Source organism: Trichosurus vulpecula, chromosome 2, assembly GCF_011100635.1.
Source record: "Trichosurus vulpecula isolate mTriVul1 chromosome 2, mTriVul1.pri, whole genome shotgun sequence".
NCBI lineage: Eukaryota > Metazoa > Chordata > Mammalia > Diprotodontia > Phalangeridae > Trichosurus > Trichosurus vulpecula.
The window spans coordinates 38,444,453-38,678,852 of NC_050574.1; the positions used below are offsets into that span (position 1 = coordinate 38,444,453).

At 45.2% G+C, this 234,400-nt stretch overlaps 4 protein-coding genes across 4 annotated transcripts; 2 read left to right on the forward strand and 2 right to left on the reverse strand.

The window, feature by feature from the left end:
• The first annotated feature begins 456 nt into the window (after positions 1 to 456).
• TMEM160 (transmembrane protein 160) lies at positions 457 to 4,521 on the forward strand. Its single transcript, XM_036746394.1, has 3 exons — positions 457 to 673; positions 3,134 to 3,226; positions 4,184 to 4,521. The coding sequence occupies exons 1-3, from the start codon at positions 457 to 459 to the stop codon at positions 4,471 to 4,473; spliced, it is 600 nt and encodes a 199-aa protein (XP_036602289.1). The 3' UTR covers positions 4,474 to 4,521.
• Positions 4,522 to 5,548: 1,027 nt separating this feature from the next.
• On the reverse strand, positions 5,549 to 21,934 carry NPAS1 (neuronal PAS domain protein 1). The gene is made up of 12 exons (XM_036746738.1): positions 21,840 to 21,934; positions 21,064 to 21,299; positions 13,531 to 13,613; positions 13,133 to 13,222; positions 12,221 to 12,404; positions 11,810 to 11,959; positions 11,112 to 11,233; positions 9,928 to 10,109; positions 8,164 to 8,270; positions 7,430 to 7,577; positions 7,001 to 7,095; positions 5,549 to 6,072 (listed from the first exon to the last, which is right to left on the reverse strand). The coding sequence occupies exons 1-12, from the start codon at positions 21,932 to 21,934 to the stop codon at positions 5,549 to 5,551; spliced, it is 2,016 nt and encodes a 671-aa protein (XP_036602633.1).
• A 25,848-nt stretch (positions 21,935 to 47,782) lies between these two features.
• ARHGAP35 (Rho GTPase activating protein 35) lies at positions 47,783 to 208,362 on the reverse strand. Its single transcript, XM_036746981.1, has 7 exons — positions 208,312 to 208,362; positions 139,174 to 143,039; positions 109,044 to 109,188; positions 70,683 to 70,760; positions 66,740 to 66,871; positions 61,705 to 61,810; positions 47,783 to 52,486 (listed from the first exon to the last, which is right to left on the reverse strand). Exons 2-7 carry the CDS (start codon positions 142,852 to 142,854, stop codon positions 52,129 to 52,131), a joined length of 4,500 nt encoding a protein of 1,499 aa, XP_036602876.1. The 5' UTR covers positions 142,855 to 143,039; positions 208,312 to 208,362; the 3' UTR covers positions 47,783 to 52,128.
• Positions 208,363 to 210,021: 1,659 nt separating this feature from the next.
• AP2S1 (adaptor related protein complex 2 subunit sigma 1) lies at positions 210,022 to 220,788 on the forward strand. The gene is made up of 8 exons (XM_036743665.1): positions 210,022 to 210,035; positions 210,219 to 210,276; positions 215,352 to 215,583; positions 215,744 to 215,940; positions 216,748 to 216,897; positions 219,939 to 220,052; positions 220,224 to 220,283; positions 220,388 to 220,788. Exons 1-8 carry the CDS (start codon positions 210,022 to 210,024, stop codon positions 220,487 to 220,489), a joined length of 927 nt encoding a protein of 308 aa, XP_036599560.1. The 3' UTR covers positions 220,490 to 220,788.
• Positions 220,789 to 234,400: the final 13,612 nt, after the last annotated feature.

A 234,400-nucleotide genomic window follows, 5' to 3' on the forward strand; every position in this document is an offset into this window, starting at 1 on the left:
ACTGAGAACAAAGAATATTCTTAAACTTTGAATTATCCTAAGAAGCAGCTTCCCAACAAACACACAAACAGCGCTTAATAAATGTTCGTTTTCTCTGGCTGGACGGTATAACGGTGACTAGAGCTGGGATCAGAGCACGGAAGACTGAAGGGAGTGGAGGCGCGCACTGCACCCGCTGTGCAAGGCCACCGGTCTGGGCCCAGTAAAGCGACAAGTCCTTCACGCGTGCGCGCTGTGCCCCGAGTGCGGGGGCATGTTGGGACTTGTAGTCCTCGTGCGGCTCTAGGCCGGCTCCAGCGCCTGGGAGAACGGGAAGAGTTCTCCCAGGAGTGACAATGGGGCGGGGCCTCGGGTCGGTCGGCCACTGAGCGAGGGAGGGGGGCGGGGCTCACTGCTGACGGACGGGTCGGCGGGCCTCTCCCTGGTAGGGGGCGGGGCCGAGCGGGCCGCAGAGCTATGGGAGGCGGAGGCTGCTGGTGGTGGGGTCGGGCGGCTTGCCTGGCCCGGCGCCCCTGCTTCCGGGGGGCGCTGCTGCTGGCGGCCCCGAGGCGCGGCCGGACGGGCCGGGGCGCCTTCGGTCCCGGGCCCGGGGCCCGCGCTGCGGCCGCGCCGCCCCCTGTGTCCGAGCTGGACCGCGCGGATGCCTGGCTCCTGCGGAAGGCTCATGAGACTGGTCAGTGGGGACCGGGGACTGCTCGGGGGGAGAGGAAGGAGGAGGGCGTCCGGATAAGTGGGGTCCGGCATGGCTAAAGCGGCAGGTCCAGCCGAAGGAGCGGGTCCCGTGCGGGATGGGGGGAGGGGGCCCGGGTCCTGGATAGAAGCGGGGGAAGGAAATCAGATTTAGAACTGGGAAGATCATCTGTCCCAACCCCCTCATCCTACAGAGGGAGAAACTGAAGCCCAGAGAGATGAAAGGGATTTGCCTTGGCAGTGGGTGGGTTGGAAGAGCCTTTACGGATCTCCCAGGTGAAGCCCCTCGTCCTCCAGATGAGGAAACACGCCTGGAGGTGTTGCACACAGTAGGGTGCGCCAGAACCGGGACTCGAACCTCGGTCCACTGAGTCCAAGCCCTGGGTTCTTACCTTCGTTCTCGGCTGGTCGTTCAATAGACAGTAAGCTCTAAGCACTTCTCTAGATGTTTGGGTTGCAGAGATTACACATAACTTGCTGGGAGGTGGGGGCACCCTGGACAGAACCAGGGAAAGTATATAACACAGTACATTTCCTGGCACCTACTTGGGGAGCCTGCCAGGATCGGGCAGTGGGAGCACATGGAGGTGGACAAGACCTCAGGGCCGGCCCTCAGAAGCCCTCACCAAAAGGGTTGTGAGATCAACAGGTGGAAGGGATCTCAGAGGCCACCCCATCCAAATGCTTCACTTTACCTGTCGATCAGTCATTCCACATTTACTGAGAGTTTACTATGGTCCAGGCTCCCTAGGAAGTGCTGGGGATACAAAGAAAGGCAAAAGGCGGACCCAGCCCCCAAGGAACCTACACTCTAGTGGGGAAAACAAGCTCTATGCGGGATGCACAGGAATTAACGACCAGAAAGGAAGGACTAGAATTAGGGGGTTGGGGGAGGCTTCTTGTAGAAAGAAGGAGGGATTTTAGTTGGGACTTAAAGGAAGCCAAGGAGGTCAGTGGTCAGAGCAGAGGAGGGAGGGTGTTCCAGGTATGGAAGACAGCCAGAGCTTACTCTTCCTTCAGGAGAGACAACAGGGACATATAAGCAAATACAAAATAAAGATTGGATGTAATGTAAGCATCTTGAGGACAGGAAGGGACTGTTTGCTTTATGCCTTGGGCTTAGTGCTGGGCCTTGTTGGTTGATTATATGGTGGGGAGTGGGAAAGGAGGCACCAGCTGCTGAGGGGGTCAGGAAAAACCAAATGCCATTCTTTTAAAGACCCTCTGCCCTTCCACTAACACATGACATGATTTTCCAAGGATTTTCCAAACTAAGAACTACTGTGCCACAAATTGAAGTTAAAATCACATATCCCCCTCCTGCAGGAGCCTCAATAAAGGGTCAGGCCTGCACTTGGAGCCCTGCCTGGGAGTTCTGTGGGGTCTCCAGCCCTGCTAGCACACTGTGGCACTGGGACTGAGCCACTTCCCTTTTCTGATCCTCACTTCCCCATTTGTCAAATCTGGTGGTTAGACTATGCAGGGGGTCCAAAAACTTTTAATGCAGTTTTAAGCTAAGGTTAAGGTTAAAAACGCACTTTGGGGACAGCCTGTGTAATCAGTTAGAGTCCTTTCATGGATGAAGAGTTCTGTTTTGTGTTTCAAGGTCCCTTTGAAAATCTGTCATGTTAGAGAACAAAGACTGGAGGCCTTGAAGGCCAGACTGAATGTAGGCTGAGACAGGTTTGTAGGCTATAACACTGAAAAGCCTCTTAAGAACTGGTAGAAAGAGAACTGGGTTTGGTATCAGGAGACTACCCTTACCCACCTCCCAGCTGTGACCATGATAATAAATATACACACACATATATATACATATACATATACATACATACATATACACATACATACATATATACACATATGTATGTATAGGGCCTTCAAGTCTATAAAGGGCTTGGCTTATCTCCTCTGATTCCTACACCTCTTTCTTATCACCCCCATTTTACAGATGAGGAAAACAGAGGCTGAGAGAGACTAAATGACTTTTGTCCAGGGACACAGAGCTAGTTAGTGTCTGAAGGGGAATCTGAATCCAGGACTTTCCACCTCCAGCACTCTAGGCCTCCACAACTGGACGGCAGCTGGCTATGAAGGTTACATGAGAGCATACTGAACAGCACTTTGCTGAGTTAACTATATCATCCATTGCAGTCTGCTTCCAGAGGGTCACAGGGCTACCCGTTTAGAGCCCAAAAGGGCTCTCTGAGGTCATCTAGGCCAACCTCACCATTTTACAGAGGGGGAGTAGCAGTGACTGACCTAAGGTCACTGGGAATAACCAGGGCAGAGAGGATTTGAACCCAGGTCCTGTGCCTCCAGGCAGACAGTGTAAGTCTTACGCCTCTGAGCTCAGTTTTAGGGACTCTGCTGGAACAGGCCCAGTCAGGCCTGCTCCTCCCCGGGACTTTTATCAAAGTCGTGGACCCTCTCTCCCGTACAGCCTTCCTCTCTTGGTTCAGAAATGGCCTGTTGGCCTCGGGCATAGGAGTCATCTCCTTCATGCAGAGTGATATGGGCCGGGAGGCAGCCTACGGTGAGTGCTTGGACCCGGACCCTCCACGTGCAGGTGCTATGTCTGTTCCAGCCCCCTCCCTGTTCCACTTCCTTTTCCCCCGAGTTGGGGGCAAAGGGCATGTAGGGGAGAGAACAGAACCTTTGAGGAATGGGGTCCTAGTCCCCTCCGCTTTCCTTTCGGAGGGGGGGAGGTGGAACGGAACCCAGGGATCTATTTGCAGATTCTGAGCCTTACCTCGCAGACTTGGGACCGTCTGCCCCATCTCTCCTTGGATGGGGGGGGGGGGGGTGCATCTCCATTTGAATTCTGTTCCTGCCCCCTCCCCCAGAAACTTCCTGGATACTATCCCCTCCCATTCTCACCCCCACCCCCGCCTCCAGGATCTGTCCCAGGCCAGCCCCCAGCATTCATTTGGGCCTTTCAGGCATCCTTTCTAGGCTCGGTCCCTTCCCTGGATTGTGTCCCGCTCCAGTGGCTTGAGTCCCCCCTCTCCCCCAGTTTTGTCCCATCCTCCCCCACCAGGGCCTCTGTTCCCTTTCCCCAGCCGTTTCTTCCTGGATGGCCTTCCTCCTACGGGTTCAGTCCCCGCCCCCGCTCGGTTCCTCGGCCGGATTCTGTTCTCGCCCCATCCCCATCCCTACCCCTCAGTTTGATCCCTTCCCCATCCCCTGCCCCCCGGTGTAAGCCTCCTCCAGGCCACGGTGGAGCCTTTGTCCCCGCCGTCTGGGTTCTGTCCCCTCCCGGTTCCCCTACCTCTGGTCCCCGCCCGTGTCTTGTCCCCATCCCCACTCGCTCTTGCTGTCCCCACCCGACCCCTATCCTCTCCTTTCCCCATTCCTGCCTGGATCTTGTCTTCCTCCCCTTCCCCAGCCGAGCCCCACTTCTCCCCCCGCCTTCCTCTCTCGCTCCCGGGTCTGGTCCCCATCTCCCCCTGCCCGGCTCCGGTCCGCCTGAGCCCGGTCTCCTCTGCCGCAGGCTTCTTCCTCCTGGGCGGCTTGTGCGTGTTCTATGGTGGAGCCTCGTACGTGGCCGGCCTGGCCTCGCTCCGGCGGCCCATGATGCTGTCTCTGGGCGGAGCGCTGGTCGGGGGCGCGGCTGTGGTCTCAGCTGGCCTGCTCTGGGCCTGTGCCGTGGGCCTCTACCTGGGCCAGCTGGAGCTGGAGGTAGAGGGACCCGAACCCGAGCCGGGCCTGGAGCCGGACGAAGAGGACGAGGAGGAGCCACCGGCCGCCAGGGCTGGCCCGCCGCGGGGCCAGGCCAAGTGAGGGGCCGCGGGCACGGCCCAAGCACGATTAAAGATTCCCGCACACACACCACAGACTCTGCCTTTTGGTTTGCAGGTGGGCTGGGGGAGAGAGGCTTGTGTCCGGTCCCCCCCCACCCAGCTATGCCCCGAGTCTGAGCCCTGGCAGGCCTTCTGCCCCACCCCATGACCTGGTCCCAACTGGAGTGCCCCAATGCAGACAGGGGTTCCCTATCTCCCAGCTTGCCCCCACAATTCCCTCTGGTGTCCCTGAATTTCTTTAGGATCCTAGACTTGGGGCTGGAAGTGGCCTCCAAGACCCTCTAGTAGTCCACCCCACCCCCATTTTTGCTCCAGAGGAATTGGTGGTTCAGAGACTTGCCACAGGCTCTCTGCCACTAAATGTGGGATCTGAATCCAGGACCTCCTGCTAAGCTGGCACTTATCCCTCGGCTGTTTCCGGGATGAAGCCTTGGTGGCCTAGCCCCCTGCCTCCCTGCCATCCTTGGTTCCTTTGCTAGGGTTCCACTTTTACTCCCCTCCACTCCAAGCTTCAGTTTCTCCATCTCAGAAATGATGGGTGTGGCTGAAATGATCTCTCAGCTTCTACTTTGGGTATTTGGTAAATGTTGGCTACCCGGGCCAAAGATTCACCCAGTCTGGGTGGAACTGGAGGTCATTCAGTCCAATCAGCGCAAAAGGAACGGGCCAGAGAAGGGAAACGTTTGCCTCAAAGTCACAGGTTTTAAGAGGCAGCTGGGAATTTGGACTCAGGTTTCCTCACTCACTGCCTTTTCCAGGAGCTCCCAAAAGGTTCCCCTGGAAACCCTGGCTCTCAGTTTCTTCCTAACCACCTCCATTTCAGCTGAATGGGGCAACAAAGCTGGCCAGGAAGCAACGGTTGAGGAATGCTGTTTAATTCTCCCCCCAAGCCCAGTCGTGGCCTGGAGAGGGGATGGGGCTCAGCCTCCAGCTGTGACACGGGGCCAGAGGCTGCTCATTAGGTGTCTCCTATACCTGCCTCCTGGGAAAGGGACCCCACACTGGAGCTTTGAGCAACTCCATCCCACTTGTCCAAGTGTCAACTAAGCCCTGCCTCAGTCTCCTTTCCTGTCTGGTCCCAGGAAGGGTACACTGGGGTAGAGGGCATCAGGAAAGGTTGGCCCTGGGCCGGTGAGCCTCTGGAGGTGCTGATAAACCAGCCCTGGGGTGGGAAGTGCCAGGCCCAGCTCAGCTGGACCATATCGGATGGTGCTGGTATACAGGCCCCTAGTGGGAGCTAGGTAACCAGCGTGGACCAGAGTGGGTGGGGATGGGGAATCGGGAGGTGAAGGGGGCCTGTGGAAGGGCTCCCCGGCTGCGTAGGAGGCCGCATAGCTCCAAGGCCTCATGGTCTCCCGCTTCAAGCTCCCTGCCCGGATGACAGAGGTGAATTCAGGCCGGGGAACGGGGTGTCTGGACTCCCCATCATCACTGTCCTCACCACCTTCCCCACCGGTAGTCTCTCCTTGGCTGCTGCTTCCTCTGGCTGGCTCCAGTTTGATGCGTTTGCCCCGGGCATGACGGGCCCCAGGCTCAGTCTGGGAGGCTCCTTGCTCACTCTCCACCTGGGCCTTGGACTCTGGAAGAGAAAATGGCTGTGTAAAAGTAATGACTATCACATGCCGCGTGCCTGAAGAGGCTGAAATGATGCCTCTCTTTGCCGCTCAACTCCCTCATATGGAAGATGAAAGGATTGGGTAATATGGTCTCTAGGGTCCCCTCTGGTTCCTGCATTCCCAGCTTTATGTTCTAACATTCATCCAGCTCTGACAGTCTGTTTTAAAGTGGCTTCCATCCCATGTTCTCAGGCCCTCCCACCTCTGACATTCCCTGTTCTAAGGCCCTCCCAGCTGTGACATCACCTGTTCTAAGGCCCCTCTCAGCTCTGACATTCCCTGTTCTAAGTCCTTCCCAGTTCTGACTTTCTCTGTCCCTAAGGCCCCTCCCAGCTCTGACATTCTCTGTTCTAGGTCCCTCCCAGCCCTGACATTCCCTGTCCTAAGGCCCCTCCCAGCCCCGACATTCCATGTTCCCAGGGCCCTTTCAGTCCTGACATTCCCTGTTCTAAGGCCCTCCCACCTCTGACATTCCCTTTTCTAAGGCCCCTCCCAGTTCTGACATTCCCTGTCCTGAGGGCCCTCCCAGCCCTGACATTCCCTGTTTTGGGGGCCCTCTAAGTCCTGACATTCCCTGTCCTAAAGCCCTCCCACCTCTGACATTCCATTTTCTATGTCCTAAGGTCCTTTTGAGCAGACACTTTCCTTGTTTTAAAGTCACTTCCACCCAGATATTCAATGATTTTCTGAATCTGAGACTGTCTAAACACTGAAGCTTCTGGGGATCTCAGATCTTAAGTCCAGGGGTGTCTGATATCAGAATGGGTGGGATATGGGAAACACCCTCTGGAGAAAGGGGTAGAATCTTGGGTCCTGTCCCCTCCGCTCCCCTGCCTGCCCTCCAGACCTGTTCCTGATAGCATGGGATCTCTATGGCTATGGCTCAGGTACCTTTGATGTCAGGTTCTGGATCTGACAGGTCCTCTTGGGGGACAGCGCTGGGAAGCTGGAAAGCATCCAAGACCACATGGCTGCTTTCCACTTGACTATGGTAGGAGGCAAATGGTCACAATCCAGGTATCCCTGGTTTTCATCCCTCTCCCCTCACTTCCAGAGGTCTCAGGTGCCAGGGTCCCAGGTTCTTAGAGAGGGTTTGGGGACAGGGGAACCCAACTGGGGTGACCCCCTTCTTAGGAATCTTTCAGGGCCCTAAGACCATCTCTCCAGCTCCCCATGGTGGGTTCTGGGTTTGCTGCCCCACTGGAGAGAAGTGGATGGTCCAATTAGTTTTGTCTTAAATAGATGGACAATTTCCTCCTTCCCCAGTGACTGAGTCTGCCCCTGCCCTACCATCCAGACAGTGGCTCAGGCCTTCCTCACCTGAGTATGTAGCTGACCCAGACCACATGGCGCTCGCCTGGGCTCTTGCCACTGATGGCCACTGTGGCCACGGACTGGAGCCAGATGAAGCCTCCAGCCCTCTGCAGCCATCGATAATAGCCTGTCACCACCTGCCCTTTGTCCAGCACTGGCCCCAAGAGGGGAAGGCCAAGGCAGAGACAAGTGTCGATCAAAGCGGGGATTGGGAGACGGGGTTGGGAGCAGAGAAACACGGAGAGAGAGAGAGATGCAGACCAGATCAAAGATGGAAGAAGGGGAGAGATGGGCAGAGAAATGGAGGATGACAGCAAAGCAGGGATTAGGGAGATGGATGGGAAGAAAAAGAGGTATGGGGGGACAGTCAGAAATGGGAAGAGAGATGTAGAGAGAGATAGAGACAACGTGAGACCAAAAACAAGAAGTATTAAGGAAGACACAGATAAATGAAAAGAGACCAACAGACAGTAAGAATCAGAGGTGAGACACCCTGGAGAAAGGAATCTTCCAGACTTTCAGGGGCAAGGGAAGGAGATTCCTGGCTCAACTTTTGTCCTGGTTACTTAGGGATTCCCCTGAGGGCAGAATGAGGATGAACAGGACTGAAGGTGCAGTGGGCTATTGTAGGGGTGAGACCTAAGGAAGGACTTCCCTGTGGGCATTGATAACTGGATGGGAGGAATGCAGTGGGTTCCTGGAGCTAGAGGTCAGTGGAGGGGGAGAGGGGGTTCACGCACAGTCCAGGTGGCTCTGGCGGATTCCAGCCACATCCTCTCCATGGATATACTGGTAGCAGCTTCGTCCAATCAGTTCTGAGGGGCCCACATCCATGTAGTCACTAATCCTGCCAGGGACCAAGATGGAGTGAATTAGGATGGGACATCCCCCTCTCCTCTCTCCAATCCTCACCTTTTCCCCCATCTCTCTAACCCTTTTCTACTTCATCTCATCTTCCACCTCTGATCTCTATCTCTAGTTTCCTCATCCCTCAACCTTTCTCTCCACAGGCCTCCTTTCCACTCTCCATCCCCCTTTCCTCTCTCCATCCATCTCTTTCCCTTCATCCATCTTTCTTTCCCTACTTCCCTATCCTCTTCTTTCCATCCTTCTGTCTCCATTTGCAGAATCATAATCCGAACATTGAAAGGGACCATCAACTCCAACCCACACCTGATAAAAATTTCTACTCAAACACATCTGACAAGCAGCTATCCAGTCTTCATAGAGACCTCTGGTGAATACCTCCCAAGGCATCCCATTCTCCTTTTGGACAGTTCTAATTGGTAGGAAGTTTTTCCCCACATCAAGACTAAATTTGCTTCTTTGTACCTTGAGCCCGTCGCTCCTGGATCTGCCCCTCTGGGGTCAAATAGAACAAATCTAGTCCCTCTTCCACCATAGCCCTTCAAATATTTCAACATAACTATTATCTGCCCCATGAGTCTTTTCTTCTCCAGGCTATATATTTCCAGTTCTTTCAATCAGTCCTCCTATGGCATTGACTCAAGACCCTTCATCATCATGGTTGTTCTCTGCTGGACACCCTAGCCTATTAACATTGCAATAAGAACTGAACAGAACACTCCATTCTGATCTCTCCATTTTCCGTCTATTTCTCCTTCCCCATCTCTTTATATTTGGTCTATCCACCTCCACCCCCCCTCAGCCCCTCATCTCCCATTCCCAATATCTCCATTCTGCATCCTCCATCCCTCCACAATCATTTCTCTATCCCCAAATAGCCATAGACCATCTTATCCAGCCACCTCTCTTCTTTCCCCAATAAAGCCCCTTCATCTATCTCCTTATCTCCAACTCTCTGTCCTTCAGATTCGTTCTCATCTCTCACTCAGTTTCTTAATCTCCAACTTCCCATCTACTGCCACCACTCTTTATCTAGCTTCATGTTTTCCCCTCTTTGACTTCTCTGCCGCATCTTGCCCTCTTCCATTTCTCACATACATTCCTCCATCCTTCATCCCATTTCCCTGTCTCTCCATCCCCACTTCAAGTCTCTTCTAACAGCTATCGCTTACCTCTCTATCTTTCATTTCTCATTTCCCCATTTCCGCCTTTGTCTCCCATCCTTCTATCCTCATTCCTCCTATACCCATTTCCAAATTTATATCTTTCCTTGCCTGCTTCCCTACTGTTGCCATCCCTAGTCCCCTCGCATCCCCCAACTTCCCATCCCATCCATCCATTCCACCTCCTCATGCTTCTATCTCTTCCCATCTCACTACTCCTGCTTTTCATCTCCATCGATCCATTTTTTGTATTTCCTCCATTTTCCGTCATTCTAATCCCATATCCCTGTCTCTTTGTCCATTTCTTCATTCTCCATGCTACTGTTCCTAGCTTACTCTGCCCCACCTCCCTAGCTTTCTTTCTCTCATTTCTCTGTCCCCATCTCCTTACTCCAATCTATTTCCCACGCATCTCTCCTAACCCCATTTCTGTCTCCATACCCCACCCGTCACTTCGCTTCTCAGTCCTCCCACCTGCTCTCACAAGAGATGATGGTCAAGGCCAAGCTGAGGCGAAAGACAAGTGTGTGTCCATGCAGGGGGAGTTCACTGAGTGGAGCTGGGGGCAAGGTATGGCCTAGAGCGACAAGACCCAATGCTTGGCCCCGCCGGGCTGTCAACAGCTGAGTCCTAAGCCGACCCGTCACGTGAATTACCTGTGAGAGATATTTGGGACACACACTTGGGTAGTGGAGAAATGACCAGGATGGGCTAGGAGCACTAAACTGAATGGAACCTTATATTACTGCATAATACCCACATTTTATAAATGGGGAAACTGAGAGCCAGAGAAACTGTGATTTTCCTGCCTCCAACTTCTAAGGGGCTGAACCTGGAAGTGAAACCAGGCCTGTTGACTCCAAATTCATGAATGTATAGCTGGATAAGGACCTCAGCAGGTTGGGCAGAAGAGTGTAGCTGGGAGGACTGACCATCATGGGGAGAGGAATTACATGGACATTGGATATAGCAGCTAGGTGGCAGAGTAGATAGAGCACCAGGCCTGGAGTCGGGAAGATCTGAATTCGAATGTGACCTCAGACACTTAACTAGTGTGACCCTGGGCCAGTCTAACTTCTGTTTGCCTCAGTTTCCTCATCTGTAAAGATCTATAAAAATGATAGCACAGACAGCTAGGTGGCGCTCTGAAGTCAGGAGGACCTGAGTTCAAATGTGGCCTCAGATACTTACTAGCTGTGTGATCCTGGGCAAGTCACTTAACCCTGATTGCCTCAAAAAATAATGATAGCACCTACCTCCCAGGATGGTTGTAAGGATCAGATGAGATAATTGTAAGTCAATAGTAAAAAACAGTAATAGTGGCACATAGTAATTACTATGTAAATGTTTTTATATATATATACACACACACACACATATACCTACATAAGTATATATGGACAGAGGGACAGTTATTTGTTATAATTATTCATGTTATACTTATCTAATAATACTAGTATTGTAGTTATTATTATATAGATGGACAGAGGAACAGACATCCGGGTTTTGAGAAATCCAGCTTGGTCGAAGACAAGGAAAGTATTGAATGTTTATGTCACAATAGAAGCAGAGAACTGGGGAATAAAGGACCCTGAGGAAGCACCGTCATATTAGGGAAGGAGGGAGCCAGAGTCAGCTCAAGAGGGCTCCTCACTTACCTTGTATCCCGAAGCCTTGACATGCAACCCCCGCTTGGTGAGTGTGGATTTCATTCGGATGAAGAAGGAACGTTCAAGGGAGCCAGGCTGATTTCGAGGAGCAATCACAGGCGGCGCCAGCTCTAAAAAAGGGGGTATGGGAGGGGGGTCAGGGTGTCTCTGGACAGTGACCCTCCCTCTCCAGTCCTTCTCATACTAAACACAGACCTCCCCCACCCACTACTGTAGTCACCTGAGATTCCCATGTCCTCCCATCCCTTCAGACTCAGCTATCCAAGCTTATAACCTTTTACATAGTCCCTTAAATACAAGATCATACCCACTCACACAAGCAATCCCCCAAAGACTGGGAGAGACACACAGTCAAATGCAATCTCATTCAAACACAAAGCCAGTGAGCCACAAACCACACAGTAACTACTTGGTGATTCATAACATAACCACATACCATCATTATAACCCATGAGGCTGTGGAAAGTGAGTTGGGTTTGGAGTTAGTGGATCTGGGTTCAAATCCTACTCTGATTCTTACTACCAAGTGACTATGGGCAAGCCCACTAAGTCCAAGGACTGTAAAATGAGGGTGGTAGTAATACCAGAGGTCCCAGGGCTGCCATTCACCACAAGGAGCTAAAGGATCTGGGAGCTCTTAATGAGCAAACTGCAGAGAAGACAATCCAATGGAGACCCAAGCTAACCTGAGCCAGGATGCTTTACAAGAGGGAAGGGCAATGGTTTGGAGTGGAAACAGTGCTGGGTGTGAAGGCAGAGGAGCCAGGCTCCCATCCTGGCTCTGCTGGGTGACCTTGACCCAGTCTCTTTTTCTGTCTGGGCCTCAGTTTCCTCATCTGTAAAGTGAGGGGATTGGGCTCCATGATCTCTATCGCTCCTTCCAGCTTTAGATCTTGTAATCGTTCTTATGACTGGCTTCCCACCCCACCCAGGCCATCTTGAACCAGCTAGCTGATTCCCCATGGGGGCTTAGGCCAGAGGATTCAATCCATAAAAATTCTATTGAAATCAGTATGCCAAATCTCAAAGTGAAATGCAGCCAAACACTCAAGCCAGGACCCCACCATCCCCTGGGAAGAACTCTTGAGGGAGTTTACCGGACTCTGGGGCTTCAGAGATTGAGGAAGCTGAGGATGAAGAAGATGAAGAAGAGGAGGAAGAGGGGCCGGAAGGTGGTGCCCCAGGCCCAGGGGGTGGAGCTCTCAGTCCAAGCTGCTCCAGCACCTCAGAGTGGTCCCCTGGATGCACATAGTCAAACACGCTGCTACCAGTCAGCTCCACCTGTGGGCCGTGGGGGTGGGGGAGTGCAGAGGAGAGAAGTGGCCAATCATTTGTTTGCCCTCTGCCCTACCCCAAGGAAACAAGGGAGAAATGCTTAGCTAAAAGGGAAGTCCTTTCTATAGTTGGGCAAAGAGGGGAAGGAATGGGATTATCCATTTACCTTCTGTGGGCACAGCTCAGAACAAATCTCCTTTATGCCCCTACCTTCTCTGTGTCTTTCCCTCCCTCAATAGATTTCCTCTATCCCCAGGGAGTTTTTTTTTTTTTTTAGGAAGGGGTAAGTGGACACAGGAGTCCCTTCTGTAACGAATTGATCTTTTGTCTCCTCCTTTCTTTGAAATGGACTTTGAAATTCTCCATGACAACTGAATAAGTATGTGTTGGTGGGGGTGGGGGTGGGGAGGAAGGGTGTCAGGGATAGGGACTGGAAAGCAATAGGAGGAATGTGAAGGGAAGTATCTGGACAACGTGGGTCTTCACTGAAGAGAGATAAGACAAGATAGGGGCCTGGCAGGAGGTATAGGACAGAAGGGCTTGGATGCCTGGAGGGAAGGAGGCTAGAGGAAGAGCCTGGGAGCATCTAAGCGGGGAGGGGGAAGGGACTGAGGTCCCCAAAGTCTGGATCCAGACAGAAGAGGAAGGGGAGACCAGGAAAAAGGGATTAGCCCTAGGATCCTGAGATAAGGTGTAGAGTCTGAATGCCCAGGGCCTCTACCTCCTGTGCTTACCTGAGAGAGGCCCAGATAGATGGAAACTGTCTCTGAGATGTAGAGAAACTTGCCCTCCTGGTTCAAGGCGAACACGAACCCGTCCAGCGACTGGGGTGTTGGGGAGAGACCTGGAGAGGTGAGCTAGGGACCCAGGGGGCTGGGGCACACCAGCTCCTCAGCTCCTCCAAGGAATCTTGGAGGTAGGAGAAGTACCCCAGGGATGCCTTTGTCGACACCAGGTGGTGGCAGAGAGCTAGTCTGGCCCTGAGGGCTCTGCTGGTAGGGGGAGCGGAAGGGGTGGAAGTGGAGTGAAGGAGGAACAGGAAACTCAGGTGTCTGGCTTCTATCATCCTGGATTTTGGGAGGTGGGGAGGGGGGAAAGCTCAAAGGAAAGAAGGGGGCTTCTGGGACCTCACCTGAAGAATGTGGCCTCCCAAATGCTGTTCAAAGAGGTCAGCGAATAGGGCAGAGGCCTCTCTCCGTCCAGGGGCACCAGAGACTGAGGAAAAAGGGTATGGTTGAGACCTACAGTTTATACATCCATTTGTTAATCTGCCTGCCTCTCCCTGCTCTGTGCCCTTGGACAAATCACATGGCTTTTCTGAGTCTCAGCTTCCTCAGCTAAAGATGAGGGGATTGGTCCAGATGAAGCCCAAGGCCCTATTTAGTTTAAAGTCCATTATTCCATGCCCCCAGTTCAAATGCCCTCAGTCTCTGCTATTATCTGTGACCACAGTCAAATCACCACACTCCTTTGAGCCTTAGATTCTCTGATATTTGAAGCAAAGTCTTGGACCAGATGATCTGTGAGGGCTTTTTCTAGCTCTAAATCCTATTTTATTGTGCTCTCTGAAGACAATGCCCCACTTGTCTTTTGCCTCCAGTCAGAGGAAGTGAGAATAGACTTGGCAGGACCCCCTTATGGAGCCAATGCCCTTTTCTGGGGCTCTGCTGTGGTTTGGGTAAGGAGGAGGTCAGCACACACACACACACACACACACACACACACACACACACACATCACTGTTACTCACAGACATGGGAAGCAGTGGGACAAGTTCTCAACTTGGAGTCACAAGACCCGAGTTGGAATCTTGACCCATTCTTTTGCCCTCGACATTAAGCAAACCTCTCTGGGTCTCAGATTCCCTGCCTATAAATTATCTATTATTCTTTGATCTTATGTCCCTCATACAGAGTCAGGCAAGGCATCAATTCAACTCACTCAATATACCCAGACAGAGATACACAGAGATTAGGTAACTCATCACACAGATTCCCTCACCCTACTCTCCAAAAGAACAGGATTAATTAATTTCACTTTCAGAGAAGTGGTCCGTTAATTCCACAGACGTAGAAGCAGTCACACACATGCGGCTGCTTCAGTCTATTTCTTTGGGCGGCGGCTTTCAGGACCAAGGTCAGGGACTAGAGGCGAGAACCCAGTCCCAGCTGATGCAGAAACAATCACCGGGAGAAAACCTCCCATGAACCCACTACTCCCTGGCTCCCCTAGCAGGAGAAGGGTCCAGGAAGGGCAGCAGTGAGAAGACCCTAGGAGAGACAGCAGGGCCTTACGGATCTCCCAGGGGCAGAAGCCCCTTTCCCCAAACCTGGGAGAGGGTGGAGGACAGGAGCAGCATCCTCCTCACCAGCCTGGGAGAGGGATGAAATGAGCTCGAAATTTCTGCTGGCTCTAATCTTTCAGCACACATCATGTCTTTTCTAACACTCAACATAGGATCAAAGCAGTCTGTTCCCCTGCTCACAAAATCTACTATCTGGAAAGGCCCAACAACTTTTCCCTAGTCCTTCCTAGTCCACCTCCAGCTTAGATCCAGACCCAGGCATCCCTTCCACTCGAGATTTTCCTGACTCCAATGGGACCTGGGTGTGTTCTGCCCCCACACCTTCAATCTTCCTTCTCCCAAGGCACTAACATTCCCCCACTGGTGGCCAGCTCCCTCCCCGGGCTCCCAGCCTGGGTGCAGCCGGCAGCAAACAATGCCTGTGGAGGGGGGTGGGGGGGACCAAGCTCCCAAGCTCACAAACAGCTCCCCCTGACAGACAGGAGAAACAATGCCTTCCCCGATAATTGTCGCAATTTTCTCTGTCATTTCCCTTAATTCTCTCATTTTTCCTTGCTGCAAATAACCCCTCGGGTCAGACAGAGCCCGCCTATAATTAAAAACGTTTAATGGGGGAATTAGAAAGCTGCTGGCAGGGAGCTGGGTGGAGGAGGGAGAAGGAGGATCAGGTGCCTCCCCTTCCCCCTAAAACAATTCTCCACTCCCAGTCCCAGACCTCTGCTTTTCTCTCAGGCACTGGGTAGGGAAAGAACATCTCCCGGGAGGTGTTCAGGTCTCATTCCTCACTCCCCAATTTATGGCCCTTTTTTGTCTCCCCAAATCACTCTTTTCCCTTCTCCCTCTCCTCCCAGTTCACTCCCACACTCTTTTATTTCCACCCCACTCCTCACTCCCACCTCATCCCATCCCCCTTAGATCCCTTACCCACTCTCTCTTCAGCTGCCCTTATATTCTTCCCTCTCTCCCCCACCAGCACCCCTCTCTGCTCCTCCCCAGGCTTCTTCCCTTCTCATTAGTCCTCTCAGGCCTGTCCCACCATTATTTTTCCCTCCTCAAAGTTCTACTGCCCCCACCACGCCTGTTTCTGCTTCCAACCTGACATTCTGATCTCTCCTAGAGTTCTACGTCCACCCTCACTCCTTACCTATACAGTATCCAGACACACCCACAGCCTTCTGCCTGCTTATTTCTGCCCATTCTCCATCTCATTTCCAGAACTTGTCTCTACCCCTTGTCTGACTCTCCCCACCTGCCTCAACTACTGACTATTTCCTCAACTGTCTCCCCATATCTCACATCTTATTTCACTCTTCTTCCTTCATCTCACTCTTCACGTTAGCCCTCTTCCTCCCCTCCCTGACTAACTTCCTTCTCTCCCATTCCTCTCACGTTCCTTTCCCCCAGATCCTCACCCCACCCCTTCCACAGAGTGGATAAAGTGGTGGACTTCGGAGTCAGGAATGTCACAAGCTCCAACACCTCCTTCCACACTTACTAGCTGAGTAACCTGGTTCAGAAAATTGCTTGTTCCCTGAGTCCCACTTTCTTCCACTACAAAATGCAGGTAATTATAGTATCTGCTTCCCAGGGAGTGTTGAGGGTAAATGGAGGTATGGTATAAGGTTCTCTGTACACCTTAAAGTGCTATATGGATACATGTTAGTTATTATCATATTTCCCAATTTAATAATAGCAGCTCACACACATATCTCAGTTTAAGATTTGCAGAGCATTTGCAGAGCATTTTACAAACGCTATCTCATTGATCCTCACAACAACCCTGGGGAGTCAGCACTATCTCTAGTTTGTGGTCGTGGTTGCTGTTCAGTCATTTCAGTCGTGTCCAACTCTTGGCAAAGACACTGGAATGGTTTGCCATTTCCTTCTCCAGCTCATTTCACAGATGAGGAAACTGAGGCCAACAGGTTTAAGTGACTTGCCCAGGGTCACCCAGCTAGTAAGTGTTTGAGGCTGGATTTGAACTCAGGAAGATGATTCTTTCTGATTCCAAGGCCTGACACTCTATCCATTCTGCCACCTAGCTGCCATCCTCATTTTACAGATGATGAAACTGAGGCTGAGAGGTTAAGTGACTTGCCCAGGGTCACAGAGCTAGGAAGTGTCTGAGGCCAGATTTGAACTTGGGTCTTCTCAACTGCAGACCCAGCACTCTATTTACTGTGCCACATAGCTGCCTCCAGCTATGATATGTTTTCCCATAACCTTCCCCCTCACTACTCAGCCCCCCTTCCCAAACATTTTTTTTGCTTCCCATTCCTTTTCATTCACTCTCTTTGCCCCTCACTCTTACCATCCCCTCTCCAACTCTTCCAAATGTTCAATTATCTCTCCCCCAGATCCTCTCTCTCACACTCTCCCTCCATCAGCAGCACCACCCTCTGTCTCCACCTCTATATCAGCTCACTCTTCTTAACTTCCCTCAGGTCTCAGATCTTGAAAGGGTCTAGCCAGATTAGTTATAGGGTGAATAACATCCTGGACAACTAGCTGTATGGGTGAATGGACTTGGGGGGGGGGGTGCAGTAATGGGAACACTCTCCAGAGATAATAGGACTATAAGATAATAGCTGGAAGACACCTTTGAGATCATATAGTTATTTTATAGAAGCAGAAATTGGAGAGGTTGATAAGCTAGCCCAAGGTCATATGGGCTGGTATAACTGTGGTAAAACTGAGGCTCCCACCCAGCAATTGTGGCTCCAAATTCAGGGCCTTCTCCACCTCATCATACTGCCTCTGATCCGATTGAGTCATCCTCTCCATCAAGGACCAAGGCATCTAGGGGGCTCAAGTTTTTCCTCTCCCTGTCCTTGCCCCTCCAATCTTGCCCATTCTGCCCCAGGGAGGAGGTCCCAGTGAGGTCAGGAAGGGGTCAGACACTGCCCCTGCCTCTGTGCTTGAGTAGGGTGACTAGGACAAGGCAGAAGTCGCCCCAGCGTCTGGAACCCAGCTCCCTCCCAGCAGTACAGGGCACACACTTGGTATTCCTCTCGCTCCCTCTGGCTTGTCTCCACCACAGCCGGCCTGGGGATGGGAGCTGCATCTTTAAGGAGGCTCAGCTTTCCCCACTTCCCCTAGAAGGGGGGTACTCAGATACCAGAGTTCCCCTGCTTTTGGGGACAGCTAGGGGAACTGAGATGGGGCACTGGGATGCTTGGGTCCTGCCAGCTACAAGGAAGGGTTGGAAGGACATTTGTCTCCCCCCATCCCAACTAAGGAGAGGTGGGGGTGGGGATGGCAGCCAGCTCTGAAGATCTCAAAGCATTTTTAGCCACTCCCTGTACCCATCCTTCCCCTCCCCCCCCTTCAGAGACTGCAGGGTTGGAGGAAGGACAGTGACCTGCCCCAGAAGTCAGAGAAACGTGTCTAGATTGCAATGGAAAGGAAGAAGCTTGTCATTTTCTTCTCTCCCCCTGTCTCCCAACTATGGTGACCCTGTTTCAGACACAGGACCCTCCCCACTCTTCTTTGGAGCTAAATGGCATCTTAGAGATCCATCCTAACTAGATCATTTTATGGATTAGGGAATGGAGGTTCAAAAGGGGAGAGACTTGGCCAAGGTCACACAAGGAATCAGGTCAAAACCAGAGCCCAGGTCAGCTGACTCTCAGACCAGGGTTTAATCCTGTAGAACAATCTACTACCCAGTCTCCTCCTCTGCCTTCCCCCTCCATCAGGGAAAGGGACAGGGAGACTGAGGGGCAGAGAAGAGAGAGAGGAATGAGATACAGAGAGAAGACTGAAGGATGGAGGGGAGACAGTTGCGGGGGGGAAATAGAAAGAAGGAGAGACTGAGGGACGGAGAAGAAAGGCAGGAATGAGCTACAGAGAGAAAAGAGACTGCTATAGAAAGAAGGCAACTGAGAAAATGGGAGGCTGAGGGGCAGAGGGGGGAGATTAAAGAATGAAATGAGGAGAGACAGGGAGGGTATGCAATTGAGGGAGAGAGAGGAATCTGAGGTACAAAGAAGGAAAAAGAGACAAGATGGAGACAGTTCAGAGGGGGACTAGAGGATGGAGAGGGAGAGAGAGGGAAATCTGAGGGACACAGAGGAGGGACACTGATGGACAGAGGAGACAGGGAGAGAGGGAAATCTGAGGGATACAGAGGAGGAACACTGATGGACAGAGGGGACATAGGGAGAGAGGGAAATCTGAGGGACACAGAGGAGGGACACTGATGGACAGAGAGGAGACTGGGGTGGCTGAGGGATAGAAAGGGAGAAATTGAGGTGGGGGTGGGGGGAAAGGAGAACCAGAGACAAGGGAAACTGAGGAATAGCGTGAGAGAAAATTGCAGGAAAAAGGGTAGAGAGAAAGGAGACGGAGAAGCAGAGGGGGAGACTGGGTCAGAGATGGGGCCATTGAGGTAACGGGAGAGGAGAGAGTGAAAGACAGAGAAAAGGGAAACAGATGAAGGAGATGGAGTGGGAGAGAGGCGCAGAGGGCAGGACCTGGGATCATCCCCTCACTCTCTCCCTCTTCTTCTCCCCTTTCCCGGGTGCCTGTTGCACCAACGAGGCTAATTGCAGGCAAATTAACTCGCATTGGCCTCCTGGAGAGCTGGGGGGGCGGGTGGAGTGAACGCCGGCAGAGTGAGACTTCTTGGAAGCCAGCTTTCTCGCTGGATTCCCTGTGGTCCCAGAGCCGAGAGGTCGTTCATTTTATCCTTTATCTTTCTGCCTGAATTATTCGGGTCTTGGATTCTTGTAGACTGGGAGTTTATCCTGCAGCTTTTCTCAGGAGAAACTCCCACCCTTCCTCCTTAATCTCTGAGTGGCAATGAACACGCTTATAGATCCTTTGAGGGCGGAGCAACCCTCGAAGGGTAAGCGTATCTTACGCAGAAGTCAAAGTCAGAATGAACGTTAGCGGTCGAGTCCAATCTTCCTCCCTCAGTTTACCAAAGAGGAAACTGAAGCTCAGAGGAGACGGAGCATATCTGGGACTCTAAGTCGGGCATCCGGGCTTGTCCCTGAGTACTTATTCCACATTTTTCCGAATTGTAGGGGTGAAGGTGGAAGGGAGCAAGGATGGGAGAACCCCATTGACTTTCTCCCTCGAAAGATGGTGAAAAGAGAGTTCCTTTGTGATGCTGGACAAGTTCCTTTTCGACTCGGGGCCTCAGTTTCTCTCTCTGTGAAATGGGAATCTTGAACTGGATAATATCTCTAGAAAGTCGTTCTGAGCCTATGAAGGGATTGGAGGCTGCTAACATGGGAATCCATTCCTTCTATCAAACAGCCAGTACTCCTGGGTCCTCTTGAACTTGGGTGGCGGGGCGGGAGGATAAGGGTGGGGTGAAGCCAGAAAAAGAGCTGAGGCGCCCCTCCCTCCCCCGCCCTCCCTCCCCCGGCTCTTGGAGACAATAGGCAGATGTTTATCCGGATTTCCAAGCGCACGCTCGGCGGCGGCTAATTCCCGGGTGGGTAATGACTGTAATCAGTGCTCGCGGTAATGCCGGATTCTCTAGGCGCTGGTTAATTTGCGTAATTACAGCCTTGGAAGCCGCATTATTTAAATGGCGATTTATCGCGGGCCTAATCAATGCTATTTTCTCGGCCCCCCACCATCCTCTCCCCTCCCCTCTACTAGGTGGTGTGGGAACCTGGGGCTCAGCCGGGCTGGGACTCGGACGCCTGGGGCCGTGGGAAGGGTTTCTGCCCCTGCCAGATTCCTCTGCCCCAGCGCCAGATTTAGCCACATTGGACGCCCAGTTCCGAGCATCACTCCCAGGGTGGATGGGGAGCAGAAACTTCTGGGTCCCGTTTGTCCCACTGCCAGAGTTGGGCACTCGGGAGCCAGGGTTCCTTCGGCATTCCTGACAGGGCTGAGAATGCAGATACTAGGCTCCCTTCTGTGATTATGGAGCCTTAAGTTCTTGGGTCCTTCAGACCTCCTGGCAGGCCTGGGAGCAGAAGCACCAGGGGCCTGTCCTCTGGCCTCCTGTCATGGTTGACTCGGATAATGAGTTCCCTTCTGTGAGTCAGAAGGCTCAGGCACTTGGATCCCTTATGAGCCCCTGTCAGATCTGAGTACAGGGACACCAGGGTCTCCCCCACCTGTAAGGGCTGGACGGAGGGATACCAGGATGTTAGGGCTAGGCGTAGGGACATCAAGGTCTCCCCTATTACCTTCTCAGGCTGGGCCCAGAGACCCTAGGGTTCCCTTTGTCTTTGGGCTTAGGGACACTGGAATCTCCTTCCCCACCTATCAGGGTAGGGCACAGGAACCCTGGGGTGCCCTCTCTCCTCTTGCCCGAGCTTTACACAGATAGTTGGTCCTCCTTGTGATTCTGGTGGCTCAGATCCTGGGACCCCAGGGTACCCTCAGTGTTACCTGGCGCTGGTGGCGGGTCGGCTCTGGGTGGACTCCAGGGAGGGTCCCCGAGGGCGGCGAAATCCCGCAGGCGGAGGTAGGTGATGCTGAGCCGCACAATGGACGCCTTGTCCAACTGGCTGGTGATGGCGCTGGGCAGGGGCAGCGTCTTCGCCAACTCATAAAATTCGAAGTTCTCTTTGCCCCGGCGGGAGCGGGCCGCATTCCGGGACTTCTCCTTCCTCAAGGCCTGCAGGCTTCAGGAGTGGGTGAAGAATCATTACAGGCCCCCCACCCCCATTCAGGGGAGAGAAGTGGGCCTCTCTGTGGAGCAGACATTGACTGGGAGCCCGGAATGCTTCTGGTAGAGTAGGGGGCAGGGACAGAATTCAGGGTGAGAATTTCAGATGGGATGGAACATAACCCTGAGTGAGAATCCCTCCTTTTAGGGGGCGGGGACAGAACTGGGTGAACATTCTCAGTGAGTGAGGACAGAGCCCTGAGTAAGAATTTCATTGTCTAGTGGGCGGGGTCAGAACACTGGGTGGGGACAGAACTCGGTGTGAACATCCTTAATGTTCCCTCCTGAGTGAGAATCCCCCCTCTGAGGGGGCGGGGACAGAACGCTGGGTGAGAACGCTAAACGGGTGGAGACAGAACTCAGTGTGAACATTCTTAATGGGAGGGAATAGAATCCCGAGTGAGAATCCCACCCCTGAGGGGGCGGGGACAGAACTCTGGGTGAGAATTCTGCCATTACTGGGAGGGGCCTCAAGGGGGAGGCGGGTCTTGCTCACCAGGGCACAGGCGGGGCTTTGACCAGCAGTCCCTGCAGGAAATCCCACTCGACGCTGACACACTTGACCTCGCTTCCTGAGAAGTGGGCCGCCATCTCTGCGCCCCGAAAGCCTGGCTGGGGCTTGGGTGGACTCAGAGCGGGGGGCAGGATTCAGCAACCTGGGCACCTGCAGTAGGAGGAGAAAGCCAGTAGTTAGGAGCCATCAGATACCCCGGAGTCCCCAGCTACCTGCTGCCTTATTCCCTCCCCCCTCCAAGCAGAAACTGAGTCCTGGCCAAGAGAGAGAGTCTGGGGGAGCTCATGAGCTCCCGAACTCGGGTTTCCGCTGGCCTATCTTAAGGCTAGCTCCAGAGGTTCGAGGTTCAGAGTCCAGAACGACTGATTTCTTTCCGTGATTAGCCTTGAATATGCCCCTGCGCAGCTCCTGGCCTCAGTCTCCCCCTCAGGAGGACCACGAGCTCGCAATCCCATCCCACCCGGGAGTGGTCGAGGTGAGGAAGGCGCTGGGATATTCTTACACCCGCCACCCTTTTCCAGCCCCCAGGCGTTGGGACTCGAATAGCCCCGACTTACACATTCCCCGCAGCCCTTAGTCCTCCTCCCTAACCAGGCGAGTTTCTCTCTCAGAAACCCAGGCAGCTCCTCTCCCCGCAAGCAAGACCGCGTGGGGCCGCCAGTGCGCGCGGACGTGCCCAGCCTCCCAGTCCTCAGCCGCCCGCGCCGGGCCGGCTCCCGCATACCAATGGGGGCCCACGCGGCGCGCATACGGATCGGGACCGGCCCGCGCCCTGCATACCAAGCGACGACCCCGATAGAACAGGCGGCGGGAGCTGGGGCACTGGGAAATGAAAGGACCAGCAACTCATCCTAGGACCTAGATGGCCCCAGTGTCCCACCCTACACCCTGGGGCTTCAGCCATCTATCTGTGTTTATTCCAAGTGCCCCCCCCCTCCCCCGCCTTCTCACTGCCTAGACTTCCATCCGCTCTCATTTCCCCTTGCCTTGCTGCTGCCCTGGGGAGACCCTGGATCTAAAATGGGGGGGGGGGCGGGAAGGGGACACATAAGATCTCTTTCCTCCTCAGGTAGTGGAGTCTCTAATTCCCACCCCCACCCTTACTTCGCTTCCTCGAGAGAAAGCCACGTGTTCTGGGCATAGAGACCCCAGCTCGTCTGCCCTCCCAGACATCCCATCTATCTCCTCTTTCCCTAAGACCTCCTCAGGCGTCCAGTGTCTCCTCAAGATTAGGAATCCCCTGCCTCCTTTCCCCCAGGGCCTCAGATATCCAGCGCCTTCCTTCCTCAGTCTCCGTGGGACTCAGGTGTCTTCAATCTCAGCCTCTCCATAAACCGCTGCCCCCCCGCCCCCCAGTCAACCAGTTGTCTGGCTCTCCTCTTTCACTGGGACTCAAGAGTCCAGCACACTCTCTCCCAGCCGCTTTGGGCCTCTGCAAGGACCAAGGCATCCGAGCTCGCCTTGCTCTTGCGCTCAGGTTCCAACTGCTCCCCTCCCTCCCAGCGATCCAGGCGTCCAGCTCCCAGACGTCTTGAGGACCGAGGTGGCTGTACTTCTCTCTTAGCCTTTTCGGAACCCAATCGAGTTGTCTCGACACTCTCTTTCCCTAGAATCCAGGTGTCTGGGTCCCCTCTCTTACCAGCACCGAAGTATCCCGGTCCCCTCTCTCCCTGTGACCCAGACTTCTGGGCTTCCTCTCTCTCCCGGATCAAAGTGTCCAACTCACTGTCCTCCTCCAGCCTTTCCCCTCCGAATTACCCAGCTCCATGGCAGTCGCCCGCCTCTGGCTCGGTGTCCCGGGGGGCTCCGGCTGCAGCGCTGTATCAGTCGGGTCAAACAGGGAGGCTGGGGGCCGCTCCATAGGCCCTAAAGCTCCCCCCAGGATCCACGGGGCTCGGGAGGTGCTCACACCCCGAGCTGGCACCAGGGCCGCTTCTCACATGGAGAGCCTTGGACATCGCCGGCTGCCGGGATGGGCGGAGTTTCCCAGAGCCCCGCCCCCAGGAGCCCTTAAGGCCCCATTATCGCCTCCCGTTATGAGAACCCCCTTCCTCCAAATCTGCACCATCTCAAGATTCAGAGCAGAGAAGGAGCAGGGGAACGCCCCCTCACTTTCCTCCCATTCCAATATCGACGAGAGTTGCCTCCCACAGAGTATCTCTAAATTCCTTCCCTTTCTCGGGTGCCCCGAGTCCCCATAGACCATCCCTGAATCTCCTCTCTCCAAAGTACCTTCTTGAGGCTTCCTCCGTAGAAGTCTTGAGTCCCTGAAGCTCAACCCCTCCCCATGTGTCTCTGAGCCCCCATAGTCACCTCCCTTTCCCAAAGAATGTCCCGGAGTCCTCCACAGAAATTCCCAGAGCATCCTCCCCTCCGGGAACCTCCCTGAACCCTCCCATAAAAACTCTCCTGGCCCTCACAGAATCTTCCTGAGGACTCCACCTAGAAATTCTCCAGGCTCCCAAAGAACGTCTTTGACCTCTCCTTTCCCAATACTCAGAGCCTCTCTTATCTCACCCCAGCGGAATTTATTCTGTTTATCATCAAATTCTACATCGAGACCCCTGAATGTGCCAGACTCCTGTGGGCGAGGCAGAGTAAAATAATACTTTCTCTTTCTATGTCCCTCTCCAGACTCCCTCCCATATAACCTTCCAAACTCACACACTTCACACCCCTTAAAACGACCTCCTAATCTCACAGACCTTTTCACTCCTGTCTCTTCTCTCCTCTGAGAACTCAGGCCAGCTTCTTCTGTGCCAGGGAAAATCTAGGCCTGAGCCTTTGGAAGGTGGGAGCTGTCCAAGTGCTGAAGCCGTCAGCCTGGAAACGGACGGTTGGGCTAGGTAGGCTCCTGGGACCGCTTTCTCTTGGTACCCTGGGATAGCCATGACAATTCTGGCTCGTGTAACATGAGCGGAATGGAGATGAACATTCCACTTTGTAAGGTGGCCCCTCTGAGCTCTGTGATTTTTATGTTCTAAAGATCCTGTCAGATAAGAGACTTTTGCTCTAAGCTGGTATCTCCCCATCTCTCTCCTCAAATCTTAGGTTCCTCCTAGCTCTGACATTCTCTGTTCTGAGGTCACTAGTGTTCTAGGATTCTAACCTCCATGGTTTTCAGTTCTTCTTGGGAGATTCTCTTCAAGGCAAGTGGCCAGAAATAAGTCTTAGGAGGTTACTGTGACATATACCCAAATAATTATGTACTCAGCCTCTCAATTGTCTTCCTCCCCGCCTTCTACACACACACATACGCACACGCACACACACACACACCTTAATCAAAACTAACTTCAGCTTCCCCTTATCCTGAACAAAAAAGCATTGGGGGAACAGTCCATGAAATGAATCACATCCCTTTGTCTGTGTGTGGAGAGAGCAAAATAACAACATTCCAAGTAGGAGTCTCTCCTGTAGCCCAATCTTCACAGGTCCTGCCTCCAGTCTATTCCCCATCCCCTTCCCCATCTCCCCCTACCATATCTCTCATTGCGGTGAGTGATCAAGTGGGTGATTCCTCACAGGGAGAGGTAGAGGGATTAGACTTGTTATGCTTTGTCTTAGAAGACAAGGCCTGGAGCAGTTGTAATAGTAGGTAACATTTCATATAACATTTTATAGAACTTTAAAGTTTGCAAAACAATTTATACCTGTTATCTCACTGAATCCTCACAGCATCCTCAGGTAGATGCTATTGTTATCCCCTTTTTGCAGATGAGGAAATTGAGGCAAATGGGGTTAAGTGACTTGTCCAGGGTCACACAGCTAGTACGTGTCTGAGGCCAGATTTGAACTCAGGAACAGGAGCCTTCCTGACTCCAGGCCCAGTGCTCTATCCAGTATGCCACCTAACTAGCTATTATCATTATCGTACCTGGGTTCTGGTTAGTGGCTTTGCTTTCTTGGCTTCTGTCTTCTGTCTACCTTTCTCTTACACTGTTGAATTAGAATCAGACTCAGAGGCATCAAACACATAGCCTGGTCATTCTGCATGTGGTCCTGAACAACACTCCTGAATGCAGCCTAAATTAGATTAAAATGTAATTGGGAAATATTTAACAAAAAATAGAATGTAGATGATGTTCATATGTGGTCTCCCAAGTCAATATGCACCTGCAGGGATTCCATTGTCTTCTGAGTTTGACACCATTAGAATCCCACTGTGGCCCCTTTCCCTTTGGTGACTTATGGCATTCCTTTCGGTGCCCCTATCCTAAGTTTTCCTCACTCACAGACCTTCTCTGTGAATTCTGTCTCAATTTAGTTCAACAAACATTAAGCACCCACAATAGACAAGATTCTAGTCTAGGAATGGTGATATAATGAGAAAAATAAAAGTCTCTCTCCTCTAGGAGGCGAGTGTGCAGGGACAACATGTAAACAGATAAGTAAATAACAGGGCAATAGAAGGGAGGGAACACTAAGGGAGGGGGAAGAGGTTCAGGGAAATCTTCAGGGAGGGATTTGTCCCTGGCTTGAACCTTGAAGAAAGGGAAGAATTCTAAGAGATGGTGAGGAGGTAGAACATCCTAGGCATGAGGGACAGCTCTTGAGAAGGCCTCAAGACAAGATAAGGAACATTTCTCTCAGGGACTGGCTAGAAGGCCAGTCTGGAAGTAATGCAATTTGTGGAGAGGAGTCAGGTGAAATGAGACTGAAAGGGGAGGCTGCAGCTGGACTGTGGAGAGCCAGGCTGAAGAGTTTGCAATTTTTCCTATAGGCAATAGGGAGCCATTGATGGCTTCTGAGCAGAGGAAAGAAATGATTTTGGTATCCTTCAAGGCTCAGCTCATGCATCATCTCCTCTGGAAAAATTTTCCTATTTCCCTTAGCCATCAGTATTCACTCCCCCATCCTCAGATGTGACCATGTTTATCTGTGGTATCCCCTGTTGGAATGTATATACCTTTAGGACACACAACACCTAGCACAGTCCCCCTGGGCCATAAATGCCATGTAATTATTGTTTATTGTATTCAATTGACTACTGTTGGGAGGATTGAGTGAAGAGACCAGAAAACCAATTAAAAGGGCACTATCCAGACTGGAGTTAATGGAGGCCTGAACTATGATGGTGGTGATAGAAATAGAGAAACACTGAAGATGTTGTTGAGATAGAACTGACAAGATTTGGCCACTGGATGTGAAGGGGGAGAAAGGTAGAAGAGTCAAAGGTGGTGTGCCTGGGGGATGATGGTGCCCTCAATAGAACTGTAGCTGGCCTCCTCTTGGCTCCAGTCACAGCTCTTCACCTCATGGATTGGAGTTCCAGCACCTGGACTCGTCTCCCACAGGGTCCAGGGTCCTCTTCCTAGTACAAGCCTCTCTCCCAGGCCACCCTCCCTGAAGATCCCAGTGAAACAAACTTATCCAATCTGTCCCTCCTTCCTTCCTCCCGCACACCTGCTTAACCTAGTACCACTCTTCCCTCATCAAGAAATCATTCTCTGACTGAAAACACCCCTCTTCCTACCCAAGACAAATAGGAAGGAATTCACATGGCCTTTTAAAAATAGGATTTGTAGTATGTACCATCAGAGCTGGAAGGGTAAAGACACATACATACACATATGGGGTGGGAGGGAGAGACAGAGACAGAGAGACACAAAGAGACAGAGAGACAGAGACAGAGACAGAGATCATAACAGTTTAACCATAACAGAGTAGGAAATGGAGACTTAGAGAAGCTAGGAGTCATGCTCAAGGTAACCTAGCTAATCAGAAAACAGATTTGTGGCCTTGGAGTCCAGGTAGTGAGCACTCTGCACAGTACCCCAAGTCCCCTTATAAGACCTGGGTTTGAATTCTAACTTTGCTACTTGTTACCTCTGAGACCTTTGACCAATCACAGCCTTCCTCTGGGCCTGTTTCCTCCTCCAAAATGAAGAAGATTGGCTTAAAAAATCTCTAAGGTTCCTTCCAGGTCAAGATCCTATGACCTACTCCAACTTGAGTCCCTTCTCTGCCCCCATGTTCCTCCAGGGGCTCTGCCTTTCCATAGCCCATCACCCTCACTCCTTTTACAGAAAGCTCCCTCATATGCATGGGAGAATCATGTGGGTACAAGGCTCTTTCCTGTTTACAAATAAGTTCCCCAGCCATTATCTTGTTTGATCCTCAAAACATCTCTGTGACGGAAGTGAGGAAATTACACTGCAAACTGTGATGCACTTGATAAATCTGAGTTTTTGGTCTTGTTTCTGATGCTCATGTTGTTTGTGTCAGAGAAATCCTATGAAGAACTTGATAAGGCTCTCCAAATAAAATCCCTAAAGACTCTGATTCTCAGTTATGTCAATTGGGGCAAATGTGGAAAAAAGTGAGGATGGGGAGAGAAATATGTGGGGAAGTATGGGTCATGTCAGAAAAAACTGAGATCAGCCAAAGACCTGTATATTATACAGACACCTCATGTCTCTATATGATGAATATTTTAAAAAAAGGAATGGGTAGATTCTGGAAATGATGAGTTGCTGTTGTGGCTGTTGTTGTTATTATTAGCACCAAGTAACACCACAAAGGATGATACAGACTACATTTTGACAAGCAAAGACATATTGGGATGGGAGTTACCCCTGAGTCAGCTGTCAATGTATAGTGAAGCCATTGACTGAGTTATCAGTTCTTAAGATCAGAATTTGTAAAGCAAAACAAAACAGGATGAATAACGAAAAAAGGATATGACAATGTACAATTAATGGGTTATGGAGACAAGTTATTGAAAATCAAACATGAGAAATGGACAGTAGACATGACATTGACACTGACTATGAGTGTAAATGAATTGCTATAACAAGAAGATCAAAAGAGACCTAGAAGTGCCTAAGTCAGCAAACCTTTGGCTTGCTTGCCCAATGGAAAAAGAGATATCAGTCAAAGAAAGCTCAGGTAAGAATATAAGCTCGTTTGTAAAATTTCATGAAGAAGGATGATGAATGATGATGAGCAATATCATCTCATAAAGCAGAGAGAAACCTGTCATATTTATGGGAAAGGGAGGAATTTATGACCCAACAAGAGATAGAGAGCATTACAAAATGCAAAATGGATAATTTTGATTACATTAAATTGAAAAGTTTTTGTATAAACAAAGCCAATGCAACAAAGATTAGGAGGGAAGCAGAAAATCAGGAGAAAATTTTTACAACCAGTGCTTCTGATAAAGGCCTCATATCTAAAATATACAGGGAACTGAGCCAAATTTATAGGAATACAGGTCATTCCCCAATTGAGAAATGGTCAAAGGATATGAACAGGCAGTTTTCAGAGGAAAAATTTAAAGATATCTATAGGCATATGAAAAAATGCTCTAAATCACTATTGATTATAGAAATGCAAATCAAAACAACTCTCAGGTACCACATCTCTCCTGTCAGATTGGCTAACATGACAAAACAGGAAAACGATAAATGCTGAAGAGGACGTGGGAAAATTGGAACACTGTTACATTGTTGGTGGAGTTGTGAACAGATTCAGCCATTCTGGAGAGCAATTTGGGACTATGCCCAAAGGGCTATAAAAATATGCATACTCTTTGACCTAGCAATACCACTTCTAGTGCTGTATTCCAAACAGATTCTATAAGTGGGAAAGGGTACCATATATACAAAAATATTTATAGCAGCTCCAAAAAATTGGAAATCAAGGGGATGCTCATCAATGGGGAAATGGCTAAACAAGTTGGGGTATATGAATGTAATGGAATACTATTGTGTTATAAGAAATGGGGAAGAGATGGACTTCATAATAACCTGGAAAGACCTACATGATATGATGCTGAGTGAGGGGAGCAGAACCAGGAGAACATTGTACACAACCACAGATATATTGCTTCTGTGATGACTAACTTTGATAGACTTGGCTCTTCTCAGCAATACAAGGTTCAAAGACAACTCCAAAGGACTCATAATGGAAAGAGCTATCTACATCCAGAGAAAGAACTATGGAGTCTGAATGCAGATGGAGGCAAACTATTTGCTGTCTTTTTTGGTTTTGTTTCTTCTTTCTCATGATTCATTACATTGGTCATAATTCTTCTTTACAACTTGACTGTTGTGTAAATAATTTTAATGCGAAGGTATATGTAGAAAATATATCAGATTCCATACCATCTTGGAGGGGAGTGGGGAGGGAAGGGAGGGGAAGAAAATTTGGAACTCAAAAACTTGTGGAACTGCATGTTGTAAACTAAAAATAAAAAATCTAAAAAAAATTCAGAGGTAAAAAAAATAAAATGAAGTGCTTGTGGGAAAAAAGAGAAAGCAGAAAGAAACACCGGAGGGTAATAAAAATTTGAAGAAAGCTTGGCAAGATATCCAACTCTGCAAAGTTGTCCCTGAGGGCATCTGAAGATGAGAATAGAAGGAGGCCAACAAATAGAAGAAAAATGGAAAAGATTTGCAAAAACCATTTCTCTATCAAGGATCATGAAACCACCAAACTTGTACACCAACATCATAGTCCCTTAGGTGTTTATGGAGGAGGCATACATGGAGCTAAAGAGAATAAAGATGGAAAAAACAGCTGGATTGGAGCAAATATACATAGAGAGATATGTGCTGGAGTTAATACAATTGTGAGAGATTGATTATACAAGGTATCTGAAGGGAAGGAAGATACCAAAGTTGGGGAAGAAATCTCAAAACTTATTTACGTGGAAAAAGATGATAAAAAGAACACTAGTAACTACTCATTTATATGCCTTCTTTTCCATCTGCAGGAGATCTTTGTGTAAATCATCTACACTGAATCAGCCCTTTGGTATAGAATAAGGAGGTTTTCACCAGTGATATACCACATTGTCACCATCTCACAAGTAACTGAAGGATGTAGAGAACATAAGATCTGATTGTGTTTATTGTTTGTTTATTTAAAAAAATGCATTCCATTTGGTAGAACAGGTGACTTACAGGTTATTTCCAAAGTACTATATTGTACTTTTATACTATCCATACATCAAGATGATTCAGAATTCCCTAGAAGATGTAACAACAGAAATAACCTTGTTTGATGATGCCTCAAGTGAGGCACAAGACGTGAAGATAATGCTTGCCAAAAGTATTCATCACTGTGACAGATGAGAGTCAAAGAAGAGGAAAGGCCAAGGAGAGATTCCCAGGGATGCTGACATCTCTCAGATGCTGCTGTTTGCATTAAGCCCCAAGACACCGCATAGTTTCCCAGAAGAGAACCCAAAGAGTTTGGGCTGTCCATCCACACAGAAAAGACCAAGTGGAGGCAGAATACCTGTTGCCCAGATTTCAACATGCGTATGAACAGACACCCTACAGAGCTCGTCCAACAATATGTATATAGAGAGGCATCTAGGTAGTACAATGGATAGTACTCTGGGCCTGGAGCCAGGAAGACCTGAGTTCAAATCTTGCCTCAGACAACTTACTAACTGTGTAGCCTTAGCAAGTCACAGCCTCTCTTTGCCTCAGATGTCTCATATGTGAAATTGGAATAACAATAGCACATACCTCTTAGGGTTGTTGTGAGGATCAAATTAGACAGTATTTTTAAAGTACTCTGCAAATCTTAATAATAATAATAATAAGGATAGCCAACATTTATATTGCGTTTGCTATGTGCCAGGCACTGTGCTAAATACTTTACAATTATGGTTCCATTTGGTAAAGCAGTACATGAATGCTAGTTATCACCACCACCACCACCACTACTACTACTCTACTACTCCTCCACAAGCACTACTACTACTACTATTATTGCTACTTCTACTACTACTACCACTACTACTATTACTACTACTTCTACTACTACCACTTCTACTGTTACTACTACTACTACTACTACTATCACTACTACCACAACTACTTTTACTACTACTATTACTACTACTACTTCTACTACTACTATTACTACTACCACTGCTACTATTACTACTACTACTACTACCACTGCTACTTTTACTACTACTATTACTACTACCACTACTACTATTACTACTACTTCTACTACTACCACCACTTCTACTGTTACTACTACTACTACTACTACTACTACCACTACTACTACTACTGCTACTTCTACTACTACCACAACTACTTTTACTACTACTATTACTACTACTTCTTCTACTACCACTACTACTGTTACTACTACTACTACTACTACTACTACTACTACTACCACCACTACTACTTTTACTACTACTACTACTATTACTACTACTTCTACTACTACCACTACTACTATTACTACTACCACTACTACTGTTACTATTACTACTACTACCACTACTACTTTTACTACTACTACTACTATTACTACTACTTCTACTACTACCACTACTACTATTACTACTACCACTACTACTGTTACTACTACTACTACTACTATTACTACTACTACTTCTACTACTACCACTACTACTGTTACTACTACTACTACTATTATTACTACTACTACTTCTACTACTACCACTACCACTACTACTGTTGTTACTGCTAATACTATTACTACTACTACTTCTACTACTACCACTACTACTATTACTACTACTATCACTACTGTTACTACTACTACTATTATTACTACTACTACTTCTACTACTACCACTACTACTGTTACTACTACTACTATTACTACTACTACTACCACTACTACTACCATCACTGCTACTACTACTTCTACTACTACCATTACTACTACTACTACATCTGGGACAGAGAGGGCAGATGGACAGTGAGCTGAAAAGGAGGGAAGGCTGGATTGCTTTTGGAAAATTGCAAATCCCCAAGCACTAATTCTAACATTTTACTGGCCTTGCTGTATGGCATCGAGACCTGAAATGCCATGGCCTCCAAAGAACTGAAGATGAGAATCATACATTGGGCAATGGGAAGGCACATGGTGGTAGGAGCAAGCTGCAATATGTAATCAAGGAGGAACTCCAAAGCAGAACCGGTATAAAGGATGCCTACAAAGAATTATCTGACTGGAAGAGGGGATGGCTGATTATGTGGCAAGAACAACATGGGGGTGGCCAGAGGGCTCCACTGATAACTCCTTAATGTCAGGAGGAATCGAGTAAGGTCCTCAGCACATGGGCTGGACTCCCAATGGGAAACATTGGGGAGAACATGGGTGAGAATTCCACAAGACAGGCAGGCATGAATGGGTTGCTTCTGGCATCATTGGATAGAACTCCCAAAGTGACGGGAATCCTACCTCCTTGTGACAAAGAAATAAAGTTAAGAAAAACAAACCAGTGTATTAACCTTGTCTGATAGGGTATGCCTCATTCTGCACTGGAGGTCCACCATCTCTCTACTCACAGCAACAGGGTACATTTCCCTGACAATCTTATCGAGTCACTATGAGCTGCTGCGTTGAATTACCAAATGGCAGAATCATAATTTGAGAGTCAAAAAGGACCTCAGTTATTATCCTGATCAATTCATACCTGAAAGGAATCCCCACTGTATCATACCTGACAAGCGAGCTTTAGCTCTCCAAGGAGGGGAAACCCATCATTTTCCAAAGCAGCCCCTTCTACTCAGTGTTAGGAAGCTTTTCCTGGCATCCAGCCAAAATCAGCCCTTCTTCAACCTTCACCCATCGCTTCTGGTTTTGACCTTTGGGGACAAAAAGAACCAAGGTGAATCCTTCCTCCAAATGACAGTCTATCTGTCGGTGACAATGCTTTTATTAAGTCCCTACTATGTGCCAGGCCCTGTGCTCAGCACTGCGGAAACAAAGAAAGGCAAAAGGAGTCAATGTCTTCAAAGATGTTCCCAATCCAATGGAGGAGATGACATGAAAATACCTCTGGATAAACTAGCTACACATGCAGGATAAATTGGAAATAATCTACACTGAGAAGGCACTAGCAGCCGAGGGATCAGGAAAACCTCCTTACATATAGAAAGCGGGATTGGAGCTGAAGCTTGAAGGAAGCCAGAGATGTTAGGGGGCAGAAATGAGGAGGGAGAACATTTCAAGTATGGTGGACAGAGAAAATGCCTGGAGTCAGGAGATAGAGTGCCTTGTCTGAGGAAAGGCAAGGAAGTCAGTGTCATTGGATCCAAGAGTACCTATGGGGGTGTAAGGTATAAGAAGACTGTATAGGTGAAGGAGTGGGGCAGATTATGAAGGGCTTTGAATGCCTGGGGGTGATAGGGAACCATTGGAGCTTATTGAATAGGGGGATGACATGGTCAGATCTGAGCCTTAAGGAGATTCATTTGACAAGAGTGGAGGATGGGTTGGAGTGGGGAGAGACTTGAATCAGGGAGAACAACTGGGCAAGCTATTGAAATAGTCCAAATATAAGATGATGAGGACCCGCACCAGGGTGGTGGCAGTTATCAGAGGAAAGACATGAAAGATGTAAAACTGACAAGATTTGGTAATAGATTGGATATGAAGGGTGAGAGAGAGTGAGGAGTCAAAGATGGCACCTAGCTTTTGAGCCTGGGTTTCTGGGAGGATGGTGGTACCCTTTTTTTAAAAATTATTTTTAATTTTTAGTTTACAGCACTCAATTCCACAAGTTTTTGAGTTGCAAATTTTCTCTCCCTCACTCTACTCCTCCTTCCCCCTCAAGATGGCATGTAATCTGATATAGGTTCTACATATACCTTCGCATTGAACTTATTTACATAATAGTCCAGTTGCAAAGAAGAATTATAACCATGGAATGAATCGTAAGAAAGGAGAAATGAAACCAAAAAAGAAGGGAATAAAAGAGAGCAAATAGTTGCCTCAATCTGCATTCAGACTCTGTAATTCTTTTTCTGGCTGTGCATAGCTTTTCCTATCACGAATCTTTTGGAGGTGCCTTTGAACCTTGCGTTGATATGAAGAGCCAAGTCTATCAAAGTTAGTCCTTACAGAAACTGTGTGTCTGTAATGGTGTATAATGTTCTCCTGGTTCTGCTCTCCTCACTCAGCATCAGATCATATATGTTTCTCCAGGTTCTTATGAGGTCCATCTGTTCCTCATTTCTTATAGCACAATAGTATTCCATTACATTCATATACCACAATTTGTTTAGCCATTCTCCAATTGATGGGCATTCCCTTGATTTCCAATTTTTTGCCACCACAAAAAGAGCTGCCAGCATTTATCATTTTCCAGTTTTGTCATGTTAGCCAATCTGACAGGAAAGATGTGGAACGTTATGGTTGTTTTGATTTGCATTTCTCTAATCAATAGTGACTTAGAGCATTTTTTTCATGACTATAGATATCTTTAGCCTCTTCCTCTGAAAACTGCCTGTTCATATCCTTTGACCATTTCTCAACTGGGGAATGATTTGTATTCCTATAAATTTGATTCAGTTCCCCGTATATTTTAGAAATGAGGCCTTTATCAGAGACACTGGTCGTAAAGATTCCCAATTTTCTGCTTCCCTCCTAATCTTTGTTGCATTGGCTTTATTTATACAAAAACTTTTCAATTTAACATAATCAAAATTATCCATTTTGCATTTTGTAATGCTCTCTATCTCTTGTTTGGTCATGAATTCTTCCCTTCTCCATAAATCTGACAGGTAAACTATTCCTTGCTCTCCCAAACTGCCTATAGTATCGGTCTTTATTCCTAAATCATGAACCCATTTTGACTTTATTTTGGTAAATTGTGTAAGATATTGGTCTATGCCCAGTTTCTGCCATACTATTTTCCAATTTTCCCAGCAGTTTTTGTGAAATAGTGAATTCTGAACCCAGAATCTGGATTCTTTGGGTTTATCAAAGAGTAGATTGCTATAGTCATTGACTACTACATCTCATGTACCTATCCTATTCCACTGATCCACCACTCTGTTTCTTAGCCAGTACCAAGTAGTTTTGATGGCTGCTGCTTCATAATACAGTTTAATATCTGGTATGGCTAGGCCCCCTTCCCTAGCATTTCTTTTCATTAATTCCCCTGATATTCTGGACCTTTTGTTCTTCCAGATGAATTTGGTTATTATTTTATCCAGCTCTGTAAAATAATTTTTGGTATTTGATTGGTATGGCACTAAATAAGTAAATTAATTTAGGTAAAATTATCATTTTTATTATATTAGCTCGCCCTAACCATGAGCAACTGATGTTTTTCCATTTATTTAGATCTGACTTTATTTGTGTTAAAAGTGTTTTGTAATTGTACTCATATAGTTCCTGAGTTTGTCTTGGCAGATAGACTCCCAAATATTTTATAGTGTCTACAGTAACTTTAAGTGGAATTTCTCTTTCTATCTCTTGTTGTTGGGCTTTGTTAGTAATATATAGAAATGTCAATGATTTATGTGGGTTTATTTTACATCCTGCAACTTTGCTAAAGTTGTTTATTATTTCAAATAGTTTTTTACTTGATTCTCTAAGTCATCACACAATCTGCAAAGAATGATGACTTAGTTTCTTCTTTGCCTATTCTAATTCCTTCAATTTCTTTTTCTTCTCTTTTTGCTAAAGCTAACATTTCTCGTACTAAATTGAATAATAGGAGTGATAATGGACAAAGGATGGTGGTACCCTTGACAGTAATGGGGAAATTAGGAAGGTGGGAGGGCTTGGAGATAAATAATATTGAGTTTACTTTGGACATGTTGAGTTTAAGATGTCTGATAATCAGTTGGAGATATGAGTCTGGCAGTTGGGAGACAGCTTAGGGCTGAAAAAGTAGAAATGAAAAAAATCAGCATAGAGATGATATTGAATCCATGGAAGCTGGTGAGATCACCAAGTGAAATAGTGTAAAGGGAGATGGTAAGAAGGTCCAAGACACAGCCCTGGGGATATCCACCATTAATGGGCATGACCTGGGTGAAGATTCAGCAAGGGAGATTGATAAGGTCTGATAAGTGAAGGAGAACCTGGACTAAGGAGAGGATCAAGGAGAAGGGTGACTGACAATCTCAAAGGCTGCAGAGGTCAAGAAAGATGAGGATTAAGAAAAGGCTATTACTTTGGGCAAGAACAGGGATCACTGGTATCTCTGAAGACAGTAGTTTTGACTGAACGATGTGGTTGGAGGCCAGAGTGTAGAGAGTTCAGAGAGAGAAAAGGAAGTGGAAACAGCTATTATAATAAGTCTAGCCATCTAGTTGCACTCCTCTGGACATCTCTATCATGCCCCAGGAATTTCTCCATATTTTTCTGAGAAAATCAGGGTTAAGTGAATTGCCCAGGGTCACACAGCTAGTAAGTGTCTGAGTTTGGATTTGAACTCAGGTCCTCCAGGCTCCAGGCCCATTGATCTATTCATTACAGTACCTAGCTGTCCCAATTTTTTTGCAAAATGTGGAGGGAAAATCTAAGCTAAAAGGATGGAGGGAAGGGACCCCATGGGAGGCTTGAGGAGGAAAGGAAATATTTGGAAGAAACATTGAGGTGAGTGGGATAGAGTTTAACTAGGGAGGAATACAAGGATTGCCTTACCATGGTGAGGACCTGGTTGAGATGATGTAATTTAAATTTGTAGTGGATCCAGTCAACATAGTTTTGTAATTTTCTCCAACTTTGTTCAGCAGCATGTGAGTAGGAATGAAGGCAGTGGACAGCGAGAATAAACCAAGGCTGAGGCTTAGTAGGTTAAGATTGGTGATATGATAAGGGAGCCAGGCACTCAAGAAAAGAAGGAAGTGTAGAATTGATCTGGTTCATCAAGAGATCAAGATGGGGAAGGGAGGAGAGTGTAGGGGTGCAGGGGTGATGGCCTGAGGAAGAGCTGAAGAGTCAAAGTAGGTCATTGTGAGGACAAAGAGCAGGGTTCAGCATTGGGAAGCAAAGGGAGATGTAGAGTGACAAAAGATTGATCAAAGAAGGGAATTTCAGAGTTCGTGAAAAAGGATATTCAGTACCTTTGTGGGTGACGGCAGGATCTAGGGTATGCCTATGATCTAGGGTGTGACTGAGGTGGGGTAGAGAAGTAGGTCATGTGAAATGAGTAAGCTCGGGAACTGTGATGTCAGGCTAGCAATATCAATATATCTATACACATATATCTCTATATATATATCTATATTTATATCTATCCTATATCTATCTATCTATCTATCTATCTATCTATCTATCTAACTATTTGTGTTTCTGTGTTTCTCTCTATCTTTCTATCTATGTTGAGATCCCCTAGTATCTGCACTCCAGAGATTAAAAAAAAGGGAAAAGGACCTAATGTTTACATTTTTTTCTAATCAGACATTCTTTATTAGAGATACAACTTAATGAATCAGAATATAAATGCACGTTGTGCAGACAGTTTGGGTCTAGGTCTGTTAGGGAAATGATGGCTAGTGATGCTAGCTAAATGTATTAGCATCTTTCTGCTATAGATATGGTCCTAATGTCTTACTCAAAATCCCAACTTAGACCTAACTGACCTTAATAGTCTTGTTTAAAAAAGCCAAATTGTTCTCTCTCACCTGGCTCAAACAATGCTGCACTGGTTTGTATAAACTTTTTGCAGCAGTGTTTTTTTGTGTGGTGAGAAAGAATTGTAAATTGAGGGGATGCCCATCAACTGGGGAATGGCTGAACAAATTGTGGTATATGATTATATTGGAATACTATTGTGCTATAAAGATGATGGAGGAGTATGGTTTCAGAAAAAACCTAGAAAGACTTATATGAACTTATGCAAAGTGAAATGAGCAGACCTAGAACATTGTACACAGTAAGGACAATATTGTGCAATGAACAATTGTGAATAGCTTAGCTATTCTCAGCAGCACAACGATCCAACACAATTCTGAAGGACTTATGATGAAAAATGCTATCTATCTTTAGAGAAAGAACTGATGGAGTCTGAGTGCAGATCAAAGCATATTTTTTAACTTTATTTTTCTTGTTTTTTTTCCCTGTTTTCTCTTGCAACATGGCTACATGTGGAAATGTTTTTCATGACTGCACATGTGTAATGTATATCAAACTGCTTGCCTTCTCAATAAGGGAGGAGGGAAGGGAAGGAGAGAATTTGGAACTCAGAATTAAAAAAAGAATGTTAAAATTATTTTTACATGTAATTGGAAAAGTATATGAAAATTTAAAAATGAAAAATAAATCCTCTAGTATGAGGGCAGGGGGAGGGGAAGAGAGACAGACTATGAACCAGAGACTGAACTCATTGAGGAAAGAAGGGGGATGTTCTGGAGATCTGTAGACACCGGCTACCGGAATTCTGACTGGGTGATACACAGTGAGTGAACTTCAAAGGAGGAAAGGTTACTGAGTGACGGTTGTAGAGGAATAAAGTGGAAATGGGAAGCAAAGAATGTATTTCAACTGGTCCATCTTGGCCAGTGAGTCAGGGAGAGTGAGTAAAAGAATATCCAGTTGTGGAAATGGTGGCCAAGGGTGGACTAGAAAAGAAAGCCAGAAAAGGGAAGGAGCTGGAAAGGAAAAGATTTTAGGTAGAAGCAAGTTTGTTACTTATGGAGCAGGTATTCCAAGGTGCACAGTGGAAGGAGTGGGGAAGGGTGTCATTGATGGGCTTGAAAGTAATGACATGATATTTATATAGCACTTCCAGGTTTGTTAAGTTATACATATATATGTATATACATATATGTATGCTTCATTTGAGACTCATGAGAATCTTATTAATCTTATTATCTTGGTTTTACAGGTGAAGAAACTGAGGGTCAGCCATGTTAAATGACTTGCCCAGGGTAATTTAGCTGGTGAGTGTCACTCAGATTTTGAAATTGGGTATCCCTGACTAGAAATCCAGCTAGTACACCATCCTGTCTCTGACAAACAGATAAAGCAAAGGGCCTTGCGATGGTGCCGTAGGAAGATCATATAAGGGAACTAGGGATGTTTAGAGCAGAAAAGTGAAGACTTAATGGGGACATGATAACTGTCTTCAAATGTCCTAATGGCTGCCATTTAAAATCAACATTCTTCATCCACTTCTTGCGTGCATGGTGAGGCCAAATTCTTTTGAGCGATTCCAGATGTCTTCCAGGAGGCTCTATGGTGTTTAAGGGCTGATGCGACCAATGGGATGTCATTCCCAAACAGGAGAGTCTGGAGGAACTTACCAGCTACAGTGAATCTCTCTTCCACTTGGATTCTGGGAGCTCAAAGCAATGAATGCCTTTGGCTATCATACATTTCCTTTTTTCATGTCTTGCATGATGTATATGATCAAAGGGCCATCCAACAAGGCTCTCCTTGTTCGGTCTTTCAAGGGATCTTGAATAATTTTGATCTATGGATGTGGGATACCTTGTTGGAAGACAGCATAGAAAATGACATTTTATTCTACCAAATCCAATGCTTTAAAAAAATCAACAAACAACAAGCGCAGGTGGATCTTGTATTTTCTACATCTTTTAGTTAATTTCACGATGGCAAAAATGTGGTCCTCTGTGGAACATTACTGTTTACTAAGACCTTCATCAAGGATGCCCTTTCTTGATAATCCTTGTGAAAATTTTATTATCAATAGGAAAGTAGGTAGATAGGTTGGTGGTTGTTAACTTCTCTCAGTTGCCTTCTTCTTTTGGTATTGATTTGGTCCGAGTTTTCCCCCATGTTTTTGCTATTTTACCCTCCTTAAGATGCCTTTTGAATTGATTGCCCAACACCCTTACAGATGTGTTACCTCCAGGATAGGTAACCTTTGTGCAGACTAACTTGGTCCAATCCAGCTGTATGGAGATGATCTTTGCTCTCTTTAGGGGTGGGGCCATTTCAACCTACCCTACAATAAGCAATCTGGGATTGTGATGTTATAGTTCAAGTGTGGACCACTCTGGATGGAAAGCCGATAGTGTTCATTAGCAGAACACGTGAGAGATAATGCAAATGACAGCAGGCTGGCTGGGGCAGAACCTGAACAGGAAATTGCAAAGCTCTCTTAATGTCTTCAAACTTCTCCCAGAAATAATCTTTTAAGTGTTGTGCCAGCGTTGCTGTATCTTTCTTCTCGCTGTCACCCTCACTTTTGAATCTTTAGTCTTGCCTTTAATTTCTCCTTGAAAAAGATGTCTATACCAACTGCCTGCCTCCATTTCCTCTCCTCTTGCTTGGTTCTAAACCCTCTGCAATCTGCCTTCTAACCTCATCTTTCAACGAAGCTGCTTTTCCCAAAGTTACTAATGATCTAATGGCCAAGTCTAGAGGCTTTGCTATCTATTATCCTCCATCTTTAACCTCCTTGACCTCTTTGCAGCCTTTAACACTGTCAATCACCTTCTTCTTCTGGATACTGACCCCTCTGTAGGTTTTTAAGACCCTCTTCTCTCCTGGGGCTTGTTCTCTTGTTGCTTTTTAGTTTCTTTTTCTGGCTCTTCATCCAAGTCACACTCGTGAACTGTGGGCACCTCCCCTGGGGCCATCTTTGCCTCGACGCTGTTTTGCTTGGTGATCTTACCAGCACATCATTTCTATGCAGATGATTCCCGAGATGCTTTCCTGATCTCCAGTCTAGAATCTCCAACTGCCTTTTGAACACTCTGAACTGGATGTCTTGTAGACATTTCAAACTCAACAATCCAAAATAAAACTTAAATTTCTTTCCAAGCTCTACCTTCTTCCTAACTTCCTTATTAAAAGCAAAGGTCATACTATCCTTCCATTCCCTCAGGTTTATATCCCAGGAATTATCCTGGACTCCTCACCATCTCTCACTCTCTCCCTTCACATCCAAGCTGTTGCTGAGACCTGTCGATTTCACCTCTCGAATATGCCCCCTTCTCTCCTCTGACTTGGCCACCCCACTCATTCAGATCCTTATCACCTCACACCTGGACTATTCCAAGAGCCTGGTACTTGGTCCTCCTGCTTCAAGTCTCTCCCCATCCCACTCCATCCTCTACTCAGCTGTCAAATTGGTCTTCCTAAAGCCATCAGGATTAATTTCCTATTTTTTGTTCACTTGTTTTTCAACTCTCCATGAAACCATTTGGGGTTTTCTTGGCAGAGATACTGGAGTGGTTTGCCATTTCCTTCTCCAGCTCGTTTTACAGATGAGGAAACTGAGACAAACAGGATTAAGTGATTTGCCCAGCATCACCCAGCTAGTAAGTGTCTGAGGTCACATTTGAACTTAATTCTAAGCCCAGGCTATATCCTGGCTGTCTATAGTGCAAGTCTGACCATGTCCCCCTGCCTCCCCTCTCATTCAATGTCAGTGGCTTCCTCTCAACTCCTGGATCAAATATAGAATTCTCTTTTTTCCTCTTAAAGCCCTTCACTACCTGGCCCCTTCCTACCTTTCCAGTCTTTTTACACCTTATTCTCCTCTGAGTACTGTATGATCTAACAACAGTAGCCTTCTTGCTGTTTCTCCCATGTGACTCTTGAGATTTCTGGCATTTTTCTCTGACTTCTTCTGCCTGGAATGCTCTCCCTCCTCCATTCCACCTATGAACCTCTATGACTTCCTTTAAAACTCAGCTCAAATTCGACCTACTGTAGGAGATCCAGTCCTTCTCCACCACATTAGTTCCAATTTAAATCTCAGACATATAGTTATTTGCATGCTGTCTCTCATTTGCATGTGAGCTGCTTTTTTGGGCTGAGAACCTGTTTTTGCCTTTATATACCTAGAACTTTGTACAATGCCTGCTACATGTTAAATGCTTGTTGACTGAATGACTGATTGACTCTATAGCTCCAAGACCTAGAACACAACAGTCTCTGAAGAATTAAAAATGAACATGATGCATGGAGAGGCACATGGTGGGAACGAGGAAGCTGTACCACATAACAAATGAGAACAGCGATTCTGATGGTTTCCTTTCACTGTTGAGGGATGTCTAGGTACTTGTACTTTCCGGCCCCCAAAAGCAGAACCAGGAGCCACTAGTGGAATTTGCTAAGAGATAGATTTAGAATGAATGTCAGGAAAATCTCTCCAACTATAAGAACTACCCAGGAGTGGAAGAGACTACCTCAAGAGGGCGCAGGATCATTGACTTTGAACCAAAAGGGACCTTAGAGCCCATGTAGCCGAACCCCCTCATTTTGTAGATGAGGAAATTGAGAGATCATGAGACTTGCCCAACATCACTAGGCTAGTAAATGACATAGGTAGAATTTGAACTTGGGTTTTCTTGACTCCAATATTTATCCAGTGTACTTCAAGAGAAGAATGGATGACTCCCTGGGATAGGCCTAGATTGGCCCTTGGTCAGGCATATGACTCATGGCTGCTGAGGTCCCTCCCAAGGCTGAGCTTCTAAACTTCTGTTGTGTTGGAGGTGTTAGTGGGAGGAGTCCTGGCTTCTGGCTTCTAACCAGCATCACACTTAGGCTCCAGCAAGGTGAACAGAAAGGGAGTCTTGCACTGACGGCCTCACTTCAAGAGAACAGTGCTGGACCGCCTCCTGGTGGTCATCTATAGGGATTACACCGCCTGTTTCCCAGGTAGAAGAGACTTGGTTCTGAGCTCCCTCTGATTTTCCAGCAGGGTCTCCTCTGCAAGGGAAGTCTCAAACTTGTTGTCAAGTTGGAAGGGGCTAAGGATTTCTTTGGAAGGTGTCCAGGAGGGATGTGATGGTCCTACTGAGACCCCATTTGAAGGAACCCCATGATAGAGCATTGTTTGGAGTCACAGGACCTGGGTGTGAAAGCTGACTCTGTACTACTTACCAGCTGCTTGATTTTGGGCAGGACCCTTCATCTTCTTGGGGGTCTGTTTTCTCATCTGTAAAATTGAGGGGAGAGGTTATAGTAGAAGGCTTCTAAGGACCGTTCCAATAGTAATGAGGGTGATAATTATAGCATTTTAAGGCTTTCAAATTTCTTTAGATGTGCTTTCTTGTTCAGTCCTTACAACCCTGTGAAGGAGGTGCCATTATCACCATTCGCATTTCACAGATGAGGAAACGGAAGTGCCTTGCACAGATGAATTCGATTTGAACTCATCTTGCTTTTCCCAGGTCTCATCCTCTATCTGCTGTGCCACTGAGCTGCCCACTGTAATCCTATTCTCTCGTCATTGCTGAAGGGCCTCCAGGAAAGGCTGACCAGCATGGTGGGCAGTTTGAAAACCATTTTACTTAAGAAAGGAATGAAGGAACATAGGGGCAGGGTAGGACTTAATCCTAGAACAGAAATTCCTGCTGTCAGATATTTGAAGAGCTGTCAAGTCCGTTGAATGAATGAGAAGGAAGCTGGATTTTCAGAGGCAGAGGTGAGGAGGAGAATCCTACCAGACGGAGTACATCTAGCCTGTGCAGAAGTCTGGAGGTGGGTGATGGAACGGTATTATGAAAGACAGCAATCAGAACAACTTTGTTAGACTTTATAGAGTGCACAAAGGGGAGCTTTTGTATTTAATTCTAGAGGCAAAAGGGAGACATAGGATCATCTTGAGCAGGGGCATGGCTTGGTGAGACCTGTTCTTTAGGAGTATCATGGGAATATGAATCGGAAAGGGGAGAAACTTGAGGAAGACTTGCCACCAGGCAAGCCTGAGCCTTGGATGGAGCCACTGTGGTGTAGTGGGTAGAATTTGGGACTTGGAGTCAGGCAGATACGTATTCAAATTCTAACACCGATACTTGCCAGCTATGTGACTCTGAACAAGCCACAAGTCTTAATTTCTTCATTTGTAAAATGAGAGGGTTGGCCTCTAAGGTCCCTTCCGGCTGGAAAGATAATATTTAGACTTCATTGTCAACTTTGGAGAAATAATTATCAGTTGGGGGATAAGGTCTGAAGTCAGAAAAGGCTTCAAAGGGTTGAGAAGTGAAGAAGAGAGTAACAGGAGACAGTTTTAGAGAAGAAATATAGTATGATAGGTAACTCGAGTAGGTGATAGGAACAAGTGAAGGGAAGGAGTTAGTAGGTAGTGACTATAAGGAGGGAGGGTAAAGGAGGTGGAGAAAATGGTTGGGGAGAGGAAGGAGGAAAGGGGGAGAGAAAACAAAAGGAGATAGGGAAAAAAGGAGAGGAAGAGGGGATGATTGTGGGAGCAATTTGTTGAAGATAGGAGAGGATGGAATCAAGAACACAAGGTTGCCTTAATGAGAAGGGTCACCTCTCACCTTTTCATCAGATTTCACTGTGACATCTGCCCCTTCAATCTCCCTTTCTCCTTGGGTGGTATTAGATGATGTCTGAGTTCTCTCAACACAGGACAGCCCAGGCAATGGGACAGCCCTGCCACCCTGTGGGCAGTAACAAGACTGCACGCAGTGCCAAGGCTCCTTTGTGGAGCTCCTCGGCCCAGCTGCCATCACGTCTCGTCGGCCCAATCAGATCTCCAAGCATTTAGATTCTTAGGATCAGAGATTTAGTCTGATCTCTCTAAGCACTCAAGGCTGCTGGTGCTAAGGGGAAGCTATTCATTTCTGCATTTGCAGTATCTTCTGATGCAGAGCTTTTGGGCCATCTATAAAATCTGTAGCCACCTCCCCGAGACCTACCAGACACTACTGTGGGTGAATGAGGAGTGAGTTGTTTTGGGTCAGGGACTTCACCAGGTTGCGGTGAGGACCAAAGCAGATGATGTACTTCACGTGCCGGCTCTTGGGATTGTTACAGAATAGTGATGTTTTGGTTGTCTTTCCCGTGCTGAGATTTAGTGTAGGGAACTCTTGGTGTGGAAACTGCCCTCATCACACAACCCATCTAACTTAGGTCCTTAGTTGCTCAGGGCACTAAGAAGTGACCTGTCCACTGTGTGTGTCTGACATGGGACTTGAAATGGTGTCTTCATAGTTTTGAGTTGGGGCCTCTATTTTCTACAATCAAAATACCCCAAGAAAGACCATCTTGTCAAGGAATTTGAGTTACAGCCAACCCAGAAGGCAATGCAGAGGGATATAGTAAGAACACACAGTAGGTTTCTACATGTTACAAAGAAGGAATTGCCATGCCACACACTAAGAAGATAAAAGTGTGCTGGCCAGTCACCTGGCGAGAGGATGACGAATGGATAGCATCGACAAAAGGTCAGATAAACTCCAAGGCAGCTCCTGGTATGTTGAGAATGGCCCTTGTGGAGGATCTTTGTGAGGATATGGACCAAAGTGGCAGATCGAGTAGGCAAGGATGGGCTTGGATGCCCCCAAGAAGCCTCTTTTATTTCTTGTAGCATAAAATACAAACTCCCGTTTGGTATTTGGTCCTTCATCACCTGGCTCCATCATCTTAGGACAAGATTTTCCTCTCCCTCCGTCTTTATATGAGCTGTGCCCTATGCCTGAAACTTCACTGAATTCCTGACTTGCTTCAAAGCTGAGCTCAGGTGCTACCTCTTGTGAGGCCTTCCCCCACCTTCCTCAAAATGGCCATTTATAGATTTTATACTCATTCATTTGTGCATGACTTGGTCCTCTACCTCAACCTCAGATTCTGAGAACAGGGTTAATTTAATTTTCATCCTCAGTGTCCAGCAGATGGTGGGCACCAAATAAACCCTGCTTCATGTGTCCTGGCAAGACCACTACTTCTTTTTTTCTCTTTCTCTGGGGAGAGCTTCAAAAACTCCTACTGAAGAGGGAAAACCCCTACTCTCCAGTTCAGAACTCAAGCTTGCCCACCCTGCCCCTGGGTCCGTGCAGCCTCGACTTGCTGAAGAGCTACATTATAGGACTGGCCCAATGGGGGGAATCTTCATATTAATGAAATTAAGCATCAAAATACTATGACTTCTCAAAATTAGACCAGGCTTAGACAAAACCAAGCAGTAGGTTCCCAGTAAAATATCTGGTTTTCAGGAAAGCTTGATATACTGCTCCAGAAGTGGGTTGTAGAGAGACAAGAAGACTTTTTGGGCTTAGACCAGAGCAGTTGGTTCCAGAATTTATCAGCTCAATCTCCACTGGCAGACCGGCAATTGCTCTGGTCCAAGCAGAAGGGGAAAAGGGGCAGAGGGATGAAATGGAGGCTGCATCTCTTCCCACTGTCAGCAACAGAGGAGGGGAATCTTGGTTTTAGATCAAGACTGACCACTATCTTCCCACCTGCATGCAGCCCCAGAGGAAACATCTGATAGCTTATTAGGGTGAGTCTTTGGAGCGCAGCTTAAATAGGTGGCAGCACTTCTGATACATCTTGACTTTGTTATTTCCAATTTATCTTGTATATAGCTTGCCTGTACGTAGTTTACATGTCTTCCCCATTAGACTCCAAGCCCCTTGAGAGCAGAGACCATTTTTTGCCATTCTTTGGATCCCCAGCACTTAGCACAGTGTCTGGCATCTAGCAGGCACACAAGCCTTCTAGGTCAACAGTGAGCTCAGTACCTTGGTGTGTCTCTCCATGCCCTAGGCAGCACCATAGTGCAAAATGCATACATTCACCTGCTCCCTCTCAGGTACATAAAGGATACACCTTTCCATCTTCTCTACCTGGGATTGGTCCAGGGATCTTGGTACCATAGGCACGTCCTAAAATATGGTAGAGGATAGAGTCTTTCCAATGGTGTACTAGTACAGACCCACAGAACCCAAACCCCACCCTTCTGTCACCTGAAATTGAATGACAGTGAGAAGAATTCCTGGACCCCAAATAGAAGGTCCTACATTAATTGGGCTCATGGGTCGGGGTGGCCAGTACCCCCAGGCAGCTTGCAACTTTCTTTTTCTGGTTTGATTTTTTACAAGATTCATTTATTAACTATGATACATGTCACATAAGGCCCGTTCAGTTTTTACACCATTCCCATTGAGACAAGTACAATACTTTGTAGCAAATACATTATTCGGAAACAAAACAAAAAACCCAGAACTGGGAAAAAAAAAATCCCTCAGCTGGAGATGTCTCAGTCGCAGAGCATTTATAGCTGACCATGCATTAATTGCTTTTTAGGTCTGAAAAAAACAAAAAACAAAACCATGGTGTAAAAAATTTCTTTGGGGGTAGGGAGCAGCAAACATTCCTAACACCACTAAACTAAGGGTTGTACTGGGTAACATCCCTAACAACACAAAGAAATAATCGGGATACTTTTCTTTACATACAGTTTTCCGTGTTTGCTGAGACATTGAATTCTGGGCACACGGTTGGACTAACACATTTTAATACCATTTAGTATGCTTCTGTTTTCTTGTGAAAACTCAAAATGTGTTAACTTGACACATATAAAGATCATTTAACATGTGAAAAATACTAGTACCAGAAAAATAAGTCGGCGGCAGCACTATTCCAAAGGTTCAAACAAGTTTTATTCCCATACAATCTGGAGACAGATTTTTTTTTAAATGTACACAGGGAAGTTTGAAGATTTTCTTTTCTTTACGGAAAACAATAACTTAGGCTGTCTTGACTACATTAAATGGGAAACATCTTTGTCCAATATGAAAGGGGGCAGGTGCCAATGGGGGCATGGACCAGGGGGGCAGTGATCACACCTGGGACCTTTGGGCTACAGGGAACACGGATGGGACTAAAAAGGCGGATGAGGACAAAAAGAAAAGATGGCTTCAGTTCATGAAAAGAATGGTAAGAAGCACCAAAAAGGAAGACCCTTGACCACCAAGATGCAGAATGCCATCTCCTCCCACCTTCATCCTTTCTTTCACAAAATGACTCAAAAGACAATCTTTTCAGACATGATTTTGAAGGGCATTCTGGAATCCCATTTTGGGAAGTGCCCATCTCTAAAAAGTTTCTTCTGTTCAAAGAACATAAGAGCAATGAAAAGTTCGCAAATGCTGATGAAGAGACCCCCTGGCCCTAGAATCGTTATGGACAGTGAGGAGTTTGGGCTAAATGACCTCGAAGGCTCCTAGCTCATGATCCTGCATCTCCTCCCCCCTCCCCCCCCACCCCCAAGAGAAAAATCATCTCCATCTTGGCCTCCACCAAAGATAAGGGACTTGGAAACTCTGGAGACAAGCAAGGGCCTGGATGACAAAACCCAAAATCTGAGGGAAGGGAAAAGTGTACAAATCAGTCTAGTTAATAAGAACCATGCCAACATGTGATAAGAGCAAAGCGGCCATCAAGTCGCCCAAGCCGAACTTCCACAGGGAATGGAGGGGGTGTGGGTGTGTGTTGGGTCACCATGGGGCCTTCCCAGGTCACTGAGTCCACTGCTGGATGTTAGATACCATGCATGCATGACTTAAGCAAGCCCTGTAACCTCACTCAGCCTCAGTTTCCCTATCTGTAAAGGAGAGCTGGACTAGTCTCTAAAGTACCTTCCAGCTCTAATAGTCTATGATTCTAGGTAGTGAAAAAAGCACTGATATTTGAGTCAGACCAGTGTTCTAACCCTGGATCTATCATCAGGAAGTTGTTGGACCTTGGGAAAGTCCCATAACTTCTCCAAGGCTTATTTCCTTATTTGTAAAACGGGGACAATTATGCTTGGCATGGTCTGCCCTGGCCATTGGGAGGGTTGGGCATGGCAGGGAGTTATAGGTGTGGCTGCCTTCGCTGGCCCTGTCACTGGTAACGAGGAGCTGAGCCCCCAATCCTACATCTTCCATGGTGGCAGTCATGGGCCTCGGTTGCCAAGGTCCTTCTCCGAGGACGAGGGAAACAAAAAAAAAAAAAACACTAGGCACTATCTAAGGGGAAAACCTGGTAACCAGTTTGTCTTTTCAGTTCTCCAAAGCCACTCCCTTGTGCTGGGGCAAATGTTCTTTAGTTCTGAGAAGATTCAGTGACACATCCACTTGGATTGGTTTTGTTTGGATTTTTTTCTGAAGGAGGCTGATGCTGCTGCTCAGACATGGAGTCAGAGAGAAGGTGATACTGCTTGAGGCTGGGGGGGGTGGCACGGGGTCAGGCTGTCCAGCCTTCCCTTCTCTGGCCCCACCTCCTCACTTCAGACAGATGTTGGGAATAAATCCCTCCTCGAGCATGGCTCTATTTGCCTGAACACCGGAAGGATAGGGATGGAGACACAGGACTGGTCTTATCTCCCAAAACCATCTGTGGAAGGTTAGGTGGCACCAATGGAAAAGTCCTGAGACTGACTGGTGGCAGATCTCAGGCGGACAGTCTTGCCCTCCTGGGATGGATGGTACAGTGTGAATTGGCTGGGGCTGGAGGGAAGGGAATGGAGAGAAGCATAATTCTGCTGACTCCAGGAGGAATACAGGGGGTGGGGAGAGAAAGGCCCTAGCCCCCATCTCTTCCTGGTGGTTGCCCCTCCTCATCTACCCTCTCCCTGACTGCTACATTTCCCTACAGCCCAGAGAGAAGCTGGCCCACTGCAGCGACCTTAGGCCGAGGATGCCAGAGACAAGTTTTGCAGGAGCAGTGGATGAAGGCACAGAGATAACACACAACAGTGGCACAGTTTTCCTCCTCCCACAGAGGGAGGGGATGTGTTGAAGCAAGGACTGCCACCTGCTGCGCAGCAGAGCCTTGAGGGCGCACCGCAGGGGCAAGAGGACAGACAGGCTGAGGTTCTTCCCAGAAGACAAACCACCCTCCAATAGTGACAGGAATGCACGTACATGTCGAATGCATTCATTTTCTTATGGAATAAGGCTACAGATCTTGAGGAAATGCTGCTTCTTTCAAGCACCTTGTGCCATAGGTGGGCTGTTAATGCAGCTTGCTGATCAATAAATGCTGATTCATGAAGAACCCAGCTTACCCAAGGGATGAATTCATGCGGGAGGAAGGTGTCCCCCCGCCCACCTGCTCAAGCGTCTCCACAGATCCTGGCTTCGTAAAGTGCAAAGAAGAACACAAGGATTGGGCAGCCATCCCTGTCCCTGCCCTACCCCTCGCCAGTACCAGACTGCCCAGTTCACATTGATGCTGCTGGGAGGGATGCCAGAGGCCAGCTGGAGGGCCCGTGGGGACCAGATCCAAAGACAGAGGGGTGGGGCAGATGGATACACATAGCAGCCTAGCAGGGTTTTTGCAGGGGGTGGTGGGGGTGGTGGAGGTGGTTGTAACAGGCATTGTCCTTCTACTTTTCAAAAGGGGCCAGCGAGAGGCTGGGGGCAGGTACTTTTTAAACAGGGCTAGCATACTCAAGGCACCCCAGAAGGCCACGCAGGCTCAAGAGGAGGGTAGGTGTGCTACATGGTATCCTGACCCCCTAGATTGGTTTGCTAGACCCAATACCCTTCCCATAGTGGGCTTGGGTGTCTAGGTCCCCTAACTGGCACCAGGGTCATTAGTGTTAAGCATGGTGCAGGAAGCAGCAGCCAGATGGGGTAGTGTGGTACCCTGGTGCTACCTTCCAGGGAAATAGTTGAGTAGAAACCCCTCACGCTCCAGGAGCTGAGCTAAAAGAAGCCCATATTTAGTGTAGTGTTTGTGATGTCCAAAGGACTAGTCCTGGAATAGAAAGTCAGAGAAGCTTCACTGCCCAAATGGACCCTTCCCTGCCTCCTTCCAGACCCGGGTCTCGGCCACTGGAGCACTGACCCAGCACCTGCGAAGAAAACCTTTCCACCAAAAAAACTTTAAAACCCGAACCAAAGTGTGCCTGGGGCTCCTCCCCTGGACATCCACACATGCACACACGCTCACACACACACACGAGCCATGTCTCAGGAACTACGTGCGATGCTCCCAAGGGAAAGGGAAGCCCAAGTCTAACCCAGGTGCGGCAGGCTGCTCGGCTCTTCCTCTCAAGGGCTTGCTGCCGAGATTTCCTCAGGAGAGGGCGCCAGGGCTGTGGAGCCCAAGGAAGCAGCCCCCGTAGTCTCCATCTCCTCGGGAACTGCCCCTCAACTCCAGGCCTGCTTGAGCCAGCATGCACCTGTCTGCCTCCGGGAGAGCTGGGGAGAGCCAAAAGCTGAGCTCTCTCTCTTTTTTTTTCCCCTGGTGTTTTTAAAAATTCTTTTCCAGTGTTCTTTGTTCTGAAGGCAGTTTACTGCCAACAGAACTGAGAACCAGTGAAGTCAGAAAAATCCGCTTGGCCTTTTCTCTCTGCCCAGGCACAAAGATTCCTGCCCATTGTCCAGACTGGCCGAGCTCTGGCTGTCAGAACCCGGGTATTCTAGCAAGACCACAGTGGGGGGATGGACGAGGGCTTGGGTGAGAAAAAAAGGGCGAAAGGAAGTTGTCCTCAGGGGGTCTCAGGCTTTGCCTAGGGACAAGCCCAGACAGTTCTGTACAAGTGGTCAGGCTGACCGCCCCAGGAACTGGCCTGCAGATAGCAGATCAACACTGACCACTGCTGGGGGATGGTTCCCTCTGAGCCAAAGAAAGGGAGTCAGCATGGTGTCAAAGGTCAGTCCAGCCCCCTGCGCAGGTGTCTCAACTGGCTCCTGATCATCACACTGCCATCCCAGCTGAGGTCGGCAAGATGGGGAGAGGGGAGAAATTGTCCCATCCTCCCTGGAGGCTGGGCCTTGGTTTTGCTCCTCTGCCCAACTCTTCTCCACCCCAGGCAGAAGCCCAGATCTGTGGTCCCCTGGCAGCCAGCTCTTCACAGAGTGTGCTCTGCCTGAAGCTGGGGCGGGAGTGGCGGCTGCAGTGGGGACTGAGGAGTGGGAGGAGGAGACTGGGGAGGGGATGGCTGACTCATGATGGGTGTGGATGTGAGGAAGGGGATGGTGGGAGCAACTGAGGAGGGGGAGCTGGGTGTGGCCCCGGCAGGCTCGCCGATGGGCCGATTGTAGAAAAAGAAGGGGCACTGCTGAATGAAGAGTTCAATGATTGTCTGATAGGTCCGTGTGGCTGTGAGGGCGTCCATGGTGCTAAAGTCCGGTCTCATCAAGGTGGGCCAGAAGCAGATGGACAAGTTCTCACTTGTCATGAGATTCACCTTGTTGTTGTGACTGACCCTGCAAAGGACACAAAGCTGTGGTCAGGATTTTTTGCTGGTGACGAAACGCAACACTGAGCAGGAGGGAAAAAAAATGACCCATTCCTTACCCCTGAGGAAACCCAGACCCTCATGGCATCATCAGTCCTGAGAGAGACCCTGTCCTATGTCAGGGAGGCAAGCCGAAGAGGGGGAGAAAGCCCTGGCCTCAGGGGAGGGACTTCCACCCTGGACTCTAACCCTTGGACATGTCACCAAGGGGCTTCCTCTCCAGAGAGGCCTCTGTCAGACTGGCCCTTAGTTTATCTACCTTCTTCCTTCACAGAGCTGTGAGAGGAGTGCTCTACAGCCTTGAGAGCTGGACACAGATGTGAACTCGAGTACTACTGGGAACATTTCCTGGTTTGGGGGAGGGGAGTGGTGTTGTACATCACTGAAAAGGAGGGAGAGACCATGCTGACCTCTGGTCTGTCCTGGAATGGCCTGTGGGGATCAAGGAGCTTCAAGTTCCTATGGAAATAGAGGTCTTCTCCAACACAATCATCTTATAGACGGGGAAACTGGGGGCCAGGGCAATCAGAGTACCAGCAAACCTCGTTAAAATGGCAGAGCTGGGCCCTACCACCTGTGGGGGTCTCTTTCTCCACTACCCCATTCTGCCCTTTCTCATCACGGGGATGTGTGGGCTTGTGTTCCGATCCTGTTGACTGACTTGGCAACCTCTGAACTGCAATAAAAACGTGGGTGACTACTCTCATGGATAGGCAGTGTGTAAAAGGTCTCTGAACTGTGGAGGAATGCTGTGTGAGCAGCCACTGATAGGCTTTGGAAAACACTTGGTTTCTCAAGGTCTTGTTTCTTCATCTATGAAATGAGAGGGCTATGGAATAAAGGAGCAGATGGCTTAGGCCACGGAGTCTGGGAGCCCTTTGGCAGTGTTATAACTTGAGAAAAGCATGCTGGCTTTGGAGTCCTGTTATGTACCAACTGTGGGACCTTGGGCAAACTGTGTCCTCTCTGAGCGTTGAGGCTGGGCTTGATGACCACTAAGGTCCTTCATCATGGCTCCAAATTTGAGGATCTCCAGACAAAAATTGGCTCTACGACCCACTTAATTATAGCGTTTTCTCGAATGCTCTTCCCTGCCTTTTCCCTACAGTTGGCTAAAACTTAGGGAAAGCAGGAGGGCAGCTACGCACACAGATTAGGCGGGTTTTAGCAGTAGGAAAGGAAGGACTCTGGGAGCGGCGGAGGGGACAAGAGCTGCCCCAGGCCCTCCTCAGGACACAGGGGGAGCCCCAGCTGGATCAGCCTGTTAGCCCACAGAGCGCCTGGCCATGCAGAGGACTGGCGCCCTGAGAATGAAGCGTTTTTGCTGCGTGCCCATCTCTCTCTCTCTGGGCTATCTACAAGAGTAACAGTGCGCTGGAGGCTTCAGAATGAGGAGGTGGCACGGGGTGAGACACGGGACTCTAGGGACGGTGTAGAGCAGACACCAGTCACGTTGGGGGGACTGATGGAGGGGCTGTCCAGAGAGACCCCACAGCCCATGGAGGAGGCAGTCAGTTCCCAGTGGGATGTCATGTTTTGCTGTTCCCTTGCAGCCCATGGAGCCACTTCTTGACAGCACCTGACAGGTCTCACTTGGAAGGATTCCAAGGCATAGTCCTCCCTGCAGATAGTGAGGGATGGGGCAGAAACAGAACCTGTGCACATGGAAGGGACCATGGAGGGGACCCAGGGACTAATCCCTCTCATTGTCAGACCTGCCTGGGGATGTGGGGGCTGGAAGATGACAGGGGGCAGAGATGCCCTGGGTTTGGCTTTGGCTGGGTGAGCATGGACAGGGAGGTCACTGAAGCTCTGAGACTTGGTTTCTTCATCTGTAAAACGGGAAGAATGATGCTCCCAAAACCTCTCCCTCACGTGACGCTGCTACCACCTGCTCTCCTGGCTCTGGTGCGAAGTCTCCCAATCTCCAATCAGCTCTGAACTCTGCTGTTGTGCTGAGGAGGGAGCCGCAGAACCCCAAAGAGTGTTGACAAATATTCACCATCCTGAGGAACCAGACTTGGGAATTTGGACCAGTCTCTGCCCCAGGTTCACAGTGTGTGTGACCACATGCTGGACCCTTGGGAACCTCTGTCTCCTTTTCTGGAGCCAGGATGGTGAGCATGAAGCAGATGAGATGAAGCCAATTTATGTGACTGCATGAGGAACCTAAGGAGATGTCAGTGTGGGCAATCTTAAGCAGTCACCAGAAATTCAGGCTGTTTGAGGAATTTGGGCCCTGACAGTGCTCCAAGAGAGCCTGTAGCCACATAAGCTACTAGCAAGGACACTGATTCCAGCAAGCATGAAGAAAAAGGGAAACACTGAGGTGATCTGCATAGTGTTTAATATCTGCCTTTTGGCCATGGCCAAGTAGATGTTATTGCTTGTAAAAGTGAGTAGAGAGCTGTTTAAGAAACGCCTTTCTACGCTCTAGATTATGAGAGAATGAAACTTTCCTTTTAAAAAACCAAATAAGGGCTTAAATATAAAGTTAAAAGAAAGGGGAAGAGGGGAACTCTGATGGATACACAGGGAGGGGTTGGAATGTGGAGGAAGACGATAGGAAGGGACACTGAAAACCTGGAGCTAAATGATAAGAGTGGGGAGTTGGGCCCTGGACGGATGGAGCAGCCGTTCCCTCTGCCAGCAGTGACCACGTGGCTCTACAGAGACTGTTACGGGAGAAACTGAGGAAAATGGTGGCTATTCTTTTGACAATAACAAGAAAGCATATGTGCTGGTCTCCTGGAGGAGGTTGTATCCAAGAAGTAACAGAGAACACCTCAAAACTATCAAACTGGATAGCTACTAGAAATACTTTTCGTCATTCACATGGGTAGGAAGACATGAGTTCCAATCCAACCTCAGACACTACTACCTAGGTGACCCTGCATCAGTTTCCTCAACCATAAACTGGGGATAATAACAGCACCTGCCTCCCAGGGTGGTTGTAAGGATCCAATGACATAACGTTTGTAAGGCAGTTAGCGTGGCACATAGGAGGCATTGAATAAAGTCATGTTCCCTTTGCCCTCTTTCAGAACGAACCTAGAAAGCACAATAAAGAATCGGGAAATCCTGGACAACAGACTGGAAACCTTGTGGGGTATTTTCAACCAACTGCTAATTGGTTGAAGGCAAGGGCTACAGAAAAGAAAGGCAGATTTAGGAATGGTAAAAATATTGACAATAGCATTTATATAGTGCTTCAAAGTGTGCAAAGAGCTTGGCAAATACCAGCTCATCTGATCCACATAACAGCCTCCAGACGTGGAAGGTGCTGTCATCCCCTTTGTACAGATGAGAAAACTAAGGCAGACAGAGGTCAAGAGGCTGGGCTTGAGCCTGGGTCATCTTGACTCCCGGTCCAGGGCTCTGTCCACGGCTAATCTAAAGAAGTCAGCATCTCCAAAAGCGCCTGTCTTTATGGACTAAGGCTGGAAATACAAGAATGACAGTAAGCAGGCCAGTGTTGGGATGTACTCACAAAGACTAACTGGAATAGGTCTGCCTAAAATCTTTCAAACCTAACTAAACTGAGGAGCAAGAGGAAGGGGCACTTGTAATCCACACCAAGCTAGCCACCAAGAGGGTGGTCACATGTAGGAAGAATCTGTCTATACACAGACCAATGAGACCCTAATGTAAAGAAGGCTGGGATGCTCAGTGGGGCAGGACTCACACTGACTCAAGAAATAATCTCTGCATCAGGAGAGCATACGGAGCCCATGGGCAGACAGAAAAAAATCCAAGAGGAGCACGAGGAAAGAAGGAAGTCTGGCACAGGGTAGGCACAGCTAACAATTTTTTGACTTGGCCTGGTGGTCATTTGATCCTTCAAGAGGAATGGGGTAATTGGTACTTTGGACCTGATTCTCATTAACTAGAAGGAATGGGCTGCTGAAGCAAAAATGATGGGTAGGGGGAGGATGGACAAAGAGATGAAAGCTGATCAGAGACTGAGTTGTACCCTAAATTTTAGAAATGAGATTTCAAAGGAATAAGTCATAATCTTGGATGTGGCCTTCTGACTGAGTCCAAGTTTTACAGAACAAATCCTTTCATTAACTGTGAAGTTTGGAGTCAGTCAAAGGGCTGCACTTGAAGACCTAGAGGGCCATGTGTGGCCTCGAGGCCACAGGTTCCCCGCCCTTGGAATAAAAGAAAGGACAGGTAGGATTTCATGACCTAAAATACCAGGGAAGGGGGGGAGGAGCTAAGATGGCGGCTGGTAAGCAGGGACTAGAGTGAGCTCCGTACCGAGTCCCTCCAAAAACCTATAAAAAATGGCTCTGAACCAATTCTAGAACGGCAGAACCCACAAAACAGCAGAGGGAAGCAGGGCTCCAGCCCAGGACAGCCTGGATGGTCTCTGGGTGAGGTCTATCCCACACAGAGCTGGGAGCTGGGAACGGAGTGGAGCAGAGCCCAGCCTGAGTGGCGTGGACCAACCAGACCAGGAGCTGGGCGGAGGGGGCCCTAGCGCCCTGAATCAGTGAGCTTCGGCAGTTACCAGACTTCTCAACCCACAAACACCAAAGACTGTGGAGAAGGTTAGTGGGAAAAGCTGCAGGAGTGGAAGGAGCTCAAAGTTCAGCTTCCAGCCCTGGGGGCAGGGGAGGTGGGGCAGCTACAGCTGCTGCTGCTTCTGGCCCCAGGCCCACCTGGTGGGAGGAATTAAGTGGCGGATCAGAGCAGGAGTGCACAGCCTGCTGAAGATCTAAGCCCAGTCCGGGTTGGGGGTTCTTGGGGAAGGAGCAGTGCTGGTGTGGCAGAGCTGGCACCTCCCCTCCAAACGTGGAACATAGAACTCTCTAGTCTACAAGCAGTCATACCCCACTGAAAAACTCAAGGGTCAAGTTAGTTGGCTGGGAATAGGGCCAGGCAGCAAAAACGCACCCAGATTCAGTCTCAGACTTTGCATTCCTTCTTTGCTGACAAAGAAGACCAAAACATACAGCCTAAAGAAGTCAACAAAGTACAAGAGCCTACATCAAAAGCCTCCAAGAAAAACATGAACTGGTCCCAGGCCATGGAAGAGCTCAAAAAGGATTTGGAAAAGCAAGTTAGAGAAGTAGAGGAAAAATTGGGAAGAGAAATGAGAAGGATGTGAGAAAACCATGAAAAACAAGTCAATGACTTGCTAAAGGAGACCCAAAAAAATACTGAAAAATACACTGAAGAAAACAACACCTTAAAAAACAGACTAACTCAAATGGCAAAAGAGCTCCAAAAAGCCAATGAGGAGAAGAATGCCTTGAAAGGCAGAATTAGCCAAATGGAAAAGGAGATCCAAAAGACCACTGAAGAAAATACTACTTTAAAAATTAGATTGGAGCAAATGGAAGCTAGTGACTTGATGAGAAATCAAGATATTATAAAACAGAACCAAAGGAATGAAAAAATGGAAGACAATGTGAAATATCTCATTGGAAAAACCACTGACCTGGAAAACAGATCCAGGAGAGATAATTTAAAAATTATTGGACTACCTGAAAACCATGATCAAAAAAAGAGCCTAGACATCATCTTTCAAGAAATTATCAAGAACTGCCCTGATATTCTAGAGCCACAGGGTAAAATAGAAATTGAAAGAATCCACAGATCGCCTTCTTAAATAGATCCCAAAAAGAAATCTCCTAGGAATATTGTCACCAAATTCCAGAGCTCCCAGATCAAGGAGAAAATACTGCAAGCATCCAGAAAGAAACAATTTGAGTATTGTGGAAACCCAATCAGAATAACCCAAGATCTGGCAGCCTCTACATTAAGAGATCGATGGGCTTGGAATACGATATTCCGGAGGTCAATGGAGCTAGGATTAAAACCTAGAATCACCTACCCAGCAAAACTGAGTATCATGCCCCAAGGCAAAATATGGATTTTCAATAAAATAGAGGACTTTCAAGCTTTCTCAGTGAAAAGACCAGAACTGAATAGAAAATCTGACTTTCAAACACAAGAATCAAGAGAAGCATGAAAATGTAATCAAGAGAAAGAACAAGAAAAAGAAATTGCAAGGGACTTACTAAAGGTGAACTGTTTTGTTTGTTGACATTCCTACATGGAAAGATGACATGTATGATTCATGAGACCTCAGTATTAGGGTAGCTGAAGGGAATATGCATATGTGTATATATATATATATATATATATATATATATATGTTTATGTGTATATATAAGTGAATATGTATGTATGTATATATCTATGTGTATGTATATATATACATATATGTGTGTGTGTGTGTGTGTGTGTGTGTGTATATATATATATATATGTATGTATAAAGAGAGAGAGAGAGAGAGAGAGAGCGCAGACACAGGGTGAGTTGAAGATGAAGGGATGATATCTAAAAGAAATAAAACCAAATTAAGGGATGAGAGAGGAACATACTGAGAGAGGGAGATAAGGAGAGATAGAATGGGGTGGATTATCTCGCATAAAGGTGGCAAGAGGAAGCAGTTCTGTGGGAGGAGGGGAGAGGGAGGGTAAGGGGGGAATGAGTGAACCTTGCTCTCATCAGATTTGGCCTAAGGAGGGAATACCATACATACCCAATTAGGAATCTTACCCCACAGGAAAGAAGAGGGAAGAAGATAAAAGAAAGGGGAGGATGATGGAGGGGAGGGCTGATGGGGGTGGAGGTAGTCAAAAACAAACACTTTTGAAAGGGAACAGGTCAAGGGAGAAAATTCAATAAAGGGGGATGGGTTGGGAAGGAGCAAAATATAGTTAGTCTTTCACAATGTGAGTATTGTGTAAGGGTTATACATAATGATACACATGTGGCTTATGTTGAATTGCTTGACTTCTTAGGGAGGGTGGGTGGGAAGGGAAGAGGGGAGAGAATTTGGAACTCAAAGTTTTAAAAACAGATGTTCAAAAACAAAAAAAAAAGTTTTTTCATGCAATTAGAAAATAAGATACACAGGCAATGGGGTGTAGAAATTTATCTTGCCCTACAAGAAAGGAAGGGAAAAGGGGATGGGAGGGGAGTGGGGTGACAGAGGGGAGGGCTGACTGGGGAACAGAGCAACCAGAATATACGCCATCTTGGAGTGGGGGGGAGGGCAGAAATGGGGAGCAAATTTGTAATTCAAACTCTTGTGAAAATCAATGCTGAAAACTAAATATGTTAAATAAATAAATTTAAAAAAAAGAAACGAGAAAAAAAAATAAAATCTTGATATGAAAATGTAAAAAACAAACAAACAAACAAAAAAAATACCAGGGAAGTCGACCAAGGGGGAATGGAAAGCTCTCACAACAAGATTCCAAAGACAGTGGAATTCTTAAGAGGGGGAGCTCACTGACCGACTTCCAGGTGCTTGGGATGAGGCCCATACAAAAAGAAGGTCCTGGAAGTCCTTTGAAACCCAGGGAGACTGAACCAGGGGCCACTGTCTGTGGTCTTCAAAGATTATGGAGTATGGGAGAAAGACTAGGAGGACAAAGGCTGTCTCAATAACAGACGGGAATCAGCAAAGTAGAGGTGACTGAAGTTGACTTCCAAGTCCTTGAGATCCTCTAGAATGTTCTAGAAAAGGGCTGTAGAGTGACCATCTAGAAAAGGGAGCAGAGGTCACTCCAAGCTGGCGCCACTTCATCGAGCACAGGCCACACTAGGTCAGAGTGACACTGGGGATCTAATCTGAGGAAAGCACTTGACAAAATCTCTCCTGGGAGCCTTTGGACAAGGTGACAGTAAGCGTAACTTAGGGGGTCAGTACTTGTTGACTGGTTGGACCAAAGAGGACTCCTTGATGGTTCTAATGTCCTGCTTGGCTCTTTTCTGTTTAATATTCTCAATGACCTGGATGACAATAGATGATATGGTTATTAAGTATGCATGACACAAAACCAGGAGGGACCGGCCAGGATCTCCAAGCCACTTGACAGGCACACTGTCAGGTCAAATTGAGGGTGATGAAATCTAACAGATACAAATGCAAAGTCTTCTACTTGGATTAAAAAAAAAATCAAACTTTATAGGAAGCTGGTGGTGTGAACCATGACTAGATAGGTGTTTGAAAAGATCTGGAGGTCTGAGTGGACTACAAGCTCAGGGAGGCAGCAGAGAGTGATTCAGCCACAGGTGCACAGGATCTCTGGCTGTACTGAGACAGCAAGTGTCCAGGCCAGGTACCATTAAAGTGCTGCTGTATTGTGCCCTGGTGAGACCGGTTCATTCTTTGACTGTTTCAGGAGGTTATAGATAAGCTGCTGAGCATCTCTAGAGGTCAGCCGAGAGAACGGCTGAGGTCCTTGAAAGGATGCCGTATGAGGAATGGTTGGAAAGACTGAGCACATTACACAGGTCTGGCTTCAAGGATTTGAAGGCTGGTCCCTGGAAGAGAGCTCAGACTCACCCTGCTTAGCCCTTGAGCCCTGGAGAAGCCATCCAAGCTGACCACAGGGGCACAGAAAGGCCAGTGGCGTGGGGAGGCATCTTCAAGCCACCTCTGAATGTGGATTAGGGAAAGGATTCCTCATCAGAAGAGGGTCCCTTCTGACTCTGAGACTGGTGACAGTCCACCTTGTCCCTACACTGGAATCTCCTCCACAACCATTTTCAAACCTTCAGGCAAGGGGGAATCCACACATGCTACTGAGGGCGAGCCTGTAACCTACCTGCACTTTGTGGACAGTGGAATTCTGTCCACTCAAGTTTGCAGGCCAGGAACGACATCTATCAGAAGCCAGCTGGGCCAGGAAAGCCTGACCATGGGCAAGCCCCATTCTGAATCACGGAGGGAGGCAAATTTCTCAACATTGGGGCAAAGTCAGCTCTTGACCACTGAGATACAGAGCATACCCTCACCCCCAGCCTGGGATTAGAATTCTTCTTCTCATAATCCCCAATTGCCTAGGAGCCAGCCAGCATCACATAACAGAAAGCGTATTGGCCTCAGGGGTCAGGAACCCCAGGACTGTGTCCTGTTCTCTGTGACCAAGGGGAGACACTTCACTTTTGTGCCTCAGTATTCTCTTCCATAAAATCTGGGAAATGACATTTCCAACACCTGCCTCACAGGGCAGCATTCTGTGTAATCAGAAAACCCCTCCATTCCAAGGTCTTCAGCAGCTCCTGTCTGAAATATTTTCAACAACTGTAGAAATAAAGCTTTGTACAAAACATGCTGAGTGGGAAGAACTAGAGGAAGACCACCACCAACATACTTGTTCAGGTGAGAGATGACATATTTGAAGACTTCATGGTTTTCCTTAGGGAATTTCTTTAGCACCTCCTTCAGAGCGTGTAACTTCTGTTCCCGGTCATTGATTTCTGCCAAAGCAAAAGGAACCAAGATGAAGAAACGGTATTGATGGCAGAGGCCTGCAAATCCCTGCTCTGCACTAAGATATGGGGCTTGTGTAAACATGAGGGCAGTTAACAGATGTGTAATGTAGCTTTGCTAGACTGTTTCAGAAACAATGTCAGATGCTGTTTTTTTTCTCTCATATAGGCAAGCAGAAACTCCCCCTCCAAATGCCACCCAACTCATCATGGGATGGATACAAGGGGATAGTTTCACTCCTGCCTGTGCCTGAGAGCACCGTGAAAGCCAGCACTGTCTGCTGCTGGGGCTTGCCGACCACGGCTGTTCAATAATGAACAATTTAGGAGTCTTATTACAAAGAAAAGCCTTCTTTCATCATCACACTGCCCTTGGAGACATGCATCCCAAGGCAGAGATTGCACTGTCTTTGGGACTAGATGAGGAAATTCTAGCCTACATATTACGGATCCTGGATGACTCTGAGAGAAACATGGAGCAGACACAAAGCTCCCTGGTAGTGTGGTTGATAACTACAAATGAATTCCCAGAGAGTACATTAAAAAGTCTGGCCCCTTTTGTTCACTCTCCTGGAGTATGGCTCCAGGGGTAAAAGAGAGCTACATAGGCTAAGGAAGGACAGTGGGACTGGGTTTGTTCAGACAACCCCTGGCACTTCTCAAACATCTAGCCTTATGATCATTTTGTATTTCATCTAGCTTCTATTTTCTATCCATTTAGATTTTGGCTTTTTGGGTAATTTAATTATTTTTTAATAAGGGAAGAAGAGTTAACTAAGCAGTATGGTATGTTAACAAGCACTTAGGTGGGAGCCAGAGCCCTTGGGTTTCCATCTTAATTCTGCCAATGGTTTGCTGTGTGACTTTAGGCAAGACACATTTGGGGCTCAATTTGCTCATACTAAAAGTGAGGCAGGTGGACTAGCTATTACGTTCCATCGACAAATCTATTTTTCTACCATCACTTTCATCTCTGAGGTCCCTTCCATCACCCAGATTCGCTGGTATAAGGCCCCATCCAGCTCTGACATGCTAACCCTTTATGGTCTAAAAATTGATAACGTAAAGATCCTTTCCAGATCTGGTGCTGATTTAAAGTCATCTTTTCAGTTCTAAAAATTGGCTCTTATTCCCACACTCAGCAAACATCCATGAAAAGCATGCTGTGTTATCACAAACATTTTATGTTCTCCCAGCCTGACTCGAAATCTAGGCTCCCAAGCTCCTTTGGATACTGGACAGGGTGTACATCGGAAGGGGAGAGAGAGCTGCCTGGACACCGACTGAAGACAAGAGACTCTCAGAGATTGGGGGGGCCCCAAGACGTCAGCTCAGATATGACCAAGAAGCCTTTCTACACCTTCCTGGTGGTATGAGCAGTCACCTACTCAAGGGAAAAAGAATTCATTAGCTCCTGCCCTTTCCTGCCCAATCTTTTCAGCTGGGGAAGTTGTCTCCACTTTCCTTCCCTGTCCTGGCGCCCCGCTCTGGACACTAGGGCCCAAGCTCTGGCTATGCTGCTTCTAAGCCATGCATTCAGTCAAACAACTAACCTTTCTGAACCTCAGTGTTCTCCTCTGTGAAATGAGGGGTTGTGGGAAAAATTAAGAGTTGTTCATTTAGAGGAGACGCTGCTTGGTGCAAAGCTGGGATCTGAGCGCTTCTTAAGTGCTCACTCTACGCCAGGCATGAGAATCCAGGGGCAGGATACCCTGGGAGCCAAGGAGTGATCTGGGAAATATGTTCGGGGTGAGGATATTGAGGGGATGAGGACCACAAGTGGGGAACTGTGGGAATTCAGGGAACCCCACTGCCTCCACCCTGTGAGTCCATCCCAGAGCTGGCTCAGGGCCCTTTCTAGTCAATGATGGCTCTAGTCCAATTTCTGTTCTGTGAGAAAACTTTATTCAACTGTGGGAATTCCCTGCGTGGCCGGAAAGCTGGACCCCCTCTTCCTGCAGCTCAGAGACCCTTAAACTAAGGACCAGAAACCTGGTCAGAGCCAAAGATTGATGCAAGCAGCTGTCTCACAATTGTATATCTCAAGCAACCCTTATGTCTTATCTGAAAACTGGTCCCATGCTGGTTAGTCAGTTATTGTTTCCATGTTCCTCTGATTGTTTACAGACACTTGGGGGCAGTGGGACACTTCATTTTCTGAATTCAGGGAACTGTACCTATTTTCCCTCTTCCCCTGCAAAATACCTAATTTTTTCTCTGATCAGAAATCAGATTACCTAATTTTGTATCCAGGTTAATGCTTTTCTTCTAATTAACTGGTCTTATTTAGTTGTTTTTAATGTATAAAAGTCTGTCTCCCCCTATATTTGGGGACCAGCCCTAGGCTGAGGAAGGGCCCTCGTCCTGGTTTCTTAGGCAACTGGCATGTATTACTTAATAAATCAAAATGCTCGGAAGCTCAAATCTTTGCTTCCTCAGTCATTTCATCTTTAACCCACCATGGGGATGAAGTTTCTCTGGGGGGAGTGTGAGTGTTGGCAGAGGAGGCTAGGAAGGCCAGACCGGGCTCAGCAGACAGCCCAGAATGCCTCCCAAGGCACCAGAGGAATGCTGCACGTACAGTCACCTGTAGCTGTCTCCACAGCAGATTTAGGGCTTCCTGAAGGTGGGGGCGGCACTTTCTGCCCTTCTTGGTATCCCCTTAGCCTGGCATGTAGTCAGTGCTACAGAAATGTTTGTGGCTTAACATCTGAGCAGAATATAATGAACTAAGAAAGTTCAAAATCTATGCCTTAATAACAGTGAATCACTAACTGCCTTTCTCTCTCAATGACAAAGAGACAATAGGATATAATGGAAAGAACCCTGGCCATGGAGCCTGCGAAATGGGTTCAAATCCTGGTTTCCAAAGTCACCAGCTCTGGAAGCCTTGCTGAGACAGGTGAGCCCCCTCCATGAGGTCCTGTCTCCTCTTCTAAAAAGGGAACCTCCCCACAAGGTTATTCTGAAGATAGCGCCTTGTAAAAAGCTAAGAAATCCCAGCTGTGAACTTTCAGTATTCCTCTTTCTGTGGCCTTCACTTTTAAATGGCTTCAGTCCAAATAGATGGTGAAGTTGTTTTGGAAAACGTGAGGCCCACGTGTATGGCTTCAAGCTTCCTTAATGGAATAATGGTGCAGCCTTGGCAGACACGAGCTCAGTGCAGGTCTATGTGGAAGCGTTGGACTGAGGTAAACACAGCTGTGTTTAGGGGACAGAAGCACTCAAAGGAATGGCAGCACCTTGAATTAAGAACCTGCTCTTGCTCCAACCCTTCCTCCATCTCACTCTCTCTGGTGGACTCTTGGTCCTCAGTTGTCCAAACATCTCCATTAATTCCCCTACCCTTTAACCTCACTGATGTCCAGAAAAGTTAATTAAGGCTCTTGCTTGAAGCCTCACTTAGCCCCAGAAGACCTGAATCTGAATCTGAATCCCGGCTGTTCACATGTATCCGGCTGGCATTGGGAAAGCCTCCCTCCCATTGTGGGTCTCAGTTTCCTCATCTGCACAACAGGGGATGGGGCTGGAAGAGCCCCAAGGCTCTCTGTTCTGTTTTGACTCTAACTGACACACCCCAGGCAGGGACGGACTGGTGCAGTAGTATGAGTCCCAACCACTGAGCATTTAAGGAAGTGGCTGCTAAAAGGGGGGCAAGGTGAAGTGACTCTCCCTGCCGCCCCACCCCTCCATCCCTCCAGTCCCACAGGCAGGCTGCCCACCTCCAGTTCCTTCTAGTATGCCAGACTGGCTTCCTCTGAGACAGAGACGATCAGAGAGGGAAGGGACTTTGGTGTCACGTAGGAGGTTGGTGTGATGGTGGGCAGAGGGCTGGGAGTTGGGCAGACCTTAGCGGCTATGGCCCTAGTCAAGTTGCCCAGCCTCACACGGGCTCAGCTTCCTCTCAGGCGAGGGCCCTCTCCAAGGTCACAGTGAACGCAGCCTCCCTGGCTTCATCTTTCATTCATGCTGTGACCTTGGGGAGTGCTGTGCACCTGCTGGGAAATCCTGTGAGGATTCCCACGCCTGGTTTAGGTCTGGTGACCAGGCTACACCCTGCTTGGTGCCCCACCCTGGGTAAGTGAGGGAGTGAAGCCTGACAATGCCTCCAGCCTCTGCAGTCTGACGGTTTGAGCACAAAGTCCACCTTCCGTCATTCCCAGCTGTCTCAAGGTTAAGAGGGTGAGCTTGGACACAGCGGGGAATTAGGAGAAGGTGGGGAGAGCCGAGTGTGGGAGCCACTAGGAGCAGGCTTGGCTAATGTTAGTTTAATACAAATAAGCACTTTTCTTGGTCTCCTGACAAAGTGATGGGGGGTGTGGTGTGGGGGATGTGGGTAAGAATTTCCCAGAATGGGCAAGTAGGGATGGCTGGTTAACAACCTCAGTGGCAGAAACTTCCCTGTTTATGAGGATGGAGACCAGGAGGACCCACCAGAGATTCACCAAACCTAACAAATGTTGGGCGATGGTCCCTGCTGTGGACTCCCTGGCCCTGTTCCAACTGCAGCGAAGCCTTAGCACTCATCGATTGGCCGTGAGACAGCAGCCCTGGAGCACAGGCCTCTGGTCAGAGGAGGGACATGAAAGTCAAAGTGAGAGTCTCCTGACTCACAGTCCCACAGCATCTGATCCAGTAATACAGGAGAAGCTTTCTGACCTGTGAGGAATGGCCTTGTCCTTCTGTGAAGGATATGAAGAACAGGACCCTGCAGAGGGGAGGCAGGCCCCACCAGGAGGCCACACTATGGAGAACACCAGGGGTGACTCTGTGCCAGGCTTAGGGCAGCATGCTGAGCATTTGGGAAACAAAAAACATCTTGGGAAGAGCAACTGCCAAGTCCCCACCTCTCCTAGGAGGTGACAAGATTCACACTGCACAGAACCCAGGCCAGGTCCAGCCCTCCCCTGCACTCACTGTGGGCCTCCACCAGGTCGTTCTGCATGCTGTAGGGCACCAGGGGGTCTGGCAGCTCAGAAAAGAAGCTCTTCATGGCACCTGCCACAGTATTCACGGTGAAGTCCTTTTCAGCCAGGTCCAGGTTGTGGTCTGCAAAGAAACAGAAGGATCAACTCAACAGATGTAAAAACACCAGCCTTGTAGCGAGTTGTTAGGACAAAGGAGAAAGGACACAGCTCGAGAGCGATGGGACAGACTCGACGGTCACCAAGGAGAGTCCCCTCTAGACTATGAGAACACAGGCAAGGTCTGAGCTGCCCCACAGAGCAACCCATCAATCCATACACAAGCACGGACTGAGATGCCTGCTCTGTCAGACGCAGGGCAAGGATGAAAAGCGTCTACTTGGGAGGAGCTTCCATTCCAAAGAGTGAAAACAAGGACACAGCAGAGAACAAAAGCCAGGAAGCAGCAGGTGCCTCCCCCAGCCCTGGGCCCCCACCCTGGCGCCTGCTGCCAGCACTCAGGGACAAGCACCACCAGCCCCGAGGCCCAGGAGAAACCCCTGTGCAGATGTGAGCTGGCCCAAGTCCTAGGCACCACCAAGAGGACTAACATGAGGAACATGGCATGTCCTCCACGACAACGATGTGAGTGAAGAGGCCTGCCACCGTGCCCGTGTGATGTGAAGCAGATGTCTCCTCTGTCTTTGCCAGCAGAATGTGAGCTCTCCGAGGGCAGGCCCTGTCATCCCAGGACTTGGCACAGTGCTTCCTGAATGTTCACGTATTAAATCAGAGGCAGTTTGGCGGGGAGGGCACCAGCAACTGGGAGGCTTGGAGGAAAGGTGCATTCCAGGCATTGGGGACCCTCAGAGATGGGAGAAGGCATGTAGGAGGCCAAGAAAGAGGGCAGCTTTCTGGATGACAGATCCCTGGATCCTGCTAAAACTCCAACCCAGATCTTTTGATCCAAGGCCCCAAGGTCAATACAAGTGAGCACCTTCCATCTTGACTTGTGTCAGTGGGTCAGTGACTCAGAAAGAAGGTAGTCAATTAACTAGTGTGAACCCCCCCACCAAGGCTCATAGCCTACATCCTACACACAGGCTACAAGTCATCCCATTTTTGTGTCAAGTTTGCCTTCAAGGCTTCTTCTGGGGGTGGAGGGAAAAACCACAGTGTGATCTGTCCCACCCAGCAGTTGTTCATACCTCACCTCCCATCAAAGGAGAACCCAACTCTCCCACCTAGTTAAGGAGGATCCCAACCATCTTGTCTGCCTTGGGACCACACGGGGTCCCAGAAAATCAGGGAGAGAAGAGACCTTGCAGCTGAGTCCAAGAGATGAAGAAGCAGGCTCAGCAAAGGAAGGTACTGGAAGCAGGAGCTAATGGAGCATGGAGGGGAGAGAAGACTGAAGGAAGGCAGCCAGGTGTGCTGGGTCTGGGAGGAGCACCGTGACCAGCAGGGCAAGGACAGCCCCTGCCATGAAACTCAACTCAGTGTTTATGAAGGGTGAGGCACTGCCCTAGTGGTTCGGATGGATGCCAAGGGCTTACCTGAGACAGAGAGAGAACCGAGCATACTCAGGAGGAGGAGGAGGAGGAGGAGCAGGAGCAGGAGGACGAGGAGGAGGAAGAGGAGGACAATGTTCCCAACCACAGGAGAGGACACACATGCCAAATTGTGAGGACTCACATCTCAGACAGGAGAGAGAGATGGCTCGAGGGGATGCAGCATGGGGGCAGCCAGCTTAGGAAGGCTGGCTCTCAGTGCCCCTGTGGTCCCCTCAGGGCCTGTGTACTCTGGCCTCCCCTCCTTGGGCTCCTGTTTTCTTCTCAGACACAGCTCAAACACCAACTTCGGCATGAAGGCCTTCCTGTTTTTCTCAAGTGTTCGTGTCCTCTTCCAACAACTCTGTGCTCCTTTGTATGTCTTCTTCCCTTGCTCTGTCTACACTCACGTGTGGTGTTTTCACCCCCATTGCCAGAGAAGCTCCTCACAAGCAAGGACTGTCTCACTGTCTGTACTTGCATCCCCAGAGCCTGGCACCATGCTGGCACACGGCCAGTCAGGCAACAACAAACATTTATTCATCACTATGGGCCAGGCACTGGACTAAACACTGGGGATACAAAGAAAGGCAAACAAACTACCAAACAACAATGATGACAAACACCAAAAACAAGTTTCTACCGTCTAGGAGATGACACGTGAGTGCCTGTGTCTGCCCAAGTTATAAAGAGCATTACTGGAAGCTCATGTGAAAGGGAAGGCATGGGGGTGGGAGCGGGGGTGACGGATGGCCTCTTGCAGAAGGTGGGATTTAAGTTAAGTTTTGAAGGAAGCTAGGAGGAAGAACAAAGTCAGGATCTGGGTGTCATGTGGGAGGAATAGTGAGAGGGTCAGTGAAGCAAGATGGGGAATAAGATGTAAGAAGACTGGAAGGTAGGAGGGACCAGCTTGTGAAGGGCTTTTAAAGCCAAACAAGGGAAGTGTACTGAGTAGGGAGTGACGTGATCAGACCCAAGCATTAAGAAAATCACAGCGGTGGCTGACAGAGGAGGGACTCAGGGCTGGCTGACCCACTGGCAGCTGTTGCGATGGTGCAGGCCTACAAGGGGGGGAAGGGGGCTGGCTAGGGAAGTCAGAGGAGAGGAGGGGCATCATCGTGAGATGTTGGGAAGACAGAAAAACAAAACTTGATGAGATCGGATATGTGGGGTGACCCTGAGGTGGTAAGGCTGGCGGACTGGAAGGAGGGAACAGGGAAGTTGGGGAGAGGGGAGGACTGGGGGGAGCAGGTTGAGTTGGAGAGGTCCTAAAGGTCCTGAGTAATGTCAGTCTGCAGCTCAGGAGAGACTGGGGTGGATGTTTAGATCTGAGAATCCCCTACGTAGAAATGACATCTGAACCTGATGAGATCACCCAGTGAGATAGGACAGAGGGAGAAGAGAGGAGCATTCAGGGAAGGACCTTTGGGGATGCCCCCAGTTAGTGGGTACAACCTGAATAAAGATCCAGCCAAAGAGCCAAAAGGACAGGTAGGAAGAAAGCCATCAGAGAGCGGTGTCACCAAGACCTGGAAAGATGAGAATGTCTATGCAGGAGAAGAGAGTGATCAGCAGCATCCGCGTCTTCAGAGAGGTCAGGAAGAATCCTCCCTAACTTTGTGGAGGGCAGTTTCAGTGAAAAGCCAAATTGCAAAGGGTTCAGAATCAAGAGACAGTAGAGAAGTGGGGACCCCTGCACTGCCACACAGGGTGGATGTCTCTGGGTGTGCATGGTGCTGATGGCTTGTTCACAGGGCTCCCTCTGTAAAACCAGGCCCTGCTGGGGGCTTTAAGGCCCAGAGACTGGAGCAGGGGGTGCTCCTTGGCTTGCCTTGTCTGTTATCTTCAAAGGAACTTCCTCTTGCAGTATGGCTAAGACGGACTCAATGCTTCTGATACTCTTGGTCATGTTAATTTGATGTGGGCCAGGCCAAAACTTCTGGACAGCCCTGGAGACCCCAAACTGGAGGAGATCCCGACCCTCTGTAAGATTTCAGTCCAATCACTACAGATTTTCAAAGTTCACATAGTGAACACATCACCGTTCCTCCATTACCATCAGACAGGCATGACGTGCCTGGTGAAAAAAGGCTTGTCTGGGTCTGTGGGTCCAAGCCAGAGTCCTTGAGGATATACACCAAGTAGGCAACACACTTTTGGGTCACAGGTTCCTCCTGGAGGCACATCACCTCTGTTGCCTCCTTGGTTCAGGAGCTAGAGCGTACTCCACCCCATGGAGGACTTCACCATTGTCTCGATAGGAAGGTCTGGGTCAGGGGGTGCTCCAGCCCGGGGAGGGGGATGCGAGGCTTGGGCCAGCCCTTGGCCACTAGACCCTGCACTTATGCTCCCGCCCCCAGCTAGGCTGTCTTTAGCTTTACGTTGCTTTGAATCAATAAACCTTACCTTGATCAAACTGTCTCTGAAGGCTCTCCATCTCAGATTTATTTCCGCTCACTCTGTAGATGCCTTCAGTACTCAACCCTGAGGGAAGAAGGTCAATCAATTACTTTGGCATTCCAGCAGCTTGGTGCAGCCTAAAGAGTAGTACATGAGGAGTTGGCAGATCAGGGTTGCATTACTCTGAGCATGGGCAAATACCGGCTTCTGCCTCAGTTTCCTCCTCTGTAAAATAGGGATGATTCTTGCACTAACTACTTCACGTTGCTGTTGTGGGGAAAGGACCTTGTAAACCTCCAGGCACTAACTAGAGAGATGTGAGCTACTGCAGAGATTTAAAAACTGGTTCAAGTCACAGGGAAAACCATAGGAGGAAATTCAAATTCACATGGTGTCATTTTGTGGTTCCTGCTTGAATGGCTAAATCAACCTTCTATGTCCTTTGAGAGGCTGAATCATCCAGCTGATGAACATACTCCCACACCCCTTTCTCCTGCAAGCCGCTAATGCACAAGACCATCTAATGTTCCTGCCACTGCCCAGAGAAAAGCTCAGCTGCTGCTGGGAGGCTCAGACCCTGAAGTCAATCTACAGTCTCCAAGAGACAAGTGTCTCATTTTAGTGATCACTTTTAATCACTGCAAAGCCTGCATTAGCAAGATAAAAGCAACTAGCTTGCTTACTCTGGGGCACTGTGCCCCCTCCCCCAACCAGACTGATGGCAGGTGGGATCTCAAGCACAGGCCACTTGTAGACCACAGCAGAAGTCATCAATTGCTTGGCTTAAAAGCTTTTAATTGCTCATGGGACAGGCCTAGTTTCAGAGATTGGTTTCACCCCAGAGAAAACAGGGTTAATGGACCAGCCTAGAGGGACAGCATAAGACACTGGGCCTGACTACAAAGGATCTGGCCTGCACTGGGTGAGCAATGAATGCTCAGTATTTTAAACCCAAATGCTATCAGCCAGCTCTCACATGATCTGGGTTCTTCATTTAGTTCACTATGTAACACATCTAATGGCTACAGGTCTGGCCTCCTCCAAGACAAATGGCCTGAGCATAACTCTGAGGCTCTGATGAACAATGGCCATGGTTTTCCTCTGCCCCTTTTACACCAGCCCATGTGAGGTTCCCAGTCTGTGTGCCGCTTCACAGAGTATCTAAGCTCTGTGAAGGCTCAGCACAAGTACCACATCATGCATGAGATGCCGCCCCACCCCCATATCTTCCCAATTACTTTTTATGTTATTTTAAAAATTTACTTATCTGCATTCATGCTGCGCTCCATACCCACAGCCCCATCTCTGAGTGTAAACCCTCAGAGGGCAGTGACAAATGGGCCTGGGTTTGAATTCAGGCTCTGCTAGTACCTCCTGGTGAAGAGACCCATGGCACTTAAACCCCTTGCCCCTGATTGGCCTCCATGAAATGAGAAGGCTGATTACCAAGGTCCCAATCAGTAGGTCAGGTTGGCCTTCTTAGTGCTCAGAGTTCCACCTCCAAAATCCTTAAAATGGTTTCCCCTTGCCTCCCAAATGACGTCCAAAGAGCTACAAAGGACCTCAAGTAACATGGAATTCAAGACCTCAGTACTAGGGTGCTTTGCCATGGTGCCTATGAACGAGGTGGGGTAACTCAGGCGTTCCCCATCCCTGAAGGCAGCTATTCTGATGCCGAATACAGATCAATGACAGGATGGAGCTGTGACCTAGCAGGGCAGAGAATCCCAGTGAAGAGATACCCTGCTTGGCTTCAGGGCCCTAGGACTGAGCCTACTGACATCTGCTGCAGATTCATGGAGCTATTTTCCACATTTACTACTTCATTGTGAGCTACTTCCTCCATCTGATCCTGTTCCTCTATGGCAGTTATGGATCAGTCTGGTGACAATCACGTCTGACAACAGATACAACCCATCGCTGGGCTCCCAAAAGAGAGCTTAGTAGTAGGACCTGCCAGAGCTTACAATCTGAGGAGTAACCTACAAGCTCCTGGGAACACCTCTACATCAGAAGGAGCCAATGGAGGACCTCTGTGCAGCCATTTTCTTCAACAAGGAATACTCCATGGCATTTACCATGCCGGAATGCTAGTACAAATAAAATGTTAAGGATGGATCCACTACAAGTCATTAAAGAAGCTAAATATAGTCAGGGCACATCCACAATCAGTAACTTTGTGGGACGGGCACTGTGGAAAGCAACTACCCCACATTCAATTCATTTTAACAAACATACAAGAAGTGTGACCATCATATCCAAGGTCCTGTGGGTTAGCAATGGGGTTCGAAGACAGATGACAGAGACCCTGTAACCTGATGGAGAAGAAAAGGAGGTTGGGGGGAAGAAAACAAGTACACAAATACCCATGAGATATGGAGGAAAGAGAGATAAATGAAAAGTTGAGGTTCGGAAAATGTGCTCTGTGAAAAATGAGACATCTAGGGCAGAGGGAGTCCTGAGTACAATGGTGTCAGGAGGAACATCACTAAATGGATATTGGGGCGGCGTATCTACTTGGGGCAGGAGGATGGAGATGGCAGGAGCAGCTGGGGCTTCCAAAGGATTCAGAGCCAAAGACCTCATTCAAAATTCCAGTTCTACCATTCACTAACCACCTTTGTGACCATAGGCAAAGTACCTGAGTCTCTGGGCCTCAGTTTCCTCATCTGTAAAATGAAAGACTTGGACTAGATGATCTTTCTAGCTCTAAAATTCTGGGTTCTTGCACCTTCCTTCCCTCACTGCAGAGACAGTAGATATGGCTGTGGAATACTTCATCCACTACTAGACACAGCTGAGGTGGTAGATAGTTTGGTTCATGTCTTTTTTCTTCTTTTCAATGAAATCTGTTGCAAGAGATGGCTTGATGGATGGAGGAAGGATGAGGGATGTATTTGGACATGGAGGCCATGGATGAATGATAGCGATGAAAAAGATTTAAAAAACCCTAATGCTTTTCCTAAATGCTGCTGTGCTCTGGCATCCCAAGGCTGCTTCCAGCTCCAGTCACCATCTCCCAAAGCTTTTGACCCCAAACTCCCTTTGCCCTGAATCTCTTCAACTCAATGGCCTAAGGCAAAGACAGCATGTCAAACTAGAGGCCTTCTGAACAGTCAAGTTCAAGTACCTTGGTGTTTTAAGGCTAAGGCGGGAATTTCTCAGAGGCTTCTGCAAATGCTCCTCAGTCAGTCTCATGACAACACTTGCTATCAAGTGAAGGAAAATCCAGAATTTCCTTGCAATTTTAAAATAAACACCACCCCCCCCATTATATCTAAGAACAAACTGGGAACGAGCTGTCAATAAATTATCAGAGGTGTGGTCCTGCCACAATCTCACCAGTCCTGTGATTAAAATTGCTGGAGCACATGAGAATCTAAGTCCCACTTTACAGAACTGATGAATCAGCAACAAAGTATTTCCTTGTAATCTATACTTCTGTTTATTTTATGAAACCCTATTGCCATTTATGATGGCAACTCAGACCATGCTGCCTAACACCAAAGCGTAATTTAGGCAAAGCTATCATTTGCTTGGCCCACACTATTGTTACAACCACTAATTACATGTCAATTAAGAAACCAAAAACCTCTGTGCAGGTGGCAAAGTTGAACAGAGTTGAGATCAAGATGATGACCCAGGGAACACAGACAGCCTTAGGCAAGCACAAATCATCCATTCCACTCAGTCCTGGATCAGAGACAGATAATGGGCATTAGATCCCAGAGGGAGCTGCAGCAAAAGCATTGAGGCACCAGGGGCCCTGCAATCTATGTGATAGGAGACTCTGGGCAAAAGCCCTTTGTGCAATTCATTCGTCTAATACAGAGACAAACTGAACAACCTAACAGGGATCTTGGGAACGAAGCATTACTGGAATGTGAGCGGTGTGGAGCAGGTCTAGGAGAGACCTCAGAGTACAGTGTCACAGATGAAAAGTCACGCAGCCCAAACAATTCTTGTTTCAGATGGAGACTGTGAAGTGGAAAGAGCACTGGCCTGGGAGCCAAAGAACCTGGGTCCACATTTTACTACCATATAACCCTGAGGGGGCCACTTACCCTCTGAGTTGGAGGTGGTTGGACCTAAGCTCAGAAATGTCACACACTCCAGTCGGGGCTCAAACCAGACGAATAGGAGGGGATCAAATGTCCTGGTGCCCTCAATACAAACTCTGACAATTCCTTTCCTCCCACTCATCTGTAACTTCCTTTTGTCTTCTGGCTCTAACAGGAGAATATCTAGCTGTTTTCCCAACAGTGTGTCCAAGGTCTTTAAGATCATTAAAACACCTACAGTTAAGTCCATGTGTAGAGGCCACAGTTTAAACACTGGTGATGTAGCACCCTCTGTCCCTTGCCACCACTGTCACTGTGGAAGTGGAAGAAAGCTCCAAAGGCCTTAAGGCCATGCTTTATGTTCTCATTCATGGGCTGCTGTGTCCATGGGACCCACCAGCCCCCAGCCATCCACTACTGAGCCCCTCTTTTCTTAGCTATGTAGGACCTTTGGATATCAGACTGGTATATTGCTAGAATGGTACTTGAAGCCTTTGCAGCATAGCATAATTTGCTCAAATTGACTCTGGTAGCACAGCCTTTGAACACATGGCCACTTCCATGCTCTGAGGAAGCAAAGCATAGGAGTTTGCAGGGGGAAAATAATTTAGTGAGAAATCTTCTTGGGGAGGCTGAGAACAGTCAGCTCCTGCTTTGGTGCACCAAACTGCCATAGATTTTCTGAGATGCACATATAAATCTCAAAAGGAAGGTGCAGGCAGATGGATAATTCAATACACAATGGGAGGAAGGCTATGTAGATTACAGGGTTCAAATTCCACCCAGGATTGATGATGTACAGAGTCAGGCTTCCTCTTATGGTTCTATTAGTATCAGGGCCTAGTCTCAGAGAAGGTTTATCACTGAGAGCTCTATCCACAAATCAGCGCATTCTCCTTGGCAAAGCCCAAATGACTCTTCTGCTTTCTATACTTGGATAATAAAATGCTCAGCAGTTTCTTCTCATTCTCTCTCTCTCTCTCTCTCTCTCTCTCTCTCTCTCTCTCTCTCTCTCTCACACCCACACCCACCCCCCCCCCACCCTCCCCCCCACCACTGAAGTTTTACACTGTGAAACAATTTTTATGGACTTATCTCTGGGGTTTGGAAAGTGGTAATATATAATGTAGGGATTCTTAATTGTGTGTGTGTGTGTGTGTGTGTGCGCGCGCGCGCGCACGCGAGCGTGCCCTGGATCCCTCTGGCAGTCAGGGGAAGACTATTTACCCCTTTAAAATTTTTTTAAAAAAATTCATCACTGAATGAAATGCTAAATATTAGAGACATAATTCTCCCCCCTCCCCCATACCCTGGAAATCATTCCATAGACCCTTTGGTGGGAGCAGGGTAAAGAATGCTGGACAGGGAGTTTAAAAAAAAAAATTTAGTCTTGAGGCCTGCCAATGAGTCACTTTTGTCTGAGCCTCAGTTTCTTCACTTATAAAACGAGGAAGCTACATTTCAATGATCTCCTGTAGTCTATGCTCTCAAGTCTGATTTTTACAGTCTGTCTTATCTTCTAAGGTCCATCCCAGCTCAGAGATTCTTTATTCCATGTTTAAGGGCCCTTTTAGGTCAGACATACTTTGCCTTGTTTCTTTCAATTTAATAATGTGACAATGACTAAATTCCTACTATGTGTAACCCAAAACATTCTGCCTTGGCCAGCACTCCCCTACTACAGTATCGTCTTTCCCCATCTAAGCATGAGGACTATCGATCTCACCTTTGAAAAATCATAGGATCATGGATTTAGAGACGGAAGGGACCTCGGAACCCACTGACAGCAGCTCTGGGGGGGTAGGGGCTATTATTATCCCCTTTTTACTGATGAGGAAACAGAAGCTAGGTGACTTGTCCAAGGTCACACAGCCAGTAGGCATCTGAGGTTGGATTTAAACCTAGCTCTTCCTGAATCCACAGCCAACACTCCATCCACTGTGTGACCTAGCTGCCTGTAGGAGTTACCCTACATCCTCACTCTATACAAAAGGGAACTGAGGCCCAGAGAGGACCGATTAACTGAAGATCAAACAGCTAGCAGAGATGAGGCAGGATGTGACCCCATGTCCAGACCCTAAATTTGATGTTCCTTCCACTATGCCATGTGGCACCGTTAAGTTGACAAGCATTTATTAAGCATCTACTAGGTGCCAGGTATTTAGCCTTTAAGTGCTGGAGGTTAAAAGAAAGTAAAGCCATGATCCCTAACCTCAAGAAGCACACAGTCCAAGAGGAGCTTGGGGAAGGATTCCTGCAGAAGCTGGGGTCTACCAGGGAAGCCAGAAGGCAAAGCTGGGTGCGAGAGGGAGGGGAGGTGGGGAGAGGTCCCACTACAGGGATGTGACCTGGGCACCTCTGCAAAATGGAAGCCCCAGGAGGAATTAGTCAAGGGGAGAAGGGAGTGGGTCTCACTGAGGAGTATTCCAGGTTGGGAAAGCCCCAAGAGACATCAGATGTTCCAGGGCCAGGGGATCCCAGGTGGTAAGGGAAGTTGCAGGATGAGACAATAGCAGGGGTACGATTCTGAAGTCTAGAAAAAGCCAGGAAGCTGGTGTACCCCTCGGCAAAATGGAAGCTCTGGAGGGAACTCAACAGTGGGGGAAGGGGCTGGGTCTTATGTAACTGGGAAATAATTACCAAAATAAATAAAGATACAATAAAACACAGAGAATGTGACATTTTGAAGCTTAGTCCATATGCAGCCTCCAGGGATCCTTATTTACAGTTTAGTGGCCCCTGTATCTACTGAGTGTGATACTCCCAGCCTCATGCCTGGCAGAGAACAAACGAGGAAGCGGCCAGCCTGTGAAGGGCTTTCAATGCCAAAGAGAGGCAACAAGGAGCCCTGGGCATCGATCTGAGGAGGCAGAAGGAGCAATGTGGCCAGACCTTCACCACAAAAAGATCACTTCAGCAGCTGAGGGGAAGATGGACTGGAGTGAGGCCAGGAGACCAAGCAGAAGGCTCCTGCAACAGCCTACATCAGAGGTGATGAGGGCTGTGCGAGAACAGCAGATCTGAGGGAGGAGAGGAGACATGTATGAAGGATGTCATGAAAGCAACAAGACTTGGAGATAGATCGGAGACGTGGGGTATGAGGAGAAGATGTCATGGAGGTGGTGAGCTGAGTGACTGTTCTCAACAATAACAGGAAGTTGGAAAGAAAGATAGCGAGTTCTGGCTAAGCTGGAGATGCCTCTGAGACATCCAACTGGAGATTTCCCAAAGTCAGAAGAAAGATCAGGGCTAGAGTGGAGTGTGAAGGAGAGTGGCGAGCAGTGAATCTGGACCAGAGGACCTGAGATCCCCCTCACTGTGAAATCAGACAAGTCACATAGTTTAGAAATGCTCATAGTGGAGGCAGCACAGAAATCCCTAGGTCTGAGCCCTGCCTCTGACACCCACACTGGTGTCCTTGAGGACCTGCAATCTCTTTCTCTGCAAAATGGTAATCCTAATTACCAAGGGAGGGGTCCAGAGGGGCTGCTGCCTGTGGGTTTGCTGATGTTCTCTGTCATGAAAGGGTTCAGTGAAGGAAGCTGGATAATACAGAGAAATGGTGCTGATGAGAGAAAAAAACCACAAAGCATTGACAAGGCTTGAAAAAATGACTAATATCTGTACTAACTACTTCTACATTGGGTGTGAAATTTAAATGAGGTGATGTATGTAAAGTATTTTGCAAACACTGAAGTGTGTATAAGTGTTATATAAATGCCAGTTGGGCCCTATAGGATGATACTTAGGACCCTAGTTTATTCATCTATAAAATGAGGGGTTTCCACCAGAAATATCCAAGGTCCTTCCCAGCTCTAAATTCATCAAATATTTATCAAAGCACCTACCCTGTGCAAAAGCCCTATTCGGTACTAGAAACACAAAATGATGAGCTGCCAACCCTAATGACCTCTTCTCCCTCCTCCTCCTTTGACCCCTCTGCAGCCTCTGTCCTTGTCAATTCCCTTGTCTTCTCCTGGATATGCTCATCTAAGTTTTCTGATACTCTCCTCTCTCCTGGCCCTTCTTCCCCAGTCTCCTTTGCTGGATCTTCATCCAGCTTGTGCCTGCTGCACATGGGTGTCCCCCAAGGCTGTCCTGGGCCCTCTTCTCTTCTCCCTCTGTTTCACCTGGGGATCTGATCGGTTCCCATGGTGGATTTAATCATCATTTCTAGGCACATGACTCTTAGATCTCTTTATGTAGCATTAGTTTCTCTCTTGACTCCAGTCACATCTCACACTAGATGTGCTGTAGACAGCCTTAACTCAACAAGTTCAAAACCAAACTCATTCTCTTTTCCCCTCCCCAAACCGTTTTCTCTTCCCACCTTTCTGTTACTGCTGAGGGCACCACCTCACTCCCTCTCATATCCAATCAGTTGACATGTCCTGTCAATTCTCCCTTCCTTATCTCCTCTCCTGGACTACTGCAATGGCCTGCTGGTTGTTTCTCACCTCCAGTCTCTCTCCATTCTAGTCTGTCCTCTACTCAGGTGTGACCACGTCTCTTCCTACCCTATTCCATAAAGTCCTGTGGCTCCCTCCTCCCTTGAGGACCATATAGAACATCCTCTCTTTGGCTCACAGAGCTCTTTTTAACATGGCTCATTACTACCTTTTGCATCTTTGTAGACTGCCCTTCCACATATTCTATGATCCTGTGATACCAGCTTCCTGGCTGGTCCTTATGCTAGATAACCCATCTCCCAACTTGGAGCATTTACACTGTCTTTCTCCCAGGCCTGGAATTCTCTCTCTTCTCATCTCTTGGCTTTCTTTAAACCTCAGCTAAAATCCATGTCTGCAAGAGGCCTTTCCCAGGCCCCCTTACTGCTAGTGCCTTTCCCCTGTCATTATTTCTAATTTGTCCTCTATATCTTTTAATTGTCCACAGTTGTTTGCAGGGTTATCATTCTTTTGCTCAGATGTTACTTCTCATTTCAACAAATGCTTAATTACATGTCATAGTACATGCAACGTACTAGACCCTTAATTTTTTTTTTAAAATCTCCTGGGATGTCTGCCAGTAGCTCTGGGGGGAATCCAGTACTAGACAGGGATTTCTGACTAGTCTTTGGGATCATAATGCCATCACATTGTGGAGCATGAGCCCATTAAACAGGAAGGAAACCCTCAGGGAATTAGGGTCTGGAACTCAGCTGTGAGTGTTCTCCCTCTTTGCACTTGGGGCTTTTAAAAAATTAAGCTCTTCTTTTGCATAGATGGAGAAAAGCAGTAAAATGTGGTCCAGTGGGAAAGAGCACTGCACTTGGAACAGGAGGACCCAAACACTGTGTGGATGAAGGGGAGTCAGTTTGCCTGATGGGTCTGTGTTTCTGGAAGGTCAGAGGAGGGCACTGAGGGATGGTAAAGGCCTTTTCAACTTTAGCTTTGTGCACTAAGAGCCACATGGGCCAAGGGCACAACAGTGAAATCATGAACCCATCGCAAAGGCAGGCTCTTCAGCTCCTATGGAGAAAGCATGCTTTCCCAGGAGCTCAAGGGTGATGGCCAGTCAGTGCAAGGCTGCCCCCTTCTTATGTGACCTCTTTGAAGGAAGGTGATTCTGAAGGCCAGAGGGGCTTAATCTGAGCTTACTGGTGTGAAGAGGGCAGGTGCAGCACAGAGCTGGTCAGGGCTAACAGAGCCAATCACGGATTTTTGGCTCCTACTTGAGTGATTGGTTCTGGAGGGAGGCTAAGCAAGGCCTACTTTCCCCTGCCTGCTGCAAAGCTGGCAGACTGCCAGAGCATGCTGTGCCAGTCAGGCTATCAGGTCCAGAGGACATCCGCTAGTTAATGCAGAGTCACAAGCTAGATGAACTCAGCTTATCTGGGATGGGGGAGGGCTTGGGGACTGCTGCATTCAGCCTTTCTGGCAAGAAGGAATCTTTGGAATGCATGTAAGTGATCTGAAGTTAACTTACAAACAGGAAGAAAAAAAGAAAGTGTGAAGGGGGGGGGGGGCTGGGAAGGGTGTTAAAAAGGATAGAAAATGGAGTGAGACAAGAGAAATCCCTCTCCCCAATTACACCACATGTACATTTGTGCTTTATATCACAGCCCTTTATCATAAACCAAAAACAACACCAAGATGGCAATTGCTTTTATCAGTCTTGCTGGCATATTCCAACTATAACTGCACCTATTAAACTGTTACGGTAATAGATGAGAGAACACACTAAAATTAGCTGCTTTTTAAGAAAGTCTAAATTATGGAGATTTACAGTAGGACTATAGGGAAATAAATAACCAAATTTAGTAGTTAAAGCCATGTGAAACCCAGGTGACAAATTCACATCCAGCACAGGGCTGTGACCCCTCTGAAATGGCATTATGGCACGACTTCCACAGATGGGCTCTGATCAAATGCTGGGCCTATGTGGTCCCTGTAGGTTCGCTCGTCTGTGTCTGCCCCCACCCCCACCCCAGGCACCACAATCTCAAAGGCAGTGTTTCTTAACAAGAGAGAAGAGGCTCCAGTGCCATGGCCAGAGCACTAGAATCGGGAGGGGCAAACTGTGACTCTAGCTCCTTTCTGCTCTTCTGGTCACTGTCCCTGTGACTTGGGGCAAGCCTCTTACCCTTCCTTTACTCTCAGGTCCTGTGGCCTAAAATTGAATTGTTTGTGTGTGTTCACGATGGGATCTGGCATTAAACACGTCCAGTGCACATGGACTCTTTTCACAGAAAACGTTTGTGATGTAAAAGCCACTAGGGGGCCCCACAGCACAAAGAGTACCAGGCCTGGAGACAGAAGACCTGAGTTCAAAGATGACCTTATGACCCTGGGGCAAGTCACTTTGCCTATCTGCCTCGGTTTCCCCAACTGTAAAATGGGAATAATAAGAGCTCACACCTCCCCGGGTGGTGGTGAGGATCAAAAATAACAAACGCAGAATGCCCCATGTCATGCCTACCACACAGCAGACACTTACTGGCTTACTCCCTTCTGCACTTGTCTGCAAAATGAAGTCAGTGTCATCATGAGCTGGTGACAGAGACCAGACCAGAATGAATCACAAGATGTCAGAGCACTCAGGCAATTAGCCACCCTCCTCATTCTACAGAAAAGTGAGATCCTGAAGGGTTTGCAAACGTGGTCCTGCTCACACAGCTAAGGAAGGGTGGAGCTGGGATCCGAGTCTCCCCCGCCACCCAAGAGCGCTCCAAAGGTTCACGTGCCAAGATCCACCAAGCTCTTTCCTGAGCCGAGAGAGATGAGGCTTCTCTCTGCTCTCTGCTCCACCGTGCTCGTAGGTGCAGACGGCAGAGCTCTGAGGAGAGGACAGTGGGCATTGCTGAGCCTCGAGGGACAGCTCCCAGAGAGACTTTCCATCCATCCAGACTCCTTGGAGCAAACAAACGGCGATTTCTGTCCTGTTACTCATAACATGAATTCAACACCACCTCCTTCACTCAAAGGGGATGCTGGAGACTTAGCCAGTTAAGGATCAATGGATCTTTAAAGACCAAGGACTTCCCAAATAAGCTGCTCTTGCCATGACTACAATGGACATTGGCCTCCAGGAAACCAGGCCAAGGGGGAGCTGGCCCTGAGTGGGGGAGGGTTTGGGGGAGGGAGATGGGGGGAGGGAGAGAGAGAGAGAGAGAGAGAGAGAGAGAGACAGAAAGGGTAGGGGCATTAGAGTAGAAACCAAAGAAATTTTTTTAGTGTTCTACCAAATTGTGAAGAATTATCAGGAGAGGGAAGGTAAGAGGGGTGGAAAGAAGATAAGAAAGGAAATAAATAAATGGCAGTAGGAAAGGCCTGATTCTATAAACAACTCACCATTTGACCTTAAGGAAGTCCCTTCCCTTTCTGGCCATTAGTTTCATTGTGAGGTTGAACCTATTCTGCTTCCAACATGCTTCTTCTTCTGATTTATTTTTTCCTCATACTATGTCACATCCCCCCCAAAGCACCACAGAGTCATTTTCAGTTCAATTGACCTTTCACTTCAATTGCCTGGCACCTCCCTCCAAGTAGTTGCCAAATTCTGCCCTTCTTCCTCCAGTCTCTCTCCCGTGGACACCATTCTGCATCAGGTCATTAGCTCTGCACTAGACTTTCTAACCAGACATCCTTCCAATCACAGCTCAATCCATTCCTGCTGGGTTGTTCCCCATGACATTTTTCTCATGTAATGCAATGACCACATTACACCATTCTCAAAAAACTTCTGTTTTCTGTGGTCTTCCAGCTCTTTTTCATTTTCAGAAGAACAGGGTAACATGTGATACATTTTTAGAGGTTTTACTAACACCTTACACCAGTCATTTCCTCAATATACATTCTTCTCCCTAGTGAATTCTCCTCTGGAACAAAGAAAAAGAGCCCAGTAAAACCAATCAAAACAATAGTGGCAACTGTCAATGCAATGTGGGAAGGAAAAGGGGGGATAAATGTATAAAGCACTTACAATATGCCAAGCATTGTGCGCAAAAATGTAAGAGCAAAAAGATAGTTCCTGCCAGCAAAGGGTTTATATTCTAATGGGGAAGATAATACACAAAAGGAGCTGGTTTTAAAGTCTTAAGAAGCCAGGAACGCCACCAGGAAGGGAATGTGGGCTGCCCTGGGTCCCTCCACAAGCCCTAGGAGGAACTCTCCTATGGAAAAAGCTGACAGGCTTTAAAAGGGATATTCCAGGTTGAGAAGGCTGCAGGGATTAAGTGGATATTCCAAGTCAAGGAAGCCTGAGTTGCTGAAGGAAGTTTAAGGATTATACAGTGGCAGGGGCACAGTTTTGAAGTCCAGAGGTCAGGAACAGGCCTGGTAAGCCTGAGCTGAGTTGCATTTTACTGCTATTTTCATCTGTTGTAGTCATGGATATAGACACTATTGTAGTCATGGATATAGTTTTCTAATGTTTCTCTGACTTCTTCATATCTATAATATATATACTAGTATTCATATTTGTAGGGCTTTTTGTTGTTCAGTTATTTTCAGTTGCATCTGTCTCTTCGTGACCCCATTTGGGGTTTTCTTGGTAAAGATACTGGAATGGTTTGCTATTTCCTTCTCCAGCTCACTTTACAGATGAGGAAACTGAGATAAATATGGCTTGCCCAGGGTCACACAGTTTCTGGGGTCAGATGTGAACTGAGAAAGATGAATCTTCCTGATGCCCACTGTATCATCTAGCTACTAATTTACATATTATATAATTTATATTCATTTACTTTTATCTATTTCTCATATATATATATATATTTCTTACAGCACGATAGTCTTCTATTACATTCAAAGAGCACAATTTGTTCAGCTACTTTCCAACTGATGGATATGTCCTCATCATAAAAGGTGCATCATGAGTATTTTGGTGTCCATGGAGATGTGCTGTCTGTGCCCTCCTTTGAGGTATATGCCCACAAGTGGGATCCACGTGACCAAGGACCTGTGGGGTCACTTTCCTCACAGTTTCCAAGCTGATTTCTACCATGGATGAAGAGATGTTCAATTCTTATCATCAGCATTAAGTATGCCAGATTTCCATTTTACCTACTTCTAGTTTTGTCCATCTGATGGGAGGGTGAGAGGGTCTGAGATCTCAGGGTTGTTTTAATGTGCATTTTCCTCATTACTAGTGATTTGGAACACTTCCCATAAGGCTGCTGTTATTCTTCTTTTGAAAAAAATTTTTCTACATCATTTGACTTTTTATCCATTGGGGAATACATCCCAATTTTCTTGACTTGTGTTTTGTCCCTGTATATCTTGGACACCAATAAATGCGTTCTGGCCTTTATAAATGTGCGATGAAAAGATTGTCTTTTCCCCCATTGAGCAATTTCTTATTGTTATGTTACCCTAATTTTATTCATCCAATATTCAGATGGGTTGGCTTTCTCACTGATCTGAAGGCTTCCTGTGATACAGCTTGTGACTCTCCATGTTACATGTTTCTTAACCATCTTAACAAGGCTGGGGGAATACTGGTATTAAACATATGGATCTTTATTTCAAAAGAAAGCTTGGGGTCATTAAAGGAGCTTTGCAAATTTGTGAAGGCAATCCAAGGCCTGTTCTTCCTCCTGTCTCATTCTGTCTGGGCCCAAGCTAAATACCTGTACTGTCTTTCCTAGATCTATTCACAGGACAAGCCCTGTAAAATTATCCATTTGTTAGTATGTCATAATCTAGATAATTGGTTATGGATCACTTCGAGCAGGTTCTGTAACATTCCTGGGCTTGGTGTGATGAGCAGGATGTCATCCTTAGTCAGGAGCACCTGCAAGACCTCACCATCTATCACGGCAAATTCCTCTTCAATGTGGATTTAGTGCTGGATAACTTTCATTACACTAGTGAATTCCTTTACAACATGTATATCTCTCTTTTTTATGCCTCCCCTGAGATTTAGGATAAAAACTGTATAACAAGACTGTTTCTGTTGTTTACGTTTCAAGGAATCTTGATTAATATGATATATTGAAGACACCTTGTTGGAAGAAAACCTTTTAAGGAAGCATTCTGCTCTACTAAATCAAAGTCTTTTTCATATTCAACAAACAATAAGCACAGTGGGATCTCATATTCAACATTTTTCAAGAAAATGCAAAATGATAAAGATGCAATCCATCACAGAATACTGCCTACAAAAAGCACACCTGTTTCCTACCAATACCCTCCCTGAGTACGCCCTTAATTTGTGTACAGATGAGTTTCATCAGGATTTTGTAGAGACTGTAAAGTGGGCATACATGGAGGTAGTTGCTGATGTTTATCAAAAGCTTTTTTGGGGGGGGGGATTATTATGCACCAAGGTCCGGTCTTTTCCATGACTTTGGATACTTTGTGAATTGACACATCAATTGCGTAGCCTCTGACACGTATCTCTACGTATACTTTATCCAATCTGGATGAATTTCATAATTTTAATCTTTTTAGTGCCATTCCCAACTCTCTCTTAAGCATGTTGCAGGCTGTGATGTTTGAGTGTTCTTAATATTTTTTTTAAAAATTTACTTTTAACATTTCAGTTCCAAATTCTTTCCCTCCAGCCCCTCTCCCACCAAGTGAGAAGGCAAGCCACATATCAATTATACATGTGAAGTCACATCAAACATATTTCCACATTAGTCATGTCGCAGCAAAAGGTAAGAAAAATAAAGTAAAAGAGAATTTGCTTCAGTCTGCACTCAGAGTAGATTGGTTTTCTCTCTGGAGGTGGACAGCATTTTCCATCTTGGGTCCTTTGGAACGGTCTTAGAACACTGTATTGATCAGAGTGGCTAAGTCATTCACAATTGATCATTGTACAATACTGATGTTACTGTGCACAACGTTCTCCTGGTTCTGCGCACTTCACTTCACATCAGTTCATGTAAATCTTTCCAGATTTTTCTGAAATCATCCTGCTTGTCATTGCTTATAGCACAATAGTATTCCATGACAATCATACACCACAACTTGTTCTGCCATTACCTAACTGATGGACATCTTTTCAATTTCTAATTCTTTGCTACCACAAAAAGAGCTGCTATAAATACTTTTTGTACATATGAGTCCTTTTTCTTTTACCTCTTTAGGATACAGACTTAGTAGTAGTATTGCTGGGCCAAGGGGTATGCACAGTTTTATACCCTTTTGGGCATAGTTACAAATTGTTCTCCAGAATGCTTGGACCAGTTCACAACTTCACCAACCACGCATTAGTGTGCCTATTGTCCCATGTCCCCTCCAACATTTATTATTTTCCTTTTCTGTCATGTTACCAATCTAATAGGTATGAGGTAGTACCTCAGAATTGTTTTAATTTCATTTCTCTAATCACTGGTGATTTAGAGCATTTTTTTTAAGATGACTACTACAGATAGCTTTGATTTCTTCTGAAAAAGTTCATATCCTTTGACAATTTATCAATTGGGGAATAGCTCTTCTTTTTATAAATTTGGTTCAGTTTCCTATATATTTGAGAAATTAGGCCTTTATCAGAAAAACTTGCTGTAGTTCTCCCCCCTCCCCCCTTTGACTACTTTCTTTCTAAATTTGATTATATTGGTCTTGCTTGTGCTAAAACTTATCTATTTTACCTCCTTTGATTCTATCTCGTTTGGCCGTAAACTCTTCCCTTCTCCATGGATCTGATAGTAAAATTTCTAAGGTCCCCTAATTTCCTTTCGATATATCATCCTTTATGTCTAAATCATGTGCCCATTTTTTTATTATCTTGGTGTTTGGTGTGTACCAAGCACACCTAATTTCTGCCAGACTTTTCCAGTTTTCCCAGCAGTTTTTGTCAAAGAGTGAATTCTTGCCCCCAAAGCTTGGATCTTTGGGTTTATCAAACACTACACAGCTGTGCTACTTTACTGCTGTGTACTGTATACATAATCCAGGGGTGGGGAACCTGCAGCCTCAAGGCCACATGCCTCTAGGTCCCCAAGTGCAGCCTTTCTGAGCTAGTACTAGATGAGTACCCTCAATAGTGAAAAGTTTGTTCTAAAAATCTTTGCAGATCGTTTCCAATTTTCTTCTGTTAGTTCTTCCATTTTCATCCACAAATGCCTTCAGAATGACTTTGTTTAGCTGATTCTCTTGCCAACCTTTCTTTAAACTGATTTTATCCCTCTCTGCAATCCCTTGCTTTAAGAGTAATATTGTTCAGAATACATCACTTTTCTTCCTAAGACTTTACAAGCAAATTCATATTCTACACCAGTCAGGAATTATTGGAATGACCTCCCCATTTTTAATTCTTTACCTCATCACTACCTCTGCCTCTCTGATTGGAGGGTGAGGCCATGAACTCCAAAGCTCCACTGAAGGAGAAAACCTAACTCAGACATCTCATTTTTCACATGGCTGCAGCTTCAGCCTTCTCCACTATGCCCTCCACCCCTTTTCACTTTCCTTTTGTGTATGGTCCTTCCTACACTAGATTAGAAAATACTTGAGGACAGGAACTGTCTTTTTTTTGTTTTTTTGTATCCCCAGCACTTAGCACAGCTCCTTGCACATAGTAGGTGTTTAATAATACTGACAATAATGTTACCATCCCTCTCCACTTGGCAACTAAGTCAAGTGTTTGCAGCTTGGCCGTAGCTGAAGATGCAGAAAAGAAAGCTCTTGTCATCAAAGTCTTTGGCTCTGTCAGGACAGTTTCCTAAGGGTCCTCCCGCCCCATGATGGCAGGGACTGTCTTATTTTTCTATTTGTATCCTGAGCTTAGCACAGTGCTTTGTACACAGGTACTCGGACTCTTGGTCTCCTTGTTATGCCTTCTGCTTGACTCATAGTTGTTGTCCTATTTCTTATCGTTCTTAATTATTTTCATTTCTACCCTGAAGTCATACTGCATCACAGTGTATGTTGATTTAATTTGGAGAATGATATCAAGTTCTTCACAGACTTTCTCTATTTCCTCATCCTCTACAACCCAAGATGGTTTGTAAGGTGCATATGTTTTGCAATTGTCTTTGTTCAATATTTATCACGAGCACTCCAATAAGAGATGACTAAATGTCCAAAGAAATTATGTTTCTTGCCGCCTTTGAGAGTACAAGAAAACCAATCCATCAATCTCTGCCTTTTTTTGATTCTCCCCAAAGAATACCTGTGAGCCTTTTAGCTGCAATTTCTTTCTTCCTTACAGTTTCATTTATGAGAATGTTAGGAATGAGACAGAGTGATTCCATCAGTCTAACCATTCTCTGGCCACTGGACAAGAGCCTCACATTTAGAGTAGCAAGAGTCAAGTTAAAGTTTATAGACTTGCTAAAAAATGTGATTCTGAGAACCCTCTGCTTCCTGTTCCATTACCACACTAAAGGCCATTTTGTATTTTTCTTCTTAAGTTGTCACTGCCAAAGAATTCATCACTGACTGACCCACCAGAACCACATTCAAAGCTTGTCTAGCCAGGTAGAACTGGCCGAAGTGTGTACTACACTGACACAAACTTGGGGATGGCTAGGCTTCCCGTCCAGGGCCCTCACAAAGGTCGTGTCACCAAAGTCTTTGGCCCTGACAAATGGATCAACACAAGATTGTCAGTGGAAATGACATTCAAGAAGAGGCAGGACCATCTTCTTTGCCAGTGTTCTAGGATCCTTTCCTAAGGGTCTCTCTCCCTCTCCCCACGATAAGGGCAGGGACCATCTTATTTTCCCATTTGTATCTCGAGCTTAGCACAATGCTTTCTATATAGGCACTTATTCATCCCTTCATGACTGGAGAAAGATCTGGAGGTTCATAGTGCACTGCAAGCTCAAGTCATTAGGGTGATGTGGCAGCCTTCTTGGGTTACATTAAGGGAAACAGAGCTTCCAGGAAGAGGGAGGTGATATTTTTCTGGACTACACTCTGGTAAGACTAGATAGGGAATGATGTGGTCAATTCTGGGCAACCTAATTTGAGAATGACTGTGGTAATTTGTAGAGCATCATATGAAGGCTGTTTGAAAGACTTAGTAACTCTGATCAACACTATGCCCATTGCAATTCCAAAGGACTCAAGATGAAACAATGCTATCCACCTCCAAATGGAGAGCTGATAGATTCAGAGTATGGATTGAAGTATATTTTCTTTCCTTTCTTGGAACATGGTTAATGCAGAAATTTGTTTTGCATGTCTGTACATATTTGTAATGGGTTTTATTTTTCTTGATTTCTCAATGGGTGGGGGAGGGGGTAAGAAAAATACAGAACTGAATATAAATTGAATTAAAAAAAGATTGGTTGAGGAAAAAGGGCTATTTAGCCTGCAGAAGAGGAAGCCTGGGGATAATGGGACCCCTGACCATTGTGCCATTGGTGCCTCCTGGGGACAAACGGAACAAGTGTCACCCCTAACTGCATGACTGCCCTTCAGATCCTTGATGACAGTGACCATGTCCCCTCTGAGTCTTGCCTTTTCTAGGCTAAACATCCCTGAATCTAATGGAATGGTCTGCAGTCGTCTCACCACGCTTATCATTTTCTTCGGAGTATGATCCAATTTCATGTCGTTGTTCAAATGTGTCCAGAGCTGAATGTTTAACAAGGCTTCAGATGGGCTCTGCTCAGGGCAGAGTCCAGTGGAACTACTGCCTTGTTATTCTGAATACAAAGCTGTTAAACCCAGTATACTGGCTTTCTACCTCAAGGGTTCAAGAATTGTTATATGCTCTTTAAGATGTACTAGTCAAACATGCCACCGGGAAGTATAAACTGAACTTTCACTGTTTTTGGTCCACTGAGGCAGACCAGGTCAGCTAATGCTATAATCATGCGTAAAACCCGCTTGCTTAATTTACCCACTGTTCTCAATCAGGATTCACGCGCTGTATATGACAGATGAGTTAGAGACATGGTGAAATGAGAAATAATTTAATTAAGCATTTCATTTCCACACCAGGAAATCACAGAATTCTTGGGAGATGCCACCACAGGAAAAGCAAAAACGAGTCATTGTAATCATTGGTACAGCAAAGCGATCAAGTCTAACACTGATAAGGAAGAACAATCTTGGATAATAAAGCCTGGGGTTACAAGGTCAGGTGCAGTTTAGCTGGCCCAGTGAGCAGATCTGACTCGCAGCACCACTGATTCACTCCTTCATTCATTCAATCGACAACCCCTGCCTGTTTGCCCTGAGATGCAAAGATAAATGAGGATGTGGTCTCTGCCTTTTGTCTGGAGAGAGGCTTGGACAATGATAAATAACACCAACGAAGGGGAATATAACACACTGAAATCAAAGAGAAGAGGGCAAGGGAGAGAGGAAAAAGAGAGAGGAGGAGAAAAAGGGAGGAGAGCAAGGAAGGCAGGAAAATAAGGAGGGGGAGAGGGAAAGGGGGAGAACAAGAATGTGGAGGAGGAAGGAAGGAAAGCAAGAAAGCTGGGAAAGAGAAGGAAAGGCTTCCTGGAGGAGGTGGCAGTAGCACTGGCTCTGGACAGGTAGGCTGTCAACAGGGAGCCAAGGTTTGGAGCACTAAATGGAACACAGGGCACAAAATGATTGGTTTAGAGATGGAAGTTAGTCAATAAGCCTTTATGAAAGCTTTACTATGTGCCAGGTATTGTGTTAGAGTGCTGGGGATAAAGATACAAAGGGTAGAGCAATCCCTACTCTCAAAGGGTTTACATTCTATAGGGTGAAACAAACACACTGACAAGCATATGCAGAATCAAGCTAAAAAGAACAAACACAAATACATACGGAACAATCTGGGGAGCAGGAGCTGGAGGGGTCAAGAAAGGCTCGTGTAGAAGGAAGACAGGGAGTCTAAGAGATAAAGGTTACAAAGGATTTGAGGCATGGAGACGGACTACTGTGTGTGAGCACCAGAGGCCAATCTGGCCAGATTATAGAATGTGGGATGGGAAATGATATACAATGGAGAGGACACTGGAGATCACCGAGCTCAAATCATATCTGAATTCCCACTAAGGATCCCTGATGAGGAGGCATCCAAGGCCCTGCTTTAAGACTTCTAGAAATGGTAGCTCCTCAGGCAACGTATTCCACTTTGGACATTTCCTCACCTAATTCTTAGGAAATTTTCTTGAAATCCGACTCCCCAGAATTTGGTCCACCAACCTGTGTTTTTTTTTTCTTCTGGCCCCAAAGTCAGTCTTATCCTTTATTCACATAATACTTCTTCAGATATTTGAAGAAAATGATCTCTTCTACTCCAAGTAAGACATCTCTATCTATATGACGTGGTTCCAAGTCCCCTTACCATACTGGATACCCTTTTCTGGACACTTTCCAGGTCATTAATAACCTTCATGTGACAGCCATAAGTGAGCAAAATATGCCAGATGGCAGATGACCAGGTCCATGGACAAGAGAATGATCATTTCCTTTGTTTTGTACCCTATGCTTTTATGAAGTTAACTGAAGATCACTGGGTTATATTTTGTTATTTCCTAAGGTTTAAACATCATCCTTGCAAGCCTGTTCACACTAACTCTCTGAGCAAACTCTTCCACCAGATTTGGAAAATACAGGGTCCAAACAAGTAAGGTTTTACTATATTATACACATGTAGTTAAGGAGGGTTAGAAGGGCTTCAGGAAGGAATTCTTTACTTCACCATCCCTCATCTGGCACCACTGCCGCATTACAAACAGTTTTCAAACGAGAGACTAAAAGAATTGACTTGAGTCTTTCTAGGGCCAACGAGATCCAAGGCAGGCAAGCAAGGCTGCTTTCAAATCTGCTGGAGAGGAACAGAATTGGATTTGAGGTCACGCCACTCCCTTCACCGGTGAGAAAAAGATCCGACCTTTCAGCAGCTCCCTGGGCCCAGGAAGTACAATGCCTAAACCTAGATTAAGTTTCTTTAAACACTCTGCTGCTTGCCTCAGCCCAAATGTTGGCTCCTAACACCTGAGCCAGAAGAAAACCTTTTCTGCGGCCAGGTGGGGAAATGACAAACAGATCACATAGCAACAACTGTGCTTCTAGCTACTGAGAGCTCTGAACTGAGCACTGCAAGTGTCTTGAAAGAATAAACCGTGTCTGGGTTTACACAAACACATAAAAACTGTCTGGAAGCCACTGAGTTTAAGTAATGCACCTCAGCTGAGAGGAGATGAGAGAAAAATGGGACATATAGGGTATGAACAGCTGGTCCTGCAGCCTTTAAGAGTGGGATTCAAATCAGATGCACCACATCATTTCAAAGCAACCAGCCCCAAGAGCCAGAGGCTATGTAAAAGAGGTGAGCCTACCTTGAGACTGAAGTTCTCATCAATCCCTTTCCTTCCAGCCTGAGTCTTGTTATTAACACTGTTGCAATCAGGCTGGGCTAATTCTCCTCCCGTAGCTGGGTCATGGGCCTCTATTCCAAGCTACCGAGACAGCACATGGTGGCCTGGTGTTTACTGGGGAAATAACACAAAGGATTCCTATCCCATGCTGGCTTTGATGCTTACTCCATAAGCCTGGGCTTTTTCGTGCTGACCATCCAAGGCTGTGAGAAAGGCTTTCTGACCTGCAGCATGTTATCTGTGGGCAAGCTCTCCATTTCTACCTGATGTACCTGCTGTACTCATCCCCCTCAAGCCAAATCTGCCACTGATGCTGCTTCCCAAACAAAGACTTTTGATCTAATGACTGTCCCTCCTCCTGACCTCCCTCTGACATGCTGCCATCATTAACAGTGAAAGAAGGCAGCCTAAGGAGCTAGCGCAGGAAGAAGGTCCCAGCTCCAAGTCCCCAGAAAGAAGGCCTGGAAGGCCACAGAGGAGCTGAGCCCGCATGCTGTTTCAACAATCTGGCTAGCAGCTTCTGTGGGGGTGTAAGATCCACCCATAGCCAGCACCCAGAAAGTTGCCAACAGCACAGGTTCTTTTGATCTGCTTAACTAAGGAAAGCAAGGTGAAGGGGTTGACAAGTTTACTTTAATTCAGCATACAAATATCATTCACTTAGTTCAGGGGAAGAGACCAGCACACTGAACTTCAGAGCAAATTGCAAATAAATTACAAACATCAACAGACAGACCAAATACAGATTCATAGTTACCAACATCTAGGTTCAGCCCGGGAGCTCAAAACAAGGGCTGGCCCAGAGTCACGTGCACCACCACGGCTGTGGGGAAGAGCTCCAAAGAATAGACAGCCAACCCCTGGTTTTATATCTTTTTCAGGGTCAGGGGTGAGTCACACATGCGACTCACCCACATGACCTAGAATTGTCACAAAGAGGAGACTTAAACCCACGTGGTCTAAAAGCCTCTGCTGTCCCAGACATGTAAACTAGGCCCTCCCCTGGAGTTAGCCCCACCTTGGGCTCCACCTTAGTGGCCAATCCATACCCAATCCACAGTAAGGCTCAATGAAATACACTGAATTACTCAAAGGGAACAAACCAAACTGTTCAAGGGTACTTGTTGAACTAAGTGCTAAGGAGCCTGTTTTGCTTACCAACACACATGCTTGCGCCAGGTGAGGGCACAGCTATACCATTTTGTCTTCAAGGCTTTCCCTTCTAAGCCTGCTCAAATCCCCATTCTAACATGGATACCCCTGATGCCTCGGGGGGTCCACTGGATGAGCTAGCAGCATGCCCAGGGGGAATAATGATAGTAAGTAATATTATCCATGGTGGCCCAGAGACAGATCAGTGCAACATGTCCCAGCTAGAGGGGACTTCTTTTGGGTGAGCTATCCGTTACTGAAGGTCTTAGAGCAAAGCTGCGATGGCCACAAATATAAAGCACAGAGGGAAATTCAAGTTTCTACAAGCAGCCAAATTTAAATTCCCTCCCAGATCAGAGATTCTAAGATTCTACAGAATCCCAACTACACATGACTAAAATGCTCTTTCAGCATTCCATCCTCCTCGCTCATGTATCACAGACAGATGTTAGCCCAAGACTCCCAGACTGCAGCCACTATTAGGGCCTTTCAGACAACACAGATTCCTTTTAAGGTACCAGGATCAATGAAGCTAAAATGAAGAGAATCTGAAATACAACTGCAAATAAAGGAAGCTGTGGTGTAAGAAAAAGGGCCCTGGAATCAAGAGACATGGATTCTAGCCCCCACTTTACCCTGGACCTGCCATGTATGGAATCTTGGGTGAGACTCATCCTCCTCCTGGGCTTCAATTTCCTCATTTGAAACCTAGGTAGAAGATGAATAGATGGCAAAGGTCTGTTCCTGCTCTGAAATTTCTACCAGCCCTGACATTCTACAATAAGTGACATTTTTCACAGCACCTAGATTCTCTCACTGGAGCCTTACGACAGCACTGAGGTAAGTATCACAGGTATAATTAACCTCATAAGGAAATGTAAACTGAGAGAGGGCAAATTTTTTTTTCAAAAGTAGCACTGTCAAAGATATAGGGTCTTACATCAAATTTTAAAAGGTTATAGTGGATTCCTAAAAGAGAAATTTTTCTCTCTACATTTATCCCCAAATGCCCTTTCTAAGCCAGTCTAAAAATATCCACACGCTTCGAGAGACCTCCAGCCTTATTAATAACAACACAGACTTTGAAGTTTTTGGAATGAAAGCCTCACTGTTAAGGGGAAGACAAAGGGATTGGATTCCCATATATACAAGAAATCAGTGCTTGATTCCTTGATCCAGTCCCTATAATATTAGATAATGTAAGGCCCTATGATAGGCATTGGGGAAGTGCTAAGACAATAAGTCAAGTCTTTCCCCTTCAAAGGAGGGGAAGGAATAGAAGGATATCTGTGAATAATTGTAACTTAAATTAGAATGTGTTAGATATGAGAAGAGCACAAAATGCTAGGAGATCAGATGAGGAAGGGTCCATTCCAATTAAGAGCATCGGAAACACTCAGGCCTTCTAGCATTAATTGGACCTAGAACAGGTCAACAGGGGGTCAGGGGTGGAGGAAGAAAGGAGGACATGTTAGGAATTAGGGACCGATGTGAACAAAAAAAAAAGCACATGTAGGAACATGAAGGATATGCTAACTGTAGAGAATCAAACAGTTTGGGTGAAGTGGATGGATGAATATTCAAAGGTATTCCCAGTCTTTGCTAAGTTACAGGACTAAAGCTATGTGTGGATGGTGGGGGAGACAGAAAGACAGTGAGAAAATAAAGGAAGGGATGGTGGGGAGGAGGGAGCTGAGATATGCAACATGTGTTTCAAGTTCTTCTCATTATCTAAAGTAGTCTGGTTGCTTTCAAAAGTGAATTTTCCCTTCTATGGGTACCACCTAAATGCCCTAACAAAACTGTGGCTTGCTCAGCTATATATATATAGCATGGTCTCAATATGCTGGTGCAAGCAATGCAAAGCAGGGGCCTCCTGTCCATCTCAAGCTGCTCTGTCCAGAATGAACCCTATCTGCAAGAGGGTGGAGTTCAATCTTCCACCCCATTTTAAAGAAATGATTCACAGAGAGTTCAAGTGACTACAATTACATCAAATATCAAGTGGCCAGCTGAGATTCAAACTTATGTCTTTCTGACACCAGATCTAGTGCTCTTTACACGAAAAGACATACCACCTCCAAACAGAATGATCCTACTGGGTGTGAAAAACCATTAACAAAAAGATTAGCTTCTAATTTGGGCAAGGCTGATAATTCTTTTCCATCAATCAATAAACATTTATTAAGTGCCTACTACGTGCCAGGCATTGTGCTAAGAGCAGCATTTTCCAAAACACCTTAAATAAGGCCAGATTCTGACACAAAAAAATACTTTTTCTACATGGAAAACTATCTAATAAGGTATAGGCACTTACCTATACCTCGGCACTGGCCGACTCTACTTATAGAAGAAACTGTGAGGCAGGTGGACTGGCCAATGACAAAAAAGAAGTCTGTAGCTTCCATGTGACTCTCTCATGACAGCTGTAGCAGTTAACGTGACCTACTACTTTGGTGCTCCTGAGTAAATGGTACTAAGAGACAGCAACTAATATTCCATTAGCATATCATGCAAAAAAGCTTGTCCTTGTGTCTGGGCCAAAGGCACCTGAAGATCAATATGAATATAGATTTATACACCTGAGATTTCAGAGCACGAGCCAGCATTAGCATCTATTCAATGACCAGAAACTAGAGAACCCAGGAAGCAGGTTCCATCAATTTACTTGTTGATTTTATGGCCATAGTTAATCTGTGGTGCAGTATCTTGGTTTCTACAGAATGGACGAAGGCATCTTCTGTGGAGTGGCAGAGTTCCCACTTCGTCCCTTCCAAAAGGGGCTGGCAGTGCTTCTCAGAAAGCACAGGAGGAATGCCAGCTGAAGTGATGGGACCAGGTGCCATCTTCAACACACATGGATTAAGAACAATGACTAATCTAGGACAAAGAGAACATACATAATAGACCCTCTAACTTTCACTGTTCATAACACACGCAGTAGACCCTCTAACTTTCACTCTCCCCGCTTCTTCTATGCCTGACCCTCTACAGTATGGAGTTGGTAAGTAGTGAGACACCAAAAAGAATAACGGATTTAGTTGCAACAGGTGTGTAAATTCTACCCCTCTCTGGGCCACAAATTCTCCCACCTATAAGGGGCAGGCATAAAGGTAGTAGTACGCAATTTTTAAAATCTGTAAGTAGCAAGTGAGGAAGGCATCTGGTAAGGATTTGATTACAACGCTCCCCACTTTGTGCACAGAAGACTTCCAGGGTACAAACAAAAGAACTGCTTCAATATAAGACAGATAAGAAGCAGATGAGAGCCAGTCAGTCAATCAATAAACATTTATTAAATGCTTACTACATGCCATGCACTATGCTAAACACTGGGGATACAAAGAAAGGCAAGTGACAGTCCCTGCTCTCAAGGAGTAAACAATCTAATGGGGGAAACATTATGCAAATGACTATGTACAAACAAGATATATTCAGGATAAATAGGAAATAAACAACAGAGGAAAGGCACTAGAATTAAAAGAGATAGAGAAAGGCTTCTTAGAGAAGATAGTATTTTGGCAGAGGCTTAAAGGAAGCCAGGAAGGAGAGATGAGGAAGGATATCATTCTAGGCATAGGGGGCAGCCAGAGAAAATGCTAGGAGCCGAGAGAGAGAGTATTTTGTTCAAGAGAACAGCCAGGAGGCCAGTGTCACTGGGTCATAGAGTACATGGAGTAGGGTGTTAAGAAGACTGGAAAGGTAGGAGTGGGTCAGGTTATGAAGGGCTTTGAAACCAAAAAGACCATTTTATATCTGATCTTGGAGGCGACAGGGTGACACCTGAATTGACTGAATTGGGCAGGGCTAAGTGGAGGGAGGGCTGACATGGTCATACATGCAATTTAGGAAAATCGCTTTGACAGCTAAGTAGAAGATGGGGAGTTTGGAAGGGGAGTGGGTTTGGGGATGAAAGACCATGAGTTCAGTTTTGGACGGGTTTGGTTTGAGATGTCTTAACGGGCAGCTGGAGACACTGTAATGGCAAGCAAAGTAGGATTTTTTGCTGGATTGAGTTATAGCCAGTCAGTGTTACAGACATGCAGAGAAGTTAAGGAAGGATAGGCAGATCTGAGAAGCATCAGTATAGAGATGATAACTGACTCCATGGGAGCTGATGAGATCACCAAAGGAAAGAGTACCAAGGAGAAGAGAAAAGGGCCCAGAGCAGAGCCCCCAGAGACACTCATGGAAGAGGACAGACAGATGAGGAGTGACACTGTGGACCTGGGGGCAGCAGTAAGAAAGATGCCAAGCTGCATATACAGTGGAAGGGACCTTTCCAGAGAAGCACCTAAATGTCCTGTCTCCCTTACTGGAAGGAGAGATCCCTGAGAGCAGAGCCTGTTACTGCCTTTGTATTCTCATTGTCAAAGCTTAGCGCTGTTTTTTCACTTCCTGATGGCTTCATTCACCAGATATTGATCTGATGGCAGAGAAATGGAGCTGTAGACAGAGTAGGGGAAGAAAAATCAGTATGGAAGTAGCTCCTGGAAAGCAGAATCAGAGAACAGAGTCACTATGAGATACAAAGCTGTGATGAAGAAGAAAAATCCCAAATTTTCATTCACTCAGAAAGCTGGAAAGGGCATTAGATATCATCTCATGCAACCATCTTGTTTTACACATGAGGAAACTAAGGTAGACTTTGTCCTACCTAACCAACAGATATAAACTAAGACACTGATTAAAAAACAACAGGTGATAAGACCAAAAGCCTTTTCCCCAAGACATAAATGGTCATGGGATATAAACAGTTTCCCAGAGAAGAAAGGAAAAATCTTCAGTCATATCAATGGATGCTGCAAATCATTAACCAAAAGAGAAATGCACATGAAGACAACTCTGAGGTTTTACCTCACACCCTAAAAATGGGCAAAGATGACAAAAAAGGGCAATAGTCAACGCTGGAAGGGAGGTTAAAAAATGGGCCCACTGATTCACTGTTGGTGGAGCTGAGAGCTGCTAAAATCATTTTGGAAAGCAATCTAGAATCATGCAAAGTAATGAAAAGGTTCATCCTCTGACGAGAGATCCCATTACTAGGTTTAGACCCCACGGAAGCCATATACACCAAAATACTTATAACAGTACTCGTAATGACAGCAACGAATTGGAAATGAAATGGATGACCACCAAATGGGGAATGAGTAAACACACTGTGGTCCATGAATGCAACAGAATATGACTGTGCTCTAAGAAATGACAAATGTGATGAACACAGTGAAGCATGTAAAGATCTACGTGAACTGACACAGAGAGAAGCAAGCAGACCCAAGAAAACAATATATACAATGACTATGACAATGGAAAGAAGGACTACTCATACACAAAAGTGAATGTTGCAGAACTGGACCAAGCATGACTCAAGAGAAGGGATGTCAGGGGACACTGCCAACCTGCATCCTTGGAAAAGGTGGAAGGTACACAGAGCATGGTGCACATCCTTTTGAGAATTTTCAATGAACTGATTGGTTGTGCTGATTTTTTTCCCTCTTATTTTTTCTTTATTTCTTTTATCTCAAAAAAATACTATTTGTTACAGGAGATGGTTTTCTAGGAAAGAGAGAGATAAGGGGGAAAACCATGATGTAATAAATAAAAGACAAAATAAAACTTATTTTAAAAAACAGACCATAGCAGAACCTTTTCTAATACAAAAAAAAAAAAATAAGAATTTCACTGGCACAGAGAAACACCTTTGTCCACTCTACTTACCATTAGTATGCATGAATAAAATGTTTTGTCTTTCTGAAATGATCGTCAGTCGTGATAGGAATATGTGGTTTAAATATTTCCCATTTAGGTTATCCTTTGCTCATATTTCTGTTACTTATTACTATTTCAGAGATGTAGTCAACGAAAGACACGTCTGACATAGCTGCCCCTTTTTAGACCCGTATACAATTCCTTTATGCCCTAAGCACAAGATCAATTTTTCTAAAGGCCCAAAAGAAATGAATATTCTCTAACATTTCCATTTAAAAGTCATCCTTAGTCAATCAAATCTAGTATATCCAACAATTACTTCAGTTTTGGATTTTCCTTCTTGTTTACCTTGGATTTAACATTGGATTTATCCATTTCTGAGAGAGGAATATTGATTTCTGCTAATGTCACTACTATTTCCCAAATTTTGGCAATTTCCTCATTTCACTTTTAAGAAATCAGTGACTAGGGCATTTGATGCATAATCTCTCATTACCATCATTTTTCCTAGTCCAGGGTATCTTTAAGCATGATATTATTTTCCTGTTTCCAGTTTTATTGGCTTTATTAAAAAGAACAGTTATCTTTACTGACAGCATGACTGAAACTGTTGCTTTTAAAAAAAAAGTTGCCTGAATAATAATAGATTTCGTTCCATGCACTTATTCTTCATGTTGACAATATGTTTAAAGTATATTTTTGCTGTGTGACAAATTACTACGTTATGACATGGTACCTGTAATGCTTAGTAACTGTAGAACACTGGGCCAAGTCACTTAATCTCTCAACTTAACAAGATGTAGTGAATAGAGTGCTGGTCTTGGAGTCAGGAAGACCTGAATTCAAATCCAGCCTCAGACACTTAACTAGCTGTGACAGGTTAATCACTTAACCTCTGCCTCAGTTTCCTCAATTGTATAATGGGGATATAATAGCACCTAACTCCCAGGGTATTGTGAGGAGCAAATGAAATAACATTTGTAAAGTGCTTAGGCCAGTGCCTGGCACACAGTAGGCATTATAGAAATGCTAGCAATCCTTGTTATTATCTTCATAGGCAAAACAGAGGAGTTGAATTAGATGGTCTCTAACATTCTTCCCAGCTTTAGTTCTACGATCTTATGGTCCTGATACAAACCAGGGGGAAAAGACAGAAAGAGATGATTGTATTTGTAGGAAGGAGGAAAGCAGCCAGTAGGAAGGGAGAAAGGGAAGATTAGTGAGAGAGTAGAGATGATAGAGGGAAATCTGGTGGAGAAGATAGGATGGAATGGGATCAACTTGGGTATACAGAGGGGCTGCCTTGGCAAGGATAACTACTTCTGCATGTGAGGTGGGGTAAGGAGGAGAGAGTGGCAGAAGACTCACTCAGTGACCTCTCCTCCTTTGAAGTTCATGCTATTCATCTCTACCCCCGACCACAATCCTTGGAGCTGCTGTCTATAGAAGCCCAGGTCTTCTCTTTGTTAAATGACTTCAGTACTAGGCTCACAATTTTTCTCTCTTCCTAACTCCTGCTCTCATACTAGGAGACTGCAAACATACATACTGACTCTCTCTCAAACATCCTAATCACTCGGCTTCTCAACCTCCTCACTCCCCATGACTTACCTCAGTCACACAAAGAGATGGTAACTGATCCTTCCATCACTTACAGATGCGCCACTTTGATTAAACTGTGCCAAACCTCACCCTCGGATCATTCTCACCATCGAGGAGCCTTTGATCCTCAACTACACAAGTGCTGCTGAACAAAGGTGGAGAAATCATGGCACCATGCAGACTGAGGCCATTACAAATTTATGTTACACAACCTCAACTAGGCCCTCATCCCACTGGCAATCCTTCTACACCTTCCTTATCAATACTCTCTCCTGCTCTCCACAAAGGCTCTTCCAAGCCTTCTCATCCTTCAAACCTCCCATGGCTACCCCTCCCCCTTCCACTCAACAGGGAACCTGGCCTCACATTTTACAGAAAAAAATTGAGGTCACTCACCATGAGCTCCCTGTTTTAGCTTCTTCCTCAACTCCTATCACTCAAATGCCTTCGGCCATTTTCTCCTCCTTCACCCGTCTCACACAAAGAGAGGTGACCATCCTCCTTACCATGACCTGTCTGCACAAGCATCTCCTCTAGCATACTGCCTCCTCTGTCATCCCCACTCTCTCACTTCTTTTCAATCTCTCCCTCTCTACTGGCTCCTTCCTACCTGCCTACAAACATGCTCTTTTCTCCTCCATCCCCCCAAAACCCTCACTTAATCCTTCCAGGCAGGCGAACTACCATCCTGTATCTCTTCTGCCTTTTTCGGCCTCCACTTTCTGTCCTTTCAGTCTCTTCTCGGGCCCTGACAATCTGAATTTGAACTTTATCATCCCACTAACACCGCTCTCTCCAAAGTTACTAAGCATCTCTTTGCTGCCAAATCCAATGGCCCTTTCTCAACATTCTCCTTTGACACTGTGGATCTCTTTCTCTCTCTCTAGGTTTTTGGGATGCCATTCTCCTCTCCTTCTCCCCCTACCTGTCTGACTGCTCCTTCTCAGTCTTTTTTGCTAGATTTTCATCCAAGTCATACCTGCTAACAGTGTGTGTCCCATAGGACTTTGGGTACTCTTCCTTTCTCCCTCTTCTCTCTAGGTTTTCAGGACATCACCCTCTTAGTTATCTTCCTAGCTATTTTAGACCAGTCCTTCTCAGTCTCCTTTGTTGGATATGCATCCAGATTGTGCCCGCTTACCTTAGGTGTCCCTCAGAGTTGTACTGGGCCCTCTTCTCTTCTCTATGCTGATAATTTCATCTGTTCCTGTGGATTTAATTACAATCTCTATGCTGTGAACTCTCAGGTCTATCTATTTTACCCTAGCCTCTCTAATGACTTTTAATCTCACATCTCCAACTGCTTTTCAGACATCACAAACTGGATATCCAATAGATATCTTTTTCTTTGATTTTATTTTTAGCACCAATTTATCTCCTTCCTTTCACACCCTCCCCTACTCAATGAGAAGGCAAAAACTAAAATACCCATTAATATACATGAAGACACACAAAATGTATGTCTGCATTAACTACCTTCCATGAAAGAAGAAAAAAAAAAGAAAAATATGTTTAGATCTATACTCTAATGGCTCTCTATCCAGGGATGGACAGCATTTTTCATCATTGTATCCTTTGGAATTGTGACAGATCACTGGATTTGTCAGAATCACTCTTTCACAGTTGATTATCTTTACAACGTTGCTGTTGCTGTGTGAACTGTTCTCCTTGCTCTGCTTACTTATTTTGCATCAGTTTATAAAATTCTTCTCAGGTTTTTCTGAAGCTACCTCCTTTATCATCTCTTACAGCAGAATAGTATTCCATTGCATTAATATACCATAACTTGTTCAGCCATTCCCCAATTGATAGGCATCTTCTCAGTTTCCAACTCTTTGCTACAATAAAAAGAGCTGCTATCAGTATTTTGGTATAGATGGGTTTTTTCTTCTTTCTTTGAGGCACAGACCTAGGAGCAATATTGCTGGATCAAAGGAAAGTAATCTAGCAGAAACTAGGCACAGACTAACAGCTCAAACACATACCAGGATAAGCTTAAAATAGATACAAGATTTAGATATAAAGGGTGATATCATAAACAAATTAGAGGGGAATGGAAGAAATTACCTGACAGATCTATAGACAGGAAAGGAATTCATGAACAAACAAGAGATAAAGGTTCATAGGAGGTAAAATGGATAATTTTGATTACATAAAATAAATCTTTGCAAAAACAAAACCCATGCAGACAAAATTAGAAGAAAAGCAGGAAACTGGGGGAAAATGTTGCTACAAGTTTTTCTGATACAGGGCTGATTTCTTAATTATATAAGGGACTGAGCCAAATTTGTAAGAATAAGAGCCATTCCCCAATTGATAAATGATCAAAGGATACGAAGAGGCAGTTTTTGGCGAAAAAAATCAAAGCTATGAACAGTCATATGAAAAAATGCTCTAAATCACTAATAATTAGAGAAATGAAAATTAAACAACCATGAATTACCCCCTCACATTCATTGGATTGGCTAAGATAACAGAAAGAAAAAATGACAAATGCTAATACCACTTCTAGGTCTATATCCCAAAGAGATCATAAAAATGAGAAAAGGACCTACATGAACAAAAATATTTATAGCAGCTCCTTTCGTGGTGGCCAAGAATTGGAAGTTGAGGGGATGCCCAGCAACTGGGGAATGGCTGAACAAGTTGCGGTATATGAATGTAATGGAATACTATTGTGCTATAAGAAATGATGAGCAGGGTGATATCAGAAAAACCTGAAAAGAGTCATGAATTGATGCTGAATAAAGTGAGCAGAACCCGGAGAACACTGTACACAGTAACAGCCACAAGTGCTATGACTAACTTTGACAGACTTATCTCTTCTCAGCAATGCAAGGATCTAAGACAACTCCCAAAGATTCATGATGGAAAATGCTGTCCACATCCACAGAAAGAACTATGGAGTCTGACTGTAGATCTTTTTTGTTGCTGTTATTGTTTTGTTTTGTCTCTCCTTTCTTGTGGTTCCTCCCATTGGTTCTAATTCTTCTTTACGACATGACTAATGTGAAAGTATGTTTAATATGAATGTATATATAGATACAGACATCAGATTGTATGCCATCTTGGAGAGAGGGGAGGGGAAGGAGGGAGGGGAAGAAAATTTAAAACTCAAGTGAATGTTGAAAACAAAAAATAAATAAATTTTTTTAAAAATGAGAATTAAATAAAATTTAAAAAACAGAAAAGCAAAAAGAAAGAAAATGACAAATGCTAGAGAAGATGTGGGAAAACAGGTACACTAATGCACTGTTGGTGGGCCTGTGAACTGGTCCAACCGTTCTGGACGAAAATTTGGAACCATGTCCAAAAACCTATGAAACTGTGCATATGACTCAGGAGTATCTCAACTAGATCTATATTCCAAAGAGATCAAAGCATAAGGATCCAGTAGCTATCTCATACTAAATATATCCAAACTGAAGTTGGTATCTTTTCTCCCAAACCATCCCCCTTCCCTTCTCTATGACCATGGAAGGCAACACCATCCTCTCAGTCCCTCAGACCTCCCCAACCTAGGGGTCTTCCTGCCTCCTGTCTCTCCCCATCCAAGCTGTTGTGAAGGCCTGTGGATTTCACCACTGCAACATCTCTCCAATATGCCCCTTCTTTTCTCTGATGCTGCCACCCCTCTGGTGCAGACCCTCATCACTTTATGCCTAGACTACTGTAATAGCTGCTGGGGGAGGGTCTGCCTGCCTTAAATCCCTCCCTACTCCACTCCATCCTCTATTCAGCTGCCAAACTGATTTTCCTAAAGTGCAGGTCCAATCATGTCACCCGCACCACCACCCCAAATGGCTCCCTATTGCCTCTATTTCTAGATGTAAAATGTCCTCTTTGTCCTTTACAACCTGATCTCCTTCTACCTTTTCTGCCTAAACTTTCTGACTTTACATTCCACTAGGTAACTGATAAGAAAAGAGTCCCTATTATACACCAATTGTTTATGGTAACACTTTTTGTGTTATCAAAGAACCAGAAACAAAGTAGATGCCCACCAACTGTGGAATGAAGGGGAAGAGAAGGCAATAAGCATTTATATAGCATCTACTATGTGTCAGGCACTGGGATAAGTGCTTTTAAAAAAACTATTTCATTTGATCTTTCCGGCTTCTTTGGGAAGTAGGTGCTATAATTATCCCCATTCTAGGCAAACAGTGATGAGGTGATGTGCCAAAGGTCACACAGCTGGTAAGTGTCCGAGGCCTGATGTGAACTTAAGCCTTCTGACTGCAGGCCTAGCACTGCCCCCAATGTGCCACCAGCTGCTTCTGTTGCTCTCTAAATAAACCGTGGCGCAAGAATGAGATGGAATGTTATTACGTGGTAAGAAACAAAGATTATCCAAATACTTCACAGGTGAAATGATTTCCCAAACTTGCTGCTTCCAGAAGGCTGGGTCAGCATCCATGACAGACTTACCACTGCTCAAACAAGCTTTTCCCAGACCTCCTTACTAAGCAGGATGCACAGGGAAGAAAACTGTAGCAGTTAGGTGGGAAAGAGAAGGGCTAGATAAGTACTGATGCAGAGGCCGGCTGGGTGTCAGGCATGTGCCTCAGACACTTGGGAGATGACAGAGAAGTCATGCTGAGCCTCCTGAGTCTCAGATTCTTCAGCTGTAAAATGAAGGGGCTGCGTTTGATGCCCCTAAGATCCCTTCTAAGGTAAAATAGATGGTCCTATGAAATAGGACCCTTTTCAGGGAGAATCATCACTGTAATGGGAATGGGTAAGAGTTTTAATTAAATGACTATCTATAGGCCTAGGGTATGAGAACAAGTATACCCTGATTCATCAAAATGGAGACTGAAGAGGACAAGCTCTTGACATTATGTTCCTTGGACAACCCAATGGGCTTCAGCAGGAGGAAGATTTGGAAGGTCCCTGCAATGGAAGCCTCAAGAACTAGATCATAGCCATGGATTCTCCAATGACCTTCTTTGGCAAGATGGCCAAAACACACCCACCTTGGTGCCTCAGTTTCCTCATCTGTACAATTAGGGAATTAGAGTATGTAGTCTTCAAAGTCCTTTCCAACACTCAGGTTCTAATTCTGTCACCTTTACAGCCTTGGCGCAGAGCTCTCTACAGTCTGACTGTCAATGCTCTTGCCCAGCTCCAAAGGGAGCCCATGAAACCTGTAATAGGCCACTACAGTCAGGCCATGTTTAGTAATACTGCATCATTTTTTATTATGTTGGATTAGAGAGAAAAAAAATAGGCTATAAATCTCTCTACTTGTTCATGCAACCCCATTCCATCTATCTCCTGCAGCAGCCTTTCCCCTCTTGTCATACCCATTCTTTTACTTCTCTTTTAATTATTTTCCCTTTATCCTGCACCCAGCTTCTTTTGTATATATTTGTTTGCATGTTGTCTCCCCCATTAGACGGTAAGTTCCCTGAGGGAGGGTTTGCTTAGCACAGTGCCTGGCACATAGCAGTCACTTAATAAATGTTGACTGACCGATCTTTGCTGTGTTAGGCTGGTGGCCAGTTAGAATAAGCCTATGATCCTGAACCCAGTTCCATAGGATCTGAATGGCACTTCCTTAAGGAAAAGGCCTGCAAGGCTCTGGAAGCAACAAGTGAAAAATAGGGAAGGACAGAATTAAAAACCAGAAGTGAGAGAAGAACACTGCCTCACCAATCGCAGGGGCTTTAGATGAGCGAAGGCTCACATGCCAAATGATGCCCAGCTCCTAGGCAGCTTTGTCTTCCTTTAGACACTGACAGAGCTGAAATTTACCAGCACGATTCAAGGGGATCAAATTCTTTTGGACAAAAAGCTATCCCTTGTGCATGGATCTAAACATGACCAAAAGACTTTTCCCCAAGACACAAGTGGTCATGGGATATAAACGTTTTCCAGAGAAGAATGGAAAAATCTTCAGAATCATATCAATGGATGCTGCAAATCACTAATCAAAAGAGAAATGCACATCAAGACAAGTCGGAGGTTTCACCTCACACCCTGAAAATGGGCAAAGATGACAAAAAATGGCAACAGTCAACGTTAGAAGGGAGGTTAAAAAACAGGCCCACTGATTCACTGTTGGTGGAGCTGAGAACTGCTAAAATCATTTTGGAAAGCAATTTGGAATCTTGTGTGCCATGACAGGTGAAGCAGACCAAGAAGCATGGCTTGGCTGATAGGCTGGTGCACTGCTGCTTTTCCTCCATCATACTCTGTGACAAGGGATAGCTTTCCAGAGGAGGGGATGAAGGGGATGTGGAGAAACAAAAGGCATCAATATCGATACTTTTCAAAGGAATCAGGGAGCATTTCAGGCAGAAGGGACTTAGAACCCCAAATGTCACAGCTGACAGAAACTACAAGTCCAGAATGCCAGAACTAAGAAACCAGAGAGCCCAGCACAGCTGTGCTGGGAGATGATCACAGAAGCTGGGCACCAGGTCTGAGGACACAGAAACTGGGTTCCAACACTGCCTCTGGCACTCACTCTCTGAGCTCAGATAAGGGGGTGCGAAGAGGGGACGACTTACCTGCCCTGGGCCTCAGTTTTCTTGTAAGGACAAGGAGAGTGAAGGAGGGAGGAGAAAAACCAAAGCAATCACAACTGGATGGTGCAAATTATTATGATCAAACATAGACTTAAAGAAGAGCTAAGAACACACCTGCCCCATTTCCTCAGCAAGGTGGGAAAGCCCAGAGGTCAAACTTGACAGAGAACGTCAGACTTTTTAAGATACTGATTAGTTTCACTGAACTTATTCCCCACCCCCTCTGTTTTGGCTCTTTATTATTGGAGATAGAAAGAAAGTGGGAGTAGAACAGTATAGTAGAACAGGACAGTACACTGTGCATACTGTTACATGTAATCACCATCAATAATAATTAGTTTTGTTTAAAAAAAATTTTTTTAAACAAGTTAAGATTCCACCTGAAAGGACTGGGGGATGTCTATGGCATGTATAAAGGCAAAAGGAATTTTTTTTCAAAAGTGGTGTTGTGGAGTTTTTTTTTTAAGGAAAAGAAATGGAAGTATCAGATGTAGATGGCTTTCTGAAGGATACATGTAGCTGAGAAAGGAAGATAACAAGCATTTATAGCATCTACTATGTGCCAAATGCTTTATAATTATCTAATTTGATCCTCACAACAACCTTGGGAGGCAGGGATTAGTTTTATCTTCATTTTGTAGTTAAGAAAACTGAGGCGGAGATAAAGTGACTTGCCCAGGACCACATAGCTATCATGTGTCTGAGGCTGGATTTGAACTCGGGTCTTCCTGACTCCAGGCCCAGCACTTAGGGTAGTGAAGGACCCAAATAAGGTGGGAGAACAGAAATCTCTAGTGGATCCAACTAGCATAATTCTTCCAGCTCCATCCAGTAGCATGTGAACAGGAGCAAGAGAAGGAGATAGTCCATGGTAGGGAATTGGCAAGGTGTGAATGATGAAAAGACCAGAAAGTGAGGGATTCAAGAATAAAAAAGTGTAGATTTAAGTTAGTTCTTTAAGGAGTGAAGATAGGAAAGGTGGAGGGGTGGTGACCTGGAAAGATCATGAGGGTGGAGTTCTGTTGGGTGAGGCCAGCTGGGGCCCACAGGAGGTGTGTGGCAACCTCTCGAGTTGAGAATACCTCCCCAGCCCCAGGAAGGGGTCCAGGCAGTGTTCTTGTGAAGGCTAGACAGTAGGAGAAGTAGGCAGGCCTGGCCCTTGCCCAGTACAGGCAGAGAGCAGTGGCAGCTCCAGCAGGGACCCTAGCTAGACTCTTCTGGCTTCCCCAGTAACGTCTGTCCCCAGTCCTCTAACCATCTTCTCCACTTCCTTGGATGTGAAGTTGAGAAAATTCCTGAATTAGAGAGCTGGGAGCTCACACAGCTGGAATGACAAGAGATGAAGGACTGGGGCAATCGAAGTGTTTACAAGGGTCACGAGTATGGCCTGGAGATGGCCCTCCTTAGCCCTTGGCATCTCCCATCTGCTGGCCCTGTCTGACTTGTAGACCCTCACCACCAGCAAACTGGGAAGCTAGGGAACAGTTCACAGCACGACAGAGCAGAGAACTCACAGACCTGGTAAATACCTTATGACATCGGTAGCTGTTCCTCAAGGATCCTTTCTTTACCACTGTGATTAAGACCAAGTTAATGCTCTTACCTGTTGCTTCAATGTATTCGATGCATCTCTCAATAAAAATGGGAATAGGCTTCTCTGGAGTTACTACGGTGTTTAAAGGAACCCCAAAATAGTTACTTTCCCACGTCGTCTTAGTGATAGATGGCCGGGGTTTAGGCTTTGGTTTCTGTTGTGGAAGAAAACAAGAGCACGGTGAATATTGAAAACTGTAAAACCCCAGGCCTTGCAGTGGGCCCCCTTGTATCCAATTTCCCACTGTGGGGCTCTAAGCTGGCCAAACAAGACCAGGCCCTTTTCTCTGACCCCCTGCCAAGCCCTCCTGGTGCTGTGTTTATGCTCCTGCTCTTGTCTGAGGCAGGCATGGCCTCCTGTCCATCTCTGCCTTTGGACAGTGATCTTCCTTAGCCAGCAAAGAGCACTGTTTGTGCACACCTCTGCATCTGCTACATGGCCTATCACGCCTACTCAATTGTAATCGCCCCAAGAATGTGGGCCATGGCACAAGTACTCTCTGCATACAGCAGATGTTAATGTTGATCAAGTTAAAAACAATCTGCAAAAATCTCTGTCCATAATAAGACAGAGAACAATGAAGATGATGCAGAGATACTAAACCAGACAAACACGTTAACTTGTTCCTTCCCTGACTCTCATTTCCCCCAGTGTTCAGGTCTGGCTAAAGTAAACTCTGGGAAAATGCTCAAGTCTTAACACTGGCAAAAGCTTGGCACCACAGAGGCCAATTCCCCACGGGTAGTGACAATGTGATTACTATCTCCCTTCTTTATCAAAAGATTCAGTGAAGTAGTAAACAGGAAGTTTTCCAAGCCACCCACACAGATAATGGGTACTATAACTTTAGAAAAGTTTTCTATCTTAAAAGATAAAGAACAAAATTGAAAACAAACTGTTTCCTTCTTTTATCAAATGCCAAGTAAATGTATAGCTTCTCAAAAGGCAGGCAAACTTAACTGAAAGCACTGCCAAAGGAAAGTTTACCACTGGAAATAGAGAAAATGGGAAAGATTCTCTGTTCATTCTTCAACCACTGTGGTTTCCTACGTATTTTATGTGCTCGATATTTATTCCCAAATAGTATGAACAACACTCTCCCCCACAATTTTAAGCACCATTCGATTTACAGAATCCTATATTCTAAGAAGTGGAAGGGATCTCCAAGGTTGTCTAGCATAATCAATCAATTACCAAGCATTCATTAAGAGCTTACTATGTTAAAAACACTATACTAGGACCTGATACAGAGAAGGAGATGAAAAATAGTCTCTGTTCTTTAGGAGTACACATTCTATCAGAATAAGCAGGGTTCCGTTCTAAAACATTCTGGACAGGTGGTCATTACCCCTGAACTTGGTTACATCCAATTTGGTCATTAAGTCAACCTGAAAAACATTTACTACCTGCCTGCTATGTATAGAATACCAGCAGGAAATCCTCCTCTCAGTAAGTTCAAATTTCCCTCTCTAGATCCAATGGCTCCATATCCAACTTTGAAGGTCAAGTGGAATAAGTGTGATCCTTTTTCCATATGACAACCCTTCAAATATTTGATGATGGCAAACATGTCTGTATTCTCTAAGTCTTCTCTTCTCCAGGCTAACCATCTCCAGTTCTGTCACTTGACTGTGAATGACATGGCTCTGAGTTTCCTCCCCACTCTGCTAGCCCCTCTCTGAATGCACTCCAATCAACACCTTTCCCCAAAATGCAGCCTGCCTTTCCCCCAACCCAGCTCTTCAGCTGTGGTCTGACCAGGAAGAGAACAGGGGGTTTCACCTCCTTTACTTGGGACACCAGATTTCAATTAAGTTAGCTCAATCCCTCCTCCCTCTATCACCACCCCATGAAGCCTATGCTGTGCCAAGTACTACAAGAGAATCTGAAAAATAAGGCATTATCTCTGCCCTCAAAGAGGTAGCATGAATGAATACTTTTCATCTGTGTAGCTACACGTCATGTTCTGCAACGCTTAGAAAATTTATATTTTTTCAGCTCTGAACAGGCATGGAAATTGACAAAAATGGGGGCAGCTAGGTGGCGCAGTGAGTAGAGCATTGGCCCTGGAGTCAGGAGGACCTGAGTTCAAATTCCACCTCAGACACTTGACACATGTACTAGCTGTGTGACCTTGGGCAAGTCACTTAACCCCAATTGCCCTGCACCCCCCCCCCCCCAAAAAAGGAAATTGACAAAAATTAGGTGACATATCAGACTACTGTATCTATTGGCATCGACTAGCTCTGAGTACACCAGGCAACCACACAGAAAATGGAGTTGCTCAACGGGATTCATATTTGGGTGCCTACCAGAATTTCACTGATAAGACTTTTTCACATAATCTGAGTTGGAAGTGATCCCAGAAGCTCTCTAAACCACCTAATACATGAACAAGAAACTCCTCTACCATGTATGAATTGTCATCCAGTCTTTCCGAAGAGGAACCCAAGGGTGCCCAAGACAGCCTCTTCTATTTCTGTACCATTTTATCTGTAAGGAAGTCAATGCTCATTTTGTGTCTCTATAGCTTTTGCTATAACAAAAGAAGTCTAATACATGTATGTGGAGAAAGATCATGCTCCAGCTGAGTCTTGTCTTCTTCAGTCTAGAATTTCTCAGCTCCTTCAGCTTCTCCTGATAAGGCCCAAACCTGAGGCTCCTTACTCATCCTCCATCTTGTTTCACCTGGGTAACAGTTAGGCTAATGTCTTTTAAGGAGCCATGATCTTACTGTGAAGCCTTTGTAGTAGCTGCGGATTCGCTGGAAACTCTGGCATAACTCTCCACCGACAGAAGGCAACCCCTTTTCAATTGGGATTTGGCATGGCACATCATCCATGTTACTGATGAGCACCTTCAGGCTTCTGTCTCCCTATATGATGCCTAGTTTGAAACTGATACTCACTGTATGGATTAACAAAATTATCTCTGTGGTGCACCTGTCATGCAATTCTGTACAATCTTAACAAATGTTACAGGGGCACCTGAGAGGTCTTTAGGCCTCTACTTTTGCTGTGAGGAGCTTTTTTTGTGACTAATCAATTACAGATGGCCTTATTTTATATTCTGTATGCTTCTGATTTAGTTGTATGACTGTGAAGATGTAATTTACTGTAGAAAACCACTTGCTTTCCTCCTGGTTCCATTTTTATATTTTCATCTGGATACCCTCTATGTCCATAGGCTATATACTCACAGAGATTTTACAGAGACATTTGAAATCGGCATATGGGTTGGGTACTGCTGATGGCTTCGTGGTTGCCTGTTAAAAATTAACAGTACCATCTGTAAAGTGTACTTTTTCATTCTTTTGGAATTTCTCCCTCTTCATGATATCTTGAAAATTGACCTCGAATGTCTTATGCCTTCAGTAATGATTGCATCTGTTTTCTGAGAAGTGGGTTGGCTTACTGTTAAGGTACACAGGGAGTCTACTGGCCACCAAAACCCTTCGAAATCAATAAAACTGAAGATGCAGGGAGAAAGCCAGTAGGGAGAAAGCCAGTAGGGAGAAAGCCAGGAATGCCCATACCAAAGCTTCCTTCCTCTCTGTATCTCATCACATGTTCTCTGAACCATGATACATCAGCCTCACATCTTTGATTCTCCTAAACATGCTCATTAGTTGCAGCCCTACAGAATCCCCAGTCACTGCCTGAGGCACTCTCTCTCTTGCCCCCATGCCCCATAATGCCTCCAACTTTCTGTCCTAAACTACTCCATTCAAGATTCTATTCATACCCCTGGTCTACCTGCAAAGGTAAAATTATCAGAAGCAAGCAGTTAATAAGGAAAGTGACAGTTTGTCCAAATTGAAAGCAAAATTAAGTTGAAAAAATAAACACCATTCTATTAAATTTTCATCTTAAATAATAAGGAAAGTAGTTAGACTAGGGTTGGGAAACCTGGGGCCTCAAGGCTACATGCGGCCCTCTAGGTCCTCAAGTGCAGCCCTTTGACTGAATCCAAACTTCACAGAACAAATCTCCTTAATAAAAGGATTTGTTCTGTAAAATGTGGCCTTGAGGACACAAGTTTCCCACCCCTGTTAGAGTATAGTCACCAATCTTTGAGCCATTTAACAAGCTTGAAGAGAGTTTTAAGATTGTTCTAATGAATAGAATGATTTCAGAAAAACCAGGGAAGATTTGTATGTACTGACGCAGATGACAAAGTAAGTAGAACTGGGAGAGCAATTTATACAACTCTGTAAAGACAAACAACTTTGAAAGACTAAACAACTCCGATCAAGGCAAGAACAAATCACAATTCCAAAACGTCAGCAATGAAAAACTGTTAACTGCCTAACAAAGAAGTGATGGTATAATGCTGATGGAATAGGAAGATCTTCGCCATCCATTAATAGGCCTATGTGACCACGTGTGTTCAATCACAGCTGAGTCGCACAGAGCCCATGGGGGGAGGAACTTGCCTAAGAAGGAGCTAGCATGCTTAGGGGGAGGCTTGTTACAGGAGGCTTGTTTGTAGGAAGGCTTTCACACCTGTCAGTACTAAGCTAACTGGGCACTGAGTCATGAGGACTGTGATGCTTTCTGGCTCTGGGCCTATTAGACAGAAGTGTAAATATATTCTGAGGTGAGATTTTGCTTTGGGGGGCTTGCCCATGAGAAGGACCTGGATAGGACTCTGAGTAGCTGTTTGTTAAGATCCTCCCTACTACTCAGATCCGATGGTGTGTGTAGGTGGTTGTATTACTTTGTTCAGACAGTTGGATCTTTGTGCTGATTTCTCTGCTTGTATTTTCTCCAGGTTCAGGGTGCTGACCACCTTTCCCCTGAACTAGTGAATATAATTAAAAGTAAGACTGCTGACCCCTTAAAAGTTGCTTTCTTTTAGAAAAGCAGATCAAAAAACCTACGCACCCGTGTTATTGTTCTTATACCTCTACAGCAGCTGCAACACTGCTGTTACAGATGGACCTGAGACGCCAGATGAAACATACATTTTTGAACAAGGACAAGTGGGTTTGTTTTGTTTGACGATGTATATAAGGGTTTCAGTTTTGTGGCTTTTTTTTCTAGTAGGGGAGGAAGATGGGAGAGAGAAGTAAATGTTTCTAAAATGAAAAAATAAATTAATTTTAAAGGTAAAGATAATACTAACTAGCATTTATATGGTGCTTTAAAGTTTTGCAAAGCACTTTGCAAATATTAACTCACTTGATCCTCCCTATACTCCAGGAGCTATCATTAAAGATGACTCAAATTCTTAAGAGGTGTAGAACTTTTGAGATAATTCTACCTAGAAATAAAAGAAAATATATACTCTGGAAACTAGCCACTGACACAGGATGGTTGGAAAAATATGGTGCTATCACAAAGAAATCTCATAGATGTTCGACATCTGGAGTTAAGAAAAAAGCAGATGTGTTTCCTTTTGAAAACAAATGACTGCTCTATTTGAATTCTGACTGTGTTGGTTGTGAATATTTGTTCCTTGCCTCAATACTCTTCTTTTCTATTGGAGAGAATCAAAATGTAAAAATATAAAATAAGGAAATATGAAATCAGGTTGCCATTTGTTAAACCTGATGTTTACAATTTGTAAAGAAGTGGATGCAAAACTGATATAGAATCAGTGAACACTGGCCTTGAGGACAATGAAGTCATGGCCAGTCAATGGCTTTATAAAGAGCAAGTCATGACACACAAACCTGATCACTTTTAAAAATGGAAAAACAAATATAGCTAAAGGGGCTATTGTATTTACATTCTTACATACATTTCCTTACATTCATTGCATGCATTTCTTACATACAAATCTTACATTTGCTTTTTTAAATTAAACCACTTAGCACAAGAGTCTCCAGAAAATTCTTTTGCAAAGCTGTTTCAAGGTCATTCCTGAGTTCAAATTTGACCTCAGACACTCACTAGCTGCGTGACCCTGAACAAATCACTTAACCCTGTTTGCCTCAGTCTCCTCCTCTGTAAAATGAGTTGGAGAAGGAAATGGCAAAGCATTCTTTGTACCTTTGCCAAGAAAACCCCAAATGGGGTCACAGAGAGTTGGACATGACTGAAACAGCTGGACAACAAATCTGGTTAAAAGCCATCTCAAACTGAAAACTGACTGACAATAAGAAAAGAAGTCTTGTACTATGATCCTAAGAGGTAGAACTGAAGCCTTCCCCTCTTCTGACAATTCAATTTGCTAAAAGGAGGGAAATCATTGAGAAGAGTCAGTATGTGCCAGTTCACCTTAAGACTGGGGGGTGGGGAGGGACGATACACGAGACACCTCAGGATGCGAAAAGAACAAGAGATTTGAAATCAGAATACCCAGGTTTGGATTCCTGCTACGTAATCCTGGGCAAGTCATTCAGTCTCTCAGGGTCTTTAGTTCCCTCATTACCTAGTCCTAGGGGATCTCTAAGGTCCTACTCAGTGAGAGAATCCACTATGGCAGGCATTGTGCTAGAGGCTGAGGATAGATAGACATGATACAGACCTTGCTCTCAACAAATTTACAACCTAATAAGGTGGAACCACTTACATCCTCCATCATATTTCGTAGAAGAAAAAAAATGAGAGGAGTTGGGGTTGGGGAAAGATAGGAATTTCTCTAAAGTTAAAATTCTATTAAATGGCAAAGCTGGAATCAGAATCTGTGACATCCAGAGCTACACATTCAACTCTCTGCTTCTAACCTACATTCCCTTCACCACTTTCTGCATTGTCGGATCCCTGCCTTGTTGGAACAGATCACTTCCTGTTTAGGCTGTTATTCTTTAAAACTTCCTATGTGAACAAGTGTTGATACCAGAACTCATCAAAGAGAAAAGCTATTTCTTTGTCTGCAACAGTCAATGCAGCTGGCAAACATGAAGACAATGAGGGTAAGCCCACAGTCACCAAGTGGGCACCAACTCAGAGAATCAGACTTTTGGGACTGAGAAGCAGCTCAGCAAAAGAGGGGGGACATCTTACAAACAGAAAAACCAAGGCCTAAAGAGAGAAAGAGACTTGCTTGTAAATACATGAAGGCCTTCTTACCCAGAGTTCTTCATCCTTTAGCATCTTTAAGTCTTGGAGCAGAACTAAAAAACCTAAGAGAGCCAGCTTTCAAGAGCCGGGTATTACAATCCTGTTTCACATGCTATAATGGCCAAGACATGCATCACTCAGTGGTAAGTATTCTTACAATGGCTTACTCCATACCCCAGGTGGGCTGGTCCTCACAGAGCTGACACATACACAGCCTGTCACTAGGACTATACATGACACTGTTCTAGCTTATTATAACCTCAACAGCCTGGGTTTCACTGTCACTACCTTGGAGAAATCAAGGTGGTCAAGACTTACATGCCATAAATTCATTCAATCAGCAACTAGTTATGAAGTTAATATTGTGTACAGAGCTAGGGTAGAGATGACATTAAATAAGATACAGCCTTATTCTATCTGAGAGCTGGGCTATAATCTAGTAAGGTTGTAAGACACAGATAAGTGCATCAGGGAATTAAAAACCAAAGTATTATCTAAGGCCTTTTTTTTCTTGAAGGGAAAAAATTATTATTCTGTTAGGTGGGGGGTTGGGTAGGATTCAACTGGGAAATAGGGGAAGGAATATGGTTCCGGTGTAGGGCATAGCATGATCAAAAGCACATAGGTGGGAGACCACAAAGCAGGTTTATGTAGAACACAGAATGTTTGGAGGGGAGCATTAAGTTAAGGTGGGAAGGGAGGCTAGAACCAGATAAAGGAGGGCCTTGAATGCCAGAAAAAGGAGTTTGTATTTTACACAGCTGATAGAAAATCACTGAAGATTGCTGAGCAAAGGAGTGACATGATCAGAGATACATTCAAGTAAAATTAATCTAGCAGTACTATAAAGGAAAAAAGTGAATGGGGCAGGGGGGTAAAGACAGCCTGTTATAAGACTATTCTAATAGAGATGAGTAGTAACACAAAAGCTTATATTCGGGTGAAAAGAATGAATGTCAGGGGCAGGTAGGTGGCACAGTGAGTAGAGCACCGGCCCTGGAGTCAGGAGGACCTGTGTTCAAATCCAGTCTCAGACAGTTGACACACTTACTAGCTGTGTGACCTTGGCCAAGTCACTTAACCCCAATTGCCCTGCCTTCCCCCCTCAAAAAAATGTAAAAAAAAATGGATGTCAGAGAAATTGTAAATGAATCAAAGTATTTATTGAGTGCTTGCTATGGGTCAAACATCGTGCTACGTGCAGAGAACGCAAACAGAAAATAAACCAGTCTTTGGACTCAGTCTAATTGGGGAAAACAACACGTAGGAAAATTTGGCTACAAAGCAGATGTAAAGACCCAATAATAGTCCTAAGACTATAGTTACAAAGCCAATGGAAAACTCTACAAGTGATAATTGAACAAGAATATGAACAGTTTTCAGAGGAAGAAATCATATCAACAGCCATATGAAAAATGCTCTAAAGCACTAATAATTGGAGAAATGCAAATGAAGACAACTCAGATTACAATTTACCCCCATCAGATTGGCAAAGCTGGTGAAAATGGAAAATGACAAATGCTGGAGGGCTTGTGGGAACACAGATGCACTAATGCACTGTTGGGGGACCTGTGGACTGGTTCAGCCATTCTAGAAAGCCCTGGCACTCTTCCCAAAAAACCGTACACACCCTTTAACCTAGCAATACCACTTCCAGGGCTATGCCCCAAAGAGATTAAAAGAAAGAGGAAAAGGACCCATGTGTATAAAAAACATTTATAGCAAGGGGGGCGGGTACCTGTAAATTGGGGAATGGCTGAACGAGTCATGGTATACCTAAGTGATGGAATACTGTTTGTGAAATGATGAAAGGGATAATTTCAGAGAAACCTGACAAGAATTACACAAGCTGATAGGAAATGAAGTGTGCAGAACCAGGAGAACAATTTCTACAATAACGACAATATTGTAAAGACTTTAAAATAACTTTGGAAGACTTAGGGCCTCTGATCAACACAGCGCTCGACCACAATGCCAGCGGTCAGGGATGACATGCTACACAGCTCCAAAAGCAGAAGTGATGGGCTCAAAAGTGAAGGGGAAGGCGCATGATTTTGTTTCCGTGTGACCAAGGAGGGAATCTGTTTTGCTTGACTAGACATGTCTGTAACAGGTTTTAGTTTTTCTTGCTTTCTCACTGGGGGAGTTGGAAGGATAGGGAAGGGGAGAGAAGGTGGGAGGGAGAGAATTCAAACCTGAAAATTAAACAAAATTGAATTTTTAAAAAAAGCCAATAGCAAGGCCTCAGATTCCTTAACATACCTTGGGATGTCTGCCAGGAGGAGCAGCCCAACATCACTATGAAGAGTGTAGTGGGCCTCAGGGTCAGAGCAGAGGAGGGATTCCTGGCTCATTGTGACACACAGTGGGGATGCAAGTTTCACATCCAGCCAGGAAGGGAAAAGAAGATGGGTAAACTGGGACAGAAGGCGGGGCAGGCTGGAAAGGGAGATGCTATGCACCACGTCTCACTAGAGAAGAGGTTCCCACTTTGAACCAATCTGAGTAAGACTCTGGTAGTATTTGTACTATATTCCATATCAGAGGTTTCTAACTCACAGCTGAACTAGATTAAAAAGTCACTGGGAAATGTCTAACAAGATGAATAAGAGAATATACAACACAACAATGATAACAGTCACTTGTGATTTTCTAAGTCAACATAGGCTGGTGTGAGGTGGCCACACAAGCATGAGACTGTCTTCATCTGTGTATCCCCCAGTGCTAAACACAGGAGTCTGCATACAATGTGTACATAATAAACGGCTGCTTAGTAAATGAATGAAGGCCCACAAACTGATCCAAGGAACTATGTTGGAGGAACAGACAGACATTCTAATTCTCCACCTCTACTATGAAAGGGAAAGCTGTGCCCTCTCAGACTCTTTGTAAAGAAGAGGAGATACTCTAGTTGTAAAGACAAAGCATTAGGCGGCACAGAGGATAGAATGCTACACTATCTTGCTTCAGACACTTAACTGTGTGACCCTGGGGAAGTAATTTAACATTTCAGTCTCAGCTTCCTCATCTGTAAAATGGGGATAATAACTTTGTAGAGTGGTTAGTGCTTATCCTTATCTCCTTTGGTCATTATCCATGTCCTGTCTGGGGTATTCTACTCTAGTTGTGGGTTCTTCAGATTCCTGGTTCAAAACTCCCTTGATCACCTTCCAAATCTATATCTATCTAACTCATCTCTCTCCTGAGCTCTGATTAGCATCACCAACTACCTCCTGCACACCTCTACTTGGAAGTCTCAAGCTGAGTCATTTCCATCATGTCCAACTCTCTATGACACCATGTGGGGTTTTCTTGCTAAAGATACCAGAATTGTTTGCCATTTCCTTCTTCAGCTCATGTTACAGATGAGGAAACTGACGCAAACAGGGTTAAGTGACTTGCCCAGGGTCACACAGCTACTAAGTGTCTGAGGTCACATTTGAACTCAGGAAGATGAGCCTTCCTGATTCCAGGAACAGTGCTCTAAGCACTATGGCGCCACCTAGCTGCCCAGTAAATCTCATGGGCATGTCCAAATTCTCCCAACTTCCCCAAGAGGACAGCCATCCTCCCAGTTACCCAGTTTTACCTACTTTTCCCTTTCGCCTCAGTCCCCACAGGCCATCAGGTGACTCGTTCTCTCAGGTCTGCTGCAGATCTCTGGCATGTGCCCTTCTGTCCCCACTCATGTGGCCCCACCCTCATCATGTCGCACATGGAGCACTACCAAAAGCCTCCTAACAGCCTCTCAGCTTTCATTCTTTCCTCACCCCAAACCATCTTTCACATCGGCCCAAGTGACCCCCCTAAAGCATAAGCCGGGAGTTAGGAAGTGAATATGCATTTCTACAGCACCTACAGCGTACCAGGCACTGTGCTAGCAGTTTACAAGTATTTCATTTGGCCCTCACACCAACCATTAGACATGGACTGTTACTATCCTCATTTATAGCTGAGGAACATGAGGCAGATGAGGGGAAGTGACTTGCCCAAGACCACTGGAGGCTCTCTTTGGAACTCCAAGGCCAGTGGCTTTATTTTCTGCAACACCTAGCTGCCTCTAGGCAGGAATGTCACTCCTTGCTCAAGCTTCAGGGCCTCCTGACTGCTCTTGGAACCAATACAAATGCCTCTATTTGGGATTTAAAGCTCTTCTTCTTTGTCCAAACTGACTTTCTCTTCACATACTCTACATTCCAGCACAACTGGTTTGTTGGCCTCCCCGACAGGCCCCTCCCACCTACATGCTGGTGCACAGGCTGGCCCCTGGCCAGGAATCCTCTGCCCTTGGAATCCCAAGGACCCTTTAGGGATCACCTAAACGCTGCCTCTCTAGAAGACTTGTCCTGAGTCTCCCCAATGATTAGAACTCTCCTTGGCCCCACTCTCACCTCCAGTACCTTGTATTTACTTTGTCCTTACTTATCTGTCAGCTTCTCCAGGGGAGGGACTATTATAGTTCTGTCTTTGTATCCCCAGGACCTCATAGAGTTCCTCGAATACAGCAGGCACTTAATAGATGTTTGCTGAACCGTGGGCCAGCCAGGATGAAGGTCTCAAGCCTAGTTCTCTCACAGACACACAAAACCCTCAGAGGGAAATATCAGTCTCTGCCTACAGAGTAGAGAAGACTTTTTTAAAAAAACTACGTCAAGAAATGTCCTACTGGGAAGAGGGTGAAAAGAGTGAAGTCCCAGCCTCCTTTAAAAAGCAAGACTATATTCCATAATTGCAGAGGGAGCTCAAAGGCATTAAAGGTGGGCAAATGAAGTTTACTTTAATTGGGGTCACCGACAGTGAAACAAACAAAACCATAACACTATAGAAGAAAAGGCAATGAATATGAAATCAGAGAGATGTCTCAGCTTAACAGAAGAAGGATCATAGATTTAGAATAGGAAGGGGCTTGAGACATAATCTAATCCCACTCCTTTATTTTATAGATGAAGAAACTGAGGCCCAGAAAACTGAAGTGCCTTATTCAAAGTCATCCCCAGCCCCAAAGCTGAACTCGAGTCTTCTCAACTCCAAACCCAGGCCTCTTTCTACTGTATCAACAAAGACAGCTTCAGGACAGAGAAGTGCCTTGGGCAATCTTGGACTGTAGACCTATAAAGATATTAAGAAGGCAGCCCCTGTGCCACCACCCATTTTTCTTTATACCATCCAGTGCATGGAAAGGGTATTTCCAAATCAGACATTATATCCGAAATGTGCCAGCTTTATTAAAGCATGAGGAGGGCAGTGCTCTGCTAGCCCAGGGGCTCAGGGCAGCGGTTGGGGGGGAGGGGTGGAGGGAGGAGATTCTGTGGATGGATTGGGAAGGGGGTGGTCTATGAACTTCGAAGAGAAAAAATGTATTTTTATTTTCACTAACCTCTACTGAATTTACCATTTTCTTCGATTAAAAACATGATTCTGATAAGGGGTCCAAAGGCTTCTTCAGACTATAAAAGGAGTCCATGAAACAAAAACAGTTAAGAACCCTTTCTGTAATGCCTCATATGCGGAAGGCTGATGAGCGAAGCTCTGAAACTCTTCAATAATGAACAGTGAACCAAACCAGCCCCTTCCATGACAACCTGCCACACAGTAAGCCTCTCTTATTGACTGGAGGATCTACATAAAGACAGAATGCTAGCTATGTTTCAGTCCCAACAACTATCTTCTACCAAGCTCCAAATGGTACTTGGCCCAAAGTTTCCCATAAATAATTGCTTTATTTTTCAATGAAACAGAAGCTGAAATCAGTTCTTGTTCTGATAGAAAAAGGCTGAATTGAAACAAGGACCTCAAATACAGATGTTTCCAATCACTAGAAAGCTCACAAACTCTGGATCCTTTTAATCAACCACGGCAGACCACAAACTCCAGTCACATAACTTTCCTCCATCCCTCTCAGAATCTCTCCTGCTGGAAATGATTCCCCCTCATCAGATCTCTGCACACATTTTATTCTCCTTTTGCAGTGATAATTTTTCTATTCTAGTTTCTGTTATAGACAACATGGAAGAAGGGAGCCAGTCAAACCCTACCTCTGTTTATATGAGCACCTGTCACCCTGATTTCTCCCTGAGCCCATCTCCATGTATGTAGTAAAATGAGGGATCTCTGCATGGCCTCCAAGGTCCCATTCAGCTCATTCTCATTCTTCAGTTTATCTCTCTAATCACTATGTTTAGATCACTGTAAGCAATGAGCATTTAACTAATGTTGGATGACTGAGTGACTGGATCCAGGATCCAAGAACATGTCACTATGTAAGGGACAAATCAGATGGCATGGGCTGCAACCTGGTGCCAAAGGCCTTGTAAACAGAGGGGACACAGAATCTCAGGGCAGAAAGGAGCTTCAGTGGGCATTTAGGCCTGGGTGAGTTGGGACCCCGCCACCATGCTGGCCACGATCTCTTGAATTTCCAAGGACATTTCCACGAAGAGGAAAACACTGCTCCCTCCTTTCTGAGGCCCTCTACACTTGTCTCTCCACCCATTGTCTTAGAACCACTGACCTAGAAACGGAAGGGCCCTCCTTTTATAGGAGAGAACGGAGATCCACGGTGGCTAAGGGGTTTGCCCAAGGCCACAGAGGCATTAAATGTGAGAGGTGAAACTTGAAGCCCAAATGTTCCTAGTTCTCCCCTCAGGAATCAAGAAGAATGACAAATCCTTTCCCCCATGTTAGCCCTTCAAATAACAGAAAAAATTTATCATAGCCCAAGTAAGTCATGTCCTGAGAGAAAAATATCTCCACTTCTTATCTGAGGCTTGTCATCACAATTCAATAGATTCGTGATCCACTAGGCCTGATCACAGTTTGTTCCTGTCTTCTCATCCCATGTAATTCTTGTCCATTTTCTCTCCCACAGTCCTTAGAGATGATCCACCTATAAAGCACTAGAGATCAATGTCCTTCTAAAAGTTTGGCACCTTCTGAAAGTGACATGCTGCCACAAAAACAGAGAGTGGGAATGGAATTTAAAGAGCCCTTTCCAACCTTCCCAGTGTACTGAGATGCTCTAGGCTCCTCTCGAGGACTCTTAAGTTACAGAAAAGTGGTGCCAAGGATTAGTAGGGAGAGTTTCTTTATTTGGGTGTTCCTTATACCAATGAAATCACAGCTCATTCCTACATACATCCCAAAAAAGTACAGTTTTGCATCATACCACTATCCTCCTGCTGAATGCCAAGTAATTTTAAAATTAAAATTTTAAATGATTTCATTTGGAGGCCTTTGCAACATCCTTGAGTAGCTGAAGGTACTCCGGAATGATGCAATGTAAAATTTGAGGATTTCTGGTCCTAGCCACAGAAGAACTGCCCCGTTGTGAAGAACCCTAACAGTATGCTGACTGTCAAACAAGACCCCTGCTGCAAAATACAAACTCACCAAGCAACACAAGGGTTATTTGTAGATACCATTCTCCTGTGTGTACTGAAAAAATGTGATGTGTCTTCAAGTATCTGAAAGACCTCAGGCCATGGAAGAGCTCAAAAAGGATTTTGAAAATCAAGTAAGAGAAGTAGAAGAAAAATTGGGAAGAGAAATGAAAGTGATGCAAGAAAATCATGAAAAAACTAGTCAACAGTTTGGTGAAGGAGAACCAAAAAATACTGAAGAAAATAACACCTTAAAAAATAGACTAGACCAAATGGCAAAAAAGGTCCAAAAAGCCAATGAGGAGAAGAGTGCCTTAAAAAGCAGAATTGGCCAAATGGAAAAGGAGGTCCAAAAGCTCACTGAAGAAAATAATTCCTTAAAAATTAGAATGGAGCAAATGGAAGCCAAGGACTATGAGAAATCAAGAAATTATAAAACATAACCAAAAAAATGAAAAAAAAAAAGGGGGGGGGGGCAGCTAGGTGACGCAGTGAGTAGGGCATCGGCCCTGTAGTCAGGAGGACCTAAGTTCAAATGGGGCCTCAGACACTTGACACATATACTAGCTGTGTGATCTTGGGCAAGTCACTTAACCCCAATTGCCCTGCCCCCCCCCTCCAAAAAGAATAAAAAAAATAGAAGGCAACATGAAATATCTCATGGGAAAAACAAATGACCTGGAAAAGAGATCCAGGAGAGATAATTTTAAAATTATTGGCCTACCTGAAGGCCATGATCAAAAAAAGAGCCGAGACATCATCTTTCAAGAAATTATCAAGGAAAACTGCCCTCATATTCTAGAACCAGAGAGTAAAATAGAAATTGAAAGAATCCACCAATTGCCTCCCGAAGAGATCCCAAAATGAAAACTCCCCGGAATATTACAGCCAAATTCCAGATTTCCCAGGTCAAGAAGAAAATATTGCAAGCAGCCAGAAAGAAACAATTCAAGTACTGTGGAACCACAATCGGGATAACACAAGATTTAGCAGCTTCTACATTAAGGGATCCAAGGGCTTGGAATATGATATTCTGGAGGTCAAAAGAACAAGGATTAAAACCAAGAATCACCTATTCAGCAAAACTGACTGTAATCCATGAGGGGAAAAAATTAACATTCAATGACATAGAGGAATTTAATGCATTCTTGAGAAAAGACCAGAGCTAAATAGAAAAATTGACTTTCAAATACAAGACTCAAGAGGAGCATGAAAAGGTAAACAGGAAAGAGAAATCATAAGGGACCTATTAAAGTTGAACTGTTTACATTCCTACATGGAAAGATGATATTTGTAACTCATGAGACTTTTCTCATTATTAGGATAGTTGGAAGTAAAAAAAATTATACACACACACACACACACACATCCACATACACATATATGACACACCACACACACACACACACAGGCAGAGGGTTCAACGTGAGTTGAACATGAAGGGATGATATCTAAAAAAGTATCTGAAAGGCCATCTACCAGAAAGAAAAAGAAGCAATGGACGGAATCTACAAAGAAATAAATTTAAGTCTGGAAAAAAAATTTAAATCTCCCTAATGGTTCCCTCATGGCACAAGTGGAATAAGTTCAGCAGGTAGTAAGCCACCCCTTAACTTGAGGTTTGCCCACCTTTTTGTCAGGGAGGTTACAGAGATGACTCCTAACGTAGGGTGGCTTGGACCTAGTGGCCATTCAAGTCCCTTCCCATTTGAAAATTCTGTGACAACAGAAACACTTCCTGCATCTACAGAATCTTAGGCCAAGGTTTGATGCCTTCAGTATGGGCAATCCAGAGCAGAGCCAGTCCTCTATCCTTTCTGGTGGAAGTCCCCATCCATCCTAGACAGGAAGATCAACCCAGTGGGCCAAAGGTCTCCTTCCTTTTCTCTTTCTTGAACATAGACAGAAGTGTGGTGTGGGTCCACCTGTCCCCTGCCTCTCTTTCTTGACCCCCAAGGAGGTTGTCCATGTTGGATGTGTCACACTTTCATGCACTTGAGTAATCTGGGATAAGATGTGGTCAGCTTGTGCCCAATGCACTCTTGGGGTAACCTGCAGCTAGGCAATCATCTCACATCCCAACAACTCTCCACCTCTAGGCTTGCCTTCCTTCAAACAGGGGCTTGATCCCCAGGCCTGACAATAAAATGGGGTGCTTTCAGTTCTAGACTGTTATCTTCTGGCCAGCTCAGCCGAGAGCCCTACATGGGATGTGCTGTGGGCTACTGAGGTTCCATTTAACAAGGAACAGACAGAGAAGCAAAAATGTAAAGAGTAAAGGGTTTCTGCTGTTGGGGCAGGGAATGTTCCCCCCAAAGTGAAAAAGCAAAGCATCAAAAAGCAGCTTGCCACCAGAAACCTGACTGGGCCTTGTAACTCAAAGTACTGATGCTGTAATAAGGATCCTGAGATATCATGTGTGAGCATGAGCCTAAATGTACATGTGTGTATACTCAAGCACATGTGTACACACACACACACACACACACACACACACACACACACACACACACTTCTCTCTCCACAGAAAGCACATACCACAGACCCTAAAATTATGTTCTTAATCATGGACGGGAGGGCTGTCCTCCTGAGGATTTCCTCCTCTACCAAGGCAAGGCAATCATGGCACAGGAAAGGGAGTGCTGGTCTTGGGATTAGGTCTTGTGTCTGACACAGACTGGTTTTGGGCCCTGGCAGCTCACACTAAATCTCTCAGCATTCTAGTGAACTCTGGAGGACAATATAGTGAAGAAGAGGTGCCAACATACATTGGTAGAGAACTTCCTCTACACATGCAATCATAGGTTTCATTCCTATCTCCTGGACCCACCAAAGCTCTAACATGTCATCATGTTATCATGTCATCATGTCATCAGCATGTTTTAGCTCTTCTTTGCCTATGTTTATAAGCTATATGAGAGAATAAATGGAAGAAACAGAGAGAAGCACAGAAAAGTTGATATGAACTGATCCGAGGAGGCAGTACCACACAAACATATACAATGAAACCAACAAGATAGATGGAAAAAACTACAATCAGAAAATGGCCAACACAGAATCCTACAAAATCATGATGACCAAGCTTGGCCCCTACAAGGAATGAGAAGACACCGCCTCATACCCGTTTCTTTGCAGGGGTAGGGGACCATGGATAAGAATCAATGAATATAGTGTCAGACTTTTTCAATAGGTTAGTTTTAGCAAACTTTTGTCTTGGTTTTTTTCTTTTTATGACAATGGCTGACTCTCTAAGAGCTGGAGAGGGAAGGAAAACAGTGAAAAATGTAGGTGCAATAAAAACAAATGATATCAATAAACATTTATTTTTAAAAAACATGTATTTGGTGTTCTTCACAACCATATTCAGGCATCCAATGGTCATTTGCCAGTATGGGGTGAGAGGGGCATATCGGATCACAATTCAAAGTATAAAGAGTAATGAAGCTGAAATGTCAGCAAGTCACTCACACCATTAGGTCCCAGTTTCCTCATGTGTAAGATAACAAGGTTAGATTTAATTTTTATGTGTCGCCTTCCAATGCTAATATTCTACAGCCACTGCTGTTAAGTCTGTTACTATGACTCAACTTTTTAAAAGATCCCTATATGGAATATATGGGCTCAACTTAAAAAAACAAACTGGTAACAACTAAAGCTGTCCAAAAATGGAATAGGATGCCCCATAGGGCAGTAAGCTCCTCATTAAGGAAGTGTTTCTACAGTGGCAAGATAAGCACTTATCAGGGATTGTAGAAGGCATTTATGCTTTAGGGGGAAGCTGGACTGGATGACCTCAAGAGTCATTTCTAATATTAAGACTTTAGAATGAAAAACAGAATGACCAGATCTCAGCGACTTCTCAGCTAAGCTCCATTAGTGGCTCCCAGTGGCATTCCACACACCATCCACACAGCCCTTCCAACCTCAGCACACCCCTCCACACACACACACACACACACACACACACACACACGCGCGCGCGCGCCCCACCCCTCCCCCACGATTCTCTGCCCCAGCTCAGTTGCCCCTGTGCCCCAAACACGTCTCATACATTTCTGCATCCAGGACTCTGCAAATACTGTCCACCCTAGACTAGATTTATTCCCTACTCTTCCTCTCACCTAAGGTACCATCTAACAATGACATTCCCCAGCTGAGTAAATTCCTGTGACTCCTGATCACCTCTCAGTTCCAAACAATCACACACAGCTCCTGCCTTTCCCTTTCAGGTCTTTGCCCTGGCTGACCCCCCTCTTCACCTCAGCTCCCTAACAGCCTTCCCTTCCATTAGGGCACACCTCACATCCTGCCTTCTGAAGAAAGCTGTTCCATGTCCTCTACTCCTAGAAGGGCCTAATACTGACTTTGTATGTACTTAGTATAAACTTAGGTACACTTCTCCCACGACAGAAAGTGAGTTCCTGGAGGACAGGGAATATTTCATTTTGTTCATCTCCAGGGCCTCCTAGGATAATGCCTGACAAAGAGTAGGTGCCTAATAAATGTCTGTTGGTTGATCAATCCCCACATTTAACATCCAGGCCAAACTGGTCTACTTGTGGTTCCCTCAATTTGTTGTCTGCTCCCCAGGTCTTGAATGCATACCCAGTACTCACTTCTGTCCTCTGAGAATCACTGGCTTCCTTTAAGCAGTCAGTTCTTCTGCCACACCTCCTTTTTCTGATCTCCTTAGCTACTATTCCTTCCCTCCCCAAATTATCCAGTACTTATCTGTTTATATGTTATATTTATTTACCTGTTGGTATACTATGCCACCCATCAGGGCAGGGACTGTTTTATTTTTGTCTATGCCCCCCAAATCTATATTTCCTTGATGAATTGGCTAGAATGATGACAGAAGAGAGAAAGATGCTCAGAGTGACAGTGAATGCAATGAGCAAACACTTGGCAGTGGCCTATGGGAATTAGTGTGCAAGATGTCCTTGGCTCCAATTAGCAGCTGCCACAGAAAGTGAGAGACTGTATACTGCCACAGGGCTGTGACTTGGTTTGCTAGCCACCAAATCCCATCCAGGGTATAACAGCACAGACATGGGCACAACAAGAAGCTGAGATGCCACCTAGTAGGCAGGTAGTTGGCACCACAGTGCACAGAACTCTGGGCCTGGAGTCAGGAAGACCTGAATTCAAATGCTGTCTCAGACAATTCCTAGCTGTGTGACCCTGTCACTTAAAATCCTTTGCCTGTAAAATGGGGATAATAATAGGACATATGTGACAGGGGCCTTTGAAGTCCCTTTGAGATAATGTTATTCTCAAAGCATCCTTGGGGTCAGGACTAGCTACAAAGGATTCAAAATGGTTAAAATTGTGCCACCTGTGTGACTTTAGGCAATATACTACCCCTCTCTGGTCCTTCATTTTCTCCAGTTAGTTGTTCAATAAAAGGGTGAGACAAAGGATTCCCAAGGGCCCTGCAGCTCTCATAACTCAGTGAAGAAGATGACCAGGTTGAAGCTGATTGTGTAGTCTACCGTGTTATGCATTTTTTAGAAGAAGCTTGAGACATTCTTTCAGATTCTTCCCTTTTCTGGTCAGCAAACAATTGAATTATCCTGCCTGTTATTTCCAGAGCTAGAAATTGGAATTTTTCAATTAAATTAAATGCATTTCTCTATTAACTTGTGCTCCCTCTGCTGGTTCTGAAATAGCAAAACAAAAGTATGGCCTGTTTTAATAGAACCCTCAAAAATCCTGGAGAGAAACTGGAGAGAAATGAGAAGGGGACCCATTTTGGGTGCTCACTGGCAAAAGGTCTTTGTAAGAACCTGGCCTGGTGTGACAGCCCAGGACCTGGAGTGGCAGCCTCAGCTCCTCCACTGCCTATGTGAGCCAGGCAGAGCCAGTCCCTTCCCAGATGGTTATCAAACTGAGGTCTAGCTTCTAAGGCTTCTACCTCTCATCCTTAATCACACTATTTTCACCCATCTGCCTAAAAATGGTCAGTCTTAGCCCTCTGAGCTGAGGCCAAGCAAGCAAGCGAGAGGCACCTTTAGAGCCCAGCAAAGTTCAGAGCTGGCACGGGGCCTGTGGAGGCCAGTGGAAGGGAAAGGGCAGTGAGATCGGAAATGGAAAGAACGGGGCTCCAAGGCCTGGATCTGTGGGAAGGGGCAAGTCCCTCACTCTCCCAGGACTGCAGCTTCCTCATCTGTCAAATGAGGCCAGTTTGGAGTCACTAATGTAATGATCCTTTCAACTCCTAGCACCATCGTTTTCTTTGTTCTCAGGTCCCTTCTCTCTATGATAGTCTATGATCTAAGTGGAAATCAGTATCCCCAGCCCCTAGGTTCATCACTGTCTCCTGGTGTGCTACACAGCAGCCAAGTACCCTCCTTCTGACAGTTCTGTCCCAAGAGATGGACTGACCTATTTTAATAGACTACTCTCAAATTCACTGGACAAAACTCAGATAAGGTTTACCCACAAAGACCAATTATTCTACCTGCTAAGAAAAGTAAAGGGGACTTAATTTCTAACCAAGAGATTTCAGAATCACTGTGGGGAATAAAGGTGGGGGAAATGGGTGGCAGCTTCACTAAGGACCAGTGCAGTGCTATGATGGAAAACACATTTTAGCTGCCTATTGTTTTTTTTCCCCAATGCCAGGTGTGCTGAGCTAAGACAGATAGTTAAAGAATTCTATTTTTATCTCTGAACATATTCTACAGCAGTTCCTCGAGCTTAAAATAACCCTGAAATAAATTACTAGTTCCTAACTACTCTACAAACTGGACAAAAGTCCTCATAGTTATCATACTATCCTTCACTCCAACTGGATGAAATGAGGTGCCTAATCATCCTCAAAAGTAAGGAAAAGTAGAGTGAATGGCTTTAAGAATAAATCACCACCCAGAGAAAGAATTACAGAGTCTGACTGCAGATAGAGGCAGACTATTTGTTCTCTCTCATTTTTTGTTTTGTTCTGTTTCTCCTTTCTTGAGGTTCCTCCCATTGGTTCTAATTCTTCTTTACAATATGACTAATGTGAAAATATGTTTAGTATGAATGTATATGTAGAGCCTATATCAGATTGCATGCCATCTTGGGGAGGGGGATAAAATTTAAAATTCAAAAGCTTGTGGAACTGAATGCTGTAAGCTAAAAATAAATAAATAAATAAATGGACCACCACCAGACCACGGCAACAACTTCCACTTACAGTCCATTCTTCCCAGGCTGCCAAGATGAACGTCCCTCCCACACAGTCTTATTCCTGTCACCCCCGTGCTTCTGTGGTTCTTCAGTGTCCACCACGTTCAGCATAAAGTCGAGCTCCTGGGCTGGGCATCCAAAACCATTCCCATTCTCATGCCATCCTAACTCACCAGCCTTATCTTACTAGTCCACACCCAGGCAAACTGGGCAACGATTATTTCCTACCCTTGGGCCTCTGCTCCTGTTGAGCTTATCCCTAAAGTCCTGCACATCCTGCAAATGCCCAGCCCAAATGCCACCTTATCCATGAAGACTTCGCTTTCTGATCTGCTATGGGAAACAAGACTTTATATGAACCTTCTTTCAGGCCCCAACAGTCTACTCATTATTGCAGTTACAGATAAAGAACAAATGCCCTTCTGCAATTGCAGGCTGCACAGAGAGACACAATATTTTACTTAATGTTTGCATCTCCCCCGTAGTACGCACTATGGCTATAAATCATGGAACACACTCAAGAGCTCACACTGTCTTTGCCTTCAAAGGCAATGGAAGTATGCATGACTTTGTCATATCATTATTAATGATGATCTGAGAAAAAGAATATCACTGGTTTGATTCAAGTTAAACTTGGAGAATATTTACTATAAATGACTATAAAAGTCACTCTACCATTCAGCTGTCTGTCCAAATGCACCACGGGTCCCGGGGGCAGCTGCTTTGTATTCATGCTGGAAATTTAAACTCTGTCCTGAGCCCTTAACAAAAAAGAGGGCTGTGTCAACACAAAGCCAAAACAACCAGTCAATTCAGTTGCTTCAGTGAAATAAGTCAATGGTTGGGGGGAAGGAGGGGAGAGGCAGCAGAGTAGGAATAGCAAGCTGTCAATCTAATAATCTGTTGCTGTGTAGACAGAACAGTGGCTGATTGAAATGGTCACTTTTCAACTGGCTATCTTTGGTGTAGACATAGGAAGTGAAAGAATACCCTCATTTAGACTCCATTCTCTCTATTTCTAACCTCAGCTCCCATTTCTACAGTGGATTACACTTTATGAAGTACTTTAATGACAGAAGTTAAGCTCTGTTGAGGCAAATAATTCGAGTATTACTAGCTCCACTTTGAAGAGTAGGAAATCCATCCATATTCAATTGAACTGGTCTCCATTAATGTTTTCTGGGACAAATTCTCCTCAACTATTTGGCTTAAACATGTGACCCTGATTATACTGATCTAATCTTTCACAAACACATGGGCAATCCCTCCACCCCCCATGGAAACTAATGAAGTACATTCCTAGATTTTCAGAGACAGCATGGTACAGTAGAAAAGCATTGGCTTTGAATATGGGAATTTAGTTTGCTTGACTATGCTTATCTGTGGCACAGGTTTTCTACTGTTTTGGGAGGGGAAGGGGGAAGGTGGGAGGGAAAAAAAGATAAATGTTTGATAACTGACTTAAATTTTTCTTTAAAAGGGCACTGGCTTTGAGGTCAAATGACTCAAGTCCTATTCTTTGATTTACTATCTTTGTGACCTAGGCCTAGACATTTAATTCCTCTGGGCCTCAGTTCCTCATTCTCTCCAACAGGGCTTAACCATTTTTGTGCCATGGACCCCTTCTCAGAAGAATGTTTTTAAATACACAAAATAAAACACACAGGATTACAAAGGAACCCAATTATAATGAAAGAAAGTTATAAATACACTTTAAGAAGAAAGCTGATAGACTCCAAGTTAAGAAAATCAAACTGACAAATCAATAAACACTTACTAAGTACCTAATACTCGTCAGGCACCATGCTAAGGGCTGGATATACAAAAAGAAGCAAAAAAAACCCTACCCCTGCCCTCTAGAGGCTTACAATCTCATGAGGAGACAAAATGCAAACAAATATCTACAAAGCAAGCTATACGTAGAATAAACAGGAAATAATTGAGAGGGAAGGCAAAGGAATTAAGCTAAGGAAGTCTGGAGTCAGAGCAGAGGAGAGAAAGTAAAGTGTTCCAGGCATGGTGGACAGCTAGAGAAAATGCCTGGAGCCAAGAGAAGGAATGTCTTCTTCATGGAACAGCCAGGAAGCCAGGGTCACAGTGCCAGTGTCAAAGATCATTTAGTTAATTAAACTTCCTTATTTTAACAATGAGCAAAATTAAGGCCAAAGTAAATATAGTAACTTGCCTAAGGTAGCAGTGTCAGAGAGTAAGGTACAGAAAGACTGGAAAGGTAGGAGAGAGCTGGGTCGTAAAGAGCTTTGAACATCAAATAGCATTTTGTATTTGCTCCTGGAGACAATAGGGAGCCACCCAGTTTTATTAAGCAGGGGGTGACATGATCAGACAGACCTGCACTTTAGGAAAATCAGTTAAGTAGCAGAATGGAGGATGGCTGGAGTGGGGAGAGATTCAAGACAGGCAGACCCACCAGCAGCTAGTGTAGGAATCCAGGGGTGAGGTGATGAAAGCCTGCACCAGGGTGGAGGCCGAGTCATCAGAGAGAAGGGAACAAATTCAAAAGATACTACAGGGTGAAATCTACAGAACTAGAATAGATTGGAGAGGGGATGGGGGTTAAGAGATAGTGAGGAATCCAGGATGACTCCCAGTTGGTGAGCCTGAGGTACAGCAAGAAAGAGCCTCGGCACTACATGGCCTCTCAATTTCCTTTATCAGCTCTTTTACTTTAAGGGCCGATAAATTTCAAACAATTGAACGTAGAAAGTTTCTACTATGAGAGTGTTAAAGAAGTAAGTTCCAACCAATTCAAAATAATTTCATTCTTTATACTCTTTATCACCTAGCATGGTGCTTGGCACACTGTAGGCACTTAATAAATACTTGTTTAAGGGTGAGCTGGTAAATGCTTCACCTGAGAAAAAGAACAGGTTGCCACTTTAAGCTATGCAGTTTTACCATCAAAGAAAAAATTATTTCCCCTTGGCCTCAAGTTTATAACAAATATCTCCTATAATAAATTATCTGGGAACTGAGGGTAGATCCTAGCTCCTTTCCCCTCATGGTAGTTCTCTAAGCACAGTACGACCTTTCTGATAAAGGGTGGGGGGAACTGGGGGAAATATGCAAATAATAATGATGCTTAAAACTTCTAGAATCTGGAAAAGAGATGAGAGAGCAACAAATAGTCTATTTGACAGCCCCCCACCAACGCGCTCACTGATGCTCTCCTATGCTCTGGCACCTGCGGTTAACTCAGTCGGGGCTTTCTTCCGCACTGCTCTGGGTCTAGCCAAGTCCTATCAAGCTTTCACTATCCAGGTCAAATTCCCACCTTCTCCATGAAGCCTTCCTTCCTCATTCTTCAGAAGAGGCAGTGAGATCCCCAGAGGCCAAAGTGCTGAAGGTAGGGTTAACAGACCTAGATTCAAAGCCCACCTCTCTGAGCCTCTGGGTTCCGATGTGTAAAATGGGGATGAGCCATTTCACTGGCTTCTTGTAAAAATGTGCTTGTAAATAGAATGCTATACAAAAAGAAGCAGAATGGGGAGGGGTCTTGGTGATTATCCCAGTGATCTCAAGTGGAAAGAACCCTGTATTTGGAGCTAGAGGAACTGTGTTCGAGCCTTTTTTTTTATTGTGGCTTTCTTTTGTTATTCATTGCCCATGTGAACACGGGCAAAATCACATAAGCTGTCTAGATCTCACTTTAATGTGTAAAATAAGGGGACCAGAAAGGCATATGAAGGCAGTGGGGTAAGTGAAGTGGTCCAGCCATTCTGGAAAGTGTTCTGAAACGATGTCCGCAAAGTCACCAAATTGCGTACAGCCTTTGCCCCAAGGATACTACTACAAGGTCTTCATCCCCAAAGAGATCAACGAAAGAGGAAAAGGACCCATATTATAAAACTATTCCCAGCAGCTCTTTTTAGGTGGAAATGAAGGAAGTATGCTCTTCAATTGGGGAATGACTAAATAAATCACAGAATATGAATGCAGGGGAACATTATTGTGTGTAAGAAATGAAATGATAAAAAAGGGATGAGTTCAAAGAAATCTGGGATGACTTGTGTGAACTGATACAGAATGAAGTGAGCAGGATGAGAACAATGTATATAATAACACTGTAAAAATAAAAAGTTTTCAAAGACTTAACGATTCTGATCAATGCAATGACAAACTCCAATTTCCAAGGCATGCTGATCAGGCAGGTTACCCCTGTGTCACAAAAGCAAGGCACTCATGACGCAGAATGAGACATTTTTGGACCAATGGGAGAGACTGTTTTGCTTGCCTATGTATATCTGTTTCAAAAGTTTTGGTTTTCTTTCTTTCTTTTTTAATGAGACAGGGGAAATAAAAAGGAGAGAAAATGAATGTTAACTGAAAATAAAAGTTTAAAAAAAGTTGGACTGGATGACATCTAAGGTCTCTTCTAGCTCTAAATCTTATGATACTATAAAAACCTGCATTTTGCAAAGGCTGTAGTTCAAAAGAGGGGAACTCTTTACAGAAGGCTATGGAGTGACTTAGCGGCAAAGTGAGGATCAATATCTAGGTTTCCTGAGCCCTCAGTCTATTTTCTGAACACATCAAACTGACTCAATTGTTAGTTACCTTTTCATAACCAGATTCTCTTGCCTCTTCCAGTATATTGTAAGCTCCTTGAAAACAGAGCCAATTATCTTACAGTCAATAAACACTGATTAAGCACTGCCTTATGTGCCAGGCACTGTGCTAAGTGCTGTGGAATTTATACACAGAAGCAAATCAGGATACCATGATGGGCAGAAAAGATCATTTAGTCCATTAAATGCCCTAGTTTTACCAATGAGCAAAATTAAGGCCCAAGCAAATACAGTAACTTGCCCATGGTCAAACAGGTAATAAAACAGCAGAATGGGTACATGTGTGAACCCAGGCACTCAGGCTCCCACTGCTTTATCACTTTGATCACTCCACACCTTGCAGTGTCCAGCCTAGAGGAGGGACTCACTAAATATTTGCTGGTGACTGTTGCTGGCTCCTGCACTTTATACTGCTTTCTTGTCCAGTAAAAATCCCCAAATTCCTCTTCCCAGGAGCTGGTTCTACATCTGCTCCTCCTATTGGAGTCTTGCTTTTCCAACCCAGCGCTAGTTAGTTAGAATTCTTAGCAGTACCAAACTTTAAGAGGTTTGCTTCCAGGAGGAAGAGAATTAGACTTTGCTTATCTTTGCACTGGAATGACAGAGGAGCTCATCTTTCAAAGCAACATTTTCCAAGGCAGGAAGAGACAAGGATTTCACCTTTTACTCAGTCTCTGAAGGACCCTCTTACATTGACTTCTGGCACACTACTGCTCCTGGAAGAGGTTATCATTTTTATTTGTCTTGAGAAGGCGGTCCATTTAACAAAAGAGAGAGGAGGGAGGAAGGGATCGCTCCTGACCTGCTGTCAGTCCTCTATGTAAGTGATAGTTACAGAGAGGAACAAAGCCTTTGAGGGGCCTGACAGGAAGCCGCCATTCTCTGCCGTACTTACTCAACTCCCTGGAAATGCGCTTTAAGAGCATGGCTTTTAGCAAGCAGCATCCACAAGGCTACAGAGGCAGAAACAATTCTAATTCGTTAGGCAGTCCTATTTCAGGGCCATTCCTTCCACCTGTCAGAAGACTTCCAGGAAGGGGGGTCGGGGCTGAGGGTGGTTCAGATGAGCTACTCTGACAATATTCTGGTTGAGGAAAATAAAACTCAAAACATTTAGATACCGGCATCATTAGCTTTGACAAAACAGAGCTGACTGCTGCAGATAGGGCCACTTACAATCTCAAATTAGAATTAGAGAAGCATCAAACAGCAGAACAAAAGAAGAAAAGCCTTGGGCATCAGCTTAGTCGAACCCACTCATTTTACCAAAGGAAAAACTAAGGCCAAGAGGCAACAGAAGTGGATTCAAAAGTGGCCTCAGAAATGGGAAGACCCGGGTTCAAGACCCACCCCGAGCTCAGCACAGCACCTGGCACAGGGTCAGTGCCTAATGCTGACCTCTGACGCGTACTTGCATGCATGCATGCGTGCGTGTGTGTGCGTGTGTGTCCCTGAGAAAGCCACTTCACTTTGGACTCCAGCAACTAAGGCTATGGAGTTGAAGAAAGGGGCCTCAGTGGTGACAGCTGTGACCATGAGGTTGTACACTAATGACATCTTCCGGGTAGCCAGAAAACAAAAACAAAGAAAACATCTAAGGTCCACAGAGAGGGAACCATTTGGCAAACTTGTCCCAGCCTGACAGGAAGAAGGGCTGTTTTCAACAGGCCTAGTCCTACAATTAACCAACTGACATTTATAAAGCACCTACTGGGGATACAATAAGAGGCAAAACAGTCCCTGCCTTCAAGGAGCTTATAATCTAATGGAGAATGTGAACAGATACGAACAAGCTATACACAAGACAGAAAGAAAACAACCAACAGAGGGAAGGCACTGGAATTAAGAGGGGTTAAGGGAAGGCTTCCAGTAGAAAGTGGGTTTTAGTTGGGACTTAAAGGAAGGCAGGGAGAGAGCTCCATGCCCCCCGAGCTGAGAGACGGAGAGTCTTGTTGAAGAAATAGCCAGGAGGCCAATGTCACTGGAGGAAGGTGTAAGAAACCAGAAAGGGAGGAGGGGCAGGTCATGAAGGGGTTTGAAATGCCAAATCAAGCATTTTGTATTTGATCCCTGCAGCTCTCCAATCAAAAAGGCAAAGGAGTGGAGGGTCCCAAAGAAGTGTTGAGTACCCAGACTGAGAATCTGCAGGACAATGAGCTTCTCCTCCTGGGGGAGACAAGCAAAGGAGCAGAGGGATATGATGCTGAAAGGACATTAGAGCAGGAAGGAGATTTGGAATACAGACTGTCTTACGTGGCTGGAGTGGCACCATCACTTCGATCAGGCATCCTGACAAGTTTCATCATGGAGTGTAACCCAATAGCATCTGGCCTACTTTGTGACACCAAAACGTTGCACCAAGCGAAGCAGCTCCTGACTGGCTGCTACTGTGGGGTTCTGAATAAAACAATTCCTTAACAAGAGGAAAGCAGTCAGAATGCTCTTTCTAAAGCTACATATGCAGAAATGTGACCTTACACACACACACACACACACACACACACACACACACACACACAAAATGATGAATGACCTCTTTGAATTAGCTGTCCTCTAGGGGTTAATCCAAGGCCAACGAAAAGGAGCTTCAAGAGTTTCCACTGATTTAAAGATTTTATCCATACATAAAGCTCTGAATAGAAAGTGTTAAATGATATAGAGCAAAATTAACCTGTGGCAAAAATATTTCAGTGACCGACCAAGAGTTGTTGATGGAATATTCTGTGCTTCAGGTACAGACTCAGCTAGAGATGAGATCTCACCTATCTTCAGAATTCTATGATTCTATGTTGCTTCAGAAATGTTACATACTGTCATTCATATACCAGGTTAGGCCTGCTCACAGGCTCTGCCTGCTTTCAAGCAGTCTTGGTGAAGAACCCCCATGAAGACTCTCTTGCTCTTTCAACATTCAAGGCTTTAGGGAGCCTTCTAGCTCTGACCCTTTGTGTGCTACATTCTAGGACCCCCTTCCAGCTAAGGTATGAGAAAAACTTCAAGGTAGGAGGGGGCAGGTTATGAAGGGCTCTGAAGGCCAAACAGTATCTTGTATTTGATCCTGGAGGTAACAGGAAGCCACTGAAGTTGATTGTGGAGGACCTGTGCTTTAGGAAAATCACTTTAGTGGATGATTGGAGGAGACTGGAGTGGGGAGAAACTTGAGGCAGGCAGACCCATCAGCAGTTACTGCAATTGTCCAGGAGTGAGAAGATGAGGACCTAGACCAGGGTCAGGACAGGAGAGAGGGGGCCATATTTAAGAGATATTACGAAGGAGAAATCAACAGGCCTTGGCTGCAGATTTGATATGGGGTGGGGGTGAGATATGGTGAGGCAGCCCGAATGACTCCTGGGTTGTGAGCTTCCTGAGTTGTGAGCCTGAGGGACTGGGAGGATGGTGTTGCCATCTACAATAAGGGAAGGTAGAAGGGGGGAAAGGTTTAGGGGAAAAGATAATGAGTTCCATTGCGGACATATTGAGTTGAAGATGTCTACTGGAGATCCAATTTAAGATGTCTGAAAGGCAGTTGGAGATGTGAGACTGAAAGTTATAGCAGAGTTTGGGGCAGGATAGGTAGATTTAATAGAGATGGAAATTAAATCCAAAGGAGCTGATGAGATCTCCAAATAAAGTCATATGGAGGGAGAAGAGGGCCCAGGGTTCTAGGATTGAACAAATGAATAAATTTTCAATCAGTAAAATTTACTCTACTGAGCCTCTGTTCTCTAGGAATAATCATTCCATTTCATTCAACAAGCCTTTGCATGGCCCTTTTCTGCGGAGAGTCTGGTGGTAGGGTTGAGGAGGATACTAAGTTTGGATAAAAAATAGAGAAAGAAAGGCCTTCAGGGAACTTACTCCAATTCAATTAATGTTGACCAAAGATCTACCACGTGAAAGGTTTTGTTCTAGGCAACACGATTCATTCTAAGGTAAAATCTATTCCTAACGTGGCCCCCCACCCCACTCCCATCAAAAGTGAACACATTACCTTGGCGTTCCTTCGGAGACTGCGCAGAATGTTCCGCCTCCTTGGGTCTTCATCTGTTTCATAAGGGATCACAGAATTGTCCCCTTTGTATCCCTGGGAGGCCTGGTCCTCCTCTTTTTTCCGAATGGGCCCTAGCTCATCATCACTCCCCACACTGAAGCTGGTCCTGTAACTGGCAAAGCGCCCTAGGCGCGTGCACCGTGTCCTATACAACACAGGTTTGCTCACTATAGACACTTTGCGCCCTCGCTCCAAAGAGCTTGTGTCCATTTCACTATCAGAGCCATTGGCACTGCCATTGGACTGGGCTTTGTTGATGTTCCGGATGGTGATGATTTTGCCTTGGGTGCTGTCATGTGGCACAGAGTAGATATTTTCCTCCTCGTTCCGTGGCTTGACCACAGCATCCATTGGCTCTGCATAATCTGAAGGATCAAACCCATCAGCAGGAAGCCAGCTGCTAGAAGACACTGACTTCCTTTGGGCATCCTTATGCCCTTGGTCCAAATAAGACAGATCCCCTTTTATTTCAAAATGGACAGGAGGCTTTGGTTTCACTGGTGGAGGTACTTTGTTGTTGAGCTTACTTTCAATGCTCATAAAGAAAGACAGACTGTCATTCCCCTCTAGCTCCATGGAAAGCTTCGAATGATCTTTGGACAAGGAGGGCAAGGATGTATCTTCTCGGAAGAGGCTATAGGTTGGGGGTTCGATGTCTTCTTCAGAGTCAGGAAGATTAGAGTTGCAGAGAGGGGAGCCAGCGCGGGGGGAGTTAAAGACTTCCTCGGTAGTACTACAGGCCTCGGCAGCGTTATCATACATATGGGTGGCCTCAATGATGTTCTTCTTCTCTACCACATCTTTGAAGAATGGATGAAAGATCTCCAGTTTATGCTGAGGCTGGCTACAAGGGATGTTTGTAAATCTTCCATCAATTTCTTGGGCTATCTCCTCTCCTTCGGTCAACTGTTCCCGGCTTAAGTCATTGTCTAGAACATCAGCTGTGCAGTCAGTGAGAGCTACAAGCTGAATGGGAATGATGTCCTGCACTTCACAAAGAAAGGCACGTAACATAGCCAAGGAGGCCTTCCGTTTGGCTGAATAAAAAACTATGTACCCATGAACCAATCGGCTTTTCCTAATGCTAAATGAGGAATGATATGAAAGAATTGACAATTCGATGCGCTTTTTGTGGGGTCCTATTATTGGTAATTCAAGTAAAACCGAGTTGTTGCTGCCGCCCTGAGAAGGCTTACATGTTTGGGATTGGAGAACAGGAAAAAGAATGTCATCTGTATTAAATGGATCTCCACACATGAGACACATTACAATCCGCAGATCGATGTCAGCCAAATCTTTGATGCTAGCAGTCGAACTAACGAGATTTAAGTTACGCTTTGAGTCCAAAAGTCCTTTTAAAACTTGACTAATTTGCTTCTCATTGATGTTGCGCCCATAACCGATGCCGGCAGAAGCTGGATCCAGAAAGACACACTGCAGCTTGCTGGCAATCTGTTGGCCTTGTTGTATTAAGCTGTGCAGTGTTTCACCGCTAGTGTCTCCTCGCTTGTTAACTAATATTAGTGTCAGGGGAAGATGAACCAAATGATTGTCCCTACGGCCAAGTGTTGACTCTCTACTTTTTTCAATACTTTCTACAACATAAGAGAGAGACTCCTTTGAATTGTAAAGGCAGAGACAACCATGGGGTTGAAAGGTTGGTGTCTGGAAAGAATTTACGGGAAGTCGGACATTACCTTCTATTGGCCTCAGAGAAAGTTCATACATTTTGCCATCTATCACATATTTGTCATCATTTGTACAAAGAGCTCGAATTTCATTTGCCAATTCTCTAGCAAGACCATCCTTGCCAAGAATAACCAGGTTGATCCGATCTATGTTGGGGTCAGAAAGTGAGTTTTTTTGATTGCGATCAGAAGGTCTGATGAACCGAGAACTAACCAGGTGTTCAATTTTGGAGTCTACACACATGGGGCAGTTGGGACAAGTCTCCTTGGTTGGGTGGTACACAAAATGAATGTGCTTTAAAATGAGAGCATCCCGCTCTGCCTGTAGCTTCTGCAGAGCTTTGAATCGCTGCTCTTCCCCCAACACATCCTGAATGACACCCATCTTCTCCTTACTAGGTTTAGCATCAAGTTCTAGTTCATAGAACAACTCAGAATATTCTAGGAGCAGTTCCTGAAATTCTTCCTTGGCTTTGTCTATAATCTGTTTTTGGTGTTTGCTGTAGATATCCATATATACAGATTCTTCCAGCCACAGGTAAAAGTCTTCATTCATGATAAAACTACGAGCCTCTTCCCAAGGCTTCCCAGGAGTTATGAAAGGAGACGTCTCTAGGTTTTCTTTGAAAGCCCTTCGCATCTCAGCTCTTTTCCTCTCATTCCTCAGCTTCTCTAAATGGGCCTCATATAGCTGCTCAGCAGGTAGAGTCTCCATTAAATCAAAAGGTATCCGTTCATTTTCCATATTGTCAATGTGGCTGGTGGTATCCCAAGGTGTTTCTTCAAGCACAACAAACCACTTTAGAAATTCTGGCTTGGTTTCCAATAGTTTTTCCGCTTTGATGCAACTCAAGTGGTCAATCTCATCAAGGTTGGGGATGAGAGCTTCAAAAGCCAGCGGGAGAGCTGCAAGATACAGCTTCCTGCGCCGCTCAATGTGTTCATGTTTGAGACGGTGGGTGTGCTGCAGGAAGAGTTTCTTGGCTTTCTGTGTGCCCTCGAGGTAGACGTAGTCCTGGTACTCGGGAGAAGACTGCATCTTCCGGCTGACGCCCGGCCAATTCTCATTGTGGCTCTTCACGATGCGGCTCACCAGCCACTCATACTTGTCTTTTGCAGTTGCTATTTGTTGGCTCTGCTGCTTCAGAGCCTCAAAGTAAGGGATGATTTTCATCTTCCCCCGACTTTTATCAATGAGCTGCACTAAAGTGCTAAAAGCCAGGTCCACATTCACATTAGATCGAGCTGAAGTCTCCACAACCTGGAGATTCTTTTTGCTTAAGGCAAAAGTATGTGCATCTCGAATGTACCGCTCCACTCCCTCATCACACTTTGTCAGAACCACCACTATAGGCTTTTTTGTCTTGGCAAGTTGATTGTAAAGGTTTGAAACAAACTTGAGCTGATCATCAAAGTTCCTGTTCATTCCCCTGCTCACATCGATGCAGAGAAGAAAGCCATCGATCAGCAGCTTTCCTTCTGGCATTTGTTTCTGTTCAAAGTCTTGTTCCAGCCCCAGCTGGTCAGTGCAAAAATACATGAGCTTCTCCGCAGATGCAAGCTTTGTGGCTGCAGCTCTCTTGATGTAAGGTTGCAGGGCGGTGCTCCGGTGAGGCTGGAAAGTCTGGTCATCAATAAATTCAGTCTGTTCCACAATGTGAATCCTACATTCCACACAGTCTTCCAGGGAGCGCCCCACTTCCCCCCAGTACAAGAAGTGGTCATTGTTGACAACCCTCCCACCAAAGTCACTGGTGCTGAGGACAGAGGTATGGTCCAAGTGAAATTCATCAGCACTGGGGCGAACAAAACGATTGCACAGGCAAGACTTCCCAATGCCACACTGTCCCTTCTCCTTCTCTGTCCCCGACAATCCCACCACACTGACATTGTAGGTGGGAATGCGGACATCTTGCTTCCTTGCCATCATCATCGTCGACACATCCTGCCAGGGTCAGCCACTTCCGAGATGATTTGTGTCTTCCAGTGTCCTGTACAACTTCCCCACTGGCCAAGGGGAGGGCAGTTGTTACCAGTGCAGGCAAACTGCCCACACAGGAGAAGAGACTGATCTCATAGCGCTTCTGTACCAGCAAAAGTTTCTCATCACTCAGCAGCCTGTAGGACAAAAAACAAACACATAGCCAGCATTATAAAGCTGAAATCAAAGTACAGTTATCAAACGACAATAATCACGAATGACTCCTAGTCTTGAAAAGAGCCCCCATATTTAATATTCTGAGAACTAAAACACTTAATTTCTTTACAAAATAAGAGCATTTCTTTTGTAAGAAATAACTGATATGGACACATGTTCTTTGGCTGCCAAGGACCAATGATATTCTTATCATCCATATTGCACCTTATTATATTCTGCCCTGGTAAGACAATATCTCAAGTACTGTGACCAGTTCCTGAGATTACATTCTTAGGAGGAACAATGATAACCTGGAGTAATTCCACCGAAATGCAACCAGGATAGGAAAGGGCCTCAAAGTCATGTCAATGAGAACTGGTTGAAAGAACTGCGGCTATATAACCGAGAGAAGGGAAGACAGAGGGGAAGATGACTGCTGTCTTCAAATATCTGTCCTTATATCTGTGTCCCCAGTATCTGATATAGTGTCTTGCTCAGTAGCACTTGATGTCTGTTGAATTGAACTGAGAGACTGCATAAAAGGGATTGGTTTTACTCTGTTAAGGATTAAAGAATTTAAAGCTGAGAGGGACCAAAGATATAGTCTAGTCCAGGAGTCCTTACCTCCTGGGGTCCATGAACACTTAAAAAAATTTTTTTGATAACTGTACTTCTACATAACTTGTAACTCTTTGTGTTTTGTTTTATATATTTAAATAGTCCAAGGAGTCCATAAGCTTCATCAGACTGCCCGAGGGGTTCATGACCCCCTAAAAAGGTTAAGAAGCCCTACTTTTGCCCAATCCCCTTATTTTACATTAGGAAAAGTCAAGGCCCAGAAAAACTGAAGTGCCTTGCCTGAGGTCAGACAAGCAGAAACACAGCGAAAATGTGAGTCCCTATTGGGACTGTACACCCATGAGTTTTTTCTGTTGCCATGCTAATTCCTGTGCATATCAGAAGGCAATACTAAAATCAACAGATGAAAAACACAGGGATGTAGATTTTACTAGAAGTGTTCATATAAAGACTGCATGACTACTGTCAAAGAGGGCTGTAGGAGCTAGATTAGATGACTTTAAAGTTCTATGCAATTCAAAGTTTATAATTTAAGGACTGGAAAAAATCAGTTGATTATTAACATAGCCAAATTCACTATCTCTGGAAATTACCATAGTGAACAAATTTTTAAATAAACCAATTATCAAATTATCTTTCAAATCAAGTTTATATCTTATAAAAGTCCAGCATTTTTATAATTTTTATTGATGGGAATGTAAGAAATGCCCTGCTGAAGAGATGAAATGGTCTATATCAAATTTCATTATCTTGTCTGGGGACAGTCTGAGATCATTGTTATCAACCCAAAGCAATGCTATCAGAGATGCTGCTCCCTAAAAGGTCACGGAGGCCAGTTCTGTATGGAAATACAGGTTGTGTGTGTCAGGAAAATGATGACACGACTTGCAGCTGACTTCGATTTGAGTGAGGGAGGGCTGTGCAAGGTCACCAGCCTCACTTTCTCCTCCAGAGCCATCTGAGTCCAGTGGCTTGATATTCATTGGAAATACAACTTAGCTAGACAAAGGCTAGAAAGAAGTCATTAAACTGGTCAAGAGGGGGAAATCGATGGATGCAAGTAATCACCTCATAACAGCCAAAAGCAGCATTAAGAGGATTCCTGCCTTAGCAGGAAGAAATGAAACAAATATGGAAAAGAGATAAAATATTTAGTCCCTCCCTTCATGTTAAACAAAAATGAGCAAGAAATGTGTGTAAGCACTGGAAGTATATTTTTTAAAACCTAGTAAAAAAAAATTTTAAATGTCAAATGGGCTAAAACTAAGTACACCAACACATAATTAGGCAGCCAGAAAGGCTTAAAACAATCTTCAGCTACATGATTAGCAGGAATGCCCACAATAAAGGAGGTGATCATTCCAGTCTTGCCCTGGTCAGACATCATCATCATCATCACTCCTTTATATTATACTTCATGGCTTGTAAAATCCACAGTTCACATTTTCATAGAACTTTATGGCTTACAAAGTGTTCTGTGTATAAAGTGTTCTCTGTATGACTCTTCTGTGGGTAATACAAACAACAGTATGCCCCTTTTACAGATAAGGAAGCTGAGGCTCAAAAAGTGACTTGTCATTGATCACATGAATAGGGGCCCCACCTATAACCCTGGGCTCTGATCATTACACCCTGCCCTCTCTTAACAGCAAGAATTTGTCTAATTAGTGCTGGGGACAGAGGTGGGAAAACACAACCCTTTGGAATAGGTTCAGAAGAAATCAAGATGGTGAGAAAACTCAAAACCCTATTAACAAGAGAGTGAGTGGAAAGAACAGTGTGTAGCCTTGAGAAAGGGGGCATAATAGGGAGAGGCCTCCTGCTGGATACGGGAGGGCAATCTTCAGTTATCTGGAGAGGTATCACAAGGGAAAAGGGCCCCTTTCCAGGATGCAGGAAGACAGGCACACTGATGCTCTATTAGTGGGGCTGTGAACATTCCATTTCCATTCTGGAAAACAATTTAGAACTAGGCCACAAAAGTCACTAAACCATACATAACTTTTGACTCAGTTATGGTACCACCATGAGAACTTAAAGACTAAAGAAAAAGGAGCGTGGGGGGAAGAGGACCCATATGTACAAAAATATTTATAACAGCTCTTTGTTATGGTGGCAAAGAACTGAAAATTAAGCGAGTGTCCCCTTCAGTTGGGTAACAGATAAATTATGGTCTATGAACGTAATGGAATGCTACTGTGCTGTAAGAAATGATGACAGCAATACGCGACTAGTACGAACTGATGCAGAGTGAAATGAGCAGAACCAGGAAAACAATTTATACTATAACATTATAAAAACAAAAACCATGACAGACTTAGGAAGTCTGCTAAATGCAATGATCAATCATGATTACAAAGGATTGATAATGAAGACTTATCCACGCCTGTTGGATCCACGTTTCCTTTAAGACTCCAATGCCACCTTCTTTAAAAAGCCTAAGTCTCCACAGTTGCTAGTGCCTTACTCACTAAGGGTACCTGCCACCTACTTTATATTTCAGTTTTATATAATGATTTCTATATCTGCTGTCTTCTCTGTTAGAATGTGAGTTTCTTAAGGGCAAAGACTGCTTTTGCTTTTTCTTTGTATTCCAAATACTTAATGCATGGCACAGAGTAAGCAGTTAATATATTTTTGTTTACTGATGGGGCATTCTGCTTCAGGCTAGGGGCAGAAATAAGACTAATGGGGAAAAGTTACAAGGAAGGAGATATTGACTCACAATAGTAAAGAACCAAATGATTAGAGTTGTCCAAAAACGGTTTCCTCAGGTGGTAGTTTGTTCCTCAGGACTAGAAGAGTACAATTATCTGGAGGTTGGATAACTACTTAAAAGAAGGGATTTACACTTCGGTAGAGTCTGGGCTGAGTAACAATCTTGGAAATTCCTCCTAGCTCTAAGATTCTCCAAGCAGGAAAGACCTATGTTTTACTTGAAATAACTCATTCAAGTCTCAGCTAGGATAATCATCAAGGGAACTGTGTATAACACAACACTCTTCGATGAGGAAATAAAACTGGAAACACCTTGAACCAAACAAGTTATTGCATAACTATGGAAATGGCATCAAATTCATACAGAATTGGATCTCTGAGGCCATAAATTGACTTAGAAAATATCAAACGAACATTTTCTGTGTTGTATTATATTATTAGATTTGTTAAATATTTCCCGATCACATTTTAATCTGGTTTGGACTAGGGCATGAATTTGACACCATTGCTCAATATCCTCACTTATAAAACGGAAATAACATTTTACAAAACTGGGGGTGGGGGTGATGCTTGTAAATTTTAAAGGAATGTGAGCAATTCTCACCAGAATTAGCCCCTAAATGACACAGGCTATTCTCAAGATCTCTAACTCAACCAAAGTCATAAAATGACAAATAGTGGTTCCAGATCCATCCCAACTAGTCCCTATGTGTCTCTTGAAATCCTCACTTCTTGATGACTCAATTTTTGTCCATCAACTAGAACCAAGAAAAAACATATGATCCTCACAGCTATCTTGAGGGAAAGAAATGTGATTTTTTGGTAATTCCTTCAACGTTAGATATAAGTTCCAGATAAAACTAGACGCATTGCTTGAAATGAATTTGTTGACTCATAATGCTTGTTCTTATTTTGAAAAGCAGGTAAAATGGTTAGCTGGGGGGGAGAAATAACTTGCAGCAAGATTCTCTGATAAAGATTTTATTTTCAAGATACATAAAGAACTGATTCAAGTGTGTAAAAATAAAAGCCATCTTCCAATTAATAAATGGTGAAAGGGATATGAACAGGCAGTTCTCTGGGGAGGAAACTGCCATATGAAAAAATACTCCAATTTATGAATAATTAGAGTAATGCAAATTCTGAAGTTCTACGTCACTCATCAGACTGGTAAAGTTGACGAAAGAATGAGACATGAAGGGACTGTGGGGCAACAGGTACATTAAAACACTGTTGGTGGAGCTGTTTTCCAAAGACCATTCCAGCTAATTATAAGAGACTGATCAACAATATGTTGGCCAATTAACTAATTTATAGTTATAACTACATTTAGAATTGGAGGTGATCTCAAAGGCCATCTAATTTTACTGAGTTGGAAACTGAGGGCCAGAGGGGCTAAATGCTTTAGGATGATAGATCTAGAAGGTCCTTTAGAGATCATTAGTCTATCTCATTTTATATAGGAGGAAACAAAGGATCAAGAAATTAAGTGATCTGTGAATTCTTTGGTCATCACAACCAACGAAACAAAGACAAATACAAAATAGCCCTCGAGCCTCTTCTGTTTCTGCGGTATCAGTGGCAGAGTGGTGGAAAAGGAGACTGAGGGAGCTAGGAATCACAGATGGGAGAAGACAGAAAAGAGTAAAAGGAAGGGCAGGCACAGATGGGTTGTGATATTCAACACTGGAGCAAACTTCAAAAATGATGAGACTGCAGGTCCATTTTGGTTTCTTTTGATACCAATGACTATGTAGCATGCATTTTCCTAGTAGAACGTGAGCATGTTTAAAGTAGAGACTGCTCAATGTTGTATTTCTGTCCCTAGTGACTAGCAGTTCCTGGCACAAGGTGGGCATTCAATAAATGCCTGTTGATCTACTCTCAATGAAATGACTCTATCAGCATTTTTATTTTTAAGTTTTACTGATGCCTTTGCTTTGTAGATCAGTCATTTCCTAACACACTACTCTCACTGAACTCCCCCTGTAACAAATGGGTTAGCAAAACCACTTGAGATGTACACATCCCCCATCATGGAACCTTTTCTTTTTTTAAACAAACAATGAAGGGCCAAGTCAAATGACAGGGTAACTATGTCTGACAATCTATGCCCAAATCCACCCCAACATTCCCCTATTTCTCCAGAGAGGAAGATAGTACATCTGCTGTCTATTCTCCCGCAACAAGACTGGTCACTGGCACTAATCAAGTGTGGCTGCCTTTCAATGCTGTTCCCTTTCTGTTGTTGTTGGGTTGTTTTAGTTATGTCTGACTCTTGTCACCCCATTTGGGCTTTTCTTGGCAGAGATAGCAGAGTAGTTTGCTCATTTTACAGATGAGGAAACAGAGGCAAACAGGGTGAAGTGACTTGCCCAGCTAGGAAGTGTCTGAGACCACATCTGAACTCAGGAAGAGGAATCTTCCTGACTCCAGGTTTGGCACTCGGTGCACTAAGCCACCCTTGGTAACTCACTACTTCCCCTCAAAAGAAAATTCTAACTTTTCTGTCTGACATTCAAGGCCCTGTACAATTAGGCACCAGTTTAAATGTCCTTTCTCATCTCATATTACTCTCCAATATTCAGAGCTGTCTATTCTGTTTTTCAAACACTGGCCCCTCCCACCTCTGTGGTTGTCACCCCTGTGGCTTCCCTACATTGCGACCCCACCTCCAAATCCTTGGCTTATTTACTTCCTAAACCATTCTTTATCTCCCCTAGGAAGCTTCCCTGATTCCCCTTCCCCCACCTTTGGATTTTTTTCTCATTTCCAATATACTCGTAATCAAGGTTTTGCCAGTTCTTCAGAATTCCCTCCTTGGCTACAGGCTGTAGCTGGCTCAATCAGTAAACACCGTCATCAAGCAAATGTCTGACAAGAAGAAAAGATGGACTGGTCACCCGTATGGTCAGAGCTGAGAGAGACAAGCGGCCAGCTCAAGTAGGCCAAGGAGTGGGTGGTCCTCTCTAAGGAAGACAAGTCAAGCTATGAGCAGATATCGTGGGGTAAATTTATGATACGGACAAGAGGATGGGCAAGGATGGACAGGGTACAATCTGTGTCCCTGAAAAGAGCCTCCTAATCACTAAGACTACAGATCTCTGCGTATTTTGAGTGTATGAGACTGATCTAAGTTTATGTTATTCCTCTCACTGGGCTTTTCTAATTTTGGCATTAAGAGTACCCACTTCATGTTGGTAGAAGGGACACAAATATGAATTCCTATTCCCTTAAGTGGCCCATAGAGCAGCTTACTGAGCCCAAACAGGAAAAACGGTTTCACCGGCCTCTCGCTATTATTCCTCATCTGGAGAAAATCCTTCCTATTTATGCCCAAGGTGTGTGGACATGAACCAGAGCAAGCTAGCATCCTTGTAGCTCTGGTGTGTGGCTGAGGCACCTGCGAATCTCACAAGGGCACTGTCCTGAGGAATCTGAAGAGTGGGCAGCACCATGTGGTATGCTGGGAAGGCACAGGACTTTGATCTGAATCTGAACCAGGGTTTTGCCCCTTCGTGCCTGTGTGATCTTAGGGCAGCTGTTCCTCCCTGGGTTCCAGTTTATGCCTTTGTATGATATGGGTACAGGACCTCATAGCTTCAAATGGCCAAAAAGCAAGAAACAAGAGGCACACGAGTGTATCTCAGATGTGACAGGAGGCCCTGTGACTGGCAAAAAGTCTCAAATACCTAAATCAGACTATCAGACTAAGCAGCCTCTATGTCTTTGAGAGGAAGAGGCCACATGAGCAAGCAGCTTTTCAAAAATGGGCTTGACAATTCTCATTTTTACAGACCTACTTCTGCTAGAAAATACTGGGAAACCATTTTGAGTTGGTGTTTAGAAGCAAATATATGCAAATATGTAGAATAATGACCAACTGACAAAGTAACAAGAATGCCCTGGGAAAATATTTAGGAGAATTTTCAGGATTCTTTCTTACAAACACAAAGTAATTTACAGAATCAGGAAATGCGCGATGAGGTAGACAGTTAACAGAAGGAAATGGGGTGGTAAACTGTGTTGGAGGCTTTTGGACACCAACTGGAGATATGGGTTCATAATTTGGGCACTAAGACTCCACGTAAATGGGCTCCTTGGGGGAGCTCATCAAGAGCTATTTCCCAATGCAGAGTGTGACAAATAGGGATGGGTCTCCTACCGCGAGATCAGGAGGTAAGAGCTCCCTAGGACTAGCAGTCAGAAGACCTGGGGTTGAATCCTCATTCTCTTATTCCTGGGTGACCATGGGCAAGTCATTTAGGTTTCAGGTTTGCTCAAAGGTTGATCTCTAAGGTTCATTCTATCATTAAATATTATGACCTTATAAAAATAAAGTAAGTTTAGCCAGTTGTAGAAGTTACACAGACAATAGATGAGTTGCTCATGGGTTGCTGATAAGGCAAAGTAGTATCTTGTAATGTCATCAAGCCACAGGACTACCTCTGTTGAGGGGAACAACTCCTGCAGAAAAGGGGCCTGTCATTCCCCACCACCACCAGCACTCGCTGACCAAGTGTTACCATGGGGCAAGGAAGTTCAAGAGTCCCAGGAATAGTAGTGCCCCCTGCTACCAGGTTGGAAGTTAGGAGCCCCAAATTTTAACCATATATCTAACAATGGTTGCATGTATGTATGTATGTATGACCCTGGATAAGTCCTTTCCTCTGTCAGATGAGAAGTTTGAAGTATATGATCTCTAAGGGCTCTAGTCTTGATAGCTGTCAAATTTCCTATCACCTGCAACTGGTTTAAATTCAGCACTTACTAAGGGCCTTCTCTGAGCAAGGCACTGTGTTCGTCACAGATGACAAGTAGCTAGGTAGGACACAGACTCTGCCCTCCAGCAGTTATTGAAGAAGTCCTCTCTTTTGCACATCTAGTGCCTAGTACAATGCCTGGCAAATGGTAGGTGCTAAATAAATGCTTGATGAAAATGAAGAAATTAAAGCTATCTATAGTCATATGAAAAATGCTCTAAATCACTAGTGACTGGAGAAATGCACATCAAAACAACTCTGAGGTACCATCACACCTGTCAAACTGGCTAATATGACAAAACAGGAAAATGATAAACGTTGGAGATGATGTGGGAAAATTGGAACACTAATACATTGTTGGTGGACTTTGCCCAAAGGGCTATTAAAATGTGTATACCCTTTGACCCAGCAATACCACTTCTAGGGCTATATCCCAAAGAGATTATACAAGGCAGAAATGGACCTGTATATACAAAAATATTTATAGTAGCCCTTTTTGTGGTGGCCAAGAACTGGAAATTGAGGGGATGCCTATCGACTGGGGAATGGCTGAACAAGGTATGGTATATGAATGTAATGAAACACTATTTTGCTATAAGAAATGATAAACAGGCGGACTTCAGAAAAACCTGGAAAGACTTATATAAACTGATGCTGAGTGAAATAAGCAGAACCAGGAGAACATTGTACGTAACAGTCACATTGTGCAATGACTACTTTGATAGGCTTAGCTCTTCTCGGCAATGCAAGGTTCTAAGACAATTGCAAAAGACTCATGATAGAAAATGCTATCCACATCCAGAGAATTATGGAGTCTGAATGCAGATTGAAGCATATTATTTGCTCTCTCCCACTAGTTCTAATTCTTTACAATATGACTAATGTAAAAATTGGTTTAATATGAATGTATATGTAGAGCCTATATCAAATTACACAGTGTCTTGGGGTGGGGGAAGGGGAGAGGGGGAGAAAATGTGGAACTCAAAATCTTATTGAAGTGAATGTTGAAAACTAAAAATAAATAAATTTATATTTTTAAAAGACGCTTGATGAAGTGAGATGAAGCTATGATACAAACATCATGACACAAGAGAAAGGGCTAAGTACCAGGCAGAACACTAAGACCAGGCTTAGAAAGGGAAGCTGGAGTTAGATGAACTTTACTCTCCATGTTTCAAAAGAGGAAATCATTCTATGAAAGCACTAAGGAACAAGGACAGAGTCCACAAATTCCTTTTCTGAAAGCTTAGTCAGTTCCATATATAAATACATGTTTCTAGGATATAAAATTCAACAAACCCTTCGTATTTTTTCAGTCTGAATACCTCTTAGTCACCTACCTAACAGCACAAGACAGTAATAAATGACGCCAAATGGAAAGAATAGGAAGCATCACTCTGAAGGTATGAGACAAGGGAGAACACTTCAGACTTGGCTGATCAGGGAGGAGCTTCAAGTATTATAAGGATTTAGCCAGGTAAAGGAAGAATGGGTCATCACAGGAGGCAGTGACTTCCTGGCCACCTGAGGACAGAAGGACAGAAAGCTGTGTGTCAGGGATCTAAGACAAGGGATTCCTACTGCAGGTGGAACACAGAGTAAAGCATCCGTGAGGCTTATCTCAGGAGAGCTTATGATCCTAGGAGAAAGAGCATTCCAAGAGAGGGAAACAGCAGGAGTGGAGATACGGAAGTGTAAAGTTCCAAGGATAGTGGATCCGGCTGGGAGGAAAGGCCTAGGGGAAGAAACACTGGCAGCCGAGCCCAAAAGGGCAGGCTGTGGGCTTTGATTCACACGACTCTGCTAATTTCTCCCTCCTCTTCAAATTAAGTGTCTAGATGGTGGGTTTTAGCAAAAGGAAGGACATTCCATTCCTGGCTAACAATGAGTACAAATGAGTACAGTATCTTTTAGTGTGACATAAATAAAAATAGTAAAATAATAAAACATCAGAAAATCTGGATTCTTATTATTGGCTTCTATAGAGCATTCTCTTCACAACAACCCTGCAACAAATGTAAACCGAAGTGTTTCTACTATTGGATTCGGAATCTGGGAATCCAGCTCCAGTCCCAGCGCTAATTTCTCCCTCCTCTTCAAATTAAGTGTCTAGATGGTGGGTTTTAGCAAAAGGAAGGACATTCCATTCCTGGCTAACAATGAGTACAAATGAGTACAGTATCTTTTAGTGTGACATAAATAAAAATAGTAAAATAATAAAACATCAGAAAATCTGGATTCTTATTATTGGCTTCTATAGAGCATTCTCTTCACAACAACCCTGCAACAAATGTAAACCGAAGTGTTTCTACTATTGGATTCGGAATCTGGGAATCCAGCTCCAATCCCAGCTCTGTCATTTAACAGAGTGAGTCACTATCTCTCTGGGCCTCAATTTCCTCATCTGTAAAATGGGGAAGAATTAGATGAACTTGAAGCTTCCTGCCATTTTTCAGATGAGGGAACTAAGGCCGCAAAGGTTTCTGATCATTTGTCCAGTGTTGTGTAATTAGTGAGTGGCTGAGCCAGTAACCAACTAAGGTCCCTTTGACTTGAGGACTGGTGTACCTCAAAAGGACAAATGTTTGTAAAACAAACAACCTGGTAGCAGTACTTGCTGGAAATTTAGAAGCTGAAGAGACCTAGAGAGTCAGAAGCAAGAAAGCCTAAATCAAAGCTAGAAGGGACCAAAGGCTCTATTTTACACATAATCCCCAAAGAGACTAAATAACTACCCAAAGCCAAAGAGAGATAAGGATTAACCCCTATGTCTCAGATTCCAAATTTGGGGCTTTTATCCTCCAGGAAGCTGGAGGGTCTCCCAGGCCTGGAACACCTCCTAGGTGAACTGCTGCTGCCAGGCTCAGGGGACGAGGGACCCGGAACTTTAGTTCCGACTGATAGAGATGTTGGGCACAAAGGGTCATATCTCGCCCTCTCATGCCAACATACTTGGTGGGTAGGAAATGAAGTTAAGTTAGTATTCACCCTCATACCCTAGCAGAGTTCTCTTCTGTGTCCCAGAGATTGGCTAGGCCTGGGATCAATAAATCAGAGTCACAGAATTATTTATAGTTAGGCAAAATATTATGCAATATTATGATCCTTGCAGAAACTGTAATAGTCAAGAACAATTAAAAGGAATGTGACAGTCAAAGGATACGGCTTTGATCCTAGTTCTGCCACCTGCCACCTGTATGGCCTTGTGCTGGTCATTCTAGCTAGCTGTCTGTTTCCTGATTTATAAAATGAAAAGGTGGGCTACGATGCCTTCAAAGGCTCCTTCCAATTCTAGATATGTGATCCTATAACCCAGTCAAACTCCAGGACTTTACAAATGAGGAAAATGACACCTAGACCAAGGAAGGGACTGGCCCAAGGACACACAGCTAGTCTCAACAAGTCAACAAACATTTATTAAGCACCTACATGTTGGTTGGTGAGTCAATAAGCATTTATTAAGTGCCTACCATGTTAATGTGGGCACTATGCTAAGCGCTGGGAATACAAAGAAAAGCAAAAGACAGACAGACCATCTATGCTCTGGAGGAGCTCAGGGTGGCAGTGGATAGGGTGCTGGACCTAAACGGCTGTGTGACCCTAGGCAAGTCCCTTCAATTCTATCTACCTCGGTTTCCTCAACTTTAAAATGGGGATAATAACAGTACCTACCTCCCAGGGTTGTGGGAAGAGCAAATGAGACATCTGTTAAGAGCTTGAGGCACATAACAGATGTGTAATAAATGCTAGTTTCCTTCCTAACTAGCACTGTGATAAGTGCTAGAGATCCAAAGAACGGACAAAGAGCAAAACAAAAAAAAAAATCACTGAGAAACACTCAGGTGCCTGGTCTCAAGGAGCTCAGAATCTAATGGGGGTAGTCTTGGTGTTGTCAAACTAAATAGAAATATACATAACAATCCCTGTGGACTGCATATTGATTTAAAAAACCACATATTAGCCTTATCTATGTTCTATTGTATTTTTATTTGTTTTACTAAACATTTCCCAAATACATTTTAATCTGATTTGGCCGGAAATTGGGAGTGGTGCTCCCAATACGGATTGCTGGAGTAAGCAATATTTAACAACTATGCACAAACAAGATACAGACAGGATAAAGTGGAGATAATCTCAGAGGGAAGGCACTAGCATTAAGAAAGACTGGGAAAGGCTTCTGGCAGAAGGTGGGATTTTAGTTGGGGCTCGAAGGAAGTCAGGGAAGCCAGGAACTAGAGATAAGGAGGGAAAGAATTCCAGGCACGGGGTACAGCCAGTGAAAATTCACTGTATTGGAAGACAGTGTCATGTTCAAGAAACAAGCAAAGAGGCCAGCGTCGCTGGATTAGAGAGGATAGGGAAGGGAGAAAGGCATAAGAAGGCTGAAAATGTATGGAGGGGTCAGGTTTTAAAAAATCTTTAAAATCCAGAGGATTTTATATTTGATCCCAGAGGTAACAAGAAGATGAAGCAATGATAGAGTTGAGACTTGATGCCGACTCTTTTGATTCCCAATCTAGTGCTCTTTCCACAGGTTACAGTAGAACAATTCCTGCTGCAAAAATATACTTTCCTTGAAGCAAAAAATATGGATGTATGCTAGGGCTTCAGAGTACAGGAAATCTCTGAAATGGGTCATCTGGGGCTTTGGAAGGACTGATTTAAGCTTTTAGCCAGCTGGACATGAAAGGCTTAATCTCATGCAAACAGATGGGCTATTCTTGGGCAAAGGGCATGTGTATCCAGCCTCAAAACACAGTATCATCCAACAGGCCCACTGTACAGCATCCTGGCAAAGAGCAAGGAGGGAAGACAAAAACTGTTTAAAATATGGGAAGGGGGGAAGAGTAGGCTAAAAATCTGAAAATCCATTTCGGAAGTGACCTAGCTTGAAGGACAAATTTTAGATTGCTAAATAGAGAGTGATGTCCTTAAGCCTTGATCGAGGAAACTAGGAAAGATGTTTCCTTGGCATTTACCCTCATGTCACACGAATCTCAAGTATGGAAAACTTACCGCACCCCCCATGCATGCATTTGTTTTCAAGCCCAAGTAACAATGAATCCATAAGAATTCAGAGTAGAAAGCAGGACCAGCAAGACTACAACTGGCACTAGACCGAGTTTTCACCATGACACAGTTGCTCCTGTTCTGAAGCATTCAGAACTCAGAACAAAGAAGGGAAATCTCCGAGCCAAGATGTTCATTGGATGAAACGGAATTCCACTGATGAATAAGGGGGGCTGGCTGTTTTCAGCTAAAGAACTTCCTTAAACTTTATACTGCAGGCTTTTTCTTCAGCAGCTTCCAACTGGTCAGGAATCCAGGTAGCTGAGGGAAAATCCTAATGGTGCTTCAGATCAAAATAAAACCAATAAAACTTACAGGCCACAAATTTCTCTGCCTCAAGTTTCATTGTTGCTCAATGCAAACAAACTTCTCAGCCTGGCCTTCTGGAGGCTCCCTAATCTGACTTCTCACAAAATTAACCACTCTATAGTCCCACTACCCCAAAGGCCCTAGAGCAGGGCTTCTGAACCTTTTTTATACCCTAGACTCCTTTGAAGTTAAGAGAAGCCTATAGACCACCCCCTTCTCTGAATCATGTTTTTAATAGCATAAAATAAAATGAATAGAATTACATAGGAAACTAATACAATGAAATGTATTTATCAAAAAATTAAAAAGGCAAACCTGTTATATGGCTATAGTCTTCCCAGCTCCCTGCAGTGCACACAATGGGCACGCTAAATGTTTGTGGAATATTTACTAAGTGAAACAAAGTCAAACCCATCACTAAGGAACTTCAGAGCCAAGGCAAAATCAAGATTGGACTCCTCTAATGGTCCCAGGCACCACAGCACATCTAGCAAGCATTTTACTGCCAGAATCTGAGATTGCTACCAAAGCAAAATATAAAATGGCAGTATAGTCTTCCCTCTGAATTTCCTGGTAGTAATACAAATTCGACATTTTAAAAACAGAATAGATTCATCTGTTTCAGCAATTAGTTCTTGAGGACCAACAAACAAGTAAATATTTTCTTGTCCTTTTGGAAAAACACAACACACATGAATACTGAAGGAATTATTCCAGGCCCCAAATACCTTATTAACAGAAGATGATGCCGAAAAAACACATTTCTGTGACTAGGGAAAAACAGGTCAGCTTATTTTCATGTCTAACAGTAAGCCTTACAATTCCCCTAATGGTGTTTTTAAATGGCATGTGTAGCTGAGACTATTATTTCTAATGATTCCTACTTGCATTTCCATTACCTTAAAAACTGCCAGTCCTAGAGTATGCTTCTTCTATCAGCAGTAATGAAATTTTATAAATTATGTACAACTGTACGTAAGTGTACAAGTGTACAATCACTTTTAAATTAAAAAAAATTCAAGAATATAAAAAGTCACTAAAACTGGGCAGGAGTCAAATATGTTCATTCATCCATTTAAAAGTTTATTAAATACTTACTATATGTAACATATGCACTGTAGAAGGTGAGATAAAAAGATCAATGAGACAAGCGGGCCCTGTACCTGGGTCTAATCTAAGAAGGAAGAGATCAGGCATCTAAATACATACATTTAGAATTGCTAGAGTTTGAGAACTGAAAGAGACCTTAGTCCAAACCAAATTCCTTTATATCTCCAAACTTCAGGGTCCTCAAGATTAAATGGAAATCATAATTGGATTGCCTACTTCACAGGCTGGCTGTGATGATCAACAAAGTAACCTATTAAAAGTGACAGCCTTGATAAACCTTAAAGCACCATATAATTATCAGTTATTATTATCAAGGCAGATGTGAAGAAGCTACATTGAGCAAAGGCCACCAATGTTCTCCTCTGTCAGCTAAGTGTGCCCTCCCTCTGCAGGCCACACAACAGGGATGTCTACATCGTACACACACACCACAGGGCTGTTCATGACTGTAAAACAAGCCAGCTAGAGTAGATCATCTGTAAACGCTCCTTCCATGTTAAGTTTCTCTGACTGCCAGACGCTACGAAATGTTACTTAGAATCAAACAGTGCTTTAGACAACTGGGTTACTTTTCCTCAAACAGATACTGCCTCATTTGGGGTGCGGTAATGACACTAGGCTCTCCAAGGCCATGCCAAGAGCATCCGGGCTCTAACAGCTCCTACCAAGCTAGAAACCCTGTCAATGCAGGCCTTGTGATGGGCACTAGGGCTACCCTCTGAGAGCTAACCAAACTCAATCTGAAGCACTTTATCAGAGAAGTCAGCATAATGAAGGGATGGACTTTTTTTCCACCAACATACCGTATTTCCCCATGTATACGATGCTCCCATGTATATGATGCACCTTAATTTTGGGGCCCAAAATTTGAAAAAAAAATGTATTACATAAAGTTATTGAACTCAAGTTTTATCCATCTGCTCATAGCTTTCAGGCATCTTTTGGGCAAGTCTGGTGTGTGTACATATGCTTAGTCCATTCTGTTTCATGAACCTGAAGCACCAATTGTGTCCTCCTTTGAAATCAGTAACTTCTTTTTCATCAGCAATTCTTCTTGCCTCATGCTGAACCATCTTTGTGGATACAGGAATTCCAATGGCCCTTTGCTCTTCAATCCGTATCTTCAATTCCCTCTCTCAATCAGGCCATTTTGCTGACTTGTCTCTCATGGCCTTCTTCTGCCATGGCGTTTTCAGCAGGGTTTCTTCTTCCCGTAGCCAGTCTCAGATTGTTTTCTCAGTTGGAGGAAGACCAAACTTAGGTTCAGCAGCACGATTTCCATTCACTTTTGCAAACTGGATCACTTCTAAATTGAATTCAGCACTGTATGAAAATCTTTTCTGAGCCATTTCTGGGCAGAACGTGGCAAAGCGCAACCTAATATACCGGTAACAAATGTGAAACAAGCACAAAGACAACAAGCACAAAGAAGTGGGAAATGCAAGTAAAAAAAGGTACAACCACTGTACATGACGCAGCCAGTTTTTAGACCCCAAATTTTTCGAAAAGGGATGCGTCTTACACATGGGGAAATACGGTACATCATGAACAGTATCTACAGACTAAGACTTTATAGCAGAAGGAAGCCTCTCGAAAGATGAAATCAGGGGCCCCTGAAGTAAATCATTGCTTCAACAGTGAGAGGCACCTACTTTGAAGACAATTATAATTACTCTTACATTTGTGTATTATTTTCACAAACATAATCTCATTTGAATCTCACAAGAGCCTTGTGTGTGGGCTTAAGATAAGAATGGTTGGTATTTTAAGCAAAGATATCAAAAACAAGGTGTCAGTCAGTTAACAACATTTAGTTGTTTAGTATACCAAGCACTATGTTAAGGGGGAGGGGGGCCTTCAGTTACACAGGTACAAAGAAAGGTAAAAGACGGTATTGGGCCTCCTGGAGTTCACAGTGTGATGGGGAGACAACATGGAAAGAACCTGGAGGAGATATGTGGAAGCAATTAACAGAGGGAAGGCACCAGCAATACAGAAGAGGAACGGCTTCCTGGACTTGAAGTGAGCCAGGAGGCAGAGAGGAGGAGGGTGAGCGCCCTAGGTGTGGGGGAAGCATTTTGTTTGTGGAACAACCAGGAGGCCTGTTAGTGGCCGTAGTGTACTTGGTGAGGTATAAGAAAACTGGAGAGGTTTGTGTAGGTACACTATTATTTATAATTATGAAAGGCTGTTGAAGTCAGAGGATTTTATATTTGAACCTAGAGATGACAGGGAGCCATTGGAGTTTACTAAATAGGGTGCAACATTACCAGACCTGTCATCCATTCCTTTACTCAATAAACTGCAGGGTTTCGTATACAAAGTAACATCAGATCAACAATGCAGGTTCATTATCATCGCAAGACATTCCTCTGGAATCCCAGAGTCAACAGAACCTTAGAGAACACCTATTCTATCTTTTATTTGAAACAAATAGGGACCAGCTTAGGACTCCTGGAATGACCTCTCCAATCCCTCCCAAAGGCTTGCAATTCATGATATGGCTCTTCCTCTGATTGGTAAACTAATGAAGATCTCCCAGAACCACTTCTACCCTGGCAGGTGCCTTCTCCCCCGGACCCCAAGCTTCACTTTATATGTTGCTTTCCCCTCATTAGAATGTAAGCTCCTTGAGGGCAAATATTTTCTTCCTTTTTCCTTCTATGTATTCCCCAGATTAGCGCAGTACCCTCAGCATATAGTGAGGCTTAATAAATGCTTAATCTATCTCTAGGCATAAACCTCTCTTATAACAATTCCAACAACTTATCCTCCATCAGAATGTAAGAAGTGTCTAATTGTGTGTTGGTTTTCTGCTGGGCACAGAACACAGACTGACCAAAATTACACAGCACTCAGTACACTGTCTCATAAAAAGCACTTAAAATTTGTTGAGAGAGGACAAAAAAAGCCTGGTGTCACCATGGTCAAGGAAGGTGGGCATGCTCCCCTACTCTCCAAAGCTGACATTATAAAGGGGTTTCCCCGGTATGGGTAAGTACACATAATGAATGGAAGGCCAAGGTAATTATAAACCAAGATTAGACAATATGCATTTTTTTCAAGGGTGATCAAAACTGAGAAGTAACTGAGGAAGTATTCCTACCCATACACCTTTTCTAATCAATTCAGGATCTCTCACACCCCTGCCCTCCCATCATCTATGTAAAAGGTCACATTTCTATAGTAATTTGCAGTTTAAAACATACTTCCTGACAACAGCCTTTTGAAGTATATAGTAAAAGTGTTATCACGACTATTTTATAGATGAGAAAACTGAGGTTGGGAAAGTGATCTTTTCTATTCTTTGTATGCCGAAATGTTCTTTATGTTGATGTTCATAATAAAAAAGAAAATATTTTAAAATTAGAAAAGTTAGGTAAGTAGAACAGTATAAACAAGACCTAGTCAAACAGCACAATATTCAAGAAACAAAGAACTACTGGGGAAAACAAGACAAAAATTGTGCAGAAATTAGGAAGGGACCAGCATCTTACACCACACACTACTGCACTACCCAAATAGGTAAGCAACCTAAAATTAAAAGCCACAAACAAAAATCTAGGATAACAGTGGAAGCTTTCAGGCTCTACCATTAAGGGGAAAATTCATAATCAAAAACAAGGGATATAAGATAAAAGATAATTGTGATTATATAAAATATAATTAGTGCAACTAGAATGAAAAATTAAGGAAAAACATCCCTTTACATCAATTATCTCTGATAAAATTCTGATACCCAAGATAAAAAGGAAATTGACATGAATTAAGACCAAAAACCAAATAGGTAAGTGGTCAAAGGTCATGAAAAGTTTTTAAAAGAAATAAAAGTAGGGGCAGCTAGGTGGCACAGTGAGTAGAGCACCGGCCCTGGAGTCAGGAGTACCTGAGTTCAAATCCGGCCTCAGACACTTGACACATTTACTAGCTGTGTGACCTTGGGCAAGTCACTTAACCCCAATTGCCCTGCCTTCCCCCCTGCAAAAAAAAAAAAAAAAAAAAAAGAAGAAATAAAAGTAGTGGACAGAGAGCAAAAGACTCTGAATCCAAAGGGTTAACCGCTTGAATAAATCATCTAACCTGTCAGTGTTACCAGGTTATTGGAGAAAGCCATAGGGTAGAGAGAGGAAGAGATCTGCATTGATGGAAGGAGTTCCCAGTCCCACAGTTCACTAGTGAAATCAAAGTATCAGACTCTGGACAACCCTTCCACCCATATTACTTACCCCCAATTTTAATTTTCACACATCTCATCACAAGACTCAGTGAAGTACATTATCCTGCATCATAAGGGGTGTTTAAGTTTATGGACACAAAATAAAAATAAAAGTCTAATAAGCTAGAAGGTAGTAGTAATAGAAAACAGTAAAGAAACATTGATTAAATGCCCACTATGTACCCAGCCCTCAGCTAAGTGCTAGGGATACAAATGAGAAAAAGAGTCCCCTGCCCTCAAGGACCTTACAATTTAAAAAAGGAAAACACACAAAAGGAACCTGAAAAAGAGGAGGGTGTAGGAAAGTTACCTGTCCCTAAGGTGTGGTGGAGTCCCAGGATAGTGTAATCAGGTGGGAAATTAGAGATGTCTATGCTGAGACCCTCTCTGAAACGAAGGTTTGGAGTTCATGGCTCCACCTTCCAATCAGGGGACAAAAGGTAGTAATAAGGGGTGAGCACCGAGGCTGACTGGATCTTGCAGGATGACTAGCTTCCTAAAGAGTATGGTGAAGCAGTTGGAAATAATTTCTCCTGCATGGCACCATACAGTCCATGAGCATTTAAATTTACTATCCTCAGACACTGTGCTAAGCCACAGAGACACAGAGAAAGGTTTAAAAGAGAGAGAGAGAACCAGCCCCTATCCTCAAGGGGCTCGTATTCCATGAGAGAGACAACAGGCCAATTATTAGGCATGTGTAAAATCTATACTGAGTAGATAGAAGGCCATCTCAAAATAGAAGTACTTAGTAGCTGGAGCAGGGGAGAAAAGTTTCATCTTGTAAAAGCGGGACTGAGCTGAATCTTAAAGCAAGTCAGGGAAATTGAGAGGCAGAGGTCAGGAGGGAGTGCTCCAGGCATGAGGGGGACAGCCAGCTCAAAGGCCTAGAGGAAAAATTAGTTTGACTTTTTTCTTTTCCTGATCAGGATTTGGTCTAGTGCATTTTCTAGATCTGATTGGAAGAGGTGGGGGTGGCTCACTGTACTTCTTCCTGCTACTCTGTCATCCTGACTCCACTCCTTTATATACTTTTCAATATTTAATTACATGTTATATCCCCAAGTGGAATATCAACTCTATTTTTCATCTGTGACTCCTCAGTCCCTAGCATAGTGTCTGGCATGTGTGTGTGTGTGTGTGTGTACACACACACACACACGTGTCTCCATTCTCTTTCCAGGACATCATCATGAGGTATTACATACTTTGAATATGGACAATACTACCGATTATACAAATCTAGTGCTGCACCACAGAGACACTTGATAGAATTAGTCCAAATAATTCATTTGGAGTAATAAAAAGTCAATACCTCAAGGAAAATGATGAAAAAAAGTAGAAATGAGAGAAGAGCATTAGCAGACCTCAAACTACACTGTAATGCCATAATCATCAAATATATTTAGTACTGATTAAAAAACAAAAAAATTAGATCAGTGGAACAATGCTGAACAATACCCAGAAGTAAAAAAATACAGCAGCCCAGTGTTTGAGAAACATATGATTACAACTGCGGGCAGAAGGCCTCCTTACAGGAAAGCTGGGAAAACTGGAAAGAAATTTAGCAAAACTTAGTGTGAAATCAGAATATTACTCCACATACCATAAAATGCTTATATTAGATATATGATCTAAACAGAAAAGGGCAGGTTCTTTTCTAAAATTAGAGGACGATAGAAGAATATCTTTTACGAGGTACCAGAAGTTATAAGGAACAGATGATATATGCTCTAAATAGAAAAAAGCCACGTAATTTTAAAGAATAGAAAATAATAGAAGGGTACTATTCTCAACTATGGTTAACTAGGGTTAGATTTATTACCCAAAGAAGGCATAAAGAAGATGATAAATGACCAAATAAGACAATTTTTATAAAATAAAATTTAAAAGTTTTGAGAAATTGTTGAGTAGGAGGGAAAATCTTTGCATCAAGTATCTCTAAGAGCAAAATAGCTAAGATACATAGCAAACTGAAATGAGTAAACAAGACAACAGAATCATTTTCCCAGCAGATGAGTGGTCAAGGAATATGAACAGTTTTCAAAAGAATTACTATAGCTATAAATTACTAATAAGTGCAAATTAAAATAATTCTAAGGTTTTATCTTATATGTAACAAAATTACACATGTGCCAATATTAAACTGGAATATTTTATTATTAAATATTAAAAGGAAGCTAGACACACTAACACCCTAGTGGTAGAACTGTGAATTGATCCAGGCACTCTGGAAAAAATTTGAACTTATGTAAGGATTGACTGAACTGTTCAGATCTTCTGATCCAATGATCTCACTGCAAGCACACACCCTGAGGTGATCAAAGAGGGAAAGAAAGGCTCCACGTACGACAAAATATTCACGTTAGCTTTTTTTGCGGAAGCAAAGAACTGTAAAAAACAAAAAAAAAGTAGGTGCTCATGATTGGGCTGAAGAAACTGTGTAATGAAAGAGAATACTATTACATAGAAAGTAACATGAGACTTATATGAACTGAATACCGATTCATTAATTAATCAGAATCAGGAGAAAAACATACACTACTGCAGTAACATACATGAAAAGTGAAAGTAAGCCAAGGTGATAAAGTGTAGTTAACAGTCTTACTGGAAAACACATCCCCCGTTTTCTCAGGAGAGAAGTGGAGTAGAGTGGGAGAGAAGTGGGATGACAATGGGGATGGACTGTGCTGCTCTAATACAATAGTTAGCGTTTCTATAGCACTTTAAGGTTTCCCAAATGCTTTATAAATATTATCTCATTTTATTCTCACATTAGCCCTGCAAGGTAGCTTCTATTACCTCCATATTATGGATGAGGGAGATTAAGTGACTTGTCCAAGACCATACAACTAGCAAGTGCTGAGGGCTCATTGTAACTCGGGTCTTCCCAACCTGAAAGGCCCAGCTTTTCCTAAACCCTCTTAATTCTAGCGCTTTCCCTCTGTTAACTATCTCCTATATATTCTGTATATAGCTCGTCTGTATATATATTTGCTTGCATATGGTCTTCCCCATTCAATTGTGCACTCCCTGCAGGCTGGGACTGTGCTTTGCCTCTGCACAGGGCCTGGCACTGAGGCAGCACTTAATAAATGTTGACTGCTTGACTGATCGACCAATTATTTACTGTGCCCCCCAGCAGCCTTAGAAGCTGTCTATATGATCTGATGAGGTCAATTTGCTGGCTGGTCTTACTTTCCTGTCTTCCTTTGTTACAAGAAAGGGTTCAAAGTGAAAGACAGCATATCCAGAAATGACAGTGAAGTACAAGCAAAAACCAATGATAAAACTTACTTTTATAAATGCTTTGGTTAGATAAAATTGATAAGATAAGAAACTCAGTTGATGTCACAAACCTCAAAAATCTAGGCTGGACAATGTCAAGTTTCTTCTCCTACAGTGCAATCCTGGAGACTCCCTTTCTTAACAGTAATGGTACGATATAGTTACAAAGCCCTTAGTATCCACTGATACTCTTGTGAGTAACAGGTTTTCAAATATAAGCTACAACCCTATGCTATCTCTTTGAAAAGAAAAAAAATATAAGTGTATAAGACAAAAAAAATCTATAGGTTATACTCATGCTTTTACACTACCCAATGTAAGAGAAAAGTAAAACTTTGGAGGTGTATACAGAGCCCTGGCTCAGGATGTGGAGGGCCTAGATTCTAATCTTGGGTGGGTCACTCATGCACCCTAGGCCTCCTGGAGCACTGCCCTAGATGGCCTCTGAGGTCTGCACCCAGAGCTTCCAGGGAGGCCAAACAACACAGAGCACACCGTATATGGTAACTGGATGTGTCCATCCTTTACTAGGTCCTGGTACTGCAGAGAAAGTGATTCACCCACTGTGGCCACAACATTCCTATACCCCACAGCCACATCCAGTGGCTAATTTCACAACCTGGAGCATAAAAGGCACCTTAAAACAAGTGTTTACAAAGGAAATACTGATACAGGAATGGTGGCGGCCACTCTTCCTCTGAGCCTGCTTAGGCACTAGCCTTTCCAACTGAGAAGAGTGGGAGAGCGAACTTCTCCTCGTCTAGAATCAAGGCTGTAATTTCCTTCCCGTACTGAAACCAGAGATCCTGTGGCTCCCTGATGATTACAGGTCTGCCAAGGAGGAAGGGCACAGGAATAAGCAAACACTAAAACTGCTAATTGATGGAAAAAAGCAAAGCAGCCTTTGAAAGGATCTCCTGAATTCAAAGCCTATTAGTGCTGAAGAGTCCATCAAAACAGAAATGCTGTGAATTTCTGCAATTTTACTGTGTACCCTGCAACTTTACTGAAGCTATTAACTGTCCCAATTAGTTCTTTTACTGAGTCCCAAGGATTTCCCAAGGAAACTATCATTTTTATCATCAAACAGAAATAGTTTTGTCTCCTCTTTGCCTATCATTATGAATTTTAATTCTTCTTAGTACTATTACTAGCATTTCTTAAACTATTGTATCAAATAGTAGTGGGGAAAATGGGCATCCTTATTTTGTTCTCGTGTTCACTGGAAGAGCTTCTAGTGCTTCCCCACTGCATATAACGTAAGGTGTTGGTTTTATATAGATCTTAGACTAAAAAAAAAAATCCTTCCATATAAATACTTTGTAGGCTTTTTATTCTTCTAGTGATAGTGAAATCATGTGATTTTGAAGGTTTTTGCTTTTTAAAATGAGTTGTTTTCTTAGTATTGAACAATCCTCATAGGGCTGGAATAAATTCAACCTGATTGTAGTGGGTAACTTTTTAAAGTTAACTGCTGTAACTTCAGAGCTGTAATTATTTTTAATCAATATTTTCAAATGATATGTCTATAAGAAACATGATATAGTGTATTAAGAACTATTTTGGGAAGCAAAAAGATGGAATACTAATGTTGCAAGAAATAATAAGAATGTTGGTTTTAGAAAAACATGGAAAGACTTTCATGAAATAATGAAGTGAAATAAGCAGAACCAAGAGAACGCTGTACATAGTAACAGCAATACTGTTCAAAGAATAACTGTGAATGACTAAGTTATTCTGAGTATTATAAATAATCAAATCAATTTGTAGCTACAAAGAACCTACGAAGGAAGATGCTACCCACTTCCAGAGCAAGATCTGATATATAGAAATATGCACAGTATGGTTTTACATACGTGTATGTATGTACGTATGTATATGTATATATGTATGTGTATGTATGTGTGTGTATGAGAAAGAGAGAAATGCTTGCCTTCTCTAGTGCAGGGTGGGGAGGGAAAGAGAGAGACATTTTGGGACTGAAAATTTAACCAAAAAAAAATTAAATGAAATTAAAAGAAATGTCAATAGTGAAATCTCCTAGTGATTAGCAATTTAACAGGAAACACCCTTCAATAAAATGACAAGGAAAAAAAAGACCTGGTGAGTTCAAGTCTAGCCTCAGATTTGATCCACTGTGGTTCAAGGCAAGTTAATTTAATAACAGCACACATTTCTATTGTATTTTAAGATCTGCAAAATACTTTACAAACATTATTTCACTTGTCCCCACAACAACCCTAGAAGGCAGGTGCTATTATTACCCCCATTTTGCAGATGAGGAACCTGAAGCAGACAGGTTAAGTACCTTGCCCAAGGTCTGAGGCCAGACTGAAACTCAGAACTTCCTCAGTTCTTCCAAATTTAACCCCTCAGAGTTTTAAGCAACTCTCAGTCACCTGACGCGCTTTTCTAAAGAGTTTACTAAAGACCAGGCACTGTGCTAAGCCATAGGGATACAAAGAAAGGTTTAAAAAAAGTCCAGTCCCTCTCTTCCAGGGGCTCACATTCTTAGGCATATGGAAGCTTCACACTGAGTAGATGGGAAGGCCATTTCAAAGCAGGAGAGGTATTAGCAGCTGAGGGGCAGGAGGGATTCATCTTGAAAAAGCAGAATGTGCGTGAGCTAAGTCTTAAGCAAGCCAGCAAAACTGAGGCAGAGGTCAGGAGAAAGAGCATTCCAGACATGGAGGCACAGGAACAGCCAATGTACCTGTGCAGCTACATCACAGAGGACAAGGAAAGGAATAAAGGGGCCAGGTAATGAAGAATGTTAAATGCCAGCAGGCTAATGTGACAGTCCAGGTGAGAGGCTATAGGTGAGGAGCCTGTGAGCAGACAGAAGGCGACATATACAGGAAATTTTGGGAAAGCATAAATGACAATAGGCTAGATGTGTGGGGCAACTGAGAGGACTCAGGAAGCCTTCGACATTGTCAGCCTGGGACGGTGGTGGTACCCTGGACAGTAAGAGGAAGTTCAGAAGAACGATAGTGAGTTTGTTTTGGATGTGCTGAACTAGAAATGCCTCCAGGATGTCTAAAAGGCAGTTGGTGATGCGTGACTGTAGCTCAGGAGAATCTTTAAGTCTGGAGCTCTTGATCTGGGAATCATCTACACAGAGATGATCATTGTTTATCGTTGCAGAAAAGGTGCCTCCTTGGTGGTGGGAGTTTCCTCATCAAGGTTTCCCTTTAACAACACAGTATCATAGGTCCAGGCCCCATCCCCACTGTTGTTCTATGGTTCTCTTTCTTTACTTGATCCATTCCTGGTGTAGGTGTCTGGTTTCTGCCTATCTCATTACAGGACTTTGTGGTATAATCATCACAATATCAAAGGGCTGCCTTCCAGCAGTGGTGCCAAACTCAAACAGAAACAGATCCCTGTTGGCCTTCTAGTGACTTAAAAATCCCAAGTCACTATTGTCCATGCTGTATCGGAGTTTTCTTCATTTTGTTATCTATTTCCCAATGACATTTTAATCTGGTTCAGACTGAACTCAGGAGTTCTGTGGGCCAGAGTGTCTCAAGTCTGATACCTCTACTTTATAGAACTAAACAAAATAATAATGAAATCCAACTGAAGGAGCAAAAGATCTCTGACACTGACGACAGTAATAAGAAAAGTTACGGCTGAAAAAGGGAACAGCACTTCTAAACCTCAAACTATATTATACGGCAGGAATTAGTGAAAACATGTTATACTAGTTTAAGAAGAGAAAAGTAGCTCAAGGACAGAAAACTACTTAGTCACCAAGCATTTATTAAGCTCAGCCTATGTGATAGGCCCTGTGTTCATTTCTGGGGATACAAACAAAGACAAACTTGGTCCCTGACCTGAAAGGAGCTCACATTTTAATGGGGGAGACAACTTGCCAAAGATGTTCATACAAGAGTAGAAGGAAGGTAATCTTAAAGGGAGGGCAGCTGGGGGCACCACAGTGCAGAGAACTCTAGGCCTGGGGTCAGGAAGACTCATCTTCCAGAGTTCAAATCTGACCTCTGACATGTCCTAACTGCATGACCTTGGGCAAGTCACTGAACCCCGCTGGACTCAATTTCCTCCTCCATAAAATGAGTTGGAGAAGGAAATGGCAAAGCAGTCCGGTATCTTTGCCAAGAAAACCCCAAATGGGGTCACGGAGAGTTGGATGCAACTGAAATGACTCCACCACAATCTCAAAGGAAAGGCCAGCAACATGAGAGGGACTAGGGGACCAGGAAAGAATTAGAGCAGAAGGTGGGATTTGAGCTGAATCTTCAGGAAAGACAGGAATCAGACTGTGGAGAGCCTTGAATGCCAAACTAAGGAGTAGTATTTTATCATATAAGCAATAGGAAACCAGTGAGGTTTTTTTCATTAACATTCATATTTAAGTCAACGTTAATAAGGTATCAACACATTTACATTCCTCCCTCTCCTCTTCGTCCATTCATCTCTTTTTAAATGAAATCATTTTATTAACATTCTCTCCTTCCTGACCCTTCTTGATGCCTCAGCAGCATTGGGCACAGCTGGCTGGGTGCTCCTCTCTCTGGGTTTTCCTGCTCCTGCTCTTTCACTCCTACCTCTCTGACTGCTGCTCCTCAGTCAGCTCTTATCCATGCCCTGCCCACTAACTGTAGGTGCCCTTTATCATTTCTCTAACTTATGGGGGGAGGCTAGTATTTTTTGAAATGACTACCATCTAGATCTGGGGATTGTTGGAACAAAGATGGTTGAGTAGAGTAGAGAAAGCACTCGGCCAAGTTCTTTCAACATCCCCCTCTACACAAATTTAAAAGAACACCTCAAATCAAATTCTGGAGTAGCAGAGCCAACACAAGGTCAGAGTGAGACATTCTTCCAGCCCAAGACAACTTAGGACATCAGAAAGAGAGATCTGTGACACAAGGGAAGGCTGGCCCAGACCACCCTGTGGATGAAACACTAGTGGGGGGACTAGGTGGTGCTGACAGGAGCAGCAGCAGCTTTGAGAGCTCTGAAGCCAGAGACCATAAGGGGACCTGACCGTAGGAGGGTCAGAAGGAGATTACAGGGGACCCCTGTGCTAGCACTAGACACAGGACCAGTGTTTAGCAACTCCACTGCCTATACTCACTTCTGGATCATAGGTCCAGGGTGGAAAGGGGCACTTTCGGTCAAGAGGAAGCAGGAGCCTTGAAGAGCAATATCGCTTTTGGTCACAAGGGATCAGAGTCCCTAAGGCACAGTATCACTTCTGGTCCCAAGGGAACAGGACTCCTGAGGAACAGTATTAATTGCAATCCCAAGGGATCAGGGGCCCTTCCTGCGTAAGGACCAAACTGCAGTGAAAACACCTCTTCCCAGATCACACCACTTTAGAAGCAGGAAAAACTTCTAACCCCCACGACTAGCTCTGAAAATAGCAGTGTGAAAAAGCCTGAAACTTGAGACAGTGCCCCTTTCTTGCAGACCAGGAACAGAAGCTCAAAATCAAGAAATAGGGTAGAAAAATAAGCAAACAACACAAAAAGAAACTGACCATAAAACTTCTATGGTGACAAAGAAGAACAAGACACAAACTCAAAAAAGACAATGAAATCCAAACAGCTGTTGAAAATGTGAATTGGATACAAGCCCAATAAGAATACCTAAAAAAAGCTAAGAGTGGTAGAGGAAAAATCAGGTAAAGAAATGAGAGTAAAGGAATAAAATTATGAAAAAAAAAACAATAAACAGCTGGGTAAAAAGAGGCACAAAAATACTGAAGTAAAATAACACCTTAAAAACAGCACTAGTCAAATGTTGGCCCTCTCTAGTGAAGACTTCATATGGAGGGAAGGAAACAGCTTGAAACTCAAAATGCAATGAAAAACAAAAAAAAAAATTTAAAAAAAAGGAATTGGTCAAATGGAAAAAGTACAAAAATTCACGATGAAAATAACTCCTTAAAAAGCAGGTAAGAGGTACAAAAGCTCACTGAACAAAGTAATTCCTTAAAAATCAGAATTGGGCAAACGGAAGCTAATGACTCCATGAGACATCAAGAAACAAAACAGTCAAAAGAATGAAAAAAATAGAAAAAAATGTGAAATATCTATCAGAAAAACAAGTGACTTGGAAAACACATCAAAGAAGTGCTTGACTACCTCACCCATGATCAAAAAAAGAGCCTAGACATCATATTTCAAGAAATTATCAAGGAAAACTGTTCCAATATCCTAGAATCAGATGGTACAATAGAAACTGAACGAATTCACTGATCACCACCTTAAAGAGATCCCAAAATGAAAACTCCTAGGAATATTGCAGTCAAACTGCAAAGCTCCCAGGTCAAAGAGAAGCAGCCAGAAACAATTCAAATACTGTGGAGCCAGTCAGACTCACATGAGATTTAGCAGCTATCATGTTAAAGAAACAAAAGGCAAAAGATATGATATTCCAGAAGGCAAAAGAGATGGGATTACAAGCAAGAATAACCTATACAGCAGAACTCAGTATAATCCTTTAAGAGAAAAAAATCAGATATTTGATGAAATAGAGGGCTTTTGAGCATTCCTGACAAAAAGACCACAGCTGAATAGAAAATCTGATTTTTTCAAATACAAGATTCAAGAGGAGCATAAAAAGAAAAACCTGGTAAGACTTATATGAACTAGTACAAAGTAAAGTGAGCAGAACCAGGAGAACATTATACAAAGTAACAGCAATATTGTAGAAATGACCACATGAGAATGACTTAGCCACTCTAATCAAGACAATGATCTAAGACAATTCAATTCCAAAGGACCCATGATGAAAAATGCTATCCACCTCCGGAAAGAGAATGAATGAATTCTGAAGGCAGATTGAAGCATACTTTTTATACTTTGTTTTTCTGGGGTTTTTTGTGTCTGTTTCTTTTTGCAACATAGCTAATATGGAAATATGTTTTGCATGACTTTACATGCATAAGTGATATCAAATTGCTTGCCTTCTCAAGAAGGGAGGAGGGGCAGGAAAGAGGGAGAGAATTTGGAACTCAAAATTTTAAGAAATTAATGTTAAACTTTTTTTACATTAACTTGGGAAATATTTAACAAAATAAATAAAAATATATTTTTTTAAAAAGATTACCATCTCTGTTTATTTGGAATACTGCAAGTTCACATCCTTTCAATAATTATCCACTGTGGCTTTTTAACAGTTCATGAGTTCATAAGATGATAGATTTCCCTTATTTACTTTGGATGCCACTCTTATCAGTCATATTTACTGTATTTTCCCAGTCTTTTCTTTTTCCTCTAATTTTTGTGCTGTACACATTATACTTACATATGGTATAGCACATCTTGTCCCTAGTAATTCCTACCATTTGTTTAAGTGAACAAATTTATCTCTCTTCCACCACTGAGATACGTATTTCATTCCATTTTCTTCCATCTTTTCCACAGTTTATTTTTTGTTTGATTCTCTTACCCAGGTGGAATTCCTGGAGATATATAGTAAAATCTGGGCCCAAATTCCCTTATCAAAAATTGACAATTTCCAAAAATTTTTAAATAATTATTTTCCCAACTTAGATTTCTTAAAGATTTGTCAAAAACTAATCTTCTCCACATTTGCTTAGATCTCTGATATATCCATTCTGATCTGATCTATTTCCCTAATTTTTGCCCCGTACTCCCCAATTTGGATAATAAGCCTGGAAGTGAACAACTCTTTTTCTTCAAGGTTTTTGAGGCAAGTGAAATTATTAGTTAGACCTGTACCACAGGAAGCTGTGTAAAGAAAGGATTATAGAAGACAAGATGACAAACTAGAAGGTAATAGTAGCATTCCCAAGAGAGATGATGAGGGACATGACCAATATAATAGCAGTGTGAGCGGAGAGAGAGGGAAGAGAATAGACATGACAGGTAACAGATATTGTGGGTGCCGAACTGGCAAGACTTGAGTAGGTCAGTAAGGAAGAGCGATGACTCCAAGGATATGAACCTGATTAATGGTGATATGCTTGGCTGGAAGAGGTTAAGTTTTAACAAAGCAGCAAGGTCAACGGAAAGAAGATACTGGGATGCTTTCGGTAACACAAATTTGTAGTAGTGAAGATTGGCAAGGTGCTATCACTTCCTCTAGTAGGGTTCAGCAGCTCTGGACACAGAAACAAAGAAGGTGGAGGTAGGTCATCTAGGATTGCGGAGTTGCAAAGGGGCAGGAGAATCAAAGGAAGAAGATGACATAGATTGAAAAATAGGTCAAGAATTTGGGAAGGAAAGTGAGGTCAGAGTGTTAAACTGGAATAATAATAATAATAATAGGAATGAGGGAGCTGGAGGTGGTGGTGAGTATGAAAAGCAGGTTCAGGAGGCATAAAGCAGGAGGGAAATGGATGGACAGGAGATTATCCTATCAGAGAAGGACTTCAGAAAGCAAAAAATCACAGAGGTAACTAACAAAGATGGAGCCAAGAATGACTGTCCCTGCGACTAGCTGAGATAGAGTAAAGCTGAGGAGAGATAAAAAGGAGGTGTTTAAAGACTTGAGGAAAAAGGAAGTGTGACCTGGAGTTTAGTCGATCACAACCACAAATGGTAGACGTACAAAAAATGAAACACAAAGGAAAAGCTGCTGAGAGATGCCAACCAAGGGAAGGTCTACAAGTGTTGGGGAATAACAAAGTTCAGGGGAGAAAGGGAGATAAATCTCCAAGAAATGATGACTCCATCACTGGAATGAAGGAAGCAGAAGAGAAGCATTTGTCAGCCATAGGCCTGGGACATCACTAGTCAATTAAGTGCCTCTATCCTAATGGTCTTATCATGAGAGACAGTATTGGAGCAAACATTTCTTCTCAATATGAAAAGGAGCTACAAGTGGTGGTCCCCAGGGGCAGAAAAGCTTACCTGTGGTACCAGGTCAGGAGTAACATGCCAGAACGGCAGGGGATGAAGCACCTACAGAAGAGACACTAGATAAGCGAAAGGCCAAAGGTATTTGTTAAGCTCTTGGTAGGTGCCAGATGCTGTGCTAATCACCTAGGGGCCACGGACTTGGCTATCTGTCTACCTAGTGTCTGAGCCCCTGATTCTTCTGAGGTTCACTCCTATGCTGGGGGCTCCAGTTGACAGGGTACAATACTGTGCTTTTCTTCTTCCACTAAGGCTCATCTTCGATACTTTGCTATGGAACAGAGGTGTCACTGGGTTCTCAAGGGTTACTGCAGAAGAATCCAAGCTCTGACAGGTCCTATGAAATTAGAAAGGTTTTTTTGTCTGAGCCCAGCAACAGATTGCATGTCTGCTGCCCAAGCTGACTTCAGAAAGGTTGGTCATAGCAACTCAGCAACCAACTACTAAAGAATCAACCAATCAACAAGTATTCATTAAACACATAATACACAGGAGAGGCCCCTGAGATCGAAATGCAGAAGTGAAGTTATTCCTGCTCTCAAAGAACTTCCATTTTATTCCTTTTTTTTAGTTTTTATAAGTTTAAGGATGAAAATTTATACAGTATTTGCACTTTTATCATAAAAACAAACACAACGAAGTCACTTCTTGGCTCAACTAGCATTCATTACTTGTCCCTATGAGGGAGAGTACAACATTTTCCTAGGACATACACAAAATAAGGGAGGTTAAGGTGGAAGATTGACAGCAGGGAATCACAAGGGCCTCAATATACTGAAAAACATGAGGGAGAGCGAGAGAAGACTGTTGGGGTTTATCCCTCAAGTTAGATATTATAGAGAACAGTTACTAAGAGGGAATAGGAAAGCAGCTGAAACACCCAGAAATTCACGGAAGATTCAAGAAAGGTGCTAGTAGAAAACTTCACAGACTCAGGCTGACTACACACAAATGCCCAAAGTTTGGGCAACAAAGAAGAGGACATATAGGTCCCAATGCAAGAGCAGAAATTTTATGTCACACGTACCACTAAGACTTGCTTGGTGGCACAAAACCCATACTCTGGTGAAAAACTAGGAATCCAGGAGCCATATTTAGGTGAAGGTCAATAAAAGGAGAAACAGAAATGATTTTATAGTTGCAGTCTACCAAAGAGCACTCATAAAGAAAGAGAAAACAAAGGGATCACAAGCCTGGCACACAGAGTAGTAGAGGAGGACTTCCAATTATTCAGACATGTGCTAGAAAGCTCTCACTTTGCCAAAACGGAGCAGCTTGACTTGTCTTAGTGATAATTTCATCCTTCAAAAGGTGGAAGAACCAACAAAGGGAAATTCTATTCTGGATCAGATTTTCATTAACAAGACAGAACTGTTTGCTAGGATGGAAATGTGAATCTGGGGGGAAGTGACTATTCCATCCTAGCCTTTGTGCTAGAGGAGAGAAAATCTGGGAGGTCTAGTATGCATCCTAAATTTGGGGAAAGTAAATCTCAAAGGGTTTGGAGGAAATTTAGGTAGGAGTCACTGATGTCCATGACTTCAAGGGAAGTCAGGTGGGAGGGTCATATAGGATGTGCTCAAGAATGAAGTTCTGAAACATCAAGATCAACAATTCCAATGGGGACAAATGGGATTTGTCTGAAGAAACGCATGTGGATGCACAGCAAACTCACCAGTCAACCTAGATTTTTAATAGTAATACAGAAGAGGGAAGGCAAGACTAGAAAACAGAAGGTTATTGTAAGGGTATGGTACTGTCCTATAAAAATAATGTCAAGAATGCTAAACCTCAGAATGGTCTGGGAAAGCTAAGGATGACAAAAAGGGGACTCAAGAGAATCTATATTTGGAGGGAAGAGGAGGTTAAAAGGACAGACGAGATGATGGTGACTGACAACGGAGAGAAAGTGGGGTGGCCTAACTCTTTCTGATGCTGTTTGCTCTGCAAAGGTGATCTTTATACTGAACATGACATATGATTAACATGAAACTGATGTCCAAAAGAATGAAGGCACAAGGAGGAGAGGCACCTCGCTGCCCTTGATGACTTCAAGCCATCTGGCCCAGGTAAATGCCATCTACATCCCTGAGTCCCTAAAGAACTGCCAGATGTGATGCAGAAAGCTGTCACGCTGAGATGTGAGATGTGAAAAGAGCACAGAAAACTGGAAAGGTACCATAAGACTGCAGCAGGGCAAACATCCCCAGTTTTTTTGTTTGTTTTGTTTTGTTTTTTAAAGGAACAGAACAAAGTCAGCAAACCATGGGCCAGGGAGCTCAATTTTGATTCCTGGGAAAATTCTAGAATGGATCATTAAAGAGGTGCTTGGTGACCATCTTGAAAGGAAAGCTGTGATTACAAAGAGCCAGCCAGGCTTTGTCAAGTTGTGCCAGACTAACCTCATTCGCTTTTTTGGCAAGATTACTAGACTAGTAGATGAGTGGAATTCTCTACAATGTATCAAGATTATAATAAAGCTCTTGATAAAGGATCTCATGCTATTCTTATGGAGAAGGTGGACAGCCATGGGTTGGAGGATAACATAATCAGGGGGATCAGAACCGAAAGAATGAATGGCCAGACTTAAGGCAGTGTATAGGACTAGAGAGGTTCTACAGGGCCTTGGTCAGAGTATATCTGGAGTGCTGCGTCCAGTTCTGAGGGTCACACTGGTAGGCTGGAGAACAATCTGACAGTGAAGTGCCTTGAGATCATTCCACGAGCACCGACTACTTGCAGAGGACATGATAGCTGTTTTTAAGAACTGAAGGGCTCTCATATGGACTAGGAGGTTAGATTTGTTCTTCTGCTTGGCCCCAGAGAGAATAATTAAGAAGAATGTGTGCAAGTTGCAAAAAGAAAGAATTAGGCTTGATATCAGTTAAGACATATTAATCTAACAATTAAAGAGGTGGTGGAAAGTAGAACTGGCTGACAGTCCCCTGTCAGGAGAGGTTCTCAAGCCCAGCCACTATGGTCACAGCATGGTGAGTTCTGTGGAAGGAGCTCTTCTTCCTGAAATGCTCTCCCTCCTCGCTCCAGCTCTGGCTCGAGACCTCTCTGACATCAAACCACAACCAAAATCCCTCCTTCTACAGGAAACCTTCCCTAACTGCTCTTCATTCTGGGGCCTTCCCTCTGTTAATTTTCTCTTATTTCTTCTGCACAGAGCTAGTCTGTGCATATTTGTGCAGCAGACTGTGAGCTCCTTGAGGGCAAGGACTGTCTTTGGCCTCTTTTTGTGTTCCCAGTGCTTTATCAATGTCCAAAATTAACAAGGACCTCTTTAATCACTTTTTTTTTTCACTCCTCATTCTTCTGGATCTCTCTGCAGCCTCTGACTGCGTAGTCATATTCTTCTTTGATAAGTCCCTTCTGTCCATTTTTAGCTCCTCCACTTACCCACCTTACCACTCCTCTGTCTCCTTTGTTGGATCAGGGTCACTAACAATGGGTACCCCCCAAGGCCTGCCCAGGGCTCTCTTTTTTTCTCCCTCTGAGCTATTTCACTCAGTGATCTCATCAGCTCCAAAGGATTCAACTATCATTTCTATGAAAATGATTGTCAGATCCACTTACCTACACTACCCTCTCTCCTAACTTGCAGACCTCCATCTCCAATTGCCTGTTGGACCTCTCAGACTGGATGGCCTATAGACATCTTAAACTCAGCATATTCAAAGTTCCCCTCAACCTCCCCCCACTTCCAAACTTTCCTACTACTCTCAAGGGCACCAACATCCTCTCAGTTAACCAAGCTCACAAACTTGATGTCATCCTCAATTCCTCACTCTCATCCCCCCAACCCATCTCTTATATATGCCCCCTTCTCTCATCTGACACTGCCACCTGCACTGTGGTGCAAGGCCCTCATAACTTCAAGTCTGGACCACTGCAACATCTTACTGGTTGGTATTCCTATCTCCAGTCTCTCCAACTCTAATCAATTCACTACCCAGCTATCAAAATGATCTTCTTAAAGTGTGTATCTGACCATGTCACATCATCCCTCTATTCAAGAAACTCCAGAGGCTCCCTATTACCTCCAGTATAAAATATAGAATCCTCTGTTCATCATTCAAAGTCCATCATAACCTGGCCCCATCTTATCTTTCTATCTTCTTAAACTTCATTCCTCTGCTGTTCCTTTAACAAGACCCTCCATCTCCCATCTCCAGGCATCTCCCTTGGCTGTCCCAAGGGAGTGAAATTTTCTCCCTCCTAGATTCCCTAAAGCTAAAGCACCAACTTCTGCAAGAAGTCTCTTCCAGTCATCCTTTATCTTGGTGTTTTCCTGTGAGATTACCTCCAATTTATTCTGTCTACATCTGGTTTGTACAGAGTTGCTTGCTGTTGTCTCTCCCATTAGACCGTGGGCTCCTTGAGAGCAGGGCCTGTTTTTTGCCTTTCTGCCTTTCCCCAGCACTGTGCCTGGCACATAGATACTTAATAAATACTTACTGAATGAGAACGATCAACTGAGCCACAAAATTGTACATCTACATTCCATACTGTTATGGCTGAAATGGGCAAATGTCAGTGTCAAGCCCCAAGCCGATTCAATGTAACTTGCTCAATTCTTCTCACTAAAACCCCCCAAACATCCACATTACAGAGGCACTGTATTGGGGATCCTTGAAGAGTTTGGCCTTTGTTTTCTTTGATTAATTCAATGTCTTTCATTGAATCTTACTAGGTGCTAAGCCCCAGGCCCAAACCCCTATTAGGTGCTAAGCCTATGTGGGTGTGAATTGGTAACTACGGTGGGGCCCCAGGTGGGACCAATGAGGGGAGGTGCTAAGACCAGAGCCAATCATAGGAGCTTAAGTTCTGGTCGCTCAGATGACATTTGATGACGTCTGAAACTGTATAAAAAGAGGAGACAGAGCTATTTGCTCAAGGCTCTCACTCTTGATGGCTCACTGATGTTGAGACTCGGGGCAGCTGTAGCTAAGAGCCCTCCAGCTTGTAAACCGGATGTTGGGACTTTGTTAAACTCTGGTAACTACGTATTGGGATTTGAATCAGACAAAGTCTGTCTGTTGATGTCTGTAATTTGTTTGTATCTGCTCTGAAGTTCAGGGTGCTGACTTTTTCCCCTGAACTAAATGAATGGTATTTGTATACTGGGTTAAAGTAAACTTGTCAACCCCTTAGCGTTGCTTTCCTTAGTAAAGCAGACCAAAAGAACCTCGGCTTGCAGTGTTCTGTGAGCTGGTTGTTGTTGGTTTTACACCCCCACTGCAGCTGCTAGCCGGATTGTGAAACAGACACAGAGACAGACAGACAGCCACACACACGGGCACACAGACACACACATATACATTCTATCTATAATTGCTCATTACAAGGTACTTAGTGTTGTTGAAAGTAACAAAGTTTTATATGGTACTCACTTCTAATTAAAGACAGTTTGTTTTTAAAGACTTAATATAAGTTCATAAACTTTTATCACTCAACAAGAATGTCAAAAATGCTAAGTACTCAGCTAATGTTCTTCAAAAGTGACCTTGCTGTCAAAAGTGTCTGCTAGTATCTCATTGCCAACTGAGCTGTCAATTAGTAAACATTTTATTCAGCAAAGGCAGGTGGAAAAAACCACCTCAAAGTCTATACAATAGCCCCTACCCATTACATTAAAAGAAATTTCTACAAAATGACAAAAATGTTTTGAGTCACTCAAGAGAACCAGCAAATAATGTGAAGGTATTCTGCATAAAGAACTATCAACAGCTCAGGCATCAAAACACTTGGAAAAGGGCCAGATGGCCTGGACTTTCTCCCTACTGGCTCATTAAATGTGTTATGAAAGAAAAGGAGAAAGGGAAGGGAGGGAGCACAACTAGTTAAAGAGTAAACGAAGACAAGCACATCCTCTGTCAGCTGACTTGCTGGACACAATTTTGCTCTTCCAGGAGGCAGGTGAGTTTCTTGTGGCTGATAACAACCCAAGCTTTAGAATTACAGGCAGAATGATAACAATCAGTTCCTAGGCTTAAAATGGATGCTGAGACGGAGAAAACACCCATAGCCAACAAGCCTTTATAAACTGAAGTAGACTGACTGAACTAAGACTGACTGAAACCCTCAGCACTTCCAGAGAGAACCAAGCACAGAAAATGAGATAACTGACATCAGGTATAGTGTCATTTAAAATAAACATGGCCTTTGCAGAAGTGACATGTTTTGGATGTAACAAAAGAGTTTGACATTAAAAAGAGAGGAAGAGAGAGTAAGTGTAGTGTGGTGAAACATCATGGGCCTCTGATACAGCTGTAAACTGTTCCAGCTATTCTGGAAAGAAATTTGGAACTATGCCTCCAAAGTCACTGTACTGTGCATACCCTTTGACCTAGTGATACCACTACTAGGCCTGTAACTAAAAGATATAAAAAAATGAGGAAAAGGGCTCATGCACCAAATATTTATAGCAGCTTTTTTTTTGTAGTGGCAAAGAAATGGAAATTAAGGATGGTGTGTCTATCAAAAGGAGAATAGCCAAACAAATGACAGATATAACGGCATACTCTCGGTCAAGGGCCTTCTAGGTCCTTTGGTGCAGCCTTTTGACTGAGTCTAGGTTTTACAGAACAAATCCTTTTATCAAGGGGATTTGTTCTGTGAAGTTTGGATTCAGTCAAAGGGCAGCACTTGAGGACCTAGAAGAGAGTCATGTGTGGCCTCAGCCCAGCCAGGGAACCTTCGGACTGTGTGGCCCTCTACGTCCTCAAGTGGGCCCTTTGATTGAATCCAAACTTCATGGAACAAATCTGGGTTAATTTGTATGAAAGAATGCAGACTAAAGTGAAAGATTTAAGAATTCTGACCAGTGATGAAAAATGCTACCCATCTCCTAATGGGAAAGTAATGGACACAGGATGCCAAAAGTCCAATGTGATCATTTGTTTTGGTTAACTATGCATATTTGTTACAACAGTTTTGTTTTACTGTCTTTTTTTCAAAAAGGATGAGTAGGGAAGGTAAGAAAATAAATAATTTTCAAAAATGAAAATTTTTTTAAAAATCACAGGCCTCAAGTTATTAAATCTGGGCATTAGTTTAAGCTCTTCTACTAACTGACCATGGGACCTTGGGCAAGTCACATTCAACAAAGTACCCAATGGTGTTTCTGTACTGGGCAATGGGGGAGGTACCAAGTTAAACAAGAACTTGTTCCTCCCCCATACACACATATACACAGCAAGGATTACAGTCTGTCAGGGTGATTAGATACAAACACAGATAACTATCATAGAGCATAACATATTAAAGTGCACCCAAGTGCAATGAAACCCAATCGGAAATTTCCTTCAAGGCAAATAAGCTTCAAATGCCACAGCCCCCCCAGAACAGGCTGCAGGCCCACAGAATGGGCCTTGTGGGACATTCCTTCCCCTTGCCAAAATCTTTAGTGCATACATTTTGCATCTACTTCTCTGGTTACAAGTAGAGGAGAAGCTCCCTAAGGGTGGAAACTGCTTTGTGTTTTTGTCTTTGCATGCCCACACCCAACAGAGGGCCTGGAAACAGGAAGCACTCAATGAATGCTTGATGAATTCACACTGTTGACAGATGACAAGCATTTGAGGGGGCTTTTAAAGGATGGGCAGGATGAAGCAGGTGAGGAGGGGGAGGAAGGTCAGTCTAGGCACAAAGCCAAGAACACATAGGAATTAAGAACCTTTTCAGTTTGACCAAAGTGTTAACTTAGTACAAGCAAGAGAATAATATAAGGTCAGGTGGCATCAGGTAATGGAGAACCCTCAAGGCTTCCTCAAAACTTTGGTTTCCTTCAAACTTCAGCTCTAACAGCACTTTCCTCAGGAAACTTCTGAGCCCCCAAATGCTAATGTTTTTCACCTTCTATCTTCCGTGGACAGATTTATTTCTATCTATGTTATCTTCCTTCAATTAATTTGAGCTGCTCTGAGGGTGAGGAGGGTTCCATTTTTGTACTTACCTTCTCACTGCCTAGCAGCACACAGTAAAAACTTAATAGCCTGTTGATTTACTAAGACCTCTACTCCTTAAACAACAAGGCAGCACTGACATTTTTTAAACATAAAAGAGCTTAGACCTGTATGTGAGAAAAATAATTCTGGAACCAGTATGAAAGACTGATGAGAAGGGAAGAGAGTCTACACAGGAAGACATGTTTGGGGCCTACTTCAAAATAGTCTAGGAATGTGTCAATGAGTTCTTGGACTGGAGTGACTGCCATAGGAACAGAAGAGAGAAGATATATGAGAGGCATTGTGGAGAGAATTTCAAACTTTTTTAGGTTTCAATTTCCCTACCTGTAAACTTAAGGGTCTGAATACCAAGAGATGTTATTTGCCTTATTTAAATACTCCCCTCCTTTTTCCAACTACATATCTGTGTGAGGATTGATTTTCTTCACTTACTTCAACTAAAATGACATATCACACAACAGAATCAATATGGGGGCAAATATGAAAATTCAGCTATTAGGCCTGATATTGAAGAAATTCACAAAAAAAAAAGCTTAAAAAAAACACTTCTAATTTTTTTATTTTGGAAAATAGCAATTTTTCCTTTTTAAAAAAATGTTCATTATGTTAATATCGTGGATTTATTATTTTAAATTAATAAGTATTTAAAATTTTTATCAGTTTTATTTCTAATGCAGCAAATATTAATAGATATAACCCAAAGAAACAGTGGCTCTTGGGAGTTCTCAACAATTTTTAAGAATGTAAAGATGTCCAGAGACCGAACGGTTTGAGAACTTCTACATGAAGTGATCTCTAAGGACATTTTGGATAGGACTGATTTCAAGAAAGGTCCTAAGAAAACAATTAAGAAGGACATCCTAAAGAGAAAACAAGACTTTTCTGAGGTCTCAAATTCAATTAATCCAAGACAGAACTAATTATCTTTCCCTCAAAACCCATTCCTCTACTTAACTTGCCTATTTTTGTCAAGGTGTTATAACACCATCTTTCAAGTTATCCAGGTTTACAACATTGCTATCACCCTCAACTCCTCTCACACATTCAATCACTCAGTTGCCAAATCTTGTCTTTTTATCTCCACCCCATCTCTCACAGATTGTGCCCCTTTCTTCACTCACACAGATACTGCTTTCATCCAGGCCTGAATGACCTTTCACGTGGACTCCTGCAAAAGCTATTTACAAGTACAGATCTAAGCCACTTTCATGTTCCACAAAGTCAGTGTTACCTTGTTCTTTAAGAAGTCTTAGTCAAGCAACAAACTTTTATTAAGTGCCTACAGTGTGCTAAGCAGTGAGGGTATGACTACAAAAATGAAACTACCCTCACCCTCCTCTAGAGGACCATGGTACCCTCCTATTTCAGTAGACTCCGGCAGCTCCCTATTACTCCTTGGTGGGACATTGAAAACTCTTTACCACCTGAACTCCTTGTTGCTAAACTAGACCAGCCATATTGGCCAACTTGCTCTTCTTTCCACAAGACGCTCCATCTCTGATCTCTGGGCTTTTGCACAGGTCATCCCCCAACCCTGGAATGTTCTCCCCCCTCATCTCTGCCTCTTGGAATCCTTGCTTCCCTTGGAGAGTCAGCTTGAGTCCACCCTTCTTCAGGAGACATTTCATGATGCTCCCAGCTGCTAGAGACCTTCCCTCTAAGGTTATCAAGCTTTGTACGTGTCTTGTATATACCTATATACATAATATGTGTAGTCTCCCTCATTAGAATATAAGCTTCCTGAGGAAGGGACTGCCTTGTGACTTTGTATCCCCAACATGTAGGAATGTTCCTGGCTAGAGGAAGCACTTAGTAAGTGCCCCTTGACTAAGATGGGTTTCCTTCTGAAGTTCAAACAGTCTATATTTGATGACTACCTCCCCAGCTAGATTTTGATCTCTGTGAAAAGAGATTAAATTTTCTACATTTTTGAATCTCCCACAGCCCCAAAGCCATAACAGACACTCACTAAATGCTGGCTCATGAGTCATTACTGACACAAAGCTTCAATAGCCAATGAGATTGGAATGTGAAAGGGAAACTTGAGTTACTCTACTCTTTGAGGATCTAAGTGCCTGTGATGCCAATCAGTGATTAAAGATTTTTCCCACCTATTCAATAGGCCTCAGGTGGGGCCAGTTAAGGGAGGTTTGATAGAGGCAGGCCTACACCCTTTACTTACTAGGTGCTAGGGCCCAGGCCTACACCCTTTTGCTGAAGAAGCGTGTATATACCCAGAAGGTAGCCATTAGGGTAAGAATTCAGCCCAAGGAGAAGTAAGAACTCTGAGACAACAGAGCTGAGAATCTACAGACTAGCAAGCTACAGAACTCAGAGAGCTTCGGAGAGAGTACAGAGAGAAGAGTGGAGATCAGAGAGCTTCAGAGACCAGAGAACTGATCGGGGGAGAGAACACAGGCAAGCAGACAGTTGGGATTCGTGAGTGTTTATGGGAAGGCCCCAGCAGGGGGGAAGGTTACAGGATGACTTGGTTCTTTGCTGTAATACTGTGTTATAATTTCCTTGTTGTTACATTGAGGTGGACTTACTGGTTTTGGAACACAATTACTGCTATGTCGAATTGGAGTTATCGGTTCTGGGATACGATCCTTTGGTGTCTGAATAAATGGTATACTTCCCCTGCCTTCTAGAGAATCTCTTATACTTTGTGATTCCAAACTATACAGGCATGTTCGAGGTCATGAATCTTGCCTTACTGATACAGTGCCATACCTCCCAGAGGTGCAGAGCCAAGCTCTGAGACGGGACTCAACAGAACAGAACTGGGACGTAGTTCCTCTTCTGTCAAGACTTTATTTTATCACCTGAGTTAGTCTCTCCCTTCCTTCCCCATCTTTCCTCCTCCCTCCCCCTTCCTTCCTCCTCCGTTCCTATTTGTAAAAGGAAAGGATTGGGAAACTTGTCCTCAAATTCTGTGTTAACAGGCTACAATTCTGCCTAATTAAAAGTACCTTCCTCCTTTCAATCTGGAGGGAAATGAGGCACTGGTAATTCAACTGGTCATATGAGAGAGTGATGGAAAATTCCTACTCTTAAGAAAACCACTAAGGTCAAGCATTTGTGATGCCTAGGACCTTTGGTCTCATGTTGAAGGGAAGCATGGAGAGCTGAGTCAGTCTGGAGGAGATTCAAACCCCTGGCTCCTGAGAGTCTGTCTAGGTGCTCCCAACCTATTGCTCAGGCTGTATCTGAATCTTATCTCAAATTGGGTTTTCTGGCATTATTTTAGGCCAAGATAAAGGTAAGGGAAGACTCTGACAGAGGAAAAAGTACTATGTACAAAAAAAAATCCCTGCAGGGTTAACACCTATTAAGACCACACCTGTGCCCTCTTTCAGTTCCTAACCTAGTTCTACATTAACAAAAGCACCTTCTGAAATGGAAACCTTTTCAGGAATGTAAAACCCAAAGGCAAAACAAAGACATCTGCTTCTCACAGAGATTTCAGGACTGATTGATGCAACTGGGTCATCTGCTGTTGTCTTTTTTTGTACTTAGATCACAGTGACAGAGCTGAGAACATGAGAGATCATGCAATCAAATCATTTCATTTTATTGACTGGGAAACTGAGGCCCGAAAAGCAAAGGGACTTTCATAGAAATAATTCAGATCATAGATTTAAAAGAGTCCACAGAATCAATCTATTTCAATTTCTACCTGAAGCACAAATTGCCTCTCATAACAAACATCCCTGATAGTCAGCCAACCTGTGCTGGAAAGCATATATTGGTAGGGCACTGGCTCCCTAAGAAATGACACACAGTCTTTAGTACTTGACACTTGGGCACTGTGGCCACCTGACAACCTTATCCCTGTGAAACTGTGCATCTCAGCTCACTATGGGGGCATTCTCTGACTAGCAAAAACACTAAATGCATGCTAAACAAGAGTGCTCAGCAAATGACATCATCAGTGTAGCAGACCATCCTGTCACCCCAAATCATCAAAGAGGTAAGCAACTTTTCCAAAAATGAGAACATGGAACATATTTAGCACTTAGAACAAACACAGATCTTCTTTGATGATTCAGAAGGCATTTAAGTATTCTTTGGAGCTTTGGAATATTGCTACTAGCAAGTACTATCTGAAAAAAAATCCTTCCTAAAACCTTTTAATTTGATAAACATTTTACTTCATCATTGAATGAAGATGGAATACAAAGCAACCAAAATCTAACAGGACCCACTGAAAAGCAGGAAGGCTTAGAGTCTGGGCTCCACGTTGGAGCCTATGCCTACTTCATCAGAAAAACAGTCTAGACTGAGAGGCAGGTGATGCAGTACATGGAACACTGGGTCTGGAGTCAGAAAGGCTGGTGTTCAAACCCGGTCTCAGGCACTTCCCTAGCTGTGTGACCCTGGTTAAGTCACTTGACCTCTGCTTGCCTCAGTTTCCTCAACAGTAAAATGGGGATAATAACAGTATTTACCTCTCAGGGTTGCTATAAGATGAGATAATTTTTGTAAAATGCTAGCACAATGCCTGGCACAAGGTAAGCATTACATAGATGGTTATTCCCATTCCTTTCCCTTAAGTTAAATTCAAAGAGGGTTAGTGTCAGAATATTGTCCACTGGCTAATTAAACTTTCTGATAACTGCAATTCATGAAATTAGTCATGGAGGGGTATCAAATATTAACCTAACAACTCACTTTGCAAACCTTAATATAAATGTCCGCATTCAAGATTTACAAAGATATGAATTACCTATGAGTCTTTCCTTCATTTGTAGCCAGTCTGTCAGAGGACAGTGACTGGAAACAATCTTATTTATACTATTTATCAATAATTAATAAGCAAATTCTGCCCAAAGGGCAATGAAGCAGTGCCTTAGAAATGTGAACATTACAAATAATGATGCAAGAGAAGCAGTATGAAGGATGTTATCAGAGAAAAACAGATGATACAGGAACACAGCAAGAGAGAACAGATGGACAGCCTCATGTGCTCCCCCAGCATTCACCAAGTGTCAGGAGGACCAAAAGAAGGCTCTTAGAAACCCCCTAGGGGTTCTAGATTTATAGGAGGACATGGACAAGAGTCCCTCCTACAGGACAGGTCACAGATCCTCTGGTATTTTACAAGTTTAAATGATTCATTTGCTTTCCAAGACATAGTCTCATTCAAATTCTTACAACGTCTCTGCAAGTTAGGCAGGACAGGCAGTGTTCTCTCCATTTCACAGATGATGAAATCAAGACTCAGCATCTTAGATAATTCAGCCTTCACCATTTTTAGCCTCTTAAAAAAAAAAAAGAGCACAAAAATGTATTAAGAGTGTGATCTAGAAGAGCCAAGGTGTGATTAGGCTAGCCATGTCTTAAAACTGAGGTATTTTAATCCTTACTCCAGAGTTTTTCAATCCTGTTGCCTCTTGAAAGCACACTGACAACACTCAAGCTGAAGAGTGCAAGCACACTTTCACCCACAGCCAATAGCAGAAGCTGTTACCAAATTCAGAACTGGTTCAGAATGAGACCAACCTCATGAATATATGAATAATTGTAGCTTACATGTATCTATTAATTTAGAGTTAAAAAACAATTTCACATATCTCATTTCATTTAAGCCACACAAGAGCCCTGCAAGGGAGAGAAGACAATTACTATTCTCACTTTCCCAGATTAAGACAGTATAGCCCAGGAAAGTCTAGTTGTAGAGCCAGTATACAGCAGAGGTGGTAGCTGGAATCCGGGGATTCTAATCCCAAGTTCAAGGCTCACTCGTTCCACCACACACAACACTGCTACCCCTCATTTTTTCTGACCTTGTGATTTCAATGGTTCAGAGAATTCCCAGTGAGGAAACGCCCTCTACCAATGCAGACTGGTGGCTGCGGTGCAACTGAGTCTCAAAGGGCTTCACAGGCCCCTGGGGATGACCTCCAAGTCTATCTAGTCCCGAGGCTGGTTCTATCCACTCAACACACTTCCTAACTGCACTGGAGAAGGCCCAAGCAGTCCTTTTAGGCACAGGAAAGACTAACAAGGGGAGCCAGTGGACACAGCCCTGATCAGGAGCCAAAGCACCTGGCTGGAGGCATGATCTCAATGACCTTAGACATGTCATTTTACCTTGTTAGGCCTCAGATTTGTGAGTAGACAAAACTGTAAGGCCTCTTCCAACTGCAGATCCTGTGACGCTACAAACACCTTTCCCAAAACCAATGCCCTGCAAAAATCCCAGATGACATCTTATTCATTCCCGCACACTTTGAAGACCAAAGAAAGGTTAAGGCAGGGGTAAAGATGAATGAACTTGTAGGCCCTTTGGGCCTAATACTTCAGCTGAAATCAAAAAAGCTTCTTACATACCTGCAGAAAATCTTTCCCAAGAAAACAACAATTTAAAAAAGGTAGTTATGTAACCTCGTCATTAAAAACAAAACAGCTATTTTCTATCAACCAGACACTGATGCATTTGAACAAAATCTAAGGGTTTCTATTTTACAATTATTCCTAAGTCTCTAAAGACACAACTGAAAATACTTACTATGAAAAAAAAAAAGCAGCCCAAAACAAAACCAACAACAGCATGAGCAGCCCCAGCTCAGGGGAAAGCTGAAAAACCACCTGAAAATGGGCTCAGCTCCCCAGCTGCCACACAGAGGCACTGGTTTTTCCTCTGGTAGAGGGCGGGAGGCACAGGGAGAAATTTTCCTCATCCAGCCCCAGCAGTGTGTTACCCAAGAAAATCAATTCCATTTTAAAGTCCAAAAGAAAGAAAAGGTAAACAGCCCCAAAGTTCAATTAGAAATGGAAGCTTCACTTAATAAATAGAAGGCAGTTCAGGAATATCATTTCACTACCCAAGCCCTCTGGTTTTTATTCTAATAAACTGAAAATATTTGGTCTAAGGATTGTGTTCTCTAGAAACAGTAGGTCCAGCTCTGTTTGACTTACCAGATCTGATAACTAAAGGGAAAGCTGCCTTTGTCCCCAAGCTACTAAAATCTGGGGCAAATCATTTCAGAGGCAGAGTATACCCTAACCTCATCCTTTCCTCTCCATTTTCAAGATGCAGGGACCAATTTCCCTCATACAGAACTAGTTTCTGATTCTATGTGCAAAGTGACGTAATTTCAGTAGAGGTTCTTGGGTTTCCAAAAGGCAGTCAGTCCTCCAATGCAGCCAGGCCCTCCTAAGTATACCCAGAAGGGAGAGTAAATGTCTCCTTATAACCCCAGGACCAATCTAAAATCTTCTGTGTGGCACTCCGAGTCTTTCATGACCTGCCCCTTTCCTCTCTTTCTCATCTTATACTTTCCTCCTCTCTGTGGACTCTGCAATCCAGCAGCCCGGCCTTTCTTGCTTCTCCTCACACACAGTCCCCTGATGCCATGCATTCACCCTGGCTATCATCTACCCCCCATGTCTGCAATATTCTCCCCTCCTTACCTCTGCCTTCTGCTGAAATCCTAGCTCAGTTTTACCTCCCCCTTAGCCCTACTGGTGACCTATTTACACTGTATACATCTTGGATATACACTGTTATTTTCATGTTGTCTCTCCCATTAGAATGTAAGTTCCTTGAGGACAAGGACCATGTTTTTGCTTTTCTTTGTATTCCCAGCACTTAGCACAGTGTCTGACATATAGTAGGCTAATAACTCACTTAATAAATGCGTGTTGAGTGACTAATAGCATTCTTAAGGAGAGCTAATCTGTCAGTACTTTCATAGATCCTTATACTGCCCTGCTATGTAACCTTGGCCAAGTCATTTCCCATCTTACCATCTGTAAGGTAAGAAGCATGGATGAGATAAATGTGTTCCATAGATCTAAGGTATTTACAGCTCTAATATCATATGTTCTATGAACCCCTTCTCAGCTTTAACATTTTTGATAAAATGCTCTTCCTGGCTAAAGGCATCCCCTTCTAAAGACATCATCACCATCGTGATTTGGGAAGAAGAGGGAAGGCATGGGCCTACGGCATTTGAGAACAATTGCCAAGGTACTTCCCTTTGTCTTCTCTTTCAGTCCTCACAGATTGATTGTTGTTAGTCTTTCTTTCTCCAAGAGGACCAAGGCATAGGCAAGGTGACATCATGACTTACAAGTGAATAGGACTGAAGTGAGGCAGGGCTGTGCAAAGTCACCAGCCTCACTCTCTCCTCTCCAGTGGCAAGATATCGATCAGGATGACTGGACATGGCTCCAGATACAGTGGGGGACCTTGGCCTTTTTAAGCTAAGGTCTTCAACAGGTTTCCCTTTGACTGAGGCAACACCTATTCAGTGATTAAGGCTAGGTAAGAATGAGGCAAAAAAAAAAATGGCCTCTTTTATCTAGTTAAAAAAAAACAAAACAACTCAATCTGGGAGGGGAAGACCCTCAAGTTTTCTGGACAAAACAGAAACAATTGCTATTTACACTCAAGCTGAACCAAAAGAGACCAACAATGACCAAGTGAGCTTGGGCTGGGACCTACTGTTGGCCAATCAATGAAAGCCAGAGTGACTTGGGTTTAAGGCATGGTCCTTAAAAAAGAAATTTAGCCCAGAAACCCCAAGAAATCTTGTGATTCCCCAATCCACTGCCCCTTCCTACTATAATACATTTAGGACGGGGGCGGAGCCAAGATGGCGGCTGGTAAGCACGGACTAGAGTGAGCTCCGTACCCGAGTCCCTCCAAAAACCTATAAAAATGGCTCTGAACCAGTTCGGCAGAACCCACAGAACAGCGGAGGGAGGCAGGGCTCCAGCCTAGGACAGCCCGGATGGTCTCTGGGTGGGCTCTATTCCACACGGAGCTGGGAGCTGGGAGCTGGGAACGGAGTGGAGCAGAGCCCAGCCTGAGCGGCGTGGACGGTCCGGACCGGAAGCCGGGCGGAGGGGGCCCTAGCGCCCTGAATACGTGAGCAGTTACCAGACCCCTCGACCCACAAACACCAAAGACTGCGGAGAAGGTTAGTGGGAAAAGCTGCGGGAGTGGAAGGAGTTCGTGGTTCGGCTTCCAGCCCCGGGGGCAGCGGAGGTGGGGCAGCTACAGCTGTTGTTACTTCCGGCTCCAGGCCCACCTGGTGGGGGGAAATAAGTGGCGGATCACAGCAGGGGTGCACAGCCTGCTGAAGATCTAAGCCCAGTCTGGACTGGGGGTCCTTGGGGAAGGAGGAGTGCGGCTCTGACAGAGCTGGCACCTCCCCCCCAAACGTAGAACATAGAACTCTGTAATCTACAAGCAGTCATACCCCACTGAAAAACTCAAGGGTCAAGTTAGTTGGTTGGGAATATGGCCAGGACGCGAAAACGCGCCCAGATTCAGTCTCAGACTTTGGATTCTTTCTTTGGTGACAAAGAAGACCAAAACATACAGCCTAAAGAAGACAGCAAAGTCATAGAGCCTACAACCAAAGCCTCCAAGAAAAACATGAACTGGCCCCAGACCATAGAAGAACTCAAAAAGGATTTGGAAAAGCAAGTTAGAGAAGTAGAGGAAAAATTGGGAAGAGAAATAAGAAGGATGCGAGAAAACCATGAAAAACAAGTCAATGACTTGCTAAAGGAGACCCAAAAAAATACTGAAAAATACACTGAAGAAAACAACACCTTACAAAATAGACTAACTCAAATGGCAAAAGAGCTCCAAAAAGCAAATGAGGAGAAGAATTCCTTGAAAGGCAGAATTAGCCAAATGGAAAAGGAGGTCCAAAAGGCCACTGAAGAAAATACTACTTTAAAAATTAGATGGAGCAAGTGGAAGCTAGTGACTTTATGAGAAATCAGGATATTATAAAACAGAACCACAGGAATGAAAAAATGGAAGACAATGTGAAATATAATACATTTAGGAAATTAATCCTAAAATGAACTTCAGAAATCTAGTTTTGCCCTGGGTTCTGAGGGACCTCTGCCGTGGCCCTAACATCTTCAATTTGCTTACAATGAGTTGTGAAAAGTATTCAGGAGACTGGCTCATTTAGGAAAGCTGGCCATTTCTCTGGTAAATATGACATGTTTCTAATCCATGAAATCCTGATACGGGAAATTCAGCAAAAATGGGAAGCAGCTGAGGCATGCCACAAAGAACACTGGGTTTCTCCAACACCCCCTCATCTCTGAGCCCAACTCTTCTGACTTCGAGGCCTGCAATCCTTGTCTTAGTTATTAGCCCATTACAGTTAACATGGCCTCCCATCCCCAGACTACACTCTCCTTTATGGCATGGTGGAGAGAAAAGTACTCAATTTGTACTCAGAGGATCTCTTTACTATAACACATGCTTCCAACTCAAAATGAGGTAATTAAACGTCAAATACAAAGTACCTCTGCCAGCCGCTTAACTGATCTAAAGACAGTCACTTCCCCTGTCTGAGCTTCTGCTGCTTCATCTGTAAAATGGAGACAACAGGACTCTCTACTTGACAACCTTGTTCACCTCAGAGATCCATCTAAGTGTGACTGGTCATCCTTTCCCAAAATCCTCCTTTGCCACCACACCATTCCAGCTTTCACAGGCCTGCCAGCTAGAAACGCTCTGGGCACCACTCTGCTCACGGACCATCTTTCTTGAAAGGACAAAGACTGATACAGCTAAATTCAGTAAGTCAGGGTTGATGAATGGTTGTGGATATATTTAAAGTAACAAGTATCATTATTATATTTGTGTAATGTTTTATAATCTTCAAAGAACTTTCCTATAGACGATCCCTTCTGACCCATACTACTACTTGGACACAGGGTGACAGGAAAGCAGCTCTCATCATCCCCATTTTACAGAGCATGTAAGTCTAGCACAGAGCCTCAGAACCGAACAGGATATAAAGAAGTCACCTTAAATGAAATTTCTCTCCCAATGCAGAAACAGATTCTAACGCATCCCTGGTGGGTGAATAACCCCCTTAATTTTACAGGTGGGAAAACTAAGTAAGGCAGGAGATGAGTGCCTCACCCCAGGTCATACAGTTTATTAATGACTGAGCTGAGACTTGTACCAAGGTCTCTCAAACACCAATCCAACATTCTTCTCACTATAGGTCCTATCACCAAAGCAGTTCGATCATGACCTAAGAAATACCCGAAAGTACCAAGGCTTCTATTAGCACCTTCCACTGCCCAATCCATTTCTATTTTGTGGCCAGATGATCTTGTCATCCACACACACAGCAAGCTGAGTTACTTCTCCAGCAAAGACCCATGGGCAAAGCACTGTGCTAAGACTGAGGAGAGCAAGAGCATTACAAGTGGCATTTTGCCCTAGGAAGGAAGGTCACAGTCTTGGTCTACACTATCAGGAGATTTCTGAGCTGAGCTCAGGTGAAGAGACTCACTCCAGGTCCTTCAGGTACCACTGAGGCAGAGCCAGAAATGCACCCCAGGGCTTCTGATGGCAAAGGCTGCACACTTTCTAAAACTCAAACTTTTCCCTGTCACCCTTGCTACAATGCCCAGATCTTCAGGTCTTCCTCTGATGCCTCAACATGGTGCAGGAGTACCCTACCCTTGCTTCTCGAAGGCATGGCCAGTGGAGTCCAAGCAGTTGTAGGCCTACCAAGCTGGAAAGGCTTGAGTATGGACCCAAAGAGAGCCACAGCAACTCAGGAAGATGGCTTCGGTGTGGAAGGACAGCAGTTTACACTGGCACAGCGAATGCCTTTGTGCCACCTCTAAATTCTAGGTAAATAATAGATTTGTCTCTATTTGTAAATAAATATTCTCTCAACACTTTTAATGGTCAATTTCTGACCTAGGGCAACACTGAATTCTCCAGTGACTTCCAATTACCTGACAGAGTGGGGCTTTATAGATCACAGGCACCACTATTTAAAGTAGAAGCCAGGAGATTAGGGGACTCATCCCAAGATCATCCAGTCAGTAAGTGGCAGTGCCTGGCAGAATGTAAACTCAAGTCCTCTGACTCGAGAGGCAGTGTGGTATAGGGGAAGGAGCAGGAAGCCTTGGATTCAGGAGACCATGGCTTGAGCCCTGGCCCCTGACATCTGTCCTTGAACACATCACTTAAAGGAAGTCTGTTCCCTCATCGATGAAAGGAGAACAAAGATCTCAATACTACCTACCTCAGATGCTTGTCATTAAAAAAGTACACTTGGCCGTAAGTGCTACGTAAATGTCTCATTACTAAGACTGGTGAAAAAGGAGCCAGCTGCTGCTCCCCCAACTGAGAGGACTCCATGCCTCCCTTTCAGACTGCCCCATTTTGTCATCCTTGTTGGAAAAATAAAATTAGGAGCTAGAGAATGACTCAGCCTCATCAGAAAGGGAAAGGAAGTTTGCTGTCTAAGGAAGATAACAATCTGAAAGGGCTGTTCATATTGCCCCAAAGTGATCATTTCTCTCTAGTTATGCTCAGTAAACAGACCAGTCCAAGGGTCTTGTACAGGTTGTTCACTCTCTGCTCATTTGATAAATATTTGTTCTCTTCCAAAAGATTTGGGAAAAATCTGCAATCCCCCCCGCCCCGCAAAGGGGGAGGAAATATATACAATCTTATTCTAACAAGTTATAAGCTGCATGAGGGCTGGAACAATGGCTTGTCTTTCTTTTTATCTTCCCCCAATATCCCGTTCATATTAAGCATTTAATGAACGTTTGCTGTTTAAGTTATTTTTGGAGAGGTTTTCTGTAATATAATAAATTCTATAGTAAAAGCAATGAAACAGGAACAAGAGCAGAAAAGTGCTCCTGAGGCTTGCGGGCTTCCAGTACCATCCGTAATATCGGCTGTTACTTCTCTGAGCCTCTACTTCCCCTTCTGTAAAACATGAAGAGTGAGCTTGGCTACCTCCCTCTCAGGACTGGGATCAAAGCACTCTGCAAATAGTAAGGGTAGTGTGTAAATGTTTGCTATTATCATAGCCCGATCCATCTCTAGCATTCTATTTCTTTTATTTTTTAAGGTGCTTTCTAACACTGAAAATCTGTCTTATATCTAAAGTTCCTGACAATTTTGACATTCTCTTTTCCACTTGTGCATACTCTTTAGCTACCAGCATATTTCTAAAAATTCACCTAATTTTAAGCTAGACTATTCCAGCTTGGAATTAGCCCCAAGTAACAAATCCATTATATGCTCAGTCTTTGGCTGACAATTCGTCACTTAGATATTTTTGTAGGGTATATTATTTTGATATATCTCAAATTTGGTAAATAGTAAAATTTCACTGAGTCATCCTGGGCCACTCTGGGCCTTGCTTTTACCCAGGAAATGGGAGTCCTCACAGAGCAAATCTGGTTCCATTTCAATGATAAATGCATTTCTACCAAAGCAGGACAAAGGCTTAAAAGTAAATGGATATTCTTGAAGACACCCTGATTCCTAAGTTAGCTAAGAATTCACCAAGTCATGAAAAAGAGCCATGCCCTCCTGAATACTAGATTTTTGATTTATAACATATTGGCTCTTCAAGAAAATGATAGCTCCCAGAAAAGTACAAAAAGGCCCTATGATAGCAGGTATTTTAATCCAAAGTAATAATAAAGACCTGATAACGCTTTCTGAGATTGTAGTTGGACCCCTTGGCAGAGATGCTCTTATTGTGATGTAATTCTTAATTACTTAAATTCATTGATTAATTTCCATAGTCATCTGGCTGGTAGGTAAATCACCTTTCCCATTAGTCAATTTAAGAACACTGGGGGCAGCTAGGTGGTGCAGTGAGTAGAGAGCACTGGCGCTGGAGTCAGGAGGACCTGAGTTTAAATCTGGCCTCAGATACTTGACATACTTACTAGCTGTGTGACCTTGGGCAAGTCACTTAACCGCAATTGCCCTGCCTTCCCCTCCAAAAAAAAAAATAAAAAGAATAACATTGACGTCATCTGAGAAATCCAAAAAGGCTCCAGAATGTAGTAGTAGTGTATGTAGCATGGTAGACTAGAAAGAGCACTTGACTGGGGCTCAAGAGTCCTGACGATGGCTAGCTGTATAAGCCTGGATCAGTTACCTCCCTTTTTGGACATCAGTCTGTTCATTACCAAATGACAGCTAAGGCCTACCCCAGCTACCTCTAAGGTTCTTGGAGGTAAACACTTTGTGAGCAAGACCTGTCTTTTCTCTTTCGGAGGGAACCCACCAAAGAGTACCTTTTCTCCTGCTCTAAGCCCAATACATTCTGCTTACTAATTCACTTCTCTATCTCTAACATTTTCCCTTCCCCTCAGTGGACCTTTGAGATCCTACCTGTTGTTCAAGGCTCAGCTCAAAGATCTCTGCTTTCAGTGAAGCTTGCCATCCCCACTTACTTCCTCTGCCTGTCAAAAATGATCCTTCCTTCTTCACACCTTGAATGACATTCTGCTTATCCTTCTCTTATACACTTGGGTTCTATTTCATATATTCCAGTTATTTGTATACATGTCATAAACTCCTAGTAGACTGTGAACTCCTTCTAGGACGTGATCCATCCCTTCTTCATCTCGGTAATCTCCCCAGCTCCTAGCTCCATGTAGTACCTACTTTGTATCATCCATAGACTTGAACACACCCATCACGTTTAGTCTGAGTGTTCTCCCAGATGACCTGAGTTTAAGTTGCTTAAACTGATCCTCTTGCAACATGGTCTCCAATCTCCTCCCTAATGTGTCAATAAACTGACTGTACCAAATTCATTTATTTGAACAGAATTCCATTATAGTAAAACAACCAAAATGTCTCAGTCTTATAAATGAATTTTAGCTACAATAATCTACCTGCCTTCTATTCTTATTAAACGCTGTGTTTAATACTTAGGATTTAAACTTTATTCAAATTCAGACAAATATAAACCTAATGTTGAGTTCTTGCAACCTAAACCTCAGTAAATCAATCCCCCAACCCATGACAACCTTTAACTCTTGCTTACTGGAATCAGAAAAAAACCCAGTAATGACCACAGGATTCAAGGAAAAAACTCAATTTTCTATACTCACATCATTTGGCCAAAAAACATTAGTAATGTAACCCACTGATTTATTCGGACAATTTCAATAATCCTCTAGCAAAACCTGTCAGGGAGAAAGTACTGAAAGGAATCAGTAATAGGGTAGTAATACACATTGCTAAGACAAGCTCAAATTTAGAGATGTCAATATAAAGGCCAGAAGATTCCTCTCTAAAAAAAAAGGGGGGAGGGTGGAGATGGAAATGAAAGTGACTTGTAGTTCACCTGGAAATCTTTAACATGGCTAATTAAGCAAGGGATTCAGGAGAAAACAACAAAATATTGTACCCAAAGAACTTTTAGAAAAAAGAGAAATCTCCCAATAAGCAAAGCTAACAGGTAAAATTACCACCTCAATGTACAATGCCTACCTACACAGCACAAGGCAGCATCAGACATCGAGCAAGGCCACTGGACTCCGAGTCCAGCAACTTTGGTGACTAGAGGCAAACCTCTCCGAACCTCAGTTTATTCATCTGTAAAATTAGGCTTTTGTGACCCTTAAAGCTCTGCAGAAGTGAATCTGTAGACTTGCCATCTGGAGGGGCTGCAGCCCAATGACACATTGTAGATCCCTGCAATAATATTACTGTAGCCAGCATGCACTGTGCTGGAAATGGCAGATACTCCAACTTGGAAGTCCTCTGACATCTTCCTGTCCTTGAGGTTTTGGGGATAGGACTGGGATAGTAAAAAAGGAAGAAACTTACTACCTGTAAGAGCCAGTCTGTGAAACAAAATTTCTCCCAGCAACTTATTTCAGGATCCTTAAGGAATATTTAGATAGAAAGCTCTTTTGATGCTTAATAGAAGTTATTCACCCTGAAATATGAACTTTTATCTCATTCTCTAGTAACCAAATGAGGAGAATGATCAATCACCATTCTTTTAATAACTATCTTCCTTAAAAGCTCAGAAGTGCTAAGAATGAGTACAAGATAAAAACTTTTATCCAGGAAAAAGAAGTCATGATTGTGATGGTCAGTCCAATAAGGACTGCTCAATGGAAGGAAGGTTTTAAAGAACAGAAGGAGGGTTTTAAGAATGAGAGCAATCCAACACTTAATCAAATGAAATGTTTCTGCGGTAACAAGTTGCCAGTCACTGGTGACATCTAAGTAAAGGGTAGACAACCTTTAGTTAAAGGTCATAAGATTTAGTGCTAGAAAGAGCCATAAAGAGAAAAGATCAGTCTCAAAGCAGTAAGTGATTCACCCAAGGCCATACAGAGAGCAAAAGAAAAAGGCAGGACCTGAACCCAGTGCTGAAGTTAGGAGTCATCTCAAGTAAGCCAATGGTTAGATAACCTCCATGGTTCTCCTTCTCAAGTGAAATGCTGTGATTTTATGGTTGGCAGAACACATTTGAGGTATCAATCCAGAATTCATCACAAATGTTCTAATCATTCAGATGATTTACTATTCCATCCCTATAGGAAACCACATACAAGGACCTCAAAGGCTGGAAGACTCAACTACACCAGCTACATTCCTTTGGGAAAGGAGCAGATGATCTAAATATCCATAGGTTTACGGCAACCAGACTTCCCATCCACAAGAGAGAATGAAGCTCTTATTATTAAGACTATGAGATGGCAAAATGTTATACTTTCATTTCTTCCTGGCTTGTTCTTTTCTTCTTAGACTGGGTCTCCCCATCTTGTCCAAGCTGGATGTGCAGTGGCCTCTCCCTGACCAATCCTGGTGCTCATCAGCAAGGAAGCTTTGGGATGCTGCTTCTGCTTCCAACTGGGAGTGTTCAGTCCTTCTTTGGGCAGCCTGGTGCCCAACCTCCCCCACCCCCTTAGGATACTGTTGCTGGACTTAGTACCTACTGCAGCTCACAACTCTTTGAGCTTGAGTGATCCCTAGCTTCAGCCTCCCCTAGTCATAAGGATTACCAGGATGGGCCACCATGCCCAGGTCTCAGAACTTCTGCCTATGCCCAATGAAAGAAAAGGATTCCTGTCTCTTACTGAGGTAGAGGAGAATCCTAAAGTCTTCATTTCTCAACAAGACAAAAACCACCTTGCTGACAAAAGGGCAAGTTGAGGGTTAACAAGAAGTGACCACTTTTTCAAACGTGATAATTATAGGTATTAGATACTGAGAAAAATGAATCAGATGTAATGATCTCAGCAGTGCTTTGTTTGATTTTGTCATGGGCTTGAGACCTGATGCTGCCAATGATATAGCTTAGGAGAATCTCTTTCACCCCCCAAGCTCCAGATCCCTCCTGTGTAAAATGGGATCACAACAGCTAAGACAGCGCCCCTCCCTGCCCACCCCCCCAGGTTGTTAGGAAAGCACCATGTCAAAGTGGGTTATCATTATTCCCTGTTTCACAGGGGTGTGGATGAGTACTCAATGACCAAAGTAATCAAAGACTTCTATCACCCTGAGCTACTCCAACCGCAATGGGGCTCCTGTCCTTGTAAAGATGTTGTGGCCAAACCAATTACATTCAGTAACAGGCTGCCAGTCTGATGCTGTGTGCCCCCTTCCTGGAAAGCCTAAAACAAGGCTGTATGACCAAGTGCATCCACAAAAGCAGATCCAAATGAAACACAATTATAAAAAGTAGAGACATCATTAACACAAGGAGATACAATGCTAGGGGCAACTGTTAATTATCCTGAATACGAAACTTTAAAAGACAAATAAGCAGAACAAAATTATCCTACTCCACATGCGAGCTGTAATCACACTGGCAACGTTAGAAACCTTGATTTCTAATGGGACATCAGTATAAACGATCATATTTGTCAGCAAAGGACTGAAAGTCAAGAGACCTGGATCCCGTTCCCTGGTTTGCACCTCCTAGCCATGCAATCTTAGGGAAAGGTTCTTCCCAGCCCTGGACCTGCTTCCCCAGCTGTAAAATCAGAGGGCTGGACAAAATATTCTCCAAGCTCACTTCCAGCTCTAAAACTTGTGAAATATGATGTTTTACTTCCATAACTGCTTGTACATTGTGGACACTCAAACATTTGGTGACTAAGAATATAAAAGAGGAAAGGGAGGAAATGATCCTGATAAAGCTGCCCTGCAGCAAGCTAAAACAAGCTATACATAAGACCTAAAATGATTTGATGCTCCTTAAACAGAGAGGTGGGTCAGGGAAACAACATACTAAAGTAAACATGGTGGTATAGTGTTCAATAAACCCCAAGGTCTCAGCTAATGGGGGAAGAATTATCTGAGAAAAACTACTGGGAAAATGGACAGCAGACTGGCAGAAATTAAGTTTCGACTAACACCTCACACCATACAACAAAATAAGATCCAAAAGGATAAATGACCTAGATATAAAAGGTTTTACCATAAACAAATTACAGTAGCAAGGAAGAAATTACCTTAGGAATCTATGGATGGGGAAAGAATTCATGACTAAGAAAGTGCTAGAGGATCATACAAAACAAAATTTTGATTACAGAAAATTTTAAAAGTATTTGCACAAATAAATCTAATGTAGTAAAAATTGGAGGGGAAATAGGTAACAGGAAAAAAATTTTGCAACAAGTTTCTCAAATAAAGGGCATGTATCCTAGATATGTAAAGAATTTATTCAAATTCACAAGACTAAGAGTCATTCCTTAATAAATAAATGGCTAAAGGACATAATCAGGCAATTTCCAAAGGAAGAAATCCAAACCATAAGCAATCATATATTTTCAGGTGTTCTCAATCAATAATAATTGGAGAAATGCAGATTAAAGTAACTGAGGTTAATCTCATCTCTATCAGACTAGAAGATATGAAAAAAGAAGAAAATGGCAAATGTTGGAGGAATAGGTATACTAGTAGTATACAGCTGATGGAGCTGTGATTTAGTTCAGCAACTCTGGAAACTAATCCAGAATGATTCCCAGAAAGGTGTCAAATTATATATAGCCAGATATACCACTAGTAGGCCTACACTGAAAAGGAATTAAAGAAAGAGGGAAAGCACCTATTTATACAAAAATCTTATAGCAGATCTTTTCATGGTAGCCCAAAATTGGAAACTTAAGGGGGTGTCCTACAGAGGAATGGCTAAAAAAATTATGGTATATGAATGTAATGGAATATTATTTTGCCATAAGAACTGATGAAAGGGAAAAGCTTCAGAGGAAACTGGCAAGGCCTCTATGAATTGACAGAAAGTGAAGTGAGTGGAACTAGGAGCATAATTTTTTATAGAGAAAAACAACTTTGAAGGACTTTCTAACTCTGATCAAAGCAATGAGAAGTCACAAGTCCAGAAGGATAAAGCTGAAACAATTAAAATATAGAAAAGAGATTTTTGGACAGGGTTAAGGGAATTTGTTTTTGCCAGAATATGTAGGTATGTACTGAGGGCTTTATTTCTGATTTTTTTAAAATTTTCTCAAAGGGGAAGGGAAAATATTGGGAAAGAGATTAATTTTTAAATGTTTGCTAATTAAAAAAATTAAAACACAAGATCTGTGTTTTATGCATTTGGAAACATCGAATTCACTTGCTACTTTCACAAATGTTACCATTTCTAGGCCTTTGTATCCAGTAGTTGTTTATGGATCAAACGTAGTGTCATAGACCCACTATTACAACATTCTGGAACCTTTCTGGATTTCTCAGATGACTTTAGTTTTATTCTTTAAATGACTAATGGGAAAGAAATTTCCTATCAACCAGATGACTAAAGAAATTAATCAATGAAATCAAGTCATTAAGGATTACACCACAATAGTAGAATATCTGCCAAGAGGTCTAACTACAATCTCAAAAAGTTTTATCAGGTCTTTATTACTTTAGATTAAAATATCTGTTATCACAAGGCCTTTCAGAACTACTGGTAGAGAATCATTCCCTTGAAGGGCAAGCATGTCATAGACCAAAAACCTAGTATCCAGGAGGCTAATAAAATCTTGTATTAATTCATTACCTATTTTAATGTATACACAATCAATTTTTTGCTAAACAAAGAGACCTCCCTAATTATTGGTGGCAATTAATGGCAATCATTTTGTTTGGTTTGAATCTTAATAGTCTAATGTCTATCAACTACCCAATCTGCAGGAGGTTTCCAGCACTAGAAAAGAAGAACCACAATTTTGGTCTTTCCTTCACTGAGAGATGAGAAACCGGAGAGTTCTTTGTTCATGTATGTAATACAAATATATTTTACAGATGTTTCCCCTATCAAGACAATTGAACTCAGTGATTTATTAAGAGTCCCTGTGCTCGATCCTGGTAGCATAGCAGAGTGGACATGGCACTGGATCTGGACTGGCAGTCATGAGAAACATGTTCAAGTACAACTTTCAACTGATAATCATTTGCACAAAAGCATGACAGAAAAGAGTAAGAACTGGTCACTGTCCTTTGGGACACAGAAAAGCAGCAGATGCCTGGAGAAGCTAACATTCTAGCCTTGGGTAATTAAGACGTTAAGAAAAGAAGAGGCAGTCTAAGTGTGGCAGAGAAGGGTTATATGGAGCTCACAAAATGGTATGGAATAGTCAGAGAAGGCCTTTATTTCACATGGCTTCCACGGATTCAATGACTATCTCTATGCAGATGATTCTCAGATCTATTTCTCCAGTCCTGACCTCTCTCTCCAGACACCCTACTGGAGCTCAACAACCCTACTGGACATCTAGAATAGGACGCCCCACATCCTTAAATATATACGACCCTGTCTCTCCTCCAACACCGCCACCACTCAGGTGCAAGCCCTCATCTCTCAGGACTACTGAAACAGGCAGCTGGTGGGCCTCCCTGCCTCAATTCTCTCCTCACTCCAGTCCATCCTTCACCCAACTATCAAAGTGACCTTCTAAAACCACAAGTCTGACCATGTCAATCCCTACTACTCAATAAAACTTCCAAGGTCAAACATTAAATACTTTGGCTTTTATGGCCTTTCAGAAATTGCCCCTTTCCTGCAATTTACTGCCCTGCAAATATGCTACAATCCAGGGACACCAGCCTCTTTGCTATCCAGACACAAGACACTATCTCCTGACTGTTCCTTTTCACCATCGAACCCCATACCTGACATTTTATCCCCTCTCACCTTTGCTTCCTGGTTTCTCTCAAGTCTCAGCTCAAATCCCACCATCTGCAAAATGTCTTTCCTGGCTCCCTTCAATGTTAGTCTGTCAACAAATATTTACTACGCACCTACTCTGTGCCAAACATTGTGCTAAGCTCTGGGGATACAAATAGAAGCAAAAAACAGTCCCTACCTACAAGGAGCTCACAGTCTAATGGAGGAGACAACATGCATAACTATGTACAAGACCATGGATGAAAAAAAACCTATCTCCCAAGGTGATTCATTCTACTTTTAAAAGTACAGCTGTTAGTTTTTCCCATTAATCAGCCAAACTCTTCCTCTCAGAGACTTCCTTCCAACTTACTCCTGGTTATTGTCGTCTGGGACCAAACAGAGCAGATCTAAACTCTTCCACATGACAGAGAACCAGGCCTCCATATACTTGGACACATCCACCCTGTTCAGTCTGATCCCCTTAGGTCAGAGCCTCCAATCTCCTCCTTATCCTTACCACCTTCCTCTGGATGTGTGTCACCCAAAACTCAAAGAGCACTCAACACATGGTCTAAGCCAAGAGCAGTGGAACCACAGCCTCCTTTGTCCTGAACACGCCACCTCTTTCAAGGCAAACTAAGATCACACTGGCTTTTCTGGTTGCCATGTTATAGAAGACTGACTGCAGTGAGCTTGTATATAGTATGACATAGTTGTGGAAAATATCTTAAAAAGCTAGTTCACAAACCCTCAGTTTATGCCCCATGTCAGCAAAACCCCAAAGAAGGACAGATAGGTGGGGAGCCTGCCATACACTCACTGGAACCCTGGACAACTACTTCACTTTTCTGAACCCCTATTTCTATAAAGAGTTTGGACTAAATCATCTTTAGGGCCACCTCCAGTTCTAAATACATGAGCACATAAAGGGGGTTTGGGGTCGTGGTTTTTATTTTAAACAGATTGCACACCTGCATCTCTGCAGAGGAAATGTGACAGCAAGAGATTAGAGGGGCAGTAGGGCAGCAGCCCTGCTCAGCCCTTTCTCCTCAGGTCCCTAGCTTCCACCCTAATTCAGGACCTTGGCACCGCTGGCCCAGACTACTGCTACTCTTCAAGGGTCCTCCCTGCCTCCATCCTCTTTCCTTGTTAATCCGCCCATCACAAGGCTGCCAAAGTGATTTGCCCCAAGCATGGGTCAGTTCCCTTCTCGATCAATTCCAATGGCTTCCTGTCACCTTTAGTATCAAATAGAACCTCCTCAGTTTGACATTTAGGGCCCCTTTTAGCTCTAAACCCCAATCTATCTTCCCAGGGTCCTTGAGCTCACCTCAGGAAGGACAAAGAAAGGTGGCCTGCCGCAAAGGCAGGGTTGGGATATCTGGGCACAAACCTTCACTCTGCCACTATCCACAATGGCCAGACATGACCTGGTCAGGCTGCTTCTCCTCTCCAAGCCTGTTTCTTCATCCATTGGGTGAACTGGAGACACTAGGTAATCTCTAAGTCTCCTTTCAGCTCTGAAGCCTGTGCATCTTTTTCTCTATTCCAGGCAGGGGCTGATGAAGGCCTTTACCAGGATGGCAGGAACAAGGGATAGATGTAAGAAAGGTTGTGACAAAATCTATTTCTACCCCTAAGTCATTGGCATGCATTCCCCCCCACACAAGTAAAATCTTTAGAGTCTTTTCCTCCATTCCACTGTAGCCCCATTTGTTTTCAGGTTTTTGCCAGTGTAACACCACCCCAAAAGTCTTGGCCTAAACTGTGCCAGAATGGGGAGAGCATAGGGAGAAGGAAAGAAGGGCGAGAAGAACGGTTAAAGAGGAAAGCTTGGATCAGATCTGTTTCTGCTCAATGCCACAGCCTCCATCTTCAGAAGCCTTCCAAAGAGGCTCCCAGATGAAGAAATGCCACCACTTTGAAAACAAAGAGCCCCAGCTGGCATATTAGCTGATCCAGACAGCCAAGACTGACACCTTACAAGTCTACAATGCAAAAGCCATTATCTGCTATAGGTATCTAGGAAATCTGATGGTCTTTGGTGCACCAATTATCAGGTCAAGAGAAACCCACCCTCTGGGCCTCTGTCTATTTGACTCCTAGCGAGTGAACCTGGGCTAAGAGGTCACAGGGACAACCTAGACATTTTTTCAGAACACTAGGGAAGCTCTCCAACGTTTCTACGGACAGGGATGGGATAATGGACAGAAAACTGGTTTTGGAGACTCACAAGATCCAGTTTCAAGACCTGGCTCTGCCACTTACTGTTTGACTTTAAGGAAGTCCCAGGATCATAAAGTTTATCTGTACAAAGAGCTAAGACTGTCCAGTCCAACATCTACAGATGAAAAAACCAGGCTCCAAGAGGTGCTACGGCTTGCCCAGAAGCACACCCACCTCTTATGACAAGATCTACCCAGGCAACCTTGCATGTTTGAGCCCTTCCTACTGCCCCATGTTACTACTTCATCTCTGACAGGAAGAGGACTGTCATGCAGGCACAGCACCTGTATCACAGGTCACCTCGAAGCTCCAATGAGAACACATGCAGAAGACCAACCACACAATGATAGCTACTGATCTGTTAGGAAAGCATCTCCAGAGTCTCAGAACTCTTGACCTTTTCCCCCACAATCACATTAAGGAAAATTCGGAATGCTTTATGATATAAGCTTCCCAATTAAAGTAAGTTCACAGAATTATCCCGTAATCACCTACCAGCCAAGTGCCATTAACAGAAACATTTCTCAGTTCTTTCAGCAAATAGTGACAAACCCTCACATACACACCACTGGGCCCTCTGCATCAGGGAAGCTCATGTCTAGTACTATACAATTTCTAGCACTGGAACCTTGGAGACCACTTATTCTGCCCCTCATTTGCCAAAGGGGAAAACAGGCTTCCCCAAGGCCACAGAGCCAGGGCTGGAACACAGGGCTTGAGGCTCTTCCCACACTCCCACACAGTACCTCACACAGATACCTGAGTTACTGAGGAATCAATAGTTCAATTCTGTGGATCACCCTGAATATGGCTCTTCTTCTGAAAAGTGTTCACATAGAACGATTTCTTTAAAAGTGCTAGAATAAAGACCAATCGGTGGTTCACTTACAGGCCCTCACAGATGATCACTGCTTTAATAAGCAATTACCCTAAAAGCACAAACCTCCTCCCCCCAGATTTTGGTTTAATTTGCTCATAAAAATCACTTCTCTATCCAGTGGTCAGTACCCAATTCCTTAGCTAAGGAAGGAACAAGAATTGTGAGGTAGTGTGCTATGGTGAACTAGGGTTCTGGATTCTAGTCCTGGCTAACACTTAACTCCTACTGGTGAACCAGCAGCAAGTTGCTTCCCCTATGCAGGCTTCAATTCCCCAAATGTAAAATGAGAGCGCTGAACAACATGAGCTCCATGGGCTCATCCATGCTGAAAGCAGCATAGTGGAGCAGAAGGAGCACTGGATTTGGTGTTTGAATACCTGGGTTCAAATTAACTATCTGTTTAACTTTGGATAAATAACCTCTTTGGTCTCAGTTTCTCCATCTTTAAAAATATGGAGACTCAAATGTTTTCTGAAGTTCCTTTCTCTGCTAATAACAATATATTTTTGTCACTTTAAGGTTTGCAAAGTACTTTACATATGTGAGTTCATTTGCTCTCCACAACAACCCTGGAAGGCAGATGCTACCATGGTCCCCATTTTACAGATGAGGAAACAAAGTCAAGTGACTTGCCCAAGGTCATACAGCTCATGTCTGAGACACACCTTCCTGACTCCCAGTCCAGAGTGGTCAATGCATTGAACCACCTAGCAGCCCTAAAGAGGGAATGTATTATCTCCAGAGATGAACTGAGGCTAAAAAAGGCCCCAAATTTTAATAACTCAAGAAATCCATGTCTTCCAACTTCAAGGCTTCTTCCATAGACCCAGCAAATAAAGAAGTATCCTCCACTAAAGCCCTTCACTTAGCTCCTAACAGAAGATGAAGAGAAGAAGGCCAAGGCTGAGGGACACCAGCCTGCCACCCTGACGGTCCTGACAGGCCACCTCCTCAAAGGGAGGAGTGCAAGTGAAGCTATCAGGGAACAAGAGCACACACCCCACTGGGTCGGCAATGAAGCACTGCTCTGCTCTGGGAGTGCTTCAAACACTAGAGGGCAAGGACCTGACTGACACTAGGCACTCTCCCTTTCAACAAACAACTGGCAGAGCACTTTCCCAATCTTCTTTGACATCACCATTTTGCAGCCCAGGAAGGCCTTGGCACAAAAGATGGGAGGAGGGAATGTGTCCTCTCCAAACCCCAAAGTTCACACTGCTGACCTGAAGGTGACCTGAGAGTTTCCGGGGGACCCAGGGCATGAAGTACAAAAAAGGCCCATGTTGGGGGAGGGTGGGGGGTGGAGAAGTTGGGCCCCACATGGCCCAGCAGCAGTCCCCCTGAAGAACAATATGACCTGCAAACTGAACCCCTAGCAACATTAGAGCCAGGTCCTCGCTAGGGGTGGGGACTGTGAAAAAGGATAAACATTAAGGACAACAGACCTAGAAATCCCTTTCACAAAACTGAAAACTCTGCTTTATAAGTTTTGCAGGGAGAAGGAAAATAAAGAAATAAGAGAAATACATGGCAGCTGGCCCTCTTTGAGACGATGTCAAGGGTGGGCAGGGACTAGGGGAACGGCCCACAGACTCCCTAACTGGCCAAGGCACTGCCCAGGCAGACCCACGAACCGCGGCACGTCGGTCCCAGGCTGTGGGGCACGGGGCTCCAATCTCTGGTCCTTGCCCTCAAGGTGTTTGCAATCCAGACCGCAGAACCGGGAGGAAGCAGAGACCAGGCCACGGCTCCTTCTGGATGGGGGAGGGGGAGGGGAAGAAGGGAACCATCCCCTGGGCTCCAAAGGGAAAGCCATCCCTGGGGGCTCCAAGGGGGATGCCACCCCCTACTCCCAAGAATGCCTCCATTGTTCCCAAGCTCGCAAATCTGTACACTTAGGCCGCCTCCCCCCCCCATTCGAGAATCCACGGGAATGGGGGGGGGGGGTGGCGAGCAAGAGCCCCGATGCTCTCCCCCAATACTCCCAAAGACCGTGCGGCCCTGACGGGGAAAGGGGCACAGCTGGGTCCCCCCATCGAGCCCTCCCAGGATCCTCACTGCCCGAACCCGGGGTGGGGGTGGAAGTGGGAGATGCACCAGCAGGAAGAAAGGGAGCCTCGGCCGCGGCTGCTCCCGGGAAATGGTGGCAGCCGCCGAGCTCTTCGGGGCCTGCCCTCCCTGCCCACTGGCCCCGAGACCCCCCTGCTCCTCCACGGGAAGTGTCCCCGCTGCCCCCCCCCCGCAGTGCCGCCTGGCAGCACCCCCCGCAGTGCCCACCAGCAGCGCCCCTCCCCAGCCCACCCCGCCCCCGGCCAGACCCGAGCACTCGCTCCCCCACTCACCGGGCTCAGCGCGGGCCGGGCCTGGGGGCTCTGGCAGGCGGAGGCGGCGGCGGCGGCCCCGGCGCCATGTTCTCTGCTGCCGCTGCCGCCGCTGCTGCTGCTCCTGCTGCTGCTGCTGCTGCCGCCGCTGCCGCCGCCGCCCGGGCCGGGAGGGGGAGGGGCCGGCGGCGGGCGGGGGAGAGGGGAGGGGAGGGGGAGGGGCCGCGCTCCCGCGCCCTCCCTCACACCCCGCCGGGCTCGGCGGCCGCCGCCGCAGCGGGGGGAGGGGCGAGGACAGGGGCGGCCGCTGCGAACGGCAGGCCGGGCCGCGCTGTACCGCGCCGCAGCCCTGCCCTCCCCGGGCGCCGCCGCGAGACCCGGCCCGAGCGCGCGCGACGAGGCCGTGGGAAGGTAGCGGAGGGGCGGGGAGGGGGAGCGTGAGCCCCAGCGCGAGCGAGCGCACGCGCGAGATACCCCGGCCAACCGCCGCCGAGGCTGGCTTAGGGGGGGAGGGGCGGGAAGGGGCGCGAGACCCGGCGCGAGGCTGGAGGGGCGGGGGGGAGAGTCGGGAGAGAGGTCGAGCGCGCGCACGCTCTCCGGCGCGCGATACAACACAGTGCGAGGGGGCGGGGTCTGCGAGCGCGCACGCCCGCGGGGCTCTAGCCGGGGCGGGGGCGGGGGCGCGTGCGCCACAAGCTCTACTCTAGAGCCGCAGGAGGTACCCGGAGGCCCGGGGTAGGAGAGAGGGTGCGCCCGGTGCAAGACCCCTCACGCCGACGCGCGCGGGCGCACAGAACCTTCCAGCGCCGCTACCGAAGTAGAGGGCAGGGGAGGGCATGACGGCCCAGCGCGAACCCACCGGCTCGCGCGAGGTGTGATCCGCCAATGAGAGCGCGGGGCGGGCCCGAGCCGCAGCCCCCCGTGGGGAGCGGGCGGAGGGGGCGCGCGTCGCAGCCGCCTTAGGGAGCCCCGAAGAAGACGCGGAGAGGACGGCCAGGGCAGGGCCGCAGCCCGAGAGGGAGTTGGAGAGCCTGGGGGCGTGGTCTCCACCATCCAATCAGGGGCTCGGGTTCCATCGGTTCCGCCCCCCTCCTCCTCCCGGGGGCGGGGCCGAGCAGCGCGTGCTCTGCCGTGGCAGAGGCCAGACGGGCACCAGCTGGGCAGCCCTGGGACTGACGGCGAAGGGGCGGACGGCTGGTCGGTGCTGGCCTCGCGGGCCGCCCCGAACCTGCCCAGAGCTTCCAGTGCAGGAGCAGGAAATGGGAAGGAAGCGGCCCGGCCGGGGCTAGAGTCTGGATCAGAGGCCGGTCTGCTCTCGAACCCGGGGCCGAGCGGCTTTGCTGTTCACAGTCTCTTGGAATATCTGCCTTCAAGGCTCAAATGAGATTTCCTGATTAGGCTCATTACAGCTCCCTCCCCTTTTCCCTGCTCTCCGTCCTCTATTTAGTTTGTCCAGTGGAATCTGAGTTCCTTGAGGGATTGTTTCATTTTTGTCTGTACATAGTAGGCGCTTAAAATTCTTGTCAAATTGAACCAAAGTCAGAAAATGAAAAGGGCACTGGATCTGGTGCCATTATTTACCAGCTGTGTGGCCTGAGGGTAAGTCACCTTCCATCTGAGCCTCCTGTCTGCCTTTCACAGAAGAAAGTGAACTAGCCTAGTCTGTGGTCCAAGGTGCAGGTTAGTTGAGCTTTGAGTGAAAGTAGGAATTCTAAGATGTGGCAGTGAAGGATGGTCCAGGCATGGTAAGACCTGGATGAAGGCACACAGGCTGAAAATGGAATTGTAACAATTTAATCCAAACCACTCCGCTCCTCCAAGTATATAAAGGCATGTCAGGTGTTCAGGGAAGACTAGCTTGTGCACCCCTTTTCAGGGCTGCCTATCCACCTGCAGTGTCCACCTGGTACTCAATTCTCAACCTATAGCTCTAAGAAGCCCATCTCTAAAGATGGGCTACACCAGGTTAAGGTGGGCCGCCCATCGGTGAGTTGGGGGATGTCTGCCTCAAGCACATGAAGACTTCCCCCAGCAGAATGGGTGGATGAGAACAATCTGTTCCAACAGCTTTGGGCCCGAGCAGGTGCTGTGAATGCCTTAGAGCTTGGTCAGAGATCAAAGACACCAAGGTCATCCACTGCATCCCCAACATTGCCAGTCATCCTGATGGTTGTCTTGCCACTGGACTTTGATGGCTCTGGAAGAGAGAATGAGGCTGAAGTTGGTGCAATTCTGCCTGACTTCTATTCATGTCTGAATCAAGACATCACCTGATGATGTCGTTGGTCCTCTTCAAAAAGTAGAAGGAGCAAGGAGATGTGGAAAGGCCCATAGAGGTGGTCTGGGCCAGCTTCCTCAACAGATGAAACTGACAGGTGGGGAAGTGGAAGCCCAAAGGTCACCCAAGTAGCCTATCAGAACTAGGTCTTAGGTCCAGGCTTTCTAACCACACATCACAAGACTTGAATCTGGAAGGGTTTTTGGAGACAATGGAGTCCAGCTTCTTCCCTTCTAGATACATACCATGTATTGATTTAGTATGTTTGTCTTTTTGGAGGAATGTTGTTGCCTGATGAGATGATATTTATAAAATGCTTACCAGAGTGCCTAGCACATAGTAGGTTCTTAATAAATACTTGTCTTCCCTCTTCCCCCCCCCAGAATATAGACCTGCATTTAAATCCTGCCCACAGATGGGGTGTAACCCTGAACCTCTCAGTGTTCTGGGCCATTTTCAAGTTGCAAAGACAGTACTGATCTGTATTGAAGGAGAGATTTTCTCTACCCTGATGTTTCCTATCCCAATTAAATCACCAGGTTCAGTCCCTGTCCTTATGCTTGTTTTACCTTTTACAGTAAATGCTTGCTGATTGATACACAGAAGAGGTGATCTGGGAGTTCCCTGTCTTGGTTAAAATTCATAAGCATTTATCGAGTGTCAGACTCCTCTGTCTGGCATTCTAAATTCTTTACAAGTTGGCCCGAGTTTTCAACCTAATTCTACCTTACTCCCCTTCACACACTCCAAGGTAGGTCTGGCCGAACTCATACAGGACTTTGTACCATGTCCAGTCTCCTGGCCTTTGGCCCCTGGCCATGCCCAGTGCCTGGAATGTCCACCCTCCTCACTTCTGGCCTCATAGACTCCCTTACTTCCTTCAAAACTCTGCTCCAGCACCACCTTCTCTCCCAGTTGTTTCCCACAATGGCTAGGGCCCACCCTCCCTAACGCCTTCAGACTTATTTGGTATATCCATTGGTGGATACTGTTTGATTTTTTGCTTTGGATTCCTAGCACTAAACAAAAAATAAAAATAAATCTGTGATTTGTTCATGCATATTTATTTATTTGTCTTTCCCATTACATTGTAAGCTCCTTGAGGGCAGGGACTGTCTCTTGTTTCTCTTTGTCTCCCCAGTGTTTAGGGCAGTGCCTGCCTGGTACATAGTAGGAGCTTAATAAATGTGGATTCATTTCATTTGTCCAGACCAACCCAGTGAGAAAATTCCTTCTGCCAACACAGTTCAGCATGTTCTCTGAATTTGCTGTCTAAGAAGGTTGCACAGAGTACCAACCGCCCTCAGAGGTAAAGCGATTTTCCCAGGGTCACCCAGAGGACTGGAAGCCCAGGTCTTTGCTCTACAGCCAACTCTATCCACTAGGCCATGCTGGCTTTCTAGCAAAAAGTAGTTGGCTGATATATGCTTGTTGATTGCCAGCTTTGGGACTAAATGCTGAGGAGGTAGAAATGGAGAATAGTCCATGTCCTCATGACGTTTACACTCCAATGTGGGATAATCAGGAGTTCGCAGATGAGTAAAAGACAGGATAGTTGGAAGAGGGAAAGACTGGGGAATCAGGTGGGTGGGAAAAGTTACCTCAAGGAGAGGATGGGGAGGGGCCCCTTAGGAGATGGCTACCCCAGACCTGCCAGTCTGAGACTGATGTGCAGAAGGCTGAGCTGGTAAACCCAGCAGCCTGTCAGAGGGCATTGTTTCTGAGGCTGAAACCACCCCACCCCCAGGAATGGGGAGAAGGGAGGAAAGAGCAACAAACATGCTTAAACACCTACTGTGCACCAGGCACTGTGCTAAGCATTTGACAAATATTTCCTTTGATTTCATAGATCTGATTTAGAGCTGGTAGGGCCCCAGGGATTTTTTTTTTGTATCTCCAGAATCTTGGCATGTGGTAAGCGTTTAATAATTACTTCTTCAACTGAAGCTGGCCCAACCACCTCATTTTACAGAAAGGGAAACTGGATTCCAGGGAAGGGTCCCTTGCCCAAGGATATGAGTTGTTTTAAGTGATTTTCCAACTTGGAACCCAGGACTTCAAATCGAATTCTATTTCCAGTAGATTTTAAATCATAAGAATATAGATCAAATCTAGAACTTAAAAGGACTTCAAAGGCCATGTAGCCAAAAAAACCTTCCTTTTACAGAAGAGGGATTTGAGGCCAAAAGAGGACACCCAAGGTCCTACCACTAGCAAGGTCATACCATGCTGGGATTTGAACCCAGACCCTCTGTCTTTGAGCCAGTGCTTTTCCTGTTCCACCAGGCTACATATGAATCAGCAAGAACAGAAAGCTCACCTCGGGGTGTGTAGCAGAAGGAAGCCTCCTCCCCCACACCCTGTGCCAGGCCTCGGCTCCAGTAAAAATAAACAGACAAGTAAACAATTAGCAGACCTACAGAAGGATTGCCAACCGGATCTGCTCTCTAGCTGTCTCAAGCATCCCCTCCAGGCCCTGAGGACTGATGCCCCAACCAGGAGGTTACCGGAGACTGGTTTGGCTCTGGGCCCTCCTTGCACCGACTTGGGTTCAAGAAGGCAGCCTTTGCCTATGGGGTTTCCACTTCACTGCCCCTTCCAGGATTTTGCACCAGGGAGCGACATGGGGGGGTGGGGAATGGGGGGGAGTGCAGAAGTGGAGCTGCTTTTGCTGACCTTCGTGGAATCCATCTGGCAGAGGCCAGAGGACTTTAGATTGGGACTTGGGAGGACCTGGCTTCCAGTCCCAGTTCTGCCTCTTCCTCTCTGTGTGGTCTTGAACGAGCCCTCTCAGCTGTCCTCCCAAATCTATGACCCTCTGCAACCTGGTCCATATTTGTGTGCTGGGAGTGGGGCCACCTCTTTAAGACATTTACTCAGCACTTACCTACAGGAAGCCAGAAGTACAACTGTTCCCATAGCCCAAGATCCCAGCCCTCATGGAGCTTACAGTCTAGCAGGGGGTTATGCCACAAACACATAAAAAACATTTAACTATTCTCATACAAGGCTTCTATGGCAAAGTGCACAGAGTATGACTCGACTTAGTTATTGCTCAGTTATTTCAGTCATGTCCGGCTCTTCGTGAACCTTTTTTTTTTTGGCAGAGATAGTGGAAATGTTTTCCATTTCCTTCTCTAGCACTTATTTTACAGATGAGGAAACTGGGGTGAAGTGACTTGCCCAGGGTCATACGGCTGGTAAGTATCTGAGGCAGGATTTGAACTCAGGTCCTCCTGACTCCAGGGCCAGCACTGTCTACTGCAGTGCTACCTAGCTACCAGCTTGATCTTTTAGCTGCCAAATCCAGTAGCCTTTTCTCAGTTCTCATTCTCCTTGACCTCTCTGTAGCCTTTGACACTGTCAGTCACTCTCCTTCATACTCTCTTTAGGCTTTCTCTCAGACCACTCCTCAGCTTCCTTTGCTGGATCCTCCTCCAGATCACACCCTCTGACCCTAGGTGCCCCACAGGGTTCTGTCCTGGGCCCTCTTCCTCCATTCTACTTCACTGGTTGATCTCATCAGCTGCCATGAATCGAATTACCATCTCTCTGCGGATGATTCTCAAATCCGCCTTCCCTGCCCTCAAATCTCTCACCTCTAATCTCAAATCTCTAGGTGCCTTTCAGGCATCTTGAACTGAATCTCCAGTAGACGTCTTAAACTCAGTATGTCCAAAGTGGAATTCAGTATCTTTCCCTCAAACCCTTCCCACCTCCTGTAAAGGTCAACACCACACTCCCAGCCAGTGCCCAACCTGGGAGCCATCCTGGACTCCTCACTCTCTCTCACCCCTCCCCAACATCCGAGCCCAATGATGTTACCTCTGTAGCATCTCTGGGATATGCCCCCACCTCATCACCTCATGTCTTTAATATTGCAGTAGCCTGTGGGTGGGTCAGCCTGCCTCAAGTCTCTACCTGCTCCATTCTAGTCTCCAGTCAGCCAGCAAAGTGATTTTTCTAAAGTGTAGGTCAGCCCTCGTCATTCCCCTATTACATAAAGTCCAGTGATTCCTTATGGACTCAAGGATCAAATATCAAATCCTCTATCCCAAGCCCTTTATAAGCTGCCCCTTCTTTGCCTTTCCAGTCTTTTAATTCTTTAGCAGTGAACCTGCCTTCCTTGCCATTCCTTACTGCTGGGCTCTCCATCTCCCAGTTCTTCCTGTGGGCCTTGCCACTGCTATCTTCCATGTCTGGAATGCTCTCCCTCTACATCTCTGCCTCCCAGATTCTGTGAAGTCCCTAATACAGAAGCCTTCCCTGTACTGATTTCCTATGTATCCTGTGTATAGTTGTTTGTATGTTGTATCCCCGAGGATACAGGGAGAGGATTGTTTTTTCTTTGAATGTCCTGTCCCTGCCCAGCTTAGCACAGTGCCTAGTGCATAGTAGGCAATTAATAAATGCTTGCTGACTGATTCCTGGATCTCAGAGGCCTTTGAATCCAAACTCATTTAACAGAAGAGGAAACCCAAGTCCCTGAGAAGTTAAGTGACTTGTCCAGGGTCACACAGTAAGCACACCTTTCCCTTAAGTCAAAGGTAGGATATGGGACAGAACCAATTTTGCTGAAGCATCCCTCATCTCCCTGGAAGGGATTCCAAACTAGTCAATCAGTGAGCCCTGCGAAAAGCCAATGGGATAAAGAGGTCCTTGGAAGAGATGGGAAATGGACCAATCAGGAGCAGCTTTTGTCTGAGAAGGCCTTTTCAGGGCCACTCAACGGCCAGGGGGTGGAGACAAGAGGGCCCTTGACCTCTAACACCCCGAATTTTAGGGTTCTTTCTTTCTAAGAGATCACGACCCGGACCCAAGAGCGAATCTGGGTCCTGGGGACAACGTCGGCTCTGTAGGAGTACAACGTTTTGGGGAGTATGCTTTCAGAACTACACTTCCCAGAATGCAGCCCTGGGGAATCTTTGCATCAGAGGCGGCATCTGGGCTTCCTGTGAGGAACAAGCTTGATCAAGGCCGTCACAAAGCTGGAAGGCGACAGGGTGGATGTAAGCGTAAGGCCTTAAGATTTCTACTGCTGAACTTGCCACGCTCTGCGGCCTTCGGGAAGCCGTGGGGAAATGGTGCCCCCTGGCGTCCAAGATCGTGCTGCTACAACTGTGACTCCCGCGGCGGGAGGAGCTGGGAAGAGCGGAGCATGCTGGGAAGGGTGAGAGTGCGCCAATGCCCAAGGCCCTGAACTACAAATCCCAGCGGCCCTCGCGCGGAAGGGAGGCGTCGTACCGGATGTCCGTTTATACTACGGCCCGGAGAAGAGCCTGAAGCCGCGGCTTTGGAAGTCACCTAGTCTCCGCGGGACCCCGGAGATCGGGGAGATCTGGGTGGGGGCCCTACCCCGAGGGATCACCATGGTAACGGGGATCGCGCGGCCAAGAATCCTGGGGCCCTGTCAGCCTTCTCTAGGCCCTACTTCTCCATCCCCCCCCCCCCCCCGCACTTCCCCCCGAGGCCGGGTGCGCTGGTTCTGGCCGCGCCCTGGAGTAACGGAGCCGGGACGGACAAGTGGGGTGGAGAACCAGGAGGGAGGCGTTGGGCAGGAGGGTCTGCAGGAGGGAGGAGCGGGCAGGGAGAATCCAACAACCTGCGGGGAGCTTGGGACCTGGAAACCCTAAAGAGAGGGCAGGGGGTTTAGAAACTGGGAGCCTGGAGAGCAGAGGAGGAAGTGTAGAATTGGGGGAATTAGCGCCTGGGAAAAGGGAGGGTAAAACCTGGGGACCCTGGAAAGGAGGGAGCAGAGAATATGGAAACCTGGGGGGAGCAGCTTAGGAGCTGTTGAGCCCAGAGGGCAAGGTGGGATCTGGAACCTGCTCCTGTCCGCAGCCCTCACCTCCACTCCCCTCCTCACTTCCCCGGGCCTGGGCTAGTTCCTGGTTATGGCAGGAAGCAGTTGGCCTGAGCTCAGCAGCAGGAGGCTGAGGCCAGTGTCCCCCAAGGCAGCTGAGCAGGATGAGTCAGATCCAGGGAAGACAGAGCAACAGAAATCCTCCCCCGGCTCAGTGAGCCCCAAGGCTTAAGGTGGGGATGATTGGCAGATTCCATGGAGGAGGTGCCCAGGTAGCCTAAGAAGGGACAGGCATTTCTCCTGACCTTATCCCTTCCAGGCCTTGACACCTCTGACCCTTCCCCAGCTCATGGCTTCCTGTCCTGTCTCTTCTCAGATCCGATTCATTCTCATCCAGAACCGAGCAGGCAAGACTCGCCTGGCCAAGTGGTACATGCAGTTTGATGATGACGAGAAGCAGAAGCTGATTGAGGAGGTCCATGCTGTGGTCACAGTGCGGGACGCCAAGCACACCAACTTTGTGGAGGTGAATGCTCTCGCCTGGTTCTTCCCCTGCCCCCCCACCTCAGGGCTTCCTCTCTTCTGGGCCCCATGTCTCAGGAAGGACATGGATAAGGCAGCTGGGTGGTACAGGAAGGTTAATTCAACCTCAGTTTCTACATCTGTAAAATGGGGATAATCATTTCTCCTACCTCCCAGTATTCTTGTGAGGATCAAATGAGGTGATGTTTGTAGCGTGGTTTGCCAGTCTAAAAGTGCTCCATGTAAACGTCGGTTATTATTAAAAGCTGGCGCACTTCCGGGGAAGTCACCATGGTGATGCAAGGGCCAGAGAGTGCATCATACAGAGGTCTGGTGAAAGTGTGAAGGGTGTTGACCTTCCGGAGGACACAAGCACAGTCTCTAAGGGCTGAAGGAGGGGTTAGGGCTGCTTTGTTTGACCCTAAGGGCATGTTGCTGACTGGCACATCTGGGCTCTCTGTAAGGAAATGCTTTTCCAAAGTCAGAGCTGTCCCAGAGAGACGTGGGCAGCCTCAGGAGGTGCTGGCTTTCCCATCAGCAGAAGCCTGCCCTCACGTGCTGGAAGAGGCCCCTTGAAGAAACAAGAATTAGGACCACTAGGGGGTGTCAGTGTTCACAGAGCATGAGGCCTGGAGTCAGGAAGACTTGAATTCAAATTAGGCCTCAGACGTCCTTCCTGGATGACCCTGGGCAGGTGACCTCACCTCTCTGCCTGTGGCCTCATAACGATAGCACCTGCCTTGCAAGGTTGTTGTGAGGACCACATGAGATAAGATTTGTAAAGTAATTAGCGCACAAAATTTGAACCCAGACCTTCTGTCTATGGTACTATGGATGTGGTGTTTCCCCCAGGAGAATGGAAGCTGCTCGAAGGCCGAGACTGAGCCATGGTTTGCCTTTGGATGCTCTCCTGTGCCTGGCAGTAGCTCAGCACTAGCTCTGTGAACTTCACTGTTTTATCACTGTATGGCACGGGTTTATAGACTAAGCACAAGACAGTCCTTGCCCTCAAGCAGCTTAACATCCTTACAAGACACAGGGTATGGAAAGGCATGTTAGACCAGAAGGCATTGCCACCTTGGGGCAGAGGGGAAGACTTCCTGGAAGAGGTGGTGCTTGAGAGGAGCCAGGGCTTCTGTCAGGCAGAGGTGAGGAGGGAGGGCATGGCAGGCATGAGGGACCATCCATGCAAAGGCGTGGAGAGGAGAAATGGAGTTTCAAATGGAAAGGAGTGTGTAAGATGCTGCAATGAGGAGGAGCAGCATTTGGGGGAGGGCAGCTGGAGGAGGCCTCTGCTGCTTCCCAGAGTCCACCTTGGAGGTTCCCAGCCCTGCTGTTCTCGGGGCCTGCTGCCAGGCTCCTCTCTCTCGGACTGCCCGCCATCCTGGCACCAGCTCCTTTGACAGCCCAGCTGTAGTTACCTCGCGGGCCACAAGAGGGCGCGATGCTCCCACAGCAAGAGGGAGGGAGAGAGAGAGGGAAGGAGGGAGGGAGGTGTTTCAGAGCCATCTCCAAAGATGAGACAATGGTCACTGCCCCAGAAATGGGGTGACGGAACTTGGGGCTCGTTCTGGGAGACATTGGGAGCACAGGATGGGGCAGGAGATGAGAGGGGCATGAGGATCAACCCAGGAAGCCAGGGTGCTGTCCGGTGGGTCATCGGAGGCAGTTCAGGCTAAGCCCCTTGTTCTATGGCCTAGAGTGCCCAAGCCACTCCCCCAGACCACCCAGGCTAACCCCCCTAGAGCACTGAGTAACGCCCCCAGGCCACCTAGGCTAACCCCCTAGAGTGCCCGAGCGACTGCCCCAGGCCACCCAGGAACTCAGTGCAGGGCGGAGGACTTGAACCCAGGCCTTGTGTATGCCGTGCTGTGTAGCTGTGTTTCCCCCCAGGAGAATGGAAGCTTCTTGAGGGCAGAGGCTGAGCCATCTTTGCTCCTGGTTCACCCATGCCTGGCAATGCTGGTTGAATTGATCTTCATTGAACTCCCTCACTTTATAGATAAGGAAATGGAAGCCCACAAAAGTTGAGGGACTTACCTGGGGTCCCAAGGGTAGCAAATGGCAGGATCAGAACTCGAACCCAGATCCTCCTGCCTGCAAAGCCAGGGCTCTTTCCTGTTTTAAACTGTGACACTGAATGAGTCCCATCTTCTTTCTCTGTCTTTGTATAATGAGGGCATTAAAGTAGCTGAGAAGTGACTGCTTTGTCTCTCTGGGGTCCAAAGCCTCTTCTGGCTCTTGATTTCAGGACCGTAAGAGAGGGCTGGGACAACAGGCAAGCCAAAGGGAGGAGGCTGGGCCAGGGAGTAGACAAGGCCTGGAGCGTCACTACAGGCTGTGCTATGTGTCCTTGAGGACATCCCTTCCCTGCCCTCCCCCCCCCCCCCCCCCCCGCAGGTCATCCTCCAGGATCCCGGCCAGCCCAAGCCCTAGACTGGGGGGTCGAGAAAGCCAAGCCCAGGGGGCTCAGCCCCTCTGCAGACCTTACCAGGTGGCAGTGGCCAAGGCCCTTTCTCAAACAGACCTAGAAGGTTTGGAAGTTTTCCTCCCGCTCTCTTGTGGGAGTCCTGGCCTCTCTGAGGTGGTGCAGAGGGCCCAGACAGGTCTTCTGGACCTTGCTCTGCTCTGAACCGCTGCCTAGCCTCCCCAGGCCTCAGAGGCCCTTTCCAGCCCCACTGGTCTGTTTACTGTCATTGTATGTTACCTGCTTCTGTCTCTGTCTCTCTGGTTTAGCTCCATTTCTTTCTCTCTTCTCTGTCTCTGTCCATCTCTCCTCTCCCCTCTCCCTCTCTTCTCTTTCCCTCCCCTCCTCCCCTCTCTATCCCTCCTCTCCCTCCCTCTGTCTTCTCTCCTCTTTTCTCTCTCCCCTTCCCTGTGTCTCTGCCTCTTGGCCAGCTGGAGGACAGAGCACCCTGAGCCAGGCTCAGCCCACTATTGCTGCCTGTGTGATCTTGGGGGCCCTCTCCCCTGGGCTTTTGCTTGGTGAGTGTGCTGGCTGTGCCCTCGTGGCCCTGACCTTTGGCTTCTCTCCTCACCCTCCAGTTCCGAAACTTCAAGATCATTTATCGCCGTTATGCCGGCCTCTACTTCTGCATCTGTGTGGATGTCAATGACAACAACCTGGCCTACCTGGAGGCCATCCACAACTTTGTGGAGGTGGGCCTGGGGACTGCTCAGAGGGAGCCTTTGATGGGGCGGGGGTGGGGGTCAGCCAGCTTGGCTGGTCAGCAGAGGGTCCCGGGAGGGGGTGGGGGTGGGAAGCTGCCCTTTTTGTCTTTGTGTCTCTGCTGTTGGAGTCCTCACTGCCACTGCTTCCCTGTCTCATAGGTCTTAAATGAATATTTCCACAATGTCTGTGAACTGGACCTTGTCTTCAATTTCTACAAGGTAGGGACCCCTGGGGCTGAGGGAGACCCAGAGATCCAGATTCTCCTCCCCGCTGAGCCAGGTGCCCACCCTCCAGCCCTGCCTCTGTCCCTCTCCTTCCACAGGTTTACACGGTGGTGGATGAGATGTTCCTGGCTGGGGAGATCCGAGAGACGAGCCAGACGAAGGTGCTCAAACAGCTGTTGATGCTGCAGTCCCTGGAGTGAGGGGGCCCAGGTGGTCCCCAGCCCGGGACATCCACCCCCAGTCCCTGCCCCTCTGTCCTCTTCCCCACATTCCCCAGCAGATGCTCTGAGTGCACCGTCTGGGACGGTGGGACCACACCCTGGCCGGGATCAGGAGGAGGGGAGTCCCATGTGTGTGGTGCCATACATCCTGTAACCCTGCTGTCATGGCAGTGATGCAGTGAGCATGTGAGCAAGCCTGTGTGTCTGTGTGCGTGTATGTGTGTGTGTACATATGTGTGTACCTGGAGCTCCCAATAAAGTTGTGGACCTGGCCTGCCCACTGCCTTCCCTCTCTCTCCTTCCTCCCGCTTCTCCTCTGGGTATCAGCCTCTTCCTGGGCCCCCTTGTGTGTTTTACCCAGCCTCTTCTTGGTGCCTGAGTCCAGGCCTCTGAGCTTTGAAAGTCCCACAGCTTTTTAGGACTAAAAATCCAACTCTTTGGATCTTAAAGGATTTTGAATCAGAAATAGAATATTGGGGCTGAAAGGGGCCTTGGAGAGGCCCTCTAGTCCAGCTGTGGGGTGGAAATCAAGGCCAAGAGACAGGCAGAAGTAGATGGAGACCTCAGCCCAGGTCTGTGGTGGCTCTTGCCTGCTTACCCCCAGTGGGATTCCTGGGGTGCCATTTCTGGACTTGGCCAGTGGCTTTCTGAAGGTTCCCCATCTCCCTTCTACTACCTTGACAGTGGTGGGTAGAGACGGGTGAGGGCAGGAGCCCATCCTCGGGCCTTGGGAGAGACGTGGAAACCCTGCCCCCCTGCCCAGCTGGCACCTGGAAACCTAGGCCTCCCAGCTGGGCGGGCCCCAGGAGCCTTGGGGCTCTTAGCTGGGGAAGCCCTGCCTCTCTGGCCCTCCCACCCTGAGTGATGCAACTTGGGGCAGGGTTGGGAGAGAAATGAGGTGATGGATGCCAGGTCCTTCAGAACCCTGGGCAGGAGCAAAACCGGTGCACCAAGAGCCAGCTTGCTAAGCCCCCACATCGTGGGAGTACCGAGACACCAGGCTTTTTTAACTGTGAGGGCCTAGAATTGAATCCTGACTCTGAGACTTTGAGCTTTCTCTGTCCCTCACTTTATTAACCTTCAAAATAAGGCAGCTTGATTTTCCTCTGAACTACAGTATACAGCACAGCAAGCCCTGAGCAAACTTTGTCCTGTGCTAGACACGGGATGGGGACTGCCCAGCTGGAGCGTCCAGTCAAGTTGGGGTGGGGGTAATGTTCCCAATGTTCAGTGATAAACGCTAGAGAATTCCCAAGATAGCATCCTCCCTGGCCTCTTCAGACGGGGCCAGAGGCAGAAGATTCTCATCACTTGGTGAATCTGGAAAGGGTCAGCCAGGATGCTTGTTGCCACCCCTGGAGCAGGGAGGCATCTTGGCAGATGAGCAGCCTGATAGGTCATCTTTAAGTGGGGCACCGAGGTGGCTCAGCAGGTAGCGACAGTGCTGGTCTTAGAGTCTGAGAGACTGAGTTCACATCCAGCCTTAGATACCAGCTGTGGGACCGCAGGCAGGTTGCTTCATCTTGGTCTCACTCCGCTTCCCCTTCTGTGAAACAGGAATAAAAAGGAGCCGTTGGCACCAGGAGGAATGTTGTGAGATTCCAGTGAGATGATGCCTTTGAAGTATCCTTCCTACCATTCTTGTTGCCTTTGGGCAGCCTTGGTTTTCCTCCCTTCCAATTCTCCACCCACCCCCAAAGATGCCAGTAGCTGCCTATTCCTCAAGGGCATGTGGGGCCCAAGGAGGAGGACACGCCAGCAGTGGGCCTGCCCTGACTGGTGGAGATCCAAGCTGGGCCTTGCTCAGAGTGCTATTGGAGGACAGCCTGGTTCTACCTGCCGGATAGAGGGGAGAGCTAAGATGTTTCCTACCCCAGCCCAGGGAGGAAGGGACGGATGGAGGGAAGGAGGACACCAGCTGCCCGGCACTTTCACTGGCTTCTTAGGCCATGAGTTCCAAATGTCTCTTGGGGGAGTAAGGATTGAGGGTGGGGGTCAAGTTTGGAAGATGAACCCACCCTCCCACTAGGGACTGATTAACAAAGCCTGAGCAAGGTCTGGCTTCTGGAAGGGACCTGGAAGCCAGGGGAGATAATTTTTAAACCATTTGTTGTAAGGTCATGGACAGTGGCTCAGGTTTAACTCCCCAGAGGGCCTGAGATGGTTGGAGAAGCTTGGGGCACATCCTTGATGCCTGGGAAGTGAGACGCTTGGATGGAGAATTCCAGAACATTGGCCGAGGAAGCTCCATCAGTCCCAGGGCAAGTTGAAAACAGAACCCCTTTGCTGCAATGTACGTGCTAGTACTCTGTAGGCCTCTATCTCCAGGCCCCTGGTAGGGGATCCCACTTCCTGTTGGCCCTTCTGCCAAACCGGGCGGCTTCAGGGAAGACAAGTTGGCATTTTAAAAATGGCCATTCCTGATTCTCCAAGGTTTTAATCACTCTGGAACCCTGTTAGGAGACACGGGAGGAGGAATGTTTGGAATACACCAGTCTATGGTTGGTGACGATGGTTTCTATTGGGGAGTGCCCAATTTGAGAAGGAAAGATGTAGGGCGGACCAGGGTATTCCATGGAGAGTCAATTGGAGGAGACACCTATCCTCATCCCCCATCTCTCAACAAGCTGCTGGGGCCTTCTCCAGCTCCTTTCATCCCCAACCTCAAAGCTCTGGCCAGGCAGGCTTCCTGACTCCAGCTGCCCTTTAAAACGCTAAAAGTGAGAAGCCAGGCCCTCTGAAGTGGTTGGATCAGATGCATACTGGGCCTCTGCAGCTGGGCTTGGGAGGTGAAGGTCAGGACAGGAGGCAAGGTTCACATGAACCTTCTCTTCTGCCCTCTCTCTTCCCTCTAGGCAGACTGTGGCCCCTAGGTTTCTACCTTCCCTCTACCCCACTCCCCCCCCCACATCTCTAGCCTGAGTGGGAGCCTCAAGGGGGCAATCCCCCAATAGCCACCCTCTCCTGTCTCCTTCCTCATCAGCTTTTGGCACTTGCCAGTTCTGTCTGGGTCTTATGGTTCCCCTTAGCCCACCCTGCATTTCCCTCCTCTCAATCCAACAGACTCTGAGCACTTCCAAGAATCTGGAAATCTCAGTGCCTGAGTACACTCAGTCTTGGCCCCTCTGAGTTCATCTTGGGCCCTGGAAATTCTAGGATCATAGAACAATCTGAACAAAGACTAGGATTCATCCATCGCCACACCTTCTTTGCACAAAGACCCTGAGGGAGAAATCACATAGGAAGTTCACAGCACTCAAGTGACCTGACACTGTATTCTATAGCCTTCTCCTCCATAATTCCTCCAGGCCCCCTTTACCTCCATGGACAGGGCCCTGAGAGCAGCAGTGGGACCAGTGATGAGGAGCAGATGGATGGGGAAGGGAAGGGACCACAGCAGAGAAGAAAGGTTGTATGTTGGAGGGCAGCTAATGGAGCCATTTTTGTCCTGAATCACCTAGGGTTTCACTGGGGTGGGGAAGGGGGGCAGGTGAGGAGCTGGACTGTTCAGGAATCTTGCGAGGATGAGGGTCGTCATGACAACCATATCTCTCTCACTCAGCAGAGGGGTGGGGCAAGGCCCAGCTGTTTCTATGGAAACAGCCAGACCTAGGCCTTCAGCCATCTCCTGGTGTCTGGGCCAGTGTGGGAGAGCCTGGATCTTGGGAAAAGTGTCCCTTTTCTTTTCCTAGCTGGGATCCAAATTTCACCCTCTCCTCCAAGCAGTTTTCCCAGAGGCACTGTGCTATCATGGAAAAAAATGCAGGCTGAGCTCAGAGCCTAGAGGCCAGAGTACAAAGGCCAGTTCTGACACTCATGATCATGTGACAGAGGCGGTATCCCTGGGCCATGGAAAAGTCCTAGGCTAGGCATCAAAAGACCTGGGTTCATATCCCATCATTTATTTCTGTGACAACAGGCCTTAACCTCCTGGTGGTTCAGTTCCTTTGTTTGTAAAATTAATAGTTTGGACTAGACTGTCTCTAAATCTATGCTCCTGTGATTCGGATTCCAGTCCAGCCTCTGTGACCTTTGTGACCTTGGACAGTTCACTATACACGCCGGGCCTTCAGTTTCCTTGCCTGCAAAATAAAGGGGTTAAACTAGATGACCCCTGGAAGGGACCTTCCAGTTCAAATTCTGCGGTCCTATATGTTGGGTTCAAATCTTGCCCCTGTCATTTTCTACATTGGGTGTGACCTTGGGTGTAAGAGAGGCAGCGTGGAACAGTAGAAAGAGCCCTGGCTCTGCTGGAGTCAAAGGATCCAGGTTCAAATCCTGTGCTCCGATGCTTGTCTTTAGCAAGTTGTCCTATTTCTCTTGTTTCGATTTCTCCCGTTCTCATGTTCTATTTCTCAGTTTCCTTATCTACAGAATGATGGGCTTGGGTTTGGAAAAGGATAACCCTCATCGAAGCTGACTATACCATTACCGGTCTCATAAAGTGCATCCATCAGTCAAATGATGGGGTGCCTCTTCCAGCTCTGCGTTTATGGTCCAGTGACCCTGAGTGAGGGTGTGGCTTTGCTTTCCTCCTGTGTACAATGTGACTCATCTGCTTGTACAGCCTCCTTCCCAGGGGCTTGGGGAAAGCCCCTGGACCCTCGGGTTGTGACCCCCTCCCCTCCAGACAGCTGCAGCCTGGGGGACAAAACCACAAGAAAGGCTTGTCAGAGCGGTTTCTGAGAAAGGAGCCCCGTCTCTCTAGCCTGGGAGACCCTCCTTGAATCTCAGAATCACAAGATCCCAATCTTGATGGGGGGTGGGGGTGGGGGTGGGGGGGGGGGTGGTTAGCTTTACTGGAAAAGACAAAGGAGGGGCAAAAGAGAGGATCTTTGCATGGGAGGAAGATAACTGAAACCAGCGGAAACACAAAGATCCTCCGTCCTTTGTGTCTCTCTCTGCTGCTTTCTCTGCAAAAAAGAATGACCTTTACAGTGGCAATGACATCACAAGAAAGGCAAAGAAAGAGTAGATATCCAAGATAGTGAAGGAGATAGAGGGAGAGCCTCTGGCTGCCTGTGGTCATTTGAAGCCACAATGGACCTGGCAGCTGGGGAAGATCATGCCTAGCAAAAGGCAAACACCATCATAATTTAAAAAGAAAGGAGAGGATAGAATCTGCCCCCGAAGCTCAGTGGGCTAGACTTCCATTGCAGGGAAAATTCTAGAATGGATCGTGAGAGTTGGAAAAAATCCAGAAAGGGAAGCAGCGATTTGTAGAGAAGGAAGAGGGTTTCCTCCCCAACACATCATGCCGGCCTAACTTCCTTTCCCCTTTTTATAAGATTACTTAGCTGGAATCTGAGGAAAATGCTGGGGACATAATTTAGTTAGATTTCAGCAAAGCTTTGGATAGAGCATTTCATGCCATTCTTATGGAGAACATGGACAGAGAGAATAGAAAACATTGATAATCCAGATAATGGATGGACAGATGGATGGATGGATGGATGGATGAAGTATTTCTCTAGCATTTACTATTAGCAAAGCAGCCCCTGGCCACAGAGAACTTGTATTCTGATGGAGCAGATGACACATGGGAAGGTTTCAGCTACAAATAAGATAGAAATATCCCATGGTCAGTAACGGGTAGACAGTCATGACTCTTCTTGAATACCATTCCCTCTGATAAAAAGGCTCAGTTTCTGATGTTGAACCATTTGACAATACCAGGGACTTTGGCGACAAAAACTTTTCTTTCCGAATCTTCAGGCAGTCCCTACAACAGGAGCAATTTCCAAACATCTCCACAGGGACTGCATCCTGGGGTGATGGCTGTGGGTACTGGGTTGGCCTCTTTGCTACTCTTGAGGGTCTTGGACTCAGGGTCCTGGGCTGTCTCCATCAGGGTGTGAGGGGAGATGATTGCCCAAGTGGTAGTAGTCATTTGGCTTGCTCAGCACATGCCTCCTCCTGTCTCTTTCTCAGAATGTCTTCTTCAGCTAGGCTGGCTTGCCTTCTCTGTGAGTGGCAGTAGGTGGGGATGGAGGTCCCTTCTCTACAGGGTGATGGCTGACATGCCTGGATCAGAGGCAGGGCTGGTGGTCTTTGAGGGGCTGCCACTCCTAGACCTCCTGCCATTATCTCCCTGTTGGAGGCAGTTGGTTAGCAATTGTTGCTGGTAGTGATGAAGAAGGGGGGCCCTTTCTTCACAATGACTCCTCTTCCCAGTGACGGCTATGGGGGCTGGACTGGAAGCATGTCTGGTGATTTGGGGGACACTGCTATTCCCAAGGCTCTTGAGTTCAGGGTCCTGGGCTGACTCCATCAGGATCTGAGGGGAGCATGTGCTGCCTTGTGTGTCTCCCTAAAAGAGCAAGCTCCCTAAAGACAGCAAGGGTGCCTTGTTGCTTTAGCAATGCTGGATGTTTCAGAACAGGTTTGATGGCCATTCTTTTTGGGGGGGGGGTTGGGGAGGGGCAGGGCAATTGGGGTTAAGTGACTTGCCCAAGGTCACACAGCTAGTACATGTGTCAAGTGTCTGAGGTCGGATTTGAACTCAGGTCCTCCTGACTCCAAGGCCAGTGCTCTACTCACTGCACCACATAGCTGCTCCCTCATTGGCCATTCTTTTTTTTTTTTTACTTGTTATTTAATATATTTAGTTTTCAGCATTGATTTTCACAAGAGTTTGAATTACAAATTTTCTCCCCATTTCTACCCTCCCCCCCACTCCAAAATGGCATATATTCAATTGCGCCATTTCCCAGTCAGCCCTCCCTTCTGTCATCCCACTCCCCGCCCCATTCCCTTTTCCCTTACTCTTGTAGGGCAAGATAGATTTCTACGCCCCATTGCCTGTATATCTTATTTCCCAGTTGCATGCAAAAACTTTTTTTAACATTTGCTTTTAAAACTTTGAGTTCCAAATTCTCTCCCCTCTTCCCTTTCCACCCACCCTCCCTCCCTAAGAAGTCAAGCAATTCAACATAGGCCACATGTGTATCATGATGTAAAATCCTTCCACAATACTCATGTTGTGAAAAACTAACTATATTTTGCTCCTTCCTAATCTATCCCCCTTTATCCAGTTTTCTCCCTTGACCCTGTCCCTTTTCAAAAGTATTTGTTTTTGATTACCTCCTCCCCCATCTTCCCTCCCTTCTATCATCCCCCCTTTTTTATCTTCTTCCTCCTTGTTTCCTGTGGGGTAAGATACCCAATTGAGTATGTATGGTATTCCCTCCTCAGGTCAAATCTGATGAGAGCAAGATTCACTCATTCCCCCTCACCTGCCTTCTCTTCTCTTCCTACAGAACTGCTTTTTCTTGCCACTTTTATGCGAGATAATTTACCCCATTCTATCTCTCCCTTTCTCCCCCTCTCTCAATATATTCCTCTCTCATCCCTTAATTTGATTTTATTTCTTTTAGATATCATCTCTTCATCTTCTACTCACCCTGTGCCCTCTCTCTCTCTCTCTCTCTCTATATATATATATATAATATATATATATATATACACACATATACACACACATACATATATACATACATATACACCCACACACACACACATATATATATACACATACACATATACACACACACACATATATATGTGTGTATATATATATATATATATATATATATATACACACATACATATTCCCTTCAGCTACCCTAATACTGAGGTCTCATGAATCATACACATCATCTTTCCATGTAGGAATATAAACAAAACAGTTCAACCTTAGTAAGTCCCCTGTAATTTCTTTTTCTTGTTCTTTTTCTTGATTACCTTTTCATGCTTCTCTTGATTCTTGTGTTTGAAAGTCAAATTTTCTATTCAGCTCTGGTCTTTTCACTGAGAAAGCTTGAAAGTCCTCTATTTTATTGAAAATCCATATTTTGCCTTGGAGCTTGATACTCAGTTTTGCTGGGTAGGTGATTCTTGGTTTTAATCCTAGCTCCGCTGACCTCCAGAATAATGTATTCCAAGCCCTTTGATGTCTTAATGTAGAAGCTGCTAGATCTTGGATTATTCTGATTATGTTTCCACAACACCCAAATTGTTTCTTTCTGGCTGCTTGCAGTATTTTCTCCTTGATCTGGGAGCTCTGGAATTTGGTGACAATATTCCTAGGAGATTTCTTTTGGGGATCTATTTGAGGAGGTGATCTGTGGATTCTTTCAATTTCTATTTTGCCCTGTGGCTCTAGAATATCAGGGCAGTTCTCCTTGATAATTTCTTGAAAGATTATATCTAGGCTCTTTTTTTGATCGTGGCTTTCAGGTAGTCCAATAATTTTAAAATTATCTCTCCTGGATCTATTTTCCAGATTGCTGGTTTTTCCAATGAGATATTTCACATTGTCTTCCACTTTTTCATTCTTTTGTTTCTGTTTTATAATATCTTGATTTCTCATAAAGTCACTAGCTTCCACTTGCTCCAATCTAATTTTGAAGGTAGTATTTTCTTCAGTGGTCTTTTGGACCTCCTTTTCCATTTGGCTAACTCTGCCTTTCAAGGCATTCTTCTCCTCATTAGCTTTTTGGAGCTCTTTTGCCATTTGAGTTAGTCTATTTTTTAAGGTGTTGTTTTCTTCAGTATATTTTTCAGTATTTTTTGGGTCTCCTTTAGCAAGTCATTGACTTGTTTTTCATGGTTTTCTCGCATCCTTCTCATTTCTCTTCCCAATTTTTCCTCTGCTTCTCTAACTTGCTTTTCCTCATTGGCCATTCTTAAAAAACATTCTGTGATGATGCGGCTGGAAATCTCTAGAGGACAGCCCCAGGCCTCTGTGTCTGGCTGTGTGCTGTTTAAGCTGGTTATCAATGGTTCCTATGAAGGCATAAACGGTATGCTCATCAAACATACAGATGAAACCAAGCTAGGAGGCATCCAGCGCTCTGGAGAATGCCAGGATCCAAAAGAATTTTGACACATGAGGGCATTGGGCAGCGTATAACAAGATGAAATTCAGTAGGCTTGAAGATAAAGTCTTGCACTTGGGTAGAGAAAAGTCAACTTCAAGAATATAAGTTGGGGAAACCAACTTATGGTTAGGCAATAACTGTTCTGGAAAAGATCTGGAGTTTTTAGGGGACTACAAACTGAGGAGGTGGCAGAGTGATTCAGTCCCAAATTAGCCACAGAAGCTGATTGAGGCAGGCTGCCCCTAAGAGGATCTTGGCTTCCAGGAATAGGGAGGGAGTGATGGTCCCACTGTACTAGACCCTCATCAGATCTCACCTGAAGTATTCCATTCAGTTCTTGGCCCCATGGCTTAGGAAGGATACTGATAGGCTGTTCAGAGAGTGTCCAGAGTGAGGGCAACAGGCATAGCGAAGGGCCTTGAGTCGAATCATGTGGGGATTGGTTGAAAGATCTGATATATTTAGCCTGAGGAGAAGACTGGGTTGGGCATGGGCATGGAGGGCTAGGGGCAGACATGGCAGGGGAGGGTGGGCACTGATAATTGTCTTCAAGTATCTGAAGGTCTATAGGAAAGAAGGAAGTGGTCAGGATCAGACTTGGGCAGAACAAGAAGTAATGAAGGAAGTTTGCAAAGAGGCAGATCCAGGCTTGACATCAGGAAACATTTCCTAATGGTTATTAGGAAATTAGGTTATTATTATGGTTACCATACCAATGGTTAACATAACCAATAACCATTAGGAAAAAACCACCACAGCAAAAGGTGGTGGTTTTCCCCCCTTGGAGGGCCTTAAACATGGGGCTTGGTTGACCACTTATATGGTACATTATTATGGCCATAGGGCAGGTAGGTGGTGCCAAAGTACATTGAGCACCAGGCCTGGAGTCAGGAGGATGCCTCTTCCCAAGTTCAAATCCGACCTCAGACACTTACTAGCTGTGTGACCCTGGGCAAGTCACTTCACCTTGTTTGCCTCAGTCTCCTCACCTGTGAAATGAGCTGGAGAAGAAAATGGCAAACCGCTCCACTATCTTTACCAAGAAAACCCCAAATGGGGTCACGAAGAGTCAGATAAAACTGAAAAATACCTGAATGGCAAATTACGGACACTCCTTTTGCTTATGGGTTGGACCGGATGGCTCCCGAGCTCCCTTCCAACTCTCAGATTCTGTGATTCTAAGGTTCTAAGCATCCAGTGAATTGGACTTCTCTGTTCCCCTCCCGTGTCTGGTCTCCCCCCTCTCCCCTACCCTACCCCCTGTGACTAAGAAGTATCTGGGTACAGACAGAAGTCAAAGCTTACTGAGGCAGGTCAACACCTGTTCCTACTAATTCTGGGGACATAGAGAAGAGGTCAGGGTGTAAGGTTACTGGAAATCCTGAGGCCAACTTGATGACCTGAACATTTCAACCCTGCCCTCAAATAGAGAGAGACAGAGAGATACGGACAAACAGAGAGACAGAGACACAGAGAGAGACAGAAAGACAGAGACAGAGAGAGGAGGAAAGACTGAGACAAACCTCCAGCTCACATAGACATAGAGAAAGCAGCAGGATGCTTGTTTTGGGGACAATAAGGCCGAACACTGATTCCAAGCGATAATGAGATCTAGGTCACCTTTGTCCAACCTCTGCTTTTTACAGATGAGGAAACTGAGTCCCACATGCAAGAAACCTCTGAAGGATTTATACTGAAAAATTCTATCCAGCTCTAGGAAAGGCAGATCAGAGCATACTTTTTTTTAACTTCCTTTTATATTCTTGGTTTTGGGTCTGTATTTTCTTTTGCAACATGGCTATTATGGAAATATTTTGCATGACTGCACATGTATAATCTATATCAAATTGCTTGCTTCTCACGGAGGAGGGAGGGAATTTGGAAATTTAAAAAAAAATAATGTTAAAATGGTTTTTACATGTAATTGAGAAAAAATTAAAATGAAATGTAACAGAAAAGAAAATGACACCCTGAGAGGTTTCCTTAAACAAACATTTCTCAAGCGCCACTGTACCAAGCACTTTACAAATTTTATCTCATTTGACCCTCACAACCACCCTAGGATGTAGGGGCTATTATTAGCCCATTTTGTTGAAGAGACTGAGGCAAATGTCAGTTAGGTGACTTGCCCAGCAAGTGTCAGATTGATCTCAGGTCTTCCTGAGTCCAGGCCCAGCTCTCTAACCATTGTACCGCCTGGCTGCCCGTGTGTCACACAGAGCTGGGATCTGAGCCCAGGTTCAGTGAATCCAAATTCAATCTTCTTCCCATCTCTCAGTTTTCTGTTTAGAAGTCCCAGATCAAACCCTGGGGCTCTAGGCTGTCACTGCCAGGGGCTTAGAGCTCCCAGCTTTTACCCATCTCTGTATCCCTTAACACAGTACCTGGCTGTCACAGACTCTTATGAACAAGGGTTGTTATTGTTTGTCCTTTGTTCTCAGTGAGGACTGTGACTTCTGGAAGGCGATGCCTTACAAGTGGATTGGACTCAAGTGAGGGAGGGCCATGTGTGGAAGGTCGGTAGAGACAGGATCCAGATTGGGGGTGGTAGTTGATGGGGGGGGTGAGGGGAGGAGGGAGCTGGTCCTGCTTCTTGAGAACCTTGGGGCTGGGAATTAAATCCAGCTCCGTTCCTGCACCTACCCGGCTTGTTTACTTCCCTGTCTGAGAAGAGGGGTGGGGAAGGATCTAAGTCTCTAAGGGTAAGCTAAGCCAGGCCCTCCCCCATGCCCCAGCCACACCTGGGGATCTGGCCCTGGATCTGACAGTCTACATGCCCTGTTCCGATTATTTATTTAAGAGCCTGTATTATGTGGCAGTGAGCAGCCTTGGCCTGTCCCTCCCCTGGGGGCCCACGCTGATGCCAAGGCCAGGTGTGCGCTAGCTAGCTGGTCCTGGGCCCTGCAGCTGCCTTCACCTCCCAGGGACCCCGCTGTAGGCTCCCTTATTCTTCTCGCTACATACACCTCAGATTTCTGCTCCTGTTCCCCTGCACAGTTCCCATCCTCTTGGAAGTCTCTATCCTAGTTAACATGGAAAACTGGACATTTGATGCATCTGAGAGGGGAGGAAGGTGGGGCTGCCCCAGAGCAGACTTATTTAGTGGAATATAAGCTCCTTTAGGGCAGCGTCCATCTCCCCACTTTTAATATTTTGTCTCTGTACTCCAGCAGCTAACACAGTGACAGGCACACAGTAGGCACTCAATAAATGCTTGTGGAGTTGAGCTGAATTGAATCGCCACATCTGGGATTCAGCTAGTCTCAGGGCTGGAAGGTCCTCGTAGTGGACCTACCCTTATCCCCCATCCTCACTAGCCAGATGGGGAACCAGAAGCTCCACTGCCAGTCTGGCAAGGGCACAGCTAGGACTCAGTCTCTTCCTTTCCAGGTCAGCCCCAGCCTCACCTTCCCTTGGCATCCCTTTTGGACTTGGGAAAGCCTGAAGTTATTTCTCTTAGAGATTAAGTCTAGCTCAGGAATTTGAGCCAAGATGCTATCCGGGTCGAACTGCAAGCAACCAGCACTTCTGGAGGTGGGAGGGGGTGGTGAAGAGGAAAAAGGGGGGTGTGGCTGTCCTGGCCAATCCCAACCCGAGGACTCTTAACCCAACCTTTGCTGCCAGCAAACCTCCCAACCTCCCCTCCCTCAGAACAACACAGAACCTTAGAATTGGAAAGAACCGTCAGAGTCTTTGCAAGTTAAAATCAGCCCCACAGTGGGGGAGACTCAGAAGCCCTCTAATTCAGTCTCCTTGAGTTACAGGGATGAAGGAGGAGCAAAAATGAGGCCCAAAGGTGAAAGGATTTCCCCAAGGTCCCACAGCAAGTCTGTGGTCTAGAACCTAGCTCAGGACTCCGCCCCACTGTATTATGCTGGGCCCTAGAGCACGGGGGAGAAGAGTACCATAGGGAGAGCTCCTTGAGGTTCTGGAGGTGGGGGCACACTCTGGGTAAGGAAAAGGGAGACTGAAGCCCTGGGAGGGAGAACTGCCCATCTCCCAGTCTCTCCCTTCAGGCTCGGACTCTTCCCTCACCTCCCCTTTTCCTTAGACCACTGCCTCCCACTTGGTCTCGCCGATCAGACCCAGTTCCCTCTTTCAACTCTCCTACATCCTCTGTCTCTTCCTCTCTTGGTCTCTGCTTGCTTCCCCTTCCCCTCCCCCTCTCCCCCATCTGGCATCCGGTTCTCTTCAGGCCTTGGGGTGCGCTTCTTAGAAATGAAGCCAGCTCGGTCCTTCCTTCCTGCAACTGACTAACCTAATTCCTTTCCATGCATTCCAGGGAAGAAGCCAGATAGCCAGATTCTGATCTCTCTCTCTCTTTCTCTCTCTCTCTCTTTCTCTCTCTCTCTCTCTCTCTCCCTCCCTCTCTCCTTTTCTCTCTCTTTCTTCTCTTCTCTCTTTCTTCTCTCTCTCATCTCTTTCTTCTCTTCTTTCTCTTCTCTTCTCTCTCTCTCTCTCTCTCTCCCCCTCCCCTGCTGGATCTTCCTCCATATCACACCCTCTGACCCTAGGTGACCTGCAAGGCTCTGTCTTGGGCCCTCTTCACTGGGTGATCTTATCAGCTGCCATGGATTTATCTACCACCTCTATGCTGATGATTCCCAAATCTGCCTTTCTTAACCCAGCCTCTCTGCTCATCTCCAATCTCACACCTCCAACTGCCTTTCAGACGTCTCAAACTGGAGGTCCAATAAACATCTAAATTCATTTTGTCTAAAATGGAACTCATCATCTTTTCCCCTAAACCCTTCTCCCTACTCCTACCCCCTTCCCTATTACCGTAGAAGGTTAACACCCTCCTCCCAATCCCTCAGAAGTCATCCTGGACTCCCCCCCACCCCCACCCATATCCAAGCTGTGGCCAAGGCCTATCATTTTCACCTCTGCAGCATCTCTTGAATATGCCCCCGCCCTGCTCCCCTGACGCTGTCCCCACCCTGGTGCAGGCCTTCATCACTTCACCCTTTGATTATAGCAAGAGCTGCTGGGGTTTGGGGTGGGGGGT

Excerpts from the sequence above, each read along its gene's own strand:
- TMEM160 (XM_036746394.1), top strand. The coding sequence starts at position 457 with ATGGGAGGCGGAGGCTGCTGGTGGTGGGGTCGGGCGGCTTGCCTGGCC. Across the intron at positions 674-3,133 it reads GCGGAAGGCTCATGAGACTG|CCTTCCTCTCTTGGTTCAGA; the intron begins GTCAGTGGGGAC and ends TCTCCCGTACAG. Across the intron at positions 3,227-4,183 it reads GGGCCGGGAGGCAGCCTACG|GCTTCTTCCTCCTGGGCGGC; the intron begins GTGAGTGCTTGG and ends CCTCTGCCGCAG.
- ARHGAP35 (XM_036746981.1), bottom strand. The coding sequence starts at position 142,854 with ATGATGATGGCAAGGAAGCAAGATGTCCGCATTCCCACCTACAATGTC. Across the intron at positions 109,189-139,173 it reads GTCTCCGAAGGAACGCCAAG|AAACCAAAGCCTAAACCCCG; the intron begins GTAATGTGTTCA and ends CTTCCACAACAG. Across the intron at positions 66,872-70,682 it reads TCAGAGACAGTTTGATCAAG|ACCACAACCTGGACCTGGCT; the intron begins GTAAGGTTTATT and ends GTTTCTTTGCAG.
- NPAS1 (XM_036746738.1), bottom strand. The coding sequence starts at position 21,934 with ATGGCGGCCCACTTCTCAGGAAGCGAGGTCAAGTGTGTCAGCGTCGAG. Across the intron at positions 11,234-11,809 it reads TGTAAAGCATCCTGGCTCAG|AGCTGGCGCCGCCTGTGATT; the intron begins GTTAGCTTGGGT and ends CCCCTTTTTTAG. Across the intron at positions 6,073-7,000 it reads TCCAGAACCTGACATCAAAG|AGTCCAAGGCCCAGGTGGAG; the intron begins GTACCTGAGCCA and ends TTTCTCTTCCAG.
- AP2S1 (XM_036743665.1), top strand. Across the intron at positions 215,941-216,747 it reads TACCCCGAGGGATCACCATG|ATCCGATTCATTCTCATCCA; the intron begins GTAACGGGGATC and ends GTCTCTTCTCAG. Across the intron at positions 216,898-219,938 it reads AGCACACCAACTTTGTGGAG|TTCCGAAACTTCAAGATCAT; the intron begins GTGAATGCTCTC and ends CTCACCCTCCAG.